At 41.6% G+C, this 288,358-nt stretch overlaps 3 protein-coding genes across 11 annotated transcripts; 1 reads left to right on the forward strand and 2 right to left on the reverse strand.

Annotated features, from left to right (window-relative positions):
- Nucleotides 1–1,740: 1,740 nt before the first annotated feature.
- Nucleotides 1,741–139,229, reverse strand: POLR3B (RNA polymerase III subunit B). 4 transcript variants are annotated; one of them, XM_036252172.1, is made up of 28 exons: nt 138,892–139,228; nt 135,106–135,138; nt 131,947–132,003; nt 131,800–131,864; nt 128,842–128,917; nt 126,754–126,854; nt 116,801–116,892; nt 115,206–115,323; nt 114,328–114,436; nt 103,243–103,365; nt 96,951–97,070; nt 88,166–88,300; nt 74,272–74,433; nt 71,205–71,405; nt 68,899–69,061; nt 67,516–67,669; nt 65,468–65,542; nt 64,791–64,889; nt 58,379–58,506; nt 50,927–51,136; nt 47,438–47,596; nt 45,781–45,898; nt 43,899–44,041; nt 16,672–16,775; nt 15,174–15,340; nt 11,415–11,528; nt 8,057–8,230; nt 1,741–2,230 (listed from the first exon to the last, which is right to left on the reverse strand). In XM_036252172.1, exons 1-28 carry the CDS (start codon nt 138,961–138,963, stop codon nt 2,101–2,103), a joined length of 3,402 nt encoding a protein of 1,133 aa, XP_036108065.1. In that variant the 5' UTR covers nt 138,964–139,228; the 3' UTR covers nt 1,741–2,100. The 4 variants fall into 4 exon arrangements, with proteins under 4 accessions (XP_036108065.1, XP_036108066.1, XP_036108068.1 ...); XM_036252173.1 differs by having other exon boundaries at nt 1,763–2,230; nt 67,516–67,558; nt 138,892–139,229; XM_036252175.1 differs by lacking the exon at nt 68,899–69,061 and having other exon boundaries at nt 1,763–2,230; nt 67,516–67,558; nt 71,366–71,405; nt 138,892–139,229.
- Nucleotides 139,230–146,774: 7,545 nt separating this feature from the next.
- Nucleotides 146,775–192,967, reverse strand: TCP11L2 (t-complex 11 like 2). 6 transcript variants are annotated; one of them, XM_036250657.1, is made up of 10 exons: nt 192,945–192,967; nt 180,469–180,661; nt 178,212–178,347; nt 176,390–176,510; nt 175,269–175,492; nt 173,346–173,482; nt 157,770–157,957; nt 157,388–157,569; nt 153,566–153,738; nt 146,776–149,125 (listed from the first exon to the last, which is right to left on the reverse strand). In XM_036250657.1, the coding sequence occupies exons 2-10, from the start codon at nt 180,623–180,625 to the stop codon at nt 148,881–148,883; spliced, it is 1,563 nt and encodes a 520-aa protein (XP_036106550.1). In that variant the 5' UTR covers nt 180,626–180,661; nt 192,945–192,967; the 3' UTR covers nt 146,776–148,880. The 6 variants fall into 6 exon arrangements, with proteins under 6 accessions (XP_036106552.1, XP_036106553.1, XP_036106550.1 ...); XM_036250656.1 differs by lacking the exon at nt 192,945–192,967 and adding an exon at nt 189,196–189,304; XM_036250658.1 differs by lacking the exon at nt 192,945–192,967 and adding an exon at nt 189,091–189,239 and having other exon boundaries at nt 178,212–178,344.
- A 29,323-nt stretch (nt 192,968–222,290) lies between these two features.
- Nucleotides 222,291–231,290, forward strand: CKAP4 (cytoskeleton associated protein 4). The gene is made up of 2 exons (XM_036253157.1): nt 222,291–222,728; nt 228,977–231,290. The coding sequence occupies exons 1-2, from the start codon at nt 222,291–222,293 to the stop codon at nt 230,306–230,308; spliced, it is 1,770 nt and encodes a 589-aa protein (XP_036109050.1). The 3' UTR covers nt 230,309–231,290.
- Nucleotides 231,291–288,358: the final 57,068 nt, after the last annotated feature.

The following is a 288,358-nucleotide window of genomic DNA, read 5'->3' on the forward strand; positions in this document are numbered from 1 at the left end:
CTCAGTTGGTTTATAGTCCCGATAAGCCAAGGTTGTGGGTTTGAGTCCTGGTCAGGGCACATAACAAGAACCAACCACAACAAACTGATGGCCCTCTCTCTCTCTCCCTCCCTTTCTCTATCTCTAAAATCAATTAAAAAACAAAACAAAACAAAACTGTCACATCTGATCACAGATGAAGCCCAAACAAAGCTGACTCAGAAAGCCTTGGTCTCTAGGCCTACATTGTTCCTGCTAGTGGCGTGATATTGGGGGCATCGGTCACTCAGTGCCTCAGTTTCTTTAGCTGTATGAAAGGAATAATCACGCTTGTGAAGAATTTCCGAATCTCCAGAGTGGGTCATCGTCTTGCCCTGGGAGCTCCCTCAGCGTGGCCGAGGTTAACCCTTGGCACTGACTGCTGGACGGTGTTCTGTGACGAGCGACACCGGGGCCTCCTCAGCTGGGTGTGTGCTCCTTCAGGCACAGGCCATGTCTTGCTCTCTTTTTGTCCTTAGTAAGTGCCTCACACATGGCAGGTCCTGAGTGACCAGTGACACAGTCCTCATGTACCCAGCACACTGGAGCTCTTCCCGACTGGCCCACCAGTGCTCACCGACGGTGGGCCACACATTACAGGGCGATCTTATCGTCAACGAAACTGCTGAGTGGAGCTGTCACATAATAGGAAACGGTCAGTCATCCTAGAAAACTCCTTAAATGGCTCACAAAGTACAGGACGTATGTTTTGTACACTCAGTCCAGTACGGTAATCTTTGGGCACCTTCAATTTTGAGAACAAAGCCAGCGAAAGGAAAGAACAACAGGCATAACTAAAGATCTGGGTAAACACCGCTTTGTTACACCTCTCTAGTTCTCGAGATGGCTGGGGACACATGGTGATGGCTGAGGAAGGCCTGCTCACCTGCAGTGTCTCCTTCATTCTGCTTTTACCGTGAAGCTTCTAGGACGTTTACACCAAGTGATGTTGAGGTTTGGTTCTCAAATCAATGATTAGTCTGTTGGCCGGAACGTCCCTCTTTTGGAGGGAGAGTCCCAGAGCATGGCAGATTGGTAAAAGCTTCGAAAAAGTCCTTGGTATGTTTAACTTGGTTACACCCATTTTCTCAACCTTAGTTGACACTGGAACTTGATTCCTATTAGTATATGTAAACTTAGTAATATTCTGTGAAACATGTTCATTATGACATGCTAGGAATGCAGCCTTAGATTGTTACTCAAAGTTTTTCCGACCTATTTTTATAAACAATCCTTAATATAAATATTTATCTGGCTTCAGGGCAGAGCAATTAAAAACAAATTAGAAATGGGTAAAAAAGGCTGTCAGATTAAAAAATAAATAAAAGGACAGCTAACATCCTGGCAGGAATGGAAGGAACAGAAAAATTACAAAGCATTCATGGAATTATTTTCAGATATTCAACAAATATTATTGTACATGGTATGATCATGGAGGTTCAAAATAGTAGCAATTAAGTCCATAAGACAAAGTGACATCCTTGGCAAAGTTGCTTAAGATGATAGAATATGTTTATTATATTTCATCAAGTTTAAAATGAAAAGTCTGGGTGCATAAAGGCAGACTGAGCTGCTGGGAAGTGCACTCTCACGGCAGACAGGAGAGCCCCCTCGCCAGCCCTGCCATCGGCTCCCAGCCCCTCCTTCACACACTGCTCAGTCAGAGTCGAGCAATCCAAACAGATTCTCCGTCTCTCACGTTTCATAAGAATCCTGAGTTTTATTTAACCCCAAACATTCTTTTTGAGGAGGAAGGTTTTTCTAATAAGTAAATTCCAAGATACCAGAACAGAAATAAAAGTTTATTTATCTTTCAGGTCATGTCCATTTGTGAATCAAATTCAGTATATGAACGAGGAACTGCATTATATCGCTGGCACCTCTTCCATGGCCCGAGGCTCACTGAGCGAGGTTGTTTAGTCAGTCTTCTGGTGTTTACAAAGCCTTTCCATTGATTTTTGTTTTCTCTGAGAGAACATTCAAAGAAATTATTCACCGGAGCAGATATGGTCCTCAATCCCTTCTATTTTGCACTGTGTTGTAAATATGGATTGTTCTCTTTGAAGAATCACCTTCCCATCCTTACTCATTGTATTTGGACAGTTTTAACCTGGGGATAATGTTCATGGACTGCAGTTCCTGGAAGAGCAGCTTGCAGGCATACGGAATGCGAAGGGAAGACACGTGACATGATGACTTGCAGTAATGGCACCTGAAACCCAAGTCAGCATGTGTTAGAGGGACAGCAACTCAGAAACAAAGGCCTGCACACAGGAAGTGAGAATTCTCTCTAACATTCTATTACCATTCCATCAAGTTGGTTTTCTATTCCTTAGTGTTCAGTCACACTATCCAAAATGTACTTATGAGTCCCCAAAGTAAAAAGAAGCCTCCAAAAAAGCAAAAAGCAAAACAAGTACCACTCCCCTGATTTTAAAAATAAGTACTTTTAATCAGTTAGTACCACACTTCTTAGACGTTTCTCCTTAAAATGCAAAGCATCTGCCAATATACTTGTTTTGAATAAGCCCCAGAAATCTGAACCATCTGAAACTTACTCAGATTTAGACTTCTCATTGTTGAAAGCATTTGAAACAGACTCAGTCTCCATGTTTTGATAAGCATCTACTACACTTTACTATTCTAGGCAAGATGCTCAATATTTACCATTTGATTTCTGTCACTGACTTGAAGAGTGATGGGAAAGATGAGACTTTCATATAGAAGGGTGGTGTTCAATCAAATGTTATTTATTTTTCCAGGGCTCTTCAAGGTTGGTTATTTCTATTAGTACTGGAGCTACTGTACTTACTGGCATTGTGTGTGTCCCATTTAATCCTTACAACAGCCCACGTCCCTAACCAATAGGCCTGTTATTCCAATTAGAATTTTCTTTTCTCTTCCTTCAGCCAATGAACTGAACCTAGGTCTTAATCAATGACTACAACTGAAGAAGGGTCCCTGGAAAGAAAGTGAACTATTCTGTCAGGTTACAGACCAAAACAGGGTCTCAACCTACACCTCAAGGGTCTGGGGCACCTGGGACAATTGGTATAAATCCTGAAACTTAATAGGTAGAAACTAAGTCTTCCCAGTTAACAGGGGAGAAAATGAGCACAAGAGGAATAGCAACCAAGGCCCAGAAGATCCAGTACTAACCAGGAACTGGAAAAAGATCCCTCGGTGAACAATAAAGGCTCTTCTGGAGGATAGTAAAGCAACATGTGCAAAACAGGTAAACACGTATATTACTTAAGTAACCACAAAAGTGGCAAAGATACGTGTACAAGAATGTTCATGGTCACACTATTTATAACAGCACAAATGGCTCTGTGACTACAGGACATTTATGCAGAAGAATACTGTGCAGTGATTGAATGCAATGATACAGACCCATATTTACTGAAATGTAAAGTGTCCAGGATACACTGTGAAGTGAAAAAAGTGGTTTGCTAAACAGCATGATCCAAAGTGGGTCCTTAGATGGTAAGGACTTCATACAGTAAATGTATGAAGCCCCCCAAGTCACATGTAACAAGATTTTTTTGGTATCTAATTATATTTTCCTGCTATTAGCACAATCTCAAAAAGATTCATGATTGAAAAAAACAAAACAAAAATGGTATAGAACCACTGGCGAACAGAGGTGTCCCTGAAAGTCACTAAAATATTAATAGTGGTCATCTCTGAGCAGTAGGAATTAATGTGACTACTTATATTTTTCAAATATTTTTCTTTATTAATTTTAGAGAGAGGAAGGAAGGGAGAGGGAGAGAGATAGAAACATCAGTGAGCAAGAACACTGGCCGCTTTCTGCATGCCCCCGACTGGGGATCAGGCCCACAACCTGGGCATGTGCCCTGACTGGGATTTGAACCGGCGACCTCTTGGTGCATGGGTCGATGCTCAACCACTGAGCCACACTGGCTGGGCATTTTTTCCCCCAAATAAACTACTTATATTTTTCCATATATTTTTTGTAACTTTAAATATTTTATAAAGAACAGGGACCATTTTTGTAATCAGCAAAATAAAGCTTTCATTATTTCAGAAAAGAGAATCACTAAGGCTGAGAATTTAAACATGGTGATGAGTGACTACGCAAATAAAAACTTTTTGAGGAGAGAGATGGGAAACGGAAGAGCCTTCATGAATCTGTGTCTGGGTCCCTACCAGACAGCTGCAGGGGGCATAAACACTGTGGAGTGTTTGACTCTATCCACAGGAATAATATAAACATGGAGAATGACTTTTCCTAAAAGATACGTAAAGATCTTTTTGTGGACCGCCGGCTGACGCTCTAACCGCTGAGCCAAACTGGCCAGGGCCGTAAAGATCTTTTTAATGCATGACAGTAAGAATTACGGTTTTAATGTACCTGAGTTGATCAAATTAATTTAGGAATCATGTTCATACTTTAATTCAATTGGAGAAATGGATTTAACTGGAGCAACTTCTTGCTGACTCTCCTGTCATTACCCTGTGAATTCAATCCAGGCTAATCTATTTAAGATTTCTATGTGTGCTGATTCCCAGTCCAGAAAGCCCACTAATCTCTCTTATTAAATGTTTCTCCATTATTTAAAATGTTCCAATGCATATTTCTTCATGTATGCGTATACATATTATGTGTATATACATACACATACAAACATATACATATATAAATAAAAATACATCAATTACCTTACCCTCTGAACAACTTCCAAAGAAACTCAACCCAAACAACAATAAAATAAACTGATTTTTCAGGGCAAAGCCAGCAAAAAAAGGAAGCTGTGGCTTCACATGAGAAATGACTGTCCAGTAAAATATCCTCTATGAGCTAATTATTATTTTTTTAATCCTCACTCGAGAATATTTTTTCCCCATTTATCTTCAGATAGAGTGGGAAGGAGGAGGAGAAGGGGAGAGGGAGAAAGTGGGGCGGGGGAGAGAGAGAGATTTGCGTGAGAGAGACATATCAACTGCTTGCTTCCTGTACGACCCTGACCAGGGACAGGGACCGAACCACAACTGAGGTACATGCCCTTGACCGGAATCGAAACCGCAACTCTTCGGTCCGTGGGCCGATGTTCTAACCACTGAGCAAGACCAGCTAGGGCTGAGCTAATTATCTTAACAGGGATTTTTTTTTCTCTGCAGTTTTTCTTCTAGACCTCTCTTTTGTGACTTATGCCCTTCATGTCTTCTGTAGAACAACAGTCTTGCTGTAAACATCCCCATAGCAATGCCTTACTAATGTGCAAATCAATAACAAAAGGCCAGTTTCAAGGTTCTGAACTGCTCTAATTACTCAGCCTCCATTGTGCTGTTCATTAAAGAGCGACTTCCTCCAACAAACGCCCATGCTCCCTCCCACACAACCCAGCACACACATCAGGTAACATGGGAAAATGACAGCATCATTATACTCCTCTGCCTGAGAGCAGCACAAGGAGGCTGCCAGCCTTCCAGACTGGATGAGGATTTTTTCCTGTTGGCAACAAGGGTATAAGTAGGCCATTCAAAATCAGACATACGGTACATCCAGGTCTGTTTAATTACAGTAAAGACCCTTAAACCGTGTAACCTGATTTAGTCCTCTTTCAAAGGATTTCAAATTCACACTGAACACATGAGCTTCAAAATCAGGCACTGCCATCAGATGATCTCTAAATGAGACAGAAACGAAGCAGGAAACAAGACGTGAATTTAACAATAATGTTGAGATCAATTACTGCTTACTTTAGTTTCTCTGAGTATTCAGCAGAAGAGGGGAAGGTTTTCAAATTATATGAGTAAATGTGATCTTTCTTTTTCTTTTCTTCTATTCTTTTTTCTTCCTTTCCTTTCCCTCCCTCCCTCTCTCCCTCCCTCCCTCCCTTCCTCCCTCCCTCCCTCCATTTTCTTCTTTCCCTCTGACCCTCCCTCCTTCTTCCTTTTCCTTTCCTCCCTTCCTCCCTCCTTTCATTTTCTTTCCTCTTTCCTTTTCTTCCTTCCTTTCTTTCCTTTTTCCTCCCTTTTTCCTTCTTTCTTTCCCCCCCATTTCTTTCTCTTTCTTTCCTTCCTCTTCCTCCTTCCTTTCCTTCTTTTTTTTTTTACTTTCTCCTTTTCCCTTCTTTTTTTCCTTCTTTTTCCTCTTTCCCTCCCTCCTTTTCTTTTTTATTTTTCCTTTTAGCCTCTCTCTCTCCCTCTCCCTCTCTCTCCTCCCTCCCTCCTTTCCTTTCCTTCTCTTTTCTTCACCCTCTCCCTCCTTTAGGGAGAATGGAGAAGAAAAAGAAACTCTTTTTTGAAGTTTCATGATCTCTACTGGTAATACAATGACTCTTCTGCACCATCCTTTCAAAGTAAATTACTTAAAAATCCTTGTGCAAATTTGAAGATTTAAGCATAGTATAACTAAGTTCCAGGCATTTTCCTATTACACTTTGTTGTTGTTACACAGGACAATAAAAAGCAAACTAAATATGCCTTTCATAGGATGAATAGACATCTCAGAATTGAAACAGTGGCCCCCACCCCACCATGTCATCAACACAAGGAAAAGCCAGGTTTATGCTCACAATGTCACCCTATCTCTGCAACCCTATGAAAGGCAAATGGCCTGCTCTACCAGTGTGGCTCAGTGGACTGAGCGTCGTCCCATGGACTGAGAGGTCCTAGTTCAATTCCCGGTTGGGGCACATGCCCGGGTTACAGGCTAAATTCCCTGTGGGGGAAGCAGGAGACAGCAGATTGATGTTTCTCTTCACATCAATGTTTCTATTTCTCTCTCTAAAAAATCAGTAACATAGAACAAAGAAAGACAAATGGCCATCTCTTGTGTTAGTTTTTAAAATGAGATGATTTTTTCACAGATAGGTCTCATCAACTCTTCTACACCAAAATAATAAAATAACTGATTTTGGTTAAAAGGTTTTGACATTTAACTAGCAAGGTAAGGTATACACTATGTTCTGCAAAGGCCACTCATTCTGACTCTTAATTTGCTTTATCAACCAAGAAACTGGCAACTTAAGATGGCAAGAAGTTGGGGTCCTCTCCGAAAGGAGGCTTTGATGGGGGAAATCAGAAGGGAAAGATGGCCCATGTAACTAACCTCAAGCTCTGGCAATGAATGCTCATTGGGGCCGAACGCTATCCTTCTGGAGACTGCCCTCCCTAGGGAAAGGGGATCTGGGAAGTGAAGGGAGGGGTGAGGAGGAGAATGAAGGTGTTTCCCATCCTTGCAGCACCTGCCTCAGACCTTCAGGCCTGGTCTCTGACAGGAAAGTGAGTAGAGATGAGGAAATACAGGCCCTCCTGTCTCCAGGCGTATTTCAGGGCTCTGGATCATGACCAACGCTAAGCAGAGCAGTTGTTCTTTGATGGTATCGTGGAACCATTACAGGGAGAAAAGGTGCTCTACCTACACAAACAGAAACAAAAGGTATGCAGCATCGCCTTTTAAACTGGACTCTGTGTACTGACTCTGCACAGAAATGATAAACTATGATCACATAGTTTACCTACTGCAATCCTCTAGATGCAGGGTTAGTACCATTTAGCATTCGTGGTGTCTGCCATCATGGGACTCACAGTCCAAGTGGAAAGCAGCTTGCTGCGCCAAGGACAGACAAGGGGTCAGGGTACCAGGTTCTGGTCCTGGTTCTGCCACTAATTTGCTATAAGATCTGGGGTAACATACTTGGCTCTTTAGGTTTGAGATTAAATGAGGGCATTCAACACAATCTTCTCTAAAATGTTTCTATTTATAATATGCTATACTTATAACACCTAACAATGACTCTGCTAGGATTTTTACAGGTGTTATAAAAGGTACTCAAGCTAATATTAAAAAGAAGATAAAGTTCTTACTCTTAGAGTTTAAACTCTAGTAGTGTAAAGACCAGAACATTAGGTAGACAAAGTAAACATGTACATATAGAATCCCCAGTTCTAGGAATGCATGGTTGGGGAAGGTTGGAGAATATGTAGGTATGATCTAGGGTCAATACTTGAGCTGTGATTTAAGAGGCAAGGGGTGTGGTGTGAAAGACATATGGTATCCACTTACCAGCCGGAATACCCCAGAAGTCCACACTGCCCACAGACATCAACCTCAAAGGCATCACTTGAAATCATTAGTCGCTCTAGTAAAAGCATACTGGCTCCATAACCAATTAAACAGTCACGTTCCATTTCTCCAAGACGCAAACCACCATCACGAGATCGCCCTTCAGTGGGCTGCCTTTGAAACAAGTTAAACAAATGTGTTATTATATTACACAAAGAGGCACGTTCCATGCTGGCTAAGAGCACAAAGCTTTGGAGCAGGGCTCACCTGGATTCAAATCACTTATTAAACAGTGACCTTGCACATGTTGCTCAGCTTCTTAGCCTCATTTGTAAAATGTACATAAGACTGTCTATCCCAAAGAACGTTAAATGAGAAGAGATGTAATCCTATGGTCGGTTGCTATTTTTATTATTAAGTGGAAATAATTACTTAAGTAATGGCATAATAAATTAACATATAGCATATAAAATACCAACACTAGCATTATTATTAATACTACCATCACTATCATTATTATTAAGGAAGAATGTCTTTTGAGTATTTTCAGAGATGTCTCAGTTCTGTTATTTAAAAGCAGAGAAACTGAGCAGAACAGAGTGTGGAAGAAACCTGGGTCCTCTAGTAGTTATTCAGAGGGCTCCAGGGAGAAGATTCATTACTAAATAAATTAAACATGGAAAGAAGCAAATGGATTTTTATAAGATTTAGAATAGATCAGGAATCATCTGGAGCCAGATGGGAGGTTTTCCAGAGACCTACCTCCCTAGCCCCCAGTTGTGTGTCCCATTCAGGTCCTTCCCTCATGTACAAAAATGCTCCACTCCTCCTTACAGGAGAGCTTTTGAACTGGGAAGCTATTATCCCCTGAAATGGACTCCCTATGACTTATGTATCTGCTGGGCTTGAGAATACTTTAAAAGGTTAAGAATCCAGGATCCAGAGATGTAGGTAAAACTAGGGGATTCTGAAACAACTTAGACAATCCCCCATAGGTACTGATGACACAAATTATTAAGTTGAGAGTGAGAGAGAGAGAGAGAGAGAGAGAGAGAGAGAGAGAGAGAGAGAGAGAGACGAGCACCCTAGCTGGCTTATTTTGGAGTGACACTCCTTGGAGGTAGTCTGGGCAGGAGTGGACCATAAAGCTCGTTTGCCTTATTCCAGAGCATATTTTATTCTTTGTTGTTGTTGCTGCCTGTTACCAAAGAGTTAAGAAGGTAAACACATGATTTCCAGCACATACTGAAATTTAACTTTTGTTGTTGATACTTACAATGGGAAATAAATTTAAGTTGTATATTATTTGTTGAAAGAAAATCTACATATGAAAAACTTATGAGTGGCACACACTGTAGTGGAAACTTTGTAACTGAGCACATGTATATGTTTTTATCTGCTAGCAGAACCACCCAGGGATAGGGGAAGGATCCCTCCACCTGTGGTCACTGGACAGTGAAGATGGTCAGATCACATGTGGGCAGAACCCAAAACTTGGATTTTAACCAAATGAGATAACTGACTATAGACAAATGCACTCCAGGCTGTCTTCATATGGAATACACAAAAGCAATACTAAAGTAATAACTTTTTTTATACAACAAAGCAAAACATAGGAAATAACTGCTTTGACATTTATATTACTCTGAAATAGTTTTTGGATGTTGTAATTTAAATGGAAGTTCCGGAGGGGACAGCACTCAGGGAAAGATACACCTAACCCAAGTAGGGCCTCACTGCTGAAGTCATTACTGTCTTGAGAATCGCAACTTCTCTTCCCTCTTCTGCAATGTAAGCACACACATGCCTATCATTTCAATAGGCATGTGCATTTGCTCAGTTTTACATGGTCAAGGGATTGAGTCATCTACACCTCTTCCTTGGTTTGAAGAAAAAACACCACCAAATATAATGAACTAAACAAACTGATGAACAAAATAGACCCAGAGTCATAGAAGTAGGGTACAGACTGACAATCCTCAGAAGAGGGGGTGGGGGGAGGAGAGATAAACCACAGAAATTATATGCATGTATGCATAACCGGTGGACACAGACAACAAAGCTGGGGACAGGGCAGGGGGTGGAGTGGGGAGGAGGATGTCAATGGGGAAAAAGGAGAAACATCTATAACAATAATAAATTAATAAAAATTAAAAAAAAACAAAAAACACCACCCAAATACTAGCTGCTTCATCCTCTTTTCCCTCCACTATATTGTAACATCTAAGCAGTGTTCTGTGAAAGTGGGCAGAGACCTGGATATTTATTGAACATCTTCTAATCTCCTACGGATTGGCAATACATTCAGTCTATATTCAAACATGTGACATTCACCAGTATGCTGTGCAGTGGGTATTGTTGTCTCTACTTCATATACGAGGAAAACTGAAGCTGAGAGACGTAAGTGGTCTGTCCAAGGTTCATGGTAGTGCTACAAGGTAGGGATGAGTTCACATCCGTCACTCTGACTCCAGGGCCTGTGTTCCTCCCCAGGTCCAGGGTTCCTCAACCTTGGCAGTAATGCCATACTGAGTTGGGTAATTCTTTGAGGTAAAAGCTGTCCTGTGCATTACAGGATGTTTAGCAGCATTCCTGGCCTCTAGATACCAGTAGCTCCCCAACTCTCGCTCCCAAGTTGTGACATCCCAAAATGTTTTCAGACACTGTCAAATGTCCCCTAGGAGACAAAATTGCCCCCAGTTGAGAACCACTGCCTTAGACTATGTTTTTCTAACTGGAAAATGTAGTACTAAGAACATAGTAAGTAAGCATACTAAGAACATACTAAGTAAAACTTAGTATTTATAAATTCCCTTTCCCAACAATCATACCCAATCATCAACACACAGACGTTAGGCTTGGAATCGAGGATACACTGGTGAAGGGGCATACATGGATCCTGGAACTCATTCAAATAAGCATGCAGGTACAGGTGTCTTATGCTTCAATCACATAAGTTTAATAAAAAAGACAGCTGTGGCTTAGGCTACCAAAAATGTATGCATATGTTTTCTGTGTATACATGGGAGCATGCAGGTGTACTGATATGCATGTGCATGTGTAAGTGTATCTATTCTTATAAAGGAACTATTTTGAACAGGGCCATATTTGCAAACTGCTACCCAGTAAACAATCAGTTAGAAGACTACTGTCAAGACCTATGGAGGGTTTGCTCTTGTGCCTCTGAAATGATTTTAAATTGGTTGCCATTTTTTCTCGTGAATCAGATATATATAATTGTTGTGGATGTCTAATACCCCGAAGTTTAAAATCTCAGGGAAACAAAAAAGCTATACTGGGAAGTATAAGGTACATTCAACTGCACTGTCAATTCTTTCTGTAAGTGCTCTTCTCTTACCTGGTAAGGACGGCCCGTGGTCCCCGGGCTCGGGCATGCATTTTATCTAGCACCATGTGTTTCAGCTTCTGATAGTACACAGGGCCAAAATAGATGTATGCTTCCAAAGGCTCACTGAAAGAAAGGTCAGAGTTGTGGGTTAATAACTAAGTTTGGGCTAATAGGAGACAGCCTTTTCTAGGTCTCAGCACTGACAAGTCCTTATTTGTGTATGAACAGATTTATGACTGAATGAAAGAGAATGATTTCTAGTCTACAGTAAATGAAAAGGCTAGACCTGAAAACATAAAAGTACCATAGATAAGTTAAAAAGTACATTGTTTAATTAAGAAATATAATGTAAACACCTTGTGATACAGTGTGTACAGGTCGGTGCCTCCTTCACTGCTACCACCCTAGGCAAGTCACATCCTTTCTTGCCTGGACTACTGCAGATAATCTTCTAGTGGGTCTACCTGCTTCCACTCTCCTCCCTCAACAATCTCTTCCTCATATAACAAGCCAGAGCGATTCCTTCTAAAAGGTAAATCGCAGCAGGTCAATCTTCTGCTTTAAATTCCCAATGGTTTCCCATTATACTCAGAATCTATCACCCAAATTTTGTATACAGCCAGAAGATCTAACACAACCTGGCTCTTGCCCACATATGATTCATTTACTATTTCCTTTCTCCATCGCTCATTCCAGCAGGTGTTCACATGGTTGTGTCAAACACTTCACCTCCTCAGAGAGACTTTCCCTGATCACCTATCTAAAGGAGTCCCCTTCCACTCCAACATTGCCGTACCCACACCCTGTATCAACTCTTACGTTGGTTTTATTTTCTTCAGAGCATTTGTCACCATTTGGTATTACAGTATACAATTATTATTTTTTTATTATTGCTCGTCTTTCCCACAAAAAGTAAATTCCACAAGACAAGCACTTTGTTTCATCTGTCACTGTAGCCCCAGCACTAAGGACCCTGCCTGGCATATAACTGATACTCAGTAAATGTCTGTAACAGCTGGCTCCATGAATCTTTAGAAATATTGTGGCAAGAGTTAAAAAAAAAAGAGTGAATATTTAAGTGCTTTGACAGAAGAAACCCTTTTTCTTATGTCTGGAGCAAGAGAAGCCAGGGCATCAATGACTTTACTTTTTTTTTTTTTTTCACTGCCCCAGAACTTCCTTCCTGAAAAGAAAGGAAGCATCTACCATGTGCCCCTTAATCCATGACTTAATTCATACAACAATCCAGGGAGGCAGATATTGTCATCCCTATTTTTAAGGGGAAGCAATAGGCACAGAGGGTCCAAGAGGTTAAATAAGAGCTGGTGAATGATACAAATACAGGGCTCTCCCTGCCATGTTGGCCAGTCTAGAGCCAAGTAAATTTGGGCCACAGCATGATGTAAGAGTGGAAATTACAAAGGAAGCAAAAAACATGGCAGAGAGGCACAAAGATACATTTGCCCCTGCTTGCTTGCTATGCCTTATAATACTTTCAGTATCATTAGCAAAGGATTCTGCACCTATCAAGCCATTCCGCTGGCTTAAGCACTACCAGACTCTTGGAAGACCCAGAATGGAAGGCACAACAAACAGGGTATCAGAAGACCCTAATCTTGTCTCAGTTTGTCACACAGTAACTACATGACCTCTCTATCTCAGTTTTCTTAGTTGTACAACATAGTGGTCAGACCAAGTTTCTTTCTAGCTCTAATAATGAATAATTCCATTCCTTCACAGTATGATTGCTCATGGTAGAACTTAATGGAATTCTGTCAACATTCTATCATCAGCTGAATAAAGTCACATGCAATTTTTCCTCCTAGCAATGTTCAAGAATATCACAACAGATAAAAGCTGGTGGGTGAATATGTTTGCAAGCCCTTTGTAGAACTCCAAGATAAATGGAAAGAAATGAAAATACCCCTGGGGGTACAGAGGACAGTGATGTAGACATGGCCCACTGCTATCTATAGGAACAGGGCATAATCCATTCAAATCTTTCAGTAAAATTCTGTAAAAAAAGGTCCATCAAAATGATTCTTTGGTTTTGCACACTTTCTGGTCAACTTCTACATTATTTCTGGATGAGAAGCAAAGACTAAGATGATCAGTTTAGCAATGACAACTGCATTTTCTGACATGGACCTTAGCTATTTTCCTGAACCATTTTTGAAATGGACCATTACTCTTTTCGTGTAATATGATTTTCTATAACATCTCAAGTATGACACACCTAAAGAAATCCGTATTATCATAGTCTGGATAAATCTTTTTAGAAAGCACTCAGTACTTTGTAGAGATTTTCATCATTGTGATCACATCTGGATAGTCTGTCTGCAGCACTGAAATCAAGCTGTGTGTTCTCACACATGCTACCACACTGAGTTTCAGGTTTAAAACCTCAGAATAACAGTATAAACACTATGTCCCAGAGTTTTATCTGGCATAAAAATATGTGTGTCTTAATTTAAACAATCAGCTTGATCTTTTTAAAATCATGTAAAAGTTGAGTTTCAAAACCTTGTCCTTCACATTTTGTCAGGGATATGTGTTTCTCCTGGCACTCCGCCTGTGTGACCCGCTCTTCCCTTTCCCCAGCCTCCCTTCAGGCCACATCCCTGCCTCCTCACTGAACAGCAGCCAAGCTGGCCTCTTCCAGTTGCCATAACTTAACAAGGTCTGGCCCTTGGTAAGGCGGTAAATAAGTTTCCTCCTTATGAAACACTCTTCAAATGCTCCATTCGTCTCATCCTTCACATCTCGGCTGAAATATCTACCTTCTCATGGGGGTCTTCTAACCTACTTTTTGTCTTCATTCTGGTGAGAGCTATTTGTACTTGTATAATTTGTTTTCATTCCTTTATTCCACAAATATTTATGGAGTGTGTGCTGTGTGTCAGGCTCTGTGCTAGACACTAGAAATAAAACAATAAACAAGGCAGACAAGCCCTGCTCTTATGGAGATTACATTTTACTTGGGGTGACAGAGGAGAATATTATACAGTATTACTACATAGTATATTTGATAATGATGAGTACTACAGAGAAAAATAAAGCTGGAAATGGGCAATACTGAATTGTAGTTTTAAATTAAGTAGTCAGGATAGGCCCTGCTGAGAAGTTGACTTTTATCTGTTATTTTTCAATGTCTAATAACAAATCTCAACAGTCAGCTCCACAAGTCAGGAATCATGTCCATTTTGTTCACTGTTACAAAGCTAGTACCTAGCTCACGTTTGGTCTTCAATACATCTGTAGTCTGTGAATGTGCAAATGTAAGGCTTCAGGCCTCTTACAGAGCACTAATTATCTGATATTCACCATATTAACACAGAGCAAGTTCAATAGCAAGGAATTTTGCATTATATATAATTGAGTTGTTCCTGAAAAGTTGTGTAGAAATCCTATTTTGGTAAATTATATGTTTTCTACTTTTTAAATGATAGCCCCACCAGTAAAACAGCACTTCTTAATTTGTCAGATTTCTAAGGCTGGATTTTCTTTTCTCCCCCCCCTCCCCATTTTATTGTGATATAACTGACATATAACATTATGCAAGTTTAAGGTTTATAACATGTTGATTAGATATATTTATATATTGCAGAATGATTACCACCATAGCATTAGCTATCACCTCCATCATAAATCTGGATTTTCTTATATCAGATTTCTTAATGGAGTAAAGCTGAGTATCTTAGGGGCTCTTACCTCTTATCCTAGTAGAATCATACTTTTACTTTAAAACGCCTAAACATACTTACTTACCCTGTGATGCCAGATGTAACATAGTCTTTTCCCAAGTAGTTATAACCATGGCGAACGAGGTCCTCACACACATCCTTCACCTTGCTGCCTCCAAAAGCAGTACCATAGTGGAATCTGCCATCTAACACGCCTGCTTTGCCAGCCAACAGCTCAATTAACTTTCCTACCTGTGGAATGGGAACAAATTGAGTACTTTCCTGTGGTATAGAAATCCTGTTTGTTTAGTTCTGGCCTATTTCCCTAAAGAATTGAGAATACTACTATTAATAAGAGTGATATATTTAACAGTAGTAAGTATTTATCGCTCTCTTATTGTATGACTAACAGTTGAAAAAGCTTGACATGTGTGATCTAAGTTTATGCCTCCCAAAACTGCTATGAAATAGGTACTAATGATACTGTTATAAATAACCTGGTTATTAATAACAGGAAAGGAGCCACAGGAAGGCCAGATAATATAGATATACCATTCGTATGGCTTTGCCAGGAAGCCGCAGTTTAACACACTCCAGGTCTGTTCCCCGCAGATCTTGGGGGGAAAAGACTGGACAAAAGAAGAATAGGTGCATGCCCAGTAAGGTCTGGGTGACATAGGGAAGGTACTTGCCTGTCAGTCACAGCTGGGAACAGGTCATTGGCCAGAGTAGGCATGGCCACTTGCAAGTGCAGAAAGATTTGAGATAGTTAAACCCCTCTCTCTCTCTTGCTCACTTGGGACACCTGTTGCAGGGAATGTGCTCTATTAGCACACCTGCTTTCACCCACATGGCCATGGCCATGTGGACAACACACACAATGGAATAATGGATTACAACTAGCCTGATGCTACGTCATACCCAACTCCACCATGGAATGGAAACTTTGGACACTGGCTCTCCTTTCAGCTCTGCTGATTTCCAGCTATACCTCCTCCTGGACTGGATTAGGGGAAATGGGACTCTGGAAATGTGGGGATATAATTCCACACAAATAAAAATCACTTATTCTCCTTTGAGAGTCTCAGAAAATTCTTTTTCTCAAGATATCATAAGCACCACACCTTAATCCATTGGGGAAGGGGATCCCCCACTTCCACCACTGGATACTTCACTTCCACCGATAACACTATTATTTCTCTGACTTTACATATGAGGAAACTGAAGTACACAGAGATTAAGCAACTTTCCCAAATCATACAGCTGGTAAATGGTGGAGCCAGGATTATAAAACAATAAGCACTAGAAAGGAAGATGCATTAGGTTCAATACAAGGGGTTCGTTTTGCTAAGGGGTATTTTTGCCACTCAGAAGACTGCTCTGGAAGGAAAGGGCAAAGCTGCTCCACATTCCCTCTGCAGAGGAGAGTAGTCCCGCATTAGCAGGAACCAGGAACCTATTTATTTCACTAGGGGTCAAAGGCCCTTTCTAAAAATCAGTTTCAGGGTCCCATCACCTCCACTAACCACAAACCAACTGCCAGCTTTCTTATTAAAAGCAGTGCCTCTAAAAAACATACTGACCGTCATTCGTGATGGGAAGCCATGAGGGTTCATTATGATGTCGGGACAGATGCCAGAGTCACAAAATGGCATGTCTTCCTGAGGGACGATCAAACCACAGACACCTGGGGGAGAGAAGATTTCATGGCATGTAAAGCAAACTGGCAGAAAGGAAGAATACAGTATTTAATTGGGATCTCCCTGCTGCTATCTCTATTTCTATTTCTCTCAAACTTTCCCCAGGGTCTCTATCAAGAGCAACAAAAGCAATTTCTACAATCCAGCTAGACAAACAGTTCAAACACGACTGTCCTTGCAGAAAGGCAGTGCAGCCTCCAGCCTGGCCTGCTGGCATGACACACAGTGGTGCTGTCAGGCTACTTGCCCAACCTCCGAAATGGAAGAGCAGTGACTTCACTTGGCCCTAGTCGGGTCAACGTCCCTGAAACTGCAAGTCAGCAGCAATTTCACTCATTGGCAGCTTGTCCATGATCTGCTACATATTGTACCCAAATCACAGTTCTCTGACCACCAAACACAGAACTAACTGAATGAAGGCTGTGTTTATTTATTTATTTTTATATGTTTTTATTGATTTTTCAGAGAGAGGAAGGGAAAGGGAGAGATGGAACATCGATGAGAGGGAAACATTGATCAACTACCTCCTGTATGCCCCCCACTGGGGAATCTGGCCCACAACCTGGCCATGTGCCCTGACCGGGAATTGATCCGGTAACCTCTTGGTGCATGGGTTGATGCTCAGCCACTGAGCCACACCAGCCAGGCTAAATAAACTGTGGTTTTAAACTGTGGTTTTAAAAACCTGTGACAAGAAATACTCATGTGTGGCTGATATGCTAATGGGTCTACCAACTACAGAGTGCTGGCTGGTTAGCTGATTTTTGCCAGAGCTTCCCTTGCCGAGTCTAAACTGCCCTGAGGAATTTTAATCCGTATAGCTTATAACACATTAGAAAAGTGATCTTTGATTGAAGTGGTAAAGTTGAACAATAAAATTAAATACCAAATTATTCTTGGAAGACTAAAATTGGAAATGTATTCTAAGAATGAAAACAGAACAAAACAAAAACCTACCAACTTTATATACACTACCGATAGTCTCTTAAATTGACTACTTTTTTACTCCCTTAATAATATTCTCATTTGTACAGAATGTTGTTGATTAAATAGATGGTAATTCCTCTTATTTCCTTTTCTTAGTAGGAGAAATAGAAGGATAATTTAGATTGTTAATCACAATCTATATAATTTAGAATTGGAACACTAGTATACAATGGCATTGGATCAAAAAATGCTTTTATATTTAGTAAGATAAAATTCCTCTTCCCTTGTATATAAATTATTAACTATCTGTATCTATTGAAAATAAATTGCTCTCAAAGAAACTTTTCATTGCTCAGTTTGATTTCTATATAATTACTCCAACTATTTTAAAATGAAATTTGGGGGCGGTTCAAAGAAAAGAAAGTCATTTGCCTATTTAACATTGGTTATTAATATTCTATTTCTAATGGCTGCCAACAATATGGCAATTAGGTTTGTAGAGTTGAATTCCAATGTATGTAGGTACTTTAACAGGTTTTTTGGTTGAAATTACATTGTTTATTATAAAGAAAGTATGCTTCCCTACATGAGGAACAGAAACATTCAGTGCACTTTATTTCAAATTCAGCTATAATGTGTTAAAAATTAAATGAAGCAGATTTAATTTTCCCTCCAAAAATTCTTCTTGTCCACATTGAAATGATCTGATCAAACACTAGGGCTACTGGGAAATCTGCTCTGAAAGACATGCAGCTGTAAATCTAGGTGCACCGGTAACAACATTGGCAGTGAATGAAATGTTAAAAACAGCAATCAATCCCTAAAGAGGCCCGTCCTGGGATGTGCTTGGGTGAGAATGTCATTTTGGTAGGTGAGGAGGTGGGGGTTCAGCCATATCCCTTAAAAATAAACCAAAGAAAAACTTCAGCAGCCCTTCAGCAGTAGTTCTCAGTGGGTGTCTGTGGCTGCTCAGCAGGAAGCTGCTTGTTCACCCTCTATCAAGAGAAGGTGTGAGTGAGGGGCAGGAGGTAGCAAACCCAGGGAGAAAGCATGGCATACTTATACTGGATGACGGTAAGGAGAGAAATGATTTGCATTTTCAATTTTAGCCAACAGGTTAATTCCAGCAATGTAACTTTATTTTGTTATTAAAATAAAGCAATGCTCTTTCCCCTGAAATCTGAATCTTTAATAACTCTGCTTGAAATCTGATTAATTTTTAGCACAGAGCTTCCTTTTTGGGAAGTTATTTTCTTACTAGCTCTTTTCTGACAATGAATTTAAAAAAACATATAAGTGACTTTCAGATTTTTTCATTCCATTACAGAAAATGTTTTGGCCACATCTGAATCAAGGGCACCTGTAAGCCAAAAATTAAATCTTCGCTAACTTAAAATTACTTTAGGCTCTGAAACCCTTTTATATGCCAAGATGGTTCCCATAGCAGACAGCCCTGTGTTGTTTGTTTTGTGTGAAAGTGAATGATAAAGGATCCATGAAATCGACACAGAAAGCCAGAACAGCAGAAAGAACTGAGGGCTCTCCATCACTGCAGCTTCTACCCTCTGCTGACTTGCAGAACAATGGAAGCTACACATCCAACTGCAGATCTAACACAGCTGTGCATTTCATTAGATGAAGAGCACTAGTGACACAAGTAAATAATTAACTTATTCTGGTCCGCTGACTGTGCTTATGAGACCAGTCATAGCTGACAGATTTTAATACAAGTTAACACAAAGAAACCATAATGAGCTTAGAAGTTAAAACAAAATATTTAGACAGAATTTGATGATCTCAAATCTCAAATTAGACAGATGATTTTTAAAAGTTTGCATTTTACTGAATTCATTAGGGGGAGAAAAGAGTTCTCAATCTTACAACCAGACTTTTTTTCTTTTCTTTTTAAAGAAATGGTATTTCTCTGTTTCAAAGTTATTCAAATTCTAAACCAAGCAAGAAGCTTTCTTTTAGTTTCATATAAAAAATTGTAATTTATTTCCAGGGACAGAGCATAAAATCTCTTCCTATATTTAGAACTCTTAAAAGTTATAGTCACTTTTCTTTAATGCTGGTTTAAAAATGTAAATGATATGCAGTACGCTTCAGTGTGTTAATACTCCTTGGATCCTTGAAAAGAAGATGGACTACAAATCAACCATATCTAATGGAAGCTGTTGTGAAACAATTACTGATTCATACCTTAAATGCTTACACAGCATTTCAGATATTAAAATAAAATTTCATCCCCTGGCTCATGCCTGTGTCCAAACCCCATTGTATATAGCACAACCTCCTGGCAGTGAAATGCAAATACACCAGTTTAACAGGCCCAGAAACATTTAATGCACTTACAGAGGCCACTGGGAATTAGACCATACACTATACTACAAAACTTTTAACAAATGAAAATAGATAATAAGAAAAATCTGACACACAAAAAGAGCAGAAACGTTCTACAGATATCCAGTCAAAGTAAAATTATTCTATCGCCATCTATCTTAATTTCAAGTTGTAAAGGTGAGAATGTAGGCAGTCTAAGAAACTACAAGTCTGACTGCCAAGCCACCCAGGAAAGGCAAATCTGGGGACCCAGTGTCACAGTTCCCTCAGTATCATGCCCCATACTAGAGGCTCTTACTCGGATTTGTTATTTCTAATTTCCATGGCCTAGTAGAAAAACATGTCATTTTAAGGATAGGTTTACCCAGCAAAAATCCAGTTAATCTTATGAATCATTCTTAGAAAGTATTTCTAATTATAAACAGAAACTGACTTGTTTAAAAGTAATTTTTTGGCTTTTTTTTTGGTATGTGCCCCTAGCAGGAACCGAACCCAGGACTCTTTGGTCCGTAGGCAGATGCTCCTGTTTTTGTTTTTTTATTTTTAAGTTAGTTTTAGTGTAATGGTCCTATCTCAATTCAAATAGGAAAAAAAAAAAAAAAAAAAAAGAAGGTAAGAATATAATAAAAATGGTAAGGAAAAACTAAAGCATTCTAATACAGGAAAGCAAGTAGCAAGTACAGAAGACAACTTAATAACATCTTTGATTCAAATGCTATTTTGATGTGACTTCAATGTACTGGCAACCTGCTAGCAAATGGTTTTCTACTGTGTTGACAGCCAGGTCTCATTTTAATATCACACTCTGTTTCACTTTGTAACTTCAAAATATTTCCTTTAGCGAGTCTACCTTCCACATATAACCACTTTGGAATTAAATGTATCACTCTGAGGTTGATATATGTTCTTCCTCTTCCTTTTCTGAGCAAGGAAAGAGAGAGATAATAATTTCCCTCAATTACCAAGCATATGCTATGTGACAAGTGCTGTGATGGAGGTGGGGACATATGAAGAGGCTCAGGGACACAACTCCACTTGAGAGGAGTTCTACACAGATTAATCTGACTGAATGTTGAAAATAAAAACATTTATACAATTCAGCTTGCCACATTCCAATGCTCTAGATGTCATCTGTAAAGGACTTATCACTTCTTGGACTCTCAGATCTATGTAGGGCAGGAGATCAAGGAATCGGGTGACCTTAATTTGACTCTGTGCTGTTCAATTGACATTGTGTTTCCTAGGGGGGAAAGCACCACTTTCTGGCAAGCCTTAGTTGTTTGGTCTTTGTAATGGGAATAATTAGCACCTATCTCATGAGGCAATTGTGTCAAAAGAACAGATGAGAGGTACTAATGTCTGAGAGGTACTTTAAGGTCCTTAGAGAAAGGCAGCATCTAAATCCAAGGAATTATTATTATATAAGAAACCCGATTATTCTCAGCAGGAAGCAAACTAGCAAGCAAAGGAGACCAACTTAATGAATGAAAGAAGCAAGTGCAGTTGCACTAACTTTGGCTGACGAGGCTTAAAAAAACCCCACTCTGGCTGGGCTGTGCAGATAATTTCACACGACAAGGACAGTGTTTCCTAATAACTTAAGAACTTCACAGGACTTGGGCTGCGGATTTCTAGTGTGGAGGAGTTTACTGCTGATGAATATAGTGGTAAATGGGGCCAAAGAAGCAGCAGGAATGCTTTCAAGTTTGACTGTTCATATTAAGCAAGAAGTGTTTTTGCTTTGAATAAGCTCATCTCCATAAGCCTTTGTATATTCAGAAATGTAAATCTCTAAATCAAAACGTGAAAGCTAACACAGGTGGTTACTCCCTTTCTTCCTTTCCCCCTTTCCAGTGACTGAATTAACCTTCTTTTATTTTTCTCACCACCACCTTAACTAATCCCAAGGCGGAGGGGAGGAGACAAAAACTGTTGAATCATATTAGCTTTGTTCTGTTGTTGAATCACTTCCAGATCTATCACATCACTTGCCATATCCCGGTTGACATAATTTTAATTCGGCTCTTCCTTACATGTTAACAGATAAATAATGCATAAGAAAACTTGATTAGCTTTCTTATTAAAACATCACTCTAAATGAGAGGAGGCGCTAGAAGACAATACAGTTTTTACATGGCTTTCCCATGAGCAGTTGAATGGTTTGATGTGATAAATTTGCATAGTCTGAAGCACACAAAGGGCTGATTAATTGAAACCCTTACAATGCTTCTGGAAGCAGCTATTGTAAAACAATAACCATAGGAACTTTACAAAATACACACGGCTGAATGTGGCAAGAGCTTAATAAAATGTGTTGAGGCTACACTATTTGGAAACAGAACTGGAGATTTTTATTCTGGGCCATAAAACACTAAACACCCTAATTTCAAAGCTTTAGTTGGATATTTACTGAAAGGTCAGAGGGTTACTGGCTAGCTACTGAAGACAAAATTTGTTCTTAAAATAGTAAATAAAATCTCCTTACAGTAAAGGTGCATATGTGGACAAAACAATTCTGATTTCTAACATTAAAGTGATAGCTGCCAGAGTTTCTTTTTGGATCCAAACTGATGGATTGTTTGGCATCACACACCTTATCTTGGAGCTCTTACTATTAGCTCCACTGGCCTCCTTTCTCCCCTCCCACTTAGAATCTTTCAAACAGGATCAAGCAAAATAGGGAGCCAAAGACATCCGACTTTGAAACTTCAGTCTAGGAGAAGATTTTACACAGTGCTCAAGTGCTACATGAGTACAAACTATTATTATTATTACTTTAAATCAGAGTCTTTTCAGGCTCTCAGTTTTAGAAAACATAATCTAGAAAAAGGAAATAAATGAAGGTCTGGAAAAAGCAGTTTTTACCCAAACCTTGCTTAACAAACTTTCCTCTAGGCTTCCTGACACACACAATTTAACATTTTCCTACTTCCCACAGCCTCTTCGTACCTACTGTATAAAGATTCCTTAATGTATAGGAAAGTCAGCGTGGGTTTTCGTTTTTTCTAATAAACAATCAAAATCTTAATAAATTAATTCAACAGGTTGTTGAAAAACTTTTTAAATGCAAAGTAAAAAAAAAAAATGACCTTATAATGGAAGTTTTGTTAAACAAGAGAGGGTCAAAGATGAATCTTCCAAATAATTTTATCCATAAATGCATAATCCTTATGAACCAAAGATATACAGAATCATTCTGTGAAAAACCTGCATTTTGATAAGACTATACTTCTAGTTTACAACAAAGGCTAACTTTACTCTATTTAAACAAGCTGTCTGAGGATTTAGGGGGAGATACTGAGTGTATGCCATTATCTCAGATTTGCAGTTATTAAAAAGCTTCTGTTTGCCAGGACACTTGCTCAAATACAGTTCTTCCTCTCCTTAGGAATACTGTTTGGTATTGCTGCCCGATTCTGTGATCTACAGAACCTTTGTTGAGGTGCTAATCCTTTTTCACATGAGAGACTGAGAAATGTTCTTTCAGGGAAATGATATATTGCTACACCCCCCTAACCCCCATCAAAGGAGTCCATGGTTTCCTCCCTCATTGTGAATGTCAGCAAAAGTAAGAGGAAAATATAATAATTTTGTTTGCCTGAACACTGAAATGAAAGTTGGAAATGCCTTAGGCTGACATAACTTTGGTTAAAGAATTTTTTAAAAAGTGGGAAATCTGCTCATTCCTCTACAAAGTGAACTATAAGCATCAGAAAAAGGAAGGCTTTGCCTGCTTTTGATGCATTACCTTCACATACAACTTATACCAAAGTTCAAGAGGCTTTCATAAGTTATTCTGATTTTAATAGACAGTGTAGTCTCCAATCCACATTACATATGGGTGTCTCTTTCCATCTTTAACTTTCTATAAATGGATCAAGAAAGACTATGAAGAAAAAACATGAAGAACATTCCAGACCCATGTTCTACTCCATTTCCCTCTATGGAGCATCATTATGCATCTATCATAAGTCATGGCTTCACTCTTAGGTACCAAGAAGTCCAGAACACTTGGAAAGGAGATTAAGACCTCAGGGTTTTAATATTTATCTCTAACTGAAATGAAAACAAAACTTAAAAACTGTCCTTCCCTTGTACACAAACACACAATAAATTCACAACTTTGGTGCATAAAAGGTTATTACTAAATCATCTCACCATTCCACTAAAGAATGAACTGTTCTAAAGATTCTTGATCAAAGGCCCAGCTCTTTTGCAGGGAGCTGATTCACTGTACATTTACCGATGAGGTACATAACGGACTTCAAAAAGATCCAAAGGAGGACTGTACTTTATTAAACTATGAGTTTCTCATTAGAAGACTGCAATGAAATTCCCTTATCTAAGAAGTATGCTGTGAGCGAGCCCTAACCATTCTTCAAGCTGGAGCAGTCTTTATGTTAATTGGGATACCCTTTTCTTTATGAAATACTTTCTCCTTCCTGCATACTTGGCTCTCTGCTTAGTCACCCTCCATTCTTGAGGTCACAGAAGGCAACGCTGCTTATTGGGTCTGTTGCATTTTTAACAGCTACTGATCAAACACTTTCACTTCTTCAGTTGGACTTCTCTGATCAATTACATCCAATCTTTGCTTAACATAGCACTGATATTGATCCTCAAGGACTTAATACTGATTCTCCTGCTCCAGTTTACCCACACATTCTGTCTTTTTCAATCTTCCTCAGTTCTTCTATAAGTATAAACCACTGCTGTATAGTTTCCTCTTCACCTTTGTTTCATTTAGCTACTAATTCTACCACCTTTGAAGTGTTCAGGCTTGAGCAGGATAGACACTCATGGTCTGTGAAATTAAATCCTCAAATCTCCTCTAATTGTTAGAGAGTATATTTTAAGAGGTATTAGGTGCAGAAATGCAATCTATGCACTATACATACACAAAAAGAATCTCTAACAACAGCTCTGTAAAAGTCAACTTTTAACAAAAGACAAAAATCAGGCAATCTGCAAGGCCATGTTGCTTTCTGAACACTAAGAACAACAAATTTAATGCTCTAAATGGAGGGGGAAAAAGAGGTGGGCATAAAGACACACTAAATCAAAATACTCATTACATTTTTCACATGTTAGCTTGCAGGTGGTGCTACAAAGAAAAAATAGTATTTCCAAACAACTCTCCATGTAAGAGTGAAAACCAAGTTCAACTAACTACTGGTCTTACTCTGGCATGTATCTAGATCATCAGAAACAAATCACTGCAGGAATCATGGTGTGACACATACACTCTGAAAATTCACAACACTGAAATTTTTATCAGCATTTTTCATGACAACCACAGAGCATAAATGATATTGTGAACTACATTTTCCATTTCATTCACATTTTACTTGCCAACATCCAACTTGCAAGTCTGATCCAGTTCCTATTTGCACCCCTACTAAGGGCTGGGTTGTTGCATTGCTCTTTAGACACTGCCAGCTGTGCCCGCTGCACATGAATGTAGCTCACTCTGCTCCGTTTCTGCTTCCAACTATCACAGCTGGCCAGACGGATCAGGAGAATGGTCAAACTTGAGGGCTCAGAAGTTTACTTCCTTTTATATCTGTTTAAATTCTTAACAGATTTTGAATTTTAACTAAGACTACTAAAACTTGACCAGAGGACCAATTAAAGGGAGTGGGAATATATTTTTACAATGAATTGATTTTAGAAGGCATGGGATACCTGAAAACACAGCGCTATTTTAGGAGCATGTCCTTATATGAGAGTTTGGCAGGCACTTCTGGAACAAAGTATGTGGGTAATAGTATTTACTCTGGATTGGTGGCTGAGAAGTGCTATGTAAAGTTTATCCAGGAAGAATAGGAATTTTAAGAAGATGATCACCTTAAGGAGGAAACAAAAAAGATGTATTAAGAAATATTAGTATTCAGTCAGTCTCAGGAGAAGGCTGTATCTTATCCAAGTGGACAGAGTGATAATGGGATATCCCCTTGCCAGAGATATTTGCAAGTATTATATCCCATTTGGTTGGTTGCCTTTTGTTTTGTTGGTGGTTTCTCTTGCTGTGCAGAAGCTTTTTAGTTTTATATAGTCCCATTTATTTATTTTTGCCTTTACTTGCCTTGTCTTTGGGGTCAAAGTCATAAAATCAACTTTAAGACCAAGATCCCCGAGTTTAGTACTTATGTTTTCTGTATGTAATTTATTGTTTCAGATCTTATATTAGGTATTTGATCCATTATGAATTCATTTTGGTACATGGAAGCAAACTATACATCTAGTTTCATTCTTTTGCATGTGGCTTTCCAATTTTCCCAGCATCATCTATTCAAGAGGCTTTTTATCCCTTCATTGTGTGCTTTTTGGTGCCTTTATGAAAAATTATTTGTCCATATACATGTAGTTGTGTTTCTGGGCTCTCAATTCCGTTCCATTCGTCTGCCAATACCACGCTATTTTGATTATTGTAGCTCTGTAGTATAATATGAAGTCAAGTACTGTGATACCTAGGGCTTCATTCTTTTCTCTGAAGACTACTTTGGCTATTCAGGGTCTTTTGTGGTTCTGTACAAATCTGACAATTTTTTGTTCTATTTCTTTAAAAAATGTCATTGGGATTTTGATGGGGGTTCCATTTCACTGTGTCTTTTTAAATCTCTTTTAACAATCTTTGTAGTTTTCAGTATAAAGGTCTTTCATATCCTTTGTTAAGTTTATTCCCAGGTATTTTATTCTTTTTGTTGCAATTACAAAAGAAACTGTTTTTTTTTTCATTTCTTTTTCTGAAATTTCATTGTTAGTATATAGGAATGCAGTGGATTTTTGTACATTTATTTTGTATCTTGCAACTTTACTGTATTTGTTTATTGTTTCTAATAGTTTAGTGGTGTCTTTAGGGTTTTCTATATATAGAATTGTGTCATCTGCAAAAAGTAACACATTTACTTTTTCATTCCCAATTTGGATGCCTGTTATTTCTTCTCTTGCCTGAATGCTCTGGCCAGGACTTCCAGAACTATATTGAATAAGAGTGGTGAGTGTGGACATTCTTGTCTTATCTCCCCCCCACACACACACCTTTTTTTTTTTTTAAGATGAAAAGCTTTCAGTTTTTCACCATTAAATTAGTAGCTGAGGGTTTGTCATATAGTCTTTATTGTGTTATTTTTCTTCTATAACCATTTTATTGAGTATTTAATTATAAATGGATATTGTATCGTATCAAAAAATTTTTTTTCTTCATCTATTGATAAGATCATATGATTTTTGATCCTTTTTAAATTTTTTAATCCTCACCCGGGGACATTTTTTTTTTTTTTTTTTGCAATTATCTTCAGATAGAGAGGGAGGGAGGGGGAAAAGAGAGAGAGAGGGAGAGAAACAACGATGTGAGAGAGAAAAATTGACTGGTTGCCACCTACACAACCCCAACCGGGGCCAGGGACAAACTGCAACCTAGGTACATGCCCTTAGCAGGAACCAAACCTGGGACTCTCTGGTCAGCAGGCTGATGCTCTAACCTCTGAGCAAAACTGGCCAGGGCTGATCCTTTGTTTTGTTACCATGGTGTACATTGATCTATTTGTGTATGCTGAACCATTCTTGTGCCCCTGGAATGAAACCCCCCACTTGATTATGATGTAGTATTTTTTATGTATTGTCATATTCCATTTGCTAATATTTTGTTTAGGATTTTTGCATCTGTATTCATCAGAGATATTGGTATGTCGTTTTTTGTGTGTGTTATCCTTGCCAGCTTTTAGTATTAGGGTTATGTTGGCCTCATAAACTGTGTTAAGAAGTACTGACTCCTTTTCAATTTTTTTGAAGAGTTTGAGAAGGATAGGTTTTAAATCTTCTTTGAATGTTTGGCAGAATTCACTGTGAGGTAATCTTGACTTGTACTTTTATTTGGGGGAGATTTTTGATAGTTGTTCAATTTCCTCATTGTTGATTGGTATATTTAGATTTTCCAATTCTTCATGGTTCAGTCTAGGAAGGTTATATACTTCTAGGAACTTACCATTTCTTCTATGTTATGGAATTTGATGGCATATAGTCTTTCATGGTATTCTAGTATGATACTTTATGTATCTGTGGTAACTTCTTTTTCATTTCTGATTTTGTTTATATGAGTCTTGTCTCTTTATTCCCCTTAGTTTAGCCAGGAGTTTGTCAATTTTATTAACCTTTTCAAAGAATCGCTTCTATATTGTATTGTTCTTTTGTAAAGTTTTGGTTGTTGTTCTTTATTTCTTCATTTCTGCTCTAATTTTTATTATTTCCATTCTTCTGCTGGCTTTGATTTGCTTTTGTCCTTTTTCTAATTCTTTAAGATGTAATGTTAGGTTGTTTACTTGAGATTTCTCTTGTTTCTTGAGACAGGTTTATAATGATATAAATTTCCCTCTCATTACTGCTTTTGCTGCATCCCAGAAGTTCTGGTGTATGGTCATTCTCATTTGTCTTTCTATATATTTTGATCTCACTTTTTATTTCTACTTTGACTCAGATATTTTTAGTATTATGTTGTTTAATCTCCATATATTTGTGGTTTTCTTTACTTCCTTTTTAGTTTATTTATAATTGCATAGCACTGTGGTAAGAAAATATGTTTGATATGCTTTCAATCTTCTTAAATTTGTTGAGGCTAGTTTTGTGACCCAACATATGGTCTATCCTTGAGAATGTTCCATGTACACTGGAGAAGAAAGTATAATTTGATGTTATGGGATGAAAGGCTCTGTAAATGTCAATTATGTCCATTAGCTGTAATGTGTCTTTTATGGCCAATATTTCTTTATTGCTTTTCTGTTTGGATGATCTATCTAGAGCTGTCAATGGAGTATTTAGGTCCCCTACTATGATTGTGTTTTTGTCAGTTTATTCCTTTAGTTCTGTGAGTAGTCGCTTTATATATTTTGGTGCTCCCTGACTGGGTACATATATATTGAGGAGTGTTAATGTCTTCTTGATGTAGTGTCCCCTTTATCATTATAAAATGTACCTTTGTCTCATTACACTTATAGTCTTAAAATCTATTCTGTCAGATATAAGTATAACTACACCTGCATTTCTGTGGATGCTATTTGCTTGAAGAATCATTTTCCACCCTTTCACTCTGAGTCTGTCTTTGTCTTTGCAGCTTAGATGTATTTCCTGAGGATAGCATATGGTTGGATTTATTTTTATTTTTTTATCCAAACTGCTACTCTGAATCTTTTTCCCTCGTGCCTTTTGGTTGTAATTCAGTCCATTTACATTTAGAGTAATAACTGATATATGATTTTCAATAGCTATTTTATCTTTTGTTTTCTGATAGCTCTATGCCTCCATTTGTTCTTTTCCTTTTGTTTCTGTCTGTCATTTCTGTCTGTCGGTATTTCATACATTGTTCTTCTGTTTCATCTTTTCATAAGTTATGAGCCTCAGTTTTGCTTTTGCTTTGTTTTTTGTTTTTTAAATTTTTTATTATATATTTTTTCGTTACAGATGTTTCTCCTTTTTTACCCCATTGGCACACCCCTTCCCATCCCCCCCCCCCCGCCCTGGCCCCAGCTTGGTTGTCCATGTCCATTGGTTATGCATGCATGCATGTAAGTTCTGTGGTTTATCTCTTCCCATCCCCCCAGCCCCTCTTCTGAGGGATGTCAGTCTGTGCCCTACTTCCATGTTTCTGGGACTACCGTATTCCTCAGACTGTCAAGTACAGTGATACCTCGGTTCTCGAACATAATTCGTTCCAGGAGGACGGTCGAGAACCGAATTGTTCGAGAACCGAAGCAATGAAACCCAATAGGAAAGCGTGACTCCACAAAGCGTGACTCTCTCTCTGTACTCACACTGATGACGCAAGCAAGGCGCGATGGGCCGAATGAACGCCATTCGGCTCAACTCGGCTCATCTCGGAAGTTCGAGTTCCAAATATTTGTTCGGATTCCGAGACAAAAGTTTCTCGAATCTCCTGGTCGAATACCGATGTGGTCGAAAACCGAGGCGTTCGAGAACCGAGGTATCACTGTACATTATATTCCGTATATAAGTGAGATCATGTGGTATTTGTCTTTTTCTGCTTGGCTTATTTCACTTACGATAATACTTTCCAGGTCCCTCCATGTTGTCTCAAAGGGTAAGAGACCGTTCTTTCTTACAGATGCATAGTACTCCATTGTGTACGTGGACCACTGCTTTTTTATCCATTTGTCTGCTGATGGACACCTGGGCTGTTTCCAGATCTTAGCTATTGTAAATAGTGCTGCTATGAACATGGGGGTACATATATTCTTCCTGATTGATGTTTGAGGCTTCGTAGGGTATATTCCTGGAAGCAGGATCACTGGGTCAAATGGAAGTTCAATTTTTAATTTTTTCAGGTAACACCATATTGCTTTCGATAGTGGCTGCACCAGTCTGCATTCCCACCAGCAGTGTACTAGAGTCTCCTTTTCTCCACACCCTCGTCAACACTTGTTGTTTGATGATTTGTTGATGGTGGCCATACTGACAGGTGTGAGGTGATACCTCATTGTTGTTTTAATTTGCATCTCTCTGATGATTAGTGATGTTGAGCATTTCTTCATATGTCTCTTGGCCATTTGTATGTCCTGTTTGAGAGGTGTCTATTCAGCTCCTCTGCCCATTTTTTAATTGGGTTCTTTGTCTTCCTTTTGTTGAGTTGCAGGAGTACTCTATATATTTTGGAAATTAACCCCTTATCTGATATATCATTGGCAATGATGTTCTCCCATACAGTGGGTTGCCTTTCCATTTTAATGATTGTTTCTTTTGCTGTGCAGAAGCTTTTGAGTTAGATATAGTCCCATGTGTTCATTTTTTCCTTTGTTTCTGTTGCCTTAGGTGATGTATCGGTGAAAATTCTGCTGCGTATGATGTCCGAAATTTTGTTGCCTACATTTTCTTCTAGAATTTTTATAGATTTTCGGGTCACATTTAAGTCTTTTATCCATTTTGAGTTTATTTTTGTGTATGGTGTAAGTTGATGGTCTAGTTTCATTTTTTTGCATGTAGTTGTCCAATTTTCCCAAGACCATTTATTAAAGAGGCTGTCTTTACTCTATTGTATGCTCTTGCCACCTTTGCAAATATTAATTGAGCATATTGCCTTGGGTCTATTTCTGAGTTCTCAGTTCTGTTCCACTGGTCTATATGTCTATTCTTGTGCCAGTACGAGGCCGTTTTGATTATAGTCGCTTTGTAGTATAACCTGATATCTGGTATTGTGATCCCACCTACGTTGTCCTTCTTTTTCAAAATTGCTGTGGCTATTTGGGGACTTTTTTGGTTCCATATGAACTTCTGAAGTATTTGTTCTAGTTCTGTGAAATATGTCGTTGGTATTTTGATGGGGATTGCATTGAATCTATAGATTGCTTTGGGTAATATGGACATTTTAATGATGTTAATTCTTCCAATCCATGAACAAGGTATGTGCTTCCACTTTTTTATATCCCCCTTCCCCTTTTTTTTCAATGTCCTGTAGTTTTCTGCAAATCGGTCCTTTATTTCTTTGGTTAAGTTTATGCCTAGGTATCTTAATTTTTTTGCCACAATAATAAATGGCATTGTATTTTCAGTTTCTCTTTCTGTGAGTTCATCATTAGTGTATACGAATGCCATCAATTTCTTGACGTTAATTTTGTATCCTGCTACTTTGCCAAATGCATTTATTAAGTCTAGTAGATTTTTGATGGAGTCTTTAGGGTTTTCTATGTATAATATCATGTCATCTGCAAATAAAGACAGTTTCACTTCCTCCTTTCCAATTTGGATCCTTTTTATTTTTTCCTCATGTCTGATTGCTGTGGCTAAGACTTCCAGTACTATGTTAAATAAGAGTGGCGAAAGTGGACGTCCCTGTCTTGTTCCAGTTCTTAAGGGAAATGTTTTTAGTTTCTGTCCATTGAGTATGATGTTGGCTGTAGGTCTTTCATATATGGCCTTTATTATGTCGAGATATGATCCCTATATTTCCACATTGCTGAGCATTTTTATCAGAAATGGATGCTGGATTTTGTTGAATGCTTTTTCAGCATCTATTGATATGATCATGTGCTTTTTATTCTTCATTTTGTTTATGTGGTGTATCACATTTATTGATTATCGAATATTGTAACAGCCTTGCATCCCTGGAATGAATCCCACTTGGTCATGGTGAATAATTTTTGTGATGTATTGTTGGATCCGATTTGCTAGAATATTGTTCAGGATTTTGGCGCCCTATGTTCATCAGGAATATTGGCCTCTAGTTTTCTTTCTTTGTAGTGTCTTTTTCTGGTTTTGGAATTAGAATTATGCTGGCCTCATAGAACGAGTTTGGAAGTCTTCCTTCTTCTTGAATTTGTTGAAATAGTTTGAGGAGAATGGGTGTTAGTTCTTTTTAGAATGTTCGGCAAAACTCCCCCGTGAAGACATCTGGGCCTGGGAGAGTCTTGATTACCTCTTCAATTTCCTTAGTTGTTATTGGTCTGTTCAAGCTTTCTGTCTCTTCCCGGTCCAGTTTTGGGAGACTGTGTGTTTCCAGAAATTTGTCCATTTCGCTTAGATTGTCGAATTTGTTGCCATATAGTTGTTCATAGTAGCTGTTAATAATCTTTGTATTTCTGTGGTGTCGGTTGTTACTTCTCTTTCACTTCTGATTTTGTGTATTTGGGTTCTCTCTCTTTGTTTCTTGGTGAGTCTGCTAAGGGTCCATCAATCTTGTTTATCTTTAAAAAAAACCCAGCTCTTTGTTTCATTGATCCTTTGAATTGTTTTTTGGTCTCTATGTCATTTATTTCTGCTCTGATCTTTACTATTTCCTTCCTTCTACTTGCTCTGGGGTTTTCCTTTTGTTTGCTTTCTAATTCTTTAAGTCGTGAGGTTAGATAGTCTATTAGAAATTTTTCTTGTTTCTTGAGGTAGGCTTAGTGCTATGAACTTCCCTCTCACAACTGCTTTCGCTGCATCCCATAGATTTTGTGCTGTTGTTTGTTCATTTTCATTGGTTTCCAGAAAGTTTTTAATTTCTTCCTTGATCTCCTTGGCAACCCATTCATTGTTCAATAACATGCTATTTAGCCTCCATGTGTTCAAATGTCTTTGCATGTTCTTGCTGCAATTGATTTCTAGTTTCATGCCATTGTGATCTGAGAAGATGGTTGATATGATTCCAATCTTCTTGAACTTGTAGAGATTTAGTTTGTGTTTTATCGTGTGGTCTATCTTTGAGAATGTCCCATGTGCACTTGAGAAGAATGTGAATTCTGTAGTTTTGGGGTGTAATTCTCTGTAGATATCTATTAAATCCATATGGTCTAGTGCTAGATTTAGAGTCTCTGTTTCCTTGATAATTTTTTTGTCTAGAGGATCTATTCAGTGGTGTCAAGGGGGTGTTGAAGTGCCCTGTTATGATTGTATTGCTGTCAATTTCTCCTTGGAAGTCCTCCAGAAGATTTTTAATATATTTTAGTGCTCCTATATTGGGTGCATATATGTTTATCAAGGTTATATCTTCCTGTTCTATAGATCCTTTCAATATTATGTAGTGGCATTCTTTTTCTCTATTTATGGCCTTCATTTTGAAATCTATTTTATCAGATATAAGTATTGCTACCCCAGCATTTTTTTGCTTTCCCTTGGCTTGGAAAATTTTTTTCTCATCCCTTCACTTTCAACTTATGTGAGTCTTTTGTTGTGAGGTGGGTCTCTTGTAAACAACATATAGATGAGTCATGCTTTCTTACCCAATCAGCTACTCTGTGTCTTTTATTATCGGAGCATTCAGTACATTTACATTTAAGGTGATTATTGATATGTACTTGTTTATTGCCATTTTTGTTTAGTGTGGTTATATTTTTCTTCTTATTTCTTCTACTAATTACAGTAGTCCTTTTAACATTTCTTGCAGTGCTGGTTTGGTACTAATGTATTCCCTTAGCCTTTTTTTTTTTTGTCTGGGAAGCTCTTTATTTGACCTTCTATTTTGAATGATAGCCTTGCCGGGTAGAGTAGTCTTGGATTCAGATCCTTGTTTTTCATGACCTTGATTACTTCATACCATTCCCTTCTGGCCTGTAGTGTTTCTGTTGAGAAGTCAGCTGAGAGCCTTACGGGGTTTCCTTTGTAGGTAACCTGTTGCTTATCTCTTGCTGCTTTTAAGATTTTCTCATTGTCTTTAATTTTTGGCATTTTAATTACTATGTGTCTTGGTGTGGGCCTGTTTGGGTTCTTCTTTCTTGGGGCTCTCTGTGCTTCTTGAACTTAAATGCCTTCTTCCTTCACCAAATTAGGGAAGTTTTCTGTCATGATTTCTTTGAATATATTCTCTAACCCTTGCTCATTTTATTCTTCTTTGAGGACTCCTATGATGCAAATATCATTACGTTTCCAGTAGTCCCACAGTTCTCTTAAACTGTCTTCCGGTTTTCTAATAGTTTTTTTCCTTTTGGTTTTCTGACTGGTTGATTTTTTTCTACCCTGTCTTCTAATTCACTGATCCAGTCCTCAGCTGCCTCTACTCTGCTTTTTAGACCTTCCAATGTGTTTTTCATTTCTGTCATTTTTGATCTCTTCTTGGTGGTTTTTTATTTCCAATTGGTTTATTTTCAGCATCTCTATGTCCTTACTCATGCTATTGAGCTTCCTCAAGATCATGGCTCTGAATTCTAGCTCTGTTAACTTGCCTAACTGCTGCACATTGATCTCATCTTTGGTGGAGGTCTCTTGTTCTCTCATTTGGCTTTTGTTTCTGTGTTTCACCATTCTGGCTATCACAGTGGGCTTTGGAGCCTGTCAAGTTTTCCCTGTGGGCGTTGGCGTTCTGCTGTTTGTGGTTCCCTCTCCTGGGTTTAATGAGCGAGGGAGGACCCACGTTAAACATCACTGTCAAGTCTTACTTTCCTGGTTAAAGTTGCTAGCCCAGGAAAGGTACTGTGATTCTCCAGGTTTTTGCCTGGAGGATAGCAGTCGAGGTTACTTGAAGAGTTTTGGGTTGTCAGTTGATTGAAAAACTCCCTCAGGTGCTCAGAATAAAGGGTTTCCCAAGGGTGGGGCAGATGCTGGTTGTTAATGAGCCTCAATTAGCATTTCAATGGCCCACAGCCTAAAGGGTGGGATTGGATCTCCAAGGGAGGGGCTGCTGCCTCTCCCCAGAGCCCTGGGAAGGAGCTAGATGGCCACCTTCCTGCTTGGCAGGCAACTCAGCAAAAGCTCTGAGTGCGCTCCAAATCCCGAGTGTCCCCACACAGTTCAAGTCCAGTCCACCCTCCCTCTGTCAGAGCCCAATGTGAGTGGCTGTGGCTTTTTTAGCCTCTGTCCCGGCTCTGCGCTGTGGAGCCGCTTGGGAGTTTAACCCAAGGGCGCTGCTCCCAGTTAAGGCCGCTGCTGTCTGTGGGCTCCCAGCCCCCGTCTCGCGCCTTTGCAATCCTACCAGGATCGAGTCAGTGTCTCTGGTTATTTGGTCCTCGCAAGCTGCTTTCCTGTTGCTTTTTCCCGTCGATTTGTCTGTGTTATAGTTGTAATTCCAGTTTGGTTCTGGGAGACAGTCTGTGTAGCTTCCGTTCACTCAGCCACCATTTTCCAGTTTTGCTTTGTTTTGGGGTGTGTGTGTGTGTGTGTGTGTGTGTGCACGGGCACACACACACACATGCGTCTGGTTACCATCAGGTTTATGAGAAAGAAAGTTTCATTTATACAGCAGTCCTTTCTCTCATCTGATCTCTATCCTCCTTTGCAAATTCAGACATTTATCTCTTCCCCTTTCAGGTTTTTGTTGTCACAAATTATCCCTGTTTATGCTGTAAATTTGTTGGTAATCTTATTCATAGTTTTGTGACCTTTTGTTCTTTGTTTCAGATAAAATCAACCCTAAGTACAGTATTTCCTACAATGGAAGTCTTCTGGTGATAAATTCCCTCAGCTTCCATATGTCTGGAAAATTTTTTATTTCTCCTTCATATCTAAAGAATAACTTTACTGGATATATTATTATTGGCCAGTAATTTCTCTCTTTTCAGAGTTTTAATATTTGGTTCTATTCTCTTCTAGCTTGTAGAGTTTCTGCTGAGAAGTTCAATAATAACCTAATAGGCTTTCCTTTATAGGTTACTTTCTTCTTTTCTCTGGCTGTCTTGAGAACTCTTTCTTTGTCATTAATTTTTGACAGTTTTAATAAAATCTGACTTGGAGAAGGCCTTTATGGACTGAGGTAGGTATTCTGTTTCCTTCTTGGACTTGAGGATCTAGCTCTTTCTATAGGTTTGGGAAATTCTCGTCAACTATTTGTTTGAAAAGGCTCTCCATTCCTTTCTCCCTTTCTTCTTCTTCTGGTATGCCTATTATTCTTATATATATTATTCTTTTTTGATGGAGTCAGTTATCTCATTTTTTTTAATGCTCAAGTCTCTCTCTTCTTCTGTGTCATTTCTAGATTTATATCTTTGATATCACTAATTCTTTTATATCTTCGATATCACAAACTATTTCCTAGGCTCGCGACTTCATTCTTGATCTCTTTTTAAAAAATTTTTTTAAATGGATTTTTAGAGAAAGGAAGGGAGAGACAGAAACATCAATGAAAGAGAACATCAACTGGCCACCTCCTGCATGCCCCCACTGGAGATTTGGCCCAAAATATGAGCATGTACCCTGACTGGGAATTGAACTGGTGACCTCTTAGTGTACGGGTCGACGCTCAACCACTGAGCCACACTAGCCGGGCTCATTCTTGATCTCTTTTAGTGAGTTCTTCATCTCCAGAATTTCTGTTTGGTTGTTTGTAAAAGTTTCAATCTCTTTGGAAAATTACTTATTTTGTTCATTGATTTGTTTTCTGAGCTCATTAAATTGCCTATCTGAGTTTTCTGCAGCTCGTTGAGCTTTTTCAGAACTGTAATCTTGAATTCTCTGCCATTTAAGTTGTACATTTCCATGTCTTTATGTTTGCTTTCTGGAGATTTTTTCATTTACCTTCTGAGCTGACTTATCTTGGTTATGCATAATATTTGACAGATTCCTTCTCTGTCTAGACATCTGTGTATGAGTGGCACTTTACCAGAGTTTGATAAGATGTGTAAGACATTCTTATACTGGCAAGACAGATTTAGACTAGACTTTTAAAAGGTCTTTTCAAAGTCTAAGATTGTGTTCCCTTCCACAATAAACTCTAAACTTCTCTATCATGAATGGTCTCTACCATATAATTTAGTATTTCTCTATATGTAATCCTTTGTATTGATCTTTTTGCTTTAGGTGTAAAGACAACTCCTCAAGGGCATTAGACAAGCACTGAATTTCCTTTCTACTACCTAGAGAGTTCAACATAGTTTTGAACCCACAGTAATTTTGGGAGGGATAATTTTAGTTTGTTATACCTATAAATTTAAGATATTTTACTTAATAACTTATTCTACAAAGTGGATACCATACTACATGCGAAGTGCTGTGCTGGGTGCTTTGGGGTGTCAAAGAAATTAGCAGGGACTGTTTCCTATCCTCAGTGATCTTAAAATATACTTAAGTTAGCCAACAAAGTATTCTGGATATTTAACAACAATGTACATAAGTATTTTAGCAAAACCATTACTATATTTGAATCTTTACAATTTTATTTATAAAGGAAAAAAAACTTAAAAAAATAGACTCTACTGCTGTAACAACCCTAGCTTCACATGAGTATTATTCAAGGAAAGAATCAAAATGGTAGAACTTAGTTACAATAGTAATCCTGATAACAGATAAGCAATTCTCAGATAATTAAGAACTGACAAAATGTATCCGGCCGGTGTGGTACAGTGGTTGTGTATCAACCCATGAACCAAGAATTAACAAAATATGATAAGTACCTTTCTGATGATTGTTAGCATTTAATGATTCTAAGTGTGTGGGTTTTAAACATTTTAAAGTTAGTTTCAATCTTAGAAATGATTAAAATAGCCAGTAAAAACAAGAAGCCTTAGAGGCAAGACTATGGTTAGTAGAAAAAATATTGGCAGTCTAAAAATCCTTCTCTCCTTTTATTAAAATAATTTTAACTTCAGTTCTATAAATTGCAGTGAAAAAATTAAACACACTAAGCATTCTTGTGTTGAATATTCTCAAATAACAAATATACAAATTTCAGTAAACAGGGCAGATGAAACACATATGTTTATCTCCACTCCTCCAAACCTCACTAATGTGTTGAAAAAAAATTAAGGTATAAACCTATAAGGAAAAAGAATGAGCAAGAGATAATCACACAATTTCAAAAGCTGACAAATACAGGAAAGAACAGTGAAGTGGCTTAACAGAAGGAGAAAGGCGCACTCAAGAACCTGCAGAGGATGTATGAAGAAGGGAACTGACTGACCTCTCCTCCCATATTCCCCACCACTATGGCTGGGAAGGCTCAGGAAACAGAGACAGTACTGAGAAAAGTGGGATGAAGGGTGGTGCTGAAAACAGGAAGCCCAACTCAACTCAAAGTCACCCATCCATCAGCAATTCCAGTGGGCTCTACATTTAAAATGTGTCTAGACGGATCCCTTCTTACCATTTCTCTATTATTATGCTTTTCCCACTCACCACCAACTCTGACCTGGGTTATTGTAAGAGTATTCTAGCTGTTCCCTTCCTTGTTCCCCACTGTCCATTTTCAACACTGTAGCCAGAATAAATCAGATCATATTTGTCATCTGCTCAGACTCCTCCAGAGGCTTCTCTCTCACTCAAAGAGGTTCACAGAAGGCCTCATCTCGCTCCAGTCTCAGGGCTTCCTTTTCCCACAATGCTTTACGCCATACAGGGTCTGCTCCCTTACTTCTCTCTGGTCTTTATTCAAATGTCATCTTTTCAATGAGGTGATATTCCTCAACCAGTTTATATAAAATTTCAACCACTAACCACACTACTCCCCCACAACATTGCTTCCTATTCACCTCATTATCTTTTATTTTTTTCATAACAACATTTATTATCTCTCTTGCCCATAAGAATTTAAACCCCACAAAGGTTGGAATTTTGTCTGTTTTGTTCACTGCTTATCATTAGGGCCTAGAAGAGTATCAGACACTTAGAAGATATTTAATAAATATTTGTAGAAATAAATATCTGTATAAGAAATCATTAGATCCCGATTTTCTATTCCCCACCCCATATAGCCAGGAAGTTACCCTTTCCCCCCAACTATTTTGAAACTGAACCACAATGACCTGTGACCCAAGAGTAGCAAGCACAGCAGAGGGTGGGATGAGGTACTACCCTGATACAAAGAATTAAATGAAAGTCTGGGCACTGAACAGTGGGCTACAGCCCCCAATCCTTACCTAGCTCCCAGAAGATCAGCTGATAGCCTTAAAACACTGCTCCTACCCTTACTCTCAACTAACCTTCAGGCAGGAGTCAGAAAGATCCTAAGTAAAAATTAAATGGCACTTGCAGTAAAAATGGTTTACTACCTGATCACCTACAATAACTTCCACCAGTCAATAAGTTCTACTCCTGAGACACAGAGTTACCAATTGCTTTTCAGAGTTAAAGAAGGTACCATGCATTTGGGAAAAACTTCCAACAACAATAAACCAGACTAAAATACATAGGAGAGAAAGAAATACATCAAGAAATAGAAACAAAAAAAGAAAACCAAATACAAGAAAAAACTAAAAAACTGAAGCTATAACAAAAAAAAAACAACAAAAACTAAAAATGCATACCTCTTGCTATAAAAAGGAAGAGTATAAATTAAATTTAAAATGCTAACTAAAAATTTTAAATTTTATAGATTTAAAATATGTAAAAAATAAAGTCAACCAAATCACCTAGAAAGAAAATAACATGAAAAAGAAATGGACAATGGGGGAGAAAAGGTGAGAACACTAGAGCATCAGTCTGGAAAATCCAATATCTAAAAAGAAAATTATCAAGAAAATAATATGAGTAAATGTTCAAGAAGTAAAGGAATCTGAACTTCCAGGATTCAGGACCATTTCCTAGTACAAAGAATGAAACAAAAAAGGTCTATGAGATTTCAAAATTCTGAGTAAAAATTTCTGAAGGTGGGGGGTTGTGGTACAGTGGGAAAGGAGGAAAGAAGGGAAGGAGAGGCAGAAACAAGGTACACACACAAAAATCAGAAAGAATAATGTTAAGAGTCACATAAGTAACATGAAATCTAGATGATAATGCAGCAGTGCCATCAAAATCCTTAGGAAAAAGAAAGTTTAATCCTAGAATTCTACACCCAAAGTACAAATCAAGTATGTTCAAACATACATGATTTTATGAACGGACTATTCCACTGAGGGTTGGGGGTAGAAAAGTGACATGGGAAGAGTAAAAAAACAAAAACACAGGCTCAAATGGAAGGTTCATAAATGACTACCATTCTATGTGGGCTTAAAATGTTATAAACTGTGCCCCCACCCCTAGTTCATGTGTTGAAGACCTAACCCCCTGGATAACTCAACATGTGACTGTATTTGGAGACAAGGACTTTAAAGAGGTAATTAAGATTAAAGAAATCATTGAGTGGGCCCCAATCCAATATGACTGGTGTCCTCATAAAAAGAGGTACAGATACCAGGATGCACTCTTGCAAAGAGAAAAGATCATGTGAGGGCACAGGGAGAAAGCTGCCATCTGCAAGCCAAGGAGAGAGACTTAAGGAGAAACCAAAACTCCCAACACCTTGATATCAGACTTCCAGCCTCAGAACACTGAGAAAATAAATTTCTGTTGTGTAAACCACTCAGTCTGTGGTATTTTATAATAGCAGCCCTAAGAAATAAACAGAGGACTCCATAACCTTTTCTGAAAACATTTCCAGGGCTGGCAAAATGAGGCTGCTATGGCAGGCTCCGCCCAGCACTCTGGAGGGCAGCGAGGATCATGTCTTAGCTCATCTATTACCAATTCTTAACACATTGAGGAGCTCCGTTTCAGAGAACCACCACCACAGTTTGGAGCAGGAGGAGTGGGGGAGCTATGAAGAAAATCTTCTGGGGGAAAAATGGTATAACAAACTACTGATCATGTGGACAATTGGTGAGAGGCTGTTGATGGTATAAAAGAATGGTAATAGGAATTAGAAAATTTAAGCAAAGAAAAATATTAAATTATTAACTTGAGAAGAAAATAAAATTATATAACAAAGGAAATGTACTCAACAACTGTTTGGTTTGGAAGTGAAGACTATTTATGTAATAATAATGGAATCTAAATAATAGCCTAAAATGATAATAAATCGTACAAGTGAAGAGTAGGAAAGAGAGGTAACAAAGTTGTAGGTCCTGCTATCTATCGTATTAATAGGAAGTCAACATCTAAAATGGATGAATGAATACACAGCTATTTAAGGATATCACTGAAAAAATGTGAAGATACAAATCTGATGAAGCTGTAAAAGAAGAAAATACCAAGGGAATCTAGGCTAATCAAAAGGTTTTCCCCCTTGGATTAAAAGCCACCTGGAAAAGGAAAACTAGCAAGATAAATTCCCCACAAGTGAAAGAGCATCTAAACCCAGGAGGACTTCTTTCGGTTTCATACAGAGCTGTACAAGTCAACCCCCCTGAAGACTGAATAGATCTCTAAAAGCTGCTGTTTCAAGTCACTGCAAGATAGAAATTACTTCTGTCAATAAACATTATTATCCCTGTCTTATTAACAGTTTGAAAAATGCTATAGCACAAAGACTTACTGACATTTTACCTAGAAGACTATATTTACAGGAACTAATTAAGTGTGTTTTCATTTTCAAAAGTACTGCCTTGTCTATACACACAGACACATGTAATAGATCAAAATCTATGTAAATCAATCTATTAAGAGTAGAGAATCTGTTCCTTTCCACTTCCCTATCTTCAATTCGTTCATATATTCAACCATTATCAACTAACTATTACATATTTACTATGAGAGAGGCTCTATCAGACTTTATGAGAATGAAGATATAGTCCCTGTCTTCAGAAAGTTTAGTGGAGTTAGAACACAGTGGATAATCACTGAACTATATGCCAGCCTTCAAGTCTTTACACAATACCCTGATGGAATAAAGCACAGGATTTGGGATATGTAAAGTTTGTAAACTGATTCAGAAGAGATATTCTCTTATGGTGTGCATTCTTGTAAGGCTTCCAGTGCCAATATTTTATAAGAGTATCAAGCTTTGCTCTTATCCAGATAATAGCTCAAATAAAGTAGAGCCTATAAACAAGGTTATGATTACCCCAGAATGACTTAGGAGTGCATTTCAGAAATTGTCAAGACCAAGAGAGAAAGAGAAATAGAGAATTTCATTGTCACTGTTAAGTGGTAAAACCCACCAAAAACACACACACAAACAAACAAACAACTAGAATCTCAAGATATGTTTAAAAAGTTAGCATCTTAGGCCCAGCTGGTGTGGCCCAGTGGTTGAGCACCGACCCATACACAAAGAGGTCACCGGTTTGATTCCCAGTCAGGGTACATGCCCAGGTTGTGGGCCCAATTCCCAATGGGGGGCATGCAGGAGGTGGTCAATCAATGTTCTCTCATTGATGTTTCTATCTCTCTCTCCCTCTCCCTTCCCTTCCCTCTAAAACCAATAAAGAAAAATTATTTTTTTAAAAAGAGTTAGCATCTTAGAAAACTGTGCAAAGCAGAGGTGTCAAAGCACACTTATTGATGGAACCAATTCTTCTAAAATACTGACAGGGTAAAATAATCCTGCATCTGTCAACTGAACTAAAAATGCTTTTGATAAAATAGTATCTTAGTCTGAAAAACTTTCATTGATGGAATGACAACTAAGGCTAGGTTCATTTGACCAAACAAATTCTAATATTGGACATACTTGCTTGACAAACAGTTAAAATCAGCAAGAACAAAATGTGCAGTTATCTTCAAACCAATCAATTAAAAACAAGAAAATATCACATCGATAATTTATAAGCAAAGGCGAAATTCAAGGTTGAAGAGTAGAATGAATAACAGCCCATGATCATCACTATCCTTTCTTCAGCACTTAATACATATGTGCCACGCACAATGCTAGTTAAGGAGCATGGATTCTGGAGCCAGGCTGCCAGGGTTCAAAAACCAGTTCTGCCACCAAACTGTGGACCTTAGGCAAGCTACTAATCTCTTTGTCTCTGTTTCCTCACGTATAAAATGAGGGTAATAATAATACCTGTGAGAAGTGAATGAGTTAGTATATATAAAGTGCTAAGAACATTGTCAGGCACACAGTTAGTGCTACAAAAGTGTAAGCTGCTGTTATTGTTCTTGAAACTAGCAGGTGGCTGAGAGAGTCAAAATTCAAATCCCAGGACAAACTTTTCCACTCTTAAACAATATTTATACTGACTAAAAAAGACCAATTGATAATGAGTATATTATTAGTAACCCCGTGCTCTGGTTTTTGAAGGTAAAAAACAAAATCACAAATGGATGAAAACCCAGCAGTAACCATCAATGAAAACAGTGAGGCTTGCCAATGGAATCAGAGGCAAAACACCATCTAGGAGTGGGAACACTGCAGTGGACAAAGCACTGCACTGGAGTTAGGAGATCTGGGTTCTCACACCAGCTCAGCAACCAACTAGTTGGGTACCCTTGCAGGGTCTGAACTTCCTTATCTGTTACATCCAGGGGCAGATAACTCTGAGGTATCTTCTAGTGCTGACATCCTATGATACTGACCCAACAGAATATACAGTAGTTTAAATATGTACTTTTCATAATGCCATGAACAGGTTAATCTGAGAAACAAAACAAGAATAATTTTGATGACAATATAATAATTTTTCAAACACTAAAATTCTGAATGGGGGAAGATATAACACATCTTTTACAGATGTAGTTAATAAATATTTTAGTACATTCAGTTTTATAAACAAATTGAGAAATGAATAATTTACCTTTTTGCCCATGACGACTACTGAATTTGTCTCCAATCTCTGGGCGCCTTGTCTGTCTCAGCAGCATTTTGATTAGAAAAGCATCTTCGGCATTTGAAGATATCATCACTTTTTCAATATATGAATCCGTTGCCCCTTTGTAGCTAGTGTTAAGAGGAAATCAATAAAACAGAGTTTCCAAACTGCCATTTGTGAACCTATTACTCCCACGCCATATTTTATTTAATACTACCACAGAATATTCTGACATTCCCTTTTTGGGCTCTGAAAAAATTACTTTTATTTTCAATATTAATTCAATTACAACTTCCCCTTTCTAGTGCTAGTTTAAAATGGCTAACATTTACTAAGTATTTATTATGAGGCAGACATAATGTATCTTAATCTTCATAATACATATTATTCACATATTGTTATTCCCTTTTTAAAGACAAGGAAAATTGATTTTTAGAGAAGTTAAGAACTCCCCAGGACATATGAAGTAGACCTAGGGTTTGAGCTAATACCTGTCAGACTTGACTCCAAGTTCTTAATCACTTTTATTGACTGAACTTCCCCCTTATTAATTTTCACACACTCTGCCTCTTCTCTTGTTTTTCATATAATAAATGTTATTAAGAGTCTACTCTGTGTCAGATCCTTGTAGGCTCTAGACATATAGAGATTAAGTAGACATGGCTCCTGCCCAAAGGAACTCACAATCCAATAAAGAGAGAAAGACAGAGAAAGTGAAGTACAGAGAAGATATAAGTGCTGTGGAGAACAGGAAAGACCCAAGGGAGACAAGTCGATCCTGTAAGCAGTTGGGGATGACAAGTTGGTGGGGAGGAGCAGGCTGTCAAGGACTGCTTCACAGAGGTGACCCTGGAGCTGAAACCATTCAGGCAGAGGGAGCAGTGGAAGCGAATGCTGAAGGCCTGAAGTAGGAATGTATGTTCTGGTGAGTAAGAGACAATTTACTAGAAATATGGGGACCAGTGTGCAAAGGGGAAAGGCTAGAGAGGTATACTGAGGATCGTAGATGGTCTTGTATGTATTACTATTTTGGCCTTTATCCAGCAGGCAACACTGTCATTAAGAATTTTACTCGCCCTGGCCAGTTTGGCTCAGCGGTTAGAGCGTCGGCCTGCGGTCCGGAGAGACCCGGGTTCGGTTCCCGCTAAGGGCACGTACTTCGGTTGCAGTTTGTCCCCGGCCCTGGTTGGTTGTGCGGGTGGCAGCCACTCTATGTGTCCCTTCACGTTGATGTTTCTCTCTCTCTCTCCTTCCTCTCTCTCCCTCCCACTCTATCTGTACAAAAAATAGAAAATATCCTCGGGTGAGGATAAAAAAAAAAAAAAAAGAATTTTACTCAATGTACTCAGGTTTTATTCTATTTACTCAAGAGAGTCACATGACCAGGTAAGTAACTTAGAAAAAAAATCACTCTGGCAGTACCATAGAGAGAGCCTGAGCGATGTGGAGAGGTGCAAGACTGGAGGCAGATGTTCAGTTATGAATAACTAAGAGTCCGGCAGGCGAGAAGGGCCAGAACTCAGATAGCAAACACTGTCATTAAGAGAATAAGAGGACAGCTAAGGAGACAGAACTTCTACATTTTGCTGAACCTATAGGCTTTAGGCTTTGTGTGGCAGGTAAAGGAAAAGAACCAGGATTGTTTTGCAAGTGACTGGCCGGATGGTGACCACTCATTAAGAGAGGGACCCAGGAGGAGCCTGTTTGAGGGAAGAGAGAGGATGGTTTTGGGGCCCCTATAAAGCTATCCAAGTATGAAGCTGAAAACATGCAGCTGTCTAACTGGAAGTCATCAGTAAAAGGAGACTATTGGAGCATTGAGAGTGGGTGAATCTTTCTGTGCATTTCCAAGGCACACCATACATACGTGATGGGCACATCTTTGTACTGTGGTTGCTGTGGCACATTGCTTCCTTCCAAAGGAATCTGAGTTACTGTGGGCATAGATTTATTTACAAGCACTTGTTTGTTTTCTACTTTCTCACCTAAGAAAAAAAGAAGGGTTAAACAAATTGTTATCATCTGTGTGATATGCAAAGATTACTGGGGCATAAAACTATGTGGTCAGATTTGGTCCATGAGTCTAGACATGAGGGAAAAAAGTGAGTTCACATAATGGGAACTAGAGTTCATTTGTAACTCTGCAAGACCAATTGAAAAAAATTATAGATTCATATTACAGTGTGCACAAAATTAAGAAATTGATGCAGGGGACCACATTAGCAAGAGAAATGTCATGTCAGTAGGTAGCAATTTTATGTATCTCTTAGGGTGTTAGAACAGATTTGAACATTTATTTTTATTAACAGTTATTTCAATCAGGAATTAGTCACTGCCAAATTTAACTTGGACAAAGGAAATCAAAAGATTTCTTTGAGTTTCCTGCTGCTCTCACCTTTGCTTTGCATCTTTTCATGGTAAACTCCAAGAACAACTACTACAGTACTGTCACAACACTTATTTCCCAGCCACATGACCTGGGTGGGGAGTGAGAGAAATCCTCCAAGGACAAAGGCAGCAAGGAAGGGGAGCCATGCAGCATATGAATGCAGCACTCACCACCAACGCAAGGTCATGCAGATCTCCCCTCCTAACAATATCCCCACCCAGCCCTTCTCTCCACCACAGCTCCTACCGGTCTCCATCTATGTTGGCTCCCTTTCTACTCTTTTCTCCACATGGTAGTCAGAATGATCATTTGATAATGAAAATACTAACATGGCTACAATGCCTTTCGTCTGGCCCCACATCCTCCTCCCCCCATTTCTCTCTCTCTAGACTCATGTTCACCACACTCCCCTACACTCTCTTCATTGTAGCCACACTAGTCGTCTTTCAGATCCTTTAACTATTAAGCTGCAGGACACTTGCACAAGCCCTTCCCACTGCTTAGAACACACTCCTCTCCCTTCTTCATTGGTTGACTCCACTTATCCTCAGATTTCCGCTCACTTCATGAGGAAGCTACCCCAATCTTCCTAAGGCAAATACTCTTGCTATAAAATGGCTTCATAGCTCTTTATATGATTCCTTAACCTGGCTGAAATTTGACATATGTTTGTGTGTGCTCCTCTGATCAATGTGTTTCCCAAAAGACTCACAAGGGCAGAGGTTGTAGGTTGCATCAACAAAATTCATTATAAGCTTGAAATTACAATGGTGTCACACTTTTTACATGCATTAGATTCTAAAGTCAGTCTGTAAGCTAAGTGCACAAATGATGAAATACCAGTGTAGGTGCTGGGACACGACTTCTTATTTTAAATATATTCTTAAAGTGGCTTTTCTATGATTCAAAATTATAACCAGGAAAGTAGAACTAGAACAGATTATTGCTATATAAAATCATATGCATAAAAAGACTAGAATAAAATTAACCAAACAATGACCATACTGGTTGAGTTAGGATAGTGGTTATATAGATTGCTATTTTTTCTACCCCATTTACTAAATATTCAGATATATTACTGAATAACTTTCATAATTTCAAAAAGCATACATTAAGGTTTTTTTACGGCTTTTACCTGGAGAACAAATACCATCTGCATCTAAAATTTCATGTCGCCAGATGGGTTTCCTTGTGGCAGCATCCAACATCGGCCCCATCACTTTATCAAAAGTCTGATTGGTATATCGTTTCAATGTACATTTAGCATTTTTATATACAAGGCAACGTCCAAAACCTAAAGTGAAACCATAATGGGTATCAGAACCACCAGTAATACAAAACTATAAGAAAACACAGATTTGTGTTATTCAACAACCCACCCTATTCTATCCTCCTCTTCCTCCCCCAAACCAAAACTGTTCTACATTTGGATAATCTGGGACTGGCCAAATCAAATAATAATATATTAATCTGAAGAATTGGCTTAGGTCTTCTCCTACCTATTGTCCATGTAAACAGTGAAATCTCTACAACTATTTTCAACATGGACTATACATCTTTACTACGTTGGAGGAAGGTGAGCAAGAGAAAGAAACCTAGTGTCACTTTGATTCTTTTACAGCACCAGAGCCACAGAATGTGATAAATGGAAAGGGCCCTAGAGTTCACCTGGCATAACCCCTCTATCTTATAGGTGCTACAAGTGAGGCCCAAATAAATTAAATGATCAATGTCGCACAGCAAGCTGGTGGCAGAGCTGAGACAGACCAAGTCTACTGATCAGCCAGGGTTCCCCCTACATATCATTTTGGTGTATAACTTTTGCTAACCTTCCCTGAAAAGTTTTCCTTTTTCTGATATTAGCATTTTTAAAAAGTCCCAAAGAAGTAAATAAAAAAATTAATTTTTCTCCAAAGAACACAAAAAATGAAAATAAGCAATCAAATGACTTTAAGGGCAGAAATAGTTCATCTCTGTCCTTAAGATTAGTTTACTTTGATTATATTTTTATAATCATGTATCTAGTAGATGAGGGAAAAGGTCTGTGACTAACTAACAATCTATACATTAATAAAAATAAGCAAAATGAACAGAACACCTTTAGATGGGGCAAAAAAACCTCAACCACTGAATCCCACACAAAGATTCATCAGCTGTAGAGCTGCCCAAAAGAGCTATCATTCCTTCAACAGTAAACACTAAATATTATTTCCCAAGACTCTGTAGCTGCATTTGTCCATCACTCCTTCTCTCCCTGTTTGGCCAAGCAGTTATATTTTTCTTTTTTCAAAAAATTTGTATTGAATTTATTGTGTGTGTTTTTTTTTTTTTTTTTTTTAATCCTCATCTGAGGACACTTTTCCATTTTTTGCACAGACAGAGTGGGAGGGAGAGAGAGGAAGGAAGAGAGAGAGAGAAACATCGACGTGAAGGGACACATCGAGTGGCTGCCACCCGCACGACCAACCAGGGCCGGGGACAAACTGCAACCGAAGTATGTGCCCTTAGCGGGAACCGAACCCGGGTCTCTCGGGACCGCAGGCCGACGCTCTAACCGCTGAGCCAAACTGGCCAGGGCTATTGTGTGTTTTTTTTAAATCCTCATCTGAGGACACGTTTTTATTGATTTTAGAGAGAGCGGAAGGGAGGAAGAAAGGGAGAGAGGGAGAGGAAAAGAGAGGGAGGGAGGAAGGAAGAGAGAGAGAGAGAGAGAGCGAGAGAGAGAAACATTGATGTGAGAGAGAACATTGATTGGTTGCCTCCTGTACACACCCCAACTGGGGATCAAACCCACAACCTATGTATGTGCCCTGACCAGGAATCAACCCAAAACCTTTTGGTGTATGGGATGATGCTCCAACCCACTAAACCACCCGGCCAGGGCTGCTCCCCTCCTCCAAACCCCCCGCCCCCAACCAGTTACTTTAAACTGGATTTTCTCTCTAATCTCCCCAGGATATACTGAGCCATGTCAAAAGTTCACTTAAACAGGAAAATGTCTTAGGATTAAATGCTATTTACTGATGAAATAAATGCATGGCTATAAAACCCTTCATTTATAATTCTTCAGCAAAAGCAGAACACTTTCAAGAAATCTAAGAATGTGAATTTAGAAAATCAACCAGGGGAAAGTAGATTTCCAAATAAAATCTCAGTGCTGTAATGTAATTTTTAAAATATGAAGGTGAATGTTCAATGAAATGACACATTTCTACAAGTAGACAATGGATGAAGATGTTTGTGTGTCTTAGAAAAAGATCTTAGTCATTATGGCTCCTAGCAAATTGTGTATAGCCATAATAAACTCTGCTCCAAGAGTTAGCTACTTTGGAAACATTACATGATCTTCAAATTTTGTACAATGGCCGTTAACTGCAACATGCTGGAGTGCAGTGTGAATCTGAACTGCATGAAATCAAAAAGTGTTTTCTTCTAAGGGTAAATGGACATTTTATTTACAGGTGGTAGCTTAAAAGCTAGTGGACAGTAAACTAAGATCATTAAATTGTGCTGCAGTTTCTGACAGATATCACAAAGTCTTCAGATTTCCACATAAACGTTACCAGTTAATCGGAAAAGAAAACATCCAGTTTTAAAGCATGGCTGTTGTCATTTGAAGAAAAAAAAGAGGCATAAATTAAGTGCAGCCAACATTAATGCCAAAGACACATGTCTAGGAGTTCTATTATGGCTGCCTAGCAACTACAAAGAGTGAAGGGAAGGCAGAGTGGTTATGCCAGAGAGCAAATGAAGAAATAGAGATTATGAAGAGAGAAGTCAGACTTCAGATGGGATGATGGCTAACAAACCATTAAGTGGTGACCTACAAAAGTGAACTATCAAGAAACCGAGAAAGAAAAGCATAACAACAAACCAGGGTTGATGTATATGTATTTTTAAACGTTTATCATTTTGCTAACAAAAAGGTCTAATATTATGAGGCTGAGATATACAATAAATAAAATAGCGTTTTACATACAAATATTGCTACCACCCTCCTAACCAGTTTTATTGTTGAATATATAACTAGGTATATTAAAAAACCATATTTCATTTATTGTAATTCCTGCTGGAAAATAAGCAAATTCTTACATGTTTTCCATTGAGGAATTGTCTCAAGTCACCAACAGAGTAAAATAACAAAGAAAAAAAGATTGCTTAATAATACATTTAACAAATTACCTCTATATACTATTCATTTTTTTAAAAAGTCAACACCACAGCATAACTGCCTCATATTTGTATATTATAAAATTATAATCACTTGAAACTGACATTAGCAGTTTGACACCAAGTGATTTTTATGTTGATCACCCTATATCTAATACTGTACCATACACTTTTGGTATTAGAGCTTTGTAAATTCACTTACCTCACCCTGGACGGTTTTGCTCAGCAGTTAGAGCGTTGGCCCACGGACCAAAGAGTTGAAGGTTTGATTCCAGTCAAGGGAACATACCTCGGTTGTGGTTCGTCCCCGTCATAAGGGAGTCAACCAGTCAATGTGTCCCTCTCACACTGATGCTTCTCTCCCTCTCCGTCTCTCTCCCTCCCTCCTACTCTGTCTGAAGATAAACAGAAAAATATCCTCAGGTGAGGATTAAAACAAAGAAAATTCACTTACCTCTGTCCAATGAGGCCTTGTTTAAAACAAGAGCATCTTCAATATCGTAGCCACTGTAACTCATCACAGCAACTGTCGCATTCTGTCCAGCTGGCAGTTTCTCAAAGTCTATCAGCTCGATGGTCTTTGTTTTAACCATAGGTTTTTGTGGATATGCTAGTAGATACATGAGAGTATCAATTCTGTTCCGCTGGTTGTATCCAATAGTACCTTCATTGATATTGGGGGGAAAAAAAACACCAATATTCCATTATGTCAAATAATTAGGTAGCAATGAATACAGTGATAAACATACTAATTTCACTAACTGAAATGAAAAAATTCTTCAGGTCAAACATTTCAAAAGCAATACCCTCATAGTAGCTAACAATTAAAAGCAATTTTCCTCAGTAACGTTAAAAGTCCCACAAAGAAAAATCACACTCAAGGTATACTAATCTAAATAACTTCAGCTTTTGAATTTATACAATCAATCCCATTTGAGGCATTTTAGTCTCCACTGGTTAATTTCATAAGTCAACAATTCTGTATTCGGTTCTACTATATTCCAAGCACATGTCCATTTGCTAGGGAAAGATAACTGGAGAACACCACCGAGAGCTGAGAGGCAGGGAGTTTATACATTGGGGCAAACATAAGAAGAAATCAACAATTAAAGTTCTAAATGAAAATGAAAGCAGGAGAAATAGAATAAAGAGAAAAGTGAAAGCAGAGAATAGGTTTATTCATTTGCTTAACTATTCATTTATTAAGTTGTTAATACATACCTACTCTGCTCAACAGTGGAGAAAAAAAGGACCGTAACTTTTCCCTAAGGAATCCAAGGCCCTGTCCAATCAGAGATGGGCTCTTCCCTCATTAGTAATCAGCCTTTCCACCTGATTGGACCTTGAAAGGGTGTTATTGTCAACTAGAAATGAAATCAGAATATTACCTCCCTCTCCCTTTTCCCTATAGGAGTTATTAGGATTCACGGACCTGCTTGAAAAAAAAAAAGCTTTCACTTTCAGGAGCTTGTTCCTACTCAGAGACTTTAAAACTGGGAATCATGTTTGCTCTACTGCTGAGCTTGAGTGTGGGTCTCTTTAACTTCTCCCAGGTATCTCTTCTTTTCCGCCCTGAATTGCTAAAAAGGTAGCTTTAAGTCTCTCTTTTGCACCCGGCTTTCATAGTAATACATCCGCAACACCCACATACCCCAAGATGTCTTTGTATCATTTAATGGAGTTAAGCTCTAAGGTGAGCCGACACCAAAAATCAGTATTTCCTTTACCTTTTTCTTTGTACTCATGTCATTAAATCAATGGTGATTTCAATTCAGGAATAAAAATAACCTATTCAGGTATGATAAAAGAAATTCTGAAATCTGCAGAGTAGTAAAGAAACGAGCATCTGGTACATCTCTGGGACTCACTATAGATGCTCAATAAATGTCAAGTAAATAAAGCTGAAGAATTACATTACATTCTTTATGATAGTATATAGTTCTGCTTAAATCTCTAGAAAATTTATCAAGATTCAGGTGAAAAACAATAGCTAAACTGAATTTCATGAACTTTTTGTCCAGTTTACACTATAAATTGGCAATTAATTTATGTTATTTTAGTGCCAACTAATAAAGTGGACAGGATACCTGGTAATAGATCACTTACTGTTTTAGAAATCAAATCACTGCTACTTGGATGGTGATAGAGTTCACTGGCAGTAAGTTTGTCCTTTTACATAAAATCATTTAAAATTTATGTTGAGATTTCAGCTCCAATTGTATACTTTACCCAGCTTGATACAAGGGTTCAAGCACTGTCCCACCAGGCTGCCAAACATGTCTTCTGAAACCCGAGACAAGCATTATTATGCAGCAAGGAAGTATAATGGCTGCACCTCTAAACAATGATGAAAGAGATTGGATCCTGTTGTAAATTGTGCTACCAGGCCCAGAACATAATTCTTGAGCATTACAACCGGCTATTGAATGGATGAACAGCAAAATGGTTTAGCAAATGTTTGATGCTTATGATCTCATCAGAAATTTTTCTTTTGAGCGACTTTTAAAAGAACTTGAAGGAATATACATGTATATCCATTTTTTGCAGCACTGACAATGGTATGTAGGTTAAAACATAATTTATGAACTATGACTTCTATATTGTAAAACTTCAAAATGCCACCATACCCCATAACTGTTATAAAAACTATGACCGACTGACTGACTAGCTATTTTGCCAATAACAAGCTTTTTGAGAAAATGTCATATAGAAATTAAATTATAAGACTAGTCTGGGTGAAACATATGTTCAAATTAGAATGCCTCTATTAATATTTTCAGCTTCCTTAAAAAGAGCATTACACACACACACACTAACATCAAGAATATCTGTCTATATACTGGATACAAATCCTTTATTAGATAAATGTATTATTAATACTTGCTCCCATTATGTGGTTTCAGGTCTCTTTCATATTCTTAACAGTGTCTTTCAAAGAGCAAAAGTCCAATTATTAACTTTTTCTTTTTTATAGTTTGTGCTCTTTGTATTCTATCTAACAAATCTTAGGTTATTCAAGGTCATGAAGATTTTTGTCCACTTCCTTCTATAAGTTTTATGGTTTAGCTCTTCCTTTTAGGGCTATTATCTATTTTGTGTTAATTTTTGTATGATATGAAGTAAAATATGCTATTCTTTTGTTCTATATAGATATACATAGAGATATTTTATTTTGTTGAAAAAATTTTCCTTACTCCTGAATTTCCCTGACACATTCATCGACAATGAATTGCCTACAAATGTGTGGGTCTACTTCTGGATTCTTGATTCTGTTCCCCTGATTATATGCCTACCCTCATGTCAATATGATACTGTCTTCATTACTATGGGTTTAGAGTAAGTCTTAAAATCAGTTTGCATAAGCTTTCCAACTCAGTTTTTTGTTTCAAAGATCCTTTTAAAAAAATCATCTGATTTCTTAACAATTTTAATGTGCTCTAGAGTCTTTCATTCATTTTGGAAACATTGATTAAGTACTCACTATACTCTACCTACTTAAGCTGGCACTGTACTATAGTAATAAGTGACAAAGACATAGTCCCTGTCCTCAAGAAACTTATAATCTACAGTCTAATAGGAAAGGCACCTGGATCATGATCCACAGTGAACAGGAAAAAGTGAGGAAAGAAGCTAGTTTCTTTCAATTGAGAGGAATTTTAGTAAGTTTTATAGATGGCATGCATAGAAGACATAACCTTTTATAAGTTACTGAACCAAAATGGGATTCAGTTCCCTTGTCAGAAACAAAAAAGGTACGTATTATATCTGACAACATTATTATTATGAATAAAAGAAAAGCATGTAAATCATTTGGGTATTGAATAAGTGGCAACATTCATTATGACTAATATTAATAATAGTAGTAATCAAAATATATATCCCATTACCCTGCAATATCATCCATTCTACCTTCAACTCTAACCTATATACTGAATTTTAATATAACTTTCATAAGTACTCATTATTAACATGCTGGCTGCAAGAACTATCACATAAGCTTATGTCTAAAATAGTTAACAATTGCTTTAATTTTTTTGAACAAAGAGCAGAATTCTAAAAGAATTGCCAGAGACAATCTTCTCATTTTGTACCCCTAAATGAATAAAGAATTATTTAAAAAAATTCAAACAGAAAGTGGGGGAGGAAATATAGAATAAAACAATGTTTTATGAGAACCTTTGTATATTATTTGTTTTTAGTATCTCCAGTACATCCCATCCTACTGTTAAATGGGAAAAACAAAAGGGAACTATCTACTTAGAAATGGAATCTATTAAAAACAAAAACAAAAACAGAAGCTGCATTAGCTCCTGAGTTAAAAAAACAACAACAATTCCCAGCAATTTGGAATAGAAGGGGAAAGGGTGGCAAGAAGCAGCCAAGACTAGGGGAGGTATGTGATGCATATTTATTAACAGAGCTAATAATGACTGAAAGATCCTTTTAAACAGGAGAAATTGTTCCATTAGAGGATTGCCAACTAATAAAATGGGCAGATATGAAAGCGTGACTCATGTGAACTTGGCGCCTGGTGCCAGGGAGAGTACATACAATGCCACTCCATCATACAGTCTTTACTTGTAGCAATGAGTGACCTGGAGACCTCACCATTTCCACACGTGTCTCCATGATTCTTGCTCTGAACCATGTCACAACAGAGCCGTATCCATGTTGTTCAAAAGCACAGTAAGATGCTGTGTGTGTGGAAGCTTGAACTTTATTAATAACTCAAAGAGCCTTAGATTTAATAAACACTGCTGGTGTTTTATGTTGAAGTAAAGTCAGTTCTCTCTCATGTATAAGATAAGGCTTTCCATCTCTGTGGTTTGTGCTAGTTTTGGTCTCCTTCATAATGACAGAAAATGACTTTCACGCATTTCTTTACTCTGATGAATGGGAGGAGTTTGTAGTGAAAGACAGATAGCACATTTTTCGGGCTAGCTAGAATATTCAGTGAACAATTCTGGTCTAATGTCCTCCACCTTCCACATGGACTAGTGGATGAACAGTCTATAATCTTGAACACGTATTTAAAATGGGATAGTATGCTTTTGAGGTATCAGCTGTCAAGACTGCACAGAAAAAAAATGACTCAGAGAAGCCTAACTCAAAGTGCTAGGTCTGCTAAATAGACCTGAGTTTCTGCTGTGGGCTTTCTCCCTCTGTTGGCCTTTTCCCTTTTGTGGTTTTTCATATAGACCTCACTCAAGACTTCCACAGTTATTTCAGTGTCCAAAGAGAAATTTGGCCATGTTATGTGCCAACTTTAAATGTACTTTTATCTCTCTGCTTTTCTTTCTAGTCAGGTGTTTTATAATAACAAACAGTAACAAAGGATTTTTTTTATTACTTAAGATATTCAGCGGCTTTTGTCTTCCTAGCGTCAGCAGTAACGTCAGAGGATTGTATCCAAGGAGCTAAATGTGCAGGACCCAGGGTCAGAGCAGCTGAATACACCAACCTCAGAAAACACAGACAATGAATTGCAAATGACACTCAAAACAAAACGAGAAAAAAAACCTTCACACAGAAAACTACAAAAGAACTCTACAGACACTGAATTGGCTTTCTGTACACACTGATCCTGCTTAACTGTGTGTGGTAACTAACTGAACGTTTCAGATACTCATGGCCACAAAATAAAGGCTGTTGGGGGTGGGTGGGTAGAGAGAGAAGTTACAAAAATAAAAATATTATTTCTTTCCTTTAAGTCTTTTAGTTAAAAAAAAAAAGATTCAATAAGAGGACATAGATGCAGCCCTTTCTATTTCTATCTTCAAACAAACACACTAAAGAGTGGCATTAGCGATGAAGTGATTAGTCTTCCGTTAATTCTGCTGAAGGTTCTATACAAAAGGTGTATTGTTTCAGCTGGGATTCACATCATGAAACAAAATGGTTTGGTAAACCCAATAGAAGTGATAGCCCTTTCATGACACACAGGGTTCAGTACTGTATATTTCAACTTGTTAGCAAGTCAGAAGCACAAGCGGGAAATCAGCCTACACTGCAGCTGAGGATGAATGGGAAAGGCTAAATTGATGAGCCACTGTTTAGATTTTCCCACTGGGAATTATTCTGAACTATCCAGGCATTACATCATTCAGGTAAATGGTAACAGGACAACATGCTTCTTACTTCTTCATGGCAAGCTAAAGGGCAATATAAAAACTTAAAAAGAAATATAAACTCTTTATCCGTAATGAGAAATAGAATTGCTTCATTGTGAAATTATAGTCACTTGCAACTGATTCTCAGTAACTGAGAGCTAACTGCATTCTGGTTGCTACCCAAACACAATGCAAAAATCTTTTACAATTTTTTTTTTAAATGAAGCTCCTTGTATTATAATTTAAATCACAGATAAGGTCATACTGATGTCACATATGAAAATAAAATTTATTACACTTATTAGGATGTAAGTGATTTTTAAAAACATTTCAAACAAAGTTTGTTTGTTTTTTCCTTTTTTTTTATCCTCACCCGAGGACATTTTTCCATTTTTTTGTTCAGATAGAGGGGGAGGGAGAGAGAGGAAGAGAGAGAGAGAAACATCGATGTGAAGGGACACATCGAGTGGCTGCCACCCGCACGACCAACCAGGGCCCGGGGACAAACTGCAACCGAGGTACGTGCCCTTAGCGGGAACCGAACCCGGGTCTCTCTGAACTGCAGGCCGACGCTCCAACCGCTGAGCCAAACCGGCCAGGGCTCAAACAAAGTTTTCTGCCTGGTATTCTCTCTGTATCAACTTCAAGACAAAACTCAAACTCCTTAATACATGGCACCTCTACAGCACACCTCTATAACCACACTGTACTAAATAGCCATATCAAAGTATTAAAACTTTCTCATGGAACACTTGCTTATAATTTCCATACCTGTTAAGAATACTAGTGTCTTTTAAGGCTTAGTTTGATTCTACTCTTCAGAAACAACCTACTCTCTAACATCAGTCTATTATAGAATTTATCATATATTGAATACCATTTACATTTTTTTAAAAGTTTTTATTGATTTTAAGGTAGAGAGGAAGGAAGAGGGAAAGAGAGATAGAAACATGGATGACAAACATCTATCGGCTGCCTCCTGTATGCCCCCTACTGGGGATCGAGTCTTCAACCCAGGCATGTGCCCTGACCAGGAATCAAACCGGTGACCTCTTGGTGGATGGGATGATGCTCAATCTACTGAGCCACACCAGACAGGCTGAATACCATTTTATTTGTTGGCCTCTCCTACTAGACTGTGAACTCCTTGAGGATAGGACTCTGTCCTCCTCTCTATAGTTTCAGGTTCCAGCCCCACTGTCTGGTCTATAGTTGATGCTTAATAAATGTTACAGATGGGTGTATAGATAAATTAATAGATGGGTAGATGAAAAGGAAGCAGAATAGAAAGAAGAAAGGAAAACAAATTCAGAAATTGGTGTGACATGAATTGGACATTTTAGGAGCTATAGGAGCAATTGCAATGATATAATAGGTTCAATGCTTGTCATCCAGATGATTATTAAGTACATTCTAATATTCACAATACATCTTTATTTCTATTTTCTTTTCCTCTCCTCCCCTAACCTTCTGTTTTTCTGTTCTTTCTTCCATCTCAGGATTAACAACTTAACATTTTATAGGACCTTTCTCTTCATACTTACCCCTTCATAATTCTGTAACATTTATTACATGTCCCTTTGTTTGGTCAAGGGAACAAGTTCAAAAAGGTTTTCTCCATTTTTGTTTAAACTTTAGACATGACAGGGACACCTGCAAGTATGGCAGAATGCCACAGGCAACCTCTGAGTTTGGTAACACTCAGGTGTTAGCAAACACGCAATACTAGTGAAGTGAGAATACACACATATCTTTTATCCAAGTATTCAGAACCAAATTCAAGAAGGAAATCTTACCCATAGCTTGTTTTCCCATGGCACATTGATATGTGTTTCTTGGGGATTGGTTATGATGAGGGTATGGAATCAGGCCAGCACAAACGCCAAGAAGAGTGAAAGGTTCAATCTCCAAGTGGGTGGTATCTCTAGCAAGTTAATTAAGAATTAGACATTTTAGGTATCAAGTACTAAAATAAATACCTCTTAAAGGATATGAAAATATTGCTGTCTCAGTCTTCACGGGACCTAGATAATAATATTTAAGTTTATATAAATATATATAAAACATATATAAAATAAATTTATATAACAAAACCTCAACGAAATTTGATGCCAACAAAAGTGATAAATAAAATAAAACAAATTATTTTTTAAATGACAGAAACTTCTATTATTTGTAAAAATACACAAGAAGGAAAACAGTATGGAATGTCTATATTTTGAAAAAGTATTATTATATACTAACTAATAATAACAACAACTAAAGAAATTATTAATTGAGCATACAGAAATGTAGAGCAAAACATCCACATGGACGAGTAACTTGCTTTTCTTCACTTTTCCAACTTAGCTCAATGAGAAATTTGTATAACCATTTTAGAGGGAGAAATACATCCCCTTTAAGGATAATTACTATATGCCTGGCTGGTGTGGCTCAGTGGATTGAGCAACAGTCATCCCATGGACTGAGAGGTTCCAGTTAGATTCCCAGTCAGGGCACATGCCTGGGTTGTGGGCTCTATCCTCCGTAAGGGGCATGCAGGAGGTAGCTGACATCTCTCTCTCCCTTCCTGTCTCTCTAAAGAAACAAAAAACAAAAAAACAGTTACTATAGTCCTATGGGGACAAATACCATAACCACCAGTTAAGTGTAGCTATTAAACACTTGAAAAGTTAGACTAGTATGACTGAAGGACTAAATTTTTTTCTTTCCTTTATTGATTTTAGAGAGAGGAAGTGAGATGGAGAGAGAGATGGAAACATCGATGAGAAAGAACATTAACTGGCCGCCTCCTGCATGCCCCCACTGGGGATCAGGCCCACAACCTGCATATGTGTCCTGACCACCAGGAATCAAACTGGCAACCTCTTGGTACATGGGTCAATGACACTCAACCACTGAGCCACACCAGCGAGAAGGACTGAACTTCTTTTAATTTAACTTAATTTTAATCACTTTACATTTTAAAGCTCCAATTTAAATTTAAGGAACTCAGTTCAGTCATTTTAAACCTTTTAGTTACATTTGTAACAACTCACATTTGTGAGTCTACTTTTTCAACTGTGTTGTGAAATCAGATCAAGTATTTCTAATAAAAATTAGCATCCAAATTGAGATGTGCTGTAGGTGCACAAGATTTTGAAGACTTAGAAGAAAATGTAAAATATCTCAATATATTCATGCCTATTATATGTTGACATAACATTTTGGATATATTGGGTTAAATAAAATTATCAAAATTAACTTCATCTGGTTTTTTTGTTTGTTTGTTTTTTGTTTTTTACTTTTTAAATGTGCCTGCTATACAATTTAAAGTTATATAGGTGGCTTGCATTATTTTTATTGGACATCTAAGTAAAGTAAGACTTGACCTACTAAATGTCAGAATCTTTCTTACTTTCATAAAACATCTTTGTAGAAAACCCAGTTTTGGCTAAAAGATAAAGCAACTCAGACATTTTAATGAGAAAGAGCGGCCAAATTATTTTTAGGTTTTTGCTGAAAGTAACAGATACCACATCCAGAATCTGTAGTCTCTGTTGATTTCTATTCCTTCCTCAAGTGTTTCTGAAGCATAACTTTAATAATTTCAATGGCTTAAAGTACCTGTGAAGAAAAGTAATTTCCAAGATAACCCAATCCATCATGAAAAAATTAGTTACAACACTACATGACAAAGGCCCCCGCTTATCAACATATTTATTTTTTCAATACACATGTATTGCCTTATATGTCTCTAGTTTGGTTAAAGAATGAACCCCAATCCTCTTGGACACTTTAGGCCTTTGTCAGGAGAGAGAAAAAGAGTTCTAGGTTTTGTTTTCCTTTTTAAAAAAAGCTTATAGTGACATTTTATAGTCTAGAATAAAAAAATTTGTTTTAAATGTATTGTTTTGTTTAAATACAATTTGACATTTCCCATGTAAATAAATTTGACATTCCCCATGTAAATAAAAACAACTTTTTCATATGTAAAGATTGAGGTAAGCTGGAAGCTGAAAATAAAGAAAGTAAGCACTGAAGTTTCTTCTTTTTACATGACAACTTATATAAGATCATATATTACTTAATAATTATTCAAAGTTATAACCACCATAACTTTCCTTCCTGAACAGGATTTTCTATTAACCATGTATAACAACCTTAAATTTAGCTCAAATTAAGCTTAAGTAACCTATAGCTTGTAATAGTGGAAAAACGGGAAATAATCTAAACCTTCCTCAATAAGGGGCAAGTTAAAGAAATTATGTGTAGTCAGACAACAAAATAAAAAGCAATTAAAATATTTATAACTACATTTTAAAATGTCATACATACAAATCAAATAATATAAAACTTTTCTATTTTTAAAGTAGAGTGAATTTAGTGTATGGGACAGCATGGTGATTTGGTGATACTGATACTCTATTGGAAGATAGACAATACATAAATAAATAAATAAAATATACATTTTACAGATTTTATTGTAAGGTAATAAGGTCTAGAAACCTAAAGCAGTGAAGCGGAGAGGTTTCTATTTTAAATAGGGTGGTCAGAAAAACTCAATGAGAAGGTGACAATTGAGCAAAGGCCTAAAAAAGGTGAAAGAATGAGCCATTCAGGTATATGAAACAGTGTTCCAGGCAGACGGAACAGAAGGTGCTGAGGCAGAAGCATGACTGGGATGTTTGAAGAAGAGGCCAGGGTTAAAACAGAGTGAGGGAAGAGAGGTAGAAGATGATACTGCAGGTGTAAAACAGTATGGGCATATCATGTACAAACTTGAAGGTCTCTTTAAGGACTTCAGAAGGAAATGGAAAGCCACTGGGGGGTATGAGAAGACAAATGCAAAAATAGTCACAAGCCTTCTGCAAGCATCCAGGCAAACAGTGACAGTGGCATAGACTAGGGTGACCTGTGGAGGTAGTGAAAGGAGCTCAGTTCTGGGTAGACTGAAGGTCCAGTGATATGCTAAGGATATATGTGGGTATAGAAGAGAGGGAGGGAGTCAAGGCTGAAACTGAGGTTTCTGCCTTGAGTAGCACAATGGATGAAATTGCTATTTACACGGTTAGTATATAATAGTTCTCCCTTATGCTCAATGTTGAAATGAAGGCTACAGAAACAGTACTTTGACCACTCTTATTTAACATAGTACTGGAGGTCTTAGCCACAGCAATTAGACAAGAAAAAAGTAAAAGAGATCCAAATCAGAAAGGAGGAAGTGAAACTGTTGTTATTTGCAGATGACATGATATTGTACATAGAAAACCCTAAAGACTCCATCCAAAATCTACTAGATGTAATAAATGAATCTGTCAAAGTAGGAGAATACAAAATTAACATCCAGAAATCAAGGGCATTCCTATACACCAACAATGAACACTCAGAAAGAGAAACTAAAAAAACAATCCCATTTACCATTGCAACAACAAAAAAATAAAATACCTAGGGATAAACTTTTTTTTTTTATCCTCACCCAAGGACATTTTTCCATATTTTGTTCAGATAGAGTGGGAGGGAGAAAGAGTGACAGAGAAACATCGACGTGAAAGGGACACATCAAGTGGTTGCCACCCACACAACCCAACCTGGGCCGGGGACAAACTGCAACCGAGGTACATGCTCTTAGCGGACACTGAACCCGAGTCTCTCTGGACCAAAGGCCGGCGCTCTAACTGCTGAGCCAAACCAGTCAGGGCAATAGGAATAAACTTAACCAAGGAGGTAAAAGACCTGTTCTCAGAAAACTACAAGACATTGAAAGATATAAAAAAAGTGGAAACATATACCATATTCACAGACTGGAAAAATCAACATCATGAATATGTCCATACCACCCAAAGCAATCTACAGATTCAATGCAATCCCTATTAAAGTACCAACAGCATATTTCACAGATATAGAACAAGTACTCCAAAAGTTTATATGGAACCATAAAAGACCCCGAACAACCACAGCAATCTTGAAAAAGAAGAACAAAGTGGGAAGGATCACAATACCAGATATCAAGCTATACTATAAAGTCATTGTAATTAAAACAACCTGATACTGGCACAAGAACAGATATACAGATCAATGTAACAAAACAGAGAACCTGAATATCGACCCAAGATAGTATGCACAATTAATATTTGACAAAAGAGGCAAGATCATACAATGGAGAAAAGACAGTCTCTTCAATAAATGGTGTTGGGAAAATTGGACAGCTATATGCAAAACAATGAAACTAGACTACCAACTTACACCATACACAAGAATAAATTCAAAATGGATAAAAGACTTAAATGTATGAAACCATAAAAATCCTAGAAGAAAATGCAGGCAGAAAAATCTCAGACATCTTATGTAGTGGAATTTTCACTGATACATTGCCTAGGGCAAAAGAAACAAAGGAAAAAATGAATAAATAGAACTACATCAAACTAAAAAGCTGTACAGCAAAAGAAACAGTATCAAAATGAAAAGGAAACCCACTCTCTGGAAGAACGTATTTGCCAATGACACACTGGATAAAGGGTTAATATCCAAAATATATAGAGTACTCATATAAATCAACAAATCAACAAAAGGAAGAAAAAGAATTCAATTAAAAAATGGGCAGAAGACCTGAATAGATACTTCTCCAAACAGGTCATACAAATGGCTAGGAAATGAAAAAATGCTCAACATCTCTAATCATCAGAGAGATGCAAATTAAAACGACTATGAGATATCACCCCACACCTGGCAGAATGGCGGCCATCAACAAATCCTCAAACAACAAATGCTGGCAAGGATGTGGAGAAAAGAGGACTCTAGCACACTGCTGGTAGGAATGCAGACTGGTGCAGCCACTACGGAAAACAATATGGTGTTTGCTCAAAAAATTAAAAACGGAACTGCCATTTGACCCAGTGATCCCACTTCTAGGAATATACCCTAAAAAGCTTGAAACACCAATTAGGAAGAAGATATGCACCCCTATGTTCATAGCATTGCTATTTACAATAGCTAAGATCTGGAAACAGCCCCAGTGCCCATCAGCAGATGAGTGGATAAAAAAAGCTGTGGTATATTTATACAATGGAATACTATACAGCTATAAGAAAGAGAGATCTCTTTCCCTTTGAGATGACATGAAGCGACCTGGGCAGTATTATGCTAAGCAAAATAAGCCAGTCAGAGAAAGACAAGTACCACATGATCTCACTTATTTGAGAAATATAATGAACAAAATAAGCTGCTGACCAAAAGAGATCCAGAGTCACGGAAGCAGGGAACAGACTAACAAACCTCAGAGGGATGAGGATGGGGAGTGGAGTGGGAAGGGTGGGAAGAGATAAACCAAAGAACTTATTTATGCACAACCAACTGACAGGTATTAGGCTGGGGAAGGCAGGAGAGGGGTGCAAGCAGGAAGGAGGGTATCAATGGGGGAGAAAAGGGAGACATCTATATTACTTTCAACAATAAAAAAATAGAAAGAAATAGTACTCTGAGATATTCATACCTCTAAGGAATTAAAATTCTGACTGAAGGCGTTATTTACTAACTTATAATTAGACAAAAATATAGTAGTATAATTCATCTGGTAGCAGGAAACAGAAAAGTACTTTCTTGACTAAAGACAAACAGTTACCAGCTGGAAGTATTAAACTCCCTAACTATTTAACAATATAACTGCAAAAATTCCAATTTCAGGGGTAGTACATCAGCAACAAGCATCAGACAGCAAGTTATATAAATGTCCTCTAATGCTTCTAAAAATACCACTGTTCTTGAAGAAACACTAAACATATCACCATTTTACGTTTATATTGCACATAAGTTTAGAAGTATCTTTACCACATACTATGTAGGGAATTCCTGCATTGACAATAAGAATTCAGATGTCCACTGATAAAATCCTATCTAAAAGAGATAAATACATCTTTTACATCTCCTGATTCATTAGTTGAACTTGGAAAGAAATTAAATATTGAAATCAGAGCAGCAATTCCTTTAAAAAATAAACTAAATGTAAAATGAATAGGAAAGATAATTAAGTCTAAAAATTACTTGTTAGCAGTTTTGTGATAGTCTTACATTAGGATAAATGATGGGTTATGGCTTATTATAAAATAGTATACTTCTAATAGTAACTACTAAGAGAGCACACAATAGAAAAATTGAAGATGGGATAAAAAGAGAAGGTAGTTTCTATAAGCAGAAAAGGTTTTAATTCTGGTTGTTATGAATCCTACTTACTTATTAATTGTATGCTCATAGAGTGCGATGTTACAATCATTTTCTTCATTCACATCTAGATATTCAACCAGACTCTCATGTAAGAAATCTTCAAAATTCCTGGGAAAATTTTGGTGAAACATACATTACTAAAAAGCATTTCATTACAATATTTTATATGCAATAATGGAAGATACTGGCGTTCGTTAGGCCTGAAACACCTTCCTCTCCCAGAGAATATCACTACATTGGGATATTTGAAACATTCTATTCTTGGGTCATACATCGATCATAAATCACTGAAACAACAGTAAAACACCTATGATTCTTGTCAATATGGTCTCCACTTCTAAAAATATATTTTATGACTTTAGGAACTCCATCTGATGAGAGACCCACAGTGTTTATATCAACATATTAATGAAAGTCCTTCTCTTACTATAAACACTTAATAGTACACTAATTTACACCAAGAATCTGTAATCCTCATGATCTAAGTTGATAAAAATTTTATAATATCCAAGCAAATTCACATAGAGGAAAATAGGTTTTTAACAGGCTAATATATTTAGGGGGGAGGAATTAATAGACTAAAAGTGAAAAAATAATATTCTTAAAAGCTCAGATAAAATAATATTACTGCTGACTATATCATGTGAATACTAATGAGATTAAAAGGTTTGCTTTTGGCCATTTACCTGTACCCTTGAGCCAGCTCTTCCATATGCTTATTCGTGACTGCAGGCTTTCGTTTCTTAACAATTATGTAGGGTCTGGAATGGAAAAAATAAATTCATAATAATTCAACAGAACAATTAAGTCAGCAAAAAGTTTACTATAGGGAAATGAGGGAACCTATAAATATAAGCACACTTATTTCTGGATTGAGGACACCAGGTAATGTGAGTGAAGAGTCCTACTTTCTCTCTCTCACATGTATATACACAGACATACATATCAGCCCATGTTTGTATGTGTGCACATACATAGGTATATACATCCAGTACTTCTCCAAGTATATTAGGAAATATTAGGTTGTGAATGAAAAGGCAACTCAAATGATACTCAATAAAGCTAAAAAGAAAACAAAATCTTTAGTGTCCCATCTTAAACTGTGGAAAGGCATCATACTAAAAGCATCTCCTATTTCATACTGGAAATATGCGATCTATTACCCATTAAGTCGGTAGGCAAAAAACTGTCACTGGAAGATTACAATGGCATTTTGTAGTGAGGGTCTGATGAATATCAACTGTTTAGAGTGGTTTGATTTAGAATAAACATCACTGGGCTACAGAGCAGGCTACCTAAAGTTACAAATGACCAAAACAAATGGCAGTAAGTTTGCAGAGAATAAAGTTTTACTTTGTGATTTTTAGTGGTGTAGTGGGTGTAAGGTAGAGAGGGTTTTTGATCTACATGCTCTGGTAGATTAAACTGTAACTGTCAATGTTGATTTGCCGCTGAGGGCTTCACCACCACAAGGAAACACCAACACAAAGGATGGCATGTGGCACTGAAACGTCAAGGGCTGTTGCTATTTGGATAAGCAGCTCTTACAGAGGAGCAAGTAACTGCCAGACACTTGTACACCTTACCCTAAAATCCAAATGACTATTTGAGGACTAATGAGCACTTTTAAACAGTTAAGAGGAGCTGCACAATTACAGTTGCTGAAAAATGAACTGGGTAGACTTTTCATGGAAATCACCTTCAAGGGCTGCGGTTTAGTTCAGGTTAAGGGACTCAGAGTGATGACAAAAGCAGAAGTAGGAAAGGGGGGGATCACATTTAGCTACCTCAATTACCTTTTACTTTCACTCAGTAAATTCTAATTCTTCCTGCCAGATCTATGATATGCCATTATAAAATTACTTCTACAATTAGTTTTCTTTTAGACTATGCCATATTATATTAGATGTAAGGAAAGAGAAAAATCCTTAAAAAGAGTAACCTAGAAAATGCCATTGTTTCTCCCACCCCTAAAAGGACTAGGTTAGCCACAGATAAGCACCTAATGTGTGCCTGGCACTTACCACAATCCATGTTTTTCATTCTTGCCATTCCTCAGCTTTTCTCCTTTCCTCCAAGTAACACAATCCTACTCATTCTTCAAAGCTCAGTTCATAGCAACAGAATACAGTGGGTACAATCATGATTGTTGGAGTCAAATAAACTCTAAAGACTTTTGAGTGAAAAACAGACTCCAACAGTATCTAGCATTGGGTAGATTACTTAATTTCACAAAACCTCACTTTCTCATTTGTTAAATGAAAATTATAACAGAACCATAAGTTTTCTGTAATTAAAGCCTTACATATAATACATCTATTAAAATAATAAATAATGGCTATCATTTACTACTAGCATAGTTGGCTGTTATTAATAATTATTTCTGCCTTTGCCAGAAGACCAAGCTTTCTGAAGGCAGACTCTCATTAATCTTTGAATCCTCAGTACCCAGTATGTATATTCATGAGGTGTTTACTAACTGAATGAAATATATTTAGTAATAATGAAATTTTATATATTTTAATAATGAAAGAGTTTGTTAAAGCAGATTCAAAATAAAGTCTATTTCTTTCTTTCAAAAGTAAACAAAAGAGATTCTTAAGAACTCTTTTTGTTTTTTTTTGTGGTACGTGCCCCTGGCAGGAACCGAACCTGGGACTCTCTGGTCCATAGGCTGACACTCAACCACTGAGCCAAATTGGCCAGGGCAAGAACACTTTTAAGCAACTTATACCTGCACAACCTTCCTCCATCAGAAGAAATATAGACACATCGATCTGTAAGATTTGTTGAGATGGAAACAAATTCATTGATATATCCTGCTCTTCGCATCAGTCGAAACGTATTTACTAGCTTCTTATGGTCTCGAATGACACCCAGGATATTACCTAAGCAGAAAAAATATTTAAGACAGAAATAAAAAAGAAATCTAACAGGATTTAAAATATATATTCAATAAAAATGATAAGCAGCAGTGAGTAGTCATTAGAAAATACCACTGACACCTCTAGCCAGTCTACAAGGCTGTAGGAAAGCAACAGAGTGGAATGGTTAAGGGCAGTCTAAGGGACCTGAGTCTAGGGCCAGCCCTACCAGATGCTAGAAGAGTAACCCCAGAAAAGTAAGCCTCATTTTCCTCATCTGTCAGCACCATGCTGGGGGAATAAACTCAGGGTCCTGACCCCCTGGGTTTGAACACTGGCTCTATCATTTCCAAAAAGCTGATGTGAGGATTAAATGAGCTGATCTTATGTAAAGCACTTAGAACTCTGCCTAGCACCTAGTAAGTGCTATTATTAATAGATTTTGTTGTGATCACCATCTGTGAAATAAGGAAAGTAGACTTTGCCTCCCAGGATTAGCTTAAGGATTTAGAGAGGTACTAGCTAAAAGTGAAGAGTGATAGCTCACTCAGTGTTGGCCACTGGGATACACTGAATGAGGCAGTCAGTTAACAGCCATTTTCCTACTCACCAGCCCATGCAGTAAAGGAGTAATGCCTCCCAGAACAGGAGGAAGAAGAGTGTGGGGTCTAAGTGGTCAGGATGAGCACATGGAGCACAATGGAGAGAGGACAGGCAGCCAGACCACCAATTCTCAAGTGGAAAGGACAAGGTACACTTGCTAATAAATCTCTGGAGGACTCTGAAGGGGGTGGGACGGGGCAGATGAAAGAAGCAACTAGAGCATGAGGGGAAGAAATGAGACCCTCTTGCCATAACCTGTTTATAATCAACTATTAAGTGACTGAATATGTCAACTCACTATCAGGACTGATCTGTTTACTTTTGCAGAATGCCTCACACATTTAACTTGAACTTAAAGATCCCATGTTGAGGCTTATTGCATGGTTCATGTGCTAACAGCTGCAAAAGTACAGAAAGCAGCTAGTCTCTGCAATGTTAACTTTTAGCTATGATAGCTGTATCCTTGAAGAACCTGGATGATCTAGCCAATGGAATAACTGTTTCTGTTACCATTTTTCTACCTTTAAATTAAGGTCAACCTGGGCTCAGGATCAAAGTTTATTTGTGTTTTAAATATATGAATAATAATGGGTTCCTGCCCCCTCCCCAACAGACTGTTTAGGATCAACATGTCTCCATAATATGCTCACCATTGAGGAAGACAAGAAACACATTTGGGTAAGAGAGCTCTTCTCCACATAATAAATTTACATCTTCTACTCCCAGGTTACTGGCTAATTTAACAATGGGTCCATCTTCCATGTCAGTTGTGATGTGCGTCATAAGGGCCAAGTTTTTAACCAAACCACATGCCTAAAAAACAAAGGATAGTCATTTCTAAGAATGAACACTAGTAATACAAAGTACAGTTTGTGTCCCAAAACAGTTCACCACTTTTTGCTGATGGCAATGTAAAGCAGTGCAACCTTTATTTTATTTTATTTTTTTGTCCTCACCCAAGGACATTTTTGCATTTATCTTCAGAAAGAGTGGGAGAGAGAGAGGGAGGAAGAGAGAGAGAAACATCGACGTGAGAGAGACACATTGACTAGTCGCCACCCACACAACCCCAACCGGGACCGGGGACAAACTGCAATGGAGGTATGTGCCCTTAGCAGGAACCGAACCCGGATCTCTCTAGACCACAGGCCAATGCTCTAACCACTGAGCCAAAATGGCCAGGGCAGTGTAACCTTGTAGAGGACAGGTTGACAATTAAAAAACCTTAAAAATGTACATACCATTTAAACCAGAGGAATTTATCTTAAGGTAACAAGCAAGGATATAAACATAGATTTAACCATAGAAATGTTTAGCATAGTACTATTTGAAATGGCAAATAATGCTAGCATTACAAATGCCACCCCCCAAAAGAAAATGATTAAAAAAATTGTTATTCTCAGACAACAGAACATCATAAGTCATTAAGATGCCATTGTATAAAAACAGTACAAAAAAACATTGATAAATGTGGACATGTAAAAATATACAACTTCTGGACGAAAATGAGAGACAGTTTACAAAATAACTGGCAAGTACGCTATAAAGCTTCTTGGTCATAAAAAGCAAAGAAAGACTGAAAAATTGTTCCAGATTAGAGACTAAGGACACTGGACAACTGAATGTGTAATCCTGGATCAGAAAAAAGACATTAGTGGGGCAAGTAACAAAATTTGAGTAAGATCTATAGGATATAGTATTGTTATCAATGGTAATTTTATGAAGTTGATAACTATGCTATGATTATTTAAGATGTTCACATTTGAGGAACCTAGGCGAAGGATTATGAAAATTCTTTGTACTATTTTTGCAACTCTTTTGCACGTCTAAAATTATTTCAAAAAGAAATGCAAAAAAATTTAACTTCTATACAGCCAAAAAAATCTAAACAAAATGATAAATAAGTATATAATGTAGCAAATAGAAAAAAACAATGAGACATGTTACACGTAAAAATTATATTTTCAATTCTTAAAAACCACCTGCTGCAGTGATGCACAAAATAGGTTCCTTATCAGGGTCAGCTGAACCAACCTCTGGGAAATTTAGAGTTTCAAAGCTCAAGATGTTTAAATTATGCAAATTTTACAAGATGCATAATTTTAGTGTGAATTTCCATAAGGTTTAAGATAAGTTAGAAAAATAATTTTTAAAAATCACAACCCTGCATAAACATCTATTTTTCATTTCTCATAAGTCATAGCAAAATTCCTACAGTTTGGAACTTACGTCTTGTATTTGTCATAAATAATTTATTCGTTCAGCATATATTTATGGGGCCTTTACTCTGAACAAGGCTCTATGCTAGGAGCTTGGGACACAATGATGAAGCCAACAAGGTTTCTTCTTCCTGAAGTTTACAATTTAGAATGCATATAATCAAGTGAAACCAACAATGGTTAACATGAAGGAGAAAGGATCATGACACAGGAAGTAGTGGGTGCTATGGAAATAAAGCTATTTAAACTCTTTGGTTTAGTGTTTAGGTAACTGCTTGTGTGTTCTACATAACTGAGTCGAAATCCACTTTAGGTCTTGGGCTATGTGCTCCTACTTGGCTGCAATTGCAACTACAATGTCCTCTAAGGACACCTAAAGAAAACAAGTGGAAGTTTAAAAAGAGCTCCTCATAAGCAAAGGTAATGGGTCTCTCAATTTTCCTTCACATCCTTGTCTCCTCTCCATTGCATGGTTGGATTCTTGGGTCAATAAAACAAGATAGAAAATTTGGACCATGTTTCATTTAGGTGAAATACTAAATCAAATGGTTCTGCAGGTACTAATTTTGGAATGATACTGATGTCATCCTGACAAGCTGCATTAATATTTCGTGGCCAGATAAGTGGCTGTCCCCCCAAGAAATACAGCCTGGCGAAACAGGAACAGAAAACAGAAGGAGAACAACACCAATAGGTATTAACCCTGACATAGCATAGAGACTCCTCAGGTACCTTACCTCTCCTTCAGGAGTGTCTGAAGGGCAAAGCATTCCCCACTGAGATGGTTGGAGGGATCGAGGACCACTCACTTTTCTTGTTTTTTCAAACTGGGAAGAGATTCTTGTCATCATGCCCAGTGCAGATATATATGACAAGCGAGAAAGCACTTGAGTCACACCTTGACGGTCCATTTTAAATCTCTTTAGAGACCAATTTCCCTATAGAGAGAAGAAAGACATAGACTGCAACTGATCATTCGTAAATTGCCTGATACTTCACAGTTACTCTGAGAAGTTCATTGTAGGAACTACATGTTTATGAAATTAGAGCTATGATATATATTCAACAATCAAAATGTCACAATTAAAATTAAAATTAAAGTTTAGCCAGGTTTTTTATTTAATAAATATTACTTACCTATCAGTCATCTCAGAATGCTTTGATGCATCAACCTTATCACCTCAAAGCAGTTATTTTCTGAAGAACTAATTATATCCCAAACAAGCTGGTTCAAGTAGAGATTTCCACTGGAAGCAATAAGCTAAGAGAACAGTAGCAATTTCTACACACATTTAAGGTAAAACGAGCTTGAAACTCAAAGAGATAATTTCATGTTGAAATGTGCCATTATTTAAATGTCTTCCAAAATTAGTCTTAAAGGAAAATATAGCAACAGAAAAATGACTCTAATAGCAGTCATCAGTGATAATGAATAAACTCTAGGCTTTTTAAAATTTATTTTCTTGTTGAGAGGCTTCTTAATTAAGGCTAAAAACTGCATATTTATTCATATTAAGAAATATTATATATCCTCTATGACTATCATGTCAATCTTAAAATAGATCAATAAGAAATAAATCTTGAACATTAAACTCAATCTTCTATGTGTTAATTATTTTATAGTTGTATTAATTACACATATTAAATATTCTCAAAGATAATTTAAAGATTAAGGTCAGAAACTGTAAATTTAAAAAATTCATGACAATATGAATGGCAGAAAATAGTATGCTTAGAAAAGCAAAATAAATTAAACTAATTCAATGACCTTTCTGATTCAAAAGCAAAAAAAAAAAAATTATATCTGCCAAACAGTGGTTCTCCATTTTTCTTTTTAGACTCTGATAAAAGCTATGACTGTTCTCTTGAGAAAAACATACATAGGTCATGAACACAAAATTTTCATTCAATATCAGGGGAGGACCCATGGATCCTGGGTTAAAAACTCTCAAAATAGAAAAACTGGTTGGGTTTCAGAAGCAGATGACGTAATGTTTGAATTAAAATATGTGACTTTAGGGTCCTCCCTCACAAATTAAAGTTTAATCATTATTACAGTGAAATTCTATCACTTCAGAAACATGGAAAAGAGCTAAATTCTAAGAAACTCCATCTACTACAAAGCAAAGAAATAAAGCAAATACATTTATCCTACAAGTTAACTTCTTTGCTGCCTTTTCTGTTAACTCCTTTTATGCTTTGAATGAGAATAAATCTCATAAAGTGACTTATGCCCAGAGAGTAAGAGTAAGGTAAATAAATATTCTGCACAGAACTAAAACAAGGCAGCAACTGCTGGCAAAAGGGAAGTAGATGGGAAGTGAAGCCAAGATGTTCGGCATGAGAATTTGTTCTAGTATTCTGCAGGAGGGTTACAAAAGGGAGAGAGAGGAACAGACAGGGTCTAAAACTGCTCTCCTGAGAAAATTTATTTGTTGAAAATATTCTACTAATGGCAACACAGAATTTCAGAAGATGACCTTCTTCTGGTTGCCTGCAAGTTGGGATACACCTGCAGCAAGGCCTAATTACTGATTTTTCTAATAAGCTGTCTTCTCTGGGAGGTAAAGCACATCACTTAGCAAATGACCTGAAAATCATGGGAAAGCAAGGAAAAGTAATCCTAACAGAAATGTGTTCAAATGGTCTCTGGAGGCTTCTCTTCAAATATCCAGGAATGTACTTTTAGGCAAACTTGGGCCACAAGATTTTAATGTGCCTAAACAGGCACAAAGGGCTGGTTTACCTCAGGTTTAGATGTAGCTGTCACAGCAAGGGCTAATCACAGAGATTAAACATTTCTAAAGTCACATATTGTAGCAAGTCTGCTACTAATTCTTTCATTAAGGGAATCAATGTGTAACATCATATTATTCTTTTGTTGAAGCAAAATCCCATCCATAACACTAATTTTATGTCTGGCATATAAAACATAAACCAGACCTGATCAGATAGACCTATAGTTGTTACACTTTAAGAAAAGGAGCAAGAACCTATCTGATAACCCTTTATGAATAGCCAGAGGCCCTGAATACGCAGCAGCTGCAGAGGCCTAAATTTATCTCGACGTGAGGAAGAGCTGATAGCCTTTTGAGGAATACAAACCTACAATGAAATGAAATATTTTGTACTGTTATGAACAAAAGTTGTCATTAATTAACCTAGTTGTAATATGTCCATTTTATCACTGAAACAAATGGGGAAACATACCCATGAAAACAATGACTATTAATGGTGAAACTAAAAAATTTTTCCTTTACGTAAGAGTATATCTATTTTCTTTCTGCATCGTTTAACGGCAACTATAATTTGGCAATAAAGTCATATAGCGACAAAATTACTGCTGATTACATTTAGACTATCTTTCAAAGTAGAAAATGTGTGATTTGTAAGCATCTATATATATATATATATATACACACACACACACATTTTTTAAAATCTAGATTCTTAAATTACTTAAATTTCCATTCTACTGAATAGATTTATATGTTTTTTTTTTTTATCCTCATCCGAGGACATTTTTCCACTTTTTTTTTTTGCACAGATAGAGTGGGAGGGAGAGAGAGGAAGAGAGAGAGAGAGAGAAACATCGACGTGAAAGGGACACATCGAGTGGCTGCCACCCACACGACCAACCAGGGCCGGAGACAAACTGCAACCGAGGTACATGCCCTTAGCGGGAACCGAACCCGGGTCTCTCCAGACCGCAGGCCGATGCTCTAACCGCTGAGCAAAACCAGCCAGGGCTGAATAGATTTATAAATAAGTTACAAAACTCTAAACGAATGACTGAAGACTTACGGTAGAAATGGCATTAACCATGCCGTTGGTAATCTGGTCTTGACGCATGTGCTTGACTACATCAAACTGGGCGGCTCTTTGCTTAGGAATCACCTGGTCTGCAATCTTCTTCATTTCAGAATTAAATTTTTTGAACAAATCTTCAAAAAGAAGAGATAAAAGCTGAAGAAAAAAAAAGTACATGGTAAACTTTCAAAATGCATTACTACTTTATTTAATACATTTTTAGGTTTTTATTAAGCTTTGTTAAAAAAACAAAATGAAGAAACTGCCTAAAACTGAAAACAATATATTTTAAAATTCAACTTGATAAAGATGTGCTTTACTTTGCTTAATAAAACTCACACCATCTATTCTTACTCATTAATCTCCAGACCAGTGAAAACTGGACCACAGACTCATACCAATCCTCTGACCAGTGCCTGGGCTCCACAAGCCTGCATAAACAGAGAATGATGTAAATGCTGAAGAGACCAAATACAGTATAAAACAAATTAGTTTAGTCTATGCTACAAAAAAAAAAAATGTTTAAGCCCCTATTTTAAGATTTTTGGGCCCTGGCTGGTTTGGCTCAGCAGTTAGAGCATTGGCCCGCAGACCAGAGTGTCCTGGGTTCGGTTCCTGCTAAGAGCATGTAACTTGGTTGCAGTTTGTCCCCAGCCCTAGTTGGGGTCGTGTAGGTGGCAACCAGTCAATGTGTCTTTCTCTCATCGATGTTTCTCTCTCTTTCTTCCCCCCTCTCTCCCTCCCGCTCTAGCTGAAGATAAATGCAAAAATGTCCTCCAGTGAGGATAAAAAAAAAAATTAAAAAAAAACACAAAAAACGATTTTTGGGGAATGAAATTAATCAATTAATGAAATAGATGAGTAGCGGAGGTGGAAGGAAGGCTAGGATTTGGGAAGTAAGTAGAACTCTTAAGAAAGATGTGTAAGAAAATTAAAAAAAAAAAAAGAAGGGCCAGTTGGTGTGGCTCAGTGATTGAGAATCCACCCATGCACCAAGAGGTCACTGGTTTGATTCTCGGTCCAGGCACATGTCCAGGTTGTGGGCCTGATCCTCAGTGGGGAGCATGAAGGAGGCAGCAAACTGATGTTCTCTCTCATTGATGTTTCTATCTCTCTCTCTCCCTTTCCTTTCCTCTTTCTAATATCAATAAAGAAAAGAAAGATGTGTAAGTTCCACTGTAGAAAGCCACATGACAACATCCTTCCCACTCTCACAATTTGAAAAAAGATGAATCATCTACAAAATCGTAAACTGCTTGACTCTTACAGAGAGAGAAGGTTGCAAGGCAACTGAATGGTGACAAGTCTCTCCAAGGACAGACAGGACACATGACAGAGCAAATGTTTGCCATAAAAGCAATCAGCTATAATTTTAAGGACTTCTTGGATGCCAAATGTGGGCTACCATAAAAGCTTAGAATCCTTAAAACCTGAGACATAAGAATATCCACATTCACAAGTTCTTTTCCATGAGTGCTCATGAAAGATTGGAGTAAAGCCTGAGAGAGTAAGAACTGAGAGAGATTTGTTGGAACAAGCAACAAAATCCCTACTTCCCTGGAGTTTCTCTCACATGAAGCAAAACCATTAAGTCACTGGAGAAGGGTCATGAAATGCTTCAACCAATGGTCCCAGGCAAAGGTAACCTGCACTGAGAGAGAGGTAGAAACAAAGCTGTAGGTCTGCAAGGGTGGAAGAGGCACTCTCCCTGCAACCACCATAAGCCATGCACCTGGTAATAAGAATCAGCAGTCTACTGCTGGAGGAAGGCCAGCAAACCTTCTGGCCACTGATTCCAGGAAAAGGTAGAAGGCCAGATGCAAGAGGAAAAGACAAAACCATCTTTCTCTGAAGGAGGGGAAACCTGCTTGAATCAAGCATCCTGTACTGACATAAAGCAAGGGTCAGATACCAAAGGGAGGGCAAAAACTGAAAGCTTTCTTTCATAAAATTGAGAAAAAGAGAAAAATGTTCATTTCACCACTCCCATTCAACATTGTATTGTGGGGTACCATTCAGTGCAATAGGGGAAGAAAAACAAATACAAAAATAGAGATATTGGAAAAAAGAAATAAATGTTTCATTACTTACAGATAACATTTTTGTTCACATAGAAAATCCCAAAGAATCTTAAAAAACAAACAAATAAACAAAAAACCCTACTAAAATCAATAAGTGTGTTCAACAAACTTACGAGATACAGGCCAATATACAAAAAGTAACTATATTTAAAACATTAGTGAGAGAAATTAAAGAGAATCTCAACAGGAGAGATATACTATGTTCATAAATAAAAAGACTCAGTATTATTAGATATCAATTCTCCCTAAATTGATCTATAAATTCAAATGAACTCTCAATAAAAAACTAGCAGGCTTTATAAAGAAAAAATGGAGATGATAATTTTAAAATGAAATAAGAATGCTAAAAGTCCTAAGTTTATAATGCTGGGAAGAAAAAAAGAAAGCCTTTCACTATCCACCACTACAGGAAAATAGAGAGCTAAATTAATATTTGCACACTGGTTTTAAAAAACAAAAAACATCCAGCATGTATTCATACTGGCTTTTCCATATAAATTATATCTCAGGGTAGCCAAAGAGAAGCTAACGAAAATATTCTTTATTGAAAAATCCCAGCTTAATAGTGCAGAAAGAATGAAACTATCGGACTATCGCTATTTAGTATGCCCTAATTAAACAATGGACAAAGGAATGATAAACAGTGGCAGCTAAATGAAACCATCAAGATATAAAAAGCTGATGGGGAACTTTATAATGGATGAATCAGGGCCCCAAACATCTAAACCCAGTGATCAATTCTGATGTCACAATAAGTAGATATAACCAGACACAGTCTTAAAAATCAACAACAAAGGCCTTGAATAGGATCTAGCCTCTGATTAAGTACTGGTTTACAAGAAATATAGAGGATAGAGGAATATATAAGAATATATATGTTAAATGACACCATGGAGATACCTATAGATCAAAAGGAATTTAAGAGATATACCCACCAAATGCAATATATTAGATGTGTTTGGATCCTATTTGAACAATCATACTATAAACAACAATGTTTATAAGGAAATCAGAGCAAATTAAATATGTAACAGATCCTTGATAATTTAAGCACTCATTCTTTTAAAATTTTAGGTGTGAAAATGTTGTTGTAATTTTTTAAAGTTGTATCTTTTAGAGATACATTTTAAAGTATTTACAGAATGTGATTTGATATCTGAGATACTGAAATGATTTGATATCATAAAGATTCCGACAAAGATTTACTGGACTGATAAATAAATTCAGTAAAGTATCAGGATATAAAATAAACCTCCAGAAGTCAATTGCATTTTTATATATCAACAATGAACTATCAGAAAGGGAAGCTAAGAAAACAATCCCATCTACAACTGCATCAAAAAACAAAAACAAAAATAAAAAAACCTAGGAATAAAGTTAACCAAGGAGGTAAAAGACCTGTAATTGGAAAATTATAAGACTCTGAAAAGAGAAACGGAAGAAGATACAAATAAATGGAAGCATATACCATGCTCATGGGTAGGAATAATTAACATGGTTAAAATGTCCACACTACTCAAAGCAATCAACACAATTCCTATCAAAATACCATTGGTGTATTTCACATAACTAAAACAAATAATCTATAAATTTATACAGAACTTCATAAGACTCTGAATAGCCACAGCAATCTTGAAAAAGAAGAACAAAGTTGGAGGAATCATGCTATCTGACATCAAACTATACTACAAAACCATAGTAATCAAAACAGCATGGTACTGACATAAAAACAGACATATAGGTCAACGGAACAGAATAAAAGATCAGAAATAAATCCACACTTATATGGTCAATTAATATTTGACAAAGGAGACAAGAATATACAATGGGTTAAAGACAGTCTATTCAATAAATGGTGTTAGAAAAATTTAACAGATACATGCAAAAAATAAAACTAGACCACCTTCTTACACCATATACAAGAATAAAATCAAAATGGATTAAAGACTTAACTGTCAGACTCAATACCATAAAAATTCTAGAAGAAAACAGAGGCAGAAAATTTCAAACATTTCTCTTAGTAATCTTTTTTCTGAAATATCTCTTCGGGCAAGGGAAACAAAAGAAAAAATAAACAAATGGGACTACATCAAACTAAAAAGTTTTGGCACAGCAAAGAAAACCATCATCAAAATAAAGAGACAACCAATTAAATGAGAGAACATATTTGCCAATGACACATCTGCTAAAGGGTTAATATCCAAAATTTAAATTCATACAACACAACACCAAAAAGCCAAAGAATTCAATTTAAAAAATGGGCAAAGAACCTAAATAGACACTTCTCCAATGAGGACATACAGATGGCCAATATGAAAAGATGCTCAACGTCACTAATTATCAGAGAAATGCAATTAAAACCACAATGAGATATCACCTCACACCTGTCAGAATGGATATCATCAATAAATCAACAAACAAGTGTTGTTGAGGATGTGGAGAAAAGTGAACCCTCATACGATGTTGGAGGGAATGTAGCCACTGTGGAAAACAGTATGGAGTTACCTCAAAAAAATTAAATATGGCAGTGCCTATGACCCAGCAATTCCACTTCTGGGTATATGTCCAAAAGAACCCAAAACACCAATTCAAAAGAATATATACAGTCCTATGTTCATTGCAGCATTATTTATAATAATAGCCAAGCTATGAAAGCAACCCAAGTGCCCACCAATAGATGAGTGGATAAAAAAGCTCTAGTACACATATACTATGGAATATTACTCAGTCATTAAAAAGAATAAAATTTTATAATAGCATGGATGGACCTAGAGGGTATTATGCTAAGTGAAATAAGTCAATCAGAGAAAGGCAAATACCACATGATTTCACTTACATGTGGAATCTAAAGAACAATATAAATGAACAAACAAAACAGAAACAGACTCATAGATACAGAGAACAGACTGATGGCTGCCAGAGAGGAGGGGGATGGGAGGACAGGGTGAAAAAGGTGATGGGATCGAATACAAATTGGTAGTTACAAAACAGTCATGTGGTGTAAAGTACAGCACAGGAAATACAGTCAGTAATATTATAACTATGCATGGTGCCAGTTGGGTCCTGGAAATATCAGGGGGAATACTTTGTAAAGTATATGATTGTCTAACTACTATGCTGTACATCTGAAACTAATACAAAATAATATTTAATGTAAACTGTAATTAGAATATAAATTTTTTTGCCCCGGCCAGTTTGGCTCAGCGGTTTATCAGCCCGCGGACCAGAGAGTCCTGGGTTTGGTTCCCACTAAGGGCATGTACCTTGGTTGCAGTTTGTCCCCAGCCCTGGTTGGGGTCATGGGGGTGGCAGCCACTCTCACATCAATGTCTCTCTCACATAAATGTTTCTCTCTCTCTCTTCCTCCCTCTTCTCCTTCCCGCTCTGAGGATAAGTGCAAAAGTGTCCTTGGGTGAGGAGATATATATATATATATATATATGTAAATTTTTTAAAAACAACTGAAATTGCATGATGGATATATGAAAGCAAATTTTATTAGCTAATTCTATTTTAATATTTAATATTAAATTCCAATATTTAATATTATTTTAATAGCTAATTCTATTTTTGTATGTATTTGAAATTCTGTACATGTTTAAAGATTTTTAATGAAAACTAATTCTAAACTTTATATGGAAAAGTCAAGACCCTAAAACAGCCAAGTCACTCCTAAAAAAGGTAAAGGGACTGATGACTGCACAGACAAACTGACCAATGGGTACAACAAAGAGACCAGAAACAAATCCACACATATATTAAAACTTGTTATATGACAGAGATGGCACTTCAGATCATTGAGGAAATCAATTATATACTGGAACTTGGTATTCATTTGAAAAACAAGTAAAATTGGATGGCTTACTTAATTACATGCACAAAAATTCATTACAGATGACTAAAAAACAAATACCAAAAGAATAAGTTTAAAATATAAAAGAGCAGCCCTGGCCGATTTGGCTCAGCGGTTAAAGCGTCAGCCTGCGGTCCAGAGAGACCCGGGTTTGGTTCCCGCTAAGGGGGCGTCCCTCGGTTGCAGTTTGTCCCTGGCCCTGGTTGGGTCGTGTGGATGGCAACCACTCAATGTGTCCCTTACACATCGAAGTTTCTCTCGCTCTCCCTCCCACTCTATCTGGACAAAAAAATGGAAAAATGTCCTCAGGTGAGGATAAAATATATATATATGTGTGTATATATATGTATGTATGTGTGTGTATATATGTATGTATGTGTATATATATGTATGTGTATATATATGTGTGTGTATATATGTGTGTGTGTGTATATATATATGTATGTGTATATATATGCTTTTATATATATATATATAAAAGCAGTAGTTAACAAAAGGTAGGGTTGACAAAATTGACTACAATTAAATGAAAAACTTCTAGACATCAAAAGATCCCACAAAGTTTTTTTTTTGAAAGAAAAAGAACCCAGACTGGAAGAAGATATCAGCAATACATAATTGACTAAAAAAACAAAAGTGCCTGGCCAGTGTGGCTCAGTGGATTGAGCATCATCCCATGGACTGAGAGGTCCCAGTTCAATTCCCAATCAGGCCACATGCCTGGGTTGCAGGCTTGATCCCCAGGAGGGGGCATGGAGAAGGCAGCCAATTGATGTTTCTCTCACATGAATGTTTCTCTCTCTCCCTTCCACTCTCTCAATAAAAACATATTAAAAACAAAACGAAAGCTAGGAACCCAGATATACAAAAAAAAAATCTTGAAATCAATAAGAAAAATGCAACAACTCAAATGGTATTTCAAAGAAGAAAAAACAGTTATGGTCAATAAGCGTATGTAAAATAGGCTCAACCTCATCAGTAATGAAAAAAATGTGAATTAAGACCACAAGGAGATGCCACTTTACACTCACTAGATAATCTAGACAAAAGTTTGAAAGTCTGGTACTAAATCAGAGGATGAATATCATCAACTCACATACAATGCAATGAACAAATATTTGGAAAACTATTTTGACATTCTCCAGTTAAGGTGAAGATTTAACTTGACTCCAATGAGTCGGCAATCCTATTTGTAGAAACTCTTGCATCTGGGCACCAGAAGATAGAAATAAGAATGTTAATATATTTTTAAAGGGGAAATATATGCTAATTACTTCAAGAGGAATTGAGAAATTTTGTAAGCTGAAGATTTTCTAAATTCCATACTATGTTCTTGAATGTTTGTTACCCATGAGTTTTTTGACTCATAATAAAAATATTCAAAGCCAATGAGTCTTCTACTCTAGCCATTACTAAAGACAGAATTTACTGAGTAGAATGTGATGTTATGCTTTTCCCCTTTAAGTTAGACACAGCCTCCTACTTTTCTCCTAAAATTGATTTTGCAAATAGGAAAGGCAGGGTCTTGGACTTGAATTTACCATGTCAGAACTGTTCTAAAAAGAAAACTTCCTTCTCTGAGGGCTTAATCCTTTCTTCCAGTCAGACCCAGCAGTTTCACTCATGGAAAGAAAAGAATATGGGAATGAAAGCAGGTGCAGAGGGGTAAGAGGGAGGAAGAAGCCCTTTTCATCAACTTCCTGTAGAAACTGGCAAAAGAAACTTGAATAAGCATTCTGAACGAAGCAAATGCCCTTAACTTAAACCACAACAGCTCAGCTCTATTTTAATTAGCCCCTTACACTTAGACTTCTGTGTCTCAAATTATGACAAGGATTTTTTAGATCCCAGATGAACTGTTATAGCCCCCTGATTCAAACACAAGGAAATGCTCCTGGTACTAAACAGGTAAAAAGTAAGAGTACACTCATCAGAACTACTGCCTCATTAATAAATTTCCTCACCCCTAAAATTTCAATGTAAGAGAAATGTTCTCCAGTTCACAAAGCAGTGAGACACTACAAGGCCAAGTCACACAATAAGCCACATTATTTAGGTCAAGAGTGAAATGATTAAAAGAGAAGGAATGCTGGTGATAATATTCAATACCTTTCATTGCTAGTATGAGGCCTTTCAGCCTGCTTAAGACAGGAGCACTAAAGAGCACATTATATTTAAGGAAAAAATGCTGACAGCTCATCAATTGATTTTCAATGAAAATCCTAAAAAAATTAATAAAGAAGTTAAGCTGCTGAAATACAGTTTCACCAATTAGCTTAATGTCAGAGAATTCTAATTAGGCGTCTTGAGATTGCTATTTAGTGTTTAAGCCTTCAGAGTGCCAAATTCTCCCTTTCACACAAACTGGTTGCAAAATTAAAGACATTAGGCAGCCTTAATTACATTATCAGAACAGCTGGGATTAGGCAATCTCTGAAGTCAAGACGGCATTCTTTTGTCACAGGGTGGAAATCCCTGGCTTTCCAGGGTGCCGGATTTTGGTGCCGTTCCATATCTCACCCATACAAAGCAAGCTGCATTAGACACAAAAAATTTGCAGACAAAGAATAGAGTAATGCTCAGCAAATAATGAACACATTACAGAAAAAGAAAAGGTAGGTGAAAAGATTAAGCCTGAAATGGGTAGGTTTTGCTAACACCTCTACTGGCGGCTGGCCTGCCAGCCCTCAGGTGGCAGTAAGACTGAGGGAAAGCTCTGTGGACCCCTTTGGCCAGTGGATACAGCTCTGTTATCTAAAGCTGAAGCACATTTATGCTCTCTCATCCCAAGGGGTGTGAAATTAGCAGCTATTGTTTTTACACATTTTAGCCAACACAATACCTTTTATGTCTTTACATTGTTTATAAAGCGATGCTTTCCTGCACACGGGAACCCTTGTTTTAATTTTAATTTTTTAAGCAACAGGATAGTTTCTACTCTACCCTCTCCTGACTCCATTCCTTATTCCTCTAAACAACCAAGAATCTTTTTTAATGAAGTCATTTAACTGCATGATTTTTTTCCAATTAAAATACCATAAAATTGATGGTGGCGGGGATACCCATAATCACCTGAACAGTGGTCAATCTGAAAGTGGCCAAAACCCACTTGCTAGCATTAGCCATTAGCCAACAGAACTCCCCAAGTATGTAGACATTAATTTTTCCCCCAAACCTAAAATTGCTATAATTTTTTAATTCTAGTTTTTAAAATTTTAGTTGAGGTAGTTATCTGCTGGTTACCATCCCAATTATCAATCAACATCTATTGTCCAGAATACTGCCATACCCTCCTAATAGCTCCATTCCTGGCCTGTTCATCTCCGAATCAGATCTTTCTAAACTGAAAATCAAGTTCCATCACTTCCCTGCATGTAAAACTAAATCCAAACCCCTTCCACAGCCTACACGCTAGCTCTCCAATGTCATCTCTCACTGCCTCCATACCCCATGCACTCCAGCCACACTGATCCTCTTGCAGTTCCTCCAGCACCAGGACTGTCTGGGGATGGATACACTCGCTTGGAACTCTTGCTGGAATATACTTTCCAAGGTTGTGTGAGACTGGCTTCACCTCATTCAAAGTCTTAGCTGGCATATCTGAGGGCTCAGTTTAAAAATATCACTTTTTTGCCCTGGCCAGTTTGGCTCAGCGGTTAGAGCGTCGGCCCGTGTGGATCAGAGTCCCAGGTTCAGTTCCCACTAAGGGCACATACCTCGGTTGCAGTTTATCCCTGGCCCCGGTTAAGGTCATATGGGTGGCAACCGCTCAATGCGTCTCTCTCACATCGATGTTTCTCTCTCTCTCTTCCTCTCTCTCCCTTCTGCTCTATCTGAAGATGTAAAAATGTCCTCAGGTGAGGATAAAAATAAATAAAAATAAAAATATCACTTTTTCAAAGCCTATTTTTTATTTTCTTTAAACACTTATTTACAGTTTACTTGTTCACTGTCCATCTCCCCTACCAAAATGCACACTCTTGAGAACAGGTGCCTCATAAAGTCTTGGCCACCATTGTGTTTCGATGCAGAGTACTTTATCTGAGGATAGAGAGATGTCTATAAACAGTTCCTGCCCTCAATAAGCTTAAAGTCTAAAGGCAGAAAGAGCATGCAGGTAAAGAATCATATAGTAATTCAGCATGCAAATAAAGACCTGAACAAAATTCTACTGGTATTTGGAAGATAGCAACTAACTATTCCTGGGATTCACAGATGGTTTCAGGGAGGGTGACACAAAGAATGATGAATGGGTAGGAGCTCCTCATTAGGGGGAGGCCGAAGGGGAGATGAGTGAGGGGTAAATTGGGCAGAAGGCATAACTCAAAGAGCATCATGGTGTGTTTAGGAAGATGTAAGTGGCTCACCTTGGCACAAGATCAGGCTAGAAAAAGGTGTATAGGGCAAGATCATCACAGACCCCATTAGCCCTGCTAGAGTCTATACTTTGTTCTACAGAGTAGTCAACTGTGTTTATAAATTCCACACATATGTTCTAAGGAAAGGGCAAATAGGCAGAGAAACAAGCTCTTACATCCCACTTCAACCAGACAGGCTCAACTTTTATCTATTTCAATATTGGGATTGAAGAGTTCATGCTTCAAAAAACCTTGAAATCCACATCTGAAGCTCAAGCCTGCTGAGGGATGCTCCTCGGAAAAGGGCATGTGCTTCGCCTAATCTCACAGTAAATGCTCAGGAATGTGTAGAGATTGCTTTCTTTTTTTTTTTTTTATCCTCACCCGAGGACATTTTTCCATTTTTTGTACAGACAGAGTGGGAGGGAAAGAGAGGAAGAGAGAGAGAGAAACATCGATGTGAAAGGGACACATCGAGTGGCTGCCACCCGCACGACCAACCAGGGCCGGGGACAAACTGCAACCAAGGTACATGCCCTTAGCGGGAACCGAACCCGGGTCTCTCCAGACCGCAGGCGGGCACTCTAACCACTGAGCCAAACCGGCCAGGGCGAGATTGCTTTCTTTCCACCAGGTGAACAGGCAGGCACCTGGCCAGAGCCTCCAGAACAGACAGATGGGAGAGGCAGCTAAGAATCTGAGAAGGTACACAGGGGATTCAAATGTATTAGTTCTGTGTTTACTCTTAAGATGAGTTGAGACTTGTGAATATTTGTTTTATGAGTTTTAATACACCAACACACATACATGTTATTTATAGTCTCATATGCAAGAAATATTTCATAACTAAAAAGCACATACACATCCCTGGCCGGTTTGGCTCAGTGGTTAGAGTGTCAACCCGTGGACAAAAGGGTCATAGATTCGATTCCAGTCAAGGGCACATACGTAGCTGGGTTGAGTGTTTGATCCCTAGCCCCAATTGGGGTCATGTGGGAGGCAACCAATTAATGTGTCTCTCTCACGTCGATGTTTCTCTATCTCCCCTTCCCTCCTTCCATTCCACCCTCTCTAAAAATCAATGGAAAAAAATCCTTGGGTGGATTTAAAAAAAGCAACACATACAAAAAAGCAGGCATATGTCAATTTCTGAAGCAACACATGCATTTCACTGATTAAATCCCCCCTTAAGTAAGAAGGATTGGAAGTAATGGCCAAGCAACATTCACAGACATAATACTGCTTTGAATATCTGTTTCATACGAATGAGAACAAATTGCTTTAGTATATGATTTCTTCTAAAATTGCAAAGCCTAACTCCAAACTTGCTTTCTGACAAGAGACTAAAAAATAAGGTCCACAAAACTTAGCATAAATTCACACATAGCCCCGAATGTCTGCAAGCCGAGAGTTTCCAATAGTACAACTTTAAAGTGCCAGTTTAAAGATATTTGTATATTCATAAGATGTCTTTGGAAGGATAGAGGAAAGGAAGGGAAAATGACCGCTAGTGGAAAGAGGAACTAGGAAACTGGGTCAGGTGGGAAGGGAGGTCAGAAATGGGAGACTCATTTTTACTGTACAGTTTCTTATAATTGTCTGAAATTCATTTTACTATGGTTAAGTTATTTTTAAAAGCATTTTTACTGTGTATTGTGATTTTTATTTTAATATCTGTTATTTGATAATGTTGAATTTACTGTTTTATTTTTTAAATCATAATTTTTTTTTAATTAAAAACATCTGTTTAACTTGCTAAGACAAATAACCATGAGAATAGCAAAAAAAAGCATCTCACATCTCAACTGTGATCAAAAGAACTAATCAGAATGTTTCAACTGTTTGATGAAAGAAGACAGAATTTACAGCCAAGTTAACAGCCTTAAAACAAAGAAAAACCAGAATACTCTTCAGAGGAATAAGACAGAATCTAGAGCCTCTACAACTCACCGTCCACAATGTCCATCAGGATACAATCTAAGATTATTCGACATATGAAGAAACAGGAAAACATGACCCATACTCAAGAGAAAAGCTAATCAAGCAACTGATCATAAGCTAACTGCAATGTTGGAATTAGCAAACCAGGATTCTGAAGTAGTTATTAAAATTCAAGGATATAAATGAAAATATGATTGCAATGAATGAACCAACAAGAGGTCTCAGTAGAAAAACAGAAGGTATAAAAATACTCAAATGAAAATTTTAGAACTGAAAAATACAGTATCTAAACTGGATGAGTGTAACAGCATATTAGCCATGACATAAGTAAACCTGAGACTAGATCAATAGCAATGATCCAATCTGAAGAACAAAAGAAAATTAACAGAGCCTCAATATCCAAGGGTCTAACAATATAATTTGAGTCAGAAGAAGAAGAGAAAATAGTACAAAAGATAGCTAAAAAAATAAAGCCTGAAAAATTCTCAAATTTGCTGAAAGACATAATTTAAGATTTAAGAACTTAGTGAACCCTACACAGTACAAGGCAATTCTTTAAAACCAAAGATAAAGAGAAAATATCAAAAGTAGCCAGGTGGCCCTGGCCAGTTTGGCTCAGCGGTTAGAGCATCAGCCTGCGGTCCGGAGAGACCCGGGTTCAGTTCCCGCTAAGGGCACGTACTTCGGTTGCAGTTTGTCCCCGGCCCTGGTTGGTCGTGCGGGTGGCAGCCACTCGATGTGTCCCTTCACGTCGATGTTTCTCTCTCTCTCTCCCTTCCTCTCTCTCCCTCCCACTCTCTCTGTACAAAAAATGGAAAAATGTCCTCGGGTGAGGATAAAAAAAAAAAGTAGCCAGGTGTATATTCTAGCTCTTTAATTTAAAGGCAACTTCTGACTTAAATGATGAAATACTGAAGTTTTAGACTTTTAGATACTTGCTGCTCAGTTGAAAGGGGTACATTCTCTTAAAGTAAGATATAATTTATCAACTAAGACTTAAAATGAGATTAGTGACATTCTCACTAACCCACTTCTACTATATCACCAAAAGTTAGGGGATTGTTTACTTGTTTACTGTCTATCTCTCTTAATAGACTCTAAGGACTAAGAGAAAAGGGAACTTTGTCTTATTCCTCCTGTATTTCCAATTCCTAGGACTATGCCTGGCATATGAGAGCTGATTAATCATAAATATTACTGCTTTGGCCAGTGTGCTATGTTGGTTGGAGCATCGTCCCATACACCAAAAGGATGCAGGTTCAATTCCCTGTGGGGGTGTGTGCAGAGGGCAACTGATCCATGCTCTCTCTCACATCACATCAATGTTTCTTCCCCCTTCCCCACTTCCCCTCTCTCTGTTGTCAGTGAGCATGTCCTTGGGTGAGGATTTAAATAAATAAATAAATATTATTTAAAGTCATACTTCACTTCCCACATTACAAAAGACATAGGTAACATACTAGTAACATATTTAAAGAATTAAGATAGTTTTCGTAGTTAAAGAAATTTTAAGAGATAGGAAGTCATGTGTGAAATGTTTACTTAAAATATATGAATGTATATTCCATTCAATTGCCTCTTCCTCCTATTTAAAATTAAAACCAAATTAATTTTTACTAAAGAAAATATGATTTCTGACAAAATAATTAAATTACCTGTCCTGCCAACTCCAGTCGCTTGTTACCATAATAGTCTCTGTCATCAACTTTATTATCTCCTTGGGCCAGAATTACTCTTCGCACCATCACTGCAGTATAGATACACTTGGCTCGGAAATTGAATTCTTTAACCTGTAATTCAGAAATTAAAGAAAATTTTTGAGACAATATATATTATTATGTAAGGTGCCTCAAGAAAAGAATCAACGTTATAATATTTAAATAAAAAAATAATGAATTATTATGATTCTTGCTATTCAAAGAAATTCAACTAGTCTATAAACTTCCTGAGAGCTGAGATGATGACTTTTTCATGTTTGTACTCAGTACGTATAATAGCTTTTCTTCAAACATGACCACTATCGACTCCTTCCCTCTCTATATGTTTCACATCACTCCTTCATTAAGAGGCGGAATCCAACATCCCCCTTTGTGTTGGCCTGTAAACTAGCAGTTCCCACTTCCTCCTAGAGTGTTGTGAAGCACCACATGAGAAGTCCAGGATGCTCTGCTGGGGGAAAAGGAGCTACTTGGAAAAGCACTGAGGAGCCAGAGATATGAGTGAAGAACATTTTAGATGTCCAGCCCAATCAAACCTTAGAATGACTCCAGCCTCAGCTGCTGTCTGCAACTTTAGGAGACCCAAGAAAAGAAACCCCTTCTCCCATTGTTGAGCCCAGTTAAATCACCACAGAACCAAGAGAGACAGCAATAAACAGTTATCTTGAGCCATTAAGTTTTGGAAATGTTTGTTATGCAACCACAGATTATAGGAATAGTACTAAAACACTGTATGGCATTCAACTATCTATTGGATGAATGAACAGACTGATAAATGAATCCACTGCAAATATTCTATTCAATCTTCTCTAGTACAAGTCCTGAAATCCGTATGAATGAATCTGGTTCAAATCAGTGAGTTAAATCAGAATTGGTTAAGTAATTACACTGGTCTCCTAGGAAGACAAAATCCTTAGAAAACTAGGTAAATCCTTTTTCTACATCCAAAACGATGAGTTCTGACCATATAGTCTTTAGCTTCTGCCAATTCTAAGGAATATTTTATAGGCTTTTCTATATAAGTTTCATATTATAAAATTCCAATTTTACTTTAATTATTAAGGGCTCAATATGATCCTATTGAGTTTATCACTATGACAAATTAAGTTAGGAAAGAACATCAGCAACCATTCTCCTTCCTACATTTTGTTGTTGCTATTAAAGAACTACACTAAATAATATCGGATGTTAAAAATTCTGTGTATATCTCAAGAAGTTAATTCTCCTTAAAAGAAAGTTTCATTTCTTCTCTAGGTCAATGTATTCTTTTCCTCTTATAGAGAACTTTGAAATGTCTTTAAAAAAAATGTGTTAACTTTAGAATGTGGTTTTTTAAAAAAAGAAAGTAGCCCTAAAGGCTGTGTTGTCATGTTGCAATCAAAAGAAAGGTAGGAATAAATGTAGTTCTTTAAAAAGAAAAGTCTCTTGGTCCATCCTCAAACAAACAAAAAAATCTACAACCATAACACCAATTACCACAGAAAAACCCAGTATCTGGGCAGCTATAAGTAATTTACATTTTCAATGGATATTTACAAAGGTATATGGTCCTCCATTAAGATCTATCTAATTTACTTTTTTTCTGATGTTAATGCGGCAAGTTACATTCACAATATAACTCTTCTAGTTGTATTTACTTTTCTTATTAATGAACAAACAAAGCAAACTTGCACAAAATTGAACAAACATTAACAAAATTTTCAACTTTTAATAAAGTCCACTGTCATGTTTTCATTTTGTATAAATATTGGCAGATTCTCCCAAGACATTTAAAAGAAAATGTTTTATTGGTTTTAGAGAGATAAACATCAATCGACTGTCTCCCATATACACCCTGACTCTCAACTGGGGATCTAGCCTGCATCCTGGGTGTGCCCTGATCAGGAATTGAACCCACGACCTTTTGGTGTACAGAACGATGCTCCAACCAACTGAGTCACACCTCCCAGGGTGACATTTATAAATAGAAATAAATATCGATATTTATTGTAGCACTGTATAAAGTATTTGAACAGAACTCATTTCAAACCTCCCCCCAACCTTAAACTACTATATGCTGAAAAGTAAACCTTAGGCCTAAATTTAAAAAATTAGTCAATACTTAGCCCATTTTTCCTACTGATATGGAGAATAGAAACCCTCTAATCTAGTGGCTGATATTACTTTTTGGTAGAATGCCAATAACAGTTCAGATATTCCTTTGTGGAATGTTAACTAGATTATCCAAAATGGGAGAGAGACTTCCAGTCAAGATGGCGGCGTAGGTAAACGCGGTATCACGTCCTCCCACAACCACATCAAAGTTACAACTACAGAACAACCGTCTTTCAAAACCGCCTGAAATCAAGCTGAACGGAAGTCCTACAACTACGGAATTAAAGCAGCAGCCACATCCAGACTGGTAGGAGGGCGAGGGGCGGAGGCGCGAGGGGCGGAGGCGCGAGGGGCGGAGGCGCGAGGGGCGGAGGCGCGAGGGGCGGAGGCGCGAGGGGCGGAGGCGCGAGGGGCGGAGGCGCGAGGGGCGGAGGCGCGAGGGGCGGAGGCGCGAGGGGCGGAGGCGCGAGGGGCGGGTCCCACACCCATGTGTGGCGGATAAAAATCAGGACGCTACCTCAGATGGGAAGGTCCTTCCTAAAGACTGAGGGGTCCCCGTCCCACACCAGGTGCCCCGCTCAGGGTTCCAGTGCCAGGAAGAGAATCCCCATAATTCTGGCTGGAAAAACCAGCAGGAACTAAGGCTCAGGGAGGCTGACGCGGCTGGAGCCCCAGGCAGCTCCTCTTAAAGGGCCCGCTCATGGACTTATCGGACTCACTCCCTCTAAGCTTGGAGGGGAGGCAGCTCGAGCTATTTGGCACTGGAGCGAGGGCTGGAGAGGCGGCTTTCTCCTGGACAAACGTGCTTTCAGAGGCCTTTGTTTCTTTGGTGAGCCCTTCCCTGGAGCAGCAGACAGTCGCCATACCTGGGACTCCAGCAACCTGGCTCACACTGGTAGCCCCGCCTGGTGACTCCCTGAGGCCCCGCCCCAACCAACTTTCAGGCCCACCCAAGCTGTTGCCACTTGCTTAACCATAGGATTGGCCTGTCTTGGATCCGGCTTCAGGTTTTTCCTAAATTCTTTCAAACAAGCAGCATCTGGTCTCAGCTAGCCCCATACCTCTCGTTAAGTAATACACAGAAACAAACAGAGGGAGGCAGCCAAAATGAGAAGACAAAGAAACAGGTCCCAAATGAAAGAACAGAACAAAACCCCAAGAAAAGAACTAAGCGAAATGGAGATAAGCAACCTAACAGATGCTGAGTTCAAAATACTGCTTATAAGGATGCTGAATGAACTTAGTGAGAACCTCAGTGAACTCAGTGAAGGCCTCAAGAGCATAATAAAGGACCAGTCAGAAATGATGGATGCACAATCAGAAATGAAGGAGGCATTAACTGAAATAAAGAATAATTTACACAAATTCAATAGTAGAGTATGTAAATCCAAGAAGCAAACTATCGATTTGGAATATAAGGAAGCAAAAAACGCCCAATCAGAAGAGCAAAAAGAAGAAAGAATCCAAAAAAATGAGGATAGTGTAAGGAGCCTCTGGGACAACTTCAAGCGTGCCAACATTCGCATCTTGGGGATGCCAGAAGGAGAAGAGTGAGAACAAGAAATCAAAAACCTGTTTGAAACAATAATGGCAGAAAACTTTCCTAACTTGGTGAAGGAAACAGACATACAAGTCCGGGAAGCACAGAGAGTCCCAAACAAGATGAACCCCAAGAGGTCCACACCAAGACACATCATCATCAAAATGCAAAAGGTTCAAGACAAAGAGAGAATCTTAAAAGCAGCAAGAGAAAGGCAGCAAGTTACCTACAAGGGAGTTCCCATAAGGCTGTCAGCTGATTTCTCAAAAGAAACTTTGCAGGCCAGAAGGGAGTGGCAAGAAATATTCAGAGTGATGAAAAGCAAGAACCTACAACCAAGATTACTTTATCCTGCCAAGCTGTCATTTTGAATCGATGGCCATATAAAGAGTTTCCCAGACAAGAAAAAGTTAAAGGAGTTCATCACCACCAAACCGTTATTATATAAAATGTTGAAGGGTCTTTTGAAGAAAAAGATAAAATATATGAACAAACAGAATGGCAATGAATACATATCTATCGACAATGGAATCTACAAAAAAAATGAATAGGTAGAACAGAAACATTCTCATAGATACAGAGAACATTTTGTTGGTTGCCAGATGGGAGGGGGGTTGGGGGAATGGGTGAAAAAGGTGAAGGGATTAAGAAGTACAAATTCATTGCTAGACTGACAAACTTCAAAGAGAAAGGGGTTGGGGGGTGGGAAAAAATAAACCAAAGAACTTATATGCATAACCAATGGACACACAATAGTGTGGGAGGAGGGTGGGAGTGGGGAGGAGGGGGTCAATGGGGAAAGATGAGGAACATCTGTAATACATTCTACATTCAACAATAAAGATTTTAAAAAAATAAAAGAGGGAGAGAAAGAAGATCTACCAAATAAGCATGAAACACTGACACAGAATTTTGTCAACAAAAATCTGAACAGTCCTTTTACTATTACACTGGAGAAGAGAGAGGTCTTAGGCATCTTGGAGAAATCCTTAGAGCAGCAGTTTCCAAACTTCAGTGTGAAACAGAATCACTGGAGGGCTTTTTAAACCAGATTGCTGGGTCCCATCCCCAGGATGTCTGATTCATTAGGCTTGAGATATAGTTCAAGAACTTCTAACAAGTTCCCAGGTTATACTGATAATACTAGTCTGAAAAATGTACTTTAAGAACCACTGTCTATAAGGAACTGAGAGGCCAAGGTTCCAAGGTAAAGACCCTGCAGGTCGCCCTCAAGTACAAGTGCTGGGGAAAGATGAGTATCCTGCCCATCTTTCTCCCTGTATGTAGACAGCTAAACCACTGCTTTCCAAATCTAAGTCATTGCACTATCATGACTATTGTCATATCTTAATACTTAAATTACTTAATATTTTTATTCAACTTTTAAACTCATCTTTAAGTATGTGTCATCCCATACAATACCATTAAGATCCCAAATACCACCAAAATGGATTTGATGTGCTAGTTGTATTTCTTCTAAGTATAGAATTATTCAAATAAAAATCTCACGCCCATGCCAGTTTGGCTCAGTGGTTAGAGCGTCAGTCCATGGACCAAAGAGTCCTGAGTTCAATTCTGGCCAAGGGCATGTACTTCGGTTGCAGTTCCTTCCTGACCCCGGCTGGGGTCGTGCAGGTGGCAACCAATCGATGTGTCTCTCTCACATCAATGTTTCTGTTTCTCTTTCTTTCTCTTTCTTTCTCTCCCTCCCTCCTGCTCTATCTGAAGATAAATAGAAAAATATCCTCAGGTGAGGATTAAAAAAAAAAAAAAAGTCCCTGTATTACCTAAAATCAGCTCTAATATTACACTTAGTTAAATACTGTCCTAAACCATTCTGAAAAACAAAGGTCTTTTTCTGGCTTATCTATTCTGACTACACCTCAATGGATTATGTGTAACAACATTTTTAAAATGATATTTAGGCCCACTGCAATCACATTAAAGTAGCAGGTTTAGCTTTATCAATTTAAATAGATAAATGTCAGAATAGTTAGCATTTTATGAGCTAAGGCTCTTTAACCAACCAATAGTTTTCCTCAGTTATTGTACAAAGGTAAATGAAGCCCCTAACAGATACTCTACGAGCATGTTGGGGAGCTGGGAAACCATGGTTTAGAACACATATCACTGATCGTCACAACAAGCACGTGAGGAAATGGCATTAGTTTCACTGTACAGATGTGACAACTGAAGCTTAGAAAAGTTAAGATTTTCCCAAAGTAAAACAATTAGGAAGAAAGAAACCAGGAGGATGCAAACCCTTGAATCCCTGGCTCCAAAGCCTTTGTTGTTTCCATTTCTCATTTAAAATGTTTTTCCAACCATCCAAGTTTAAAATTTAGTTCAGACCAAGCTTTAACATTAAACTTTTCTAATTAAATAAACAGCAGCCAAAGGGCAGAATCAGAGACCTGTATTATTAGGCTAAAGGGTGTTTCAAAATAAGAAAATCAAATCTGAATACATTTAGGTGGTCACTGTCCACTCTCACAGATCCCTCAAGTTTCCATTATGTAATCAGTCCCTGAAGGTAGAGTTTGCAACCGCCAAATTAGATCATTAATGAAGAGTATACATGGTAGCTCATCATAAACCAGACTACTTGGTTAACAGGATAGTCTAACAAATAATTCTATAATTTAAAAAAAGAGCATACAGCCCTGGCTGGCATAGTTCAGTGGTTAGAGCATCAGCCCACACACTGGAGAGTCACAGGTTTGATTCCAGGTCAAGGGCACATACCTGGACTGCAGTTTGATCATAGGGCCCAGTCAGGGTGTGTACAGGAGGCAACCAAATGATGTGTCTGTCTCACATTGATGTTTTTCTCTCTCTCTACCCCTACCCGCTTCCACTTTCTGGAAAAAAAAAAAAAAAAAATCAATAAAACAATATCCTTGGGTGAGGAGCAACCCAAAAAAATAGAAAAAAGAAAAAGTAGAGCATACATATTAAATAAGAGAGGGGAAAAGATCACTCTTGCCAACATGACTGCTCTCTGTTTAATGATGTTAATAAAAATAAATATTAAACATTGGTTCAAGGCTCAGAAGATGACTTCTAGTTCTTTTTCTAACCATTAACCAGCTGGGTGACAAGGCTACTCATCTAACTTGCCTGAACCTGAACATCTTCATTAAATGAAGGAGATTAGACAATGTGAACTCTAAAATTCAAGGTCTAGGAGATGAACTAGAACCAGAAACATGGACACATGAAACAGACTGGCTGGTGCCCAAGCTGAGGGAGATAGGGCTGACTGGATAAAGAAAGTGAAGGGATTAGCTGAAGAACATATATGCATACTCCATGGACATGGACAACAGTCTGGTGAAGGCCAAGGGAGGGGGAGAAGTAGGGGTGGATGGAGGTGGGGGGGTGGGGACACATGCAATAACATTAACATTAAAAATTTTAAATAAAAAGTCAAAATTAAGCCCGGTCAATGTGGTTCAGTGGTTGAGCCACATGCACCAAGAGGTCACTGGTTCGATTCCTGGTCAGGGCACATGCCCAGGTTGGGGGCCCAATCCCCAGTGGGCAGCATGCAGGAGGCAGCCAATGTTCTCTTTCATCAATGTTTCTATCTCTCTCTCCCTCTCCCTTCCACTCTCTCTAAAATCAATAAAGAAAAACATTTTTTTAAAAAATCAGTTCCATTTAAAAGTACAACCATGTGTATTGAGTTGTTTCTTTATAAAAAAATACAACTAAATTAAAATTAAAATTAAAAAAGAGCATTACAGTATCACAACAATGTGAATGTACTTAATGCCACAGAACTGTATACTTAAAAATGGTAAATTTGCCCTGGCTGATTTGGCTCAGCGGTTAGAGCATTGGCCTGTGGTCCAGAGAGAAACAGGTTCGGTTCCCGCTAAGGGCACATACCTCAGTTGCAGTTTGTCCCCAGCCCTGGATGGGTCGTGTGGGTGGCAGCCACTCAATGTGTACCTTTCATGTCGATGTTTCTCTCTCTCTCTTCCTCTCTCTCCCTCCCACTCTATCTGAACAAAAAATGGAAAAATATCCTCGGGTGAGGATTAAAAAATAAATAAATAAAAAGGTAAATTTTATGTTATGTTTATTATATCGCAATAAAAAAAGTACCCATATGGGCATGCCACTGTAAATTTGTTTTAAGTTATTTATTTAAAAAGATCTAGAACAAGGGAGTCAAAAGGCATAAACTTCCAGTTATAAAATAAATAGGTCAGCCCAGCTGGTGTGGCTCAGTGGTTGAGCCACATGCACTAGGAAGTCGCCGGTTCAGTTCCCGGTCAGGGCATGTGGCTCAGTGGTTGAGCCACATGCACTAGGAAGTCGCCGGTTCAGTTCCCGGTCAGGGCATGTGCCCAGATTGTGGGCCCAGTCCCGAGTGGGGGGCATGCGGGAAGCAGCCAATCAATATTCTCTCTCATAGATGTTTCTAACTCTCCCTCCCTTTCCATTCTTCTATAAAAATCAATAAAGAAAAAAAATTTTTTTTAAATAAATAGGTCACCAGGATGTAATGTACAGCATGGCAATTATAGTGTATAATACCACACTGCATATTTGAAAGTTTCTAAGAGAATCGATTTAGAAGTTCTCATCAAAAGAAAAAAAATCTGCAACTATTTATGGTGGCAGGGGTTAATTAGACTTACTGTGATTATCATTTTGCAATATATACCAAAATCGAATCATTATGTTGTACACCTGAAACTAATATAATGCTATATATCAATTATACCTCAATAAAAAAACAAACATCTAAGATACCATCTCTGTCCTTTGAAACCATGAACTATAAGCAGCACTAAATACGTATGAGTATAAAAAAACTATAACATTAGACTGGAAGTACATCCAGGAGAGAATAAACATGATGATGATGGTACAAATACAGCTAATGTTCTCCCAGTACAAATAAACTGTTGACCACAAAAGATTATTTCCAGTGAGGCAGTCTAGTCTTCTTTAGGAGTCCCTCTTTTCTTACGGAACTAGACTTTTAAATAATGTAAACTGGTATTCAAAAAATTTTAACAGAAATGTACAGACCCCACAATCATCATCATTTACAGTTGCAAAGGTACTCACTGGTACATGGGTCAGAATGGTAGAAGCCAGGAGCTCTCTTGCTTCTTCTATTTTGGTTTTCTTTGGTCCACCTCCCCACATCCTTTGCCTTCTTACTTTGTTTCCTATATATTTTAATGCCTATAAAAAACAGAATATAGTATAACAATGTTTAATGATATTATCAAAGACAATTTATTAAGCACCTACCCATACACAACACAATAAGCAAAAAAGACAAGGGTCCTACATTGGACCTAGTCAAAATAAAAAATCAACATGTGTCACAAATCAATGACAAAGACAGCAGTATAAAGTATCTAATTCAGCCCTGGCCAGTTTGGCCCAGCAGTAAAGTGTCAGCCCGGGAACCCATGAGCCAGGGGTTCGATTCTGGCCAAGGGCATGTACCTTGGTTGTGGTTCGTGCCCGGCCCTGGTCGTGTCGGAGGCAAGCAGTCGATGTGTCCCTCTCACGTCGATGTTTCTCTCTCTCTCCCTCTGTCTCCCTCCCACTCTATCTGCAGATAAACAGAAAAATATCCTCAGATGAGGATTAAAAAAAAACAAAAACTAATACACTGGTTCCCTTTTTATTTTATAATTTGCTTCCATGCTATAAAATTAATATATAATCACTGTAGAAAACCACAGTCTACAGTTAATATTTTGGGATAGGGCTTTCTTCCCCCTCAAAAAGGAATCACACCATGTAAGTCCTCTAACCTGAAAGCTACAAAACATTGCTGAGTGAATACAAGGCCTAAATAAATGGATGGTTATGCCATTTCCATAGACTGAAACATTTAACAGTGTTAAGATGCCTTACTGTTAAAATGCTCTCCAAAACGACCAACAGATGCATCATAATTGCTAATTATACATATTCCTGGCAGGCTTTTTAAAAAACAAAAAATTAATTAATTCTAAAATTTACATGAAAATACAGAAGACATGAAATAACTAAAACAATCTTGAAAAAGAAAAATTGGATGATTTACATTGCCTGATTTCAACTATAAAGCTACAGTGAAAGACAGTGTGACACTAGAATAAGGATAAACAAATAGATCAATGGGAGAGAATAACAAGTCCAGAAATAAATAAACCCATGCTTTTATGGTGAATTCATTTTTTATAAAGGTGTCAAAGCATTTCAAAAGGACAAGGAAGTCTTCAACAAATGGTGTTCAAACAATGAAATAAATATCCCTAAAGTAAAAAATTAACCTGATTCCTACCTCACACCAAATAGAAAAATTAGTTTAAGATAAAATTTAAATTTAAATATAAAAGCTAAAACTATAAAGCTTCTAAAAAAATAGGCGTATATTTTCCTGCGTTGGGGGTAAACAAACATTTCTTTAAATAGGACATAGAAATCAATAACCATAAAAGACAAGTGAACAAACAAAAAAACCTCTTGATAATTAAATTTTATCAAAATTAAAGACTGCTCATCAAAAGACACAGTTAAGATAATAAATAGGGAAGCAATGGAATGGGAGAAAATACTTGCTATACATAAATCTGACAAGGAACTTATATCCAGGATATTTCTTTTTAAAGACTCAAATGTAATAATAAAAGAACAACTCAGTAAGGAAAATGAGCAAAAGATTTGGACAGACACTTTACAAAGGAAGTAAATAAGCATCATTAATCATCTGGGAAATACATATTTAAACCACAATGTGATATCACCACCCACCCATCAACATGGCTAAAATTAAAAAGATTGGCCCGGCTGGTGTGGCTCAGTGGTTGAGCATTGACCCATGCACCAAGAGGTTGCTGGTTCAATTCCCAGTCAGGGCACATGCCCAGGTTGTGGGCCAAATCCCCAGTGGGGGGCATGCAGGAGGCAGCCAATTGATGTTCTCTCTCATCAATGTTTCTATCTCTCTTTCTTCCTTCCTCTCTCTAAAAATCAATAAAGAAAAGAAATTTAAAGAAAAAACGATCAATACCAAATGTTGGTGAGGATGTGAAGTAATCAGAACTCTCATATACTGCTGGTGGGAGCGAAAAATGGTACAACCACTTTGGAAAAAGATTTGGCAGTTCCAATTTTTTAAGTTATACACACAACTTTTTTGATCCAGCAATTCTATTCCTAGGTATTTATCCAAGAGAAATATTAACCTGTCCAGGCAAAGACTTGGGTAGGAATGCTTACAGCAGTATTATTCATAATAGCCAAAGAGTGAGACAAACTGTACATCAACAGGAAAAGACAAACTGGTATATTGATAGAATGGAATACTACTCAGAAAAAAAGAGAAACTATATGAATAAATGACATAAAAAGGAATAGTTTGGCCCTGGCCGGTTTGGTTCAGCAGTTAGAGCGTTGGCCTGCAGTCCAGAGAGACCTGGGTTCGGTTCCCACTAAGGGCATGTACCTTGGTTGCAGTTTGTCCCCGGCCCTGGTTGGGTCGTGTGGGTGGCAGCCACTCAATGTGTCCCTTTCACGTTGATGTTTCTCTCTCTCTCCCACCCTGTCTGAACAAAAAATAGAAAAATGTCCTCGGATAAAAAAAATAAAAAGGAAGGAACAGCTTGGATGAATCTCAGACAGTATACTTAACCAAAAGAAGCTGGACACAAAAAAGTATATACTGTATAATTCCATACATATAAAGTTCCAGAATAGGCAAAACTAGCCTATGGTAAAAAAAAAATCAAAACAGCAGGGGGGAAAATCAGAAGACGGAAGCAAAAACTTACTAGGAAGGGGCATGAGGGTACTTTCTGGGGTAATGACAATATTTTATATCTTACAAAAATTGTATGATTACAATTTGTATATTTCAGTGTATATAAATTTTACTTAAAATGAAATAGTAAAAACTAGCCAAGTAATGAGTGAGGAGTGGAAGTGGAGATTTAGATAAAACAAGTATGGCAAAGTGTAACTGTTGAAGCTGGGTGACAGGTACATGAGAGCTCAATATTATTCCGTGTATTTTGTATATGTTAAAATTTCTTAATCAAAAGCTTTTAAAGAAGAGGATCATGTGATTCTTACTACTAAGAGTATAACAAAAATAAATGCATTTTTCTTTTTAAACTGGCTTTAAGTTATTCAGAAGAAAATGCTAGGGTCCCTGATTCTTATCCTAAAATTCCTGTCTCTAATTACCTGTCTGGGAAATTTCTTTTCCATGCTTCAAACCTAGATGAGGCACCATTTCCTCTTTGAAACTGTTCCTAACCACACTCCCTTTTCTCTATTTTAATTCCTTGCATATAAAAAATTGAATGCCTTCATTAGCATTCAGGTAACACTATATTTTAACTGTCTATCTACATGTATGTCTCTTCTACTAAACATTGTGTCATCTTTTTCTTTGATTCCTATTGACAAGTATAGTGCCTGGAACTCTTCTGTGATAAGGTAAGGGCATCAAACCTAGGATCTTCCCTATTAAAAGGCCATTAGAGCATAAGATAAACTAAGACCCTGAAAACACTTGCTGTAGTAACCTAGCAGTAAGTAGTAACTGAGTAACTGATTAAAACAACTCAGCAGTTGGTGGGATACAGGAATAGAGAGGCAGTTTGGTTTTCCCTAAATTGAGCTGTCTTCATTAAATTTTGGTCTTCCAGTTCCCTTGGAGAAAAAGCTAAAAATTCTTTACTTCTTTGAGGAAGAAACAAAAGAGCACAGGGACATGTGGTACTTCTAACGTAGGATAAAAGTCACCTTTTCCCTAGAATATCCAATAATGTTGCCAGGATTTCATAGTGTGGGTAAGAGCCCAATCTGTTCATAAATAGGCCAAGATGATACCCCTACTGCATCCTATCTTCCCCAAAAGGGAATAAATAATTTCTTCTCTATACATAAGATCACTTGGCAAGGAGAATGTAAAATGTACACAGCCAAAATAAAGCAAAAAGGCTTTGTGAGCAGAAGAGGCAAGACTAGAAGAGAGGGATTAAAAACAAAACAGTTTATTTTTAATCCTCACCCGAGGATATTTTTCCATTGATTTTCAGATAGAGTGGGATGGAGCAAGGGAGGGAGGGAGAAAGAGAGAGAGAGAAACACCAATGTGAGAGAGACACATCGAGTGGTTCCCTCCCCTATGACCCTGACCAGGGCCTGGGGTCGAATCGCAACCGAGGTATGTGCCCTTGACCAGAATTGACCCAAGACACTCTTAACTGCTGAGCCAAACTGGCCAGGGCAAAAACACTGGTTTTAAGCAATCCACTAAAATGCTGTGTGGTCAAAAATTCTATTATATAGGATAAAATGCACTTGCTACATTTTCATTTAGAATAACATAAGATATTCATGTTGCCCTAACTCATAATATATGTTCAACTTAACTGTTTTGGATTATTTGTATCTCCTGCAACCTTTTATTAGTAGCAAATAATTAATTTATGTTTTAATTCCGCATACAGAGTACAAGCCAACTCAAACTTATACTTCCTGTTTGTTTTTCTCATGTGAGAAAATTTGTCTTTCTTGGCTAACTATATATTCCCTTCATCTTTTTTTTTTCTGCTTTTTACTGAATTTATTGGGTGAAATTGGTTAATAAAATTATATAGGTTTCCAATGTACAATTCTATAATACATCATCTGTATACTGTATTATGTGTTCACCACCCCAAGTCAAGTCTCCTTCCATCACCATTTATCCCCGCTATATGTTTTTCTACTTCCTCCCACCCCCTTTTCCCTCTGGTAATCACCATACTATTATACTATTATCTGTGTCTATGAGTTTTTCTTTCTTTCTTTTTTCTGCTTAATCCCTTTCCCTCATCTTTTAATTGAACTTCTCTGATTAGTTAGTTAAAATTTTCTGTCAGTATCTATTTAAGAGAGATAAATGAGTAATTTTCAAACCCCCTGTTTAGCCCCTGCTCAAACAGCTTTATGATGCTAGGGTTATGTGACCAACAATGATGATGTGTGCAATAAAATGAATAATGGATCTCACTGAATCCACTGGGGTATCATTAAGGTAAACTGCTCCAGGGCATTACACTTTAAAGGATAGAGTGTATCTCCCCAAACTGAGCCAATTCCTGGGTATTTCTTAACATTTTTCTCTTCATGTTCTAGGAACCCTTTGAAAATATAATCTCAGTTTGTGATAAAGACTCATGTTCACTAAATATTTCACTTTCAATAAAAACCAAAAATAAGATCTCCTAAATCCCAACCACTTTCCTGATACTGCCTGCCCAATAACTAGAGTCAACTATTAAATGACTGCATAAAAAGAAGAAGGCAGTGATGAGAATAATCCCTACTGATTTGTGCTTTGGAATTATACATACTTACATATGACAATAACCTTCCTAAATGTTTGACTCAAGGTTTGAAAATATCAAGACAGGTTTAATTTTTCAGAATACTAAGAGATACAAGTAGGAAAATGTTATCTCTACAAGCATACTAGGTGACAAGAACAAAGCAGTCTGGAATATATACCTTGTTGTAAATAACCCATAGACTAGAGAGCACACATATGGATCAATAAAAACTCTACTGTGCTTCTACAGTAGGGAATTTCTACCTCCCAGGATGACTCTTAGGGATGTCACCATTGATTTCCACTTAGCACTTCACAGATTTTAGACTGAAAATCCTAAGAATGGCTGTTATATATCCTAAGCGCGTGCACGCACACGCATGAACACACACACACACACACACACACACACCCATCTTCATCTATGTGTCTTGTTCTAAAACCCTTAGGTTCCAACTAGGAGTGCCTCAGAAAGTCAGTGAAAGCTCTGTAGAGGTAACGGGGTCTCTGATCCTAGGCCTTTCTTGTTGATAACACTGGGAAAAGGAATAGAAATCACATGTAACTAGATGTCAAAAGCAATTAGAAGTAGGGAGTAATGCCCTGGCCAGTTTGGCTCAGCGGTTAGAGCGTCGACCTGTGGTCCTAAGAAGTAGGGAGTAATAATGGATATTAAAAAGAAATGCAAAAAAAAAGGCCTTCTACACTAGAGTTGCTGTAGTTTTAAAAAACATGTAACATAGGCAAATAAGGAAAAAAGAGAGTACTTCTTATCATATCACAACAAAAGCCTCTTGGCCACATACCCCCTCTTCTAAGTTAGACACTGTAGGATGATGATTTGTCTAGGCCCACTCCTTCCTCCAATCCCTAAGAAAAATGAATCAGAGAAGCTTCTCTATTACTCCTTCTATCTCCCCAACACCCCTCCCAAACCTACACCCACAAAAGTCACTGCATCCCATGCTATCGATGAGCTGAATTAAATCTCCAATTCCTTTTCATAGCAAAGGACAACATAAAAAGACACACCTGCATCTGTGTGAAAATCTGAGCTTTCTGGCACTCTTCCAAACTGGGCCCAAATGCAGCCATCACGTGCTCCTCTGTTCCAATCATCTGCACAATTTCCTGGTCACTCTCAACACCCATGGCCTAGGAAGGAAAGAAAAGAGAGAAAAAGTGTTGGCTTTGTGTTAAATCACTGACATTTGCTTATGCTAATTTGGCATTGTTTGTGGGTATTACTTCTAAGCAAAAGCTAGCTTTTTCCTCAGAAATGGTGCCATCTGGCATTGGCAGCCAAAGCCCAAGCTGCAGAACCTGAAACAGAAATTTTGATTAGGAAGAGGAAAACAAACATTCTCAAGCACTTTCTGCATGTGTACTATCTCTAAAATTTACAAATATTCTATGAGTTTCATCATAAAAAAGGGAGGCAGGTAGGTACAGTGGAGACACTGGTCACAATTACAAAGGCAAACTGAAAATAAATAAACCAATAGATAGATAGATAGATAGATAGATAGATAGATAGATAGACAGACAGATAGCCAAAGAGCAAATCAGGAATTGTACATTGCTGAAAATAAACAGAACCCCAATCAGATTTGTCAAAAGAATGATTTTTCTGAAAACTGTCAAATCACTCACATTCAGGCTAAAAGTATTTTTCCTAAGGGATGTTTTACCTCACTCTTCTAGAGATACCAAGCTATACTTTATGAAGGTTTTAAAAGAGAGCTTTTAAAAACTAAGAACACACTTAACAGGTTTAAGAAACCCACTTATCTTAAGTGTTTCAAGGTGGCAGCCAGCAACGCAGGTCTTTGTAGATTCCATATGGTGCGAAGGCTCACTCCTTCACACACTTTCCTGGAATTCTGCCATATCGAGAAATAGAGCATAATCGCACTAACCCTCTCTTGGCAGAGAAATAATCTGGTTCTTAGAAGTTAGGGAAAAAGTTATGTTAGCATTAAAATTCTTGCTTTAGCTATGCAGAGAAAACAGAACCTGGGATAATTGTCTCGTTAGGCTTTGATGCTCTGGTTCTCAGTTCTCCCTCCACACACAAGAAAAAGAGAGGTTAAGTTGAATCCCAAGTTCCAATGCAGACCTTCAAGTACATTACCCTGAGTACAATAGAAAGGGCACTCTCTGAGGTGTCCGTCCTAACATAATGTCAACAGTAGACCTTATAACCACTACTGTCAGGTCACCTCCTTCAGCTCAGTTTTCTCATTTCTGTAACAAGAGAGCATACAACTAGGTCCCTTCCAGCTCAAAATTCTACAATTCACAAATAAATTTTAGTCTGTATTCTGTAAATGTGACATGGATATTTTAGGATCAGAAATAAACTTATTGAAAGTTTTGAAGTTTTTTTGCAGGGAGCTAAACGTATGCTATGTTCCTTTTAGGTCAACTGTGGTGGTTTAAAAAATGTTCACCAATTCTTTGATACTCTTTCAAAAGGTGAAGATTAATTCTCCTCCCCTTGAGTGTATGCTAAACTTAACAACTCACCTCTACAGAAAAAGAAATGGCAGTGACAACATGTGACTTTGGAGCCGTGGTCATAAAAGGCACTGTAGCTTCCTGCTTCTGTCTCTCAGAGTGTTCCTCTCATCAGGGAAGCCAGCAGTCATGTCATGAAGACACTCAAGCAGTCTATGGAAAGGTCTACTGGTGAGGTCAACTGCCATGTGAATGAGCCACCACAGAAGTGGACCCTCCAGCTCCAATCCAGCCTTCAGATGACTGTAACCTTGGCTGATATCTTGACTCATGAAAGACCAAGAGCCAGAACCATCCACCCAAGCAAATCCCAAACCCCTGATCAACAGAAACTGTGCTATAATTTGTTACATAGCAAAGATAACTAATAGACCAAGTTTTGGAATTAAATTAGCTATTTATTTATTTTTTTTAATTTATTTTTGTTACAGATGTTTCTCCTTTTTCCCCTACTGATACCCCCCTCCCCGCCCTGTCCCCAGTTTTGTTGTCCATGTCCATTGTTCATGCATACATGCATATAAGTTCTGTGGTTTATCTCTCCCCCCCACCCCCTCTTCTGGGGATTGTCAGTCTGTATCCCACTTCCACGTCTCTGGGACTACCCCATTCCTCAGACTGTTATGTTCATCATATTCCACAAATAAGTGAGATCATGTGATATTTGTTTTTCTCTGCTTGGCTTCTTTCACTTAGGATAATACTCTCCAGGTCCTCCATGTCATCTCAAAGGATAAGAGGTCTTTCTTTCTTACAGCTGCATAGTACTCCATTGTGTATATGTACTACAGCTTTTTTATCCATTTGTCTACTTATGGACATTTGGGCTGTTTCCAGATCTTAGCTACTTAAATTTAAAAACTTTTTCAAGCCCTGGCCGGTTCTGCTCAGCAGTTAGAGCATTGACCTGCGGTCCAGAGAGACCCGGGTTCGGTTCCTGCTAAGGGCACGTACCTCGGTTGCAGTTTGTCCCCAGCCCTGGTTGGTCGTGCGGGTGGCAGCCACTCCATGTGTCCCTTTCACATCGATGTTTCTCTCTCTCTCTCTCTTCCTCTCTCTCCCTCCCATTCTATCTGAACAAAACATGGAGAAATGTCCTTGGGTGAAGATAAAAATAAATAAATAAATAAAAAACTTTTTCAAAATTATTTTGTTTAGTGAACAAATAAAGAAGTTCTCAGAATACAAGTCTCTTTTTTATACTTTAATTTTTACAGATTTTCCTAATTTGATATGATGCATTTATTAAAATGGACACTAGACATTCATTAAAACACTTAGTCTTTAACCGATTAAAAATTAATCCTAAAAAATTATTAGTCCTAGTTTTATTTTTTATTTTTTATCCATTGCAAATTTATTATGCATTGGAAGCTTAACTTAAAAACTGACAGCACAGTGCTCTAGCCAGTTTGGCTTAGAAGGTAGAGTGTCGGAACGCAGACCAAAGAGGCCCAGGTTCGATTCCAGTCAAGGGCATATATCTCTGTTGCAGTTTGGTCTCCAGCCCTCATGGGGTCATGCAGGAGGTAATCAGTTGATGTGTCTCTCTCACATTGATGTCTTTCTCTCTTCTCTCCCCCTCCCACTTTTTCTCCCTCCTACTCTAGCTGTAGATAAATGGAAAAAGATCCTCGGGTGAGGATAAAAAACAAACAAACAAAAACACCTAACAGCACAGTAAAAGGCTGTCTTTCTGTTCATAGCAGAACAGGGTTCAAAATATATTTTCTTTTAAATGTATTCAGTCAGTACATAATCCTTTATAAAAGTCGAATATATAATGGCTGAGCCACTGCTACAAGACTGCAGCATCTAGGAGCTCTTTTCTTTCGAGGAGCCTGGGGAGCGGCACCACATGCAGACTTTATGGTGCTGAGGGGGAGATGCTAGAGGCATCCTTTAGGTCCAAGTTTGATAAGTAACCCTCTGCCTCCCTTCTCTCCCTCCTCCTGTTCCTTTTCTTCCATTCTTTTTCTTTCTGTTTGTACATTAGAACAAGATTGGAAATAAGTTGCTACAAATAATACGCAACTCTCAAAGTTATCTGGAGTCTAGACTTTGAAACTCAAATAGAAAAAGTCTGATAGAAAGGATGGCTTTCCTTTAATACCTCCAGAGTGACAATTTTCCGTGTCTTTTTAAGTAGAAGGTGCAGGATTGTGGTGGGACTGCTATCTCTGGCCAGATTTAAGCTAAAGAATCCCTTCTTATTTTCTTCCTATTTCTCTGAAAAGTATCCACTTAGTCCATAGGTTTATGAGTGGCTGCTTCTAGAGTCACTCAGTATCAGGGATCTATTGCCTTTGTTCAAAGGTCAAACAGAAACCTTGTCTTACTCTCCTTTCCTTGTCTCTACTTATTATTTTTGGCTGGAATGAAATTCATCATAAAAATCTCTGGATATTAATAACATTGATCAGTGATATTCTTTACAAGTAAAGAAAATTTTTCTTATAAATTTAAATCATGAAGATATAGCAATTCAGATTCCTCAACCTAATGTCTTGGTCAGACACTGTATTGAATTTCACATTGTAAAATCCAATGTGATTTTACAGGATACACATCAAGCATTTTGGTGGCAACACAGAAATTGGAGGGTGCTTCTAAGAAATTTTTCAACAATGTAAACATTCTTAAGTAAGAATGAGAGTTAGTAACTGGATGCCAGTAGAATTTATATCTAAGTTCAGACACATATAATGCATTATTATTTGTTCCTTCCCACATCTACTTCTCAATTTTTCTCATACATCACACTCCTGCCTTAACTGCTCTGTGTGGTATGCATTTGTTTTCAATAGGTCTTTATTTCCACCTATTTATTTGACTTTTGAATCTCATGGGAATATGCACATCAAACTCCTTTCTAAAATAGGATGGTTTAGGAAGCTCAGTTTCACAATAAGTGTCTTGTTAATTTTTCAAGATGTTTTATGGACAATGAAAACTTTATAGATGTATATGAATTTTGCTGTACTAGTAAATGAACCATTCACTAGGGCCTACTTTTAACAGAGTACTCCTTTGAAAGTTTTACAGGCGTAAAATATATGTATTTATCAGTCCTAATTTTTAAACAAATAAAAAAAACTAGATTATTCTTTGATCAAGCACAATGAGTTGCATCTACTCTGATGGTGATGGCATATATGTAGAACCATCTACAGGTTCTCCTTAGTCCACCAGCAGCCAGTCACAGATATCAGAAGAGACTAGATAGATCCCTGTGAAAAGCTAATTAGAATACAAGTTAGTTTTTACTCTTCAATCTCTCAAAATAATGTTATATCTGTTTCAATGAAATAAAAATAAAAGAGAAACAATACTAAGGCAACTAACTTGCAGTGGAATCTAAGCACCTTTCTCTAAAATCTCAAAATATAAAACTTTGTGACCAATGCACATCACTTCTCAGAGGAAAGCCCAAACACTAAGAGAGATCTACATAGGACAGATACCAAACGAAGCAAGCAAAATGAGAGCAAGAAGTGGTCTCGCTGAGACAGAAAAAGAATCACAGAGCTGAAATGGCAGCTTTCTGGATCAATCCCCTTTTCTTGAGGCATGTTAATATCTAAAACATCTGAACTAAAGACCACCTGGATAATTTTAATAATTTATTTTTAGTTCAGTAATCTCCAAGTGAAAAAGACTATATACTTGACTGCCTATTTTGGTGTTTAATGAAAGTCCATCCTCATTTAACATATGAATTGTCACTTCAAGTTGCAGTAATGCTGAATCTAAGGAGTAATCTTATAATTGCATAAAATTCTCAAGTGGCCTAACATGGATCTAAATAGACTGCGTAGGCCCTCCAAATATTTCTAAGCTATGAAGCAAAGATATGACAAGCATATGGTAAATAACACCATATGTGCAGAAAGAATGATCAGTGGCAAAGGTTTCCTCTAAAAGAACTAAACTCTTCCTGTATCTGAAATACAGGGTGATAACTCAATCAGGTTATCATCAAAAGTGCTCCAGTTCCAAAGACCAAACTGACTTTATGACTATTTAGCCTTCAGATATCACAGCTACAAATAAATGACACATTGCTATGGAAACAACAGCAAAATGGCCAACCATTTTGCTTCACAGACATAATTTAGACATCTAAAAACTAGCTTTACAAGGAGCTCTTAATATTCTAGATATCTGAAATCATTTCACCTAATTTCAGCCAAAAGTGCATGCTATATAATAACCTTATGAAAAAAAAACAGCAGAGACAACATATGTCAGCACAAGGTCACCCAGTCTAACAATCAGCAATAAGAACAAAAATAAGGAGACATGTTCTTTAAAAAGTGGCATGAAGTCTTCTCCTTGGATATCCACTGAATGTGACTAAAAGTGTGACTTTTAAAAGACAAAAAGAACACTAATGAAAAGAAGAGAATGATATGCAGGCTAATGGTGATATGTTGAAATATATTATGTGAAGGAGGGATAGGAGTTAACTTCTTAAAACATCTAATTTCAAATATCTGTAATTTTTCTTCAAAGTAGACAGAAGTCAACTTAATATTACCAAAAGCAGCCCTAGCAGATAATAAAAGAACTGTGATGGTCCTCTTTAACTGTGTGATTTTTCCTCTTTAAAGATCAAAAATTTCAATATAAGTTGGCTTCCAAGAAACAATGCCCAGCACCCCCGGAAATTTGATCCTCTTTCCTGAAAAAACGTTCAGACTGCAGATGCCATCATAGCACAATTGCTGAATGCTTGGGAGTACAAAATGCAAAGTGGGGAAGATTCATGGGCAGGAGAACCTTTGTAGTGATTCAAGTCCATAAATAAGGCTGATCTAGGTCTTAAAAGCTTTATCCATCATATTCAGACTCAGCGTGAATCCTAAAACCCTGCTGTTTCTGTCACTTTTAGCCAATTGTTGGTTACAATCAACAACCATCAAGTCCTAATGACTGTCAAGGTCTGTGTTAAGGCCACACAACACAAAAAGAGAAATGATGTGACTTTTCTGGTATCCCAGTTTATTTTCCTGGGCTCCTGACATTAAATGTGTAAGGAGAACTAAAGAAAGAGAAAGAGCATTCTCTTTCCAAGCAGTCTTAGTTTTAAAAAACACATGATCTCCTTTGCTCTTCACCACTACTCTCTTAGGTGAAATTCTCACTATATAGATGAATTATCTAAGACTCAAAGAGATTGGGAAACTTGTCCAAGGTCACATAGCTAATAAGTGGAGAAGTTGGAATTCAACCTAGAACTGTCTAATTCTAAGCAATCCAATACCCAATCTACCTCTAAGATGGAAAGTCTAAATAGTGGTTATCAAACAAGTTTCCATCAGATTATTAAAATATCCTTATAGGAAACCAAATTAAGTGACTGAAATTTGAACTAAATATTTAATGTGAAAAGTTTGGTAATTTGAAAATATTTAATTCTTATGTACTGATGATATACTATGTATAATACGCATTATATGTAGAATGTAATAAATGCATTTCAGGAGAAAAATGTGTTAACATGTACAAGTATTTTTTAAAAGATGTTAATTCAACTCCCAGGAATTAAGTCTCACAAAATAATCAGCAACATGGACAAACATGTATGTATAAGGATACCCAGGGTTGTGTATAAGAGTGAAAACTTAGGGGGGAGGGGGAGTGACCCAAATGTCCCACTATAGGAAATTGGTTAAATATATTATATCACACACATGCAATTTCCATATAATACTGGCTAAAAATGATGCAGATTCACGTTTACATACATGGAAAACTATTTTGTATATTACAAAGGGAACAGAAAAAAAGTTGGAAAAAATATAGTTACACTTTTTGGTGGCTTTTTAAACTTTTACAATGCAAGGATTGTTTTATAATCAGAAAGGAAGAAGTTTGAAATCTCAACTACTGGTTACATAAAAATGTACACTGTTAATTAACAGCTCATTATAAGAAGGATTTAAATCAACTATAGATATGTACACATTTATAGCATAAATATTAAATAAATTTGACAGAAGAAATTGTCTTATAAAGCATTTATTATCTAACAAAAAAAAGTAGTTAAGCCCTGGCTGGTTTGGCTCAGTGGTTAAAGTGTTGGCCCTCGGACCAAAGGTTGTGGGTTTGATTCTAGTCAAGGGCATGTACCTCGGTTTTGGTTCCATCGTAGCCCTGGTTGGGGTCGTGTGGTAGGCAGCCAATCAATGTGTTTGTCTCACCTCAATGTTTCTCTCTCTCTTCCTCTCCCACTCCCCCCAACCCATTATCTGAAAATCGATGGAAAAATATCCTCAGGTGAGGAAATAAATAAATAAGTAAGTAAATAAATAAATAAATAAATAAGTAGTTAATAAAGACTTTCTGATTTCAATGCATGTCCCTAATAATGCATTTTCCATGTGAGTGATATGAGATTACATGCATTATAATTAATTTATAATTTCTGGTGCAAGGAAGGTAGTACTGTGTATCTTCAAGCATCAAAAAAGCTTTCAAAAAATTCCTTTTTATGCATGGGAGCATAGTGCCCTCTGCTGGACATGTAATTCTACATAGTTACATAAAATTTTCTTTATTGAACACCAGTATGTACTTATGACATTGCACTGGATACTGTGGGATCCCTACAAGAAAAGCCAAAATTACTTCTGTGCTTAAAAAACATAAACCTTGTATTTATGAATTCTCCCTGGCCCCCTAATATAATGGTACTGCTATCATCATCATCATCATCATCCTCCTCCTCCTAAAAAGAAAATAAATGGCACAATCTCATTTAGAGAACACAAAGCACATTAAGCTCTACTACAAATAAAAACAATTTCTACAACTTCCTTCATGGACAACTCCTATGAACAACTCCCTGGCCCCAACACCACCCTCACCTGAGGAGGTCCATCTTCACCCCCTCACTCCTATACTCTGTCACCTGGGTATAACTTTATTTATTTATTTTCCTTTTTTTTTTCATAAATTTGTCAAGATACATATCTTATTTGATGGCTCGATTTATAACTTTTAAATATATGAATAGATATTCACAGTACATGGTACCTCATTTATACTTTTGTTGGGTATACTACATGGTAGAAGCAAGCCTATTCTTCCCCCAAATGGTTATAGCTTTAACAGGACAGTTCAATTCCCTTCTTACTCCTCAAGGCTTATATTCAAATGTTTTACCTTTTTAATCAGCTTAGTTAATTCCACCTCAGAGGATCTCTTTCTCTGTTTTCTCTCACTGTGACTCCCAAAATATTTCCACTACCATTAACAACTGCTGACAGAAGTATTTAACACTGAAGTGAAACTAAATAATGAAAAATGAGTACTACCAACCTCTAAAATTATCTGAAGTACTCAGTATCTCTTCAGTATTTCCTCAGATAACTGAACTCTTTATTTTGATCAACCTAGTCATCAAGATTAATTTAACACCCATATACAGTGATCACATTATCCACAGTAACTATTTTCTACAAAGTTGTTGAAAACACTAAATTAATGAAGACTGAAGCATTACTCCTAGGGGAAATACAATTAGTTTTTTGTGAACCTCTGGTTACATTTTCTTCAACTGATTAACAGAACCTTGTTTGATGTATGTTTCTACTTAAAGATACCTTACTTTATATATCTTTATACTGAAGTCACAGCCAACAGCACCGTGACTCATGCCTGAACAAAGTTTATCTAACACAAATATTTTCTCCATAAGGCATATCTTGTGCTTAGGAACACTAGACAGCACTTTAGCACTATGTTTGGGGGTCATTTAAACAGCAAAATCACCAACTAGAAGTACAAAAATGTGAAAAACAACACTAAATAGAGAGCAAAAAGGGCACGTTTGAACAGTATGAAAGCAGAAATATTGCCTTGTCTGACTTCAGCTGGGAATTTTTTCACTGTTCTGTGAACGTGCATGTAAAATATCCAATGATATTTTACAAATATCATTGTAAAAGCAAAACAAATATTGTTTGCAGTTACAAATAAATTTTAGCAAGTAGGAAAATTGACAAATACAGGATCTGTGAATACTGAGGATCAACTGTATAATATAATGTCAATTACTTTTCTATTCTGCTAAATGACTAATACTACAATTTAACCGTTCGTAGAATGGACATAATGTTTAAGTCTCAGAGCAGATTAAGTAAGCTACTATACAATTATCTGAGAAGATACCATTGAGACATTATTTCTATGGAAAGATGTCTCTTGGGTTCTAAGCCAACAATTCACAAACAAGCTGAAAAAAAAAAAAAATCAGTTATAGTTTAAAGATTCATGTTTATGTAGAAACTCACCAGAATCTAGAAGTCCATAAAAAAGAACAATGAACTTGGTTCATATACTCTGACCTAGAAAATTCCACTACTAGAAATTTAGCCTACAGATAACCTTGCCCATGTATAACATAATATTACAGCAGTTTTATAATAGCATGACATATATAAGTCGACTGATAAGAATGATTAAATAACAGTACAGCCATAAATAGAACAGTTTGTTGGAAAGAATACAGTAGCTCTCCATGAAGTAATATAACACTATCTCTAAGATGTAAGTTATAAAAAAGAGAAAGCTAAGAGCAAAATAATGTGCAATGTATGTCAATAAAAAAACAAAACAATAAAAATGTACTATACCAACTATATATTGTTGGTATATGATGTGCTTCTAATATTCACAGACTGTCTCTAGAAAGATGCACAAGAAACTAGTACCAAGTGGTATCTTTGGGCAGAAGAACTATGTGGTTAGGTACAGGTGGGTGGGAGGCTTACTCATCACTACATATCCTTTTGTACCTTTGTAATTTTTTTATATCTATTAAAAAATAGATTTCTATTTTTTAAAATATCTGAACCCTGGTCTTATTAGCTTTCAATTTAAAATGCATTACATGACTGACAACTTATCCATACCACAACCCTTTCTATTCTTAGAACTCCTTATCCTCCCAATTTCTAATTACATATGAAAATAAACCAGGGAAACAAAACACAGACTCAGAGACATGAAAACAAACTGATGGTTGCCAGATGGGATGGGGGTTGGAGGCCGTAAGAAAAAAGTGACAGGATTAAGAAGTACAAATTGGTATTTACCAAATAGTCACAGGGATGTAAAGTACAGCATAGGGAATATAGTCAATAATATTATAATAATTATGTATGGTGTAATGTGGGTACAACTAGACTTATTGGGGATCATTTTGTAAGTTATATAAATGTCTAATCACTATGCTGTACACTTGAAGTTAATATAATATTGAATGTCAACTGTAATTAAAAAAAAATTTTTTTGCCCTGGCCGGTTTGGCTCAGCAGTTGGAGCGTCGGCCTGTGGTACAGAGAGACCCAGGTTCGGTTCCCGCTAAGGGCACGTACCTCGGTTGCAGTTTGTCCCCTGGCCCTGGTTGGTCGTGTGGGTGGCAGCCACTCGATGTGTCCCTTCACATCGATGTTTCTCTCTCTCTCTTCCGCTCTCTCCCTCCCGCTCTATCTAAACAAAAAATGAAAAAATGTCCTCGGGCGAGGATAAAAAAAAAAAATTTTTTTTTAATCTTTTATAATTTTCAGTAGATACCAGCAACCTTACCTTAAATATAATTACAATGGGTATATCTTCTGATAAAGTATTATGCCTCAAATAAAATCGTCCTTGTTTCACAGCCATATTGGTTCTGCTTTTTTTCTCATGGGTAGAGCTATAAGGAAACACAAGTTGGTTAAACTGCATCCCCACTTAGTGTCAAGCTAGTAACATGCAACAGCAATGTTCGTCAATCATAAGGTTCAACTGATCAATGACAGTCAGTGAGGTCCTATCCAACAGGTGCTTTTTAAAGATGCACAACTCCTCTCCTGCCACTTCCATTTTAAAACACTATAAATGTTTCTTTAGCTTTGAGATTATGGTGGAAGTTTTGTGGGTGAATGAGTGGCTTCCTAGTAATAACTGCTCAATAAATGGCCACTATTGTTAGTTGCCTCTCTATCAGAAAGAAAAATGCAGAAACTGAGTTAAAAAATTCAATACAGTTTGTTAGAAGAAAAATTATACTATGAAAGACCCTGATCTAAAAAACTAAAAATAAGATGTTAAGTCCATGAAATAACCAGTAATAAATAATAATTTGGAATATATATGGAAAATGGTCAAAAACTGAAAAGGAACATGAAAAACTTGAGTGTTTTTCATTTCTTTTTTAAAGTTCCTTTAATATTACAAATTAGCATAAAATTCAACTCAAAGTAACTAGTGTCTTTTAAAACAATGTCTAACACTTTCATCACAGGAAATTTTAAATCAATACTCTATGCTTACAATCTTACACAATAAATTGAATATAGTTTAAATATTTCACTGACTGTTATTAGAGAGAAATAACTAGGTACCTCTGTATCAAAAGATAGCTATCTGATATTAATGGAATTATCAACATTTCTTAAGAACATCATCTCTGCTTTCCATACCTGGTTACTGAAGCACCAACTGCCCCTTTTCTGTCAGCCTCCACAATAATCCTGTTCTTAGACAGCTGCTCTTGGATAAGAATAACTTTTTCCACTCCTTTAACAATGAAGTAGCCACCTGCTCAAAGGAAACAAGTTTTATCATCTATTTTTCAAACAGTGTAATTTACTAATCTCCTGAATTAGAGATCACTCTTCCATTGCTTCATGGGACTGGCCATCACTTAATTCAAAGAGGTTTGCTAATATTGCTTTATAAATTAATGATAGGGTCAGTACATGATTTTAGATAGATGAAGCACAATAAACTTCTTGACAGGAAATGTATCTTAGTGGTCTATGTATCACCAGCACCTGACATATGTAAGAGGTGAATAAAAACAATTATGTTAAATAAATTAGTCTTTGGATTTCTTAAGCAGAAAAATAACTGACAATCTTTAATATAAATTGAAATTTGCTCTAAGTTTCTAAAAAATCAATATAATGGTAGACTAAGTTTCGGTAATATTCAATACTCAATAAAACTCATAAAACTTTATATATATTTTTTTGCACACAATTCAGAATAGGATAAAGTGAGACATATTTTACCTCCAAAATATAAGTAAAAACAGGGCATTATACATGATTTATGCAACATTTTGTTTATAGTCTAAAAGTCACATTCTTTGTTAATCTCTTTCCAAAATCTTCTGGGAGTCCACATCAATGCAAATTTAATGGAAGTAGATTAAAGCAACTATAAATTAAATTAGTGTGAAATATGACTTAAGGAATTAAGAGAAACTTTCTGTTAAGTGCTAAGCTTAAAACTTTATAAAAAAAATTCCTAAAAATAGGTACAAAACTGCAATTTTAAAAAATCTGAACAGCCCTGGCCAGTTTGGCTCAGCAGTTAGAGCGTCGGCCTGCGGTCCTGAGAGACCTGGGTTCGGTTCCCGCTAAGGGCACGTACCTCGGTTGCAGTTTGACCCTGGTTGGTCGTGCGGGTAGCAGCCACTCGATGTGTCCCTTCGCGTCGATGTTTCTCTCTCTCTCTCTCTCCCTTCCTCTCTCTCCCTCCCACTCTATCTGTACAAAAAATGGAAAAATATCCTCGGGTGAGGAAAAAAAAAAAAAAAGAAAAAAATAACTAAAAAAAAAAAATCTGAACAGAAGACTTATATGTTGCCCCTTTACTCTATTTAAAACAGCCTGAAATTAGATGTTTGAGTCTTTTCAGACCAGTTAGACAAGTAACTTTATGAGATTATTTTTGAATTCTTAAGTACAACAAAAGAGCATTACCACTGAGCAAAGAGGCAAACAAAAGGCTAACAAATCATAGCAATAAATCAGAACTTGGGGTATTATAATTTTAAACCTGAAATAAAAGAGGAAACAGTGTATCTTTTAGAAATATAGATTAATAGAATAAAGTTGGAACCAAATTTCTGGTCATTTCATGAACAAAGTTTTATCATAGTTCACTATAGAGAAAAAAGGTGGTATTGTCTTAAGGAAAAATATTTAAAAAACAAAACAAAAAACCAGCAACAAAATGACAAAGGAAGGGGGCAGGGGGAGGGGTAAATCCAAGGACTCACACATACCTGGATCTAAAGGACATTCATTCAGTTTGGCAAATTCTGCTGGCGTTTTCCCTGTAAGAACACAGTTTGAACTACGAAGCATTATGGGCATTCTGTCCAAAATAAAACAAAAGAAAATATCACATAAAGATTGTCACTGGGTGTGTGTGAGTAAGCGTATGCAAGGGCTAGTGTGCATGCATATATGTGTGTGAGTGTCTCTGTACCGCAGGCCGATGCTCCAACCGCTGAGCCAAACCAGCCAGAGCATGTGTGTGAGTGTCTGTGCAGGGACTCGGGAACAGGTGGTTCAGGATATCCTAGCGGAGGAACTGCCACCACTGCCGTCGTGTCTGGGGGCCCCAGTGCTTCTCCATATGCATGTTTGGAGCATGCACCATTTTGTGAGATTTAAAAAATCCTACTTGGGCCCAGCCGGTGTGGCTCAGTGATTGAGCATCAACCCATGGACCAAGAGGTCACCAGTTCAATTCCCAGTCAGGGCTCATGCCCAAGTTGTGGGCCTGATCCCCAGTGTGTGTATGTGGGGAGGGAGGGGGGTGGTGCAGTAGGTAGCTGATTGATGTCTCCCCCCCATTCTTCTCGCTAAAAATCAATAAAAAATATATATTTAAAAAAAACCCTACTTGGGAACAAGCCGCCAGGAGTAGCTGCCACACAGTGCTGAGCCTCGCCCCTGCTGCCCTCCACAGCAGGCTGAGCTGTGTGACCCCACTGTCAGGAGTCAGGGCCAAGGAATGGCGGTATTTGCCGGGGAGGAGACTGTTGTCTCCCCCAGCCCTGGGCACTGCTGCTGGACCATGAACCAAAGACTTAGGAGGCTGCAGCTTGGCCAAGAAGCCAGGAGCACAGAGGATGAAGAGAGGTGGCCAGGCCAGAGCTGGCTGCAGAGGCTGTGGCAGGAGCATAGCAGCAGAAGCCCAAGGCTGAGAATCACCAGAAGGAACAGCACAAATGACCCACTATCATTCCGCCTGGGATGTTCGCTCTGATCTGTCTGTGGGAGGGGCCATGTGGTGGAACTTGGAGACAGGGGAGAGGTCTGACCCACACACCAAGCAGTGAATGAGGGACTCTCTATTCTCTGGAAGAAATTCTGGTGGAGACAGGGAGCAGGGTGGAGGCTAAACAGTGTGGCCAGGGAAAGAGAAATGGTCCTGCCCCACCCTACGAAGACCCGAGGTAATGGGGAACAGCTCTGCGCTGGAAATCTGTCCCAGAGCAGCTGGGACTGGCAGTGTGAGGAACTCAGACATTTGGCCTGGTAGGAGCCTGGGCAGACACCCCAACCAGCAGGGCAAGATGCAATGAAAGAAGTAAAATGCCAACTGGGAATGATGTATTTATTTTTTATCCACTCATGCTTGAGGTAATGGTGAGGGGGTGCCAGCAAGACAGGCAGACCTGAGGCATTGGAAGGAGAGGAAGTACCGACCCCGCCACTAAAAGCTATGGGCACTAACTCTAATGAGAGTCTTTAAACCATCCTGGCTAGGACACAGACATCTCCACAGAGCCCAGCTCCGTGGAAGAACGGAGAGTAGCTCAGAACAGGGACATTCAAAGTGCAAGACCCAAGGCAGACACAGCCTCTGGGCTACCCAGAGGTTCCGCCCACCAGACTACTTGGGGCTCTGCCCTGCCATGCTTTAGTCAGGCTGTACAGGGACAGGAAGGGACAATAACTAACACTAGCTTACACCAGAGAACCTCCTGGGATGCCCAGACCAACACATCAAGGGACCTGAGTTAACAACATCAGAGCAAACTCCAGCAAGCTCCACAAATAGCAAATGCAGACTGTTTTTCTTTCATGTCTCTTATTTCTCCACTTTCTTTTATTCTATTTTTTCTTTCCCTTTTTTAAAATTTTGAATAATTTTATTGTTTTGTTCTTTTTTCCTGTTTTTCTTTTTATTCTGTTTTAATTTATTCATTGTTATTAGTTTTTAAAATTATTATTATTATTTCATTTATATTTCTTCTTTTCGCTTTAATCTTATTCTACTTATTTTCTCTTCCTTCTCTTTTTTCATATCCTTTTTTCTTGGTTCTTTTTTTCTTCCTCTAATTCTTTTGGTCTTATATCTTTTAGTATTCTTTTTTTTCTTTTCTTTTTCTTTCTTAGTTCTTTTTGTTGCTCTGTTTTGTTTTTCATGTTGTTTTAGCTTTGGTCTTGGTTTGTCTTGATTCGTTCTGTCAACACATCATGACACGGTTGGGGTTCAGCCTCACAGTCAGCAAGCCTGAGGGCTGAGCCCACCCATGAACAGGACAACAGCAATCAGGACCCAAATACAACAGGAGGGCCCACATAACCTACACAAGGGACATTCTAGAGCACCCAGCTCAGAAGATCAAGGAGATTACACCACTGGGTCCCACTTCACTAAGACTGGGAGCTTAACAGTCTTATCCAATATACAGAAACACACACACACACTACACAAACGGGGAATCAAAGAAACAGGCCCCAAATGAAAGAACAGGAGGAATCTCCAGAAAAAGAGCTAAATGAAATAGAGGCAAGCAATTGATCAGAAACAAAGTATATAGTAGTGATTCTTAGAATGCTCAATGGCATGAAAAAAGGATACAGAAACCATGAAAAACAATCAGTGAAAAATGAAGACTGACATAGCTGAAATAAAGAATTCACTGGAAGGAATTAACAGTAGGTTAAAAGAAGTGAAGGATCAAATCAGCAATTAGAAGACAAGGTAGAAAAATAATCACTCAATCAGAGCAGAAAAAAAGAAAAAAATATTTAAGAAGCATGAAGACAGTTAAAGGAACTTTGGGACAATATGAAATGAAAAAGCATTTGTATCATAAGGATACCATAGGGAGAAGAAAGTGAGCAAGGGATAGAGAACCTGTCTGAAGAAATAATGACAGAAAACTTCCCTAAACTGGTGAAGGAAAAAGTCACACAAGTTCAGGAAGCAAAGAGAGTGACAATCAAGACAAACCCAAAGAGACCCACACCAAGACACATCATAATTAAAATGGCAAATGTTAAAGATAAAGAAAGAATCTTAAGGGCAGCAAGAGACAGACAGACAATTACCTACAAGGAGCTCCCATAAAGCTATCAGCTGATTTCTCAACAGAAACACAATAGGCCAGAAGGGAATGGCATGAAGTAAGTATTCAAAGTAATGAAAAGCGAAGAAATGAAACCAAGACTACTCTACCCAGCAAGGCTATCATTCACAATTGAAGGTGAAATAAAGAGCTTACCAGATACACCAGAAAAGCTAAAGTTGTTTATTACCACCAAACCAGCACTGCCAGAAATGTTAAAAGAGACTGCTGCAAGAAACAGAACTAGAGAGAGGAACATAGGCATAAAGAATATAAGGGGCAATAAGTAAGTACCTACCAATAATAACCTTAAATGTAAATGGATAAAATGCTCCAATCAAAAGACATAGGGTAGATGAATGGATAAGAAAACATCACACACACACACACACACACACACACACACACACATTGTCTAAAGAGACCCATCTCAGAACAAAAAATACACACAGAGCGAAAGTGAAGGGATGGGAAAAATACTTCCATGCAAATGGAAACAAAAAACTCGGGGTAGCAATACATGTATCAGACAAAATAGACTTCAAAACAAAGTCCATGACAATAGAAAAAGATCACTAGATAATACTAAAAGGATCACTCCAACAAGAGGACATAACTCTGGTAAATATATATGTATACAATATAGAAGAACCTAAACATATAATAAAACTCCTAGAATAATTTAAGGAAGAGACCAACATCAATACAGTCATAGCAAAGAACTTCAACACCCCACCAACATCACTGGATAGATCTTCCAGACAAAAAAAACCAACAAGGAAACAGTGACCTGAAACAACGCACTAGATCAGATGGATTTAATTGACATTTACAGATCATTTTATCCCAAGGCTGCAAAATATACATTCTTCTCAAGTGCACATGGGACATTCTCAAAGACAGACCACATGTTAGCACACAAAATAAGTCTTAACAAGTTCAAGAACACTGAAATCATACCAAGCATCTTCTTGGATCACAATGGCATGAAACTAGAAATCAACTGCAATAAAAACATTCAAACGCATGAAGGCTAAACAGCATGTTATTGAACAATGAATGGGTTACCAATGAGATCAAAGAAGAAATTAAAAACTTTATGAAAATAAATGAAAATGAGCACACAACAACCCAAAATCCATGGGACACGGTGAATGCAGTCCTGAGAGGGAAGTTCATAGCATTACAAGCCTACCTCAAACAACAAAATATTTCAAATAAATTATCTAACCCTACAATTAAAAGAACTAGAAAGAGAACAACCAAAAAAGCCTAGAGTGAGTAGAAGAAAGAAAGAAAATAATAAAGATCAAAGTGGAAATAAATGGCATAGAGACTAAGAAAAACAATACAAAAATCAATGAAACCAAGAACTGGCTCTCTGAAAAGATAAACAAGATGGATAAACCTTTAGCCAGACTCATCAAGAAATAGAGACAGGGGGGCGGGGGACGACTAAAAGAGAGGACCCAAATAAATAAAATCAGAAATGAAAGCGGTGAAGTAACAATTGACACCACAGAAATACAAATGATTGTAACAAAATACTATGAACAACTATATGCCAACAAATTAGACAACCTCAGTGAAATCAAATTCCTAGAAATATGCAGTCTTCCAAAACTCAATCAAAAAGATTCAGAAAACCTGAACAGACAGATAACAAGTAATGAAAATGAAACAGAAATAAAAATACGCCCAGCAAGCAAAAGTCCTGAACCAGAAGGCTTCACGGGGAAGTTTTTCCAAACATTCAAAGAAGAACTAACTTCAATCTTCCTCAATCTATTCCAAAAAATCCAAGAGGAAGGAACACTTCCCAAGCTCTTTTAATGAGTTCAACAATATACTAATTACAAAACCAAATAAAGACACTACAAAAAAAGAAAACTACAGGCCAATATTCCTGATGAACAATGATGCTAAAATCCTCAACAAAATATTGCTACAAATAGAATCCAGCAATACATTAAAAAGATAATACACCATGACTAAGTGGGATTTATAACAGGGATGCAAGGCTGGCACAATACACACAAATCAATAAATGTGATACATCACAAACAAAAGGAAGGATAAAAATCACATGATCTTATCAACAGATACAGAAAAAGCATATGACAAAATCCAGCACCCATTTTTGATTAAAAAAACTTTCAACAAAGTGTGAACAGAGAGATCATACCTCAGCATAATAAAGGCCATATATGACAAACTTACAGCCAACATCATATTCAATGGACAAAAACTAAAAGTGTTTCCCTTAAGAACAACAACAAGACAGGGATGTCTGCTTTTATCACCCTTATTCAACATAGTACTGGAAGTCTTATCCATGACAATCAGACAAGAAGAAAATATAAAAGGCATCCAACATGGAAAAAAGGAAGTAAAATTGTCATTATTTGCAGATGATATGATATCACACACAGAAAACCCTAAAAGACTCCACTGAAATACTACTAGATTTAATAAATAAATTCACCAAAGCAGCAAGATACAAAATTAACATCAGAAATCAATGGCATTTTTATACACCAATAATAAACTCTCAGGAAGAGAAACTAAAAAAAATTCCTTTACCATTTCAACAAAACACTTATGATACCTAGAAATAAATTTAACCAAGGAGGTAAAAGACCTCTACTCGCAAAACTATAGGACATTGAAAAAATAAATAGAGGTATAGATTCAACATAATCCCTATTAAAATACCAATGGATCTAGCACAAATTTTCCAAAGATGTATATGGAACCAAAAAAGACCCCAAATAACCACAGCATATTGAGAAAGAAGAACAAAGTTGGAAAGGGAGAGATAGAAACATCAACGTAAGAGAGAAACATTGATCAGCTGCCTCCTGCATGCCCCCTACTGGGGATCAAGCTGGCAACCCCGGCATGTGTCCTGACCAGGAATTGAACTGGGACCTCTCAGTCCACGGGACGCTCAATCCACTGAGCCACACTGGCCCGGCCAAAGAGAAGATTTAAAACCCAGCCAGGAAACAAGGCAAATTACCAAAAGGGAAGGATGACAAAAGGACAGATAACTTCAGACTTGCAATTAATAGATGACAGTGGTGTGATATGTTCGTACAAAGTGCTGAGAGAAAGCAACTGTCAACCTAGATTTGTGCATTCTGTTAAGTCATCATTCAGAATGAGATCAATATAAAGATATTTTCAGTCAAAAACTGAGAGTAGTTACCACTAATATACTCTCACTTAAACAATTTTTAAGAGATTATACTTCAGGATGACAAAAAAATGTGTAATAAAAGACTAACATGCAAAAATGTATGGTGAGCAAAGAAAATGGTAAATAATGTAAATCTAAACAAATATTAACTCTATGACAATAACAGAAATTTCTGATTTATGAATTAACAAAAAAAAACAGATAGGCCCTAGCCGGTTTGGCTCAGCAGTTAGAGCTTTGGCCGGAAGACTGAAGGGTTGCAGGTTTGATCCCTGGCCCTGGTCGGGGTTATGTGGGAGGCAACCAATGAATGTGTCTTTTTTTCTCCCCCTCTTTCTCCCTCCCTCCCTCCCTCCCACTCTATCTAAAAATCAATGAAAAAAGATCCTCAAGTGAGGATTAACAAAAAACAAAAAACAAAAAAAAACCAAGATAGGACTAAAATTTAGCACAAAAAAGAGCACATAAGTCCAGAGGGTTATAAGGTCCTTGTTCTTTCCAGGAGAATAAAGATATTCTTTTCAAACTTTTTAAGTATACATTTCAAAATTTCTGAAGTAAACATAAACAATCAGAAATATTGTACCTGACTTTCATCAGCTGGAAGAGGGTAAGGAAAAACAAACAAACAAACAAAAACTTCCATTATATTAAAAGGTAAAAAGAGAAAAGAAAAACCGAAACATATAAAAAGCTAGACAGATTAAAAGTACAAAATAAGTTGACAGAAATATATACAAATATAGCAGTAACATAATAGATATTAGTGGACTACATTCTTGGGTAACTTTTTATTTATTTATTTATTTTTCCTTTATTGATTTTAGAGAGAAAGGAAGTGAGAGGGAGAGAGAAATAAAAACGTCAATGAGAGAGAACACCGAGGCCACCCCCTGTATACTTCCACTGGGGATCAGGCCCACAACTTGGGCACGTGTCTTGACCGGGAATTGAACCGGCAACCACTTGGTGCACGGGTTGACACTCAGCCACCGAGCCACATGGGCTGGACTCTTGGGTAACTTAAAAAAAAAAATCTAGCCATATACAGTTTACTTCAAACATACCTAAAACATAAGGACATAGAGATTAAAAAGAAAAGTATTTAAAAAACTGATACCAGAAAAATAACCAAAAGAAAGCAGATGTGGCTACAATAAGAGCAGACAAAATAAATAAGGCAAAAAATATTATAAGAGATAAAAGAAGATAATTGCATAATAATAAAAGGTTCGTTCAATTCATCAGGAAGACCTAAAAATTCTAAATATCCATGAACCTAATATATAACTTCATAATTTCAAAACACACAAAAACATAGGAAAATTTTGAAAAATCCACTAAAGCAGTGGAAGATTTTTAACACATCTCTCCTAGTAATAGAAAGGACAAACAAAAAATCAATAAAGAGCCCTGGCCGGTTTGGCTCAGCGGTTAGAGCGTGGGCCTGCGGTCCTGAGAGACCCGGGTTCGGTTCCCGCTAAGGGCGCGTGCCTCGGTTGCAGTTTGTCCCCGGCCCTGGTCGGTTGTGCGGGTGGCAGCCACTCGATGTGTTCCTTTCACATCGATGTTTCTCTCTCTCTCTCTCTCTCTCTCTCTCCCGGCCCTGGTTGGTTGTGCGGGTGGCAGCCACTCGATGTGTTCCTTTCACATCGATGTTTCTCTCTCTCTCTCTCTCTCTCTCTCTCTCTGTTCCTCTCTCTCCCTCCCACTCTACCTGAACAAAAAATGGAAAAATGTCCTCGGGTGAGGATAAAAAAAAAAAAAAATCAATAAAGATATGTAATATCTAAATAAGATAATCACCAAGCTTGATGTAAAGGAAAACATAAACCATGATACAAAACAACTAAAGAATACCTCTTGCTTTCAAACACACACGAAACATATATGAAAATAAATCAGTCTCCACAAAATTTCAAAAATTGATATAAAACACCAATTTGGAAATTTTAAAAGTCTTCTAAGGAACTCACAAGTTAAAAAAAAACTATAATGGGAAGGCAGGGATAGAAATATCCTAATTTTACATAAAGGGAGATCAAAATACTAAATACAAGAATATTATAATTACCACAGTAACCAAAAGAAACAAAATTTGGAGAAAGATGGGAGAAAGTATAGATAAGCTAATTCACATCTTTCATATTAGGAGTCAATAAATAAGGTCTAAAGGTGATATATCAAGATATAAAGGTATAAGCACAGCATTTATAGTTATGGATGTAATAAACACCAGAAAAATAACAGAGATTTTTTACAAGGCTGGGAATGGAACTAGGGATTAGGTAAGGTAGAGAGGAAGGTTATTGCTTTGTACCAAATGTTCTTATGTACTGTTTTATTTGTTACCAAGTACAAATATTATTTGGATTAAACTAAATCTTTTTAGCTAAAAAAAAACAAAACAATTAAATGAGATACTGCATGTCATTTGGATAATGCAGGGTACATGCAAGCACTCTTAATTAATAGAGGTCAGTTTTACAAATGCAGGGCTAATCAATGAAATCACCTATTACAGTAGCTAGCACATACTAGGTATTTAACAAACACTAGTTGCATGCATGCCCTACCCTGCCTCCCCTGTAACCAGGATCTAAGCCCTAAATCTTATCAACTACTTATGTTTTGCTCTTATCTCAATCTTTCCTTTACAATTTTAATATGGATAATAATTTAGCAATGGTCCAAGATTTAACTGGGCACAAATGTGGTTCCTATATAAGAAAGAAAGAAGCTCTTATATTAACATTGATAAACAGTCTGCTAAAACAAAGATTAATATTTTAATATCCCTCCTTACTTTCCTTACTAAAAAAATGAAGAGAAAAACAATACAAATAGCCCCTTCCTGCAGAAGTATAGGGGAAGGATTTGCTTCTACAGTACTCTGCACTTCTCTATCATAATACTTATCAAATGAGACCATACTTATGTAGCCTGAGTATAGCGGATAGGAGCTATATTGTAAGTATCTTTCTGTTTACCTGAGCACCCAGCATAGTGCATGACAAATGATGGGAAGTTGATACATATTTGTTGAACTAATGGATTGTTTATTAAGTTCTTAGCACTTTTGAAGGAGGAAAAACACTTAAATGGAAATTATCTGGGCTAAATTTAAAGTCCAACATAATTAATAACCATTATTATTATTATTATTATGGATTTTGTCCATTTCTATAGAACATGCAGACTGCAAAAATGCTAGCTATCATTTCCAAATTTGTTCTGGGTAAATAAGTAACTTCTCCCTTAAATACTGCTATATGGGAAGCAGTTAAACTGCCAGAAAACTCAAACGTAAAATATATATGAATCCACCAAGAAGACCAGTCCAGAGAGTTCACTGAAACACTATCTTACCTAATGTCTCCCTAACAGCCTGGAGTTATAGAAGGAGATGGAAGAATTTTCCTTAACTTTATAGAAAAGATTTCACAATTAAAAAAATAACAACAACCACAACTACATGCTGGACAATGCTTAAATGCTTTATATCTACTGACTCACTGGTTCCAGAAAATAAGCCATGAACTAGGCACCACTTCCCACATTTTTCAGATGAAGAAATGGGGCAAAGAGAACTTTAGTTGCTCAAGGTCACCTCACAGGGCTGGAATGCAAGTAGTGTGGCTCTAATACCAACATCATTTCTCACCTGCCAATGGGTAAAGCATTGCGGATGATCCTCTGGCTGCCTCGGGTATATTCAATATCCACTGTAATGGGGGCAGAGTACGTCATGTCCCGCAGACGGCACTAAAATAGATTTAGACAGTCACTGCTCCTCCTCTCTGGAAAATAAAGGGTCCTGACAGCCCCAAAGAGCTCCTTCTCTAGTAGAGGTATGGCTCGTGTTGAACTTGGATTTGTCCATGGAATACTGAGCTGTCACATGTGCTCCCTTAGGGCGCTGGGAGTTATGAGCCTGCCTTCCCCTCGAGGGGAGTGATGCCAGCCATAGATCTAGACATCACCACAGCACCTCCGCCCCTGCCAGCCCAGAAATGGAACAATAAATCTGGTACTGGTTTTCTTCTCACTGATCTGATGCCATCACCAGTCTGCTCCCACACTTCTGTAGCTGGCTTATCCAAAACAGTTAACCAGTATAATGATAACTAAAGTATACACACAAGAGTATAAATATATATATATATATATTTTTTTTTTTTTTTAAATGGTGACTGTAAGAGTGCTATATAAATATTATCTCATTTTTATTGATAAAACTAATGTAATGTCCATGACAGGCAAGCATTTGTGGATTTTAACAAACTTATCCCTTCAAATGGAAAATAAAATTCAACAGATGTGGTAAAATTGGGACCCAGTTCACAGGCTCCCAAACTACCTCCATGGGCCTTCTCTGTCCCTCTTAACCTCTCTCTTACCACAGAAGGACTGTGCTGGTGAAATCTGCAGTATCTGCACCCCACCAGTTCTGCTGTTGGTCCCATCACCACCTACCCACTTTCCCCACCTCTCCAAAAGTCAAAATCTCTCCAAGAAATCTTTGCACCTTCTCTCTCTAATTGCAATAATACCTATATAATTTTCAACATCAGAAAGAATAATTACAATGACAATTGTAGCCTCAGCCTTCTTGAACTACTTCAAATTACTTTGTCTTCTACTTTCTCTGAACTCAGTGATATAGTGTAGATGACTTAGAAATTGCTAATTGGCTGCCTAGTTCTTGAAAAATTGGAAAGTTCTAGCAAAAGAAAATGGAAGGAGGGGAAAGCCAAACTGGGGCACACACCTTCCAATATCCCACAGACCTCACCACTTCCTTCTCACCACAACTTCACATATTTACCTTACCTACCTGGTCCTTTCAGACATTCAAAGTGTGCAAACCCTGGTATCTGTTTCATGTGTTTTGTTATTTTTATCTTTCTACAAGAGTATGAACTCCTTGAGGAATGGTATGCGTCTCATTTCTTTTGTATCTTTCGATGTTGAGACACAAAATAAATGTTCAATCGATAACTGATGATTAAGTAATACCAAAATTTATCTATGTAAAATATCTGGTTACTTGTCCACTCTTCCTGTATAACCTTACTTAGACAATAACCATACAGTCTAACACCTTAATTGGTGTTTAATAAAAGATTCCTGTGCTATGTTCCGTAATTGCTATTTTAGCTTTACATTAATACAAACTAGATAAATCTACAAAAATCATTTTATTCCTCGAATCAATTACCAATTCTGAATACTAAGTGAAAGAATTTGAAAAGAAGCCTAGTATTTGTTAAAGGCCAATAAACAGGCCTGTTCTATGACCCTCTGTCTGCATCTCTGTTAAAATTCTGGTACTTAAATTTCTTCTCATCCATCTCTTCATGAGCTCCTAGTCCTTGGTCTCCTCTCTCTAATACAATGCCTGCTGACCCTCAAAAAATGTGCTAAGCAAGTAACCTCTGCAAAAAACAGCACCATGCTAGGCATAAGTGGCTGGTGGGGGAGTGGGGGATACCACTAAAATGCTCAGAAACAATATAAATAGGACACAGTGATGTAAGTGCAAGTTCATAGGATTAAATGATGGCCTAAATAGTACAGAACTGTTTCTTAATATAGTATAGTATTATACAAGTGCTTGTTTATTTTAGCTATCTGTCTCATAAAAGATTTTTATTTTTACCTGTTTTTAAATCATCTTTCAAGAGTATATATTAAGGGCACAGACCCTTTGGGTTAAAGCAAACAAACTCAAAGTAAGATTAAAAATTACCTCATGAGGAGACACGGGTCTGGTTACATTGAAGCTTTCTTCAACATCAGGAAGCCCGACATAGATATTAAGATATCTGAAAAACAAATTATTCCATTACCAATTATATTTCTCCAAAGAACATATAAACAAAGACAGTTTCCTCCTAAATATAAGATTATGCTTTGACAAATGCTTATCTTGCTAAGGGTGACAAATTAAAAATCATAACTGGAGAACAACTTTTTTTCTTTTAATCTTTACCCAAGGACATTTTTACATTTATCTTCAGATAGAGCGGGAGGGAGAGAGGAAGGAAGAGAGAGAGAGAAATATCGACGTGAAAGAGACACATCGAGTGGTCGCCACCCACACAACCCCAACTAGGGCTGGGGACAAACTGCAACCGAGGTACGTGCCCTTAGTGGGAACTGAACCCGGGACTCTCCATTCCGCGGGCCAACGCTCTAACCGCTGAGCCAAACCGGCCAGGGCAAGTATCTAGAGTATTCTTTAATTCATGTGAGAAAGAAGAGGATATAAGGGGGAAAATATATATGCTCATTTGTGCAAGAGAAATATAGAAAGGAGAAAGCAGAAACTAATGAGATTTGTTACCTATAGAAAGTACCAGAGAACAGCGTGGAAAGAATTAGGAAGAAAGTGACAATATCCTGAATATACTTTTTCTATAAGTCTAACTCTTACAACTATAATAATATTTCACATACCCTAAAAATAAATGCATAATTAAAATCAACGAGGATAGCAGGTGGGGAACCAACCCAAAACGAAATGCAAACCATACAATATTACAAATGAATAACATAACTGCACTGAAAAAGTAGGAAAGAAATCAACTAATCTAAATAACTTTGGAAAACAATATTTCAATTGAATACTATAAAGACAAAAAGCAAATACAAATACTGTAATCTAGTCAGTAAATTTTATTCTCACAGAAGTATGAATGAACAATTCTGAAACAATTTTATATATAGTCCGGGATTGAAAAAGTAAGTAAATATAATGTAGATAATGAGAGTCAGATTTCTCACTGTCAGGCACAGAACTTACAAAAAGAAAGGAGAGAAAGTTAGAATGTGTCCCATAGAGTTGGATTAGAATTGGAAGTATGGTATACATGGTTGTTAACATATATAAGAATGGATAGGAATAAAAATATAGATGTGTGTGATAAATACAAATATGTATTTCCTAGCTCTGTCTACTGAGGCTGTAGTATCCATATCTTTGTTTCTACATACTATTCTCCAGTAAAAGGAAATAGGGCTCCCTGTATAAATGGTTGATTCTAGACTGGGACAGGGAAAACAGCAGATGAATCACATCTCATGGTAGTCGAAAATTATCAGGGGCGTGTTGAAAGTACATAGGCACCAACTTAAAGAATTTCCCGCCCTGGCCGGTTTGGCTCAGCGGTTAGAGCGTCAGCCTGCGGTCCTCAGAGACCCGGGTTCGGTTCCCACTAAGGGCACGTACCTCGGTTGCAGTTTGTCCCTGGCCCTGGTTGGTCGTGCGGGACCAGGGTGTAATCGATGTTTCTCTCTCTCTCTCTGTTCCTCTCTCTCCCTCCCACTCTACCTGAACAAAAAAATGGGAAAATGTCCTCGGATGAGGATAAAAAAAAAAAAAGAATTTCCCATGGCCAAAACTGAGACAATTTCAGCAATAAAATAATGATAGTACTGGATTATGATCCACAGAATAAAATAAATATCTATGAGTTTCTACTGACATAAATAAAATTATAGATAAATAAATGAGGGAAAGAAGTACTAATGTAGGAGAAATGATGGAAATAGAGACATTAGGTAAACACCACAGCATTAACTGTTATAGGTAAAAACCACCAATGTATGTTAAAATTCGTGGATAAGATATGATGGGAAATAAGATACATGCATAGTCTCAAAGAATCTCCCCATAAGATACTTATTAATTACAAAAGGAAAACTAGAAACTTTAGAGTAGAGAAACCTAGATGATACCACCTTAATCATGTGAACAAAGTTAAAATCACCAATAATAAAATATATTGATATCTGTACTTCGTGAAATGATGCAGTAAGAACAGAACAAAATGTCACTTCTGTGGTATTCTTGCCAGAACTGCATAACCCAATCTAATCATGAATAAACATCATACAAACCAAAATCAAAGGATCTCCTACAAAACAACTAACCGGAATTCCTCAAAAGTGTCAAAGTCATGAAAGACCAAGAAAGTTTAAGGAACTATCAGACAGGAGGAGAGTGAAGAGACATGACAATTAAACATACTGTGGGGTCCTGAATTTAAATCTGGACCAGAAAAAAAAGTTACTGGGAAAACTTTAAGATATGGAAATTTATTGATAGTATTTTTATCAATGCCAATTTCCTGGTTTTGCTGCTTGTGCTGTGGTAATGTAAGATGTTAGTATTAGCAGAAGCTGGGTGAAGGATAAAATGGGAACACTGTATTATTTTTGTATTTTTAATTAAGCCTAAATTGTTTTTAAAAAAATTAAAAACCTAATAGTTTTAGTAATGTCTTAATCATAATGCCATGTGTTATAATTAGTTTATCAATTAAAAACTGAACACTTGCCCTGGCCGGTTTGGCTCAGCGGTTAGAGCATCGGCCTGCGGTCCGGAGAGACCCAGGTTCGGTTCCCGCTAAGGGCATGTACCTCAGTTGCAGTTTGTCCCTGGCCCTGGTTGGTCGTGCGGGTGGCAGCCACTCGATGTGTCCCTTTCACGTCGATGTTTCTCTCTCTCTCTCTTCCTCTCCCTCCCACTCTATCTGTACAAAAAATGGAAAAGTGTCCTCGGGTGAGGATAAAAAAAAATAAAAAACTGAACACTTGATAATTAACTTATTAAACAGATTAAAGAGCTTTGATAGCAACTATGTTCACTTTTTAAAATGTCAGACATAATCAAAAGAGCCATTGAGAATAGTTGACTCCTTACTTTAAGTACCACATGGGGTCAGCATCACTTGTAACCTTTTCATTGGCTTTCATGATCTTCTTTATCTGCAGTGGAAAGAGTAGCATTAGGAAAGACTAACTTCCAATTAATTATTAGCTACAGCTAGTTGTAAGATCTGATGCTTACCTCTACATTAATAAAATAGTTGAATGAATCTATATGCTGTTTTACAAGGCCTTTCACCTAAATAGAAAAGAGGAAACAGTGTATCAGCAACAAAAGTAGGTTAGCAGATTATATTATAGACTCTAATCACAGGTGATCATCAAATTTTTCCCAAAACCAAAGTGAGAATAAAAATCCATCAATTTCATTTAGTAAAAACTTTACATTTCTGTGTCTTCATTCCATCTCTCTCCTCCATCTTACTAGAATATCCTCAAATTTTCCTCCTTGAGAAGCAACCTCACTTTTGGAATTCAAATATGAGTTTTTAAATATATCTAATGACTCCCTATAAGCCAATAAATAAGGTAGGATTTTCTCTGCACACTCTGATTTTCAAAAAAATATAGCAATTGAACCCAGCCAGTGTGGCTAAGTGGTTGAGCGTCAAACTATGGACCAAGAGATCACTGGTTCAATTCCTGATCAGGGCACATGCCCAGGTTGTGGGCTTGATCCCCAGTATGGGATATGCAGGAGGCAGCCAATCAATGTTTCTATCTCTCTCTCCCTCTTCCTTCCTCTCTCTCTAAAAATCAATAAAAATTAAAAAAAAAAAAAAAAATATATATATATATATATATATATATATATATAAAATAAATAAAGCAATGGATTAGATCATCTTTTCAACCCTCAAACAATGCCCATTTACTTTTTTGTCTTTCTCCTGCCCAGGCAACTTTGATTTTCACACATCCAAAATAGTCTTTCATATCACTTCATAGAAGAAGGAGGGGGCAAAAATAAGAATCTCTATTAAGAAAATACTTGTATTTGAAACTGAAAGCAGGGTGAAACTCAGGGAACCTAAGATTAGATACCAGCTAGCAGTGACTTCTTTTCACCTCAGAAGTCAGTAATAACTATACATAACGTTGTGCACTGCTATGGAAAATAGTGAAATACCAAACACACAGACACCAAAATGTACATGTTCCATTTTCTTTACATTAATCTTCAAACACAATTAGTTCAACACTTCTAGAACTTTCCTGACAGATAATCAATCACAGAATGTTTGCTTTAATTACACTTCCTTATTGGGAATTTCACTGGCTTACAAACCAAGCAGTCATGATTGTTGCGGAAAAAAATTCAACCTCATAATGATCTGAGGTCTACGATCCTTTCCATCCCTTGGACTTAATAGTCTCTTCTGGAGAAAATGTCTGTTCTAGGACAATCCATTTAGTTATCACATTTCTCATTCATATTCTCACTTCCCAGCTGAGCTGGCCCTTCAACTATTTCTCATATGCATGCCTTCCAGACCATTCAGCAGCCTATGGCCTGCATCTGCACGTGGTTTAATATGCTGATGTTCCCCCTTAACCGAGGCACCCTGAACTCACTGATGACATTTTTGACAGTCTTACCAGTGTACAGAGGGCTACAACCTCCCTCACTCTGGTTATTATACCACTGCTATTAGAGAAACAAGTCCACATTACTAGCTAAATCTCAAAAGGTAATTTTAATCTTGACCAAAAAAATGCTATTAAATCAAGCACAGACTATTTGGTACTCATGCAAAACTAAGTACAGGGATTTACATTTGTCTCTCTTCACTGTTCTCTTCCCAGACTAACATTCTAAGTCTTGATTCAGTGGGCCAAAAGTACTGGCAGCCTTCAGATATGTATTTAAATCTTTATACTTTTGTTCTTAGACAAATATATTTAAAGGTGATCTGAGTAAAGGAGAATTCCAATTTTAAATGCATCAACGAAAGACTGAATGAATGAAATAACCATTGTCTTATGCCTCTATCGAGTTCGCTATCTCTTCTTCTTGGACTGTGTGCCATCAACTGTCTCCTCTTTTTTGAATCATAAATACCACCCCTTCTCTTCTGTTAATGTACAGTTACTTTAAAAAAATTTATAATAAAAAAATGTTCCTTGACATCATTACCATTTTATTTCATTCTGGTTACTCCTCTACTTAAAGATTCTTCAACAGCTTTCTATTGCTGTTAGAAAAACAGCCAAAATCTTTAAAATAACTTTCAAATATGATCATATATCTGATCAACCCTGACAGCTTCCCCTGCATCATCTCCCAGTACTGTCCCGTCAACCTATATAACACAGAACTAAGTCAGACAAAACTCGACTCATTTTTCAAGTCTCCTTTCTTTCATTTAGCACAATGCTTTAGATTTATCCATGTTGTAGTAGATACCAGTACTTGATTTATTTTTACTGCCAAGTAATATTCCATTGTATGAATATATTATACTTTATTTATCCATCCCTCAGTTGATATTCATTCAAGTTGCTTCCACTTTGAGGTTTTTATAAATAATGCCACTATGAACATTTGTGTACAAGTTTTTGCGTGGACATCTGTTTTCATTTCTCTTGAGTAAATACCTACGAGCAGAATTGCTGGGTCATTTGATAACCCTACGTTTAAGCATTTGAAGAATTGCCAGGCTGTTTTCCAAAGTGGCTGCAAAATTTACATTCCCACCAGTACAGCCCAAGGGTTCCAATTTCTCCATGTCCTCATCAACACCTACTATCTTTCTCTCTGACAATAACATCCTAGTGGATGCCAAGGACTGTCTCATTGTGGAACCCCTGCTTCTTGGCATAAGCTCTTTAAAAATTATTTGAAGCCCTTCACCAATCTATATTTAGCAGTTCCTCTGACTATCCACTCATCCATTCCAACCAAACAGATGGGCCACTGTTTCCTATAGATTCCGTGAAGGCTCCTCTTCAGCACCTTTATAAAGCCATACTCTCTGCATCTTACCTTTCAGCTGAGTTAAATCCTTTCCTCTTAAGAGGCAGTTTATATCTCATCTCAGTTGGGAGAGAGACCCTCTCTGACCATTTGTGGAATCATCACTCTTTTGCCAAGAGCACTTTGGTTTGTATAACTCATCTGCCATGCTACAATGTTTACTACTTCCTATCTCTAAAATTAGATTACCACTCCCCCAAATAGCACCTTATAGGCAGGGATGCTGCCTTATAATTCCCTGTATTTCCCAAATCTAGCAATATACACAGTTTTAAAATGTTGGTGATAAAAATGTAATCTTAAAAAGGCTTATTTCTTGATTTTTCATCAGAAAATAACTAATTATTACTAAATGTTCATTACCTTTAAAAATGCTGGAAGCAGCCTCCATTTTTCCTGTGAATCAAACAATAAGAGTGTCAGGATGTGTGCTGACAATCACAACACTTTTATGTTATTTTAATGTACCAAAAATGACACTTTATCACAATAAGCGAAAATAAATGAAAACTAAAAGAACAATTTTTACACAGTAACCACTGATATGGAAATCATATAGATATGCATATGCATACATGCGTACAAATATATGTATACACATGCATATACCACAGATTTCCTAAATAGTCTATTCTCTCTTTTTTTTAATCCTTACCCAAGAACATTTTCCATCAGATGGGAGTGGGGGAAGGCAGAGAGAAACACTGACGTGAGAGAGAGACATGGATTGATTGCCTCCCGCATGACCCCAACCAGGACTAGGGATCAAACCTGCAACCCAGGTATGTGCCCTTGACTGGGAATCAAAACCATGACTCTTTGGTCCATGGGTTGATGCTCTAACCACTGAGCAACCAGCCAGAGCCAATCTCTTCTTGATGACTGAAGATTCCAAACACTTTATTTTATTCTCATGACACTTCCTGAGTAAGAGCATTTGTCAGTTTGAGAAAGGGAAAGTACGCTTCAGAGTCTGGTGGGGAAGCTAGGTCTCTCGAGTTCTTTCTCTCTCCCATTTTCTGACAACTAGTGCATGGTCAGAGCTCATCTCAGGGCGGCAGAAGGATGACACACACGGTGTTCACCTTCTACATTAAATAGCTGTAAACTGCCACACTTTTTGTGTTCTTAGGTTTGTTATTTATGCTTTGTTGAGGTTGTAAGTAGCCTAAATGATAAGACTCTTTTGATGAATGGCATCTAATCTGCTAATGGGAAATCTAACAAATGGGGAGAACTGAATCTAAAGTGAGAATATACTGCTTCTGAATAAGAGCCTAAGAATCACGTGAGGCCTTGCAGCACCTGTAAAACTTTTGACTTTCACTCTGACATGAGAAACATTGGAAGGTTTTGAACAGAAGAGTGACATGATGATGTGACTCATTTTAACTGTTCAGTTAAAAGAACAGATTGAACTTCTGGGTTGAGAATAGACAAGGTTAGAAGCAAGGAAATCATTTAGGAGTTTATTGCAATACTCTAGGCTGATAACAGTACAGGTAGCAAGAAACTGTTAGCTAGGAGACACAATGTGAAGTTCAAACCAGCAGGAGTTGATAGATTAGATAGAGGTGCTGAGAGAAAGGAGTCAAGATTGACACCTTAGAGTTGCCATTTGTGGAAATAAGGAAGTGGGGATGCTGTCAAGAGCAGCAGGTTTAAAGTGTGGAGGGGCTGTCAGGAATTTGGTTGGGGGCATGCTAAATTTAAGATATCCACTAGGGGGGGAAAAAAGAGAATGGAAAAAAAAAAAGATATCCACTAGACATTTAGGTGGAGATGTCAAATAGACAACAAATATGAGTCTGGAACTTGGGAAGAGAGTAACCTGGAGATACAACTTAGGAAGAGGTCAGAAAATGGATGGGAATTATAGCCACATGATAGATGAGATTGCCTAAGGAGTGTATATGAAGAAGGATTCTACGAAGAACATAAAGAACATTCCAATATTTAGAGATGAGAAACAAAAGGCAGATTTAGCAAAGGAAACTAACAAAGAAGGAGACCAAGGGAGGAAGAAGATAACCTGGAGAAAGTAAAAACATTTTTTCAAGAAAAAAGGGAGGTGAGTGCAAGGGGAAATCTTTGTACCTTCCTCTCAATTTTACTGTGAACCTAAAAAGCACTAAATAAAATCAAATCTCTAAAAAAAAAGGAGAGAGTTAGGCAAAACTAATCTATATGATAGCAATCAAAGATGGGGGGGGGGCACTGAAAAAGAAACTTTCTGAGGTGATGGAAATGTTCTGTATCTTGTATTGGGTGGTAGTTATTTGAGAATACAGAACTGTCAAAACTAATATAAAGGAACACTCAGTACTCTTGTATTTTTATTGCATATAAATCTACAAAGAAGAAGGAGAGAAAGATCAAAAGGAACTATATTAGTAGAAATATCTCAGGGGAGGCAGGTAGTGATGGGGAAAAGAGGAGAGAGAGGCTGGAAAAGTTATCAGTGGCCAGACTGAGGAAGGCCTTATAAACATAATAAACACTAGATTTTGTCTTAAGAGCAATGGGAAGAGATTGAAGTTTAACGGACAGAGCAACATGATCATACTTGTGTGTTTAAACTGATGGCTCTCACTACAGAGCAGTGAGAGGAGCTAGGGGCCTAGAAAGTAAGAGATGACAGTGGAGAACAGTGGGAATGACGTTTCAGATGTGAGTATATTTAGTAGGCAGGACCCTTAAGATGGAATGGGTGGTGGACTGGATGTGGGGGGTGGGGGGGCCCAGGATGAACAACTGTCACTACTGCTTCAGAAGACTAGAGCTCGGTCTTAGTTCCTTCACAGCTGTGCAGATTCAGGCAAGAAATTTCAGCCCTTCAGGCTTATTCCTGCAGCTCTCTCTGGAGACGCAGTCCAGTCAGCGGTTAAGGATGAAGACTCTGGAGTCAGACTGCCAAAATCCAAATCCAGATCAGCCGCCTATAAGCCTTCTGACCCTCGGTTACTTAACCTCTCTGGGCCTCAAAAATCTTCACTGAAAAAACGTGGAGATAGTACTTATTTCAGAGAACTAAATAACAACGTATGTTAGATTTACACAGAGCCTGGCACATAGCGAGTACTTAATACTAACTCTTCAAGATAAACCACAGAACTTATATGCATGTGGGCATAATCAATGGGCGTGGACAACAAAGCCGGGGACGGGGTCGGGGGGATGGGGCGGAGGGTGTCAAATGGGGTAAAAAAGGAGAAACATCTGTAACAAAAAAAAATGAACTCTTCAAGAGCCAAAATCCAGTATTGCCTGATGATGATCAGCAGTGCATTTATCGCAGGCACTCAGACTGGATCTGATGGGCTGATAATAGTCACTTGATCTCCTTAATCTACCAAATGATTCTAAAGAGGTTCTTATGATCCAAAAATGCACTGGTTATGTCACTTTCCTGCTTAAACCCTTTGATCGCACCGCCTTGCCCCTTCAGGTGTCTAACAAAACCTTGCACAGCCAGGACCTGCACCCATAGGTCTCCCCTCTCCTCTTCTTCACTCGACTTATTTTAGTTCCTCAGAAACAACCAGATCTCAAGCGCCCGGTTCTCCCCACCTGCAATCGCTCCCCCCATCTTTCCAAGCCTCATTTCTCCGGATCCCCATCCCATGCCAGTGGAGGTGGAGGCCCGGAGATTTTATAACAACGCCTTCCTAGAACACAGAATTCTGTCAACGGCGGCACTCCATCAGGCAGCGCTCCCGGTACGGCAATTATCCTGAACTTCTGCAGTCCAAACTTGAACTCCAGGTTGAGAGGGAAGATGACGAGCCTGGCAGGAGACCACTTGGTTTCCCCACCACAACCAGCTGTGGTACCCCACGAAAAGAGCCTAAACTGCCTCGGCCTCAGTGTTCTCGGTAAGGCCGCGAAGATGGAATATGTCCCCCAAAGGTGGACACGAGGACCAATCTCCCGCCCCCCCCGCCCCCACATGAACGCTGAAAAGGGTCCAACACAAGAGCGCGGCCGGCTCGGGAAAGAGGGAGCCCTGTGCGGAAATATGAGCATGCGCGACAGTTCTGCACATGCGCAGAAGGGACGGCCCGCCCCGCTCCGCGGCGAGAACTCTCAGGGTACCGCCTCCTAAGGACGCCTCCGACCCCTTCCGTTCCCTGCGTGCCCGGCCTTTACCTCTACAGTTGGGATCGGCGCAGCTAGCTGCTCCGGGGTCAGGTTCCCAAATTCCTCCGCCAGCACGTCCATGCCGCTCACGACGAAGGAAGAAGGAGACAGAAGGCACCCCCCACACCAGCCTTCGCCGCCTGAAGAAAAACTGCAGCACCCGTAGGGAGCGGTGCGCGTGCCCTAAACGGTCCGCGCCGCGCAGGTTGATTGAAAGCGCGACAGAAAGGTTCCGCCTGCTCCCGGCCTGACCCTGCGGTGGAACCCGGATGTGGCTGAACGGAATCTGGGAAACTGCGCTCCCTGGTGTCGCTAGGAGGTCTCGTCCGGGTAATCCTAAACGCCAGGCGCCAGTTATCCTGTAATTGAGATCAAAGGAGCACGTAGGTTGTACTTTTAAAAATAATTCACGCAAAGGGGTAAGCGGGTAATTTGCACAACTTGAGCCACCGAGACTAAGAACTCTAATTCAGTCCGAAATGACACGTTGTAGGAAAAATTAGGAAATTTATAAAATGCCTAGTAGTAGGGGAGGGGACTGGTTAACAAAATATGGTGCATGCATGTAATAGAATATTATACAACTATTAAAATGACCACACAAAAAAAGAAAATAAAATGATCATAAAGTGAGGAGGTATTAATTAACTTGAGAGTAGAGCACAACAGGACAGTAATTAGGACTGTTAAATTCTGAAAGGACTGGAGGTAAGGTCCAGGAATAAATATCAACACACGGAGAAATTTAGTATGGAAAAGTGACATTTTATTTTTTAAAGTATATTTTTACTGATTTTTTTAGAGAGAGGAAGGGAGAGAGAGAAACATCCAGTGGCTGCCTCCTGCACGCCTCCTACTGGGGATGGAGCCCGAAACCCAGGCATGTGCCCTGACGGGGAATGGAACTGGGACCTCTCAGTCCATGGGTCCACACTCAGTCCACTGAGCCACACCAGCCAGGCGAAAAGGTAATATTTTAAATAAGTAGGGGAAAGATGGATTATCCAATAAGTGATGATGCAACAGCTGATTAGCCATTTAGAAAAAACATCAGTAAATCCTATATGGATAAAGTATTTAAATGTTAACAAAACTTTAGACGAAAATGCAAGTGAATATATTCATAACATTGTGGTGATGAGGGTCTGCAAGGATGGCAACATAGTCAGAAATTGTAAGGGGAAATATTCATAGATTTGGTAATATAATTCTAATTGTAGTTTTATAATTCCATGAAAAATTTAAAATTTTCTGAACAGATTTTTAAAAATCACCATGAATAGAGATTTTTAAAAACACAAGTTGACAAAAGACAAAAGCTTGGTATTCCTAATTTAAAATGAACTCATCCAAATCAGTAGGGAAAAAAATCCCACTAGGAAAAACAAAGCAAAAGACACCATCAGTTGTTGAATGTGTGAGGAGTTACAGTTTAGGAAGGTGCAAAAGTTCTGGTTGTGGATGGTGGTGATGGTTGCACCACCATATGAATATACTTAACAGCCACTGACCTGTACACTTAAAATGATTAAAGTGGTAAACTTGATGTATGTTTTACTACAATAAGTTCCAAAAATTTGTCAAATATACATTTGCCGTTTTCTCATGAATGTATAGGCCTTACACCAGGTTAGTCTAATTTCTGAATTATCTACTTCGAGTACATTTTAATGCCTGTATCTTCTAAGCATTGTGCTGATTTCTAAAAGTAAGAAGAGAAAGGAAAGAAAACAAGAATCAGCTTCTGCTCTTGAGAATCTTACAATTCACTTAGAGAGAGATACACTTTTCTATCATCCTTGTGAATTAGCAGAGAGCAACCTATTTAGAATCTAGTCTGGAAGGGACCGTGAAGTGATTTTTTGATAGTAGAGATGTCAGGGTTGGTTTAGATGTGCTGGCTTTCTTGGCTTCCTGCTGTCCAAGTGATTCTCCAACTTTAGCCTACGTCACCTGGAGAACTTGCTAAAACAAGCTCAGCTTTTTGATTTGGTAGGTTTGGTCTCAGGCCTGCAAATTTGCATTTGTTGAAAGTTCTCATGTGATCACACTTTGAGAATCATCCTCTAACATAGATGTATCATTCAATACCATATCCTCTGTTCATGTCTTGTGTCCATCAGACTGGGGGCTTCTGAAACGGCACACAACAGTCTTGTCTGTATTTGTATTCCCGTGTTCTAACCCACTGTTTGTTCCTGAATAAATTTGTGTGGAAAAAGCAATTTGAAAGAAAAACATGCAATGAGTGATAATAAATTCAATATTAAATTTCACATTGTTAAAGTCCTAATTTTTTTATTTTTGTAGTTTCTCGAAAAGAGGGAGATGTGGTAGCCGTGGTCCCAGAGTCCTACATGGCAGTAGTTGGCTGATGTTGAGCAGCGTAAACCCTTAGACCACAACTGCCACAGTCCTTTATTACATCTGCCTGGCCCCCGAGGTATCGGCATTTGCACCTCCAGGTGAAATCCACGACTTCTTTCTGATCTCCTAAGGGAAGAAACCAAAAAAATCAGAAACCAAAAAGCCAATAACAGTCTCCTGGTTTCTGTGTCTTCTGCTGTCACACCCTTTTTCTGAAGTATTGGTACAAAAAGAGTGGTGGTTTGAATAGAGGGCTGGGCAGTTCATGAAAGGGAATTGCAGAGGGGAAAATATTGGATGTCTTGTACTACTATCCCATAACTTATGTATAAAGTGTTTGGGTAGCTCAGCTGTTGTGGCTCAGTGGATTGAGTGTCTTCCCATGGACTGAGAGGTCCTGGTTCGATTCCTGGTCAGGGCACATACCTGGGTTTTGGGCTCGATCCCCAGTAGGGGGCGTGCAGGAGGCAGCTGCTTGATGTTTCTCTCTCACATTGTTGTTTCTCTTTCTCCTTTTCTCTCTCTCTAAAATATCAATTAAAACATATTTAAGCCCTGGCCGGTTTGGCTCAGGGGTTAGAGTGTTGGCCTGCGGTCCAGAGAGACCCAGGTTCGGTTCCCACTAAGGGCACGTACCTCGGTGGCAGTTTGTCCCTGGCCCTGGATAGGTCGTGCGGGTGGCAACCACTCGGTGTCCCTTTCATGTCGATGTTTCTCTCTCTCTCTCTCTCTCTCTCTCTTTCTCTCTCTCCCTCCCACTCTATCTGAACAAAAAATGGAAAAATGTCCTCGGGTGAGGATAAGAAAAATATATATATATTTAAAATAAATAAATATAATAAAGTGTTTGGGTAGACAGGTTAGACCAGCAGTTCCCAACTTGTGGGTTGTGACCCCTTTGGGCATCGAAAGACCCTTTCACAGGGGTCGCCTAAGGCCTTCGGAAAACATATTTCCGATGGACTTAGGAAGGGAGACACCGCTTCTCTATCCGCCTCCAGGCGGGTCCGCCCACATGCAGATACGCCCACACACAACATGAGGAACTGTATTAAAGGGTCACCCATTAGGAAGGCTGAGAACCACTGGGTTAGAAAGTGACCAGTGCTGTGGAGGGAAGAACAGGGGCATTGGTTAAAGGAGAATAAAGGAAAGGGGAAAGCAGGTGTCCAAGCTGGGCCCAGAGATGTTAGAGAGAGCGTCTGTTTCCTGAGTGTTTCCTCCTTGCCAGACATTAGAACCCCACTTCATGTGCATCCCCTGATTTAATAATGAACGTCTGGGAGATAATTAGAATTATCCCCACTTGACAGGTGAGGAGACTAAGGCTCATAGGGGTTAAGAAATTTGTCAAGCAGAATTGGAATTTAAATTCATAATTATCTGATGCCAGAGCCCATGCTTTTAACCACTCTGTCTTAATACCGCACTGAAAGGAGGGTGGTGGGAGACACTGCAAGCAGAGAAAAACAGCCTGAGCAATGGCACGAGGGCTTTCAATGACATAATGCCTCATTCTGGTGACTGAGTGTTCTCCCGTGGGGCTGTCAAGGGCAGTGTTTATAGATGACACTAAAACAATCCATTGGGACTGAACCATTAATGGCTTTTATACCATGTTCAAGTTAGACCTCATGAGAGGCTTCGACATGAAGATACTAGAAACAAAAAGAAAAAGATTATCCTCTCTTCAAAACCGCCGTGCATTCAGGCTGGGAAAGATATGTATGGACTTGATTTCTGTAGCTGAATAAATTCACAATAGAACTAGAGAAGACCAGAACAATGTTAGAGGAAGAACAAGGGCTCTTCGGTGTGAAAGGCAAGGGCAAAGGGGGAGTCCTTGAAGGCTGTCATTTCACAGACAGCAAGGTGAGGAGGAATATGATCAGAAGTCTCTACTGCAATCAGAGACCATTCTGCATTTTGAGTAAGACTGGGTGGTCCAAAAACCTCCAGCTGCCTGCCACGCCCACAGGCCTTGCTCTGGAAAGCCTTGCTTTGCACCTGTTATCATCCTGCCAAAGGCAATAGGGCCAGGAATCTGCCAAAGACAGCCACATAAGGGAGCCGAGGGGTCTTGTCATGAGACCCCCTACCCAACGAGGGACAGTGGGAAAGGGGTGTGTCCATACGGTGGAGTGGCAAATAGACCCAATCATAGTCTCTCCTGGGATGTTTTTAATTAAGATGAACCAAAAGAGAGCAGCATCAGAAAGCAGAAACAGAAGTAAAGACCAAGTTAGCATTTGGTAGTAACACAAGAAGTAAATTTTCCTTTAATGACCTGAGCAAATGTAGCAAATAGTTAAGAGCACACATTCCACTCCTTGGGTTCAAATACACTTACCAGCTCTGTGACCTTGGATGACTTCCTTAGCCTCTCTCAGTCTCATTTTGCACATATAGAAAAAATGAGAGAGCCTGCCTCATGGCCTGTTCTGCAGTGTATGAGATCATTTATATCAAGTGCTTAGGGTAGTCCTTGCCATACGGTTAGTGCTTGGTGGCTGTTATTTTATTATATTCTGAAGGAAAAAAATATATATTTATGTTCTCCACCAAGTCTGCCAGTGAGCTGTTGGGACTGATTCCTGGGTTTCCTTTGTCTTTCATAAAGCCTTACATTAAATCCCTAGGTCCCTTCCTTTGAAATCTCAAAGAGGCCAACAGTAAGCTTAGAAGTGAAAAGATAAAATAGAGAACAAGAGGACACAAGTTGATAACAAAAACACACTTTCTAAAAGGTTAGATTAACTCATGGAGAATAAAGTCATGATTGATTACTAAAGGAAATCAGAACATGTTGGGTTTTGTCACTAACCTTTGAAGTTGACATCAAGGACAATAACTGCAGCCTTCCACCTATCCTTGAGTTTCTCTGCCAATGACAATATTGGGCTTAATGAACCATGGTTCTGATGAGATGTGACAATTTTTGTTCTTGTGTATGTAAGTACTTAATCATCACATCTCACAATACTAAAACCTCTTGAAGCTTGAAAGAGATTTAGGACTGATAAATTACAGTTATTATAATGCATTCTGGCTGCATTCTGCTATAGGATTTGCAAACACTTTCAAGTACATTATCTCATTTGATTCTCACAATAGCTCTGTGAGGTAGGCAGGTAGTAGGGTAGGCAGGTGCAGGGTAGGGAACCTCCATTTGGGAGGCTCAGGGAGATGAAGGACTGCCTTGAGTTCATATCGCTATTAACAAGTAAAAGTGAATTCAAACTCGGATCTTGGAACTCGCAGGCCCATGCTGCTTTTACTAAAGGAATGGGAAGTTTGCAACTTAACATCCTCAGAGGTAGATCAGGCTTAACTGTAGTGTCAAGAAGGGGTCAGGTGAGAAATAAACATGTCACACGAGAGGTGGCACTCCCCATGCCCATGGCATACTTTGCTTGTCAGACCCAGAATTCTCTACTGCTTATCCTGGGGCTGGCTTCAAAATCTTCCTAACACCGTACTCCGGGGAGCTACTAAAAGATCAGAGCAGATACGTGATTTTAAATTTATATTTTTGAAAAGAAGGTCCATGGGGCGTATTCAAGGACGCTGGATGCTTGCCAATACTCATGTCAGTCTCTTTCTCCTGGGCACATTTTCCTGCTTCCCTTGCAGTTAGATGAGGCCATGGGGTAGGTTCTGTAATGCATCATGAGTGGAAGTAGGCAATTCCACCCCGAGCAACTCACCCTCTGCTTTGAACTGCAATTAGAGAAATAAGGCTGCACTGAGGCCACCATGACTTGGGAACTTGTGTTCAGCAGTTCATCTACCAAGGGTGGGGAACATCCAGCCTGCAGGCCATATAAAACCTGTGACATCAATACTACCTAACATCACACACCTCACCATATTAGCCTGACCAAATATCGCGGGCTAATTTTTAAGTTGATCATTTTTTTTTAATCCTCACCTGAGGACATTTTTGCATTTATCTTCAGACAGAGCAGGAGAAAGGGAGGAAGAGAGAGAGAGAAACATCGACATGAGAAAGACACATCGACTGGCTGCCACCCACATGACCCCAACTGGGACCAGGGACAAACTGCAACCAAGGTATGTGCCCTTAGCGGGAACCGAACCTGGGACTCTCTGGTCTGCGGGCCGGCACTCTAACCACTGAGCTAAACCAGCCAGGGCTTAAGTTGATTATATTTTTATGGCCCATGAATGATGTTATAAATATCAAAATGGCCCTTGGCAAAAAAAAAAAAAGTTCCCCACCCATGATGTACACACACTAGTAAAGGTTCACTTCTTGCGATTGTGCCCTTGAATCCTCTTTTGGTGTCATTCTCAGAGGCAATGCTGGACTAGGTGGTCTCCTCACACATTTCCTACTTTCAGGTTTTAAAGACCTCGGGAATGTACACTATGGTGGACTTATTTTTTTTCTTTTTGCTCCTCAGTATACCCTTCCCATTTGGGAGAAATCCCTAGTTGGGTGGCTTTGTCAGGACCACGGGAGTCTAAGGATCAGCTACCCCCTCATTCCATCCCATGCAAATCAGAGTCTGGACACTTGACTTAGATTCTTCCAACGGAATGTTGATACCTGGGATACTAAATGTTAAGCAAATGAAGCAAGGAGAGTTGATAAATCAATCTCGGAAGCCACACACTGAATCCAGTTTGACTGGTGTCCTGCATCTCGCATTGCTCTGGTTCTTACCCATCTTTCCAAGCCTGATTCCCCAGGTCAAGTAGACTCGGTGAGGTACTTACCACCTGTCCACTAAACTCCCTTTCTGCTTTGGTTAGCCAGAGTCTGCTTCTACTGCTTGTACTGTGTGTTCATGTGTAAGTGCATGTATACGTATGCACACAACACGGGAATATTCCAGCAGCAACAGTAAGAGTTCTTTGCCAGGGCAATCTTTCCAACATAAGATTTTTTCATAACCTTCTCCTGTTTCAAAAGATTCACTGATTCTCTTTCTCAATACAGAATCCCACACATTTCAGTATATCACCCCAGAACGTTTACCTTTCTTGTTTCACTCTTCTACCAGGTGCTCCTGGGCTCACCATTTCTCCACATCGTTGTATTCACTGTGTACTTGGCCTGTTGTGCCTTTTCCGTTCTTGGCCTCTTGGCAAGTTCCTGCTTATCTTACATGTTCTAGCTCAAGAATGATCGCCATGAAACAGAGTTTAATGACTTGTCCTCTAGCACTATGTGTACTTGTTTTATAGCTCTGTTACACTTATTGTCATTATTCACAAGTTTGTCTTTAGTAGGTAATAAACTCCTTGAGGACAGCGTCTGTCTGGTCATCTGTCACAACCTGGGACACTTCTTGGCACATAGAAGATGCTCGTAGGTGTTTGTTGACTAAACATGACCTGATGTCTGTAAAGCTCTGATATCAGCAGAAGAATCATTCCAGAAGAAGCACAATAAAGACTGTGCATTATTCCAGCCCAGAGCTCCCCAGAGGCGGTTTAGAAGACAAAGAAACACTAGCTATGTTGAAACAATGTTTAATGTTTAAAATTTAAGAGTGCACACAATACATGTTTTAGCAGTAGAAGAATGAAAATGTGTGTATGATGTTTAATAAAATTGACATTACAAAACAAGACCATATTAAGAAAACCTTAAAAGTAGAAGTAAACATTTAGGTAAAAACCAAATAAACAACATGCTCAGGGATATGATGTAAAAATCCTAATAAATGTAGTTGCCTAAATCTAGACTTGAGACATTGAGATTTACTTTGTCACTTAAAAAAAAAAAAAAGCAGAATGCCCTTCATTTAAAATACATTTAAAAAATGTTTGCACATTGTTTTCCTGCTGGCAACTGCAGTATAATCAAGTATATAAGAATACCTGCTGAATTCCAATCTGATCATTAAGAAGTGCACCTGGTCTTCCTGTTAAGTATACAGTTCACCTCAGAAAGCAACCACAAAAATCACACAGTACATTACTTTGCTATGTTAGACCTCCCCTGTCGCCCATGCTCCAAAGTGAACACAGCTGAAAAGTCCTTCAATTTAAGAGAAAATGAAAACAAAAACCTTCAGCACCTTATGGTTTCTAAGCATAGAAGAGCATGGGCAGAATGGAAATACAGGAAGAGGGGACAGTAAGACCAATGATGTGCTCTTCAGTCAATTTCCACTTAGACATGCCTGCTTAAATAGGTTTACATATCAGTCATTGTGAGAAAAACAACTGGCTTTTTAAAACTTTCCTCAAATTTTGGCAAAGCCCTCCAAAATGTGAAGATTGGAGATCATTTATTCTCACAATCACTTCCTAGAACTTCGTTAAATAAAGAAGTAGCACCAGCATGGTGGAGGTCATGGTGAGGAAAAGGGGGCGAGGAAGAACGAACTTTCAGCTGCATACAGACTCTTCCCCAGCAACCGACGAGGGTTCGGTGAATCCTTAGGAAACAAAACAGTAACAAATGTGTTTTATGCAAATAAAGCACTTTCTGGACCCAGTCGGCCCAAACTGTAATGTTTCCCTTAACACTTCAAAAGAAGTATGTAATTCCAGGACAAGCAGGTTTCTCTAAGGACAGCCAGTGCCAGCTTGGCAAAGTGATTTCATGCTCGAGAATGTCAAGAAGAGCACCTAGGTCATAGCAGGGTAAGAATCTAATCAGCACAGAAGGCATTTGCTAGCAAGTTATGTGGTTCTAAAACAGCCAAAGTTCAAACACTTCTTTTTTGTGAGCTTCACTGAGAATGGGGATCTCCTGGCATATCGTTTTATTGTTAAGCTTCCCTTCTTCTTACAAGTAGACCAATTCAAACCATTCCTGCCTTATGTAAAAATATTAAAATCTTATATAAACCTTACAATGGCCTGAGAAATGCAAAGACATTCACTAAGAGATTTGTGCAAAAATTGTTTCTCTCAGAGAGCTGGATATATTGCAATAAAAAACCAACCTCCAGAATGAAATTTAGAAGGGATTTGTTTCTATTTTCACTAAATAAACAAGGAAGGTTTTATCTAAATTTGCATATAGCTTTAAAATATATTTAATCAATTTAAATTCTACACAAATACTGACAATTGGTATTATAAAATGTGAACTGGAGCATTTGAGGAATTTCAGGACTTACTATGTAAGTTTCTATTACACAATTAAAATTTCATTGTACATGTCTTGCTTGATTTATTTTTTTTCATTGTACACTTCAAATACAATTCTGCTTACTTTACATCATGTATTCAGAACATCAATCCCCTTGGTTATTCTCATAACTTTCAACCCTTTAAGTTGTACCAAAATTAAAAACCATTAGATTTGATAGTAACAAGTGAGGAAATACAACTCCTTAAGGGTTGAATAGATAAGCTAGATATAAATGCTTAAGAAAACCCAAGTATTATATAGGTAATATAATTCATTACATTGCTTTCTGTTCATGAAAAACATCTCTTTTGCACTTGAAAATGATACACGAATAGGGCCTATATGATGTGCATGTCTTCTGCAATTCTAACATTACTGGGTTACACAGACCCGGGCTAACACTGCACCACGACCAGGACTGAGAAGGTGCCACCTCTGTAAAGCCATCCATGGAAACAGATTCCATACCAAAATGTGGGTTTCTAATCTCTTATCCAGTGTCAGTTCCTCTTTAGTTAGCAGACGATGAAGCATCTGCCTTCCCCATGGCTTCTTCACTGAAGAGCAGCTTTCGAAGTATATTTGCATAAAATGGTCCATACACTTGTTTGTTGAGATTCACAATGTTAGCATATTGAGAACCTAGCACTTCCAGCTCCTGCTGAATGACAGCAAGTCCTCCAGGCATGGGAGGCAGGCATTTCTGAGGGCTTGGAAGACAGAGCAGGCTCTTCAGGTACAGCTGGATTCGTTTATCTGGGGAAAAACACGGTATCTTTATCTGTCCCATTATTAAAGCACGTAATTTTTTAAAATGAGAATAATAATTATGGTACGTGGGTTATAATAATATTCCCAATTCTTTACCCTCTGTGTATCCATACCCTGTACAAGGTAGCTTTGCAGCTCTTCCCATCACAGGCTGGAATCTGTTTCGCCATGCCTTGAATTGGGGCTGGCCTTATGTTCCTTTGGCCAATACAGAATACAGCAGAAGTGCAGGTATGTAGTTCCATGAAGAGGCTTGAAGAGGCACAGGTCGCATCTGCCCTCTCTACATACCATGTGAACAAGCCTGGGCCTGATGAAAGACTGCATGGAGGGAAGCCCAGCTCTTCTTTCTGAGGCCATCCTAGATCAACCTATAGCCAATCAACTCGCAAACACTTGAGAGAGCCTAGCCAAGATCAGCAGGACTACCTACCCGAGCTGACCACAAATGCATGTGTGAGCCCAGCAAGACCACGAGAACTACCTAGCTGCCCCAAAGACTTGTGAGCAATACTAAATGTTTGCTTTTTGTTTTTAAGCTATGGAGTCTGAGGGTAACTTGTTATATAGCAATAGCTAACTGATTAAAAATGCAGAACACTTTTGGGGTAGGATAGGGAATCTTTTATGAAAAAACTCAATACTTAATGCCCATAATTTTAGTTATGTAAACTAAAGCTGAGTTTCTAAATTGGCACTTCCAGTTTGGTATTTTAAAAAAAATAAAACCACTTAAATCAGGGGAATTCATATAGAAATCCAAATTTCTGGTTCTTCTTGAAAATCTAGAGATCTAGAAAACTTAGGGGTCCAAATTACCGCATGGCAAGGGTGACCACACGTCCAGGTTTTCCCAGGACAGCTGGAGTTTAAACCTGTTGTCTTGGCATGATTAAAAAGAGCATTCTCAAATGTCCTGGTTTGGACAATAAATTACATGTTCACCCCCAGATGGCAACACTCTGAAGGCACCGAGGAAGTGCGGCCCCAACCGGCACTCCAGTTTGCCATCTTCTTCACCTTTTCTGCTTCACGGATTAACGAATCTGCATTTGAGACGACTTCACGAAAGCAAGCAAATGTGTAAATAAATCAGGCTGTAGAAGTATTGGACAAATAGTGCTGGACAAACCAGACTTGCTACAGCTCATGCTGTTCCCAGGACTTTCTTTGGCCTTGCAAACAGAAATCTTACAAATAAGATGTACTAAGGAGAATAAACTTCATCAAATACAGACAACTATGACATTAATGAAATTCTTATCTCCAAACACTTCTCCCAAAAGTCAGACATTCCAGCCAGATCTGACCTAGAACTCCAAGTTCCCAGTAGCCCATGTCCATGTCTTAGCCAGAATTGCTTCCTCTTAGTAGGATGTTCTTCCATCTCACCTCATCTCTGCCCCAAGTTGAAAGCACCCCTTAATGACAAGCCTAAAGTTACCTCCTCCTGTGCCTTTCCCTAAAATCTGTCAGATTATCACATCATATTATTATTATTTGAGAGTGTGTGTCTCTCTCCCTGCTTAGGTGAGCTCTGAGGGTGAGGGCTACTACTCTTTTATCTTGATAGCCCTGGTCTGGCATATGGCAGGCAGGTCACAAATGCTGACTGAACTGAAGTGAAAATGGAATGAAAAAAATCTATAAAGATCAATGCCAAACAGAAAACAATGGGAGTCAGAGAGGAATAGAGGCTGGGAAAGGTCAAAGATAACTTGGGCCTTGTCCGTAATTTGTTAATAAGAAGGAATTATTCATGTACGTTATCACCTGCACAACTGAAAATTACTTTTAAAAAATGCAGATGGCTATAATCTACAAAGTAGATAATTTGCAAATAATATGTACCTGGTTTTGGTATGCATTTGAAAATAACTGGCTTGAAAGAAAACTTTTCTAATTATGTTTTTAAAAGTCTAAGAACACAGTGGGAGTTGTAATCGCATTGTAAATAAATAGCACATCGACTAGGAACAAAGGCAGGCAGACCACGAGGGGTACTGTGCGCAGGGGAGGAAAACCACGGCTGAAGCTGGTCAAGTCCTTTTTATGTCCTTTAAGTGCTTCATTTATTCCAACTCCTCTGTGGGCAGAAAATTAAGAATCAATTGTGTACTAAATTTCCCGTTAGACTGGTTGCCTGACTCTCCGGAGCCCAGGTCTATTTTCATCACAGGTATGTTCCAAACAGTTTCCAGCAAGATTGTTTAAAGGATAAAACTCTTTCAAAACTGTTGTTATGCTGAGAAGTGGTTCTGTCTCCTCTGTGGACGAGTCCGTTTTTAGGCCAAGACTAAAATGACAGAAGCATTTATCCAGTTAGGAGCAGCCAAATTGAGTCCCTGCCAAAGGCGTGCCCTTGGCTTCCAGAGTCGAAGGAGAGCCGCTCAAGTGAGTCATTCAAGTTGCTAGGCAACAATACTTTGAATGAGGTTAAAAAATGCTTAAATTTTCAAAAGAACAGGTAAATTGGACTGGGGAGAGAAGGGTGGAAGAAAGCTGCTTTACCAGATTATAAGCGGCCACCCCAGGGTGGGGGCATCTCCTGGGCCCCAGCTTCCCTCTCCCTTACGGCACTGCAAGTACTTCCCTTAACTAAAGCAAGGGCACACAGAGGGCACTTGGATGCTCCAGCCACCCTGCTAACAAGCAGCAGGGCTTCGGCTCTGACCGGAGCAGTTAAGAATGTGAGCTCCTGAGTCAGACAGGCTCAGTAAGACTCCCTGCTCTGCAACTGGCTAGTTGTGTGACCTTGCGGGAGAGCCATTTAACCACTGGCTCTGCTGCATTTGAAATAAGTTATCACCCTTCCCACAAGTATTTACTAAATGTCATCTATGGCTCAGCATGGTACAAGGATACAACAGTGAACAAACATGTACCCCACTCTCATGAGGCATGCACACTAGTGGGGGACCAGCGGTAGGTGGCAGGGACTGCAGAATGGCCCTCTTCCTCCGAGGAGCACCGTCTCCCTGGTGTCAGCTCTTCAGCTGGAGACTATGGCTGTGTGGACAGACTGGTCACCAGTGAAGGTTATGCAGTGGAGGGCTTGGCCGCAGGCGGCTGTGGTCATGCTGTGCTTGTTACTGTGATCAACTGCCCCCTCTCAGCAGCCCGCAGTGCTGCACGCCAGACTGCTCTTTTCTGGGGGAGGGGTTGAAGCCTTGAGCTTTGAAGTGGCCTGTGTGGCCTAGATCTCCAGCGTTCTGTGTCCCCAGGGATAAGGATGAGAGAAACTATTCAAGAGCCTCAAATAAATAATAGCAAGTATTTGTACTCTTAGGGAAGTCAATGTTGTACTTCAAAAACTTGCAGATTAGTCCCAGAATGTTAGTATATTCTAATTCTACACACACTTCTTCCTTCCCATTTTTCTTACTCTCCATAGTAGACACTGGGTTTGTGCCCCACATCACCTGCTCCCCCTTCTTTTGACCACAGCACCCGATTTTGTTTGGGGAAAACCATCTACCCCCTATTCTCAGACCAGGTATTACAGGTAAAGTGAACCACCCTGGCTCCAGGAACTGAACACATGTCTTGGGACTGATGTTTCTTCCCCTCTGGCCACCAAGACTGAGTCAAGAAGGGGACATAACCTACAGTCAGGCCCACCGGAGCCAATGAGCTACCAAGGAAGCCGACTCCTTGTTTTAAACATGGAAGATGTAGGCTTGAGCTGAAGCTGTCCTGCTGTGTGGGAAGAGAGGACCTGGGAGACAGCCAGCCCAGAGGAAGACGGTGCTGAGGGCTGGAAGTGGGGAAGCCAGAGCTGGGGACACAGTTCGAGCTCTGGTTAAGCTACCGCAGCCAGCCCTACCTCTGGTCTTTTCAGTTACATGAGAAAATGCATTCTCTTTTGCTTAAGCTAGTTTAGATTCTCATTCAACAGGTAACAGAAAATGTCCTAATTGATACAGTCTCCGTTTCCCCAACTTACCAACACAGCTTGACAGCCAGACATTCACTTCTGTAGCAAGTACAACACAAGGCCACCCATGACGCCCACAGGTCCACAGCCCCCGCACTCTTCGTCTCCTTACGCCTGACCGAGAAAAGAGCTTCTGCAGGCGGAGGCTAGCTCACAGCAGAACTGATGTCTGCTTTCTGTGAACATACTGTCAGCTGGTTTTAACATTACCAGCAGCATTTTGTTATTTTCCTCATAAAAAAAATCTATTGGCTGGATAGTATAGACAGAAGGCCCTGAAATACCCTTCACTCCCCTACATCTGCACACAGAAGAAGCAGCACGTCCCAAACCTTTTAAAATATTAATGCTTTCTTCATATTTTCTACATTTATTCCCCCCAAAAAGCAGGTAACCTATTTAAGACTAAATTTTGACTGATGCTTAATATTAGTCAAAACCAGCAAATAGGAATTGAAGAAGAAAACAATAAAAATATGAAGACCCACCAATCAAAGACCGGATAGGATTGTCCTCCTTTTCGATGCTTGAAAATTGACCTACAAGGTTAGCTTGAACCTCAGCATTTAAAGTGGATAAGCCTCTCTCTATCAGGGTCTTGTTAACCTCACCACAAGTCTGAACACCAACAGAATTCAGGACGTCCTTCAAGTTAAAGGTCCTACAAAACAGAAAACAAAATCCCATCAGGGAGAGTTTTTGTCCCTCAGTTTTATTGATGTTGTTTTTTATTATACCAATTCATTTAAAATATTTACCTATTTGTTCTTTCTTTTTTTTTTTTTTATCCTCACCTGAGGATACTTTTTCCATTTATCTTTGGACAGAGTGGGAGGGAGGGAGAGAGAGAGAAACATCAATGTGAGAGAGACACATCGATTGGCTGCCTCCTGAAGGACCCTGACCAGGGCCCGGGAACAAACCAAAACCGAGATACGTGACCCTGACCATAATCCAAACAGTAACTCTTTGGTCTGAGGGCCAACACTCTAATCGCTGAACCAAACCAGCCAGGGCTACCCATTTTTTTCTTATATAGACAACAATTACCTGTATTAGAATGAACTTAGAAAATGGTAACTCCTCCCAATCACCAGCCCTTATTTCCAACAGATTTTCACATGCTTAAAACCGCTCAATTCTGTACCTAGTGTTTATATAGGAAAGCACAGCAGGAAAACGTGGCCCCTAAAAATAAGTCTGCAATCACATTTTCATGCAGGGCTATTAGAAAGGGAAGGAAAATACCTATTCTTAAAATAAACCCTTTGGTCTGAGTGGATTCATTCATAGATTTTTTTTTTTAATAGCTTGGAAAATGAGGTCAAATCAATCCTTTTATCTATGCCTGAGCAGTAAACCTATAACACCAATCAAAACAAGAAATGAAGACATTCAGACATCAATACCATAAAGGCAAATTACCTAAAACTCTTGACCTATCATGACCTAAGATAAAAAGCTCCTTCTCATTGCTACTTTTAAGCAACTGATCGATAATGCAAATATAGAGTTCAGAAAATTGTAAAAAATAATTAGCAGTTGGTTATTTAATAGACAAAAAAAAAAAAAAAAAGAGGTAATTAGAAAGTGTACTTGTTGGGTCTACACTATTGAGGAATACTGCACTATTGAAGAATGACTGAAAGCTGCATCTCACTATACAGAAAGGGTCTTGAAGATAACTGTTCAAAATGGGAATTAAAGGATGAGAGGCCCAATGACAGGAGGCAATGTAATGTAGTGGTTACAACATTAGCTGTGGTGTCACACAGACCTGGGTTCAAATCCTGACTCTAACACTGAACTTGCTTTGTGACTATATTAGCCCTTGGCAGATTGTCAGGCACATAGTAAATGCTTAATAGGAAGAAGAAAAAGAAAAAGACTGGTTATCATTATTATCATCATTAACAACAATAAGAAATAAGTCCTTGGTGTTCTGCCTTGACTGGAATTTGTTATAAATTCACACTGCATCTGCCTTTGGGGTTCTATAAGCCAACATTTTTATGCAACATGATTATTTATGACAAAATTTTTACCTTCTGACTTTTACACAACTTCCTCCTGATTTTAATCATGAGTTCTCAGACTGAAGGAAAAATTAATTTCAGTATAAGCCATGATTTCCTCATCACAATTAATGAGGCAAAATTCTTGCTAGTTTTCAAAATGCATCATCAAACCAAATATAAATGACATCTGGGTCTACGGACTATTTGAAATCACCTGCGCATATATATATATATATATATATATATATATATATATATATAAAATAAATGTTATTACCCCATCCATAATGAAGATAATTGAGAACTGCCTATAATCATTTCCTAACACAGGTTGGGGAGGGGGGTTAAACAACATAATAAAACCACATAGGCAGAACAACTATAAAGAGAATGATTTAACCTAAATGGTTATTAAAAGCTAACATTTCTTGAGCACTTACTATGTGCCAGACACCTGTAAAAGTGTTTCACATGAATCACCTTGAGTTCTCACAACTCCGAGACAGGCACAACTATTATTCCCTTTTTTCAAGAGAGGAAGTGAGGCTCGGGGTGATTCAGGAACTTGTTCAAGGGTACATCCATAAGTCAATAGCAGAGCTGGGATTTAAAAATTTAGACTGAGATCCAAAAACCTGTCCTCTCAGTAGCCACTTTGTTATATGCTTTATATTAGTACTTAAGCAGCACTGGGGGTTCAGTACAAGTTTAAAAAGGGTCTGGAAAATAATGAGTATACTGTGTGGGGAAAGGCTAAGGTAAGACCAATTGCAAAAACAGAGGTTTCTTTTCTTTTTTCTTTTTTAATCCTCATCCGAGGACACAGACAGAGTGGGAGGGAGAGAGGAAGAGAGAGAGAGGGAAACATCGATGTGAAAGGGACACATCGAGTGGTCGCCACCCGCACGACCAACCAGGGCCGGGGACAAACTGCAACCGAGGTACATGCCCTTAGCGGGAACTGAACCCGGGTCTCTCCGGACCGCAGGTGGACACACTAACCGCTGAGCCAAACCGGCCAGGGCCAGAGGTTTCTTTTCATTACAGGTCATGGGTCCTTGAGTGTGAAATAAAGAAGCCTGGTAGGTTAGCATAAGAATTAGTAGAAAGGAAATATTGGGGGGAACACTTTGTAAAGTAATCACTACACATAAAACCAATATAGAACAGTACTGAAAGTAAACTGCAATTGAAAAATAAAAACAAAAACAAACAAAACATCAATGTAGGTTTAACCTTAATAATAATTTTAATATTTAAGATTGGGTTTGTTCAGAGATTATTCTCACAGATCATGACTATGTCAATTACTCTCTAGTACCTTTCATAGTAGTTTTATAACATTACAAAATATTCAGAACGATTAAAAAAAAAATCAGTAGAAAGGACAGGGCCTTGAGACAGCCGGACCAGGGCTCAGGCCCTTTCCCTGCTGTGCAGCCCAAGGCAAATCCTTGAACTTCAGTTCAAAATGGGAACATTGGGTTCCGTTGGCTCTTAATATTCTAGGATTTTATCAAGTAATTTAAGTACTCTTTGAGTAATAGGCAGGAGTATGGGAAAATAGGTGCATCTCCCTGCCTTCAATGAGAGTAACAGAGTATGTATTCCTAAAAACACCTACAAGGGAAACCAACCAGCAGGAGGCGCTTAACCCATATGAAACCCATGGGAACATGTGGTCATGGACTAAGTAAGATTAGGAATTTTCTGACTTTCCAGCAGGATGACCTAAATGCAAAATCTCAATGGAATTCTTGTGTTCGATAAAGGTGTGATACTGGGAAATGAATTTCACAAAAACAAAACCTTCAATGAACTTGTGTAACATCCCTAAAGGACAGAGAGGTCACTACTTCTAAAGACCTCATAGCACGTGGATCAGAAAAAGTTGGCAAACATTTCATTACAGAAAAATGATGGTGTAAAAGCTACTTAATCTGGAAAGCTTCTTTGATGGGGCTTTGTAAACACTGAGCTTGGTGGATTTCTGGGTTTTGTTTGTTTTTTTCCACAGCACTGTCAAAGAAGAGCTTTTGCACACACCCATCCTCAGTGGAAATACTACACTCACCCTGGCACTTGTCATGGAAAAGACCTCTTCCTTCCTTTGAAAGGACATCTAAGCCTTCAGTGATATTAAATGAAATTCTAGAAAAAGAAGGTGTGAGATAAGCTTCCCTAAAGCACAGTTCTGAATATCACATCCAGATGTCCAAGGTTATTCACATTCTCTGAAATGCACGCAGAGCCTTAATACAGGGGGAGGAGATGAAAACACTTGGAACTTACTCTTTGTTCATGCCTTCAAGTAGAACAGCTGAAATCCTTTTTAACTTGTCTGCAAGCTCAGGGAGGCCTTCTATAATAGCACCCAACATATTGTTGGTAATGAGGGACAGGCAGGCAATAATTTTCAACTGATTCAGTTTTTCCCTCAGTTCTTGAAGACGTACTTCATCTGTTATCAGTGTCTAGCATATTTATTTAAAATGGAAAAATAGAAAGGGAAGCTCAATATCATAACAAGGTAAAATAAGCAATATTATATCCAAACTCCCACTTTTATCTGATTTCAGTAAAGTCATTAAACCATAGGCGACACAGACCAGCTGATTCACAGTTAGAACTTAAGAATAAAAACAATGGAAAAATTGAAGAAAAAATCACTCACCTCTGGAAGTTCTTTTTTCTGATAATCCCACTGCAACAGTTTCAAATAACTGTTATTTAGCACCAGTGTAGGGCTCAGGCTTGGCTTGGAGCTGTTTTTGGCCCCAGGAGTTAAAGTGGTCTCAGAAACAGCAAGTAATTCTTCATTTACAGACTCTTGTATCCATTTTGTAGTTTTATCAAGAGCACCTACAAGTGAAAAGGCCACACATTTGTCCTACAGCCGATGGATCTCTGCATTTGTGCATTCTTCATGACAGATGTTATGTTAGGTGCTGGGCATGAATGAAGATAGTCATGCCGCTCAAGGAGCTTCGAGTCCAGATGGGGAGACGGACCCATAAAGGAACGGTTACAGCAGAATACAAAGAATACTAGAAGGCACAGTGGGAGTGGAGGGAGCAGAGGATGTCCAGAGCAGAGTATAAGAAAAAGAGCTGTGACACTTGAGGACACAAGGCAGACAGAGGAGAGGGCTGTCACCCCAAGCCAGGAGAACAGCCCATACAAAGACCCAAAAAAGTGAAGAATATGGCACATTTGAATGCTGCAAGCAAATTTGTATTGCTGGTTCATCAAAAACTAGGGGGAAGAGAGTGGCAGCAGATGGCACTGGATGAGTAGACAGGCCAGCTCACACATGACCTTGAGTTTTGTGCAGAGAAGGTATTGAGAATAAAGGCAGTGATTATTAAACATTTTAGACCCCTCTGAGTGTCTAATTAGAGCTATGTCTTTCCCAAAATGCATGTGCACGCTGGTGTGCACACTTTATTTTACTTTAGACCCTTTACTAAGGTTTCCCACTAGAAACAAGTTACTTTTTATACTACATTTCTTATAAAATTATGTATTTGATAGAATTTATAAGGTGGCAATTGCTGAAAAATGCAGACTGAACACAGGTGCAGATTTTTTTTTTAAAGCCAGAGAACAAAATAAAGAATTGTCACCCTGAAATGCTTTCTCAGACTCAGTACTTAAGTGGGGGTAATTTATGAGTAGCTCTGTTTGCCACACTGCAACACCACCCCCCGAATTTCACAATTTGTTTCTACTCAGTTTGCCAATGTTGTTCTTGGTTTTTCTAGTCCTGTGTATAAAGATGTAAAAGACTTACAGTCTTTTATTTAAAAGATATCAGAGAGAGAGAGAGTGTGTGCAGAAATCATCATGGATATAATAACAATGTAGTGTAATAAGCATGTATACTGCAGACATAATCATTTACAGCTGACACATTTAACAGGCCATTTAGTTATTTCAAACAAAAGCAAGAGTGTAGCATAGTGGTTCTCAATCAGGGCTGACTTTAGAATCATCTGGGGAGCTTTAAAAAGAAAAAAATATGATCCTGGGCACAGCTCCTGGAGATTCTGATTTAATCAGTCTGAGATGGGACTCAGGCATCTGTGTTCAAACACCCGGGGTTATCCTAATATGTAGCCAGAATCGAGTACAACTGGTAAAGCAGAAAGAGCATGAGTTTAGAGTGAAACATTGGGTTTTCTCTAAGGGACCTGCTGAATGTGGCTCTAAAAGCAAGGTCAACTCCATGAGGCATCTGTACCCTAGGTCTTTTATGTGGACAGTAATATGAGCCTCTCTATCCACTCATTCATTCAATGGTAACTGGGCACCTACTACACACCAGATATTGTACCCAGTAATGGGCAATCGCAGGTAGTAAATATAGTCCCTGCACTCAATAGTCGACTCAGAGATAGAAACACAAGAGCAGGCAATGTCTTCACAGGTACATCTACCTAAGAAATTTCCCAGGAGCAGTGGAGACCTAAGAGCACTTAACCTGATTTTACTCCCTACCAACACATGCTTCTGATTTCCTGCCAAGAAGGCTTGGCCTAACAAACCCCCAAAACCCTCCCAAACCCCAACCCAGAAACTCTCTGGTTCTCTAAATCCTAATCCTGCCAGTCCTTAGTGGCCCAGCCAAAATCTCTCTTCCTGTAGGAAGCCTTTCTTGATTGTATGGATCTATCCTTATCTCTCCCTTCTCAGAGTACCCACCTTTGAATTTTTGATCTGGCTGTCTTTTCTCTTAAGCAGCTGACCTGAAAAACAGCTTCTCTATTTTTAAAAAATTGTCAATTAACATTTTATGTGCCTTCATCTCACTAGTGAGATCAATGAAGAGTCCAATCTATGATTTTTGTTTCTCTTTCCTTTGACTTAGCTCACAGCAAAACTTGTAAGTGTGTGAAATATTTGGTTTTGTCCTGGCAGGCTCATTTGCTTTGGAAACCAATCAGATATTTTTCTAGTGGTATTTGTCACACAGTAGGTGCTTGTCAAAAAGCCTCCACTCTCTATATGTGGCATGAGAGACCTGGTAGGTTTCCAATTTAGTTCACTGTCTCTAGAGGCAGCAGTGGGCTAAAGACTGGCTCAGTCTCCTTTGAAATGACAAATTGATTTGGTCCTACATGCCTGCATTTCTCTTTCCTTTTCCACTGTCATCTAGTAAAATGTTTACTAATGTACATAGTATATGCAAATCAAACTAAAAGACACAAGGTACTTTTTGCAAACTCTTTCAGAAAGCAGCGGAGGGAACACTTCCCATATTCATTTCATGAGGCCAGCTTTGTCCTGATACCAAAATCAGGCAAAGACATTACAAGAAAAGAAAATTACAAAATCCTTAAGAAAGCATTACCAAAGCAATAAGATTAAGCTAATACACCAGGACCAATGGGTGGGATAAACATCTCAGGACCACAAGGTTGGTTTAACATTAGAAAAAACACAATCACTGTAATTCACTGCATTAATACAATAGAAGGGGGGAGGGAAGCTCACTTTAGTATATGCAGAAAAAGCATGTGACTGAAAATCTTTCAGTCAACTAGAACTAGAAGAAAATGTCCTCAACTCCCCAAAAAGAACATCTATGAGAAGTTGCAGTTAACATTATACTTAATGGTCAACATTCTTCCCCTAGAAAGGTAATGATGCCCTCTCTCATGACTTATATCCAACATTTTGATTGGAGGTCCTAGTTAGAACAATGCAGCAAGAAAAAGAAATAAAAGGCATACAGATTTTTTATGTTTACAGGCAACATGATATATTGTACATATAACAATGCCTGAGAAATGCTCCAGAAAACTACTAGAATTGATAAGTTAATTTAGCAAGGTTTCAGGATGCAAAGGTAATACCCCAAAATCAATCATATTTCTATATGCTAGAAAATAAAAATTTTACAAAATATCATTTATAATAGCATAAAGAAACCAAAATAAATGAGATTAAATTTAACAAAATAAGTACAAGAAACTAAAAAAATACTGAAATTAAAAAATATTGCTGAAATAAATGGAAGAATATTTAAGTGGAGATAGCTAGTTCATAGAGTAATAGACTCCATATTATTAAGGTGTTATTTCAACCTAATTCCAATCACCATCCCAACTGGCATTTTGCAGGTACTGATAAGCTAATAAAAAATGCATATGGAAATTCAAAGAACCTAAAATAGCCAAAACAATTTTGAAAGAAAAAAAAAAAAAACAAAGTTGCAGGACTAACACTGTCTAATTTCAAAATTTAGCCTCAATAATCAGAACAGTGTGGTATTGGCTAAGAGTAGACAAATAGATCAATGGAAAAGAATAGTCCAGTAAAAAGGAATGAAGTACTGATACATGCTACAACATGGGTAAATCTTGAAAACATTATATTAAGTGAAAAAAGCCAGAACCCCAAAAGCCACATGTTATAGGATTCCATTGATATGAAATGTCCAAAATTGGCAAATTCATAGAAACAGAAAGATCAGTGGTTGTCAAGAGCTAAGAGAAGGTAGACATAGGGAGATATAGGGAGATACTGCTAATGCGTATGGGATTTCTTTTTAGGGTGATGAAAATCTTCTAGAATTAAATACTGGAGATAGTTTCATAGCCTTGTGAATATATTAAAACCCGATAAATTATACACATTTAAAAATTAATTGTATGGCATGTAAATTATATCTCAACTTTTAAAAATGAATAAAACTTCATAAATAGACTCATAAATGTATGGTTAATTGATTTTCAACAAGGGTGCCAAAGCAATTCAATGGAGAAAAAGGTAGTCTTTTTCAACAAATGGTGTTGGAATTGGATATACATATGAGAAAATATGAACCTTGAAATATGTTACCTTGAAATGGTTCATAAGCCTAAAACTATAAAACTTCAAAAAGAAAATATCCCCCCCCAAAATCTTCAAGACCTTAGGATATTCAAAGATTTTTATGACAATTTACTGAATGTACAAACCATAAAAGGAAAATTTGATAATTTGAACTTCATCAAAATTTAAAGATTTCCCTACAAAGGATAGTGTTAAGAAAATGAAAAAGGCAAGCCACAGAGGTAGAGAAATTTTCACAACACATAAATCTGACAAAGGACTTGTTTCCAGAACATATAAAAGTTCTTTAATTCAATAGTAAGACAGCTTAATTTAAAAATAGGCAAAAGAGGACTTCCAGTCAAGATAGCAGGTAGGTAAATGCGGTATTGCGTCCTCCCACAACCACATCAAAGTTACAACTAAACTATAGAACAACCATCATTCAGAACCGCCTGAAATCAAGCTGGATGGAAGTCCTACAACTACGGAATTAAAGCAGCAGCAACATCCAGACTGGTAGGAGGGGCGGATGGGCTGGTCCCACACCCACATGTGGCAGATAAAAATCAGGAGGACACCTCGGCTAGGCAGGTCCTCCCTGAGGACTGAGGGGTCCCTGTCCCACACCAGGTGCCCCACTCAGGGTTCCAGTGCCAGGAAGAGAAGTCCCCATAACTTCTGGCTGGAAAAACCAGCAGGAACTGAGGCTCAGGGAGGCTGAGGCGGCTGGAGCCCCAGGCAGCTCCTTAAAGGGCCCGCGCAAGGACTTATCGGACTCACTCCCTCTAAGCTTGGAGGGGCGGCAGCTCCAGGGGTACCAGAGACATACAGGGAAGAACTGAGCTGTTTGGCACTGGAGCGAGGGCTGGAGAGGGGGCTTTCTCCTGGACAAATGTGCTGTCAGAGGCCTTTGTTCCTTTGGTGAGCCCTTCCCAGGGGCGGCAGAAAGCCGCCATATCTGGGACTCCAGCAACCTGGCTCACACTGGTAGCCCCGCCCCACCCAACTTTCAGGCCCACCCAAGCTGTTGCCACTTGCTTAACCATAGGATTGGCCTGTATTGGGTCCTGTTTCAGGTTTTTCCTAAATTCTTTCAAACAAGCAGCATCTGGTCTCAGCTAGCCCCATACCGCTCGTTAAGTAATACACAGAAACAAACAGAGGGAGGCAGCCAAAATGAGAAGACAAAGAAACAGGTCCCAAATGAAAGAACAGAACAAAACCCCAAGAAAAGAACTAAACGAAATGGAGATAAGCAACCTAACAGATGCTGAGTTCAAAATACTGCTTATAAGGATGCTGAATGAACTTAGTGAGAACCTCAGTGAACTTAGGGAGGGCATCAAGAGCATAAAAAAGGACCAGTCAGAAATGATGGATGCACAGTCAGAAATGAAGGAGGCATTAATTGAAATAAAGTATAATTTACACAGATTCAATAGTAGAGTACGTAAATCCAAGAAGCAAACCATAGATTTGGAATATAAGGAAGCAAAAAACGCCCAATCAGAAGAGCAAAAAGAAGAAAGAATCCAAAACAAATGAGGATAGTGTAAGGAGCCTCTGGGACAACTTCAAGCGTGCCAACATTTGTATCTTGGGAATGCCAGAAGGAGAAGAGAGAGAACAAGAAATTGAAAACCTGTTTGAAACAATAATGGCAGAAAACTTTCCTAACTTGGTGAAGGAAACAGACATACAAGTTCAGGAAGCACAGAGAGTCCCAAACAAGATGAACCCCAAGAGGTCCACACCAAGACACATCACCATCAAAATGCAAAAGGTTCAAGACAAAGAGAGAATCTTAAAAGCAGCAAGAGAAAGGCAGCAAGTTACCTACAAGGGAGTTCCCATAAGGCTGCCAGCTGATTTCTCAAAAGAAACTTTGCAGGCCAGAAGGGAGTGGCAAGAAATATTCAGAGTGATGAAAAGCAAGAACCTACAACCAAGATTACTTTATCCTGCAAAGCTGTCATTTTGAATCGATGGCCATATAAAGAGTTTCCCAGACAAGAAAAAGCTAAAGGAGTTCATCACCACCAAACTGTTATTATATGAAATGATAAAGGGCCTTTTTAGAAAAAAAAGATAAAATATATGAACAAACAAAATGGCAATGAATACATATCTATCAACAATGGAATCTACAAACAAAATGAACACCCAGAACAGAAACATTCTCATAGATACAGAGAACATTTTGTTGGTTGCCAGATGGGAAGGGGGTTGGGGGGAATGGGTGAAAAAGGTGAAGGGATTAAGAAGTACAAATTCATTGCTAGACTGACAAACCTCAAAGGGAAAGGGGTTGGGGGGTGGGAAGAAATAAACCAAAGAACTTACATACATAACCAATGGACACACAATAGTGTGGGAAAAGGCGGGTAGAGGGTGGGAGTGGGGAGGAGGAGGTCAATGGGGGCAAAATGAGGAACATCTGTAATACATTCTACATTCAACTTAAAGATATAAAAAAAAAAAATAGGCAAAAGAGCCCTGGCTAGTTTGGTTCAGCGGTTGGAGCATTGGCCTGCAGACCAGAGAGTTCCAGGTTCAGTTCCTGCTAGGGGCACGTACCAAAAAAAAAAAAAAAAAAATAGGCAAAAGATTTGAATAGACACTTCATATAAGAAAATAAATGGATGGCCATTTAGCATATGAAAAGATGTTCAATATCATTATTCATCAAGGAAATGGATAGTAAAATCACAATAAGATACTCCTCTTTTCATACCCTCTATAAAAGGAAAAATTAAAAAGACGTAATCCCTTGTAAAGCAACTGGAACTCTCATACATTGATGGTGAGTATAAAATGGCACAACTACTTTGGAAAATAGTTGGCAGTGTCTTATAAAGTTAACCATAAATTTACCATATGACCCAAACATTTCATTCCTAGGTATTTACAGGAGAGAAATGAAAACACATGCACACAAAAAGACTGGCAGACAAATGTCCACAGCAGCTTTATTCATGGTAGCCTAAAACCAGAAACAATGCAAATATCCATTAACAGGTAAACAGATAAACAAAGTGTGGTATAATCTTATCATAGGCTACTTCTCAGTAATACAAACTATTGATACATATAACAACATGAGTGAATCTCAAAAACCTTATGTTGACTGAAAGAAGCTAAACAGGAAAGTGAACCCAGAGTGTGATTCCATTTAATATGAATTTCTAAAAAAGAAGCAAAACTAATCTAAAGTGACAAAAATTGTATCACTGTTTAATCTGGATGGGGGAAGGTGGCTTGTACGGCCATGAAGGTTGTTTTTTCAGGAGGTGGTGACAGAAATACTTTGTAACTGGTTTGTAGTCATGGTTACACAGGCATATTCTTTTGTCAAAACTCACAGAACCATATACTTAAAGTGGGCACACTTTATTGCATGTCAAGCATATTTCAATAAAGTGAAAGAAGCCCTGGCTGGTGTAGCTCAGTTGGTTGGGCATCATTCCATGCACTGAAAGGCTGCCAGTTCAATTCCTGGTTAGGGCACATGCCTGGTTTCCAGCACAATCCCCAGTGTGGGGAGGGGGGGGTGCAGGAGCCGGCCAATCAATGTTAAACTCTCACACTGATGTTTCTCTCTCTCTCTCCCTCTCTCCCTTCCTCTTTCCCCTATCTAAAAATCAATAAACTATTCTTTTTTTAAAAAAAGGTTTAAAAGAAAAGGATTTGGGTTATGGGGTGGTCAATTGAGTCAATGAATCTAAGACAAAAACCGAGTAAACTTAGGTTGAAGTCACATAAAGTTTTATCAAACTAAACACATATGTAAACCTTCACACATGTAAAAGCCCTTGATTATGCTATTTAGTGCCACATGCCTAGTCAGGGAAGGGTTTGGTAAAGTCTGTCAGTTTAGTATGAACAGTTTGAGTACTTGAGCTTTCTGAGATGCATTCATCAAGATTATCCCCATATGGATTCATCAAAGAATACAATTCCCATCTCTCCTGACTTCCAATTCGGTACCTGAACATGGAATCTGGTACCCACCTAAGCATAAAACCTGACCGGTAAAAAGGTAACGACTACATCCAAATTTGGGGAAAGGCAAGGCTAGCTGTCGGCCTGGATAATTCTGAGCAGGTACCTTTCACATATACTAGAATGGTGCCAAATACATGACTGGGAGCCTCTGACGTTGGGCAAGGCTTTCGATGTCCCCCATTTTCAAAATTCTGGGAAGTATTCAGACCAAGTACCCCACTTTCCAGTTAGAAAAATATGGTTCTCTTATCCATGACATTTGCTCTTTTACGCCTAGCAATACCTCACCTCACCTCCCTTTTGGTACTGATTTTCTTTGAGAAACCATTTTCCCTTGCTCCATGCTTTTTTTTTCTTTTTTGGTGACTGTCAATTAAGAGGCCCTTGACCAGTGGTTGGCTCCTGATTTATATGCCCAAGAGATTCTTAACCTGTGACTGAATGGTGACTACAGCCTTTCAAGGATGACCCATTTTGTTTTATTATTATTTTTTAAATCCTCACCCAAGGATATTTTTCGATTTTGTTCAGATAGAGTGGGAGGGAGAGGAAGAGAAGGAGAGAGAAACATCGATGTGAAAGAGACACATCAACTGGTTGCCTTCAGCAAGACTCCAACCAGGGCCAGGGCCAACCGCAACCGAGGTACATGCCCTTGCCTGGAATTGAACCTTTGACTCATTGGTCCACAGGCCAACGCTCTAACCGCTGGGCCAAACCGTCCAGGGCAAGGGTGACCCATTTTGAAGTACACATAACCATCCTGGCCACGGAGCCCAGGAGCTTTCCCTTGTTTTGTTTTGTTTTTCCAACCCAGATTCCTGACACTCTCCTGGTTTCTGGCCTTGCTCAGGGTAGGTGTTCTAGCTTTTCTGTATTTTAGCTTTAGCCTCCATCTTTCCATTCACTTCCGTTTGTGCTAAATCAGTCAGAGTTGGTTTCTGTTGGTTGCAATATAACCCAGCTGATATAACACAAAAATGAATAATTGAAGAAAGTTGCCAAAGCAGCAGCTGGTTTAATCTTGGCTTGGCTATAGGAGACCTGGCATCCAGTCCTAGCTGCACTACTTATTAGTTGTGTGACTCTGTCTTTTAGCAAGTCATGGCTGAGCAACAGTTTGCTCATCTTTTAAATGTGCCATAAATATATCCTGAACGCCTTGTATGCCAGGTAAAGACAATCATAGCTCAGTGTAATAATGTATTTTTAAAAAATATTTGTCTCATATAATTTTTTTAAAAAATCACATGAAGTTCATGGAAATATTTTATCAAATGTAAAATATCTAAATAAATAAAACCCTTTTTCTTTTTGAGTATCTTTAAAAATTACCTGTGATATAGTCCCCTCAGGGCTAATTTGTTCCTCTTTCAACAGGTAATTTAGTTTTTGGATCTAATGTGGTTATCTTTTTGACACTTGATATATGCACCCAATCACTGCCAAAGGGTTTCTTGGGTGTATTTTATTTTATACTATCCCATTCTCTCTCTCTTTTTTTTTAAATTTTAAATGCCTTTACTGAGGTATAACTGACATACAATAAACTGCACATATTTAAAGTGTACAATTTGATGTTTTCATATATGTATACATATCTGCAACCATCACCAGTTAAGATAATGAACATATCCATCACCCCCAAAAGACTCCTAGTGGCCTCTGTAATCATTCCCACTTCTCCCTCCCTCCCACCCCCATTTCACCATGCCCAAACATTCTGATCTGCTTTCTGTCCCTAGAAATCAGTTTGCTTTGTCTACTGTTTTATAAAAATGAATTCCTATGGCATGAACTTTTTTTTAATAACATAGTGATTAGATATTTCTATAACTTATGACGTGATCACCCTGATAAATTTAGTACCCATCTGACACCATACATACAGGGTGGGACAAAAGTAGCTTTACAGTTGTGAATATGTAAAACAGATAATTTATTCTTGTATTATTGTTTATTAATAATTATTTTTCCATATGAACTGTAAACCTTTTGTCCCACCCTGTAGTTATTACAATATTATTGACTATACTCCCTATACTATACTTTACTTGCCCATGACTATCTTGTTACTACCAATTTGTACTTTCTTTTTTTTTTTTTTTTTAATCCTCACCCGAGGACATTTTTCCATTTTTTGTACAGATAGAGTGGGAGGGAGAGAGAGGAAGAGAGAGAGAGGAAAACATCGAGGTGAAGGGACACATCGAGTGGCTGCCACCCGCACGACCAACCAGGGCCAGGGACAAACTGCAACCGAGGTACATGCCCTTAGTGGGAACCGAACCCGGGTCTCTCCGGACCGCAGGCGGACACTCCAACCGCTGAGCCAAACTGGCCAGGGCCTTTTTTTTTTTTTTTAATCTTCACCAGAGGACATATTTGCATTTATCTTCAGATAGAGCAGGAGGGAGAAAGAGAGAAACGTTGATGCAAGAGACACATTGAGTCGTTGCCACCCACACAACCCCAACCGGGACCGGGGACAAACTACAACCAAGGTACATACCCCTAGCAGAAACTGAGCCCAGGACTTTCTGGTCTGCAGTCCGACGCTCTAACCGCTGAACCAAACTGGCCAGGGCTGTACCTTTTTTTAATTCTCAACTAAGGATATATTTTTATTCATTTTAGAGAAGGGGGAGAGAGAGAAACATTCACTGATGCCTCTCATATGCACCACAACCAGGGATTGAACCTGCAATCTAGGTATGTGCCCTGATTAGGAATCGAACCCACAGGTGTACAGGATGATGCTACAACCAACTGAGCTACCCAGCCAGGGCCCAATTTATACTTCTTCATCCTTCCCCTTCTTCATCCATCCCCCACACCCCTCCCATCTGGCAACCATCAAAATATTCTCTATATCTATGAGTTTGTTTCTGTTTTGTTTGTTCATTTGTGTTTTTTTTAGAGTCCACATATAAATGAAATCTCTTGGGTGTATTTTATTTTATTTTTATTTTAAATATGTTTTTATTGATTTTTTTAGAGAGAGAGGAAGGGAGAGACAGAGAGAAATATCGATTGGCTGCCTGCTGCATGCCCCCTACAGGGAATTGATCCAGAAACCCGGGCATGTGCCCTGACCAGGAATTGAACCAGGACCTCTAAGTCCATGGGACAACACTCAATCCACTGAGCCACACCGGCCAGGCTCTTGGGTGTAGTTTAAATAAGGCAGATGCATATATAAAACCTGTCAGCAAAGTAAAATCATTTTTGGAGTCAATTCAGAAACTCAGAGTCCTTCTCTATATTTATTTTCCAATAATTATTTTATAAAAATCATGTACACACACAAATCCAACACTTTTGTCTTTCTGTGTGATACTGTGAGGCTCTTATTTTGATATTGGAGCAGTGGCCGACTTTCAGCAGTCACTTAAGGATATAATTAACACCTGACATACACTCTGCTTCCTGAACTCTTGACTTCTCTGAGAATGTATCTGGAGCCTGGGCAATTATGACCTATATGCACAGCAGAATTTATTCTATTCTTAAATCTTTGGAAATATCCAAATCTATGTGAAAGGTACAACTGAAGTACAGGTCACTAAGCCTAGGTTTTAAGGAGAGAAAAAAATTATTTGCGATGAACAAAATTGTAATTCAACCCTATATGAAGGAATTTGTTCAACATTCCAAGCTATCTTTATTCCAAACTTGGAGGCATCTTGCACATCCACACGTCCACAGGCACACAAATGAAACCAACCACTAAGACTCAGGAAAACACTGCTAAGAAAAAACTTTAGTTCAGGTTTCAGATTTGGGTTCTATGTGGGGTTCTACTTCCCTTAATCCTTCTCTCTCTTCGGAAATAAAACAGTATCGTCCCTAAGTCATAGCCTTCTTGTTGTAGAAGGATCCTGAGAAGTCATCTAGTCTTATATACCATCCGATTCCAGAGCCCCTCTGCCAAACTCTCCAGACAGTCATATGGTGTTAGAAGAGAGGCAGTGTTGCACAATGGTTGGATACACATGCTTTGGAGCAGAGACATAACTGGGTTATCCAGGCTTTACCACTTACAAGCAGTCACCTAGGGTTAAGTATCTTAACCTTAATTTCTTCATTTGTAAACAGTGGGTGATAACAGTACCAGCCTCATAGGGCTATTGTGAGGCTTGAATGGGTTAATAAATATAGTGTTTGACATATATTAAGGACTAAGCACTTATTAAGTGCTCACAAAAATGTAGCTAGCATTGACTACTATTATAAAAGAGCAGCCCATCTCAATGTTAAAACAGCTCCAGCTACTACTAAGGTCAAAACTGGCTTAGCTGCTACTTCTCTCCCATGGATCCTACCCAGCTCTATAGAGCTTAACCCAAGTCCCTGAATCAACAGGGCAGGGCTCATGGCCCACCTGAGTCTTCTTTTACCAAGCAGAAGTGCCCAGTTTCATCAACTGTTCCTCATATGACCCTCCATGACCCATGCTCTCTTTCTTGGACATTTTCCAGCCTGCAGGATCCCTTTACACATGGCTCCTGTTTGGCTTTGTTTACATAATGCTATCATATTGACTATCATGACAGAAAAGCTCAGTCCACAAGGGGTAGAGTGAGGTGGTGATCCACCTAACTCAGCCTTAGACTGTGGTTAATTAAAATCCAGAGACTGATGTCAAGGGTTTGCCAGTTAACCTGTCTGTTGCCGACTGTGAAATGTCAGTTTCTCATCTGTGAAATGAGGGTATAACAATATCTATCTCCCTGAGTAATTGTGTGGATTCAGTGAGGTAGTACTTCCTCGCCCCCCATTCTTTATTGACGTCCTCCAGTACAGTTTTAACACCCACTAGTTCACAGACTGCTCCCATCAACATTACCAAGGATCCTCATGTCATATCTAGTGGTCAAGCCTGGGCTTCCATCTTTCTTGACTATTAAACAGCACTTATCACAGCTGATAACATCTTCCTCTTCTGAACACTTTCTTCACATGTCTTACAGGACACCCCTCTCTCCTGGCTTTATCTCTGGCTACTCCTGCAAGTTTCAATTGCTAGATCCTTCTCTTCAGCTCTCAATGCTCTAGAGTCCCAGGTCAGGCCTCTTCAGTATCTACACTTACTCCCTAGGTCATCTCATCCAGTGTAAAATTGTGGAGCTGGACTGGGTGAGTGCCAGCTCTGTAACATACAAGTTGTATAAGGAGGCAAATGATTTAACCTCATCCATAAAATGGAGTGATTTCCTAAAGTTACTGTAAAGATTGAATTAGTCAACACAGGTGAAGAGCTTAGAATGTGAAGCATTTTATACATGCTGTCTAGTTCCGTGGCTTCATCTGCCATGAATATACTGATGATGCCCACATGCATATTCCCATTCTCCAATACTCGTATCTTACATCTAAAAGCCCACCTGACATCTCCATGTCAATGTCAAACAAGATCTCAGAGATCATATATCAAAAACTGAACTTGATTGCATAACTTCTCTCAACTTTCTTTCTCTTCCCCCACCCCCTCCCCACCAATTCTCACAGGCATCACTAGTCACCCAGTTGCTCAGATGAAAACCTTAGAGTCATCCTCAACTCCTCTCTATTTTCCTTCATCCAATTTTCAAAATACATCCAGAATATGACCTCTTGTTACTACTTCCACCACAACCACCTGACCAAACCACCATCATTTCTTGTCCAAGCAACTGCAATAACACCTATTTGGTACCCTTGCTTCCCTCTTTTATTTTAAATCTTCCTCCAAGGACACATTTTTTAAAAAATTGATTTTGAAAGTGAGAGAGAAAAAAACATCAATCAGTTGCCTCCCATATGCACCCCAACTGGGGATCGAACCCACAACCTAGGTTATGTGCCCTGACTAGGAATTGAACCCACAACCTTTTGGTGCACGGGATGACACTCCAACCAGCTGAACTACCTGGCCAGAGCTCTTGCTTTCCTCTTTGCTCCATATAATCTATTCTCAAGAGCCAGAGTATTCTTTTTTTTTTTATCCTCACCTGAGGATATTTTTCCATTTTTTGTACAGATAGAGTGGGAGGGAGAGACAGACAGAAACATCGACGTGAAGGGACACATCGAGTGGCTGCCACCCTCACGACCAACCAGGGCCGGGGACAAACTGCAACCGAAGTATGTGCCCTTAGCGGGAACCAAACCCGGGTCTCTCCAGACTGCAGGCGGACGCTCCAACCGCTGAGCCAAACTTGCTAGGGCCAGAGTATTCTTTATAAATAAAAATCAGCCCTGGATGGTTTGGCTCAGCAGTTGGAGCATAGGCCCTCGGAGCAGAGTCAATGGGCTCAATTCTGGTCAAGGGCACATGCCTTGGTTACGGTTCGGTCCCTGGCCCCCATCAGGGTTGTGCAGGAAGCAACCAATCAATATGTCTCTCTCACATCGATGTTTCTCTCTCTGTCTCCCTCTCCCCCTCTCCCGCTCTGTCTAAGAATCAATGGAGAATATCCTCAGGTAAGGATTAAAATAAATAAAATAAAAATGAAAATCAGATATTGCTGCCCTACTCAAAATTCTCCAAGACTTCCCATCACACTTGGCACAAAATCTAAATTCTTCCCATTTCCTAAAAGGCTCTATATCAGTGGTTCTCAACCTTCCTACTGCTGCGACCCTTTAATACAGTTCCTCATGTTGGGGTGACCCCCAACCATATAATTTTCGTTGCTACTTCATAATTGTAATTTTGCTACTGTTATGTCTTAGGAGACCCCTGTGAAAGGGTCATTCGACCCTCAAAGGGGTCGCGACCCACAGGTTGAGAACCGCTGCATATGATCTGTCTGCATCCTGGCCTCATCTCCAACCAGTCTCACCTATGCCAGCCACACTGTCTGCCCTGTGTGTGTCCAACTTTACAAACAAGTTTCTGCTTCAGGGCTTGGTGTTTGCACCTACTCTGGCTGGAACGCTCTTCCCTCACATCTTCACATCCCCCTTCCTCATTCCTTTGCAAACTGTTAAATGTTACTTGTGAGAGAGGCTTTCCCAGTCCACCTCATCTAAAAAAAAACACTCCCCTCCCTCCCTCTTGCACCATTCCTGTCTGCCTTTTATCCTATTTTCTTCATAGCATGTAACGACACAGCTGATCATTAAGTTTGTCTATAGAATGTCAGCTCCTTGGGGGTCGCAACTTTATTCCGTTCTGTTCACTGCAGTATCCACAGAACCTAAGCAGTGTCTGGGACCCAGCAGGTGCTCAATAAATATTGGTTTTGATGCATAAAGAAACGAATGGTGCTTGGCACAGTTCCTGGCACATAGTAAACAGCCATAAGTCTGTGTGTCAATTTTAAAAGTTAAAAATGTTTAACAGAAAGCCAAATTTCGTTAGTGACACTTCTTAAGATGTCAAAAATATCATATTTTCACCTAATTTCAATATAAATATACAACATCTTGTACTTACTTGGAGTTTCTTCTAAAATTTCCTGAAACTTGGTTCTCTCATAATCCACCAGCTGGCGTTGAAAATGTGGTCTAAAACTCCTAATTAGAAAATTGGCCATGTCCATATTCATGAGGTCCAGGACATGAAATATTTGTCTAAAAATTAAAGAGTTAAAATAGTTAGATAAGTGATCAAGATATTAATATGAAATTCATTAACTTTCACCTATTTACTGAGATGAAAAAAAGTAAACATCCCCAAAATAGTTTTTAATTTGCAGTCACCCTTTGGCAAGGTCACTTTTCATAGAAAGCGTTACACATGCATTCCAAATGTATTCTTCTACAGCTCTCAAGAGAATTTGCTTTAGCGAATATATTACTTCCAGCTGAGCCATTACATCCAGTCCTGAACTGATAGAAAAAGTACATTAAATGAGTCTTAATAATGAGACAAAAGTTTCAAGAAGGAATTTTCATTTGAAAGCCCCTTTAAAGAGTCTGAACATAGTGTATATGGTTTCTATTCCTAAAGGAATAAGAAAAAAGAAAAGAAAGGATGGGGTACTGAGACACAGGGGGAAAACACTTTCTTTTAGAGTTGAGCTCAAATCCAGCTCTATGGCCAGGCACAAGTTACTCAACCTCTCTGAGCCTCAGTTTTCCCACCTTTGAAAGGAGAGGAAATGGAGGGATGTTGTGAAGAGTCAATGAGATAATGAATGTTAAATGTAGGGGACAGAGGCACCCAGTAAGTGCTCAATAAATGACTAAGATGAACACCACAGATTTGATATCACCCATGGGTAATAAGATAACTAGAAGCAAAGATTCTGCAACTGAAGAACTGCAATTTGCCAGAGCTGAGCACAACTATAAAGATACATAAAACCCATGTTACATATGAGGAAAAGTGACTTTGAAAGGTTATCAACTTGCCCAAGGTCATAAAGTAAGTTACCTGCTACGTGCAGTTTCCTTCCTCTACCTTTCCAATTCTATTAAATAAAACTTATCTATCAATGTGGCTATATTCACATACACACACAAGAAAAGTTCCCCTCAATGGCAAAGAGTGTTGCTAACTCCTCCTCCTTCTGGGATCACAAAGACGTTATCGTCTGCACAGCCAGATGAGATTCGCACTTCCTCAAGGGAGCTGTGAAGAGATGGCTAGCGGACCACCAAAGATCCACACTCCCTTTCCGCAGTGCAGAGTTGTGGCTGGGAAATGTGTTTCCAGACAGCAACCCCATTTCCCAGGCACCCTTCAATCTGGGTGGGACCATGGTACTCGTTAGTGGGAGGTGTCACTTCCAGGTCCAGGTGGTTAAACATGAACTCCTTCCCATTCACCAGCTGAATGTAAAGGACTCTGAGGAGCTGGGCAAGGGCAGAGCCAATGCAAGAAGGGGCCTGAGTCACTGAATGGCATGTGGAAGGCTGCCTGACAAAAACCCTGACATGGACTGTGACATGAATGAGAAACAAATTTTTATTGATTACTCCCTGAGAATTCACGGTAATGTGTTATAGTAGCTAGCATTACCCTAATAAAGAAGCCCTTCTAGAAGCCCTGCTGGAGGTCCTATTAACCTTTCTACTTCCCCTTCCATAGCACTTACCACAACTGTATTTACTTGTTCAAGGTGTGTCTCCCCTCTAGACTATAAACTCCCTGGGGTCAGGGACTATCTCTGTCTTTTTCATCACTGCATCCTTAATGCCCAGCACATGCCAGCTAACCCTGTTAGGTAAATCTATCTGAAAACTATGTATGTACCAAATGACTGACTTAAATCCTTGTTTATTTGTTCTTTTATTTTCCTAGGGCCAAGGATTCCTCTGAGAGACCAGTTATTATTCCGTGTTCCTCAATCCTCACACTTCCCTTCTGAACTCAAAGGTACTCTAAGAAAATGCAAGCAGCAAACATGCTAACCTCAGCACCTCCACGATGTTGCCGGTAGCCTTTAACTTTCTGACATCGTCATCTCTCACAGGTGCGCACAGCTTTCCCATTGTACTGATGATATAGTTGGCCAGGCCTTGGATGTCAACAGCACCGTGCTCAGCCTGCTGCCTAATGAGGTCCGTGTCCAAAACTTCACAAATCTGGTTGCGGAGCCGGTTTCCACTACCGGGGATCAGAAAAGAGAGAAGGATCTACACAGGGAGAGGAAAGAAACATTATAGCATCATTATATGAGTAAAAGCTGTTATTTTTTTATTTCAATGTCTGGATGACCAATGCCCTGGATACCACAGAAGTTTATATGAACTGGGTGGTTGATCAGAGCTCTCTAGTGTCTTAACCCTAAAAAGAAAGATCTAGCTTCTGAATTAAAAGCCCCTCCCCCACTTTTCATGGGAAATGACTGATTCTCACAAGATGAAAGCAGTAAGAAAATAATATTGCTGAAAGAACTTCAAAAGGTTTACAGATAAACTATGCAAAGACAGAACAAGTTGCAGATCATGGCTCCAAAAGAGTTCAATAAAGAAGAATAAATGGAATCCCCCAAGGGGTCTATTAGTATAATACATCACATTTTACATATAAAATATGTATTATATATTATATAAGCAACCTATATTGAGTATTCAGTACACAGCAGACATGGTTTCTTATATAAATAATAGGTATAACTACCTCCCAGTGTTATGGTAAGGATAAATGGACAGTCTAAAACTTGGCACAGAACAAATGTCTTGTTAATGTTAGCTAAAACTGTAACTGTCACCTCATTTAATCCTTACAACTACCCTGCAAGTACTCAGAAAATAAGATCTAAAGAGGGAGAGGCCATCACCAAACCAGGACTATCTAACTCCACAGTCTGTGGTCTTAACCACTGCTCTGTGCGCTAAGCATCACCCTGAGTTCCCTCCACTGCCCCATTTCTCCAGCCTCCGCCCTACTGTAGGAGGTGCAGGAAAAATCCCTCCCAGTGATTGAACTTGCTCGGTTTTTCAAAAAGGATCTCTAATACTGTTTGGAATACATGAAAATAGTCTTTGGGGGAAAACAATTACTAATTAACACAGACAACGTCAACCTACCTCTCTGATTTCTTCAAACAGTTTGATGGCATGGTCATACTCGGGAGGCTCAGCATTCAGTTCTGATTCCAAGACATCCCAGTAGGCCTGGTGGACAATGCGCTTCACTCGGCTGGCCAAGCTATAGGAATAACAAGGATGGTTTTTTTAAAACGAGCATTGTTTTCCCTGTTTATAAAAGGAACATATTCATGGTAGAAATCTTAGAAAATGCAGAAAATTAAAAAATTATTTCATCCCATTATTTCCATTTTTTCTATATTGTTTTAACATAGAGTACCCGGTATGTACAATATTATATACTTGTTTCATTTAATATTTTGTCCTGTTTCCCCTAGATTTTTAAAATGTTTCCTTCCTATAACTTTCGATAAGTTCATAAAATTCTCTCCTAAGAACATATCATAATTGCCTAGCTACTCTTTTACACAGATTCTTGGACTTGTTCTAGATTTGTGGGATAAGATGGCCAAGTTGCCCTTTCCTCAACAGCTGAAGTTTCGTGGCACAGAACAGAACAGATTGGCCTCAAGGAGACATGTATTTGAAAGCCTGCCAGTTTCAGCTTCGATGTCCCACTTAAAGTTAGCCAGACCAAACTGCTGAAACAGGAGCTACCTCGGAAGCACTCACAATAGACTAGAGGGCCACCTTGCCTCACCCCTTATATCAATGCCCTAAAATAGGTGCCCACTGAACTCCTGCCCCATTTGCAACAGCTCTGAGAACAGCATACCTCCCTGCCCCAGAACTACATCCCAGTCTTACACCCTCACCCAGGGGTGTAGCAGTAGAGCTGGTATACAGGATCATGATGAAGGGCAGTTACCACAGAAAACCAAATAGATACACCTTCTTTGGCCAATAATCATAAAAATTATTAAGGATTATTAGAACAACATCCCCAGGAGCAGAAGGACTATGGTCCACATTTTATAGTAAAAAAAAAACAACTTTTATGTTTACTATAATCCTGCTTTAAAACAAACAAAAGAGTTCTGAACGGAATCAAATATTATATGCCATCTTAAGTGATGGAGAGAGTGCCTCTGGGTTTATACATGGCACTGTGAGGTTGAAGGTTCAGTGCCGTTACCCTTGAGCCAACTTTGCCTCTAAAGATGATGCATCTGTAATAATGGCCACAAGCCTTTTCCCCTCTTTGTCGCAGCCACTGAAGCCAGAGAGGGTGAGATCAGACATAAGGGTGTGTCTACAACTAAAAGTGCCTTGTGGGGAGGTTAAACAGAGGAGCCTATGCGGCTGTGATTCCAAATCCAGAGGCTTCTAGATAGCCTATTCTTAGCAATCTTACAACTCAGCTGCATTTCTTTCTCGCTCACAATCTAAATATCAGTTTTTTTTAATAAGTCAATCTGCAACTATTTGAGCATGTATTATTCGTCAGGTACTCTGCTAGGTCATAGGGATAGAGCAAATATAGACATAGTTCCTCTAATAATGGTACTTTGGGTCAAGTAGGAAAGACAGACAATGAACATAAAATTGTAAGAAATTGTAACAAAGGTGGGTAGAGGGGGATACAGGAATCTTTAGCAAGGGGATGTCATGTAGTCTAACAGGCTCAGGAATGTCAGGAAAAGCTTCTCTCAGGAAGTGACATATAAGCTGAGTTCTAAAGATTATGGGTAACATGTACCCAGAGGAACGGTTTCAAAGACAAGTATAGGACCTTGTTAGAGAACCGGATAATGTTTACTCCCACTCAGTATTACATGAGAACTTCCAGGAATCAGTTACACACACACACACACACACAATCTGCAGTACAGTTGATGTACAACAAACACCTCTAGGTTACCTGTTCTCAGGGAGGGCATCTTGTTTCAGTTGAAAGTTCTCATTTACGGCAATTTCATGAACAAGAGTCATGTTTTCTAAGTTCCTTGCTGCACCCATCACTTCGTCAAATGTTACAACCCTGGGAGGGCTTGCTGCTGAGAGAAAAGCAAAAACCAGGGCATGTTGTAGAAGAGAAGCTGTCATCCAACGAAGCCTCCTGATGCAGCTAGAGTGTAAGTTATTCCAACATATATTTTCAGGGTTTAACAAGAATATATACTAAAATAGGTGGATTCCCCTACTTAACATATAAGTCTTCAAAAATTTAAGAACTCCTTTGATAGCTTCAGTCACTGACAAATTTTCAATGTTTTTGAGATAATCTTATTAATATTAATATAGGCTAAGTTAATTTTTAAATTAAATCACCTCATTATTGTGCCTATTATAGTTGCATTTATTACATGTAATATACAGAACATTAATGACTATTTTTATTCTGTAATTCATAATTCTCATGAATTTAAGCAGATTTAATATAAAATAATTGACATTGTAAAACTATAATTTCTAAAAATATAGGCAGTATAGCACATGCTTAGGTTTGGTTCTAAGTTTTGCCACCTGGTAGTTATCTTGACTTCACTGAGACATAACTGACCTCCTCATAGTGCTGTTCTGAGGTGATTAAATAAGATAATTTAGGTAAAGAAGAACACAGTAAGAACTCAATAAATGTAGATAATTAAAAGAAAATAAATCTGATAAGCTGCATAATGAATTTTGCAGAAGTACTAAGTACTTATTCTATTATTTCTAAAGATTATTCTACAAAATTATTTTAATAAATCAGTTAATTTTGAAATCACTGTTGGAACTCTTAGTTCCTATTAAAAAGCATTATCTCAGATAACCATACTGACTAGCAATATTGGGCTACCTAAAATCATTTTAAGAGGAGGAGGAGTGGGGAAGAGAGAATGGTTATACACAGAATCAGTAAAACCCTTCTTCAGAATTGCTAGGTACCCCTTTGGAGGCATCAACCCTGTACACAGTGTAAAGAGTAAGAAAAAGCACAGACAGCTGAATGGCTGCTAGCAAATTCTTTTGCCAGTTCTCTGTCTCACAAAGAATCTCCTTAAAAATGCCTGCACACTATGGTCCAATAATCCAATTATGTCAAAAGAATTCCTGGAAAGGCTTTATGTACTAAGATGTTCATAAAACACTGTTTACAACAGCAAAAATCAAACAAACAAAAAACAACAAATTGAATGTCCAATGATAAATCAATGGTCAAATTAATGTCATCATATATTCACTCGATGATGTAGTAAGTAGTTATGTAAATGTTTTGTTGTGATACTAAGTGAAAAGAGTGTACACAAACACACACACACATCTGTTTATGTGAAGAATGAAGATATGACAAAGCATTGTCAGCTGCCATCTTTGGGTGATTTATCAGCAATGTTTTCTTTTGCTATACTTATCAACTCCCCAGTTTTTAAAAATAAGAATGTATAAATCTGAAATAAATACAAATGAACAAAATTTTTGGAAGTGGGCATCTGACCATATTAAACATTAGTTGCTTTTTTCCTCAATGGCTTTGCCAGCTTAAGTGTTCAATATTTTCTATACAAAATTCCAATTAAAAAGCTTTGGAAAGAAAAAAAGACAAATGCACTTGCTTTACACATCTCTACCTTCCACACACAATGAAGCAAAAAAGATGTCTCCCTTCACTGGGGCCACTCTTTTAATGCCTTCTCACCCTCTTGGTGTAGTAATTCTCCTTAGGGGCCCTTTTCTGGGGTGATTTGCACAACAGTTTTTGAAATCAGCAGGAAACCCTTAAGATTATTTCACTTCCTCCCTGACCCTTGAATTGGGGCAACTTTCCTTTCAAGTAAATCAGAAACAATCAGAAAAGACCCATTTGAATTTACCCTTGAATGTGGGCCTTTACAAAGTGATGTCAAGGGACTGGTTTGCCACTACTTGAGAAAGACAGGTGGGGTTGATTTACAGTCACACCGAGGCAGATCAGACACAGTGATGATAAGAAAAAATGGGCAAGTTGTAAACTTTAGTGCCTATTTATTTCTGAGAGTTTGTACAAGGTAGCTGCGGGGCCTCTGCAATGGTACTCCGGTAGATTTAGAAAGAAGGGGAAGTCTGTCCTCTGATCTCAGTCATTTCTTAGTTTTAGAATCCAACACACATGTCCAGAACCAGCCCTCCCCTGGCCTCTGCTGCCATCAGCTTACAAGCAGGAGAGCTGGATTTGCTGGAGGAGTCACTTGTAAAGCTCTGCCTGGAACACTCATAGTCACTGAGCGACGCCATGCTTTCGGAAAACCGGGAAGAATCTGAGTCGCTGGGCTGGTCCTCACCCACATACTGCTTCTCGCCATTGAAGGGCATTTTGCGTCACTTGAGTGTGGGGTAGAGAGAGAGTACCTGCACAGACAAACAGACCCTGTGTCAACATTCTGTGGTACTTCACTGCTGGTGCCAATACTTCCTCCAGGGTAGATACTCGTGTCGCACCTGTCACAGCGCTGGAAAGGCTCACAGAAGATGGCCTCACGCTTCCCATAGCACCCCAGCCAGGCTATCACTAGGCCTTCGAGACTGCCTTCCAGAAAAGGAAACCACAGCTACAGGTGTGAGCTTCCTCAGGACACCCTCAGCGTGAATGTGGACTGTCAGTAATAACAGATCCTTAAAACCAAAGCGCAGACCACAGCCTCTTCTCCAGGCTGCTGAAACATGGGAGGGAAGAGTGAGAGTGTGGGTTTGTCACGTGGCCTCGAGGAAGTCACTGAACTACCTACCTCATCAGTAAAACTGGGCTGACAGACTAATCTCATAGGATTACTTGAAGATGAAACAGGATTCATCTTATTAAAAAGTGCTTAGGGCCCAGCCAGTGTGGCTCAGTGGTTGAGCATCGACCCATGCATCCAGAGGTCACCGGTTTGATTCCCGGTCAGGGCATGTACCTAGGTTGCAGGTCCGATCCTTGGGGTTGGGGTGCATACAGGAGGCACCTGGTCAATGTTTCTCTCTCACATCGATGTTTCTCTCTCTCTCTCCCTTCCTCTCTCTCTAAAAATCAATAAAAACATATCTTTAGGTGAGGGGGGTAAGTACTTAATACAGCACTCAACTATTAGCTATTGTTATTGTTATTGTTCCTGTTTTGTTTTTAATAAAATATTTTTTATTTCAGCCTCATTAGTTGTCTGTGAGCCTCCTGGGAAAAGGAGAAGGCTAATTAAAATCTCTGACTGGCAAGTCTTTGTTCCTCTCCATTTTCCCGTGAACTGCCATGATATGAAGAGTAAGGCCTGAAATTTGCTTTATACTTGACAATTTACAAAGTACCCACTACCACCCAATGAATAACCAGGCACAAAAGATCCCAATTCACAGGCTGGAGTAACAGACTCTGGGGGACAAGAAGACTTAGTATGCCATAAAACCAGTCACTTGACTACATACAGTGCTGCTTGTGGGATTGCCTCCCTGGGCTGGGCAGGGCAGGGCAGTTGGGCCCTGTCACCCCCTTGAAAGGAGATCCTGGGCACACAGGATACCCAGGCCTACGCCCAGGAGCCTGAGCCAGGCCCGTGAGAAAGCTGGCCTTCACCTGAGTGTGGTGGCAGCTGACACTGAGGGGAAACCTGGGCTCGAGGAGAAAGGCATCTCCAATCCTAAATGGACAGTAGTGATAGTAAGGGCCCCCTGAGTCTCTTTAAACCTGACCCAGCTCATGCAATGAGGTGCACAGTCTTTAAAGCTCTCAGGATGTGAAACCACAACTATACATAGTATGCCTAGAAATACCCGCAGTTTCTTCAATGATTCCTTTCATATTTATTGAGTGCCTACTGTGTACCAGGCAATGGGAAAAATAATAGAAACAAAACAGACAGGGCCCTGTTCTCATGGCTCTCAAGTCCAGTTACCTAAAACTGTGTGTGCCAGATGCTGGAAGACAAGAAAAGGCAAAACAAGGCATTGCTGAGGAAACGTGAGACAGGAGAGGCAGGCAGGGCTGGGACTAGGTGGGAATCTAGCCTTTGTTGAGAGAAATAGTGCCACTTTTTATCTTTCGGGTGGTAGAGACAAGGATGGGCCTGAAAGGAACTTATAAAGGGTCAAAAGTCCAAGGGCATTTGTACCTGGCCTCACCTAAACAAACTTTTTCAGACCTGCCACTCACAGAAATGCCTCCTTGCTTGGCCCACCACTTTTGCAAACAGAAAACCACTAACTTGGAGGTTGCTTCTGCAGACTGAAGGACAAGGAGTTGAGTGTAGCTGCCAGGAAGCTACCAGGCAGAGAGAGTTACCTTATCCTAGAGTCCCAAGGCCAACCACCATGAACACAGGCTATAAAATAGCCCTGAACCCTTACATCCTCAGTGGTGAAATAACCTCCTTACCCCATGCAAACTAGATTCTACTTGAGCTTTAACTCCTATCTGCTGGGGAGGAAGAGAGAGGACAAAAGAAAAACATCTGCTCTAATCCTTTCACTTATACCAAACCCAAGATCCTAAATGGAATGAATGCTTGCCCTTCCCTCTAGCTTAGTCTCTTTGCCAATATTTTACTTCTCATTGATGGCACTTCTTGAAAATGCCACCTCCTCCAGGAAGCCTTCCTTCTACCCTCTGGCCAGAGCTTAAGACACTCTTCCTTGTACACCTGCAGCATATCTCCTAAATCTCTGTGACAGTGCTTTAGTCCCTTGCATAGTGCTTTTCCTCCCATGGCTACTTCAAACTCTCCTTAAAAAGGCAGGGACTGTGTCTTATCCAGGGCCAGGTATGTGACAAGTATTCATTTGGTGTCAGCTGAATTGGAACCATTGAATCCCACTTGGTGCAGCTTCAACCAGAACATTTGCAAACTGATATCACTACGCACTTACAGGCCTGGTACTGCCAAAGTTCAAGCACTAGGGAAGAGAATCTACACCGAAACCTACCTTACTAGGTTTAAGACTTAATATTCCCTGGTCCTTATCACACTCTTATTTGAATATCTTAAACTTTGTTTCGCTTTATTTTTTTTCCAGTCATTCCACTGTAACAATGGTGCTATGTGTGGCCTGCTCTTATTTCTCTTCACTTTGGCTGTTTTTTCCAAGTAAAGGTGAATAAAAGCTTCCATCCACTGGAATTTATTAACTAGGTTAATTCATACATCAATCCATTGGATTTATTTAACCATAAATTCATCCATTAAAATTTATGAACTGTCCATTTTTCCCTACTCCAGCTAAACAGCACACTTTGTAGGTTTTTAAATTGTATTTAACAAGGCAGCAAAGTACAAAGATTTAAAAAATAAAAGATCTAGGCCTGGCTGGTGTGGCTTAGTTGGTTGCACATCGTCCTGTGCACCACAGGGTCACCACAGGGTTGCTGGTTCGATTCCCAGTCAGGGCACATGCTCAGATTGCAGGCTGGATCCCTGGTATGGGGTGTGTAGGAGGCAGCCAACTGGTGTTTCACTCTCACCTTGATGTATCTCTCCCTTCCTCTCTCTCTCTAAAAACCAACGAACTATTCTTTTAACTAACTAACTAACTAAATAAATAAATAAATAAAAGATCTAATTTAGAAGTTGGAAGTCAAGAATATGAGGCCTGAGTCTGTCATTAATTTCCTATGTGACTTTCTGTACATCACATCTGCTCTCTTCACCTCATTTTTCTGAGTGGGTTGGGCCAGTTATATATTTCCTTCCAGCGAGGAATTGCTAAAATGCTGTAAACTCAGAATTCCATGAGGCATCACTAGAAGTTCTGAAAAATTACATGTGCTCATGGCAGACATAGTTAATAACATGCAACTATACTTTCTTCCAACAATTCACTACAGGTAGTTTCTGGCACAGGGAATGCAACCGACTGTTTAAAAGCTTCAGAATGTTTTGAGCCTTGTTTATTTGGCAGAAGCCTCCCCCAACACTGGGCTTTAGTGAATCTAAGCAGAAACATTTTTTGAAGCCAAAATGTCCATTATTACTTTATTAGGAAATTGCCTGCTTCCTCCTCCAGGCAGTCTAATATTACCTAACTCATAGGGTTGGTGTGAAATTTCATTTAGTCAATGTATGTAGAATGTTTGGAACAGTGTCTGACACAGTGTAAACAGGATACAGATGTTTGCTATTATTAGTATAATTTGCTTTTGTTGTTGTTGTTGTTATCATCATTTTAGGCATTAAAAACTCTAGAGGGAAGAACAGTTTTATCCCATGATGATAAACGCATGTTCCCCTACAGATAAAGAAGTCTGATAGTTAACCTAGGACGGAACTCTTGTACTTGTTTAAAATAGAAAAGCCAAAAGCAAGTGGCCCATCCTGGTGTAAAGGGTCTTCTGTAAGTTCCTTCACATCTGTTCTTACTTTTCTTGGCCTCAGGTTTCCATGTAAGTCATCTGGGAACAATGCTACTTGACTCAAAACATTGAGGGTAATCAGACTGCTTTTAAGACTACTTCGGATTCTCTTAGAACAAGTGATAATGAAACCTGGCTGATTCTTTCAGAAAGCTATTGCTTCTCATACGGTCAAACTTAGATCTACTTAACCTTCACCACTACAACTCACAAGCAAACCACACAACTTTTCAGGAACACCGTATCTCAAACCTGGAGGATTTATTCATGGGACAAAAGTAAAGTCAAAGGTGAAAACAGAAGAAAACTCCAAGCAAAGCCTCCAATACTAGAGTGGATCATTGTTCAAAGAGAATCACATTTTTCATTGCAGTGTTCCATGTTTAATAATAATAAATGCAACATTTTATCATTCCTTCCAAGGCCAAAGACTGGGATGTAGCAGACAATTAAATATTTCTTGTTGAATAAATGGCAGAATGATCACTGATGTTTTAGACAGGAGGGAATGGGTACAGGGACCTGAAGAGGCTAGTCCTGTGTTTCATAACAGATGTAGGGAAGATTTGTTTTAATTGCTGTGAAGATTGAATAGTCTATGTCAAGTAGTTAAACTCCTAGTAATAGATTATCATTTTATTCTTACTAAAAGAAGTTATAAATTCCCAAAATGTCAATGTCTTAAGAACAAAGAAAGGCTAGGATATGTTCCAGATGAAAAAATATTTGACAGTGAGTGCAGTAGATGATCCTAGACTGGATCCTGTACCGAGAGGTGGGGGTGAGGGTGGGGGGAGGGCATTATTGGGTCAATTGAGAACACTGTTATAATACTTGAATCTACCTCAGTATTACAACATTAAATTTACTGAAGTTGATAAATGCACTGTGATTATGTATTTAGGAATAAAAGGCCATGATGTATACACTTTCTCTCAAATTATTCAAATGAGAGCGAAAACAATAAAGCATGCAGAGCAAAATGTTAATAGGTGACTACAAGTAAAAGGCAGACAATAGGGGGTTCGTTGTATTACTCTTGCAACTTTTTATGTAAGTTTAAAATTATTTCTGAGCAAAAGGTTAAAAGAGAAGAAAATATACTAAACTGAAACTTCAAGTCTAATGTGAAACAGTTCAGTCTCCTGCAGTTTTTAGATTCTGATTGTTCCCACCACTGTGATAGCTTAGATACCACTCTATTACAAACATTCTTCTACATAGTCAAACTTGTCCCAATGCCCTTCTTGAACAGTACCTAGAGAATAAAACAGGAAATAGGCCAGAGCCCTTCCAAAGAGGAAAAATAAATCATCCTTTTTAAGAGTCCTTTGCAATGTGGTTTCCCTTTTCTTAAGAAATCTCCTGGCCGTGGTTTATAATCCTTTGGTGACTGGCCTCTGCCCACCTCATCCTGTACCACTCTCCCGCTAACCCTTCTTGCTCCAGACACAACAGCCTTCTTTGGGTCCCTCAGACAAGCCAAACTTCCTACCTCAGAGCACTTATACCTGCTATTTTCTCCTCCTGGGATGTTCTCCCTGATCACAATTGGCTCCTTGTTGTCATTCAGATTTGAAATTAAATGTTATGACTTCAAAGTCACTTTCCCTGATATCCCCACACACTCCATCTAAATTAGCCATCTAGAGCTTAGAACTTTTCCTGGGATAGAGTGAGAGCTCAATGAGTATCACTGAAGAACAAATTAACCCATACTCCTATTCATAAGACACCTTGGGCTTTCCTTTCCTTCGGCCTCACTCACATTACTTATATTTTCATTTTTTGGTCACTTACAGTACTACAATTGTTTCTGCACATCTGTCTCCCCACTAAATTTTAAGCAGCTTGCAGGAAGGAGCTATGTCTCTACTCTGTAATTCCCACTGCCTAAGAAATTCAACACATTTCTAAGTCACCAATAATGCAAACTAGCAAAGACACAGTTACATTGTGTCTTTCCATCCTCTCAATGCTCACTAATAGCAAATAATAAAAATGAAAGCGAAAGGTTATTAAGTGCTTATTTTGACCCAACCCCCATGGAAAGTGCTTTAAGTGTTTTATCTCCTTGAATCTTCATTATAACCTTGCTAACTAAGGTAATGCTATTATACCCATTTTATACATAAGAACCTGAGGCTCAAAGAGGTTAAATTACTTGCCCAAGGATTCACAGCAGTAGCAGCAGCACAACTCAAATCCAGGTGGTGGATCCTAAAGTGCATGCTTTTTATCACTCCAGGATGGCTGGAGAAAATGTGGTGTGCTGCTCATTCTTTCCACTCCCACTCTGCCAAATCGATCCGCCTATCATCACATGAATATCTGCACATGTGGAAGCAAGCTGACCTTATCCCAGGGTGGTTACTCGAGTATTACACCATGAAGGGCATCACTGAAAGAGTCCATTGTCCAAAATAACTCTCAACCACCCCACTAGAGTGACTGAAAATCCTCTATCAGGGAGCTATTCTTTAATCACTGCAAAATCCCTAGTTAAAACTCAAATATCAAAAGGGTTAACTGCTTACAACTACGTTAAGTCAAAAAAATTTTTGAAGTGAATGTTTCAGATTATCCTTTGCCCTGAGGAATGAAATCCATCCAATTAAGGTTGTTACAGAAAAAATTTCAAGAAACATCTAGTGGTTATCATCTTTGAAGACTCAAAGTCAGGTGCTAGGACAAGCATTCACATCTGTGTAGTAAAGGACAAGGCGTCAGAGAAGTAAGACTGGGCTCCAAAGAAAACCTACAGATGGTGTGAGAAATCTGTATCTTCTTCAAAATGCTGCCTTAGAACCAGTCCCAAACAGCAGTGCTAAAAAGTTCATTCCCAGCAAAGCAAAAACCACAGAGCAGAGTGAGTGCTTGCTCCAGTGAGCCAGAGAATACTGGTCTTCTTGAAATTAAAGCCAACAAAGGGCTAGATAAATGACAACAAGCCAGTCATTGTCTAAAACAACAGATGTTCACACTACACATAACATGACAGCATCAGGGAGAAGGATTTCTAGGCACTTTTCATACTTGAAAACACTGCTCCTCCCACCCTGGACTGCCCTGTTTTAGTACCTGTGCCCTCAAGGGCCCTAACCGAACCCACCCCACCCCACCCCCCAATGGCACTGAAGTTGTTTCCACAAATGACTGGGTATCTTTAGCCCTGGGCCACTTCAAGTCAGGCCACCTCTGTGGACTGCCAGGGTGATGTATGAAATCCCTGGAGGCAAGAGGAAAAGGCAGAGAGGGAGCCTCCTAAAGCCAGAAACTGCCATAACCTCATTGTGGTTGGCAGGGAGCACACAGCAAGGTCTCTGGGCTGGCGATCATGAGACCACAGGGATCTTGGGGACTGGTGGGCCCACTGGGGACAAATGGGACAAGGACAATTTGTCTAGTTTCTTCAAGGTGAAAGTAACAGGACAACCATCCAAAGCAATTATTTCCTAAACTTCAGCCATTTGAATACCACTCTTCACACCTGTTTCCATATTGCCATCCTCACCCATACACTCATTTCCCAATCACTTCTCTTTATCTTCACCAGATTTTTGCATTTAAATACATTTAGTTTAAAAGGAAACTTTAGATCATTGTGAAATCGGTCACATCATTGTGAAATCGCTCATTTAATGGACCAGTTTTTCCTAATACTAACGAAAACACATAACCATGCTCGTCCATGTGCCACGTCAAATCATCACTATTAACCCCAACGGTGCCACCAAGAGGAGCAGCTTTGGGAAGCACAAGCCACCCCTGAGAGGCCGGGGTTGGACCCCGGGCCTCAGTGGCACTTCCCGCCTTTCCCTTAATGAGGGTAACCTCTGGGGGACGCGCTGGAGCCTGCACAGACTACCCCTCCCCCCCACACACGTCCCCCCGCAGCCTCTCCCCTCCTGCAGCACGTTTCCTGTCAAAACAAACTCTTGGGGGAGGGGACGGCGGAGGTCGAGCCGAGTGCCAGGGAAACCCCGGCAACAAACCCCAAACAGACGCTCCGGGCCCCGCCTGGCCTTCGCCGCGGTTCGGGTCGCTTACTCAAGGCGGGCCGGGGGTCGCAGGCGACAGGGTGTCCCTTCCCGGAGCCCGGATGGTGGGAAGCCGCTCGCAGAGCGGTCGCTGGCACGGCCCCAGCGAGATGTAAACAGCGGCCCAGCGGCAGCGACCCTGCCGCCTCCCGGGCCCGAAGCCCGCGACCACCCGGACACCCGTCGTGGCTACTCGGCGCCCGCGCCCCGCTCCCACGCGGGACGGCGGTTCGACGTCAAACAAGAGGACTGGGGGGAGCGGGCTTTATCGCCCCTCGCCCCTCGCCCCTCGCCCCGGCGTCCCAGGACTGAGTTCTAAGCTGGGGCCGGAGGCCCCGGGCTGCCCTGTGCCAACGTGCTCCCCTCCGCCGGCCTGGGCCCATCACCTCAGGCCGGCGACCCCTTCCCCCGGGATGGATACGCACCCGGCCTGGCGCGGAGACAGGCGGAGAAAGGTGACTGATGAGCCCGGATGGAGGGTCTTTGGGTGTCCCCTCATCCAACACAACACAAGCACTCGTAAAACTCACCAGTCCAACCATCCCCTGCCTCCCTGCCCCCCCCCCTCCACGCGGTATTTAAAGGGCCCGGAGGGACTCTAACGAGGCAGCCACGGCGTGACCATCACGTAACCGGCGAGTGGGGGGAAGCCTGCACAGGGAGAGGGGAATCCGGGGCACACCAGGCTCCGCTAGCAGCACTCTGACAGATTTCACCTACTACAGGACACATGTCCTCATGTTCGGAGGAAAGAAGCTGAGGAGAGCGTGGACTGAAGATGTTTTGGATGCACGAGGGAACACGTCCCCCCGCGCTCTGGGAGTGGTGCAGTCCAGGGGCTCCTAGGGGCGGGGATAGAAGTGTTTACGGAACTGGGGCAGCAGTGCAGCCCCGAGCTCCCGGCTTTGGAGGCGGGGCTTGTCAGGGAGCTTGGGGGCGGGGCCTAGCTGGGGGCCCTGAACTGGGGGTGGAGCCGGGGCTCTGGGGGCGCGTCGAAGCCACCTTCGGATGGGCGGCTCCTGGTAGCGCTGGACTGACCCACTTGGGCTTCCCCGGGGCGCACCAGCGTGTGGGCATTGCTGCAAGCTTCTCGGTAGCGGGTGGAACTTTTACTACCCGAACACTCCTTATTTAGACGGGGCGATCCAAATTGGGCGCTCTCTGTCACACCGTCGACACAGAGACAGCCCAAATGACAACGTGACAAGTGTGTTTCCACGCACATAAGCAATCAACCGTGTCTCCCATGTTTGTGTCCGCACCTCCACATAAATACGGGTCCAGATTTGCATGTGGCTGGACTAGACGATTAACTACTGAGTCACACCCACCCATGCTCTCTGAAGGGTAAACTTGTGTGCATGCAAAAGATAAAGCATCTTACTTCCTCTAAGGTTCTTGGCAGCACCTAACTCTATGTCCGGGAGAGGTTTCGACATTGGTTAATGTAACTAAGCAGTGCCAGGATGGGCTTTGTGTGGTCAGGCCTACTGCTCAGCTCTTCGTAGGCATGCTGCAGGGTGTACAGAAACACCCTTCCCCCAACCTCGCACATGAAAACCACTCTATCTTCTGCCAGGGATAAACTGGTGTTATTTAGGAGATAATTCCATGCAGGTATGTAAGTGAATTTAATATAGGCTGAAGTATTTTTATTTAGTGCTGAAATCATGTCTGGATTGTGGTGGCAAAATTGGGTCTAGGAAAAAAACAGACAACATTTTAAAGGAGGGTAGAAAACCAGTTATCCTAGATGGGGAATAATTCAGTGTTACAACAGGGACTCGTCTTGGGTTCATATCCTGGCTCTGACATTTACTACCCATGAGATCTTGGACAGTGTGGATAACAGTCTCAATGGGTTATTATGAGGATAAAATGAAATAAAGCATGTTAAGTGGTTAGAACTGTACACAGTAAGCACTCAATTAGTGTTAGTTATTGAAACTATTTGGCAAACCTCTGCGAGCAAACTTATCTGGTGATCTGCATAAAATTGTATTTGTGTCTCCTTATGCCATTCTCTCCTCCCTTCTCTAAAAATATACAACTTGATACAAATCAAGAGATTAAAGAGAAAATACTGTTGCCACCCAGGTTCTTTCATGCCCTGTTCATACAGTTTGTTGGAATCAGCAGTCAGGATAATAGACAGCTCCAATTTCCATTCTTGCCAAATAACCACAACATAACAACTACCATCAACACCCTAAAATCTCCACAATAGAAAGATTAACCAAAAATATCCTTCAAACTCCTGGACACTGTGACAATGACACATTGCATCTTTGCTTCCTTTGTTGCCTTTGCGGGAGCTTAAGCATTGTTTTGCTCTATTACATAACTTGAAACAGGTGAGCATGAGTCAAGAGAGTTAACCAGTCTACCTGGTGATCAGCTGCTTGACCCTGGGCATGGCATTTATTTTAAAGCTCAAATATGTAACTCTCAAGGCCACAAGGAAGCAATTTTTGTCAAAGCAGGTGAGTCAAGTTTCAACATGTGCTGGGTTGAGAACCTTGAGGGGGTAGGGGGGCCTTGGACACTGAAGCCAAGAAGAGAAAATATCCTGGAAGCACAACCTTCTGTTAGTTCGTCATTAAATAACTTGCTATCTGGAAACTTTTTGGTCAGTTATCTGACCAACTGCCCTCAGCCTGACTTAGATATAAAAGCACTTTGAAAAAACACAGTGCTGTAAGGTATTAAGCAGTTCCTTTAAAAAATGAGCCTTGTATCACATTCTTGCTCAGAGAGCTCAGACAGTCATAGAATAAAATCCTCCTTGCTCAGATTATGTTCAAGACCTACAGGGGAGGGGGGGGGGTTGAAGTCTGAAAATGCAACCTCTTTAGGAAATAAAATAATTAGCTTTTTATTTGAAGAAGACATTATCACACCTAATTTTTCTAACTTTTTGGGGGGACACTTGGAAAACTCATAATAAAAGTCTGTTTTCCCCTATAAACTACACAGTAGACTAAATTAGATCTATTGCTTTTGGCTAAGGGCAGTCAAAATTTTTGCTCAGTAAAGAAATGTAAATACCAATTTTCTTTTTACACATCTGAGTTTTAGATTACAATTAATCCTTGAGGAAAAAATCAGAAACTCCAAATCTGAGTTATTTTAATATAGATTTGCAACCTCTCAACCCCTTAACTTATATAATGGAGCTGCACCTTGTGCTGACCTGGCATAATGCAAGTTCAACTAGACTACTCAGATGGCACAGAGAATAATTTCAACACTTGAAGAGATTTTGCCCCTGTTCTCTCTATGGAAATTTCGAGGCTTCTCTTCCTGAGTTCATCTCAGTTTCCAAGTTTCTCGTTCTGTTCCAAGCTGCCTACCTAGAACTGGCTTCATGATGTACAACCTGCAAAGGTGCACAGGACCCTACAGTTGGAAGAGCCCTATACTTTGGTTAATGTTCTGCTGCTCCAATCTTGAATTCGTAATATTTTTTTAACAAGGAGCCCCACATTTTCATTTTGCGCTGCACCTCATAAATTATGTAGCTGGTCCTGCTCTCACGACACAGATTACGAGTCTAGTGTTTAAAGGTACTTATTTCCCCTTAACCTGTCCCCCAGTGCAAAGCAATTATTTTATCTAGTGCTCAGTTGAAGAAACATATATCTGATTAATGCCGTAAGCAAAAACACAGGGGTGTATCCCAGGTCTTATGGCTCATTGAAGGAACTTTCAAGGATAATTTTGACTGCACATAATTTTGACTTTATGTTGTCCCTTTAGAACCTAACCCCTCACATAAGATATTACTCTGCTGTAAGTAGAAAAATTGATTAAATGGAACTTCATGTCTCCTTTTCTCCCCTATTCATCTTAAGGTGCTAGGATAGGTTAAAATTCAGTAAGAGTGGGAAAAGTCAATATAAAGTGAACAGAATAAATAATTTGGCTAATACATAAACTAGAAAATTGGTCATTGAATGTTCAAAATTTAACCACATCTTTTTGGCAGATTTTCTCTTTTTTTTTTTCTTTTTGTCTTAAATATAATGCAGATTTAGATCATTGACCAGTTTTGAAAGTTAATCAAAACACTGATGCTTAATCAAGTTTCCAAAACACCGAAACCAGTTTTTCTCTAACTCCACTGAACTAAATTAACATAAAATTGGAGGTTATTTCTCATTCCAATTGTTTGTACTGTCAGACCTCAGACACAGTTCCAGACCCTGGGCCTCACATACTAAAAGAAAAAACATTCTTAATACCCTCCCTTCACCCTCCATGAGTCCCTTCCACTTACCTGGAAATCACTGTTGTCCTCTAGAAAGCAAAAATGAGTGAGCCAGTGGAGAAGACAACTCTGGGCAGGAAGTAGGAGGGGCCAAGGAGAGTTGATGCTCAAGGAGCACCTAGAAAAAACCAAAGAGATGATGATTCAGAGCCCTGGCCAAGACATTCATGTTCTTTACCCCACCTCTGGGCCAGCAGGCAGTCCTTTTCTAAATGCCCTCATAGCTCAATCATGGTTGAATATTTTGATCTTCACTTTAAACATCAATGGGAAAACCAATGGGGGAAGAGCTTCTAAAACAAGAGGCAAGCCCTGGCTGGTTTGGCTCAGCGGTTAGAGCGTCGGCCTGCGGTCCTGAGGGACCCGGGTTCGGTTCCCGCTAAGGGCGCGTACCTCGGTTGCAGTTTGTCCCTGGCCCTGGTCGGTTGTGCGGGTGGCAGCCACTCGATGTGTTCCTTTCACGTCGATGTTTCTCTCTCTCTCTCTCTGTTCTTCTCTCTCCCTCCCACTCTACCTGAACAAAAAATGGAAAAATGTCCTCGGGTGAGGATAAAAAATAATAATAATAAAAAAATAAAAATAAAACAAGAGGCAAAACTTAGAAGACATAAAGGAAAAAAACTAAGAAATGTGTCTTTGGATAGCATGTTCAACATAAAAAAACATGAGTTAGAGCAATGATTATGTGGCGATACCTTTTATACTTGATAGAGAACTTGCACTTGAGAGCACATACATGTATTCTACATATATGAAATGCATAGAACTGGACTAAAAAGTTACCCTGTAGCCCTGGTCGGTTTTGCTCAGCAGTTAGAGCGTAGGCCCGCAGACCAGGGAGTTCTGGGCTCTGTTCCAGCTAAGGGCACATACCTCGGTTGCAGTTCCTCTCCGGCCCTGTTGGGGTCATGGGGTCATGACCCCATGGGGGTGGCAACCAGTCAATGTGTCTCTCTCACATAGATGTTTCTCTCTTTCTCTTCCTCCTTCTCTTCCTCCCGCTCTATCTGAAGATAAATGCAAAAAAGTCCTCCGGTGAGGATTAAGAAAAAAAAAAAAAGTTACCCTCCTTTACAATGAGAATGTATTCATTCAGAGGTCACAAATATAATTTCACAGTGCCAATACAATAATACCACTCTTATTATTGTATGTCCTCCTATACATACCCTAGTGGTGGTGGGCTATTAACACTGCACAATAAATAACTTTCCCATCTCTCTTTAATCATATTTTTAAAAGTCATGAAAACAAATGGAGCTTTTTATATAAAGTACAGAAAGGACTAGATTTGCAAGAGGCCCTCATAATTTTGAAAAAATAGTTTAATTAAAAATTCTCTGTCAAAATTATTTATGCTGGGTGGGAACATACTAATCTTTACTTTTTAAGTAGTTCTCCTTAAAGAACGTCAAAGTGTATGGCATTTACTTGCCTTTTTTTTTTTTTTTTTTTTTTTTTGAGAGAGAGAGAGAGAGGAAGGGAGAGGGAGAGAGAACATTGATTGGCCGCCTCCTGCATGCCCCCCACTGGGGATGGGGCCCACAACCTGGGCATGTGCCCTGACTGGGAACTGAACTGGCGACCTCTTGGTGCATGGGCCAATGCTCAACAAGTGAGCCACACTGGCTGGGCTACTTGCATTTTTAAAACATGTTTTGCCCTAACCTGTGACTTCTAAGGGTTTCCTTCCTTTGATGATAAACTGAACAGGCATTCTTTCCCAAAGTGGTATGGAACTTAAAAATAACTTTTGAGGCTAAAAAATTGAGAGCCCTGAATATTCAGATGCCTGTAGTGTAGCTTTCAGTTGAGTTCCTGAGGGTTCTAATAGGAGGTATTGAAGGGAACCAACGTTTTGCTACCCTGAAGCTGCAGTTTGGGGATTTTCAACTATTTATTAAGAAACAAGGCTCAGAAAGAACTTTCAACCCTCCCCCCTTTCCTCCCCAAGGGTTCAGACAGAAAAACCTGCTCCAGGAAAGACATCATAGGATGTTCACCACAGCCTAATTGATTTAAGTATGGTCAATAGGAGGGCTCCAGCAGGAGCCTGTGAATTAGACGTCCCACGTGTGGCATGTTTCTGATTGTAGAGCAAGAACTGGCCTGCCATGTGTGTTCCACTTTCCACAGCTACCTGCTAATCACCCATTCTCACTTCTGAAATCTAATTCCCCTTCCCCCCTTTTCTCCTTTGTCCAGTGTGTCTTATATACCCAATGCTGCCTCATTGATTTTGGAATTTTCATGTGTATGTGAATTTCCCTGAACATGTATTAAAATTTTGATTTTCTTCTGTCCATCTGTCTCTGTTAATTTGATTATTAGCTTAGCTAAAAAAAAAAAATAGAAGGTGGGAGAAACGGGTTGTTTTTGTTTTTTTAGCCCCCACAGTTTATTAGGGCACTGAGGGTTGGGATGACCAAAGGGATGTTCAGTGACTCACTGAATCGGCAGATCAAGAATAGAAACTAGAACTTACTTCATGGCTTCTGTACACGCACACATACACAAGCAGTGTCACATGCAAAGTATTACCTATTGGCATAATTATCTAATTTCCATAACAACATGTCAACAAGCACTCTATCAGCTAAGTGCCCAAAGTATTTATAATCACATTCCACATTCCATTACCCCAGAAGGGTGCTTGGACCAGGTACCGGACTGGCTGTGCCTTCCAGAAAGCAAGAAGAATGAAATACTGCCAACTCTCCTAAACTACAAAGCTGTTTATGCTTCTCTTGTGCATATATGAAACGGGGGGGGGGGGGGGGGGGTGTAAATTTGGCTACAAGAAAATTTGGAATAAAGAGCAACAGTGAGGCATTTCTGGGCAATTTCCTGAGAGGGATTCTTGGCCAGGACATCGTTCATGTTACAGGTACACCTGCATGTACATAATCAGCAAATCTTGAAAAGCTGAGTACAACATAATTGTGTACAAGTGAATTTTAATGCTTAAGCTGAATTCTTTATTTAAAGGAATGCTACCTTGATTATAGTTGTAAATTTTAAAAGTTTTTAAAAATTTACCAATGTATATAAATCAAAGTTTTCAAAGAGCAGATCCATCAAGGTACTAACTAACTGTATATATAAAGAGCAAATGTAGAAAGGTGGGAAAAGGGTGTCCCTTGGATTGAGACAGACCAGAGGGCTCATAGCCAAATTCCACCACTCATTATATATATATGCCCTTATTTTTGCAGGTGTAAAATGGGGATGTTATGGAGGACATTTGTCACTTTGGTGATCAAGCTTCCCCAATGGTAGTTCCATTATTACCATTTAATATACAAACAATGCTGTTTGATAGAACTCTCAGCAATAATGAAAACAGTCTATAATCTGAATATGCACAAGTCGCATGTGGCTATCAAGAATGTAAAACGAGGCTACTGCCAAGTAGAAACACCTGTTGAATTTTACTTCATTTTAATTTACTTAAATTTAAGGAGCCATGGCCTGATGGGAAAGAATAGCATATGGATAGATCATTTCAAGACATATTAATTTAAAAACACCTAGGACGCTAAGGGAGCATAGACGAGGTGCAGTTAGGCTAATTTGAGAATTATGGTGGAGCTTCCTGGAAAATCTCAGTGTTGCCAAATACAACAGTGAATTCTCAGTCCAGCCTACTAGATCTCGGTATGGTATGTATCATAGTTTGAATACTCTCATCTTTAAACACATTTTTTTTGCTTTGTTTCTGTGCATGCATCTGACTCTCTTATCTCTCTGGCCATTTTTTCTTCATCTTTGCAGGTGCTTCTCCCCTTGACGAGCCCTTTGGGTGGTGCTGTTACTGAAGGGTAGTTTGTCACTCGTTTGTTCTCAGTTTACCCACATCTCCTCCACGGGTGCCCTCGTCCCCTTCCATGACTTCCACAACTAAGCATGTACTATGTCTCTCCCGGCTTCTCTCAATCAAACACTTTCTACCTTTGGGAGGATGAGGAGCCAAGAGCCACACAACTGATATTGACCATTTCATTTGCAAGTCCTATGTGAGTAGTCTGACGTCTATCTCTCTTAGGAACCTGGGAATAGTTGTCACCCGTTTCTCGGGGCTGCAGATGAAATTGATACCATCACTGTATCATTTATATATGTTGTACTTCACTCTATTGCACTTCACAGGTGGTTTTTACAAACTGAAGGCAAGCCCAGCCGGTGTGGCTCAGTGGTTGAGCGTCGACCCATGCACCAAGAGGTCACAGGTTCCATTCCCAGTCAGGGCACATGCCCAGGTTGTGGGTTCAATCCCTAGTGGGGGGCACACAGGAGGCGGCCAATCGATGTTCTCTCTCATTGATGTTTCTATCTCTCTCTTAAAAAAAAAAAAAAAATTAAAGGCAAGACCCCACACCAGAAGAAAGATTACAACAGGCTTTGTTGTGATACTTGGTTGCAGTGGTCTGGTAGCGCACCTGCAACATTTCTGAGGTACGCCCGTATCTTGTTACATCTGTTCCTGCCACTGGACTCTATGCAGGCCCGTCTTCTTCATGGCTGTCTCTTCAGTGCCTGGTGTTGTGTCTGGTGCATTACATGGTTCCTCATAAATATTTTGTGAGTGAATGAACAAATTAGCTGCCCTAAAGCCGAGTTTTGAGGGATGAGTCAGCTGGAAGAAGAGAGTCAGTGTTTTAGGTAAGGGCTCAGCCTGGCAAAAGGCACAGAGACCAAGTGGGGAAAAGCCAGACTTAAAACGCAAGAGCCAATGGCTATATTCCACATTATTTAGTTGACTTCTCTTTGTATAAGACTCACCAATCTCTTTTTTCTCGAGTGTATGGAAAATGAAGAAAAAGAGAAGACTAGCCTTTGGCCTTATATTCAGGTCCTGAAACAGTGGCTCAGGAGCTAGTGGTGGATCTCAGAATTCCTGCCCACCGTGTTTGCTTTCCACGTTTTCTGGTATTTCCCAAGGAGGTAAGAGGGCTCCACAGAGCCGTTGCCTCGGCCTCCACACCGCCTTCCTCAAGGACGTCACACCTTGCGCTCGTCCTGCTTCCTCACTGGCAACAAGGCTTCAAGGAAACGTGAAGTTATCTCCACGAAAATGTTGGAGAACAATTTTACAAAATAGCATTACGCCATATCCCTGCTCAAATACCATCAGTGCCTCCCCCAGTACCCCACCCCCACCCCCGCCAACCCAAGTAAAATCCAAGTTTCTTACTGTGGATTTCAAGGACTTACTGGTTGGACAGCAAACAACTCTTTCTGCCTTATCTCTCAGTAAACTTTCTCTAGTTATTACCCCCCAAATTTAGTGGCATAAACAGCCTTTTTTTGTTCTTGCAGATTCTAGGATGGCAGGAATTTGATCAGGACCCAGTAGAGAAGGCTTATCTCTCTCCACGATGAGTGGGATCTCAGCTAGAAGACTTGAAGGCAGAGGGTAAGCATTACCGACCAGCTCGCACACTGGCATGTCTGGTGGTTGATGCTGGGAGACCCAAAGAGCTGGGGCTCCTGGGGCAACTCTCGGTGTGCCTTCTCCATGTGGTCTTCCAGACTGGTGGCTTCAGGGTCGCTGCACTTCTCACATGTGGGTTCCCAAAGCTCATGGCCTGAGAGGGCATCACTGCATCACCTTTTCTAACCTGGCTGCAGAAGTCACACCGTGTCACTTCCACAACATTCTATTGGTTAAAAGACGTACATTCAAGAAGAGGGGGATTAGATCCCACCCTTTGTGGCAGGGACTTCATAGAATTTTTAGACACGTTTTAAAACTACCACAAACACCACTTATGCTTTAGGGACACTGAACCACCCATTGGTCCTTGAATTGGTGGCCATGCCTTTAGTACACCCCCCTCTTTTCTTGCATTGCCATTGTTCCCAGAAATTTACCTCCCAAATTTCTAGTCACCATTTAAGATTCAGCTTAGATGCCATCTGCTTTATAACTTTCTATAGCCCCACATTTGGACGTAATTAACCTTCTGTGTCCTGCCCATGGCCCTCTTTCAATTTCCCTCAGGTGACCTGAATACATATTTGTTGAATGGATAAGTAGACTAATAAAATCTCAGGTGTGAAAGTGACCGCAAGTGTTACTGAGAACATCTTTTTTGAATTTGTTTCTGTTCATGCTCCTTTTCCCCTCTGGATTTTTAGTGTCTTGAAGGTAGGGGTCAACTTTGACTTTCCTTTGTTACTATCCCCACCCCCTTCCCTTTCTAGCCCTTCCGGCAGTGCTTCGGCCATAGGAGACTTTCAAAGAATGTTGCTTAAATGATCAAGACTCCTCTAACATACACACGTGCACACATGCGCGCGTGCATGGTTTGCTAATTTGCTATTGTTCCATTAAGTTGGTTTGAGGCAAACTGGAGCAGTTCCAACAGATAGTCTCCAAATGTTGAAAGGGCATTAAATGCTCTTACTCCATCAGACACCATAGGTCAGAATTAATGGTCTTTATCGTGGCTAGCCTCCAACAATCACTTTCCTGGCAAAGACTGATGCTGTTGTTCCAAACAGACAAGGCTCACCCTTCAGCTCATCCTTTCCAGCCCCTACCTTCCCTGACGTTCTCTTCTCCAAGAGCAGAGTGTCCTGGGCCACAGCAAGCAGATTAACCGAGATCCTTCTATTCATTGTAAATGTCAGTGCTGAAGCAAACAAGCAAACAAAAAAGCAGCCCACTCTTGAGCAGTTTCAGACTTACAAACAAATGATGTTCCAAAAATGTTCAGGGTATACTTCGCAAGAACACCTGATTAAGTGACTCACAAAACACTATTCCAGTAATGATACCTTTGAAACACCAATAAATTGCAACAAAGTAAAAAAGAGAGAGGGAAAAGATACATCCCTAGTGATTACACAAAACTGAAAAAAGTGAATATGATTTTTGAAACGACTCCAACGTGCTGATGTTGAAGGGAAAAGCTAGTTTAAGAAAAGGAAAATGAGAAAGTGTCGCAAAGTTTGGGGGACATTTAAGAAAGAATTCTTGACCCTCTCCATGACTTTGAAGATTGGTTTACCTGGTTCATTGTTATATCTAACTCTGATTCCCAACTTATGTTTTTCTCCCGCAGGTATAACCCATAGTCCCAGCCCTCACAAGCGTATGAGTAGAAAATGAGGTCACATTCAAACTAGAATAGCTTGGATGCCTACCAGCTGTGTTGCTGGAAATGAGTGTCCTTTAAAGCATCCCCCAGGTATTCCTGGGCAGCCCTGGGTGCCTCGGAGCTTACAAACACTGCGTGGCATTGGTCCTGCTTGGCCCCTCCTACTCCGGTTCCCAGGTGTCCAGGTCTGCTGCTCACAGAGATGCTTGGACAACTCTGCCACTGCTAGCCATGGGACAGCCAAGGTCCATGCGAAACAGACAACTTCTAGGTGCTTCCGAAGCTTCTGAATTTTGTGCTGGGCTCAGTGCGGAGGAGGGAGCTGACCCCCCCCCCCCCCTCGCAGCCCTGTACACACTCTTGGTTGCTCATGCTTGCAGCCTCATGAGGTCTTTTATCAGTTCCAACACAGCTTGGCCTTCTACAAACAGTTCTGTCATTGCACAGCCAACGTACTTGGGTACTAATCAGACATGACAAAAACAAACAACGAAACACACACACACAAAAAACTATGTATTTTTTTTCTTTAAGGGATTGAAAACAGAAAATGGAAGTCAAGCTTTCCTAGAGATATTATAAGTCTCAGAAGAGGAGTGGAGAGGACTAAGAGGCTTTCAAAGAATGTATGTCTTTGTGTAGATGTCCTATCTTGGCCCTGAAGTGAGGTAGAGTCGAGCAAGTTACCATTCATTCATTCATTCATTCAGCAAAGTTTTACTGAGCAGCCACTATGTGCCAGGGACTGTTTGTATTTGGAGGACCAAGCAGTGAACAAATAGGCAAAGTCCTGGCCCTCATTGAGCTCACATTTTAGTAGGCGAAGGCAGGCAACACAGACACAAATAAACGGATCCACATAATTTCAGGTGTGAAGGGTGCTGTGCTGAAAAATAAAGCAGGATAAAAAGAGAGACAGTTACATTTGGGCAGGAATCTGAAGGAAGTGACTGTATAAGCCTGTAGGTGTCTGGGGCAACAATATTCTCGGTAGTGGGAACAGCAAGTGCAAAAGGCCTGAGGCAGACACACACACTAGTATACTTAAGGAATAGCCAGGGAGCAAGTGTGGCTGGAGTATGGTGGTCAAGGGCGTGTGGGTGGGGTGGGGGTTAGGGTGGGAGTGGGGGGATGTAGGATTGCAGCTAACCTAGGGCCAGCTCGCTCAGGGCCTGTAGAGGATGAGAAGCCATTGGAGAGAAGTGACAGGATGTGACAGATGTTTTAAAAGAATCACCCTGGCTGCGGTGAGGACAACAAAGTAGGGCCAGAAGAAGGCAGGGAGACCGTCTCAGAGGCTGTGGCAGTAATTCAGGCTAGAGATGATGCTGGTCGTCCCGGAGGCCTGAGGATGGAGCGAGCCTGTGCAGAGCAGTTGGTGTCTCCTGTTCACTCCTGTGCTGGGGTATACGCCAGGTGCAGCTTTCTGACTGCCCTGTCTGACAGCGAGGAGATTACCTGGGACGGATGTGATGGAATGGTGCCTGAGTAGGACATAGTGTCATAATGGCCCTCAGGAAAATCCCCAAGTGGAACCTGAGACTCTGCTATCTCCTCGTAATTAATTTTTCCTCTCCAAGGGAACAGATGGGGCTAGTGGATGACAAACACTGCCCTTAAAAAGGGCATGCCAAGATGACTGCTACAGTTTAATTTGGATGCTTTTAGCTTGAAAGAACAAAAAGCCAATTCAGACTGGCTTAAACGGTGAGGAAATCATCTCCCATAATAGGAAGTCCAGCGGTATTCTGTTTGCTTCCACATTTTGATGTGTCTATCTGTATAGCTGTATGTGACCTGCTCAACTCTTTTCCCCCTCTACTATGTCCTTAGTATTGTCTTTCTTCCTCCATTAGAATTAAGCTCTCTGAGGGCAGGGATCATTTTTTTTATTCATTTATGTATCCTCACTTATGTATCCTAAGTGTCTAGAACAGTGTCTGAAACAATGTAGATACCTAATATATATTTGTGGAATGAATGAAAAAAGGATGAAATATTTTCCTTTGGATCCCAAATGAAGCAAAAGGAAGGTCGTGATGGCCTCATACTTCTGCTGGGGAAGTAAGAAAAAAGTCAGAAAACTCTCCTTTTGCTGGAACCATTTCCTTGTGGCCCCCAAAGGGACAAGGCTGTAAACTACAAACCAAACCCAAAATTTATTCATCAAACAAATCTTTGTTTCCCAATCATCGAATTATAAATGCCACGTTCTAGATAGTTTGAATGATCTTCAGACTTGACCAAGCGGTGGATATCATTTAACAATGTATTTGGTAAAGATTACAAAGCGCCCTGGCCAATTTGGCTCAGCGGTTAGAGCGTCGGCCTGCGATCTGAAGCGATCCGGGTTCGGTTCCCGCTAAGGGCATGTACCTCAGTTGCAGTTTGTCCCCGGCCCAGGTTGGGTCGTGTGGGTGGCAACCACTCAATGTGTCCCTTTCACATCGATGTTTCTCTCTCTTTCTCTCTCCCCTCCCCCCCCCCACTCTATCTGAACAAAATATCGAAAAATGTCCTCGGGTGATGATAAAAAAAAAAAAAAAAAAAAGATTACAAAGCATGTGGTCCCTCTGGCTGATCTCAGCCTCTGGACTTTGTGTCTTGACCAATAGCACCCTAACTTTGGCAGGCCCTACACATATGAGAAAAATAAGAAACACACCATTTCCTTGAGGCTGCAGGTGTGGTCAGCTCATTTTATTTCAGACCTGCTTGTTAAGCCTCACTTTCCTATGTTCTGGGCACGATGGAAGATGCTGGAGGTGTAACAATGACCAAGGCTCTAAAGTTCAGTGAGGGGGTTTAGTGAGGCAGCCAGTATAGTGCAAGAGACAAACATACAAACAGGCAATTATGAGGAAATAGTGTAGGTGTGGTATTGGATGTTTATGCCAAGCATGGTAGGAAGAAATGACTAACTTCTTGTGAGGGAAACAGATAAAACTGCAGAGAGGAGGTGATTTTTGAGTAGGGTTTTGAAGGTTGAATAGGAGTTTAATAGGCAAACATGGAATAGGAAAAAGTAGACTGACACTCCAAATGCAAGGTATAAATATATGGATGTATGAAACAGCACTGTCTGTTTAGAGCTACACTTGGTTATGTGTTTCTGGAGTACATATTCGAGTTGGAGAATTACTAAAATTGAGGCTGGAGAGCTGGGCAAAGGCTGGAGTATTAATACTTTGCAGGCTTTGATAAGGGTATCGGGGTCTACTTTAGGTGATGAATTTCCAGGAGAGTGAGAGGATCATACTGTATTCGTATGTAGAAAGATCACTCTGGCATCCAGGGACAAAATGGGTTTGAGAAAGGGCAACATGGAGTCAAGGAGGCCCACTCATATAGGAAAAATAATAAAGCTTGGCAGTTTCATACACTGCCCAGCAGGTGTCGCAAGTAGGCCAGAACAGCTTGGTTGCTGGCTGGTGGATACACGGAAAGGTTAAAATAGAAAGTGCCACATATAAGTGAGTTGACGTGGTATCTTCTATGTGGAATCTAGTGAACAAAATAAACTGACAATCAAAATAGGTCCAGAGGCCTAGATGCATGGAGCAGAATAACAGATCTCAGTGGAGAGGGTAGTGGAGGGGACATGAAGAGATTAGCCAAAGGTCATATATGCATATGTGTATAACCCATGGACACAGACAGTAGTGTGGGGAAGGCCTGGGCGGGGCGGGGGTTGAGTGGAGGGGGACAAAAGGAGAAAAGTGGGGGACATCTGTAATATTGGCAACAATAATAAAAAATAGGGGAAAGCACCAGCAGGGGACATTTCATGAGCAGGAAGCTTCTAAGCCAGGTGCTCATAACTCTAAATAACTGTATTGATTTTAAAAAATTCTCCAGTAAAAACTAGATGTCACCAAAATGTCCACAAATAGAGGACACATTAAATATCACTAAACATTCGCATACTGGATTACTAGGAAGCCATTTAAGGGAATGAGGTAGCTTTGTGTGTACCGGCATAAAAAAAAAATGTTGATCGAAAAAAGCAAGTTGTACAATAGTGTATAATATGATCCCTGTTGTGCAAATGTCTAGAAAGATGATCATGAAATTGATATGTGTGGTAATTTCAAGGGAGGGGTTTGGGGCTATTGACTCTGTGTGTGTGTGTGTGTGTGTGTGTGTGTGTATGTAACAGCTTTATTGAGGTATAATTGGCACACAATAAGCTACACATATTTAAGTAACTTTTATTTATTTATTATTTTTTTTATCCTCACCTGAGGACACTTTTGCATTCATCCTCAGATAGAGCGGGAGGGAGAGAGGGAGGAAGAGAGAGAGAGCAACATCGATGTGAGAGAGACACATTGACTGGTTGCCACCCACACGACCCCAACCGGGGCCGGGGACAAACTGCAACCGAGGTACGTGCCCTTAGCGGGAACTGAACCCAGGACTCTCCCAGTTCGTGGGCTAACGCTCTAACTGCTGAGCCAAACTGGCCAGGGCAAGCTGCACATATTTAATAAGTTGTACAATTTAATAAGTTTTCCAATTATAATAGTGACTGTATCCATTGCCCTCACAAGTTTCCTCACATGTGTTTGTAATCCTACCTCCCTTCTCTGTCCCCAGTTCCCAGGCAACCACTGATCTGCTTTCTGTCACTCAACGTTTGCATTTTCCAGAATTTTACATAAATGGAATCATACAATATGTCTTATTTGTGGTCTTGCCTTTTCCACTTAGCAAAATTAATTTGAGATTCATCCATGTTGTTAAGTGCATCAAGTATTAATTCCATTTCATTGCTCAACAGCGTTACATTGTATGGATGTGTCATGATTTGCTTGTTATCATCCATCTGCCCATGGACATTTGGATTGTTAATCGTTTTTGGCTATCATAAAGAAAGCTGCTAGGAACTTCCATGTGCCAGTCTAGTATTTGCATATGCTTTCATTCCTCTTGAGTAAATATCTAGGAGTGGAATGACTGGATCATATGGTAGGTGTATGTTTAACTTTTAAGAAACTGCAAAATTGGTTTCCAAAGTGATGGTACAATTTCCCGTCCTGCCGGCACTGTGTGAGTGTTCCACGCTCTCTGTATCCTTGCCAGTATCTGGCATGATCAGACTTTTTCATTTCAGCTCCTCACATGGCTGGTGTAGAGTCTCATTTCTTTAATGGTTAATGATGTCGATTTTTCATACACTTATCTGCCATCTGTAGAGCTCCTTTGGTGGAGTGTCTATTCAAACTTTTGTAGGCTATTGACATTTATTTCACTGTATATTTCACAAAGTTTCAAATTTTATACTGACCCTATATCTTTTTCACAATGAAGAAAACTAATTTAAAATATCTCAACCCAGAATACAACAATGATTACAATTTAAACCTCAGACTTAATAGTAGTATATTATCCAGATCCCGATTATATCCTTAAAAGATAAAATATTGGTTTCCAGTCTCAAATTACTAGGAAAAGATCTCAAAACCATTGTGATTTTTATTTCCGGAGATTATTGCTTTTGGGAGATACCTCAAATTTAGACTCAAATGAACCTGACTGCAAACTCCAGCTCTTTTAGTTATCGGCTGTGGGATCTGGGCAAAGTCTCATTGCTTTAATTTTCTTTTTCTTTAAAAAAAAAAAAAATCTAACATATTTGCCTTATCGCTTCACTTTAAGGCTAAAATTTGATATTATATTTAGAACAATAACTAGCACGTAACATGTTCCACAAATATTAGAACTTGTTTGAATTAGAACTTGACAACCAATTGGTCCATGCTCAAAGTTCAAGCTAAGGCTAAAGAAAGCCCCGTCACACTCAGTGTTTTGTAAGGAACTGTTGAAACTAATGTCAAAAGAGGCAACATCCTTTGTGATAACAAAGATCACAAGCTTTCCCTGCCCCCATTTTTAAAGAATCTAAATCTGGTTGGCATTTGGTTTTGAAAAGGCGGGGGGAATAAAACAAAACAGAAAACTTGGGTTGAAAATGAACTTCATTGAGCATCGGAGCACATGTTGACTTTCTTTGGAGAACCCTCAACATCCTGTTGCTCAATCCACTGAATGGCCTTGCAGATGCTCATGGCACCCAGCAGAGCTAATATTCTGCAAGTTTCATTTCGGAGTTATTGTCAAGTTAGGGATATTGGGGGTTGTATCAGTCATAAATGCTGTGTAGCGTGTAACGCGATGGAGAGATCTGTGGTGGCCACAGCTGAAGAGAAGCTTCTGGAGGGGAAATATGAGGAACAGCAGCGGAACCCATGGCGAGAGAAAGGAGCTCGGAACTCAAGACCCCTGTGTGTCTAGGCCTTGAATCTCAAAGGGGCCCAAATCCACAGGCTGCTTCATCCCCTCCAGCCCCCTGGCCCTTTGCCCCCACCTCCATTATAGCTCCAATGACCTGGTATTGGGGTTACTTGTTCCAAAAGTTGTGAGTACTTAGGAACTTAATGATGAAAATTTTAAGGATTATTGCGTGTTTATTTTTCCATTTTTTATATCTTCAGCATCTGGCACAAAGCAGGTTCTCAATTAAATTCATAGATTTAAGTGTAATAGAGGAGAATAAAATGTTTGCCATCCACCAGCGCAAGAAGAGTGGATTTAGTTTCAATGAAAGGCCCTTTTGTTCAGCTGGGCACCTGCAAGGCTCGGGAGCTCAGTCTTAAGGTAGGGCTGAGGGAGCTGAATAGCTGTGCAGAACAGAGAAGGGTTCGGGTTGAATGTGGGGTAGGGTGGGGTAGGAAGGCCAAGGGGAGGGAGGGAGAGAGGGAGAGGACCTAGAAAGATACTCATAGAGCAAAGCAGCCAATAAATAATACATCTCCAGGACCTGGTAACCAAAGGGTTTTGCTTTGTTTCCCCAGGGTTGTTTTTAACACGTGGAAGTTAAGTTTCAACAGTGCAAACCTCTCTTTGCCCTCCAGTATCTTTGATAAAGTCTACGCATTCAGATCACCTTGTAGTGTGGGTTTTCTGTTAAAAAATGAGGGAAGTGCTCACCTTCCATCTGGGTCAGGGACAGAAAGATGAGACCATGTCCTGAACAAAGTAATTCAGTGGGGTCAGGGGTTGGAGGCAGAAGCAGCCAGAAGAAAGTAAACTGAAGAAAGCAAGCAGATCCCTGGCTGGTTTGGCTCAGCAGTTAGAGCCTTGGCCCGTGGACCAGAGAGACCCGGGTTCGGTTCCTGGTAAGGGCACGTACCTCAGTTGCAGTTTGTCCCTGGCCCGGGGTTGAGGTCCTGTGGGTGGCAACCACTCAATGTGTCTCTCTCACGTCGATGTTTCTCTCTCTCTCTTCCTTCCTCTCTCCCTCCCGCTCTATCTGAAGATAAATGCAAAAATGTCCTTGGGTGAGGATTTAAAAAAAAGAAAAGAAAGTAAGCAGAAATCACGGGTCAGACTTTTAAACTTCCTCTAGGACATAAATGTGGGAGTTTCTAGCTCATTTTATCTCATGGTGCAGAGAGATTGCAGCTGACTTCCAGGATGCAAAAGGAAGAAGGGGAAGAAAGGAGGAAAGAACCAGAGCGAGGAGAAGATGCCCTTCCTACCTCCAGGCTTTCTGGTCTATTTGAGTGTAAATCTACCCTGTATATATGAGAAGACAGCCATCAATGTCAGATAGCGTGAGTCAGTGAAGGGAGCAAACATCAACATAAGAGTTTAGGGACAAAGAGCAGAAGTTCTCACGCAAGAGTAAGCCTGGAACTAGCCTGGAAGGGTGACCTATGGCTTAAAAACAGTGTCTTATATAAATGTAGGTATGTAACTATGGTTATACATATAGTTATTGTTATAGATATAGTTGTATATATACACACACATACATACATATATATATATATGTTAATTATTTGTCTATTTTCTTCTCTTATTGGGGAGGATGAATTGGATAATGTGTTTTGGCTCTGAAATTAAACAGACCTGACTTTGAGCAGGTAATCCAAGCCTCAGTTTCTTCATTTGTAAACTGGAGATAATAAAAAGACCCATCTCATGGGGCTGTGGGGAGATTTAAATAATATAATCTATGAAAAGTGCTTAGCATAGGGCCCAGCACAAGATAAACACCGAGTAATACTAAGTGGGATCCATTTTTATGTAAGTTTATTGAATGCATTTGGAAAATACAAAGAAAAGCAGAACCGAAAACCCTCAACAGTTTCATCACTCGAGGAAGAAAACCACAATTAACATTTTGAAGTATACCTTTCCAGTTTTCAGTCAATGCATGATTTAATTTGCCTTTTTTTTTCTTTTTGGATTGCTAGTCATTCTGAATATAAAATTTAAATCCTAATTAATATCCACTCAACATGGGATTTTTTTCCTCATCTTAGTATAATCTCTTCAAAACATTCTTTTAACGACTGGGATATATTACATTGAATTCATCTATAGTAATTTACTCAATCATGCTCTTATTGTTAGACATTTGTGTGGATTCCAGAGTGTGTGTGTGTGTGTGTGTGTGTGTGTGTGTGTTTTCGCCCCTATTCTAAATAACTCAGCATTAAACAAGTCTGGACATAAACCTCCTCCTTTATTTTGTGATACTTCTTTAGAAACCATTCCCAGAAATGAAGTCACTGATGTAGAAGATATAGACAGTTTTAATGTTCCTACTTATAGTCAAAAGAATTCTGAAGTCATCTGAAGCTCGGAGCGGCTTCTGTCTCCACACTCTTCCCTGACATCCTCTGTTTGGTGGGAGACGGTGGGAGAGGAGGAATGAGATTAACCAGCGGCCCAGGCGCCTAGTGGGTCATCCTGGCCTGTGGGCAGTCACTAGGCAGAAAGAAGTCTGGAGAAGGGCACAGTTTCTCCTTTTTCTGCCGATCTGTTGAATGCAGTGTGATAGAACAGCATGAATTCGGGAGGACCCGACATTCCCTTTGCTCTCTTTTCTCCCAGGTGGCAAGCAGGCCGGGAGGCCCTGGCCCTTTCTGGGGCTCCTTGCTGGGTTCAGAGGAAAATGCACTTTCTCTTGAGGTCTTCCTGTGGTCCCGCCTCATCCAGCGTGGATGAGTGTGCATCTTCCCCTGCAGGATGGCTGACCAGTGTTCAGGTCAGGGAACACTGCCCCCGAAGTGTCTGGCTGCAACCTTGTAGACCAGTTTTGTGCATCAGAGTTCTGTTTTGAGGCGCAGCCTAAAGCCCACCTAGAAATAAAGCTCCCCGTTGGGGTTTTGCCTCCCTTGGGGATTGCCTGGGGAGGTTTCTTGGTAAGCTGAGGATAATAAAAGTCTTAGGTGGCATAGGGGTGCTCTCAGCATCTCTGGCCCCACTGCCCAACATTCTTGGGATGGCTAATGGCGAAACCCAGCCCAGGCACCTTCAGGAGAGTGGTGTGCTGGTGAATTCTTCACAGCAGGGGGAGAAAGGCCCTGGTTTGCACTGTATGTAAAGTTCCCTGGGCTAGAAACTCCCCCGCCACACTGTGGAGTCAACACTTCTACCTGGGCTGATTTCAAGCTTCAGCTATTTAACAACCCGTTTACAAAGCTCCTGAAAAGTTAACAATAGGCTCGTGCAAACCGGAAGGAGCCCACGCTGGTGTACACTCAGAGAGGGGGATGGCTGACTCATGTCATCCACGTGTGGGAAGAGCGGGGGCACGCAGAAGGACCCCAGGAATGACGGGAAGCAAGGAATCTAATGTCAACAGGGTTTTCTCTGCAAACCAACCTACTTTTTTCCTACCACAGATAAACTCTCTCCAGATTTCAAGAGATATGGCTGCTAGCAGTTTCCAAGTCACACACTTACTGCTTCATAACCAAAGAAAAAGTAGGGTGTTTTCTCCAGCCAGTGCTGGTTTGAGAAATCCCAGTGAAGGGTTGACCAGTCTTTCTGTCCTTGGGTCAGAGGGTAAGTGTCCTGCCTGCAGATAGGACCCTAGGGTCACAAGTGGCAGGGGGAGTAATTCCCATTACAGGGACCGTCTCAATACTGGCAGAACCTGGTTCCCACTCCTACCAGTCTTCAAAGTGGCCGAATCTAAGACAGCATGAAGGAGCTGTTTCTTCCTACCAGCTTGGCATTACATTTTATAGTTTAAAAAAAAAACTCAGCTAATTTCATAGACAAAAATAATAACCCACTGGTATTTTGTTTCTTTTTTCTTATTTATTTATTTTTATCCTCACCCGAGGACATTTCTCCATTGTTTTGTTCAGATAGAGTGGGAGGGAGGGAGAAAGGGAGGGAGAGAGAGAGAGAGAGAGAGAGAGAGAAACATCAACATGAAAGGGACACATCGAGTGGCTGCCACCCACACAACCCCAACCAGGGCTGGGGACCAACTGCAACCAAGGTACGTGCCCCTAGAGGGAACCGAACCCGGGTCTCTTTGGACCGCAGACCGACTCTCTAACCGCTGAGCCAAACCGGCCAGGGCATTCCTTTTTCTTATGTCACAAGTGAGGTTAGCAATATGCTTCTGTGTGTTGAATAACCACATTTCCTCTTTTGTGAATTATTTTCATGTCTTTTGCTCCCTTATTTCCTGGGGTTTTAAGGTTTTAAAAAAAATCTCTTCATTCAACAAATGTTTACCGATCTGTCATTACAGGCCAAGCAACTATAGACACAGAACACACGATAGCAAACAAGATAGGGTTCCGGTCTGCAGAGCATTTACCCTGTTCATATGAGATAATAATATACTAGCATTTGCTTCTCACATTACACAGATCTTTCTTTCTTCTTCTTCTTTTTTTTTATCCTCACACATAGGACATTTTTGCCACTGATTTTCAGATAGAGTGGTAGGAAGGGAGGGAGGGAGGGAGGGAGGGAGAGAGAGAGAGAGAAACATCAATGTGAGAGAGACATGCCTATTGGTTGCCTCCCACACAACCCCAACCAAGGCCGAGGATCCAACTGTAACCGAAGTACATGCCTTTAATCGGAATCAAACCCTTGACTCTTTGGTCCGAGGGCTGACACTCTACCCTTGAGCCAAACCAGCCAGGGCACAAGAGGTATTTTTTCTATGTTCTTTCCTTATTTTTCAAAATAGTAGCTTTACATTTTTATGTAGTTAAATCTGATATACTTTCCCCTTTTAATAAAAAACTTTTTCTTCCATATTTTTTTCCCTTTTCATTAAAAAAATGTATCTTCTATCTGCCTAGGCTTGAAACTTTTGTATTCAATGATTTCATTTATTTGTAACTTGAAATCATTTCATTAACGGGGGTGGAGTGTGTCTGGAATAAAGGGCCATATATTGCAGTGATTCTCAACTAGGAGTGGACATACCTGTTGACTGGGGAGTTTAAAGAACCACTTATGTCCAGGCTCTGGGTTCATAGGGCCAGGGTTCATCTATTTTTTAAAAGCTCCCTGGGCACCGCCAACGTAGGAAATGGTGGTGGATAAAGCCAGTCAGATAAGTAGGGAGCCAACTGAGAGGGGGTGTCGGTGTCAAGATGAATTTAGTTGTAGGTCCAGGACGCCTCTGAGGGGAGAGTAGAATGAGCATGGACTTTGGACTAAGGTAGATATAAAATTCGATCTCATTTTTGCCATTTGCAAGCTGTGTTATTGGGGCAGATCACTGGTCCTCTCTGAGTCTCATTTTTCTGTGCTGAAGAGACAACAATATTTGCCTAATAGGGTTGTGATGATTCACTGGGAAATCAAGTATAAAACGTCTGGCTTAGCACCTGACACCTTAATTAATTTTCCCTTCTTCCTCTTGGGTGAGCCTTTGGCTCATGCCAGGCCTGCTTCATAACCGCCTTTGGGATGAACTGATGCAAGACATTTCTAGAGAAAACATGCACATACATGTTGGGATGAGAAATGGAAAGAGGTTCAAGTTGTCCTTCGATCCCCAAGGTTTCAGAAACCTTCAAAGAGGCTGCACCTTTTTGGAAAGGAACCCTTTTTCCTTAGAGAATTGGAGAGACGCTTTGAACTTCACAAAACCTTCCTAGGCTTGGCAAAGGCAAAATCTGGCTGCACGACAGGGCACCTGGGCTCCTCGCAGAGCTAATCCCAGCCCCTGGGCAGCTTACGCTGTAGAGCAAGGATCCCTGTTGTGAAAAAAACACAGGCGGAATTATTTCTATAAAAACTCTCAAGCAAATCTGTTTACAGAGCAGAGAAGCTCCTTTCTCGAGGATGAAAAGTGCCATCGCTTCTCAGGAGATCCACGTGCCTTCGTTTTACATCATCGCTATTCATTCAGCGATTTGACAAATATTTACTGATATCACCCCGGTTGGACAACTACTTTGGAACTGGTCTCTACACAGCACTCATTTCCATGCTGCTCTGTGTTACAAGTTGACACCAAGTACTTATTTTATTTTATTATTTTTATTTTTTTTATCCTCACTCAAGGACATTTTTCCATTTTTTGTTCTGATAGAGTGGGAGGGAGAGAGAGAGAGAGAGAAACATCGACGTGAAAGGGACACATCGAGTGGCTGCCACCCGCACGACCCAACCAGGGCCGGGGACAAACCACAACCGAGGTACGTGCCCTTAGCGATGAACCGAACCTGGGTCTCTCTGGACCGCAGGCGGACGCTCTAACCGCTGAGCCAAACTGGCCAGGGCTCAAGTGTTTATTTTAGAATTGGGTGCTAGTCAGTATTCCTTGGAGGGCACCCATCCAAAGGGTAGTGAGGACTGGTGAAAAGGGAGAGAGATTTGGAATCAGACACATGTGGTCTCAAACCCTGAATTTTTTAAAAAGATTTTAAATAGATTTTTAGAGGGAGAGGGAGGGAGAGGGAGAGAGAGAGACATCGACTGGCTGCCTCCTGCATGCCTCCCACCCACCTACCAGGATCATGCCTGAAACCTGGCACGTGCCCCGTGACCTGGAACTGGCAACCTTTTGGTGCATGGGATGATGCCCAAGCAACCGAGCCACACCGGCCAGGGCTCAAACGCTGACTCTTGATAGGGATGAGCTGTGTGACTTCAGACCACTTGCTAAAACACTCTGGGCCCAGCCTTATTTTTCTCTAAAATGGGAATGCCATTCGCACTCTAAAGCCAGGGCTCTCTTCCTGGAAGAGCAGAATTGGGTTGGGTGGAGCGGAGGAAAGAGCTTGTTCATTCTGGAAACCAGAACTTGTATGGTACTAGAGAGGACAGAGAGAGAGAGGCCAGCCTGCCCACGGGTGGAGGTGGGGGAGGGGGAGGGGGATTGTATTCTGGGAAATGATAAGAGAAAACACTGTGACAGGAAAAGAAGGGCCCTACTTTGTACACTGATCACACACCAAGAGCCCTGGCTTTGGGACAGGTGTCTTGGTAGCCCCAGGATGACAGATAGAGGAGTTTGAGCTGTAGGGGAAATGAACGCACTCAGAGTCATGTGGCAACTGAACCGAAAGCTTCCTGTGAGTATTCTTGTCTCCTTTGCCTTCACTGGACGTCAGAGAAACAGATCAAGAGAGGGATGGTATTTTTTCACTAAAGAACAAAGGGATCTAGTTTATTGAAACAAGAGGGGCTTAAATTAGATGCTAATACTAACTTCCTCACTCTGAGAAAAAAAGTAGTCTATGTCTTTAAGGAGTCTCCTTTCTAAGGGACTTGAAATCTCCTGGCTGGCAGAGGCTCAGAGAGGAGTTCATGAGTTCATTCATGACTCTCAATCTCTTCCACATACTGGACAAGTCTCCTGAATTACTGTGACGATCACTGTGTTTGAAAGTTTCCTGGTAAGCTAGTTCCCACACTCTCATCCACTGACTTCTCGGCTGAAACCTTTTTAGAGGCTTATCTGAGTTGCAAAGAGCAGGCTCTTAGTTCGGGTACTGGGTCTCAGGTGACATCCCCCAAAGCCAGTGAGGATGCTGGGCCCAGAGCCCAGGGGCTTGCCATTCTTCTAAGGAGTCCCTATACAATGAAGGGGTTCAGAACTGGGCGGAAGACACAGAATTGGAACTGGTGGACTCTCCTGTCTCTCTCTCTTTCTGAAGGTTGAAGAATTCAATCAAAGTAATGTAATACTGCATTTACATACAATTCTGTTATCACTGTAAGGCCTGGGGATTTTCAGAGCAAAGGCCAATGTAAGAAAACAGTAAGTCTCCAATGCAGCTAAACTTCAAGGGATAACCAGGTGTTAATGGTTAGGGACAGCAGTCTACACAGGACAGTGAGACTCAGTTCACCAAGCAGTTACTGAGCTCTTACTAGGCACCTGGTCTTGGTTTTGGGTACTGGGTGGTGGGATGGGGGGAAATCCAGAGATAACAGTGATAATGACAATGATAATAAAAACAGTAATATGTGCTGAGAGGTGACTGCGTACCAGGCATTGTGCTCATTTATTCATTTACTCAAATAGTAGGGGCTTCATAAATACTTGTTGAATTGCTCACTCACCCCAGCTACACTGGCCTCCTCTGGCTCCCTATATGCACCTCAGGGCCTTTGCATTCACTATTTTCTCCACCTGGAAGGCTCTTCTTCCAGATATTTGCGTGGCTGGCTCCCTTACTTCATTTAGTTCTTTTTGGAAATGTCACTTTCTCAGTGAGGTCTCCTTGACCACCTAAAATCGCAACCCTCCTCCCAATCCCACAGGCTTCCTGTTTCCCTTTCGGACTTTACTTTTCCTCCTTAGCACTACCTAACGCACTGTATTTACTAACGTGTCATTGCCTGGCCTCCCTTGCTGGTGCGAGAGCCCCATAAGGGTAGGGACTTCGGACTGTGGTTCACTGCTTGAGCCCCCTTGCCTAGTCGGATGCTCACATTTGTTCAATGCATGAATCGAATACAATATTTTCTCATGTCCTAGCCGGTTTGGCTCAGCAGTTAAGAGTGTCAGCCCTTGGACCGAAGAGTCATGAGTTTGATTCCAGTCAGGTGCATGGGTCTGGGTTGCGGTTCCGTCCCCGGCCCTGGTTGGGGTCATGCAAGAGGCAACCAATTGATGTGTCTCCCTCACATCAATGTTTCTTTCTCACATCAATGTTTCTCTCTCTCTTTTTCCTTCCCTCCCTCCCACTCTATCTGAAAATCAATGGAAATATATATATATATATATATATATATATATTTTTTTTTTTCCCCCTCAGTGCCAATTATCCACCCAACAATAAGCACTAAGGATAGTACAGTGAACCATGCAGACAGATTTGTGGCCTCTAGGGCTCCATGGAGTGGGGAGGGATATGCACTAATTACTCAATAATCTCCACATGGAACAGAGCATTCTGGTGTCTTACTGATATTATTTCACTGTAACCTCATCACAACCCTAGGCCATTGGTACTATAAGCCACCGTTTAGAGACACCATTTTAGTTTTCTCTTTAGCTGAAAACATCCAGGTAGGCTCTGAACCATAGAGGGGCTGGATGTATTTAGTTGACTCATAATAATAATTATGTATATGTAACTTTCATTCCTTTCCCGGGACCCTGCAAAGTAGTCATCCTACTCTATGGATGTGGAAACGGAGGAGTTGGATAATTGTCCAGACCCACACAACCTAGTTAGTTTTCCAGATAGGATCAATCCCAATCTGTATCCTTACCCTTCCTCAATCTGAGGAACCCAAATGATGGCAGGGCCCATGGACGGGGGCGGGGGAATGGCGGTCAGGGACTCGATTTTCCTAGAGGAGGAGGCTGGGACTTCCAGGTTGGAGGGCTGGAGAGAGCCTGAACGAAGAACAGAAGCTTGCAGGTGGCTGGGAGGCAGCGAGGGGTAGGCTGAACCGAATCCTAGCTGGGAGGAGAGGCATCGTTCCCACACCCCCTCCCGCACATGCTCCTGGTCATTGTGGTTGGATTCTAGCAGATATGGGAGATTCTTGAGTAAGGCTGGGGAAGGATGAAAATGGTCTCTGGGGAATAGGATTTTTGTAGCAAATTCTCCACCCCATTTACATAGGGATCCACCATCTCCACATATCTCTTCTACTTTTTGGTTAAATTAGCAACCTACATTTCTAACATGCTCCCTGAACCTATCGTAACACGCTGCATTTCCACATCACACCTACTTCTACGAAACTTTCCAAACTTTGATACTTTCCCAACACCCCACTCCCTGAAGAGTGGGTACCCTGCCAGTGTGGGATGCTGAGAACAAGTCTAGCGTTGCTAAGTTATGATTGTTATGAACTGAGTGCCTCCTACAATCCAGGCAGACTGCCTGGCACTGGGGAGAAGAGAAGGAACAGACCGCAGTTGCTACTCTGAAAGCTCTGGGGTGGATGATGTTAAGTAAACAGGCAATGATCATATGTCATGGTAAGTTCTGTGACCCATCTGGGAGCTGGGGGAGCACTCCGGAGGGACACTTGTCCAGGTGGAGGGAGGGGGCAGGGAAAGGGTCACGGAAGCTGAGTTCCTTAGAGAATATGGCAAATTCGGGCACATGGAGGAAAGCTCACTCTGGCTGCAGAGTAGGAAGGAACTTGAGGGAGAAAGAGGCTGGAGAGGGGGCCAGCTTATGAAGGGTTTTTAATATACATATATCCACCAGCAGCATGGTGAGAGGAATAGCTGTGGACGTGGATTAGTGAATTACCAGTGTAGGTTGAGCTATAACCCTGCCCAACCCTTCCAGTTTAAGAATCATACTGCTGCCCTGGCCAGTTTGGCTCAGCGGTGAGAGCGTCGGCCTACGGTCCAGAGAGACCTGGGTTCAGTTCCCGCTAAGGGCATGTACCTTGGTTGCAGTTTGTCCCCGGCCCTGGTTGGGTCATGCAAGAGGCAGCCACTCGATGTGTCCCTTTCACGTCGATGTTTCTCTCTCTCTCTCTCTCTCTCTCTCTCTCTCTCTCTTTCTCTCTCTCTCTCCCTCCCTCCCTCCCTTCCTCCCACTCTATCTGAACAAAAAAATGGAAAAATGTCCTCTGGTGAGGATTAAAAAAAAAAAAGAATCATAATGCTTATCAAGAATGTAGATTTTATCAGAAGGCTGAGTGGCCTGGGATAAGCTACTTCATCACGCAAGGCTTTGCTTCTTATCTGTCTCTACATTCATGCCTAGTTGAGAGTGTGAGCTCCAGGATCAGCTGCCTAGATTCCAGTCTGACTCGTACCATTCTCAAGTTGTGTCACCTTGTGTAAGCTGTTCGCCCTCATCGGTAAGCGGGATCAGTCCCATTGTGCTGCCTACATCACAGGCTCACTGGGGATGGAAGGAGGTCATAATACATGTTAAACTACTGGCACACAGTAAATGATCAGCAAATGTCAACTTACTGTGATACTGCAACTCCCCTGCAGCCTAATAGTGTTGGCAATCATCCCTTCTTTGTCATCCCCATCCCCATCATCAGTGTCATCATCACCATCATTCCCATTGTCATGACATTGAAGCTTTAGCAGGTTGTTCCTCACTGGGTTCCTCCCCTGTACTCTCCTTCCTTGTGGGGGTCTTAGGAAAGAGAAGGCTTGACATTAGGAACTTGAATAATGTGAAATTCAGAACATTTACTGAACTCCTTACTTTGTGCGAGCCATTGTTCTAGGTGCTGGGGATACAAGAGTGAGCTAAATAACATTCCCACTTGGAACTTACAGTCTAATGAAAAGAGACAGGCAATAATAATTAAACAAGCAAATATACAGTATGTCAAAGAAAAATGAGTACTACACTGAAAAAGGAGGCAGGGAAAGGAAGCGTCACAGGCTGAGCAGTTGTTATAGAAGGTGGTCAAGGGACAGCACGCCTACAGGTAACATTTGAATTGAGGAAGTGAAGGACCCTGCAAAGTAGATGGCCGTGTGTGTGTGTGTGTGTGTGTGTGTGTGTGTGTGTGTGTGTAAAGTTCATCAGGCACAGGGAACACAATTACAAAAGGCCCAGGGTAGGCACGTACCTGGCGTATGGAAGAGCGACAAGGAGACTGTGTCTGACGTCAGTGATCAAGGTGGTGAGTAAGGGGATGAGACCGAGAGGGTAGGCAGCAGGGGGTCAGAACATGGGGGCTGTGGAGGTCACTGTACAATCTTTCCTTTTACTCCCACTGACTTGGACAGTCGCTGGAGGGTTTTAGGAAAGGTGTTACGTGATCTGACATATTTCCAGGGACTGCTCTGGCTAGGGTGTTGAAAGCACGCCACAGGGCAGCAAATGCTAGGCAGAGAGGCCAGCATGGTGTTATTTCCATAATCCAAGTGTGAACTGGTGGTGACTTGGAGCAGTGGTAGTGAGTGGTGCAGGTCATGAGGAGTGAGAGATGCTGGATATATTTTGAAGGTAAAGACAAGATTTGCTAATATACTGCATTGGGTGTGGGGGGATGGTGAGTCAAGGATCACTCCTGAGCAACCAGGCAGGCATTATTGGCATGAGGAAGGCTATGAGTGAAGCCGATGGGGAGGAGAAAACCAATTTAATATTCACTCTGCCTCTAGAGGATAGGTACTATGGCTATCTTCCATAAAAAGTGGGACCCAGGGAGGGGAAGCCTGTGGTCTAGAGGCCACATATGATGCTGGGAGCGCCGAGGAATAATTCCCCTACTGCATGGAGCTATAGGATTTGGAGCTGGGGTGCTCCTGGGAGTGTGAACCATGAGGCTGGGAGAGGGGGTTCCTAGGTCTCCAGAGCCAAACTATAAGGGAGACCCCCACCTCTAACACACCCTGTTTGCAGGGCATTCAGGCTCCTGCCTTGGCCTCTGGGGGGGGGGGGGGGTGTGTCTTATCAACGTTGCACAGAGAAGAGGCAATCAGTAGTAACAGGGGCTTTTTATTTAGGCATTCTAATGGAAATACAGAACCCAGGAGGGCTGCGGGCTCACAAAGCTGTCTTGTGACTTACGGTCCATGTAGTCCAGTGGTGTTCTGAAGAGGCTTTGCACAAGCTGGGGAGCCACTCACACGCTTTAGGGAAGATGAAGAGGAAAAGGGATAGAGAAGAAACCTAGAGGGAAAAGAAGGGAACCTTTGTCTGCGCTGACTCAGAAGATGGGGCAGAAGGATGGAAGCCTCGTCAGTGCCTTCCTGCCCTAGAAGACGCACTTCCACTCCTTGCTTACCAACCTTCTCCTCTGCGTGCAGCCCGACATCACCGTGGAACCCCCTTCAGAGGGAAACAGTGCCCGCTTTTTCAAGTTAAACACATCAGAGCCTGTGGTCTATAAGCCACATATGGTACTGGACGCTCCAAGAAATGATGATGAAAGAAAATCATTGAAAGCTAGACATAGAAAGTCTGTGCAGCTGTCCTTTCCCTCAGTGACTCTGCAGATTGTGTTGGCTCCCCTTTATTCACTGAACCTCGCTATGTGCCCAGTGTTACATGGTGTCTCGTTTAATCCTCACAACAACACGTGAAGTAGCTCTTATTATCTCCGTCTCACAGATGAAGACACAGAGATTCAGAGGTCATGTTCCCCAGTCTGTCGTGGAGCTGACTTTGAACACAAGTCAGTCTATCCCAGACCCTGTGTCTTAACCACCATACTTCACTACCTCCCAGAGGATAAGGAGGGAAGAGAAATACTGAAAATAATTGTCCCCTCCTCCTCCCCTCTATTCTTCTCGGGGCTCAGCAGAGTCAGAAAGTTGAAAAACTTCCCATTTTTATATCTGGCCTACAGTCTAAATCAACTTAAAATTTTTGAATATTTAATGATTTCTGATGACAATCAGATGACTGTTTTCTCTAAGAAATAGATTAATAATAATAAAGGTCTTTAGAGATGCAGAAGGGATGACCTTGAACTCCAGAGAGGAGGTTAAGTACACTTTTCAAGGTCAGTTAGTTTGGTGGCAGAACCAAGGCTAACAAAGCAGGGCTCCTGCCTCCCAGGCCAGAGCTTGGCTGGGCTCCTAACGCTGTTTTGCAGGGTATTGCTGTGCCTGCCCTGGCACGGATGACTGCTCGGAGGGTGACAGCTTTCCTGTGTGCTGGAGATTCTAAACACAATCTGAACTTAGCTGAAGTTTTTAAACAAGGTTTTTCTAGCACCTTCTGATTAAAATTAGTGTTTTGTTTTCCTTTGCCACCCCCTCCCCACCTCCCACCCAAGGTCAGAGTTGTGTGTCCTGTTGAACTAGGAGGTTCCTATCTGGGGCAAATGATTATATTTCTAGAACCTACTATAATTTACTCTGGCCTCCCATGCTAATAGTGACTCTTCTGCCTGTCTGGCCGGCTCCGACTGGCCTCTGCAATCTGAGGCCCACTCCACCCAGCTCATCTCATTCTCTATATTGCAACACACACCCTTCATATCAGACAGGTGTCCCGGGCTCACCCCATTTCCACCACAGAAATAGCCTTCTTGCTTTCCTCCTATGCAAATCCATTCTTCAAGGCTTTGCTCAAGACCTTTCTGCCCCAGAAGACTTCCCCACGTACAGCCCAGTGGGTTGCTTTCCAAGTTTACCTTACATTTATATTTTCAACCATATAATTTAGCCTCAAAATGGTTATGCACATTTCTCCACATCTAATGCAGGCCCCTCGAGGGCAGGCACACATGTGTTCATTCATTCACTAGAGATGTTCAAAAGCACCTTAGAAGGCGAGATACAAAGAGAAATATAAGCAATAGTTGTTTCCTGTCCTCAAGGAGTGGAGACTTTAATAATTTAGAGACATCTGTCTGGCACATAGTGGGACCTAAACAAAGGTTATTTGCTGCCTCTAAGTTCTATGTGAGGTTCAGGTGGTGTTACAGGGAAGGCATCATGAAAGGAGTGGCATTTCAGCTAGTCCTTAAGGACAGGGAATGTTTTTTAAAAACAGCATTGGGAGAACAGGCAGAAGGAACAGTGTTCATACAGCATATTGCTAGGCACACACAGTGCTAGGCACACACCAGACACGAGGTTCAGGAGGAAAGCAGTGGAGTGGGGTTCGGTCCCTGCCCCAGCAGCAACTAGCCTTAGTGAGTGTGGGCAAGTTGCTTAATTTCCATGAGGCCCCATTTCCTTCCTATTCGGAAGTGATTAAGCAGCACAGGTTTTGGAAGAAACAGATGGCTGAATGTGACCTTGAGCCAGGCATTTGGGGTGGAGGTTCAGCCTCAGTTTCCTTATTATAAAGTGGGTAAAATAACTTCGACCTTACAAGGTTTTTGTGGTGTTAGGAGCACGTGTAAGTTGCTACGAACAATCCTGGCGTTATTATATTCCCTCCTGTCAAAGTAGGGGCGACAGCCTTATCCGCCTCCCAACACATGCACAGAACCTGTCCCTGTAGGGCCTGTGGACAGGCTGCGGGACCCCCAGAGACAAAACGCAGTTGACAGGGCTTCAGGAAAAAGATAAACAGCGTTGACAGTGGACTGCTCTGGCTAAGGGGATGCTCAATGTGTGTATTTCCACGAAGAGGTTTCACGTAGTCCGGGAATCTCTGCTAACTGTTCCAATCATGCCTCCGGGGCTGTCTGGATGTTCAACGCAGTCCTCTCGGCCTCGGCCTCCAAACCCAAGGAAGGAGACAAGGCCCAGCCCCGCGGCGGGCTTGGAGGATGGCATGGGGAGTGCGTGCACGCGCGCCCCAACTCCCAACGGGAAGGAACGGGGGTCTATTCCCGCCCCCTTACGCCCACTCCCAGGGGCAGGGCTCCGGGGCGCCCTCCTCATTTCCTCTCTCCGCACAGGTCCCGCAGGGAGGGGGCTCGCGCCTGGCTCACTGCAGCGGGTCGTCCCCGGCTCTCCTCCTTCCGAGCCGCCTGGCTACCCCCACCCGGGCCGCCCGCCCCCGAGGGCCCCGCTCAGTCGCCAGTCTCGGCCCCGGGGCCCCCAGCCCTTCGCCCCCTCCCTTTGGCCACCTCGGCTGTCGGCCCCCGGCTCCCTAGACCCCACCCGGCCTCCCTCCCTCCCTCCGCCACTCCAGCCGCCCGCTCCGGCCCCGTCGCCCCTTCGGCTCCCCTCCCCCCGGCCCGCGCGGTCACCTCCTCCCTAGCCCCCACCCGGCCGGGCCTCCGAGGCCCCGATTGGCCCCTGCCCGCCCCGCCGGCCCGGCCAGCCCTCCTCCGGGGTCGTGGCGGGGGAGGGGCCGCGCGCCGGCCCGCGTGCGTGGCAGCTCGGCCCGCTCGGTCTCCGGCCTTCCTCCCCGGGAGGCGGGGTCGGCGCCGCGGCGGCGGCGGCGGCGGCGGAGCCAGGCCCCCTCCTCCTTCCTCCCTCGCCCGGCCTCCTTCCTCGCCGCCCGCCCGCCCGCGCTCTCGGCCGCTCCGACGCCAGCAGCGCCCGCGTGCCGCTCGCCCAGCCCCGGGGGAGCCCGAGGAAGTTTCCCGGCCGCGCGTCCCGCTCGCTCGCCCCGCAGCCCGCGGCCTCCCCGCCGCCGCGCCCGCCATGCCCTCGGCCAAACAAAGGGGCTCCAAGGGCGGCCACGGCGCCGCGAGCCCCTCGGAGAAGGGCGCCCACCCGTCGGGCGGCGCGGATGACGTGGCGAAGAAGCCGCCGCCGGCGCCGCAGCAGCCGCCGCCGCCCGCGCCGCACCCGCAGCAGCACCCGGCGCCGCAGCCGCAGAACCAGGCGCACGGCAAGGGCGGCCACCGCGGCGGCAAGTCCTCCGCCGCCGCCGCCGCCTCGTCCTCGGCGTCCTGCTCGCGCAGGCTCGGCCGGGCGCTCAACTTTCTCTTCTACCTCGCGTTCGTGGCCGCGGCCGCCTTCTCGGGCTGGTGTGTGCACCACGTCCTGGAGGAGGTGCAGCAGGTCCGGCGCAGCCACCAGGACTTCTCCCGGCAGCGGGAGGAGCTGGGTCAGGGCTTGCAGGGCGTCGAGCAGAAGGTGGGTACCCCGGCCCCGCAGCACGGCCGGGCCGGAGCCGGCCCCCCACCCGGCCCCCTGGTTCCCAGGCGCCCCCAGACCCTCTTTGTTAATGGCTGCGGAGGCATCGGCCCCGAGGGGTGGGCCGCCGCGAGGGTGGGCCCAGGCCTGTCACAGGACGTTAGCGGTGGCCGGTAAGGAAGCAGGCAGGCTCGGCGGAGCCCGTCCTCGTGGGATTGGGACCCGCTGAATGGGCAGAGCTGTCCAGGAGGAGGTTGGAAGGGAAGCCAGCGCATCCCTGGAAGCCTCCGGCAAGGCCGCAAGTGCCCCAGCTCTCCCCGTGGGAGACATCTGAGCCCGTTTTTAATAGACCCGGGGCCTGGGGAAGCGAAACCTAGTAGTCGTGCTCATTGGTGAAGTTCAAATGAAATATTACGTATCTTTAGGCCCCCATGCCCGTTTTTGGACCATGGACCCACGTGGGCCTTTGAAACAGCACACTTCAGCTTTAGAGGACAGGAGAGGCCAAGAAGATGAATAATACCACTTATATGGTGTTTAAGGCTTGCTTACTTGTCATCTGATGCTCAGCAACCCTGGGAGGGGTGGGGGACTGGCAGTTTTGACTCCGCTTTTCAGACCAGAAAACCGAGGGTTAGAGAGAGGTGAATCGACCCCATCTGGTGAGTGGCAGACTGCATGAGAATGTGTAGTCCACTGCCCAGTTCACGGTCCGCAGGGGCCTATTTCAGGTGTGTGGATGGACCCAACTTGTAACATTTTAACACAGAGTTGCTTAGCTTCCACCCTTCTGTGTTTTTCCACATCAAGTGCAGCTCCCTCAAATCTCATTCCTCCTCCTCCATCCTTCTCTAATGTCATTGCTCAATGAACACTGGTTGCCTGATTGAAACAAATAATCCCGCCACCACTTATGAGCCTAGAACTGCTGCCTCCTTTTCCCAGCATGCTGCCCCCTGCCAAGTTTCTCTCTACTTTTGTAGAGCATGCAGGACTAGGAATTTCCCCCTAACAGGCAGAGCAACTGGAATGAGTCAGCCTGCTCAGTGCTGCAGGCCACAGGAGGTGGCTCTTTGAATTAAGTGAGGCAGTGCTGCTTTGCCTATCCTGAATGTTAAATCATTCTTAAAAAATAGACATACTGCTGGATGGCTCCCCTGTTCCTCCCTATCACCCACCCACTTACTAATCAATCATAATATTTATCGAAGTGTGGTTGTCATATGGCTTCACGTAGGCCCTGTGGAGGGTATGAAGCAGAAGAGACACACATCACATTTGTGATCCTGCATATAAGTAGGTTTCTATCAGGGGAAACTGAGGAACTGTCCAGAAGAGAGGGTGTGGAGTTTGCCTAGGCCTGTACTCTGGTGGTCAGGGTAGGGCCAGTTGAGATCTAGGTGGTGATCCATAACTGTTGAGAGAAGACATGAAGAACACATAGGCAGAGGATAATCTTGAGCATGTTTGAGGGATAGCAGGTGGCTACCCTGCCTCTAATAGAGTAATGGGAAGTTGTGAGAGGGGTTATTGAAATTGAGGCCCAAGTTGAGGAGGTCATGAATGTAGGTTGAAGAAACTGGGCTTTATTCTCTTCACTTCCTCCCGATCCCTCTCATTCCCTCCTTTCTGGTTCCTACCCCTTCTCCATCACAGCTGTGTACAGAACATTGCCTTTCTGGGGCTCAGTTTTCCCATCTACACAGTGAGAGGGGGCCCACCTAGATTTTTAAGAATGTACCCATCTGTAAAACATTGAAATAGTGATCACTAGATAGTGACCTTTCTTTTATTTAGTAGTATAAATGAAGCTATTATTTAATGCATCCTATTTATTTTGCACTCATCTCTTTCACAACAATCCCCAAGGGATAAGTATAGCTGACCCTTGAACAAAGGTTTGAACTGCACAGGTCCACTTATATGTGTTTTTTTTTTTTTTTTTTTTTAATACATATAGTACTGTAAATGTATTTTTCTTAAGATTTTCTTAATGACATTTTGTTTTCTCTAGATTACCTTATTGTGAGAATATAGTATGTACATATATATGTGTGTGTATAAAACATGCAAAATACATGTTAATTGATTATGTTATATGTTATTGGTAAAGCTTCTGGTCAACAGGCTATTAGTAGTTAGGTACCAGGGAGTCAAAAGGTATATGTGGATTTTTTACTGCAAGGGAATGGTTCAGGGGTCAGCTGTGTCCCCATTTTGCAGATGAGAAGAGTGAGACACAAAGAGGCCAGGTAACTTTGCACAGTTACACAGCTAGTAAGTGACGAGGCTAGGATTCAAACCACAGTTATCTCCTAGAACACTCTTAACCACTCATCGGTTCATTTTGTTATCTTTCCTTACACCTTGCCTGGTACGTAGTAGTGCTCAATTTATGCTTATGCCATTGACTTGGAACTGAGAACATGCCCAGAGCAGTATTAGGATTTGCGACAGTGTTGTAGTCACGTCTGTGTGCACCTCTGGGTAGACCGTAAATAAGTTATTTTGCATTGAGAAGTGAGGACTAATGGGTCCCCTGACAACCTACGTTTGAACCCAGCTGAGTCTGGAGCTCTTGTTACTAGTTCAGGGTCACACACGGACCCTAAGTGGTGGAGCTGAAGGTCCTGGGTTGCTCTGGCAGATCCAGGTGGCCTAAAGTGATTGTCAGAGTTGGCTTAGGCCTAGTGGGGGCAGTTTAATGAGACCACTTGTTATTTGTAGAAGAATGAGTTCTCTGGTCGTATTTCTTTGCTTTCCTCTTTGGCTCTGGACCAGGAATCAGGGCTTCTGGTTTAGGCAGCATCTCCAGGCACTAGGTGCACTGAGCCCACCTCTGCCCGAGTATATTGCCTAGAGGCTAAGAGCTCAGGTTCTGAAGTCACACATTCTGGGATTTTGATTCTCAGCTCTACCACTGTTCAGGCTCCTCACTTGTAAAATGAAGACCAATGGGAGCCACCAACTCATGATTATGAGGATGTGATGAGATAATGTCTCTGAAGTACTTTGCATAATTATTGTACATACACAGTGAGTGCTTTGTTGAATGACAGTCACCGCTGTCCCCTTCCCCAGGCTGTGAACTACTGGAGGGCAGGGATCCTGTATGAGCTGTTATTTTATCTCTGACAGAGTAATGGGAAGTTGCTCAGCAACCACCAGTTAATGGTACCCTACATATATTGGGGGAACAGGTGCATTAATAGGGGGGCTCTTTCTGTGTTCTTTTCATAGTGTTGGGGGTTTGTTTGGTTTCATTCATAATTTCTGATCTAGTCCCCCTTCCCAGCCATTTATGAAGAGCCAGCCCAGGGTATGGGTGACAGTCTTGGATTAGAGAGGAAATGGACCAGCTCAGTCTTCATTAGGCTTTGCCCTCTGTTAATTCATTTATTCCCTGATTCATTCAGAAAACACTGGTGAACGCCTGCCATGTTGCAGGTCCTGTGCTCACCTGCTCACGCCTCTATTCTGAGTGCTGTGCTTAGAACAGGCGAGTTCTGTGATTACATAACCTAGTTTTAGAGGTGAGCGCTCTCTCCAGTGTCCTTTATGATTCAGGTTATATTTGGTTGGGCAGGGAAATTGTTTAATATCCGAGAGTCCCTGAGAACCTTAGTCTAATTTGTCTTCAAATCACAGACTGGTGGAAGCCAGAAGGGACTTTAGAAACCTGTTTGTTAACAGACAAGGAGCTTGGGACTTGGGAATCGAGTGTGACTTATTTGTGCTCACAGAGCTGGTTATTGGTGGGGCTGGAACTAGAGCCCAGGTGTCCCGTTCCCATTTCTGTAGTGTTTTCCCTGTGGCATTGGGCTAAGGATGGTCTAGGAATCTCCAGACTTCTGAGCTACTTCAAAAGAGAGATGAAACAATAATGAGGATGATAGTTATCATTTATTGATCATTCACTGTGTTAGGCACAATTTTAGCACTTTACATAGATTAACTCAATCTTCACAAGACCATCCTGAGTCGAGTATTATTTTTGTTTCTATCCTGCAGCCGAGAAAATCAAGGCACAGATAGGTTAAGTAACTTGCCCACCAGCCCGCGGCTAGGAAGTGTCCAAGCTAGGCTATGAACATTGGCAGTCGGGCTCCAGAGCCCACACTATTTTACTTTTTAACTTTTTATCATGGAAATGTTGAAATACAAACAAAAGAAGAGATCAATATAATGAATCCCAGTTTCAGGAATTATCCTTTTTTTCTCGTTTCATTCCATCACCACCTCACCCCTCCTCTCTTTGTGATCGGAGTGAGAGCAGTTTGAGGCTGGAGCACTCTACTCCCTGCCCTGTTGGGTGCCCACCTGGTTTCACTTGTTCTCCAGATGTTCTCAGTCTTCTGAATGGCCACAGCAGGGCAGAGGCTGGCCGGTCCTTACCCAGAAGGTTCAGCAGCACGAGTGGGTGCAGGGCTTCGGAAAATGTGGGCAGTGGTTCCAGGCCTCTGAGGGGCCTGTGGTGCCCTGGCAGACCCAGTGGACAGCGAACTGGGAACTGATTTTAAAATTAATCACGGACTGAGACCTCAGGTCACTGAAAGAATTTATTTCTTGCAGATAAGAGTGTCTTTCCTTCCCTCTCTTTGCCTTGTTTCTTTCGACAAAACAGTATATTATACATAGCAAAGTTAACAATAATTCTTGATTATGTTCTAATACTTAGCTCATAATGAGATTTCGATTCTCTCAAAAATAACATTTGGTTTGTTTGAATCAGGATCCATTTAAGTCCACACATTATATTTGATTGATAAATCTTAAATTTCTTTTTTTTTTTTTTTTTTATCCTCACCCGAGGACATTTTTCCATTTTTTGCACAGATAGAGTGGGAGGGAGAGAGAGGAAGAGAGAGAGAGAGAGAGAGAGAGAAACATCGACGTGAAAGGGACACATCGAGTGGCTGCCACCCGCACGACCAACCAGGGCCGGGGACAAACTGCAACTGAGGTACATGCCCTTAGTGGGAACCGAACCCGGGTCTCTCCGGACCGCAGGCCGATGCTCTAACTGCTGAGCCAAACCGGCCAGGGCTTAAATTTCTTTTAATCTGTAATAGTCTCCTATCTTTCTCTCTTTCAAATTCAATTTAAAATGCCATTTACTACTGAAGATGCTGGTTATTTGTCCTATAGAATTTTTCACTTTGGATTTGGCTGATTGCTTCCTCCTGGCATGTTTCTCTCTTGTATGTTTTTTTTGTGAATTGGGGATTAGAGCTAGAGACTTGATAGATTCAGGTTCTTTTTTTTGTGTGTGTGTGCGCAAGAAAACATTCTAGGTGGCCCTGTGCACTACATTAGGATAAAGCCCGGCCCATTAATCATCATCTATCAACCTCTCAGTACATTAAACCAGCTCCCTGGGGTAGTTCCCAGGTCAGACCTTGTTTAGGGTAGAATTTATTTAAAATGAATGTGTAATGGCCAGTGGGATCATGATGTATTCATTAAGTCAAAATGCTAAGGGATCTTCTGGTCTACCATGCCCATTTTGCAGGTAAGGACAATGACTTGTTCAGGGCCACACAGCTGAAAGTGGTGAGCAGAGACCCGGGTATTTGTCTCTTGCCTCCCAGCCTAGTGTCTGCCATGTGCCTCAGTTTTTTTCCTCTGAAAACTTGTGAGACTCTTTCACTTGCAGACTCTAGAAACTCAGTTCAAAGTGTCTCAAGGAGGAGTGGAGGGAGAGATGCCTTCAGGTGTAGCTGTATCCAGGGATTCCAGTTGTGTTTCAGACCTTGATCTTGTTATCTTGTTTCTCAGTTGTGCTTCCCTCTGTGCTGGCTCGATTCTTAGACCTGTGCTCTTCATGTGCTAGTCTGAGCAGCTCAGATCCAGCTTCCTTCATTCTGTAGCTAGCAATCCCCAGTAGAAAGAGCGGTTTTCTTTCCAATAGATTTAACAGAAGTTCTGGAATCGACTTGGCCTGCTTTCGGCCACATGTCCATCTCTGGGCTAACCCCTGAGGCTCCAGTTTTGGGGGGCAAGGTGGATGGAGAGTGCTGATTAGTCAGGCCTGCGTTACAAACCATCCCTGGAGCACTTGGAGGGGGCCCTCAGGTTGGTCCCCCAAACCACATGGATTGTATGGGGAAGGATGGTTCTCCAGAGAAAAACTGTGCCATTCTAGAATAGAAGGGACCTGGATACTGGGCAGGCAGAAAGAAATAGAGTTGTGTTGCATAACGCTCATCAGCTCTTCTTAGCAATTAACATCTGGACTTTGGTTACAGGTGCAGTCTCTGCAAGCCACATTTGGGACTTTTGAGTCCATCTTGAGAAACTTCCAACATAAACAAGATCTCACAGAGAAAGTCGTGAAGCAAGGGGAGAGTGAGATCAACCGGGTCAGCGAAGTTCTGCAAAAGCTCCAGAACGAGATTCTCAAAGACCTCTCAGATGGGATCCACGTGGTGAAGGATGCCCGGGAGCGGGACTTCACGTCCCTCGAGAACACGGTGGAGGAGAGGCTGACGGAGCTCACCAAGTCCATCAACGACAACATTGCCATCTTCACTGAGGTCCAGAAGAGGAGCCAGAAGGAAATAAATGATGTGAAGGCCAAGGTTGCCTCCCTGGAAGACTCCGAGGGGTACAAGCAGGATCTGAAAGCCTTGAAGGAAGTTGTGAAGGAAGTGCAAGCCTCCGTGAAGTCCAGAGAAAAGGACATGGAGGCCCTGAGAAGCACCCTCCAGACCATGGAGTCCGATGTCTACACCGAGGTCAAAGAGCTGGTGAGCCTCAAGCAGGAGCAGCAGAGGTTCAAGGAGGCCGCCGACTCGGAGCACCTCACGTTGCAGGCCCTCACGGAGAAGATCCTCCAGTCGGAGGAGGCCACGTCCCGCCTCCCCGAGGAGATCCGGAGGCTCGGGGAGGAGCTGCGCCAGCTGAAGGCCCAGTCCCTCCGGCCGGAAGAAGACGGGGTTTTCCGAAACTCCGACGCCCTCGCATCACTCCAGAAGGAGAGTCAGGGCTTGGACTCCCGGCTGCAGACCGTGGAGGAGGGCGTGCAGGCTGTGCAGAAGGCCTCTGCGCGCCAGAGCGCAGGCCTGGAGGCCCTGCTGGCGAAGAGCGAGGAGTGTGAGCAGCGCCTGGCCGCCCTGCAGACGCTGCTGGACGGCCTGGGCTCCTCGCCCGACGAGGCGGACAAGGGCGGCCTGGCCAGCACCGTGAGGAGCCTGGGCGAGGCCCAGCTCTCACTCTACAGCGACGTGGAGGAGCTGAAGAGAAGCGTGGGCGAGCTCCCCAGCGCTGTGGACACGCTCCAGAAGGTTCAAGAGCAGGTGCACACGCTGCTGGGTCAGGACCCGGCCGCGGCGGCCCGCGTGCCTCCTGAGGACCTCCTGGACAGACTTGCTTCTCTAGACCACCTCACCTCCTCAGTCAGCCAAGTGGAGTCGGACTTGAAGATGCTCAGGACTGCCGTGGACAGTTTGGTGGCATACTCGGTGAAAATAGAAACCAATGAGAACAACCTGGAATCAGCCAAGGGTTTGCTCGATGACCTGAGAAATGACCTGGATAGGTTGTTTGTGCAAGTTGAAAAAATTCATGAAAAAGTCTAAATGAATTGTGTTTGCAGGGTGCGGATTGAAAGTCCAGTTTCTCATGACAAAAAAAAAAAAAAAAAAAAGTGTTGTTTTCTCCCTTGCGCCCCTCCTCCCCCCACGCTCTCATCCCCCCTTAAAGAGCAGTGGACACCATTGGAACACCACAGCATTTTGTACTTCTGCGCCTGGTTAATTTATTTACGATGATTACCACACACCACTGGTTTCACGAGTGATCTGCTCCGGCTCTTGGTGCCCTGCAGGCCCGGCGCCTGTGAATCTGGTCACAGGGACGCCTGGTGTCAGGATGGCGGTGGCTTCACCCGAGGATTAACGAAGCAGATTAACCTCAGAAAAGCCTCCCTGGCTGGCAGATTTCAAGTGAAAAGAGTGGGGGGAGGGGGCATTTTTCTCTCTAATTGTCTTTAAGGAAAATTCTTCCTACTTTTTTTTTTATATTTCCGGCTGAAGTTTTCAGATGTCACGTTTTTGTCTTCCACTTTCAACTGGTTAAAACTCATAAACGTCAGCTCTGAATCGGGAGGGGGAAGCCCCTAGTTTTTTTAGTTGAAAAGAAGCAGCTGCTGGACTGTGGCCTCCTGTGGTGTGGGTGTCTCTTCCCGAATCATCTCCTGGTCTCGCAGGTAGCTATGCAAAGAACCGAGCCGGTTCTGAATGTGAAGGCACAACACCCCACAGAGTCCCCTGTGGCCGACCTGTGTCACCTCTCAGTTGGGTCCCCAAATAATGCGAAGGTTTATAATCCCTGAAAGGGGCATCCCTGGATCCTCTTGGGAAATGTGTTCTGGGGGCCGGCCGGAGGCCTGGGCTGTCTCCCCGGGCACAGAGGCCAAGTGTTCTGCGATGCCCATGAAGAGGTCTGCGCGCGAGGGGCACGTGCATTTTCTGTAGTTGTTGGCTGTGTCCCCCCCCTCGAGCTGTACCATTCCTTATTGGCTGTCTTGCCTTTCAAAAAAGGAAAAAAGAAAAAAAAAAAAAGAAAAGAAAAAGATAAAAAAAGGTTTGTTTAGTTTACTGTGAAATGAACTGTATGGCTTATTTACAGTATTTTTAATTCTTAATAAACACTTGAGCTTTGTTATGATTTTTCTAGAGTGGTTGCTTTCTGAGGACTGAGTAATTATGATGTATTTTACTAATGTGCAATGTTGAGGGTTAGAAAGTAGGTAAGTGTTCAGTTTTCAGATTCTTTGTCAATTCTGAAACCAAGATGGCCTCACTCTGGGGCCTGGGGACATACTTTTGATCGACTCTTAGCAGGTCTGCAGGTAAGTCATTGCTTGACTCCAGCTCTTGTTAGCTACAGCAGAGGGCCTCAACCCTGACCACCTATTTGAATCTCCTGGGAGCTTGAATAAATGCCTGGGCCTGCCCTCAAGGGTTTGGGGTGAAGTGGGCATGAAGAAGGCTAGCGCTAGGATTTGCAAGGCACCCCAGATGATTCCGATGTGAGCCAGGTTTGAGAACCACTGTCTCAGACCGTCTTAGCAACCTTCGGCCCTAGTACAGACCGACGTAGGCATGTTTCCTTTACTTCTACCTGCTAGTTAATAAAGGGATGTTTACTGAGTACCTGTGTGCCAGCATTGTGCTGAGCAGTTCACAGGCCTCTTCCTCTGAATATTTCCGGGAGGCAGGCATTATCATCTTCCATTTTACAAAGGGCCAGCGGGCTGAGAAGCATCGAGAAAGATCATCAGCTAGGAAATGGCAGGGCTAAGATTTAAACCCAGTCCCTCTTCACGTGACAGCATCCTTCACCTTCTAGCAGCAGTGCAGGGTCATGTTGACCTGTGCGCAGCTGCTGTTCCGTTTCAGAGCCTGAGGCAGGAGAAGCTCTTTTCTCTCCCACCCGGGGAGCAGAGGGGGGCCAGGACCTGAGTGCGTATGCAGCTTTGTGCCCTCCTTTCTGGCCAGAGGGCCCCTCATCTCTGAACTTCCTCCATCAATCATTCCGGGTCCCTGAGGCATTATCTCTAAGGCCTCACGACTCTGAGCATGATGTTCCCAAAGCAGTTTGCAAATCAAGAAGGCTCTTGACAGGTGTTACAAATCGCGTGTATTTTGATTTTAAAGCCTGAGAGTCGATCTATATGCTATAATAACCGGTGTAGCTTTTATTTGGGGAGGGGTTGAGCAACACGAGCTCCTGCACGTGGAGAAAGTTAAATTCGTTGTTTTCTCAGGTTGGTGGGTTGCATCAGCACATTTTGCCCCTTCCGTCATTTCTGCAGTCTAGAATCTCAGACTGCGGAGTAGTTTCATAGATTGTTATTTACTACAGTAGAAAACATCCACAAGGGCCAGAGAAGTAATCAGGTATAAATTCAAGTGGTGAAGAGGAAAGAAATGCATTATGAATTTGCATATTCCTGATGGTGGGGCAATTGGAGCTTGATCTTACCCCAAGTAACAATCACAATTCAGTCTTGTTCTTGTGTCTGCTCATTCAACGAACACTTACTGAGCCCACAGCCAGATGTTTTGCTAAGCATCAATGGGTTCAAGTGTATGTGACATGATCCTTGTCCCCAAGGGCTTACATTCCAGTAGGGATCACAGTCATGGAAACTGGTAGATGCCATAAGGAATTACAGGTGCTATTAGGCAGGTGTACTAGGACACAGGAGGGAGTGGCCAGTTCTGCCAGCGCTGGGCAAGGGGTGGTTAGAACAGGTTTGCAAAGGCTGCGGGAAATCCCTTGGCATGCTTCCATGAGTGCTGGGAACCTTCAGGAAACAAGGTTGCCCTGCTTTTTGAACAGGGAATATGCACAAGTTATTGACAGTGTTGATTAAATTGCAGACGATTCAGCAACATGATCAGAGGCGGCAGTGAGCTTTCCCAGGTGAGATGATCAGCACACTCGTGAGCTGACAGCTCTCCCACTTCCTGTGTTACTTAGAGTGGAGATGATGCTGAGGATGAGGGTGGTTAAGATGATGGCGGTGATGGTACTCCACAGGGTGGTTGTAAGGTTGGAATTGGGTCGCGGGTGGAGAGGGTTTAGCTTAGCACAACATCCGACACATAGTAAGAGCTCCAGGCCCTGTTCACGTGCAGCCACGGCAGAGGTTGAAGTTACGTGCTGCTTGGTAAATGGCTGTAGCCCTGAGCTGTCTGGGGGCCTCCCCTGGGACCTCTAGACCTCCTCAGTCCAGCAACTTACAGGTTAACAATCCCGGCACAACCAGGGCCTCCAGCATCCTGCTCCAGCCCTGTGGCCCGCATTCATTCCAGTGGATGGGCACCCATGCTTTACCAGTAGTTAAATATTTTGGAACCACCCTATGTCTTCGTCAAAGCATGCGTGTGAGCTACTGATCTGTTTCTCCAGTGACGTGTGGGCACACACACCTCACCAGATGTCTCACAGGGTTGCAAACTAAAGTCATCATTTCCCCCAGAGTCAGTGAAACCACTGCCCCCCTCACTGCTTGAGCCAGAAGCTCAGGAGTCTCCCCCGTCTCCCTGCCTCTCCACATCCACTCGGTGGAAGCCCTGACACAGCCACCCCATCCCGCTTCTCCAGCCTTCACTCCATGGAGATGGTGCCTGGATTCCAGCAGCAGCCCCCCTCGGCACCCCTGCCTGCTAACTGAGAACAGAATGTTCACACACTCGATGCTCATTCAATAATACTGAGCATCGCCCTTTGTTGGACACTGAGGAGATGTCTAAGAACATGACCGATACGGTTGCTGTCTTCAGGGCACAGTCCAACCGGGAGCAGACCAGCAAAAACATGATCTAAATGTACAAATTGCAGTATATGTCTTGAAGGACAGGTACAGTCCCCAGCTGGCCTCCCTGTCTCTAGCCTGCCTCCCATTCAGAGAATGGTCTTTCTCAAAAGAGATCTGCCTGTGTCCCTTCCCCATCAAATTCTCCAGTGTCTCCCCTTTGGCTTCAGGAGAAAATCCCAGCTCCACGGTGTGGCTGAGGAGGAACTTTCTGACCTCTCTCTCTCTCTGCCGTCCAGCCTCATCTTCCACAAACTCTGCTCGCAGCTTCACTGACCAACTGAACCATTCCTCATGTACCCCTTGCTCGGTCACCAGGTACCTTTGCACATTCTTCTTCCTCCTACTCAGAGTTCTCTGCCTTCCTGCACTGGAACCACAGGCTGAGTGTGAGAACTCTTCCTATGATTGCTTCCCACCCCTGGATGGTGCACTCCACGGGTGACAGGGCTGTCCTTTATCTCTGTGTCCACAGAGACCACACTATCCTTGTCCCACATCAATAACAATAGAAATAACATTTATTGTCTGGCTGGTGTGGCTCAGTGGTTGAGCATTGACCTATATACCAAGAGGTCGCTGGTTCGATTCCCAATTAGGACACATGCCCAGGTTGTGGGCCTGATCCCCAGTGAGGGGCATGCAGGAGGTGGCCAGTCAATGTTCTCTCTCATCGATGTTTCTCTCTCTCTCTCCCTCTCACCTCCTCTCTCTCTAAATCCATAAAGGGGAAAAAAATTTAAAAAAGAAATAACATTTATTGAGCACTTACTATATGCCAACCACTGTTTCAAGGGTTTTGCAAGGATTAACTCATTCAAAATGTCAACAGTGAAGATACTATTATTATTTCCAGTTTGCAAATGGAGAAACTGAGGCACAGAGAGCATAAGTAGCTTGTTCCAAGTACAGTGATACCTCGGTTCTCGAACGCCTCGGTTTTGACCAAATGGAGATTCGAGAAACTTTTGTCTCGGAATCCGAACAAATATTTGGAACTCGAACTTCCGAGATGAGCCAAATGGCGTTCATTCGGCCCAGCGCGCCTTGCTTGCGTCATCAGTGTGAGTGCAGAGAGAGAGTCACGCTGTGTGGAGTCACGCTTTCCTATTGGTTTCATTGCTTCGGTTCTCAAACAATTCGGTTCTCGACCGTCCTCCTGGAACGAATTATGTTCGAGAACCGAGGTATCACTGTACTTGCTGGTTACAGATAAGGAGGTGGTCGAGCCAGATTTAGAACCCAGTTTTCTCAGTTAAGAACCTGTGCTCTGAATTACTCTGGCACTGGTTTCTCTTCTTCGCTTAAAAACACCTTGCAGTTGGGGGATTTACTTTTTATTGAAGTATAACTTTTGTGCTTTAAGGCGTATACATCTGAAGTACACAGCTGAATGAATTTCTACACACGTTATACCACGTACTAACCACCAGATCAAGATGTACACCGTTCCCTCCAGAATCTTCCTGGGTCCCACAGTCAATAGCCCCCAGGTCACCATTTTTCTGACCACTCTCACCATAGACTACATCTGCCCATTTTTGAATTTCAAAATTTTTTAATGAAAAAAAACAAAAGCTTTGTTGAGATATAATTCATATACCATAAAATCTACCCTATTGAAATGTGTAGCTGTTCTTAGTATATTCACAGAAGATGGGGCACGTTTTGATCCTGATAAACATTGCCCCCGTCTCATAAAAAACACAGGCACCCAGGTGTGAGTACATACGGACTTTTGCAATGGACAGTGTATCTGGGGGTCTCCGTCTTGCTGAGAAAGGAGACTGAGGTGTGGTGGAATCGTTCTTTCCCTCGCCTCTCGGGCTAGGTCCACCATGGGAGGAGGTGACAGGCCCAGAGGCCGAGGGCTGAGCCCCCCCCTCCCCCAGGCTGTGCGTGGTCGAAGGGTTGATTCCACAGCGGCTGTTTATCGCCAGATGGAGACTGAGCTGTGTCTGCTTTGGGAGACGAGATGAAGGACGAGGTTTTCATCCCTTAGCGCTTCCCAGCTGGTCAGGACACGGGACACAGAACACCATGATTACCAGACAGGGGTGTAGGAGGCAGACGCAGTCCGGGACCTTTGTGCTGTTGTGCTGCCTTCCCAGCGCACAGTCCTCCCTGGTGTGGTAACAACGTCTTTATTTTTCTTTCAAGAACCACCCCTTCCCCACTCTCAATCCATTTGGCTCTGCTGAGACTGACTGGGATGAGCACATGACCCAGGTTTGGCCAATGAGAAACCCCATTCTCCTGGTCTGACTTGTTCATGATGAACACATGTCCCAATCTGGTCTGCTGACTGCTGCAGGGTCTTTCCAGAAAGGGGTGTTCTCCGCCCCCTGAGGTTGTCAAGCTGGTAGGATAGAAGCCCAGAGCCTCTAGGGCCATTACAGATGGAGAGACCACTGAGAATGAAGCCAGCAGGGCCAAGAGATGGCTCCTCATGACAGGATGAGCACCTGGATCCAGCTGTGCCTGAAGCTCCAGAGGCCATGCTCTTCACCACTCAATCGCCCTTCACCGTGCCACCTTTTACATGTATACAGGTGACGTGAAGCCATGCGAAGAATGGCATAGCAGCACTGCGTATGACTAAAAGAACTGGAAACACCTAAAAAGTCTGGCAACCTGATCACTGACCACATTGTCATACAGTGGACCACAAAACACTAGTAAAGGTAAATAAATCAGAATCATTCTATGGAAGTGCAGATGGATCTCTCCACTGAAATGCCGAGGGAAAAGAAGCAAGCTGCTGAAGGAAATAGTAAGAAAACTTGCGTGTAAAATCAAGAAACCATGCAAATGATATCTATTGTAGTGAAAGTGTGAGTAAATGACGAGGAGACAGAATATCCAAATTCGGGTTGATTTCTTAGGCTACGTGGCCGTTCGTGATAGTATTCTTAGTACTATTTTTCTCCTCTCAACATTTACTTATGAGAAGTCAAACAGAAGAATGAAAAGACTTGTCCTGTGAGTGCTCGTATCTCTATAGCGCAATGAACATCTTGCTGTATTTATCACATATATATCTATTTCTCCATATTTTTGATACCTTTTGATATGTTGAAAGTATTTTGTAATTAAAAAATGTCTTAGAGGGGAAGAAACAATATAGGGGAAAACTCATACTTTTGTGTTTTAAAATAGCGTAGATCAGAAAACGAATGATGACCTCCATGTAATTCATGAAGTGCTATATTTAAACATGACTAATCAGGTTTCATAATAGTGATAGCTGAATAGCCATGTGGCAGGCCTCAGAGAGCTGAGGATGAAAAGGGGTTCCAGTCTAACCCCCTTCCTTTACAGATGGGGAGACTGAGTCTCCGAGAGGGGAAGTTGCTCCCCCAAGCTCGCACACTCACTGTTCAGGAGGCAGCATTTTGTTCCCACTTCTCTCCCCCTATTTGTTTTGGCTTCACCCCAGGCCTAAACAAAGATCCTAAAGCCCACAAGGAAGCACGGATCCGGGCGGCCGAGTTCCCGGATGGCAGTCTGGGTGGGAAGGGAGTGGCACCTTGGCCAAACTGAGCATGTTGGTCATGAACACCCACAAGCAACATCTGTTGGGCAATGGGCTATGGGCTATGGGGAAACCACGGCCTATCTGTGTTTAAATACCTGGTCATGTTCTGTTGAAATGCCTGTTACCAATAGGGTGTGGCTGCCTGGTGTTAAGATGCTTCTTGTCCCACAGAGTCGCTTAGAAACTCAGGACCATGGGTCTTTCTTTATATTCGCTAGCATGGTTGGTCCTGGTTTGCTCTCTTGGTGGGTGTCCCCAGCTGGAGTTGCAAGGACAGCAGGCAGGGTGGAAGAGGACCTGGATCAGGAAGCTGGTCCTAGTTCTGGTCTGCTTGCCTGTGTTGCCTTGGATAATGCATCTTCTCTCTCTGGGCCTCTCCTTCTGTCTGTAAGTGAGGTGGGTGATAACATGATCTCCAAGTTCTCTTCCAGTTCCAACTTTCTTTGACTTTATCATTGTATTTGGTTCTTTGGGAGTTTCCTGTGGGCAGCAGGAGAGCTAAGGGAAAACGGAATAAAAGGTGGGCAAATCCCTGGGGAAGGGCAGGGGTGGGGTGGGGGAGGCTGGATTCCTAGCTTGCATCAGAGTCTGGTATACAGTGTGCACTCAAATATTTTCATATTGGGGTGGGGCCAGTGATTTGTTAGATTTGTTATTGGGGATAGATGTCAGTTGGGCTGACATCTTGTATAACTTTATCTGAAGTCTGTTTACTTCCAGAAGATGCCTTAAATCACCATTAACAAATCTAAAGCTCAAACATTTGAATTTTCAGCTGTGGAGTAGCCCTCAATCAGCAGCAGGACTGATGGCTTTAGGAACCAGAGATGACACTTGAAGTGAGAATTTAGCGCCATCTAGTGTCTTCTTTGGGGATCACAGGAGTGATTGCCTTTTTTTTTAGCTATTGTGTTTTAGAATAGGGATAGGGGATAGATCCAGTTGCACTATTAAAACATACCAAGAAAGTCACTATTTAAAAGATCCACTAGTGCATCATGTGACATGAACACTGTATAATATGTGCACGCTCCCCCTAATTAATTCTTCTGAAAACATATAATGATTAATCAAGGGTTTTACCAATAGGAATTTTTTGTTCGTAGAAGCTAGAGTCCCAAGGGCCTTTATCCTTCCCATGCCCAGCTAGTTCAGAAGGGCAAGGACTGACCGTTAGAGCAGCTAATGTTGCATGCTTGGTCATTAACATCAATAGTAGCAGCTACCCATAATTGTGTATCTGTGTTTTATGTCATGTGTCAGGTTGAACACATTTTTTATCTCACTTAATCCTGACGATTATCCTAGGGAGTAAGAACAGATGTCTCTGATTTGCTGATTGGTCACTACAGCTAAGACAGTTTCTATAAGTTGTCCTTGGATCACACAAAAAGTGTTGGACCATGATTCAGACTCACGTGTGTCTGTCTCTGAAGACTGTCTCTGCCCACTAAAAAAAAAAAAAAAAAAAAAAAATCACACTCCCTATTCCAGAGCAATAACATTGGCATCCCATTAAGTCCAAGGATACATCTCTATATACTTCTACCATGTATATAATACTAATGGTTAGGAAATTGGGTTCTGAAGCCAGACTATCGGCATTCAAATCCCAGCCATAACCACTTTCTGGCTGACATAGGAAAAGCTACTGAAGTACTCCGTGCCTCAGTTTCCCATTATAAACAGGGTTGATTATTAATGATAACACCTACTTCAGAGGGTTGTGTGAAGCTTAAAAGAGCTACTACATCTAAGGTGCTTAGAACAGTGCTATCGCCTAATAAGGTGCTCAGTACCTATTAATTAAAAATTGACTGTAAGGCGGGCAGTTGAAAATGTGAGGCTTGTGAAATGAGGCCGCCTATAGTTGGCCAGCACTATACGGAGAGGTGCAAGAGAGAGTGAGTGAGATTTGCAGAGAAAGACTCAGTCCAGAGCCTCACCTGGAGGAGCTGCTCTGCAGAGAAATGTCTGCCCCCAGGAAGTGTCAGAGCTTCAAGACAGTCTTGAAAATAAGATACAGACCAAAAAGGCAATTTTTCAGCATCACCAGAAGAGGGCAGTGTAGGGCAGAGGACAGAGAAGGGACTAATGCTGGGAGCTGCAGGTTCTAGTCCAGACTTGGAAGTAGCTGTGTTCTGTAAAATAAGCTTGGCCCAGTTTTTCCTGATGGCCCATTCTAGCTCTAAGGTTCTGTGATCCTGTCAGGAGAGAATTGGAATGAATTAGCCAAGAACTCCAAGTAAGCTTATGTAAAGAGGGAACCAGCAGCGGGGGAGGGGGTGACGGATGGGGTGTGTGTGTGTGCACACAGCTGGGAAGTTTCTTTTGTGGGGACTCAAATCTCTCTAAGTGAATCCAGCATTGGGAAAACGCCTTAAAACATTTCTCTTAGGGTCACGTGCTCGGAACGGGCAGCATGACAAACCACCCCAAGTAGCTTGGAATCCACCATTATAGTCTGTCTCCACCCTTGTTGGGATGAATGCTTAATCCCAAAGAAACAATAAAGTTACAAACACCACACACTGGTGGTTTGCCCATCTCTGCATTTTATAACAGCAAAGCCTCTTTTTCTCTTGGTGGAAATTCCTTCCAGAAGTGGCTTGATTCAGAGTCTGTGGTGGCCGTGGGGTGCCCCTTGGCAGAGATAAAAAGTGAAGTCAGCAGGCAAAACCCCTTCTGGTTCATCCCAGCGCTACTGAACCTGCCTTGTTATGCTTTAGAAACCCCATCGGAGGCCTGGGGTCCCCCAGTGACTTTGGGAAGAGTCTCTCCATTGGAGTCACTTGAATGGGTGCCCCAGAAGTCAAGGGCAATAAGATTATGTCTTAAGAGACCACTAAGGGTCTCACTTGTCACCAAGAGACAAATGGGTATTTGGGGTGGTTTGGCGTATATGCATCTCCACTGGCCTCGGATTCTTCCAGATTCACCCAAAAGCCAGCTGCAAAAGGATCAATTCTGGGCAGGTGAGCCCTGTCTAGGAGCTTCCTGCCATGCTTCCCTTCTCCCAGCTTGTTCCTGCATCTGTTGGCTGTTACCTCACTTCCCGTTACTACCCTGGGATTTCTCGGAGCGATGGGGCAAGAGAGCCTAGTGGCTTGGGACACAGGCTCTGGAGCTGGCTCTCCTGGCTGTGTGACTCAGGTCAAGTGACTTCTTATTGCCCCAGCTCCTCACTTAGTTCTGTGAGTTAAAGTGCTTAGTGTATTATAAGTAGGCACCCGATGAAGATTTGTTGAAAATATATATTCATGTCTACAATATAGGGACTAATGGAGACAGAGGAAAAAACATCCCAGAAGAAAATACATTAAGAAATCATTATTTCTACTTCTGTGTCTGGCGATGGTGGAGGACAGGGACTGCATTTACCCACCTGTCTGAAATGCCTGAATACTGAGCACATAAGTGCCTCTTAAAGGTTTGCTGGTGTTATTGTTTTCGTGCTTTAACTTGTTTATTCCTCACAAGTGTGTGAAGTATGTTATAGCATTGGTCTCATTTTACAGCTGAGGGACATCGAGGTTCAAAGAGTTTACAGGACTTGATCAAGGTCACTCAGCTAGTCAGGGGCAGAATCAAGATCCAAACGTCCTAGCGGCTGTGTTCTGGACCACTGGGCTATCCCGCCCCAGCCTGTAACTGAGTGTCCCATAATTTGTGTCCAGAGAATGACCCAACCACCCGGAATGAGGCATGCCCCAGCCTCCCCTCACTTCCTGCATCTCCAGCTTCATCTCTCCAGCTCTCTCCACTCTAGTCTTGAACGTGTTCATTTCTTGCCCATTTGGAAAAAACAACACAAAACAAGCCTCCAGTGCCCATCCCACCCCATGCCCCCGGCCCACAGGCGAACTTCCTGAAGAAGTCACCCATGTGTCTCCTTTCCTCCCCCCAGGCCCCTTTATCTGAATTCCCCGCGAAGTCACCAGCGCTGTTCCTCGCCTCCCTGGCCCCACAGCTGTTTGTTACAGGTGCCCATTTCCTCCCTTGGTGGCCGCTCCTTCACGCTGCTGGCTTTCTTCTCGCTTCCTCGGCCGTGCCCTCTCGGGATCTGTGTGGCTTCTCTTCCTCCACCAGGCCTAGGGACCTGGGCACGGGCAGTCCTCTCCGCCCGGATGATGCCATCTGCTCCTGGGCTCCGCATGCCACCTCCGTGGGCTGAGGACGCCAAGGTTTCATCTCCAGCCCAGACCGCTCTTCTGAGCGCTGGACCAGCTCCGGTTAAATGCATCCTTGACATTTCTCCCCGGATGTCCGAGCCCTCACAGTGGACTCTGTTATTAGAACACCCTTCCTATTGGAGGGAAGAGACACGGATGTCCCCTCTCCTAGTTCTCAGCCAGTCAGAGCCAGCCAGCCCCAGCGCTTACTGTTTAAGGAGCAGAGAGAACCAGAGATTATTTATAGTGATACTGAAGAAGCTGAGTGTCCAGGGCTCAGGCGCAGCTGTCCAGGGTGGTGAAGGCCCTGGCAGCACCCACAACCGATGGATTCCGCAGGACTTGGCTTCCTTGGTGACAATATTTTCAGAGACCCGGTCTCCGGCGCCGATGAACCAGTGAGCCACGGGACACCCTTCCGCCAGGGCTGCTCTGTGGTGACTGTGGCCCAGCCCCATGATAGGTACACTGGGCCCCGAATGAGCTCATTACCTCTCTTTGTCCCTCCCTCCCTCTTTCCTTCCACTGTCTCTGTCTCTCCTCGGTTTCCTTCTTCACCCACTTTGACCACCACCCTTCTTTCTCCTTTCAAGGCTCTCCTGTTTCTTACTGCGGCTCCCTCTCGGTCTGTTTTCAAAGCACGTGGTCTTAGAAAGGGCCCAGCTGACGGGAGGGCTCCCCTGCCGGGGTGGGGGGGTGGGGGGGTGGGGAGGGGTCCTAACAGGTGTGTCCCATTAAGCCCAGGGCTCCCCGGCCCCAGGCCCAGCCCTGGCTCTCACTGCCGTCGGCCCACCTGCCATGGCCCCCCCCTCGGCCCCTCCGCCCGCCCCAGCAGGTGTGCCCGGCCACCCGCGTGGCTGCCCAACAGCCCTCCTGGTGCCAGGCCAGGGCTCTCCCATGGCAGAACGTTTATGGGACTTTTCCTCAGAAAAATCTGGGGCCCAGTGGTTTTCACCATGGGGCGGGATCCTGAAAACTCACTTTTTTTTTTTTTTGCACTTTCTCAAAAGCAAAGGCAAATCACATTGTTTATGGAGGAAAAAAAAGAAAAAGAAAAAACCACACGAAACCAACAATAACATGGGGATTACAGAGGAGAGAAACGCCCCGAGATCGCTGTCGTTTTCCCTGGCACGTCTCCTGTTCGATGCGAGCTAACGTGTGCTCAATTCCTGTGGACGGCCCGTGTTTTTTGGTTTTGTTTTTGCCAGGATGGATCTGGTTGGGGTGAAATCCTCTGGTTCTGAGTAAGGGTGGAAAGCATCATAAGTGTTTGCTGGAAAGAGAAGTCCTTGGCCTCCTCCAGGCTCCGGGTGTCCCGCGGAGCCGCGATCCCCAAGCTCCCAGTTCAGCTTCTGGGACATCTGGCTCTGGTCTAATGAGGGTGCCGTGACCCTTGACCCCTGGGTAATCAAAGCCAGAGCTTGAACCACCTGCTGACCTGCCAAGCCACTCACCTCAAGTGCCAGCAGCGGCAGAGGCCCGGGCGGGAAGGAGGCAGAGAGGCTTTTGAAGAGTCGCTCAGGGGCCTGGTGTCGATTGCCCGCGGCTGCTGCTGAGCACACCCTCTGAGCACACCCTCGGTGCCTTCCAACGATGCCACTTCCTCCCCTGCGGCTCCGGAAGTCATATGCAGACTGGTCTCCCTAGGCTAACATCGAGGGCTTGGCAGGCCCGTTGCCTTCCGGAGAGAAACTTCCTCCACTCCTCCCCCTTCCGAGGCTGCCTGCGCCCCTTGGCTCAGGACCCCCCCCCCGCCCCTCCCGCCACCCTCAAAGCCCCCTGGAGCATCTTCAGACGCCGCTTTCTTCACTGCGGTTCTCTGCGGTCACACGGACTCACCCAGGCCGCCCAGAATCTGCTCCCGCCTCAGAGTCTTCACCTGTGTCAGGTTTGCCCCGTCCCTCTTTGCCCTGGAAGGGTCCACACGCGGGCTTCAGAGATGAGGACGCACACAGTACACCTTGGGGGACCCTTACTCTGTCTACCTCAGGCCTCTTTGAACAGCCGTTGCCTTGATCATGCGGTGAGACCCAGAGGACGGAGGGGGCTTGTGTTAAGTTGGGAAGCCGGTCACTGGGATTTGTTTAGTGGGATTTGAATCCGGGTTTAGGACCCCGGGTCTTTTTGTGACATTAGGATTGGAGGGTGAACTTTTGGGGGTGGCTGCAGGTCCTTGCAATGCAAATCTTAGTCTTTTTACACAGGAAGTAATGAGGTGGCCAAGCGCAGATGGTATTGGAAGGATTGATAAAAAGAATTATGGAAACTGTATGTTGAGCTTTAATTTGTACAAAGACTATGGTAAGCGATCAAACACCGTACGTCACAAAATTATTCCCCAAACACTGTGCAGTGGGGGCAATAATGAGCTCCATTCTACAACTGGGAAGCCCAAGGCTAAGGGAGATTAAATAATTGTTCAAGAAAGCAGTAAAGACAGGATGCGACACCACGTTTGTCTGACTTCAAATCCCATGTCCTGAATGACTGTGGTACCAAGGAGGACTCATACAGCACTTTGCTGGTGGGAGGACACTTTTGCTGGTTCTCTTGTACCTGCAAGGCCGAGTTAATTCATTATCGCTCAGAGGACAGAACAGAAATTTATGGAGAAATTCGAGGCACAGAGAGGTTAAATAACATGTCTAATGTCAGACAGCCAGGCAGAGTCAAGGACAAGAGTGGATGCCTGGAGCAATAACCCTGGAACCTCTGTGTCAGGGTTATTTATGGGAAGAAGTGACTCCTTCATCTATAACCTCCGGTGGATAGAGAAGAACACCAGATGTCACCTGCACTGAAGATGGTAGTCTAAAGTCCCACACCCTCCCCACGGCCAGCAATGCTCTGCCTTCTAAGCACATCTCCTGTCTCTCCTCTGGCTTGCTATACCCCACCACACTGACCTTCTTTCAGTTATGCCAACACTCCAAACTCCTTCCTGCCTCAGGGCCTTTGCACTTGTTATCCTTCTTCCTAAAACTCTGCCTCAGTGCTTACACGTCTGACAACCTCTTGTCATTCAGTTCAGTCACCTCAAATGTCACATCCTCAGGATCCTCCCTGACCACCCAATCAAAACTGTCCCAACACTTCCCACCTAATCACCACTGTCATGTAACATGGTTATTTTTTGCTTCACTGCGTTTACTACTATTTGATTTTCTTACTCACTTTTTTTATTAGTGGTCTCTCCCCTCTCCCTCTATTTATCTTCATCGAGTGCAAGAGGGCTTGGTCTGATTATTCACAGCTGTGCCTCCCGGAGCCTGGCATGCGGTGTGCCCTGGGTGAATATTTGCTGAATGAATGATTGAGGGTTGATTCAGTGAACAGAGATGAAGGGGAGACAGAGGAGGACTCTAGGCAGAGGCATGGGGCTTTGGGAGAATAAGGGGTGGGGTGGGGGTCCTCAGCCATGCGCTGTGGCTGGAGCGTCACCTTGAGGAGGAGGGTGCAGGGGATGAGTTGTCGCGATGGGCAGGGCCCATCTCACATGCGGGTCTCATCTGCCAACCCAAAGAGCTCGCAGTTTATCCCGACACAGATGGAAAACCACTGAAGGGTTCTGGGCAGGGATGTGTCATTGTCAGATTCTCGTGTTTTATAGACCACTTTGGTGGAGTTTGAAGAATGGATCAGATCAGGGTGAGTGAGGCTGGGAGCGGGAGAACAGGTAGGAGGAAGGGGGTTGCGTAATCCCAATGAGGAGGTAAGCCTGGGTAATTTGTTTAGTCTAGAAATGTTGCCAATGGGTTTTGGGTGGTTCCTGTAACATATATATATATATTTTATATATATTTTATATACTGGCTTCCTTGCTGTTTGTAGTGAATGTTTGTGTCCTGCCCACAGCCCTGACCCTCCCTGTCCCACCTGACCCACTTGAGGCCTGAGGTCCCCTGGCAGGGGCAGGCACCAACAGCTCTGCCTACTGGCTGCCTGCGAGTTAAGACCTGGGGAGCAGCCTCAGCCCATAGCCAGTGTCCCCAGGGGAACAGCTCTGAGACCTCCTAGATATCCCCAGTGGAACTGAGCCCCAGGGTAATGACTCATGACGCCCCCCCCCCCCATAGCTCCCTCTCCTTCCCTGTCTCACTTCCTCACTCCCGGCTCAGTGTTGCTGGGCTCCACTGCCAAATAAATTCCTTACCCTCAAATCTTTGTCTCAGGGTCTGTTTCTGGGGGATCTCATCCCGAGACCCTGTTCCTCACAGCTCGTACACACTCCTGTTTTAGGGTCTTGGAATTTGCGGTCCCTGGCTTGCTCTCCCCCCAGGTTTCCAGAGGGCTTGCTCCTTTGTCTCCACAGCTCTCTCCTGAGACATCACCTTTATCACCAGGATGGGTGACTAGTCAGGCTGCGGGAACAGACAAGGCCCTCATTGCAGTGGCTTAACCCACAGAGATCTATCTGTCTTCACGACACATGCCCAGTGGATGTTAGCAGGGGTGCTATGCTCATTAAAGTCCCCCGGGACCCAGGCTGATGGAGGTGCCATGGCAACGCGGATTCCACCATCAGCACAGCATGATGGGGGCCGTGGAGGAATGATGCTCATCACTTCTGCTCACGCATCACAGGCCGGGGCAAATGAACGGCAGCACCCGACAGGGAGCAGAGAATTGCAGACTCACCTCCTGTCCAGGAGGCAGAGAGCTGGAACTACTTGGCCAGCAGCTCCAGTGACTCCCACATCCCAGGGAGGTTGGCTGTGATACGGGGACCCCACAGGTGCTGGCCATGCTCCATGTCTTGAGCTGGGTGCTTCTCTGTGTTCACTTTGAGAAAATCTGTGGAGCTGAACACTTACGATTTGTTCATTTTTCCTGATGTGTATGATGCTTCACTAAAAAGTTCAAAAATTGCCCTCCTGGACTGGCTGTGCCTTTCCTGCGTTTTCTCTGTAGCATTTATCCCCAGCTCACCGACTACATCGTTTATTTATTTTTATAATCCTCACCTGAGGACATTTTTCCATTTTTTTGTTCGGATAGAGTGGGAGGGAGAGAGAAAGAGAAACATTGATGTGAAAGGGACACATCGAGTGGCTGCCACCAGCACGACCCAACCAGGGTCGGGGACAAACTGCAACCGAGGCACATGCTCTTAGCCGGAACCGAACCCGGATCTCTCTGGACCGCAGGCCAACGCTCCAACCATTGAGCCAAACCAGCCAGGGCACGTCTTTTATTTGATGCTGTATTTTAGTTGTCTCTCCCGTTGGAATGTAAGTGCCATAGGAGAGAGGGCATCTTCAATTTCTTTTTTCACCATTTTTCACTGCTGTTTGCTCAGGTTCTGGCATATAGCAGGTACTCAATGTATACACATTAAATAAATGAATATTTGAAATGAGATGTAATATTCAAATTATGTCATAACTAGAAGGCAGAGGCATGATCCAATTAGGATGGAGACTTACTGTAAACAACCAGTACAGTCTTACTGGGCACGCTGGCTGGACATTCGTCCTGACTGGGGCACCAAATGCAGGATTTGAAAATCTCAGCCTTGCTTTTCAGCAGTGGACCGGGCACGGTCTGAGAAGAGGCGCTGCCAGGGCTAATGTCTGTGTAATTAGCAGAGGGAAGGGGAACTCGCACCTACTTAGCATTTAATCTTGTGCCAGGTCCTGGGCTGGGTCTTTTACAGTTATTATTTAATTTAACTTCATGGCCGGTGTTGTTTTATTTCAAAAGAAGTCCAGATTGCATACCCCAACATCGTCTCTCCCCTCCGGGCCTTTCCTCGCCCTGTGCCCACTTTAGAAGTGCACCTGGCAGGGAAAAATGTGCCCCCGGCACCTCGGTGGGTGATTAAAACCAGGTCAGGAAAAGTGGGCTGCCATGCCGGTCTGGCTGGGACCCACACCTCCAGCGACACCACAAAACACCGACGTCGAGAGAGTTAGCAAGCCTCCTTTTCTCTCTGCATTCACACCCCATTTTTCCCTGCCACCGGGGACACCTAGAAGGTTTTACATCGAAGCTGCCTGGCTGGGCCAGGGGAGCGTAAATAATGGCATCGAAGTAGTTATTCTTTCAACTCGTTCTTCTTATTATTGTTGTTTTATTGAAGTCGTGGCTTGAGACTGTGAAGTCTGCTTTTTATGAATTTTGGCTTGCTCCAAGACCAGACCTCTGGGTCTGGCTCAGAAAATAACTCCAGCCTGAGATTTCACAGATGGCGCGCTCAGTTTGCTCACTGGACTCCCCAGTCTGCTGGGAAGTCAGTCCAAGAACTTGGCAGGGTTGGGGTTGTTTTAGAAGTGATCGTTGGTGGCAATGGCCCCAGAAAAGAGTAGGGACTTCAGAATCAAGAGTTGTAACAAGTCCTACCTGGGAGGATCATTTCATTTCTGTATATCCCACCATCACAGGGCACCAGAGCTGAAAATAAACTTATGTGGTCATTCAGTCCATTAAAAAATATTAGTGGGCATCTTCCCATGCTCTGCGCACAGGACCTGGAGCTGGGCGGGGGCAGCACTGAACACATAGACAGTATATTTATCCATCATTCATTCAGTGATTATTTACTAAGTGCACACTGAGAGCCAGGCCCTGTGGTGGGTGCGAAGAACCACAGGCATGATCTCTGCTTCAGAACCCAGCCAGACAGACATAGGTTCCAATCCCAGATCTGCCCTCTTGTAGCTGGGTATCCTTGGGCAAGTTGATCCAACTCTCTGTGTTTTAGTTATTAGATCTATAAAATAAGGTAATAGCAGTGCCTATCTCATAGGGCTGCTGTTCTTAAACGACCTAAGTGTTAGGTCTTTGGAATAGTATCTAGTAGGTGTTCAGTGAATATTAATTATTATTGGTAGTGATAATAATTCTATTCTTAATCTAGACAGGGAAACAAATAGACCAAATCTTGCAATGTCATAAAATCTATAATGAGTGAAGGGTTATGGAAACGTAGAGAACAATGCCTTCTTCTGATGGAACGAGAAAAAGTTTCATGTGAAAGGGATTTTCAGGAGAAGGAAAGTCAGCACAGGGAACAATCCGAGCAGGCACCAATGTTTGGGAACTCCATATGTATGATGAAGACCAAGAGACCGTGATAAAGAGACAGGAGATGAGACTGGACCACCTTCATGGAAATAACACGGACTCTGGAGCCAGATAGCTCCGAGTTCGAATCCTGGTTCTGCCACTTACCACCTCAGTGTCTTCTGTTTAGTTGTTGGACCTCTTTTGGTCTCTGCAAAAGGGTAGTTATTTTGCCTATGTCATGCAACCCCTGTTTCCCCAGCCATTACAACGTGGGAGGAAAATGGTGTCACCAAACTGCCCTAAAGAATCTCTCTCTACCCTTTCCCCTTGTATTTGTAGAACTACACACCAGTTCCAAGTTATCCCCAACTACTTCTGAGTAGCCCGCACCCACATCGAGCCTGTGTTCAGAGTCCCTGCAGCTGCCCAGAGACGCTGGCCACATTCTCCTCTTCTCTCTGGCTCTTGCTCAGCTGTTTGCTTCTGTTTGCGCTGCTGTGCCGATGCTGCTTTGGACTCTCAAGGTTTTACAGTTATTTCAGTAAAATAGCTTTGTTGACCCCTGTCAATGCAGATCCCTTGTTTCCAGGGCTCAGACATGAGTCATCAACAGTTTGGGAATAGAATCTCATGATCAGAGTCATCCTCCTTCCCATATCACCGGCCCCTGGCCCTGGCCCCTGTCTGTATGCTTCACTTTCACTTCCAGTGTTCTTAAGTGTTATACGCATGCATGTGTGTGTGTGTGTGTGTGTGTGTGTGTGTGTGTGTACACCGTTTGGAAAAGGCTATAAATCCCTTCTCAGTGTCAAAGTCATAGATTCAGTCAGTACTGCCAAGGTTTGCTGTCTAAACTCTAAAGGAAAAAAAAAGCTATATTTCAATTATAGGTTAGTAAAAATAAAGATATAATTTTTCCCTCCAAACTTATGGACTCCCTGAATTCTATCCATAGGTACTTTGGGATATGTGGAACCTGGACGTGCCAGATACATCTTATGTAGCATAATAAACTACCTCAAAACGTAGTGGCTTAGAACAACATTTTATTGTAGCTCACCAATGTATTCACAGGGATTCAGGCAGGGCTCTGCTGGGCGATTCTGCTGCTCTCCTTGGTATTAACTAGAATCACTTGGTGGCATTTGTCTGATGGGTGGTCTGATCTGGAGGCTCTGAGAGACCAAAGAGGAAGTTGTGAGTCTTCTTCAAAGGCTAGATCCAGAATTGTCATAGTGTCACTTTCACCATATTCTATTGGTCAAAACAGCCACAGGCCAGCTTGAATTCAGGGGAGGTGAAACAGATCCTACTTTTCAATGTGTAGAGTGTCAAAGACTTCATGGCCTTCTTTAATGTTAAAAATCTTTGCTCCTTGAAGGTGGCATATTTCCTAGGGGGCTCCCTGGTCCCCCATGCAAATAGCCTTCTGGCAGACTAGCTCCGTTGATCTGCTGAACAAGCCACACATCAAACTATTAGGATGAGCACCACTTAAATGCTGAAGCTGCAACCCCCTTACACTTATAGGGCTGTGCAAAGATCAGAAGTGGTAACACGCCAAGTGTCCAGTATAGTGACTCCTGCTCAGATAATGTCAACTCTGTTCTCATTCTCTTGCTGTTTTTGCTACACAATGGCAAATGCTCTCAGAATTCAGAAAGGGAAGGGCTCATTCTGTGTGGGACATCAGGAAGATATTGAGGGGCTTAACAATAATGACCAAAGTTTATCTGATGCCTTTTTTTTTTAATCCTCACCTGACAATATTTTTACATTTATCTTCAGATAGAGCAAGAGAGAAGGAGAGAAAGAGAGACAAATATCCATGCGAGAGAGATACATTGATTGGTTGCCACCTGCACGACCCCAACCGGAGCCAGGAAGGAACCGCAACCGAGGTACGTGTCCTTGGCCGGAATTGAACCCGGGACTCTTTGATCCATGGGCAGATGCCCTAACCGCTGAGCCAAACCAGCCAGGGCTATTTGATGCCTTCTTTAAGCCAAGCCCTGTACTTAGTGCCTTATAGGTACCCCTCATTTAATTTAATCTTCTCATGAGAGTAGGAAGCAAGTATTGTGGTTTCCTCATTTTTCAGGTGAGGAAACTGAGGCTCAGAGACAGTAAATAATTTGTCCAAGATCACACAGCAATGAGTGTGATACAGAGAAGATTTGAACCCAGGCACTGTAATTCCAGAGTCTATGCATTTAACCATTATATTTGTTATCTATTGCTATGTCACAAATTACCCCAAAACTTATGGGCATAAAACAACAATGATATTTATTCCCTCATACAGTTTCTATAAGTAAGGAATTCAGGAGCTGCTGACCTTGGGCACTAAGGGTCTTTCACTCTGGCTCAGGGTCTCTCGTGAAGCTAAGGTCATAGTGTCAGTCAACTGAAGGCTTTCCGGAAGCTGCAGGACCCAGTTCTCAGCTGGCTCGTGCATACGGCTGCCAAGTCAGCAGGTGGCCTCTCCAGAAAGCTGCTTGAGTGTCCTCACGACACGCTGGCTTCCTACTGAGTCCATGCTCACAGAGAGCAAGGTGGAAATGACAGTTTTATGTTTCAGGGGCCTAGCCTCAGAGTCACACGCCGTTATTTCCACCATGTTCTCTTGGTAATGGGCCTGCCCTGTTCCAGGTGGAGGTGGGCTGCACACAGGTCCGAACACCAGGAGGGGCAGGTCGGCAAGGCGACGCTGCAGGCCGGCTACTCCGGGCACTCTTTAGACACAGAAGGTACGCAGTAAAATATTTCATATCTTTGGAATGGTATGGATGGACGTAACAGATGTTTGAGCTGGATCTAGAAGGCTGGACAGGATATTAATAGTTAGAAAAGATAAGGGGGTGTGACCCAATCATTTCTCTCTGCTTCTTCACCCTTAATCACTGTCATCATTGCTAAGTGACATCATCACCGTCGTTATCATCATCATCGTCATCATCATCATTCTAGAGATGTCTTAGACTCCTTCATAGGAGTTTACAACCTATGATTTTAAAGCTGGGAACAGGAGCGTATGGAGACCGCACATGTATAAAGTGAATTGCGTACAGTACAGTGCAAAGCAGAGGCTGTTTGGGAGGAATGGGAAGGGCGATCGTGAGTGACAGCAAAGAGCTACTCATTTGTCCAATGGAAAGCCAGTGTCTACTGAGGCCTGGAGTGGGAGGGACTTGGTACCTCACCTGAGGGCTGTGTGGGAAAGAGCTTAGTGACCGAAGTGGGCTGGCCCCAAACACCCTTGCTATATGTGCGCTTGGCACTCTGAATTTGTAATTTCTCATGTAACAGGATGTTATATTTGACTTTGGCTGTTTTGGCAATGTACCCAAGGGTTGAGACCATCTGTGCAGTACATGCTAAGAGATTGTGAAATCAGTATTTATTTAAAAAAATTCTTAGCTCATCACCCACATGAAGGACATACAATGGGGTGTGGGGGAGCCAATCGAGAGAGAGGGAGAACGAGCAGTCAGAGTGGGGGAAGGAAGGGCATGCTTCTCTCCCCTTCCTCCAAGCCAAGTGAGGACTTCTGAGAATCATCTGGAAAAACCCCTGGCATTGAAGGGCCTTAGTGACTGGTGCACAGCTCACGCCTGGAGCTGCCCTGTGAGCAAGGGAGGAAGAGGACTACGCTGGGACCAACAGTCCCCCCAACAGCAGTGGGGCCTGCATGTGGCTCCAGGGAGGGCGAACCAGACTTGAGTCATTTGACAGGGGTTCCCGTCTCAAAGATCCCCCGTGAGACCAAGGTGACCCTAACAGAGTGTCTGGACAGGATACCTGGGTAGAGGGAGAGGTGGAGGAGTCGGTGGGAGGAGGCATGGCCACGTCAGGGAAGTGCAGAGACTGATTCCACCGCTGGCTGGAGGGCGAGGAGAGGAACCTCCCGGGAGAAAGAACCAGCGTTTGGACATCTCCTGAGTCGGACCTTTGAGTGGTACAGACGACCCTGGCTCCATAAAACTCTCTCACCTTCCTTACCTCTCCAGGCTCTCTTCCTGCTCCCTGGGCTCCTGACCCTGGCCCCAGAGGAGCCCAAATAAGCACAATGAGTTGGAGAGAAGGGCAAGAATTAGCAAAGGAGCCCACACTCTCCCCTTCTCCGTGGCCGCTCCTAGCCTGAGCCAGTCCCAAGCCGGAGTGGGGAAGAACTTTGTAACTGGATGAGGGATTGCAGCTTTGCCATGGGACCAAATGGGACTCCACCCAGGACCTGAAACACCAGGTGTTCTTTCATACCTGAGAGTGGCCAGAATAGCAGTAGGGTCCATCTAAGACACCTGAGATTTCCAGAGAGCGGGAAGATGAAACAGGTTTGAAGGGGTAGTGATGAGAAAATACAATTGCTTTCTGCTCATTTCAATTCATTCAGTAAGCTGGTTACATTTTTAAAGTCATCCGTTTTGGCTGCACCGTAAGCTCTCTGAGGGCAAGGTCTCATGATAGTCTTGTTCACCTGGGGTTGCTAGCACCCGGGACAGCGTGTAGCTCGCAGCAGGTTCTTAGCCAAACTTGTTTAATTGCACCGAGTTCAGTTGAAGGGTTTGGGCAAGAGTTGGGTGAACCAAATGACACGTCTAGTGATTTCACGGGAGAGAAAGAAACCACCTTTCCCCCACTTAAGATTCCGGTGAAGAATGAATGGTTCGATGGCAAGAGCATCACCTACAAGCTCTGGGTTCTAGTCTTGCTCTGCTCCCTGCAGGCTGGTTATGTGGTGCCCTGGGACTCTCTGGGCGTCAGTTTTCTGGTCTGGAAAACAGAGTTCAATTGCACTGGTCTGCGGATTCCAAACAAGGCTGAATGTGAGAATCACTTGGGTGCTCTGTAAAACTGGCTCTGCATTAAATTACTGATCACCATTCTGATCGGGGTGTGGGGTCTAGAACAGGGTCCCAGATTCTGTAGGGTGTCTAAGATCATTCTGATGTACAAGTCAGCCTAGAAACTATTGGTTGAGATCATTTTCAAGGTCTGTTCAAGCTTTACAATAGCTTTCTTGATACTCTGATTTCTCTACAGATCTCATAAATCTTTCGCCTTTTAAAATAGCTTTCCTTATCTGAAAAAGGGGAATACTTTTTGTACCTGCCCCGTAGGTTAGTGTGAGGTTTAGATGAAGTAATACATGTAAAAGCCTAGCGCAGCTCCTGGCTCATGCCACCTACTCAGTCAGTAATAGCTCATAAACTATGAAAGTAGATATTTGCCAGTAGAGTAGAATTGTCAACTCTAAAATTGGTTTTAAACCCACAAATATAATGCCAAATCTTTTCTTGTTTTCATTTTCTTTTCTTACACACTTCTAGCTCGGGCCATGCCCTTTCTCCTTCTCATGTGTTTGCAATTATTTTCTCTTTAAAATGTTTTCTTATCCCATTCCACCCACATCCCACGCTTGCCGTTGTATTTCCCTTACACTGAAATCATGGACATTTTTCACTAATTTCCTAGTTCTCAGGGCAGCCTTCCACCAGTTCCTCCGCCCCAGTGTCCCTGCAATGAAATGTCTTAGAAAGTCCCTGGCGTGCAAAGTCCTTTGCTCTGTAAGTTGCAGAGCAAGCTGAACAAGGACTTAGGGCAATGGGTAATTTAGCTTCATGGTCAAGGCCTGATGGACAGAGGGGTTGCTGTTGTCCTGGTGAATGTTGATCTTGGTCATGCTCAGCTTCCCGGCTGGTTTTCATTGCATCCTGACTTGGCCAAAGCCAAACATTTTGTGCTGGGCCAGCAGTTGTGAAATCCACAGCAGATCCAGTGTTATTGTGTGTCTATTTTTAGATGCCGTGTCCTCGGGCCACAGAGAATGGAGGTTCTGTGGTATTTCGCTGCCTCTCTTGGGCCTTGCTGTCAGGGAGCTGACCTCATTTTTCACTCACCATCAGTAATTGACTGCAGAGCCATCCCTGGACGTCTCCAGAACCATCTCAGACTTTCTCTCTGCTCCTTCCCATTACTGAGCTGTACGCACACTGCCTGGCTCCTTGGACGGAAATGGATTCTGGCCTAAGGCACTGCTCCAATACATTTTTCTATTGCTGCAAAGGATAGGCCAAGGCCAGTATATCCTAAATCCCTGCAGGTCTCTGTTTTTGATGAGCTGTTAAGTAAGGGAATGATTAGAATTGGAGGGAGTGGGGTGGGTAGGCTTATTCTAAGGGTTTTCAAACCCAGTACAAGGGAAGTGGTAGAAAACGTGGCTCTCACGCTCTCTATTCATCGACCCCTTTACTGACCACCATTGCAGACTGAGCAAACTGCACTGTGAATTGCATGTGGACTTGGCTACATTTGTTACTACTTTATACTCCTATGGCCCAGGCCTTGGTGGGAGCCCAGACTCTATTTGTTGAGTGAGTTTTGAATAAGCTACGTGAGGGCTGGGTCCTTCCCGCCATTTATTTTCAGTTTCCCACTGGACTTGGAGATGGTAGGTGCTTTACCATACTTGTGAACGCATGAATTTCAGCACGACGGTTCTGGAGTCTGGCAGATACAGTGTCAAGTGCTGGCTTCACAAGCACATGGCTGAAACTGACCAGCTTCCTTTCTGAGGCTCCCTTTCCTCAGCCGCACAGTGGAGGTAATAGATCTGACACAGAGCTTGTCTTGAGGGTTGGATAAGCTAATGGACTAGTTAGTGAAGAAATTCAGCAAAAAGAGACCCTCATGGAATTGACGGTGACTCTGCAGAAAGGTAAATAGGGACAGTGGAGCCAGAGGGGTGAGGGTGGGGAGAGAGGCAAGACAAGGTGAGGGCCAGCGATGGTATAGAATTCATCCATTTCCCTTATCTAGTAATCATGGTGGCGGCCTAGTCCACCCTCTCTTTCTGGATCAGTGACTTAGAGGTCGAGCTAGGGGGACTGGAGAAGGTTCCTGCTTGGCTCCAATATTCAGCTTGGGGTATGCAGACCTTGCCCTGCCCCCACTGAGGGAGTCTCTGTTAGCGGTGGTTCTGGGACTGGAGACCGGGCTCTGGGTTCAACAGAATGCCAGGACACTGGGGCACTGAGCACAGACCCAAATGCCCAGATCTAGAAGGTCAGTCCTGGTTACACTGATGTGAATGAGTTTTTCAGACTGTGGCTGCTCTAAAATTTTTAGTGGCTATAATCAGTTTATACACTTAGTGCTCAAAACGTGTTATATAGTGTCTTGCCAGTCAGAAGTCCAGGTAGTTGAGCGTGTGAAAACGGGGCTTCTCCTCTGTTTTGAGTCTTCTCAGGAGTGCTACAGAAAGGGGTAGAGTGGGGAGAGAAATAGGTCACATGAGAAATATTTTTTAAAATTCCCAATTACCCAGGAAAATTCACGTAATAAAGGTTACTTACATACGTATGAAATCTATCAGTGTCTGACACCTTCTGCATGTTTAATAACCATTACTTTTTGTTTTCCTCTGCAGAACTTTTAGAAATATGTTTTTTTAAATTGATTTTTTTAAAAAAACCCCTCACCTGAGGATATTTTCGCATTTATCTTCAGGTAGAGTAGGAGAAAGGGAGGAAGGAAGGAGTGGAGGAATGGAGGAAGGGAGGGGTTGGGGGGAGAGAAAGAGAGAAAGAAACATTGATATGAGAGAGACACATCGACTGGTTGCCTCCCACCTGACCCTGACCAAGGCCAGGGACTGAACCACAACCGAGGTACATGCCCTTGACCAGAATTGAACCCGTGATTCTTAGGTCTGAGGGCTGACACTCTAACTGCTGAGCCAAACCTGCCAGGGCTTTTAAATAGATTTTTTTAGACAGAGAGGAAGGGAGAGATAGAAACACCAATGAGAAAGAAACATCCATTGGCTGCCTTCTTGCCCCTACAGGGGACTGAATCTGCAACCTGGGCATGTGCCCTAACCAGGAATCGAACCGGGATCTTTTAGCCCATAGGACCGTGCTCCATCCACTGAGCCACACCAGCCAGGCTCCTCTGCAGGATTAAAATCTGGTAAAAACCAAAAACAAAAATAAAAAAAATAAAAATAAAAGGAAGGAGCCCCAAACCCCCAATTTCAAATCTAAGCCTGTAAATTAAAAAAATATTGCAGAATCATAATTTCGTGTGCTTGTTTCCAAGGCTCTATCTGATCACTCCAAATCAACTTTCTGTTTTCACTAGATGCCTGGGAGAAACAAGCTCCAATAATGATTCTGGAGAATTTTCTCTTTTCTCATCCAGCTCTCTGTGCTGGGAAATGTACTATACAAGTGACGGGAAGAGGACAGAGGACCCTGAGCAATCTCTCAGGGGAGGACCCGAAGTGCAGGGAAGACCTCTGGACAGGGAACCAGGAGGCTTGGGTCCTTGCCCTTTGCCTGCCACTGGTGACACATGTTACTGTGAGCGAGTTACTTCATTAATCAGGGCCTCAGTTTCCCCATCTGTCAAATGAGGTACTTGAACCAAATCGCCTCCAAAGTCTTGGCAGTAGATCCTGTTATTGTTCAAATTAGTCATTGCTTTTCTCCTCAGAGGTTTCTACATCCCTGCCCATTGCCACACAGTTTCAGTGCTTTCATTGATGTTGGGCTTGGCCATGGACTTGCTTTGGCCAATAGGATGTGGGCAAATGTGACAGAGCCATCATTGAGAGCCAGTATGTGGTTCAGTTACTGTTCTGTTACTTTCTGCAATGAGACTAAGCTAGGAGCTGTCCCCCAGCCTGGATCCTGGAATGGGGAAGACATTTAGAATGAAGCCACAGAGCCAGAATCAGCAATCGGAATAAAAGAAAGGAGCACCAAACCTCCAATTGCAAATCAGTTGCAGCCAATAAGCAATGTGAGTGAGAAATAAACCTTTGTTGTGGGCGCCGGGCAGTTTGAGGCTATTTGTTACTGAAGCCTTACCTGGGGAAAATGGACTAGCACAGTCTCTAACTTTGAAATTCTGGGTCTTCCTGCCTTCCTTGCAGGATCCCCTTGGTCTTTGCTCTCCCTGCGGATGGCATGCCCATTCAAAAACCAGAGCTGACTACATCTGTTAGGGCTCTTTTATTGAGGCCAACTCAACAGGAACAATAGGTTATTAGCTTATTTAACTGAAAAGTCCAGGATAGATTTGGCCCAGCCTTATCCACAAGTGCAGTATTATCATCAGGACTGCGTCTCTCTCCATCTCCTGATTCTGCTTTCCCATTTTTGGCTTAGTTCTCAGGCTTTGCATGCTAACAAGATAGCTATTTTAGCTATCTTCTTTAGGCTTAAACCCTTCTACTCCAATCCAGCCTAAAAAAAAAAAAAAAAAAAGACACCCTTTCACCAATAGTATTTATACAAATCCCAAGATTCATTCTGATTGGACAAACTTGGAAGAGTCTCCATCCCTGAAACAATCCCTATGAAGTCACAAGGCTGGAATTATTGTGATAGGCTTACCTCTAAATCAATCACTGTGGCTTGGGGAATTTTGTGCTCTGATTGGCCAGGTCTGGGTCACATGCCCTTCCCCTACCTCTAACAGTTGTGGAGAGGTAGTTTGAAATCTAAGTTACTGTTGCCAGGAAAAAGGGGATAGATGTTGGCAGGGAAATTAGCAAATGAGCATTATATGGATTCTGTCACTTTCATGATATTAAAATAAAGAAAACTTTCAAGAAAACAATTCCCAGGAACAAATCCCAACTCTTTGATCTGGCCCATGTTTACTTTGCTGACCTCATTTTCTTCCCCACCTGCGGGAAATCCTTCCCTCTTGGCCAACTTCACTCCCTCAGAGGTCAAGAGAGGTGCCTTGAAGAAAAATAAAGACATGTCAAAATAGGGCTAGGAAAATTGTGGTATATTTTAAATGTTTTGGTTAAGTAACACTTTCAACACATGCACCAAAAGCTCAGTGGTCATAGCATCTCATTTGATGATCAGAACCAGAAGCCTGATTTTGGGGCCCCCTGCAGCCTCATCAAATAGTGACAGTGTCTGAAAAGCATGTGCTTTTCTTCTAAGTGCTGTTCCGAGACCAAAATGCCGTTTCCCTGCCCCTTTCCTTTGTCTGCTTTAATTCATACCTTTTAAATTCTAGCAACCAGTCCTTCAACACATGATGCCTGCATTGCCCAGTCCTACGGTCATTAATCTTTTTATGCCTTGAACCCTATTGAAAAAAATGACTCAGTGATACAGCAATATATGCACTTCTTTATTACTGCATTAAATAACAATATCCAGCAGCAAGTCTAATAACTACCATGGTTTTGATGTAATCATGTCCATAAATGTTCTTTCAAGGTTTCTGCCACAAATGAAATGTGATATGAGAATATCTGTGATTTCAATTTGGACAAAGTCAAAGGTACTGCTAATACTATTGTGGCTTGTTGCCTCCACTCATAATAGAAAGACATGCTTCATTTTAGTTAGAGGTTAAAAAAGATCAAAATAACATTTCTCTTGTCCAAATTTAAGGAGGCATTGATTTATAGAATGCAGGTTAGTAACTCTGCCATAGTCAGATTTAGACGCCCTTGACCTAAGATCTGGAAGCATTGTGTGTATCTGTGTATTATGATCCTTTACCTCTTCTGCTCTCAAAGCTGGACTGAGACCTATGGTCACCACAAGTTGGCCCATAACCTGCCCTTCCATCAGCTACTCGCAGGACGGACGGGAGTGATGGGGGAAGATGGAAAGAAGGTTGGATCTCTGCTGGCAGCCCACAGCCTCAGCTCCAGTCTCCAGCTCGATTCAGTGTCAGTCCCAACTGACATGCTTCACCCAATAAAATTCCCACCCGTCTTAGAAAGAGCCATCTAGCATTTCCAAATTGATATTTCCTGAGCTTGACTCTTGGAGGAAGTGCTAGAAGCTTCTTTCTTCAGAGGTGGTGTCTGCTTCCCCAGTATTCATGAAATCTTCCCTAAGGAACCCAGTGCCCACCTTTCCTTCCTGATTGGGGGACTGGACAGGGAAGGAGGGGCTTAATAAGGTGCTAAAGCCAGTCAGATTTCTCTTTGTTCTCTTTGCTACACATGTTTTACCACCCAGAACAAGTGCTTAGCTGAGTCTCTTCCTTGACCTGGTAGGACCATAATCACCCACTGGTTACCTGTAAGTTACCTGGGAAAGGGCCCAGGGCTCTGTATCCCAGTTTCTAGCATACATTAAATACTAGTACTTTTGGAAGAAGAATTTCTATGAAAAAGCAATGGTTAATGAAGACTAAGATCTCAAGAATGATCCTGGCTGCTGTGGCTCAGTGGTTGAGCATTGACTCATGCACCAAGAGGTCACCGGTTCGATTCCCGGTCAGGGCACATGCCCAGGTTGTGGGCCCGATCCCCAGTAGGGTCACCCAGGGGGCGGCCAATCGATGTTCTCTCTCTCTTTCCCTCTCCCTTCCCCTCTCTCTGAAATTAATAAAGAATAAAATGAAATAAAAAAGATCTCAAGAATGAGTACCTAAAATATCTGATTCTTGCTGAGGCCTAAGGCTTTCTTCTCATTCAAGGAAACCAATCTTTCCTCTTTATGCCTTTTCTTGCTCACACCCAGCACCATGCGCTAATGAAGCCATTTTGTTTTATAACCCGGCACCAGGGAATGACACGAACCACAGACCTCCCAAATGAACACCTGCTCCCTGTATTTCTTGGGGGGAAGGATTGATGGGCTCTCTGGAGGGGCTGAGAATACATTCATTTAACAATCCCGGAGCGAAGAGAACACTGGTTTTTGTTTCACTACCAAAGGCTAACCAACATGGGACAGCGCAGCGTGCGCTTTCATCGCCGGGCCATTTTCTTAGGCCCCGAGGGCGCCTGGCCCGCTTGTGTGCGTGGCAATTTGGTTCAGATTTAATTTGGCGACTCTTTTGATGTCTCACTTTTGTTCTTGGCAATCAATTGGTTTCTTCCCGGAGCCACCTGGCTCGCCAGGTGATGTGGCTTTAGTCATAAACTTTGGTTTATTAAGGTTTGGGGAGCTGCAGATTGTGGGGTAGACCAGAAGCCCTAGCAGGTGGCTGGTTTATGCCTCACGATATTTAAAAATTTAGGAATAAGAGGCCTACATAAAATGTTAGGGGATTTTTACATTGAAAAAAAAATCTCAATTTCCAGCCTCTTTTGGATGATTGGAAGGCCTGGCAATAGAGGGTCCACTGTCCCGCATTCCAGGGCCTGGCTGGTGTTGAGGGTGGCGGCCACCACCTGGGATGGCCGTGATTCTCCACTGCCCACAGTCATGTCTGCCCTCTCCACTGAAAACCATCTGAGACACAGACCGACATTCCTTCCGTGGCCCGCAAAGCCTGCACAGCCCGACTCCTGCCTACCTCTCCCGCCTGGTGCCAGACATAGTGACAGCAAACACACACACAGTGCTGCACCTGTGCCAGGCTCTTCCACCTCAGGACAGCCCTGGGAGGGAGGTCCTATTGTTAGCCTCACTTTCCAGAGAAGTCAAGTAACTTGTCCAGTAACACACAGCTAGCAAGAGTTGGGGCTGGGAGTCAAACCCAGGCGGCTGCCCTTGGAGACTCCACGCTGAACTACTCCCTCTCTTTGCCTTCCAGTCACATGGGGCCCTCCCACCACAGGCTTTTATGGGTGCTGCTTCCCCCGCCTGGCACGCTGTCCTGCCCTTCCCCAACCTTCTCCACCACTGCATTGCCCCTCAGCCTCCAGGTCCAGCCACCTCCTGGGGAAAACCTCCTAGCGTCTGAACCTCGACAGCTCACGATCCTGCTTCCTCTCCTCTTAAGCAAGGCTCCAATGGAAGGTCCCCGATGGCAGAAATGGTCTTTGTGCTGAGCAGTGTGGTAGCCACAAGCCACATTGGTTGTTAGGCATGCGGCTTGTGTGACTGAAGAACTGAATTATCTGTCTTGTTTCGTTTTAATGAATTCAGAGTTGAATGGAAATAGCCACACCTCACTAGCGGCCACCATACTGGACAGCGTGACTGTGGCGCGTTCGTCTCATGTGGGAATCGTGTTCCTCGCTCCCGCTGACTTGCTCTCTGTCTCTCAGTCCCAGACCATGAGCCCCATGAGGGCACACATGGCGTCTCTACTTCCCACTAAATTGCTGAGTCCGAGCAGTGCCGACCACATCCCAGATACTGGCTGGATGGACACACCTTGTAGCTCTGTCTCCATCAGAAAAGAATGCGCTGGAGATGGGCAGTCTGAAACCCCGGGGCGGGGGGGACATGGGGGCAGAGCTGCATTGGAACCCAGGCTTCAACTTACCCAAGCTCCGTGAGCCCCCGTTTTCCCTCGGAAAAGTGGAAATGGGAATAATTTCTATCTCCGAGGACTGCTGTGAGGAACACATGGAAAACTGTTGATAGTAACAGTTACGATTTATTGTGAGTTTACCATGTCTTCTAAGAGTTTTCCATGTATTATTTCATGTGATCCTTGCAGCGAGAGGAGGCACGGAGGGCGAGGTGACATGGGGACGTGTCGGGTGGCACAGTGGTGCAGCCGTGTTTGAGCTCACCTGTTTCCCTTCACAGCGCTTGCTCTTCCTCATTGTGCAAAGAGTCCAGCTCGTGGCCCAAATCCCAGCGTGGTTACCTACTGCCCCACCCCTAACTTTGCCCCTCCTCCCCCTGCCGGCTCCTCCTGGGTCCTGATGCAGCAATGAAACCCCCTGTGGTGTGAGCCCCTTTGGGGATCAGCTCCCAGTCAGGGCTTTTGTGGGGTCCAGGTGGCTGAGCCCAGCAGAGTGGAGGACTCCTCCCTTGCAATGGCCCCAGTCGCCCTGAGGCTTGGGGACAGGCAGCCCACCAGGTGTCAGTGAATGGTCTGGCAACCCGATCAATCTCTTGGTGACCTTGCTGTTGTCCCCAACCTTGTGTGACTCCACTGGTCACTGGGAGCCCGGTCCAGCTATGACAGGTCAGCCTCGCTACCCTTAGGTAGGCAGCTTCCGTTTGGGCTCCCTGGAGACTCCTCTTTGAGGGGTTCAGACTCTGAGGCTGAGAAGGTGGTAGTGGCAGAGGGGAGGGCGGAGAGGGGGGAATGGGCTTTGTGGGTGAGAGGTCAGTTCTGTCTGGGAACTGGGGCATTTTGGAGATTTGTAACCTCTTGGGCAGCACTTTGCAACAAGGCTAATGCTGATAATAATGATAACTAACATTTATCAAGCACTTGAAATGTGCCAAGCAATGTTCTAATCACTTTACCCTTCAAAGTAGGTTCTCTGATTTAATCCCATTTGACAGATAAAGGAACAGAGAGGTTAAGTAACTAGCCTAAGTAAGTGGTAGAGCCAGGATTTCAACCCAAGCAGTTGGACTTTAGAAGCTAAGACTCTATGAAATAACAAACCCAGATTATTTTGTCACCCACGTGCTTATCGGGAACCCCAAAGATTAGCTGTCTAGTATATCCTGTTCATTTCATCGCTGCCACATCAGAAGTCTAGCGAGGAGTCTTGAGGATTTGCTCAAGGACATACCTGTGCACAGAGACAGAGCTGGGTAAGAAGCCAGCCCCTGACTTCCACTTCAGCCACACATTAAAGAAAAACCAAGCCCCGACTTTGCTCAGACAATCAGGATTCCACCTCCATGTGACGTCCCATAGCAACTTCGATGAAGTGTTTCTGGAAGCTTGTCCCATGAGATGCTCTGTGAAGAGTGTCACAATGTGTATTTGCTTACTAAAGACACACTCTCTACATCAGCTTGATCATGCAGTTTTAGCAAAATGTTGGACCAGTGGCACTTAGGAGGGTGAGCTACAGATCAGGTTAGGATGAAGGAGATAGAAAGCAGACAGAATTGGGTGGTGTGTGGTGTGGGGGAAAGGCCATGACTCCGGAGTTGGGCAGAGTTAGGTCGAGTTCTGCCCGTATTGCCTGTGTGATGTTGTGCAACTGACTGTAGCCTCATAGGGCCAACAATGTCTCTCACACATGTGTGAGCCCAGATGAAGTTGTAAAAACATCTAACACATAGAGGTCAGCTTGATCAGTGATAGCTACTGATACTCTTAAAATAATTAACAACAGTTCCAAAGTGTTGGGAATTAATAGGTATTACTGGACAATATTCTGTGACCAAGTGAGTTTAGAAAACGCTTAGTTGAGCAAGGGACACAGATTTCTTTCTGCAGGACTTCTCAGTGCCTTTAGTTGATTTCTTATTCAACTCCATCACCAGCCATGTTTCTTAGGATTACCCATTCTGATTTTTTTTTTTAAAGGGTCAACTACTTTTCTATTTATTTTTTCATAATCATTTCCCCTTTGTGTACTCTAAGTCTTAAAGTACCCGGCTCTTTTGTGGCACTCTTGATATTAGCTGGTCAGGTATCCCGAGCCAAAGGGATGATGGATATGTGTGTCACACGAGGTGTCATGGGGGATAAAACCAACACTTAATGAGTGCTTACTATGTGCTGCTTACTCTACACATGTAATCCTATTTATTTCTCACAAAAGTCATGTGTCATTTCATGAGAATCTGAGGCCCAGAGAGCCCAAATATTCAAGGCTACCCAGGAAGCGATGGCCCTTCTGGGCTTCAAGCCCGACTTCAGGCTGACTCCAAAACCCACGCCCCTGGAGTGGTGGGATGAACATGAACTTTAAGGATGTCAGAAAACGAGAAGTAACCAAGGAGAGACATGAGCAGCAACTTGGGCAATAAGCCGACACGGAAGGAGCCCCGTGTGAGCTGGCTGGGCCCCTGCTCACCTCTGGCTGGAGGCTAGGGCTGGGCGACCACTGAATAAATGAAGAACAGGGTTCAGTTTCCTAAAGATCGACAAGCCAGTAAAATGACAGTCTTCATCTCGATTAGAGGATGGAAAATGGGGGTAATTGGAAGAAATTGGCTATTTCGGCCTCCTTTGGCAGAGCCTGGCAGACCTTACACGTGTTCTGTTTGGATCCATTGCGATTTTCCTGCCCTGTTTGTAGTCTTCGTGTTGTTTTTTCCTTCTAACTTCTAAAAAAATGACTGTGAAGCCAGTTTGAGAAATGACTTTTTTGTTTTATACGGGGTTGCTTTAATAACGTAGTATTACTTATTGTCATTTGCAGTAATTCCTTTAATATTAGAAATAAGGTCTTTAGGGGACAAAAAAGCTCGCTTCCCTCCCATGTGGGACTAATGATTCTTTTTCAGGAACGAATGAAATGGAGCTTGGGAGAATTGAGCATAGAGGGAAAAGTGGAAAAGTGGGCTTGAAGTCAAAGCATTCGGGTTCTAGTTTAGCACAATGAGGACTAGAGGCACCATCTAGCTGTGTGACCTTGGCAAGTTTCTTAACTTCTCTGGATACCAATTTCCTCATTTGTCAAATGAGGGGGTTGAACCAGGTCATCTCTCAGATGTCTTCCGACTCTAATATTCCACTATTATGAGCCTATTGTATGGGTACAGGGTAAATAAATATATAATGAAAACTCAGGACTGCTGGTGAGATCAGGCTTGGGGTGCTGGACTGGAGGGGTATCAAAGGGAATCTTTGGGCAGGTGAGATCTCCTTCATGACATTGACCTCAAGGACTGGAGGGCTCCCCCAAACTCTGGGTCCTATGCCACAGCTTGTAAAGTGTTAACAGGGAAGTTTTCATCTTGGTCTGGCCACTGTGCTAGCTGAGGGACCTGGCCAAATGACATTACCATACTTTAAAAAAGTGTCCCTGAGTTTGTGATACACGGTTAGTTCTGGAAACCTCTAATACTAATCAACTCACAGGTGTTTTCCACCTCTAACATGTTTCAAAGGAGTTATTTTCTTAACCTGTAAAACTGAAATAATAAAATGTACAGACTCGCATTGAGGGTTAAGTGAGATAATATGTAGACAGCAGGAATGAGGGTGCTCAATAAACACCTGTCCACTGACCCTGTGTGTTACTGTGACTGCCTGCTCCTAATTCTAGGCCCTTTCTGCACCTCCTCTGCCCCCCAAAACATCCTTTTCCCTTGCAGATGTTCCTGTTGTCCACCCTGCTTTCTCCTTTGAGCCTTGGTCCCAGAGAAGCTGTCCCTTTCCCTGGCAACTCCCTGTTGGGGTGACCATTGGCAGGGTCCATTTTCCAGTTTTCCCAGCAAGTTCCAGTTCCATGTCCTGTGTGAGACTGGAATTCTGAAAGTCAGCGTTTCTTTGAAATAAAACAAAGTGTTTCCTTTTTATTATAAAAGTGATCCATAGTTATAATCACAAATCTGGAAAATAGGGGAAGAAATAAATGAACTTCTTATTAGTCTAAAACTAACAGCCAAATACAGTAAGCTTTTGGGTCATATTTTCTTTTCTTTTCTTTTCTTTAATTTATAAATCTTCACCCGAGGATATTTCTTTCCATTTATCTTCAGATAGAGTAGGAGAAAGAGAGAGAGAGAGAATGAGGGAGAAACATTGACGTGAGAGACACATTGACTGGTTGCCTCCTGCACGACCCCGACGAGGGCCAGAACGAACTGCAACCGAGGTACGTGCCCTTGACCAGAATCAAACCCGCAACTCTTGGGTCAGTGGGCCGATGCTCTAACCACTGAGCGACTGGCCAGGGTTTGGGTCATATTTTCTTGCATTCTTTTTCTTCAGATGAAATGTGCTTGAATAATTGTGATCATATAATAAATATAACTGTGTACTCGGAGTTTTCCTATTACATCATAACAATCACTTAAGATATTATCACAAACTCTTCTCAAGTGTACTTCGTAAAGGGCATTTAATACTCCATCAAGACAGGTGCCCCGTAATTTCTTTAACTATGACCTTTTGTTCATCTGAAAGATGTTTGGTGAGGGCCAGGCTGGGTCAGGCATTATGCAAACCATTAGACACTTAGATAGGTTGTGTTCATTTTTCTCATGGTATATACATAGTCCTGGGGCAAATGATTTTGTTTGTAATAAAATTATTTTCCAAGTTTGACATTATCTTCTTAGCCTAGGTTCCCAGAAGTTAGAAGTAGCTGCCTATGGTTGGTGGAAAAGGCCCAGGTCTCTGAGTGAGACCACCAGCTCCACCCTCCCAGGCCCTATGACCCTGCCATGTACCCTCCCACTTTGCTTCCTCGTCTCTAAAACACAGGTTCCAAAGCCACCTCCCAGGACCTTGGTGAGGGCTCAGTGGTGGTCAGCGCCGGAGTGAGGCCTGGTACCTCGTTAGTGATGAACAGCAACAACCACAATAAATACACAGTCGTCCTCGCCATTTCGGCCTCGACGTTCGCAGCTTCACTCTGTCGCGGGTTTTTCAAATATATTCATGAAAAAGTTGATCGAGACAGTGAAAATGATTCAGCGTGCGCTCGGTTGTCTGAGTCCATTATACACCCCTGCATTACAATTACAATGAAAATTACTGTACATGTGAACTGTAGGCCTATGTGTTCGAGTACCCCAGGAACCCTTCAACGCCAGGTGCGACCGCTTGAGTCTGGAACAGATTAGCCTGATAAACAAGGGCCGACTGTATTATTGAGTTTGAGTGTATGAACACTTCAGACATTCTACAGGCTTTTTTCCTCAATAATAGGTCAAGGCATGCCACGGGTACCCTGCTCGGCTGTCATGTCTTCCCGCTCACTCGGGGCCGGGAAAGGCTCAGCTAGCCCTTCTGTCTCCGTCTACCCAGGACGCCGCTCCACGAGGCCCTGAGTGTAAAGAGAACCAATGATCTGCCCTCCTAAACTGCCTCCTGGCCGACTCCCTTGGTCCCCAGTATCTCACCATTAGGGGGCTTCTCTGGCCCAGAGAGGAGCTCTGGACTTGTTATCCGAGGGTACGGTTTGAAATCTCTCTCTGCCCTGGGAGACCCTGGGGTGGAAGGTCTCTGGGTCCAGGCTCCGCTGCCTGGAGGGGCCCGTGTGCGCTTCCCCGCAGCGCTGAGAGCATCCAGAGGGGTGTGTGAAGGCCCCAGCCCACGGGGGTCGGTTGAAACTGATGGAGTTTGGCTGCAGGGACCTTCGCCTCACATGTTCTCTGTCAGGCACACGGCCCTCCACTGCCATCCCGCTGGTTTTCGCCCTGTGGGTCTCTTCGCCAGCATTCCCAGGTCTTCCGATTTTGGAAAGATAAGCCAACACATCTGAATTTACAAAACATTAAATAATCTCCCAAGTTTTAAATCTTAGCAAACTCTTTTCCCTCAAGACTTTTTCCAGCTATCACCTTTTCTGGGGAGTCGTCCTGGCCCCCCAGTCTCCTTAGTGCCCCCCACACCTTCGGCTTCTCTCCATCATTGCACCACATCGCTCTGCATAACCGCTCACGGCTGCTTACCTGTTCACCCCTCGCATTTGTCCCTTAGTTATTTGAGAGTGGCCACCTGGCCCGAGTCATGTACCTAGCACAGAGCCAGGTACGTAGGGGTGCTCAGCAGACTTCTGGAGTGAATGAATAAATCAACGACCAATGAGCTAAAGCAGGAAGATGCTGTTTTGAGGCGGAACTTGCAAACTCAAGGACCAGGTTGTTGAAAGAGAACGTCCCTCAAGCTGGCCGTGTTTGAGAAGACAGGTGCAGACTGCTTGCAATGTGAACAATCTGCTGTCTGCCCTATTACGTGGATGAAGCAAACTGCCCTGCAAAACACCCCTGGGGCTGGTACACTGCCATCCTCGCATATCCCTAAATGGGATGGATTACACACTTACTCTGTAAAATAGCTACATTCATGTGTAAACACAAGAGGAAGAAACAGGATGTCAATGACGTCAATTGTTAGGGTAGCAGGATATGGCGAAGTTCTTTCCATTAAAATTTTTATGATGGTTATAATGAATAATTGGCTTAGTTGGAAATAATTTTGATAGTGAAAAATGCAGAAAGGTACAAAGAATACCATAACAAACATCCCTGTACCCACCATTTTGAATTGCTGCTAACATTTTATCTTATTTCCCTCAAATGGCTTTATATGAATGACAATTTGTTTTGTTTCATTTATTAATTAATTTATTTTTGTTACAGATGTGTCTCCTTTTTCCCCTATTGACACCCTCCTCCTGATCCCGCCTCCCCCTCCCCCCAGCATTGTTGTCTATGTTCACCGGTTGTGTATACATGCAAATAAGTTCTTTGGTTTATCTCTCCCCTCTCCCCCCACCCCCCTCCTCTGAGGTTTGTCAGTCTGTACCCTACTTCCTATGTCTCTGGGCCTATTTTGTTCATCCACTTATTTTGTTCATTATATTCAACAAATAAGTGAGATCATGGGATATTTGTCTTTCTCTGATTGGCTCATTTCACTTAGCCTAGTACTCTCTGGGTTATGAATGACATTTTAAAATTACAGATAACGTTGAAATTCTCCTTTTCCTTCTCTCTCAGTCCACTTCCCCCTACCTCCTTCCTCTCTCCACGTTACCCACTGAACATGCCACGGGCACTGGAACCCTGCATTTAGTGGGGTTTCTTCCTGTCTTGCTTTTATACTTGGCAATGTTTTTTGAACATAAAAATGAGAGCAACAAAAAAATTTTACCTCTCTATATCCAATTCCTGTTCTTTTAGACACCAAGATGAGAGGCCTAAAAACTCAGTTTGGGGACCTAGAATGTCCTAGGAGGCATCACTAGGAAGAGAGCGGTTCTTAGACTAGATGATGCTTTACAGGGCCGTTACATGTTCAGTGGGTTTATACATGACCAGCACAATCAGAGAAATGACACTGTATCTAAAGTTTACAACATGGTGGGTACTTTACTGTTTTCTTAAATATTTTTTTTCTTTATTGATTTTAGAGAGAGAGGAAGGGAGAGGGAGAGAGAGTCAGAAACATTGATGAGAGAGAACATCGATTGGCTGCTTCCTCCACACTCCCCACTGGAGATTAGGCCCCCAACCTGGGCATGTGCCCTGACTGGGAATTGAACTGGTAACTTCTTGGTGCATGGGTCGATGCTCAACCAGAGACACACTGGCTGGGCGTGGTGGGTACTTTAAATAAACAACCTCACTTAAGCTTTCTGGAAGTCTGTGATGGAAGTATTTTATCCCCATTTTACAGATGAGTAAACTGAGACGTACAGAGTTGACAAGGTATCCCAGGCTACTCAGCTAACAATCACGGCTGGATTTGAATCCGGGCCTGTCTGACTTCAATGCTCACGCAGATGAGACAGCTGAGTAACAGCAGCTGCAAGCGGATTCAGGCCTAAAGCCCAAGTTTCTTGTTCTCATCAAATAGGGCCTCTATTCAATGTTCTGGTTTTTTTTTTTTTTTTTTTTTTACTCATAAGTTTTCTGAAAATTTCCCTCCTTAGGGCAACATTTTTCCATCACCAAAGGTGATTTGTTTTGGAAAAGTTTGAGTAAAAACAGCTCTATATTTCTTGCTTTCCAGAGAATGGAAAAACACATGCTATTCAGTTATGTTTTTAATAGCTCCTTTAAGAAGCATCACACAGACGCATAAATTACTTTTTATTTGTTCATCATTTCAAATGCTATCCACGGCGCTTTCAAAAAACAGTTGGGAACGTGAGTTAAGAAATTGAGTAACTTTTTAAACATTTATTTTTCTTATAAAATCTGTATCCTCTGCTTTAGAGAAATAAGTGTGCTTGCAATCTTTCAACTTGGACTCATTTAACATTTTCTAAGGACCAGCAGGCTCCCGGGTGCTTTTTGAGATATTCAGGTAGACACGGTTCCTATCTGTGGGATTTTCACTTGAAAAACACTCATAAGATGAGCAAAGATAGACAAAGAGATATAAGTGAACAACGGCTAGTATTTTTACAGTGCTTAACAGTTTAAAAAGTGGGTTCACACAGAGTATTTCATCCATGACCCTGGAGGGTGGGGAAAGAGACATTGTCCTTCCCATTTTATAGAATATAAAGGGGGCACTCTGATGACAGTGCCTGGACTGAGTCCCGTGGCTGGTGAGTGGCAGAACTACCCCTCCAGCTGAGGCCTCCCGGGTCCGTGCTCATTCCTCAGGGAGACAGACTGAGCGAGTGTGAGTTCGACACCGAGGCTGACCAGGTGTGTGCCCTTGACGGGACTCTCCGCCTCTCTAAGCCTCACATCTTCATCTGTCAAAGGAGGAGCTGAGATACCTCTAACCTGAGGGGCAGGACAGGGATCAGCGAACTGGGGAGACACCTGAAAGACCCGATGTCTTAGATCAGGTCTGCCAAGTAGCTTCAGCAGAAGGGGGGAGTCAATGGGAGGATCCTGGGATTTCCTTCATTTATTTTTTTACATTGGTTCTTTTCATTCTTTTTAAAAATTTATTTAAAAAAAAAAAGGTTCAATTACAGTTTCCATTCAATATTATTTTGAATTAGTTTTAGGTGTACAGCATAGTGGTTAGAGTCTAACCACGGTTCTCAACCTGTGGGTCGCGACCCCTTTGGGGGTCAAACCACCCTTTCACAGGGGTCGCCTAAGACATAACAGTAGCAAAATTACAGTTCTGAAGTAGCAACAAAAATAATTTTATGGTTGGGGGTCACTACAACATGAGGAACTGTATTAAAGGGTCGCGGTGTTAGGAAGGTTGAGAACCACTGGGTTAGACAATTATATACAAAGTGTTCCCTTGATATTTCTAGTACCCACCTGGCACCATACATAGTTTTTACAATATTGTTAACTATATTTCCTATGTTGTACTTACTATATATCCCCATGACTATTTTAACTACCAATCTGTCCTTCTCAATCCCTTCACCTTTTTCACCCAGTCCCCCAAGCCCCCTCCTCTCTGGCAACCATCAGTCTGTTCTCTGTATCTATGAGTCTGTTTGTTTTGTTTATTTGTTTATAGTGTTCTTTAGATTTCACATATAAGTGATATCATATGGTATTTGTCTTTCTCTGACTGACTTAATTCACTTAGCATAGTATCTTCTAGGTTTACCCATGCTGTTGTGAATGGTAAGATTTCATTCTTTTTTATGGCTGAATAATATTCCATTGCATATATGTACCACGGCTTTTTCATTTACTTGTCTATTGATGGGCACTTGGGCTGCTTCCAAATCTTGGCTGTTGTAAATGACGCTGCAATGAACATAAGGGTGCATATATTCTTTTGAATCAGTGTTTTGGGTTACTTTGGATATATACTCAGAAGTGGAATCACGGGATCATAAAGCAATCCCATTTTTAATATTTTTAGTTACCTCCATACTGTTTTCAATAGTGGCTGCACCAATCTGCGTTGGATCCTGGGGTTTCTTATGAAAAACAAGTTTTCTCTCTCTCTCTCATCCACTTCCTGTACTTTCCCCCCAATTCCTTCCTCTGCTACCCTCCTTCTGCCCCACCTGAATGGCTCCTCATCTCTCCTTTCCACTCTGTTTTCTTCTTTCCCTCCTCCCACAGGCTTTCTCTGCTTCTCTGTATACAGGACATACGATGGCCACCTCAGCTCTTACCTGTCATCTTGGTTCAAGCACCAACAGAGAAGAACCAAAATTTCTGAGTACTAATTACAAATTTTAGAAAGACAAAATTCAATTGGCCCATTTGGGTCAGGGTTCTTGGCGAGGGGCCATGGGGGCATAAGTCAAGCAGTCAACAAGCGTTAAATACGCCCAGAAGTACCAGGCAGTGTGCTTACTGCCATGACCCGATCAGATTTTTTACATTGCTGTTGACTGAGTGTTTCTGTATGTTAGGCATGGTGCCATGAACCCACGATTTTATTTTATCCTCACAGCAATCTTTTGAAGGAGGCATTATTACCCTAATTTTTTTTTAACCTATGAGGAAACTGAGGCTCGGAGAGATTAACCATTTGCCCAAGACATATAGATAATAAGAGACAGAGTCAGCATTCGAACTCAGGTCTTCTGACTCTAAAGTGGCCACAATGTAACCACGAGGCGCTACTGCCTAGAGGACATTTATTGCTTCTCTGAATGTTCAGGAGTGAATGAAGAAATGAGGGACTCGGTCACCATGATTTGAAAGATACGTGAGAGCAGGAGAGGGTCGTGTTTTCTTCCAGGGATTTCCCAAAGCCTTCGATGCTCTGACTCACCTAACAGTTATCCCTGGGTCCTCATTTAATATATTCTTTGAGCCTCTCTTGGTAGTGCATCTGCTGGTTCTCCACCTCCCTCCTACTTCAGTCCTGGCCCCGACTCAAGCAACAACCAGACCCTTCTAAGTCACCTTGCCCTCAGCCTGCACTGCAGTCCCTTGTGTCTTTGCACCCCTCAACCAAGATAACTGACAAATAAGACTTTATCCAAGCATGACTGTGCCTTTATCAGGCCCCTGTGAGAAGTCTGTTCATTGACCACAGGGTAATCCCAGTGGGTCTTGATATTCATGGACCCTTTATAGAGCTGTGCTTGGGGCAGTGGCGGTGACCTGGATGAAGTGGTCATAAAACCATGGAGAAAGCTGTTGTCTTAGTAGCTGATAAGAAAAGAATTCCTTTTGGGGAGTGAACCTGTTTGTTTGTGAAAACATTGATGAAACTGATTGGGGTGAGATTCCCTTGGAGCTCATACTAAGAGTATTAGGAACTCACCAAAAGCAAAGGTGGATCCCTTTCCTAGTCTGGGCACAACTTTTTTTTTTTTTTTGTAGTACATGCCCATAGCAGGAACTGAACCTGGGACTCTCTGGTCCGCAGGTCAATGCTCAACCACTGAGCCAAACTGGCCAGGGCACAACTCTTTGATCTTTTGAAATAAGTAACAAGGAAGAAGTTTCTGGACATCAGGAGATGTAGCAACCACTCAAAGACTGTTCTCCTCAGTATCAACTCGGACTAACATTTGGCTCTTACCACATCACGTCAGTCCTCAGCTTGGGACATGTATTTCTTTTTGATCTTTCTGAAGAGATTTTCCAGTTTGGGTTGGGGAAGACCCAGAGAGTTCTTTGCCCCAAATGGATATCTGCTTTGAAGGCAGAGATGGCATTTTAATAAAATCTCCTGAGAAAAAATACTATTAGAAGGATGATATCAGATCATAACTCCATACATTCAATTAAGGTCGCTTTAATGGGTCTCCCTTAGTATTTTAAAGCTAATATTAAACAACAAGAATGGCCTAATTATTGAATAACTCTTACATATAAGAATGTTCCAGTATCATATGTTTCATTTGTTTGAATAATGAGAACTTTATCTTTCTGAGAAAGATGCACGCAGATCTTAGCGTGACTCACTGGAAGCAGAGGGAAACAACTGAATCTATTCTCTCCCATTTCCTGAAAAATAGAGGGAGAACATTCTTAAAATGTACATTGAGTCTGAAGAGGTTCCGTCAGGAAATATAAAAACATCCTAGGTATTTCTAACGGAGGACATTTAACGCAGGGTATTGTTATAAAGATGTTAGAAGGGCTGAACAAACAAAAATGAGAAGCAGGTGGGGACCAGGAAGAACAGAAGGAAAGACACCTGGGCACCCAGAGCTGCTGGCGCCCCTGGTGGGAGCCACTTCACTGCTGGGGAAGTTGTCACAGCGACATCTGGGTCAGCTGAAGAGGCGTCTCCTCAGGTTAGGCTGGGGCTGCTGAATGGGGTTGTTTCTGAAACAGTGGCTGGAAACCAAAAGCATCCAACCACTGCTGTCACTAGAGCAAGCCCCAGGAATTCCACCTTCTGAGCCCCAGAGCAGGAAGCCTCTCACCCCCTCCCACCTGCTGTCATGTCCCACCAGTGCCACCCATTGGTGAAACCAACCCGAAAGCCAGCTGGCAAGGGAGCCTGGGAAAAGTAGTTTGCAGATTACCCAGCTCCAAGTGTACAGAGCAGAGCACAGAAAGGCAGCTGCAAGCCTGCATATCAATAGGTCAATTATGGGCCCCGGCCGATCAAAGCAGGATTTGAACCAGGGTCTCCTGGATCATCAGGGCTCCAAAGAAAGTGGTGGAACTTGAAAGGGAGCAGGTGATGAGAGTATTGGGAAGAGCCAGGACTGATGGGTTGGAAAATTCGGAGATGGTCATGCGGGAGAGGTATAATCCCTCCCTACTGCCTCTCTTAGAGAAACATTTTACTTACTTATTTAGGACACAGGTGAAGGGCTTTGTATCCAGCTTGATGTCAGGGTGGGCCAAGACAGCCCATGGGGCCCAGGACCCTCAAGGCAGAGACCGGAGACCACGAATGAATGAGTCCCTGGGAATGTGCCCACATTTTGGACAGGACTAGTGTCCTTTAGCTGTATCTGTGCCCCCTAATGGCAGGTCCTATATAGATCTCAAGGACTGGGAGCCCCAATTTACTTCTGGGTTATAAATAGAGCCTTTGCTTGGAATTAGAAGGCCTAGTTTGTGCCTCTGCTCTGCCTCTTACTAGAAACTTGTTAAAGTCACTTAACCTCTCTATCCAGCCCCTCAGACGTCTCCTCTCTGAAATGGAGATAATGGCTGCTCTGCAGGCTTGTTCTGAGGATGACGAGATAACGAAAGTGCAGCTCCTGAAACACCTCCCACTGGGCATGCTTTTCCCTTTCCTGCAATTCCCTCCCCTGCCGGCTATACTTTGGGAATGTCCACGCTGTCCCTCAGGGCCCAGGCTCTGTGTCACCACCTCCAGGAAGTCTGCCCAGCTCTCAGGCAGAATGAGACTGAATTTCTCCCATCGTCCTTCGTGCTTTTCTTTCTCGGAGCCCTTGGCAAGGAGTTCGAAGTGAAGTGTTTGGTTTTCCGTCTGGCCCCTGAGCTCACTTGAATTCATCGAAGGGATTAACTTCACTTTATTGGTAGGCTCACGCTTCTGTCACAGGAGAGTCCTTCACTGGGACATGGCTGTCCACAGAAAGGCTCAATTTCCCAGCCATCCTCGCAGCAACTGTGGCCGGGTGATCAAGTGGTGACCAATGGGATATGAGTGGACGTGAGGGGGGAGGTCCGTTCTCCTTCCCCTTCGTCCACCTTTCCACTGGCTGGGCTGTAACGCGGCAGTGAACCGTTTTGAACCACGTAAATGGAAGCGCTATCTCCATTTGGTTTCCTGGGCTGCCAGAACAAAGAACCACAAACTCAGTGCCTTAAACAACAGAAATGTATCGTCTCGGAGTTCAGGCAGCCTGACGTCCAAGATCGAGGTGTCAGCAGAGTCAGTTCCTTCCGAGGGCTGAGGAGGGAATCTTCCACGCCTCTCTTCCACCTTCTGGTGGCTTGCGGGCGACCTCCGGTGTTCCGTGTCTTACAGCAGTGTCACGCCCATCTTGGCCTTCATGGCATCCTCTGCGTGCATTTCCATGCCAAGTTTGCCCTCTGTATAAGGCCACTGATCATATTGGAGTAGTGACCCAGCCTACTCCAGGGTATGACCTCATATAAACTTACCTAATTATCCTGCAACCATCCTGTTTCCAAATCAGGTCACATTCTGCGGTTAGAACTTCCACATGTGAGTGTGGGGGGAGGCACAATTCAGCCCCAGCAGCCTCGCCGTGGGTGCGGTGCTGTGCTGCTCAGATTACTCCTCAGGACCCAAGGCTTTATCCCCACAGCTGCCCGCCCTCAGCTAGCAGCTGAAGAGTCTCCTCGTCCAAGGTCACACCCCTTCCCCGGGGGCGGCCAGTATCCAATGGCCAGCCTCTCTGCGTGTGCATAAGGCCTCCCTCAACTTGGACATCTCTGAAAGGCCATTACAGCTTCAGGGCTCCCCTCGGGATGGCTGAGGACTTAGCTGTGACCACATCACAGCCCAACTGCTCCCTCTGGTCAGTCCAGCGGGGACCCTTTCCCACAGTTGTGGACCCTGCACGCTACCCTCCCTCTGGGAGTCTGCCTTCTGGGAGGCCCAACCTGCAACACACCCTAAAGACCCCCAAGCAGAGAGGAGTCCTGTCCTGGCCCCAACGAGCTTCCCTATTAGCCCTGTACTGTGTACACCTGGAATGTGATAGGAGCAAGGAATACACTGCCCTTCATTCAAGCTGTTACTATTTGTGGTCTCTGTCATTACAGCAGAACCTATCTAGATCTTAAGCACCTGGGGAGGGCGCAGGGCGGTGATTTACCCTGAGCAGGTGATCACACTCAATGAGCTCAGGTGGTCCTCCTGACCTGGAGTTTCCAGAATTCCCAGATATTGTGAACACAGCACAGTGGGTAGTGACCTCCAAGTGCGTGCATCACTAGGGAAACTAACACATACTTGTTCGGGATTACGTCCAAGGCTTCTAACATCATTGTAGTGGTTGTGATGGTTGTGAGGCCGCCAGCTGGGCAGCATCTGCAGATGGCATTCGGGATGCACTGGCATGGTGGTGGCGGGGGGGGGGGGGGACTCATTGAACTATGCTTAGGGGACATAGTTCCAGCTCTCTTCCTACCTCTGCTATTTTTCGGGCTTCAATTTCCTCATCTCTAACACAGGACTAAGTTATTTGAAAGTCCCTTGCTCCTCCTACTTCAGAGAGTTGCACAAGGCCAAATTGAGCCCAGATGAAGGGCTTTGAAAGGTCAGCGGCGCTGTCTAAATACACGAGGTGCGATTATCATGATTGGTATTGACATTAAAAGGCTGTTTTGGTCACAGGTTGTGCGAAGCGATGCTTGACAGATGGTATTCCCATAATGCTCCCAGCGGCCTTGTTACTGGGAGATTTTCCACTGAATGCAGTTCTCTTTCAAAGCTTTGTTTTGAAACCAGAGAGCCAGTGAGGAGCCTTGGTTAATCCTGGATGCAGGCTGAGCAACTCCACCAGCTGAGCATGGGGTCGGCCTATTATCTTGACCTGGACCTTTGCTGACCTGGGAAGAGAAGCTCTTTCGGTTCCTAAAACAGATGGCCACGGTTGACCAAACGTGCGCTTCAGGCTTGTTGCAGTTCCCAGAAGTCTCTGGACGGAGTTGGGCCAAACTCTGTGCCTTTGTCTTGATATGCATTCTTTGGGGCAGGGGTGTGTGCGTGCGTGCATGTGTGTGTGCATGTGTGTGAGGGAGTGGGAGGAGGGAGGGGGAAGAAGATGGAAAAGGGAGGGGATCATAGCATACTGGAGCTGAAGGGGACCTTGGAGCCATCTAATCTGGTTTCTTCATATTGCCAGTCATGACACAAGGCTCAGAGAGGTTTAGTATGTTGTCTAACATCACACAGTAAATGAGGAGACAGCTGGGTGCAGAGCACAGGATTTTTTAAATACTTTTTTTTCCTTTATTAATTTTAGAGAGAAAGAAAGGGAGAGGGAGAGATAGAAACATCTATGAGAGAAAACATTGATTGGCCGCCTCCTGCATGCCCCCCACTGGGGATCAGGCCCACAACCTGGGCATGTGCCCTGACCAAGAATCAAACTGGCAACTTCTTGGTGCATGGGTCGGCGCTCAACCACTGAGCCACACTGGCCGGACAAGCACATGATTTTTAAACTTCTGGGCCAGGGGCTACTTTCCTCCCACCTCCCTCTCCCATCCATCAAGAGGCTGTGGCCTGCAGCTATGTCCCAGACTTAGCACAGCTGGGGAGTGGGGTGGATGGATTAGATTTATTTGCTTGCACCCAATTTCACTTCTGAATGACTGGTTCCTCCCGCTGGTGTGGCGAGATCCTTGCTGGGCTAGCTGCTGCTCAAAGGCAGCCAAGGGCACTGGCCTAGCTAACCCTGGCTGACCCTACTTGGCAACGCAGTAGCAAGTTGACTGTGTTCTGGTGCAAGGGCCGCACGACACTCTTGCTTCTCAACAGACTGCGCCAACCACTGCTGGAATCCGTCCGTTAAAGGCCCTCTTTGGAGCTGCCTTTCTATGAGTCCTCCATTCAGGACGTGAGTACCCCGGGAGTGGCCCCACCTTTCCATCTGACCTGCTATTGTTGCCTGAGCGTGTCTGGATCTCAGAGCAGGTCCTGAGAGAGAACTGAACGGAGCACATGGACGGGGCGGGGCGACAGGGAAGTAAGGACCTGGGTCATGGGAAATGCATTTCTCTCATTCACAACTGCAGTGAGGGCTGGGGGCTCTCTGGGCCCAGCCCCTGCCTGGGTGAGGAGATTTGACCTTCTCGCCTGATAATCTTGACCTGATCCTAATTTCATGTAGGCTGCCTGGGAAGGCCAGGCTGTCCTCAGACTTGGTGCCTCCCACAGAGAGGGAGCAGGGAGCTGGGGGTGGGGGGGCATTGTTTCTCACCTGAGAGCAGAGGCTTCTGGGGGACAACGGCCCAGGCATATGTCTAGCTGACACTTTCGGCCATTTGGGGTGTGTGGAAGGGCTCTTGAGGGCATTTCTGATGTTCAAGGCCTCGAGGTGTCCTTGGTGAGAGAGCAGAAGGCAGGCTCAGTGCTCAGTGACGGCCATGGGAGGGCTTGGGGAGGGGCCTGTGCAAAGGCAGCCCCCCCCCACTGTGATTTCAGGGGAAAGGAGAAGAACCTGCCGCCCTCTAAATATATGCACCCCTACACGTCCCCATGGCTCTGCCTTCTCGCCGACGAATCAGTGTTGCTTTGGGGGTAAAAGAACATTATAAATATAAAGTCATAGAAAATACAGAAACGCATAAAGAAAAAACCAAAAGCAATCACCTATAATTCTATATCTCAGAGACAATCACTGTGGGCATTTTGGCTTGTGTTTTCCCAGTGTTTGTGGGGTGTGTGTGTGTGCACATGTGTCTATATGTGTACGTGTGTGTGCATGTGTATATGGGTATATGCATGTGCATATGTATAGATATGTGAGTGTATGTGCACATGTATGTATATAAGAATGGACAGCACACATGTATGCGTGTACACACGTGCACATGTGTGCACGCATATATAGATATGTGTGTGCGTGCACATGCATGTGTATGTGTGTGCATGTGCATATATATGTGTGTACGTGGGTATATGTGTGTTGGGTCTGACAAAAACAGCACTGTTTCGTCTGACGTCTGAACCTCCTGAGAGCCCGAAGAGCCGGCAGGGGAGGTTCAAATGAAGAGAAGGGAGCACTGCAGAGGCGGGGCAGCGTTAAGGACACATGCAGTGGTGTGGCACTCTAAGGCTAGCTAGCAGCTGGAACAATTTCCCTCCCGAAGGATGCCAGGGAGGCGGAGGTTTCCAATTTGGAGAAGCTGTGGCGTGGTGGGCGCTACAGGGCAGGATCCACGGCCAGGGAAGGACAGATCAGAAACTGCCAGATGTAGGACAATCTCACCTTCCGGCCCTTGCTGCTGCCTCCCATTGGCTGTGCCCTACTGAAAGCCAGAGGTCCAGGGGCTCTTGGTGTCTCCCACAGGGGTCAGCGTCCCCACGCCAGAGAAAGAACAGAATGCATGGGTGTTGGGGGGCAGGGAAGGGCAAACAGACAGACCACAGAAATTACTTCTCCTGGGGAGGAGTAAGTGAGGAGTCAGAGAGGCTGATTTAATGGTGGAGCTACTCCACCATTTACAAGGAAGTAAATCAGGCAGGATGGAGAAAAAACCCTCCCCCTGTCTTCTCCCATCTGTTTGCCTATGTATGTATGTATGTACGTACGTATGTATGTATGTCTCCATCTATCTATCATGTATCCTCGTCTCTAAATTCTTCCAGGAGAGAATCAGAGGCAGAGTAAAATAGCAGCTAAGTGCAGGCTTTGGGACACTTGGGTTGGAGTGCTGGCTGGACCACTTAGCAGTGGGAGTTATTTCACCTCTGGGAGGATCAGTTTCCTCCTCTTCCAATGGGACCAAGGTTGGTTGGAAGGATTAGATGAGTGAATGCCTATGTGTAAAGTATTTAAAACAGTGCCTGGCACATAATAGGTGCTCAGTTACTTTATAGCTATGCCAAAAGTTTATTGTAGTAGGAAGCCGTGGATAGGTGGTAACATTTTCTGGTCACCAGGTCATGGGGGTGGGGCTGGAGCTGGCTTGCCTCTCCCCTCCTCTGATCTGCTCCCCAGGTTTCCCAGGCAGGGCCCCAGGAGCAGCCCACTAGAGGATCTTTGGGGCACTTCTCTTCTAGTTCATGCCTTTGAAAATGAAAAACTCCTGGGGAGGGAGCCATTTTCACTAAGGTGCTAAGAATTTATCAGATTTTGGCAGGAAGGGAGGGGACATTTAGTGGCTCAGACCTGAAAGGAGAGAAGAGAGAAGGGAAGAAAGAAAGAGGAGAAGCCAAGTGCTGCAAAAGGCACAAAGGGAATGAGTGCAACACAAAGACCAGCCCCCCACCCCCACCCCCCGGGTGTACCCCGGGCTGTCTTCCCTTAGGTCTCCACGGCCTGACATGCAGTGAGGCCAGTGGGGTCGGCCAGGCCGGCCTCAGATCCCTCTCGGCCCCTTCCTACGTTGCAAATTATGAGAATGGCCTCAGTTCCTCACCTGTAAAATGGGAATAATAACCTCTCAAGTCGAGAAATTAAATGCAATACAATAATGTATCTGTGGAGCCTGCTAGAGTGCCTGGCACAAAACATGAAAGCAAAACCAAGGGGCCTGAGTAGACAGTTCTCCAAAGAAGACATATAAGTGGCCAATAAACACATGAGAAGATGCTCAACATCATGAATCATTAGGAACATGCACATCGAAACCGCAATATCACCTCACACCCATTAGGATGGCTATTATTTAAAACACACACGCACACAGAAAATAATAAGGGTTAGTGAGAATGTGGAAAAAATGGATCCCTTGTGGGCTGTTGGTGGGAATGCAAAGTGGTGCAGCCGCTGTGGAAAACAGTACCACAGTCCCTCAAAAAATTAAACATAGAATTAGCATACAATCCAGTAATTTCATTTCTGGGTACCTACCGAAAAGAAATGAAAGCAGGAATGCGAGGAGATGTTTGCACACGCATGCTCAAACAGCAGAAAGGTGGAAGCCGCCGTGTCCCCTGATGGATGGTGGATGAACACAGTGTGGTGTGTGCACCCCACAGAACGTCACTAAGCCCTAAGGGGAATGATTGACAAAAGCTATCACAGCGATGAAGCCTGAGGACATTATGTAAGTGAGATGAGCCCGTGGAAATCATAAAAGCGGAAGGAGGCTGCCCGGGGCTTTGGGGAGAGGGCAGTGGGGAGCGAGGTTCCTGGCTGCAGTTTCAGTTGGGAAGATGGAAAACTTCTGGAGACTGGCTGCTGAGCCATGCGGGTGGACGGAAGGCCCCTGATCACTTAAAAACGATTAAAACGGCGACATTTTGTATTATGTATATTTTGTCACACAGAAGTAACAAAACGAAATGAAACCAAGGACGTTATAACAACAACATCTTACTGACCACGATCGCTGTTACCTTTCTGAAAGTGGACTCTGTTTGTCATGTTAACGCTCGAGCCCGGCTCTCAGCACATGAAAGCTCCACACAGAACAAACCAAAGATCACTGACCGAGGAAACAACCCATTTCTCTTCGTCTTCCTTTTCCATGTCCTTCTTCTGCATGGCAGGTCCTGTGTCTTTTCACCATTTTATTTCCAGGGCCTAGCACAGTGCCAGCTAACTAGATTTTTTTTGTTGTTTTTATCCTCACCCGAGGACATTTTTCCATTTTTTGTTCAGATAGAGTGGGAGGGAGAGAGAGAGGAGAGAGAGAGAGAGAGAAACATCAACGTGAAAGGGACACATTGAGTGGCTGCCACCCACATGACGCAACCAGGGCCGGGGACAAACTGCAACTGAGGTACATGCCCTTAGCGGGAACCAAACCCGGGTCTCTCTGGAACACAGGCCCACGCTCTAACCCCTGTGCCAAACCTGCCAGGCCTAGACTATTTATTTATTTATTTTTTTCAATGACTGAATGACAAAGGGCATTTCTAGGAAGAGCTTGTCTCTGTCCTCCTACTTACACTCCTAGAAATGTATCCTGAGGCTATTGACTTGCGTTATATTAACACAGCAGAGCAATTATGAAGCTAATAGAAAAGACAGCTCCTTTCTCCCAGGGGCGTCAGAGACATCCTTGTTTGTTGAGATAGAGGCCATCAGGTGAAAATCGACAGCTTTGGGGTGGAGGAGCCAGGACTTGGTGAGAGATCAGCAAGGTTCTCACCCCTTTCTTGAAATGCTGAGTCCTTATTCACTAACCAGAAAAACAGACAGCTGTCCTCTCCAAGATCCAAGTCACTTCCAAAGGGACTGATTTCATTTCCTTTGAGTTACATAAGAGGCTTTCCTGGCACTTAGTTTTATTCATTGAACATTCCTTTGAAATGTTCTAATTCTGAGATACACACAAGTCACTTCTTGGTAGAGAGAGATTTATGTCAGGGTTTGAGAGTTGGTATGTTAAAACTCTTGGGAACTGGAATGAAAGACCTGTTTGGCTTATTTTCAGAGTATCTGGAACCACTGTGGTTCTTTCTCATTTTGCAGACCATATGACTTGTCTTTGGAGTGAGAGCAAAGAGGAAGAGGTACAACTTTGGTCTTGGACCTAATTGACCAGGGCAGCAGGTGGGCTGGCTGTTCCCTAACTTCATCCCAAAGCAGGTTCTGTACACGGTCATTGCAACTCTATCATCCTGTGCACACCAGGACTGCCAATTGTATTAGTTAGCTTTAGTTGTGTAACAAATGACTCCAAAAATGGATGGCTTAAAGCAACAGTGATTCATGTAGCTCTTGAGACTCTCTGTGACTGGTCATTTCTTGTGTCTGGGCCTGGTGGGACTTATAGCTGCTGGGTTCATGCATCTGTGGTGAGTTGCTAGATGGCTTGGGGGCTGGCTGGTCTAGGATGGCCTCGGCTGGGTTGGCTCACTTCTGGTCCATGTGACCTCCCATCCTCCCACAGGTGGGCTCAGTTCAGGCTTTTTCCTGTAGGAAAGGCCCAAGGTTTCAAGAGAGAGACTGGAAGGTGAACAAGGCCTTTGGAGATCCAGGTTTGGAACTGGTCAGACATCGCTTCTACTGCGTTTTATTAGCTAAGCAAGTCATAAAGCCAGCCCAGATTCAAGGAGTGGGGAAGTTGATTCAAGGAGGGGAAAGACTGTGGGACACACATTGCTCCTCTGTAAATTGGACACAATAATGCAATAGCATGACTCTGCTAGATGTTATCAAACAGAATAAAGCACATTCAGTCACTCATTAAGTCACCATTAGCAAGTGATCCTTAGCAGTTCTGATCTGAGGGACAAAGGCCTACCAAAATGCCTAAGGAGAAATTGCAGTCCCAACAGTTAAAAATAAGATCTCCTTTTAATCAAGTTCCTTTTATGTGCCAGACACAAGGCTGCTTTAATATAATCCTCACCTAATAATATTTGTTAGGCATTGTTCCCATTTTGTAGATGCAGAAACTGAGGCCCAGAGAAATGCAGCGATTTGCCCAACGACACACAGCTAGCAATGGAGGGAGTGAGTGGGATCTGACCCGGAACAGGCTTCAGACTTCCGTTCTCACCAGGGCCTCACCTATGTTGGACTTCCTCTGTGCTTTATTCCTTTCAGCTTCGGCTGGGCTTGTTCCAGGCAGATGCAGCCGGCTGCTAAGGAACCACACAGTCAAATGGAGATCTGAAACAGCAAGTAGGCCCACGACCCCAGCAATATGGCGAGAGCTGCAGGGGCATTTCAGGTGAAGGAATAGGGGCCCCAAACTTTGTGGATAACTGCTGTGTCTTGCTGTGGCCAGATGTAGGCAGAGTGGGCTCATCGCCATCTCCTGCCTCGGCCGCAGATCCTCGCCTCTCTTCACTGACGGCCGGGATGATTGTCACTGTCCATTCCTTGTCAGCCTCGGGATCTAGTCCCCTGGGCCAGAGTCCACTCATCACCTGTCGTCTGCCCGATTCGTCTGCCTGATCCGGAGAAAGCCGCACAGCAACCCGAGAAGGCCGGAGGTGAGAAGCAGGGCGCCAGGCTGGAGGGGACTGCAGCGTGGAAACACCCCGAGGACACATTCATTTTCCTAACTGTCCTCCTGGCACAGTGAAGGCACCCAGAATCCAGTCAGCTGCCCTTTGGAAGAACATCGAGGCAGCTGCTCTTTTTGAACGAGCGGGAGGCCACGCGGGGGCCGGGCCGGGGTGCTTTCTTTGTCCTTCTTCTGGCTCTTCCTTTGGCTCGCGGTACTCTTCAGTCTGGAGGCTGAAGCACCATGCATTCCGTTACAAGGAGCCCGAGACCCCGAAAAGAACTACGTATGAAGATTTTACAAGTGGCTTCCACACACATACCCTTTTTAAAATGTTAACAATATCACTATACTAAAGGGTATCATTATAGATGGAGAAACCGAGGCCCGGAGAGACTGCATGATGGGGTGGTGGGGAAGTGTGCAGTATGAAAGTCTGGGAGATCAGGACCCTAACATCAGTTTCCCCAGGGATAAAAAAGGAAGAGTTGGGATGGGAGTGGGGTCGGGGGAATGGGTGAAAAAGGTGAAGGGATTGAGAAGGACTGATTGCTAGTTACAAAATAGTGACAGGGATGTAAAGTACAGCATAGGGAATATGGTCATTAATATTGCGATAACTATGTATGGTGCCAGATGGGTACTGGAAATATGTCTAACCACTACGCTGTACACCTGAAACTAATACAAAATAATGTTGAATGTGAACTGTAATTGAAATACAAATTTTTTAAAAAAGGGAAGGATTGGCCACTTGCAGCCCTAATAGCCAATGAATTTCTGCCAAATTGCTTCTTGATAAACAGATTTGGCTGTTTGTCTTCTGCTTGTCCGCACCTCCTAAATCTCCCCTGAATTTCTCTATCCCACCTCCACTTTGCCAAGTTCTTTTTCTTGGTATTTTGTGCCTTGGCTCGCCCTGAAGCGAGCTAGACTTCTTTGGACTCCGTTTCATGGCGTTTCAAGTGGGCAGAAACTCAGCCACTTGGTGGCGCTGTGGGAAGATGTTTGTTCTCAGAAAGCCGCTTGGAAGTTGCTCCCGGAGAATTCAGGTTTAAATGTAGGGACACCAGAGGTGGTGCTGCCGGAGGAAAGAGGTGTGGTTCATACCTGTGTGTGTTTCCAGCACTTGTCCACATCCTGTTAATTTGGGCAGTCGGAGCTCTGCGTTCAGAGGTTTCAGGAATCCTGACAGATGCTTGCATTGGAGGGGCCAGGGAAAGACACATCTGGCGAGGGGCCCCATTCATCCAAATTCCTGGAAATTTCTGTCCTCCTTGGGAGAGAGTCAGTCTCTCTCTTCCCCATGTATAATACACGCTTTCTGTTTGGAGCCATTAGGTATAGTCAAATGGCCTTTATCTCTTAGAGAGCTGACTTTCTGTGACTTTCAATGAACAGCTGTTTGTGAGATGTGGTGTTGCTTGGACATAAGCTGTGGTGTAGCCTAAAAACCTGCGTTTGAGTTCCAGCTCCCTGTTTGTGAGTTGCAAGACCTCAGGTAAGGCACTCAGTCTCTTCGCGCATCAAGTGAAATGTGGGGAACATAAAAATACTCCCAGGTAAGATGATATTAGGAGAATGAAAAGCGACCACCCGTGTGAAAGTGTTTTGTACACTGTGAAGCATGACACTGATGATGGAAAGTGTTGGAAACTCCCTGAGGGCAGAGGCCTGTCTCTTGCTCTTTATCCACCCCCGATCCTCGCACAATAACTGCGTCTCAAACGTGCAGCAAGTAACATGTGTTGGATGAACGAATGAACAGGTGGATGCAGAGACCATCAAATGAAGGGCAGATTGAAAATGTGCCTGTTAGATGAAGGGTTTCAAAGGCTAAGGCTGGAGAGGGAGCAGAGAAGCAGGCCCTTGAGAGGAATTTGGGGCACGTGTCTCATCTGCCAGGAAGGCAGCTCACTAGCCCTCACCAGCTGGCTGCCTGGGCAGCCTGGCTCCACTTGTGCCCAGCTGCCAGGCCCTGGGCCATTCAAGGCCCGGTGATTGTTCCAGAGCAGGTGGATCAAGAGCTTCTGCCGTCAAGGGCAGGCTGGTGACGCGCCTGGAATGCTCACCCTCTCGTGCCTGCTTTTAAAGCCTGGGTCCCTGGTGACAGTAAACACAGCGGGTGCAGGGCTGACACTGGGCTGTCCTGGGTCTTGGCAGGGCGGGGAGGAGGGACCTGTCTCCCATGGTTAGAAATACAAATAAAAGCAGGACAGGTAAACACAGGCAGTTATGTAGGAAATCTAGATCTCAAGACTGCTTTTCTCTGACCTAGTTTTTTGTTTGAGACAGAATTACTTGGGAAATTATATTTGCTTTACATGGTTATTGACCTCATATTGTTCACATGTTGTAGACCTGATGGATTAAATCTAACAATATTAAAAAAGATAAATCTAACAATATTATTATTTAAACAGTAATAGTAGCAGCTACCATTTTATCAGTGCTTACCACATGCCTATGTAGGTACTAAGCTAAACCCTTCATAAACATTATCTTATTTAGTCCTAAAAGGTAAGCAATAACCCTGTAGGGTCACATCACGCAACTCTGTAAGGTAAGTACAATACCCTGTTTACAGATGAGGAAACTGAGGTTTAATCTTTAATTACTTCCTGGGGTTTTAGAGCTGGCTGATAAAAGGGCTAGAACTCAAACTCTTCGTTCGTCCATTTATCAAGTACTGAGGATTCATGAGCAAATAATATAGATAAAAACCCCTGCTTTGTCCAGAAATATACAACAAATAAGTAGATTATAATGTATTACACGCTGGTGAATGCAACCGTGAAGAATAACGCAGGGAAAGGGTGGGAAAAGGGAGGAGGGGGTGGGCTGCAATTTTAAACAGGTTGGTCAGGAGAGACGCCACAGACAAGGTGGCATCTGAGCAAAGAGCTGACGGTGTTGGGTTGCTGAGCTGCGTGGGACAGAGAGTAGAACTTGTGTGCATTTGAACTTTTGCCCAGTGGGGCTAGTTGGGGAATTGGGAGGACAAGGGATATTTTAATGGATTCACCTTTCCCTTAAGGTTATTCTCCCTTTCCTGGACTATGCATATCCAGAATAAGAAATAAGAAAGTAGAATAGGAAGGAAGTAAAGGTAGTCAAATTTATCTATCCATCCATCCATACTTCCATCCATTGTTTGTATGGCACCCACTGCAGACCAGATCTATACTTTTGTTAGAAGGAAGAATACCCATACCTTTGGATACAGTAGCCACCAGCCACAAGTGGCTATTGAGCACTTGAAATGTGACTGGAGAACTAAAATTTTAATTTTATGCCATTAATTAAATTTTACATTAAGAAATGCTGAAGCAGTACAAAGTACTTTTGTTAACTACAACTCTACTAGGGTTAAATTTCAGTTTAACCAGTAAAAACTCAACAATGAAATAAGATTTATTTTATGGGTAAAATACACAACAGATTTTGAAGACAGTACAAAAAGAAGAATGTAAAATATGTCTTCAATGGATTTTTAAATATGTTTTTCTTATTGATTTTTTTAGAGAGAGAAGAAGGGAGAGGGAGAGAGAGATAGACACATCAATGAGAGAGAACATCGATTGGCTGCCTCCTGCATGCCCCCCACCGGGGATCGAGCCGAAGCCTGGGCATGTGCCCTGACCTGGAATAGAACCGGCGACCTATTGGTCTATGGATTGATGCTCAATTCACTGAGCCACACTGGCTGGGCCTCAGTGGATTTTTATATTGATTACATATTGATTACATATTGAAATGGTAATGTTTTAGACATACTAGGTAAAATAAAATTCATTATTAAAATTAATTTTTTGTACTTGTTCTTTTGTTTTTTGTTTTTTTTAAATCCTCACCTGAGGATATTTTTCCATTTATCTTCAGATAGAGTGAATGAGAGAGAGAGAGAGAGAGAG

Source organism: Molossus molossus, unplaced genomic scaffold (genome assembly GCF_014108415.1).
Source record: "Molossus molossus isolate mMolMol1 unplaced genomic scaffold, mMolMol1.p scaffold_m16_p_10, whole genome shotgun sequence".
NCBI lineage: Eukaryota > Metazoa > Chordata > Mammalia > Chiroptera > Molossidae > Molossus > Molossus molossus.

Coding starts and splice junctions, on each gene's coding strand:
- CKAP4 (XM_036253157.1), top strand. CDS start 222,291: ATGCCCTCGGCCAAACAAAGGGGCTCCAAGGGCGGCCACGGCGCCGCG. Junction 222,729..228,976: donor TGCAGGGCGTCGAGCAGAAG/GTGGGTACCCCG, acceptor CTTTGGTTACAG/GTGCAGTCTCTGCAAGCCAC.
- POLR3B (XM_036252172.1), bottom strand. CDS start 138,963: ATGGACGTGCTGGCGGAGGAATTTGGGAACCTGACCCCGGAGCAGCTA. Junction 74,434..88,165: donor GACTGGAGTTGGCAGGACAG/GTAATTTAATTA, acceptor TTTTTTCTTCAG/CTTTTATCTCTTCTTTTTGA. Junction 2,231..8,056: donor CTTCTGGGGTATTCCGGCTG/GTAAGTGGATAC, acceptor CTTGGGTTTCAG/GTGCCATTACTGCAAGTCAT.
- TCP11L2 (XM_036250657.1), bottom strand. CDS start 180,625: ATGCCCTTCAATGGCGAGAAGCAGTATGTGGGTGAGGACCAGCCCAGC. Junction 178,348..180,468: donor CAAATCCAGCTCTCCTGCTT/GTAAGCTGATGG, acceptor CTTTTCTCTCAG/CAGCAAGCCCTCCCAGGGTT. Junction 153,739..157,387: donor CTTGAAGGCATGAACAAAGA/GTAAGTTCCAAG, acceptor TCTGTTTTGTAG/GACCTTTAACTTGAAGGACG.